The 288,358-nt window shown below is 40.9% G+C and overlaps 2 protein-coding genes across 7 annotated transcripts; one reads left to right on the plus strand and one right to left on the minus strand.

Annotated features, from left to right (window-relative positions):
* Window positions 1-84,609: 84,609 nt before the first annotated feature.
* On the plus strand, window positions 84,610-114,147 carry PLEKHG7 (pleckstrin homology and RhoGEF domain containing G7). Its single transcript, XM_027815379.2, has 14 exons — window positions 84,610-84,763; window positions 86,095-86,135; window positions 88,050-88,145; window positions 89,922-90,071; window positions 92,063-92,158; window positions 94,432-94,527; window positions 95,808-95,921; window positions 98,095-98,269; window positions 100,224-100,335; window positions 101,105-101,202; window positions 104,496-104,575; window positions 105,615-105,774; window positions 109,651-109,748; window positions 112,478-114,147. The coding sequence occupies exons 1-14, from the start codon at window positions 84,610-84,612 to the stop codon at window positions 112,583-112,585; spliced, it is 1,578 nt and encodes a 525-aa protein (XP_027671180.2). The 3' UTR covers window positions 112,586-114,147.
* Window positions 114,148-115,189: 1,042 nt separating this feature from the next.
* Window positions 115,190-192,760, minus strand: EEA1 (early endosome antigen 1). 6 transcript variants are annotated; one of them, XM_055711050.1, is made up of 31 exons: window positions 192,597-192,760; window positions 184,117-184,209; window positions 181,062-181,184; window positions 170,022-170,149; window positions 166,161-166,215; window positions 165,993-166,058; window positions 165,114-165,153; window positions 164,159-164,266; window positions 163,951-164,072; window positions 162,158-162,313; window positions 158,488-158,502; window positions 157,065-157,181; window positions 151,323-151,661; window positions 146,835-146,984; window positions 145,713-145,832; window positions 145,285-145,488; window positions 144,502-144,702; window positions 142,921-143,034; window positions 141,564-141,719; window positions 139,496-139,635; window positions 138,555-138,885; window positions 136,983-137,084; window positions 135,351-135,545; window positions 134,504-134,686; window positions 128,220-128,405; window positions 127,635-127,766; window positions 125,621-125,806; window positions 125,102-125,340; window positions 123,527-123,647; window positions 123,085-123,183; window positions 115,190-122,035 (listed from the first exon to the last, which is right to left on the minus strand). In XM_055711050.1, the coding sequence occupies exons 1-31, from the start codon at window positions 192,618-192,620 to the stop codon at window positions 121,913-121,915; spliced, it is 4,368 nt and encodes a 1,455-aa protein (XP_055567025.1). In that variant the 5' UTR covers window positions 192,621-192,760; the 3' UTR covers window positions 115,190-121,912. The 6 variants fall into 6 exon arrangements, with proteins under 6 accessions (XP_055567025.1, XP_055567027.1, XP_055567026.1 ...); XM_055711052.1 differs by lacking the exon at window positions 181,062-181,184; XM_055711051.1 differs by lacking the exon at window positions 158,488-158,502.
* Window positions 192,761-288,358: the final 95,598 nt, after the last annotated feature.

The following is a 288,358-nucleotide window of genomic DNA, read 5'->3' on the forward strand; positions in this document are numbered from 1 at the left end:
ACCTTCCCTCCGCTGCCTGATAAAGAGGAAAGTTTAGATGCAGGCTGATAAACACATGAGAACATAGAGAAATCTCATCATCTGGGGATGCTGGGCCTTCAGCTGTGATGAGTTAGTGCACACACTTGCTTCAGTCATGATCTGTCTGCTCAACAGCTGTGAGCCTGGGATGCTACGGCTCATTTTGTGTGTTTAAGCAGGCAGAAAAGGTATGACCTGTCCTAGTTTAAGCTCACCTATAAACATGGCACTGTATGTTTCCACACCAGGTGGATATCATGGTAATCATAGCCTGAGTAGAAAAAAAAAAAAAAAAAAAAAAAAACCAACTAAAAAAAACAACCAAAAACCACCATGTGGCTGCAAACCTGCTTTCTGTTACAATCTCTTGCTTTCAGGTGCTTGTATCTATGACAAACAGCTGCCCACGGGGTTGAGTTCTTTTCCAGACAAAGTCATTGTTCAAAAGGTAAGCAGTTATTTTCAAAACTAGACACAAAAGCATCACGGAATGATTTTCTGAGAGGTGAAAGGAGCTGTAAATACCATTTTCTCACAACAAAAAATTATCTGGTCTCCCTTTGGTTAATTCTGTAGCTGAGCTGGCTGATGTTTGGCACTCAGTGTGTTTAGCTTGTACATTCTTAAACCCCTAAACTGTACCTCAGGAAGGCTAAGGTGCACTTTGAAAAGAAATATTTATGGACTGTATACTGGCAACAGCAAGAACATAGATACCAAGAGAAGAACTCCTCTGATAAAGCAGCAGGCATGGTACTCTAGTAAGTCTGCTTCTGGTATAATATACTGAGTCTGGCTGAGATGGAGTTAATTTTCCCCATAGCAGCCCTCATAGAGCTGTGCTTTGTCTCAGTGGCTAGAAGAGTATTGATAACACACCATTGCTGTTGCTAGGGCTGAGCACATCTGGCACAGCATCAGGGCTGTCTCTCCAACATTCCCCCCTCACCAGTAGTCTGGGGGTGGGCAACATCTTGGGAGGGGACATAGCCAGGACAGCTGACCCAAACTGACCGAAGAGATATTCCACACCATATGACTTCTGTCCAGCAATAAAAGCTAAAAGGAGCAGGGAGAGCATTTATTATTACGACATTTGTCTTGCAGAGCAGCTGCTACACGTACTGAAACCCTACTTCAATGGAAGTCGCTGGACATCGCCTGCTGATGGGAAGTAGAGAATAAATCTCTTGTTTTCCTTCGCTTCTGCCTGTGGCCTTTGCTTTTGCTCTATTAAACTGCCTTTATTTTAACTCACAAGCATTTCCCATCTTTCTTTCTTTCTCCTCTGAGGGAGGGGAGTGATAGAGTGGCTTGGTGGGCACCTGGTGTCCAGCTGAGGTCAATGCATCACAGTCCTTTTTGGCACCCAGTGTGGGGCACGAAGAATAAGAATAGTAACTGGGAAAGGTAATGGGCAAAACATGGACTGCAACACAGCTAGAGAGTGAAAAGGTCATGGTGAATTTCTGTTATTATAATTGAGGTGAAGGGATGAAGGGTGTATTGTGTGTAAATTGTCCACTTTTATTTAATGTTGTGATGAAGTTACTTTGGTGTGTGGAATTATTTTTTGTTCATGTGAGTAAAGGTTGTGCAGGTTATGAAGATTGTGGGATGAATGTGGATTTTAATGATAATTCTTAAATATGTGATTCACAGAGGCAAGGGGTGAAATGTGTTCAGTTTGCATGGCAAGGTTTTGTAGCTGAGAGGCTACAGGGATGGTTTCTGTAGAGAAGCTGCTAGAAACTTCCCTTGTGTCCTACAGAGCCAATGCCAGCTGGCTTCAGGATGGGCCTTTTACTGGCCACAGCTGAGCCCACCAACAACAGTGCTAGTGCCTCTATAACAACATATTTAAGAAGTGGGCAGCAGCAGCCAGAGAAAGGAGTAAGAATACATAAGAGAAACAACTCTGCAGACACCAAGGTCAGTGAAGAAGGAGGGGGAGCAGGTGCTCCAGGCACCAGAACAGAGATTCTTCACCCCTGCACCCTGCGGTGAAGACCATGGTGAGGCAGGCTGACCCCCTGCAGCCCATGGAGCTCCACAGCAGAGCAGAAATCCACCTGCAGCCCGTGGAGGACCCCACGCTGGAGCAGGTAGATGTGCCCAAAGGAGGCTGTGACCCCATGGGGACCCTATGCTGGAGTAGGCTCCTGGCAGGACCCTGTGGACCCATAGAGAGAGAGAAGCCCACACTGGAGCACCTTTGCTGGCAGGGCTTGTGACCCCCCATGACGGAGCAGTCTGTTCCTGAAGGACTGCACCCTGTGGAAGGGACCCATGCTGGAGCAGGTTGTGAAGGACTGCAGCCTGTGGGAAGGGCTCCCCTTGGAGAAGTTTGTGGAGGCCTGCCTCCCTTGGGAGGGACCCCACAACGGAGCAAGGAAAGAGTGTGAGGAGTCCTCCCCCCGAGGAGGGAGTGGCAGAGACATGTCATGAACTGAGCACAACCCCCATTCCCTGCACCCCTGCCCCTCAGTGGGGGAGGATGTAGAGAATTTGGGAGTAAAGTTAAGCCCAGGAAGAAGGGAGAGGTGGAGGGAAAGTGTGTTAAGATTTAGTTTTCATTTTCTCATTAGCCTGCTCTGTTTTGATTGGTAACAGATTAAACTTATTTCCCCAGGTTGGGTCTGTTTTGCCCATGATGGTAATGTAATGGGAGAGCACTCACTCCCTGTCCTTTTGTTGCCTTTTCTCTCCCCTGTCCAGCTGAGGAGGGGAGTGGTAAAGCGGCTTTGGTGGGCACTTGGCATCCAGACAGGGTCCATCCACCACGTCTAACTACCCAGTCCATACTGGAACACAAACCAGTTACCACCAGTGAGCATTTGGCAGTGCCTAGCAACACCAAAGTCCAAGTCTGTGCACATATTGGACTGGGACTGCAGCAAAACTAGTAGAAATGAATACGTATATGGAGCTGTGATGCTGATTAAAGCCTGCAGAGTGCTTCTAATTTCTTGTGTATGTGATACTACAGATGCCACGATCCTTATACGAGTCCTCAGGCACAAGTGGCCATGCCGTAAGACTCACACAGCTGGTTTAAGTTAGAAGGTCAGTCTGTAACTGGCAGAGGTTTAAGGAAGAGGCACCCCTCGCTGGGGCACCCCCTGCCACAGAGATGGTGACCCCCCAGCAAGACAGTGGGCAGGCACTCCTGAGAGTGGAGACTCAAGCACTCCAGCAGGGTTTGCACTGGTTGTTTTAAGGTACCCCACAAGTATGGTACACAGTATTTCTCCACTTACTTGTAAACGAATTGTCAAAATACCTTTGACAACACAGTGGTGGGGATGAAAAAAGCAACAGAAAATAAATATGGGCCCTGATGAGCTTTCGGTAGCTGGGAGACACATGGAAGGTGGCTCATTCAGCTCCCAAGTTTGAGAGGAATAGTTCAACCAGCATTCAGGAACAACTTTATGTGTGTGTGCGTGTGACATAACCTGACACATGAAACCTGCACTTTTCTCTTTAATATCACGTAATCAGCTTTCCACTCTAAAAGATGCAGGATGTTGCGTGTGCATGCCAGTGAAAAAGCATAACTGTGCATGTAGGCTGGAGTGCATGCGTGCTGGGAACACTGAAGATTGCTGAGGATCTGACAAGTTTAGGGAACTTTAACTGACCTAATTAGGTACAATACCACCCCCTTTTCCCCACTCCTGCTTTATTTCTTTCCCAAGGAGACATGACCTCAGGGAAAGTGCTCTGATTAGTAAGTTCTCCCAACTTCAGAGATACAGAGACTGTATTTCCAGCTGAAAGCCTGAATTACTAGGGAGGCTGGAACTGAAACTTGTTTCAGCCTGTAAATCACAGGACTCTGTGCCATGGGCCAAGGTCTGTTTTGATTTGGTACAGCATAAAGAGATTCCTATCAGAGTGCCCCATATAAACATTGAAAAAAGATTACGTTTCTAACCCCACAGCAATGAGCAGATGTAATTTTCCATGATTCATTTACGGGTTAAAAAAGTCAATAGAAGTGTTACAAAATGTTCAGTTCAGTTCAAAAATAACTACTAGCTATACATTAAGCAACCCTCCAAATACATGATAACTTCTGGGAATGTCAACCAAAGAGTGTACAGACTGGTTGGTAAATTGCCTCTGTGTCAAAAATAACGAGTGTGTTTGTTGAGCAAGGTCATTACAGTAGTTCAAAACTGTGGTCGGCAGCAGCATGCTGGATGTTGCTGAGTCTGCAATTTTGTGGCAATACAAATATCAACAGACAGGCCAACCAGTGCAGAGTCAGTTTTTGTAACAGCACTGCGGGATATGTTCAAGACTGATTTATTAGAAACTTCATCAACAGTCGAGTTAGGATTTCCCCATTAGAGACTTCTGAAGTGCAAATGTGAACAAAATTACACCACATTGCAAACCCAATATGTTTTATCCAAAGCTTTGCATGCGATTTTGATTTTAAAATGCACAAGTCTGAACGCATTCTTTGGAATGTTTGTTTGTTTTTTCCAGCTGGAGTATCCAGCTCAGATCCACGTACATCAAAAGATAAAGTAGCTTCACTAAAGTTTCTCCAGGGAAAAGACTTAGTAATTCAACTATTGAGAGAAACTAGTAATTAACATGAGATGAGGTGTATCTGGCAGCAGCAAATTACATTTCTGGCCCTCTGTCATACCTGTATATCTCATAGTTGTTGTTGAACTTTATTATTATAACAATCTTATGAAGAACGGCCTTATTCTTCTAGCACAGTGTGTATTTTATGTGTATAGGAACTGATAAAAACATGTCAAAAATTAGTTTTGGGGGTGCTGAAGGAAATCAGCATCTTCCCATGGTCAATTCCACATGCAGAAAAGAACAGAATCTGCTCAATTACTTCATGTGAACTATTCGTCCAGTTGCAGCTAAATAGCAGTAGAAATTTCAAAAGTCTTGCATCTGGCCAGAAATCATCACAGGACCATCTTTCTAACATCTCCACCCTTTGCTTCCTTGTTTTTCTGGAAATATCCAGAAGACATTTTTAACAAGATATAGAATTAAACAGTGTTTTCTCGATAATCTAGCTGTAACTCTATGTATAATTATTTTAAATGAAACAATATACTTTAGGCTAAAGTCATTTATATTGTAATCTTTTGAAGTTTCAGTAGAATCCTATTAGCTTCTATTCTATTTTGATTTTTCCGCAGAAGCATGCCCAGCCCCAAACACCCCTATTTCCATAAAATGTACATTCCTGACATTCATTACCACAACATTTCTGTCTTGCCTAAGCAGCAGTCAAGTGACTAATATCCTTCCTTTCAGTTCCTCACTCCACTGGCTGCCTGCTTCAGATTTCTTAACCACCTAAGCTTATATTATTAGGTTGTCAAATGAACAGATACCCTGACAAACGCTTTGTGCAAGTGAAAATCTAAGTGCAGTATGCCTTCCCGTGTGCTCTTAAAACATGAACTTTTCAAGGCTTGAGGAGTGGCAGGAGGGGATGAAGGGCAGGTGAGAGACAGGAGGGAGTCTCCGCGTGTTGGTGATAGAGCTGGTAGGGATGTCAGTCCTGCTCATGAGACCTATGCTCACAGCAGCAATGTACCACCGTCTATTCAACTGGGATCATTTAGCTTACAAAGTAAAACTGCCAGACAAGATTTGCTGGGTTTTTTCTGCCAGCACGTAGAGGATAGCTCTGTCCTCACTGAACCACAAATAGTACCACCCAAGGACAATGCCAAGGAAACATGATATATAGGAAGAGAAAAAGAGAATGCTTCAAGGATTTTAATTTGGGGCTGAGACAAGTTTCAGGAGTATGAATTACCACTTAGTTAAGAAGGGAGCTGGAAACAAAAAGAGAGCAATAGTTGAAACAAAAATGTCATTCTAACATTGCTATTAGTTTACGGGTTTGAGGTGGGGTGGGGTTTGGTGGTTTTGGTTGGGTTTTTTTCCTTCTTAAAAGCTAAACATGAAAGTTGTTCTTCAAACAGTCAGCCATCTGGCCCTTACTGGATGTTAATGCAGCTCCTGAAATCTGATCTGAATTCATATAGGCAATGATGTCCTTTGAAGTTAGCAAGCACATAAACACAAAAGCTTTATCAGTAGGACCATTCATACGGCAGTAAGTGATTGTAGAGCAAATTCATCCAGCCGCAGCCTGTCCCAGCACAAAACTCATTCCCAACAAAGCATCTAATTTTAAGGATGGGATCCCACTCCCTGAGCACACAGAGTCTCCAGTTACTCACGTGATGTGTCGGGTACTAAATAGGGATGAGTGGGATTGACCCCATGACCTCTAGGACAAGCTGCAGGGCTGTTACACAGGGGACTGTGGCCTGAGTCACTCGCTGATTGTGTACCAACAACAGTGCACTGCAGCTTTGAAAAGATCTAAAAACAAGCAACTTGTTGTGTCATTCAACAGCTACCCAGTGCAAAAGAGCCTGGCAGGGTCTGCTTCACAGGATGGCACAGGTCACACTGATCTGTGGTCTGTAATGTTAGCCCTCTACCCAGCAAAAGCCTCTTGTAGCTGGCTCTTTTAAGAGACCTCCTACCCACAGCTTCCTTCCTACAGCCCAAATTAACACAACAATTTCTATTAACATAGTTCAGAATCTCTAAATAATAAAAATACAGAGTAATACAGAGCACTATAGAACGATATAGAATATCAGAAAGTATCCAATTAATCTCTGGGGGGTACTACACCATCAGGAGCACCTGCAGGTTTCTCCTAAGTCATCAGAACATTGTTAGGCAGCTGGACATCCCTCAGCTCCGCTTGTCTTATCTCCCAGCTCCCATTTAGCCTGTCAGGATTGTTCTCTGCCAGAGACATTCTCAGATGAAGCAGTTAGCTCAACATCCTTATTTCCACCCCGATCTCCATTTTTCCACTGATACCTCCACCTCTGGAAATGCCACCATGTAAAGAACAGTCACAACTTCATTAAACCACAAAGCTAGATACTTGTGGCCTGAAAACAGTATTTCCTATCATGGTCAGACATGACACAATTTACATGAACTGTGGCAGCTCCAGGATCATATCATGTTGGGGTTTCATACAGCTTTGTTTGTCTTTCTGTGTCATTGCAATTCTCCAACAACCACAATGTAAGTTTCTAATACGGCAGGCATTCTTATCTTTACATTTCTCCTGAAAAATTGTCAGCAGCTGATAACTCATGATTCATTAGTGCTGTTCTGCTGTTTCTCTGTTCCCAACTCAGATCACAGTCTGATTCAGCAATCTTCTTCTATGAGGCATTGTATTATTTTGATAATATTTTCCAACTGCTTGATGGAAAATAATAGGAACTAGTAGTTACTCATTTAAAGCTGTATTTCCTTCCAAATTGCTTGAACTCAATCTCATGTCAGACATGAACTTTTCCTGAAAACTCTGTCTAGCTGCCTGAAACTGGATATGCATGGCAATACCTCCTCTTAAGAATATCTCCAGAAGCTGGGAACAATTTAGGACAACTCCAGCATTCATTTTATCTCTAGCTAACAAACAAATTGGTAATTATTTTTTTTCAATAAAGCAACAGTTCCTTTGCCAACAAAAAGTTCCCTTTGCTTTATTTGGACAATTTTGCTGTTGTAGAGAACATATAAATAGTTTCCAGGCTCTCACAATAATTTTGAAACCAATATAAAATATATTCAGCCCTGCACATGGCTTTTTCCTATTATTAAATTATTTTCATATGGCATGTTAACATATTTTCCTGTCACACACATTGGTAATTACAAGACACACAAAAAGAAAGTCATGTCTAGGATTAACATGCAAGTGACTAAAAGATCTGGGAATAAAGTGACCTGGGTAGTTTTTTCAGGAAGAACTTTATCTCAGTGGCATTTCATGTAATTGTTTGTCTGAGACTTGAAGGGGAATTTATAAACGGTCAAAATGTAACTCAGGAGTTTCCCCAAAGCACTTCAATACTATTTATCTGCTGAAATAAAGTCTCCCTCCAGTTTGTGTTCAGTTCATAATCAAAAAAACCCGTAACCTCTGTATCCATGGAAGAGGCCTACCAGACCATTTTGACAAAGACTAGAGTAGACTTCTTACCAAAACAAGTAAACAAAAAGTCGACATCTGTGGATTCAGGCTCCAAGTAAAAGCCTGCCTTTTTTTTTGTTGGAGCTTTGGTGGTGGAGGAGGTTTTAGCATTAGCTCTTTCGGAGCAATGTACCCACATTCTCCCTCAATATCTTCCTTTCAGTTGTCCAGGGACAAGCTCTTCTTTTTATTGTCTTTCCTCATTTCCCCTTTCTGTAAAGTCTTGAACACACTCCTTCAGTTTCTCAAAACCTACCCAATGAAGAGCTACATCACACATTGATCAGATACTTTTGCACAATAGTGCTTTCAGGTCACTGATATGGGCAACTGGATTAGGCATAAATGTTCCTATATTCTGCTCCAAAGAGCTGTTGTATCTCTGCATGTATGCTGGGGCAAGTATGAGGTGCTAGCTTCAGCTTCACAGTGATCTGCTTGTACTCTGTGGTATGTTAATTTTTCTTCTAGATATCTTATTTTTTCTACAGATAATGTACATTTTTGTTTGTCTAGGTTTAGTCCAGCCAAGCTGGTTCTTTCCAGAGCTGCCCAGAGCCTCTGGTATAAAAATAGACCTTCTGCTATTTTTTCAATCAGTCAAAATCTCTCTTTAGACCATCAAGACTAGTTGCATTTTCTACTGAAATGACTCAAGTGCCTAAGCCAACCCAAACAGGAGCTTGAGGAACCCGTGCCTGCCAAAAAAGGGTACTGAATGTGAAAACCCCCTGCTCTGTTTCTGTCATAGCATCTGCCAGCACCCTCCTGATGCATCAAGCATATGAAAATGTTTAGCGTCAGCCATTTAAAAAAAAATCTTTTCAGTTGTAGGTAGAGCTAAAACATCCTCTTTCTTGTGTATTTTGTTAAGTATTTAATTCCATAAATAAGCAGCTGTTTCCATCTTCCCTTCCCCCAGCTATCTCTTCATTGAAGATAAAACCAGAATTTTCAGACACTGGTGAAGTACATACCACATAGATAAAAGTTTCTCATTTCTCTTTCTACTCTCTATTCCCTCAGAAGTGCTTGATTGTACAAAGAATTGCTTTTAAGGACTGGAGCTTATGGAGCCAAGTGACCCTGCTCTTACCTACCAGGTGTTTTTCATTAGTTGATACTCTTAAAATATTGGAATATACCTATGCTACTTTGCAAATCTGCTTCCTCGAAAAGCCAACCCACACACATACTCCTCACAAGATCTTGACCTTGCTATTGATCATCATTGAATAAAGTCTGCTCTGTCTGGAAGGAGTAATGTCAAGTATTACAGTTAGCTTCTCCACACCCCAAAGACTGGTTTGACCAAGGTGAAGTCCAGACTGAGGGACCCACAGATGCTTCTGAGCCGTGGGCTGCAGCCAAGATCAACTTTGTTTTAGGTGAAGTCCAAATGTGCACCAGCTGTCCCTACCACATTTCCAGCAGTCTGGTTTCACAGTAAGGCACCCTGGACATGTGCTGAGCCAGTGTATCTGTATGGTATTGCCTTCAGGGATACAGGCGCTCTTGAATTAGGGCTGCAAGTGCACTGAGATGTCGTCTGTCCAGCTCTCCGTCTCCCAAAGGACATGTCTTCCCCCAGCAACATGACTGCACAGCCACTCATGTGAGGTCCTGCGGGCCAGAGCTGGCCTTGAGGTGCACTGAGCGAGGCAGCAGGAGAGCTGTCTGCCAGCCCTGCAGCTCGTGGCCTGGTGGCAGCTGACTTTTGCCCATCTTTTCCACAAGGGACATAAGATACTTCTGCTCAGGAGGTGGGTCCTGGCTCTCTTTTTACAATCACTGACATTATAGGGAGCCAAAGCCCAAGCTGTGGATTTGCACCAAGTGAGCCAGGGCCTTCTATATGGGGATGGAAGACAGTTTATGGTATTCCTGGATTTTGATAGAAAGCTCAGCTGTTATACAAATGCAGCCAACATTTCTCAGATGTTGGCCCTCCAGGCCATGGAATATATTCTGACCTGTGTTTGCAGGGTGTTCAGCATGAGAAGGGTCTCTGTGAGCCAAGGCTTCAGGACAGTACCTAACAAACACAGAAACAGATAGTGATCATAGTGTGTTAAGGCATTTTCCTCTCCGCTGCAAGAAACAGAGATAGTAAAAATTAATTGTTACAAGATTAAAAACAGGAGAGTTGCCTGTGGAGCTGGCTGAGCTGTCATCGTGCAAGGGGTGGGGAGGAAGAAGCAGTCGCCACTCCTTTTTCCAGTTAGGCAGAGGACTGCATTCAGTGTGCCTCCCTGGTCACTTATAAAAGCTTTGTGTAAACAGAAACAACAGATTTTCTTATAACCTCCACTAAAAATCATTTCTCCCTTTTATGCATTTGTTATGAGGAGGTATGTGCTTCCCTGAGCAATTCATGTTACCAAGAAATAAAATCTCTTTATTGGATATGTAAAACTTTCCAAAGAAGAAATACTGATCAAGCCCAGCCACAGCCCTGGCCACTGGTATATGACAAATTCTTCTCTTCTGCCTTGAAAGTCCTTTATATTTGTGTGATTTTCCAAAGGCAGGCCATGAATAAATGATAGTGAAGCCAGGTACAGTGTTTTCTCCTCAGAGGTAATTTAGAGTGAGTCTTACACTTGCAAGTGTATTTTTGCCAATTACTGTGTTTCAATCTCCAGGCAAGGGCATGGCCAAAGCTCAGCCACTCCAGGATCTCCCCAGAGAACACCATAAACAAAGCACTTGCTGGAGATGGCCCATAATGTTGACAGAAGCAGAAACAAAAGCAGACAACTACCACTACTTCATCTGCTTTGCCTTTCCCTCTGATAGGTGTTTGAAGGGGGTATACATATATATATGCATGCATATATACATGTACGTTTGCATGTGTGGGCATTGAGAGACCATGGTAGAGAGCAGGGCAACACAACCACCTGCTTTCACCTGAGCAACTGAGGTGTCCACACCAGGAGAAGCTCCCCAGAGCACGGGGGTAGGAAAAGTCAACAAGCCCCTGACTTGGGCACTCCCACCCTGGGGCCACAGCCTGCATACAAATGGGGCCAGAATCATAGGAAGGTTTCCTATCCCGTAAATTCTAGGTTTTGTTTCCTCTGTTTCCATCAGCCAGCAGTGCCCAGGACCAGGACAGCCTCGCAGAAGGCAAGCTCACATGTCAACTTTCACCAGCAATTAGGTCAGAGGTGGATTGACATCAAATAACACCTTGATTCTTTACTACGTATTATTATGGACTTAACACCGTCAGTTGTTATTGATGCATGTGGCCAAAGTAGGACTCAACAGTCTAGGTCTGAAACTGCCTACTAAGGAGACAACCTCAGTTTTGCACTTGGGAGATGTTTATTTGCAGATTCCTGGGATTGCAGGAACAATGGTCCTTGCTCTGGCACCAGACCCACTCACGCAGAGCACTCAGGCTATGCAGAAGGGTTTGAGGGTAGCACTGTAACACAACAGAATGTAGCACTTGTTTTTTCCCTAGCAGAGATCGATGTTATGCCCATGCCAAAACAGCTGGTTGACTCATTGGATCATGTCAATCATGCTCCTCCTGTAAGCACTCTTTTCTAGTAGGGGTACTAGTTGACTCATATGACAACACCTAATTGCAGAATCCTGTCATCACCTTTTCCTGAATAACTGATCAGAAGGTATTTGTCATGACCGCTTTCACCAGGATTTAGAGGTGAGGGCTAAGGAAGACTGAAGTCAGTTATGCCATAAACTAATGCAAATCTGTAGAGGAACGAAGGCAGTGAGTTGATTAGCATTGATAACGTGCAGCTGTGGCCTTGATGCAAAGGCAGTGGGTTGATTGACATGGATGATGTGCAGGTGTAGCTCGTTCCTGCTAAGTGGTTAAATAGCACTGAGGGTTAGATGGAGGAGTGATGTGGTCTGAACTTGGAGGAAGAAGATACAGCACAGACAGTAGAATCTGACCTAATGGTAAAGCCTTGTTGTAGTCTACTAGTTTGTTTATGCTGCAACAATTGGTGCCCTGTGTGAGGCTGACTGAGTTGCACCCTGACTACAGCTGGTGCCCAACATAGCTGAGACAAGTGAGAGAGCCTGCCACCCATAACAGACACTGCGAGAGGTGAGCCGTTGCAACTAATCCATATGGGTATGTTGCATTATTTGTTGTCCATCTTAACTCAAATTGCAACTTCTGGTACCCAGTGTAGATGGGGACTAGCTGATACGGCTACAAAAGAAGAAAATTCCACTTTAACAATGCTTATAGATATATTTGAGGGAAAAAAAGTGTAAAGTATAACAAGAAGGCAATAAGAACTTTGCTAGGATGGTGCAAAGTAAATGATGTGCTAGTTATGCTGAAAAATTTCTCCAGCGTTTAGACATGGCAAAATTCTGGAAAATTTCTTTTTGAGGCTGCCTCGAGGGGTGATAAAATTGCAACAACATTGCTAACAATATGAAGATTAGTCTTAGACTTACTGGAACAATTAAATGTGGACAGGGAGAAAAATTCTATATTTGCAATGCTTACGGATATATTTGAAAAAAGAGGTGTAAAATGTGACAAAATGGCAATAAGAATTCTGCTAGTGTGGTGTAAAAAGTATGATTTGCCAGTTACAGTGAAAAAGGTTTTCAGCGTTCAGACATGGCAAAGTGTTGGAAAGGTACTTTTTGAAGGCTGCCTTGAGGGGAGACAAAATTGCCACAGCTTCGTTAACAGCATGGAGCTTGATCATAGATTCACTGGAACAATCAGATGTGGACAGAGAAATAAACCTATATTGACAGTGCTAACCAACCCACTGCCTTCATTCCTCTACACAAATCTATTGGGTGGTAGAGAAGACTGGGAAGAAAAATTGGCAAGAGCAACCAGGCCTTCCAAACTGAACAGTCAAAACAAAAATATGTACACTGGTATTAAAATGGAAATGCTTCAGAATATTTTGGGTAGGTGTTATAGTTGCTACAGGTATAAGGATATAAGATGATGTATTTAGGAACTGATCATTAGATACTCTGTAAACAACCTGTAATAGTGCCTTAAAATTCAGAGTCAAGTCTGCAGGCCCATGAAGTTGTTTACAGATTTTTAAAAGGCCTTCTGGAAAATCAGTGCTGATGAATGCTGTGATCCTTGACTGAAACAAAACCAAAGCATTTCCAAGATTTTTGGAACTCCCTATTGTTGCCAGCATGCCATGTAACTTCATTTTGTAGATAATGTTGATCTTTCAGCCTACACTTGTGGCACTGGAAATGGAATTTATGTACAATGGAAAGGCTTTGCTGTTGACTTCCTGTCTAACTCATGTTAGTCAAATATATTTCAGAAAATCCTTAGCAAACAACAGTGTCTGCTGTGTTTGGTACCTATAACCACTATTAATCAAGACTATGTATTCTTCTACATAAGCAGTACAAATGGTATGAGAAGTAGGAGCTGTTCATTTGCAATTCTGCCTAAGCCAAAGGTAAATGGCGTTCCCTTCTCATGTCCTTTCAACACAGTTGTACTTTTTTCCCAATGAAACATAGCTATGACTCAACTTATAGCCCTAGGTAGTTTTTGTGTGTAGTTTAGCGCACTCTTTCAAGAACACATGGGCTCAAGTTTATATAGTATGTCTTTCCTAACATTAGTATACGATTGTGTTAGAATAATATTTCTGCACTTATTTTTTGTGCTCTCGTGTTTACATTGAAGATGGTTCAAATTTTTCCTGCAAAGAGGTGTTCAGTGTTCCTTTCCAAACCTTCACTAAATATATAGGACTGTGAATGGTGTATTTCCAGTTGTGTAGCCTATTGCTTTTTTTAAAATGGCTGCAGTGTTACAAGAAAGCTTCTGTCTATGATTTCAGTTACAATGGCCGTGATATATCTGAGTTGAGGATACCGTGTGTTTAAAAGGTCATAACATTTTTGATGTCTGGTAAGTTGTACATGTACAATAAACAGATACAGGTTCTTACATTACACTAAGGCGTCTAGAGTGCATCATCTTTAACTCATCGTGGTGCCCAGTTCCTTGCATATGTTGATCTTTCTTACTCTATCCCAAGTGAACTGTTTTACAACAGTCATACCTACTCCACCTTACCTAAAGCTATTTAGTCAACATATACTTCTAGAATGAGAGCGACATGGTTTGGGATTGTTGTGGGTCGTTTACATTTTTTTCATGATTGATCCTTTAATTAAATAATGGTGAAGACCAGAGAGTACTGATCACCTCTAAGCAAATAAAATGCAGGTTGAACATATTGTAGCCCACAGGACCAACAACTCAAAAACATATTCCCTCAAATGACTACATTTTCATTACACTGTATCTTTTCCCATTTACATTTCCCTACCAAAAGAAAAAGCCAACCCAAACAAAACAAAAGAAATAAAATAATAATCAGGTATTGTCACACTGTGCTAATTCTGTTAATTGAAAGAAACCACAGTATGTTGGATGCCTTCAGAGACCTGTCTGAAAGAAGCTTAATGGATTAACTGATGCTTCCTATTAAGTATACAGAAAGTTTGTTTCCTTGCCATGTGCTTGTATTAACTAATCACTAAACTGTAATGTAACTATTTAGCTCTATTATTATCTTGAATTTGACAGATTAGAGTTTGATTTTTGTCAGACAGTCTAAAGCTAAAGTTCTCTAACCCAGGGACTTACGTTAAGATGAAAAGATGCAGAGTAGGTACCTTTACAAACTTTTCTTCACATACTTAATCTTCAGTTCATCACAAGCTTCCAGAAAGATGAGCCTTGTTTTTATTTCAGAAAACGAGCAAACTAATTGCCAGGTATTTATGATCTATATGTATACAAATCTTCATGAAATACAGTCTCAGCTTGGAAGGTTCTCTGTTCACGGTTGATTTACAGTGCATAGTTAATGCCCAATTATGTCATTGTGCCTTTTGCCAGGGTATGAATAATTCATGATTGTTCTCTAACAAAACCAAGAACAGGTTGATTCATGATCTTGATCCACAGCCAGAATTATGAAAAGCACATGAATATTGGAACAGTTCAGGATTTGGAAAGAAGGGAGGAAGGCCAGGCTTGACGTTCTATCTAGATTATCCACATCAGCATCCAGAGGTTACATGGTAAGAATTATGCTGACTAAGAAGTGAAAAGAATATGCAACTTAATACTTGCAAAGCACTGCTGAAACCTGACCACTTAAGCATTCCATCAGCCTTGTGACCTAGCCACAGTCTGTCTTCATGGTACCATTGCTGAGGTGTTGACTGTGGACTCATTTCTGCTGGTGAGTCAGAAAGATGACTGTGATCCAAGGAAACAATGTCTAGAAGGTAAATTTATTGCTCAATTCATCCTTTACTATCTACCCCTTATAACACCTCTGGGCAAAGTCTTCTGACTCCTTGTTGGTCTATGTCATATGGACAGAGAAGTAATCCAAGGAAAAAATGCCAAAGGACCACATAGGTTACAAGCAAATCTGCATACAAAAAATCAGAAATGAGGGACTACATTTTCATCAAATGGCTGACTGATAAATTGTTAAGCCTGAACCTTTAATCCTGACTGCATTACAACTCCGAGTTCAATGGTAGATCCTCTTTAATAAGGTCAGCAGGACACTGCCTGTAGAATGTGGGCCACAGGATTAGGAAGCCCATCTGCCTTCCTAGACCATTAGGTATATTTGAAGTTCAGATGGTAGAAGCCCACTGAAGTGTCAAAGCAGCTCTGTGGAGTACAAGGGCCGTAGCAGTCCTTAATTAGGCATGGCATCTCACTGACTATTGCATGCAAAAAAACCCACCAAGCTGCCAGATCAGGAAGATGGGTATAAGCACTGGAATGGGCTGGAGAAGGGCCAGTTTGTTACCTTGCATTACACCCCAGCCAGAAGCACCCTGTGACAGAGTATATCATTGCCCCACACTGTCTTAATAATCCTGTCAACATGTCATCCAGCCACTGTCGGTTACTGAATAGAGCCCCAATCTAAAAACACGCAGCCTGCTTCTAATTTCTACCCAAAATGAGTTACTGATGACCCAAGAGACAGAGAACTTCCCGCTTACCCAGAGCTGGCTTACCTGCTAGCCCCCAAAGAGGTGTCTAGAGAGTTATACTAGAAGCTGGACCTTCACCTCAAACATCTGAAGATACTCTACACAATACAGAGAGAAAGCCACCTCTGGAGGGGTGAGTTTGTGCATCCTCACTGAGATGTGTAAGACAGGTGAGGTGCTCATCCTTGCTGTTACGTCTTCTTTGCTGTCTACAGAGGGAACTTAATAAGTTTAGACTAGATGCTTAACTTTCAGGCCATTCACCTGGGGATGAATTAATCCTACTCATAAGGCCCTGCCCTGCAATGCTTACAATCCAAAGGGACATGCTAGCATAAACATGTCATAAGGAGAAATGACATCAGAAAAAGGATGGAGGTCACCAGAAAAAGAATGGAATAAAGGCCAGATCTATATACAATTATGTTACTTACAGAGGTAGCTGATTGATAGGAAGTAAAAACAGATAAAATGTAAGAAAGATTAGGTCCATGGTGGTAACAGTAATTAGTATCATGAGAGAAAGAGGCACTTCAATCTTTACTTCAATTAGAAGAAAAGGGAAAAAAGGAAAAGAAAAAAAACCCAAACATTATCAAAGGTTCTTCTGATCCCACTTTATTTAGTATAAACATGGCACTATTCTATATATGCCAATAGAGAAAACCAGATATTTACTTGAGTGGGAGAGCGTGGCTTTCAATTTCAACCTCCAGACAGCATTACAGAGGACTCTGCACTCCCAGCACTTCCAGAGCAGTGCTGAGGAGGTTATCAGAAGACAGTGGGCGGCAGCCTATATAATCCTGTTTGCAACTGTGCCCTCAGAGTCAGGTTTCCACCAGAAAGGGCTTAAAACAGCTGATTCAGACTTTCTTTTTATTGCAGCCAGACATAGTAAATAGAACCAAAAATTTGGCCCTCTCAGAAACGAAGCCAATGGGCAGATCTGTTGCAGTTATTTCAGAAGTGTATCTCAGAGCTGTTAGTTTTGCATCATAATTGGCTGTTGCTCAGGGATACTGTGGCCATAGGGACCAGCAAAAGAAAAATTTCCTTCATCTGCACTCTGATGCAGGAGGGAAGAAATGTTATTAAACACCAGGTCTTCATTAACGCTTGAGACACCATTGTGCAGTACACTGTAAGGAGCACTTTATCCCACTTTCTTTTTTAAACCCTCAATATGATCTGCTTTCCTTTTAAGCATTTACTGAGGGGGCATGTGGAAGTATTATAATATCTAAGCATGGAGTCATAGTTTCAGATGGCTGTCAGCTGAGATTTTTTAAAGCTAAGACTTGTCTCTCAAGAGACTTAGCAAGAGTGAGAGGCTTTAAAGAGCAGTCTGCACAAAGTACCAGACAGTGTGAAGCAGGAGATGGCTTTGCTATGCTTGGACTTGACAAGCAACCTTTTCCCTCTTTGACTTCTGTCATTTTAGGATGGTAATCTGCTACTCTAAGACCACAGTCCTTGGCAGAGGCTGGAGCACCATCAACACATGGATATCTTTGCTTATAACTGAAACAGAGGGTAGGAATGAAAACTCAAAGCCTAGATTAGGTGGAGCTCACTGCAAAAAATATCCTCTCCTCTAATATTATCCTCTCTGCTTCACAGAATTTCTTGATTGATTGTGAGTGCTGAATGTGTTAAAGATAAGGGAAAGCTCACAGTCAGTAAACGGTATCAGAAGTGTTTTTCTTTCTCATTGGAAAAAGGTTAAACTTTGACTAAGAAACAGCTAGAAGAGTAGAATTCTTGTCTTGGTGAGAACGTCTAAATGCAGCTACAAATGGTTCTTCTTTAGCTTGGTTCATACCTGTTGAAATGTAGTGCAAATAGATATTTGACAGGAAAGTCATGGATTGCAAATGTTGGGTGAAAAAAATACAAGTTTGTGTGTAATCTGTTCACTTAGGTACCGTGATGTCTAATGAAAACTGGCATTAAAAAAATCCAGCAATGTAAAAAGGAATGTAATTTACATGTATGGATAAAATGTCTTCTAATGAAGCAGGTAGTTCATGCCTTCCCTGGAAAAGCATTCACCCTACATGTGTGGTATCTTTTGCAAGTTGGTTAAAGATAGGCACGAAATCAAATTTGCAAGCTGTCCGGGCAGGAATGGACTTGAGACAAGGCACTGGTTGTCTGCATGTATTGCAATGCGATCTCCTGTCCCAGCTTCTGCAGATTATGTTGTCCAGGAGCCCTGCTAATAACCAGTACAGGATCAGAAGAGATTTGTACATAGTCTGAATCTGTGAGGCAATGGGGATATTTGGGGCTGGTATTAGGAACGTGCCTGCCACCCGAGGCACAGTAGCCTCTGTAGTCACAGATAAATCCAGAGAAAGCCACAGCAAAATTCAGAACTTAAAACCAGGCTATCTCACTGTATGAAAAGGACATACATATACACGCTGGTTTGACCAAGGCTAGGGATATGCATCCTGCATTAGGAAGGGCTCTATATCAGGGAATCAAAACAACAAAATTCAACAAGTTAAATAAGTGCAGTCATCAAAAAGCATAAAAATAAATTATTCTCCTCCAACTGGATCACTTAGTAAATCAGCACAGCAGAGCCCAGAATCACAAAACGAATGTTGTTTCAGTAGAGCGAAGTGACAGGGCCAACAGCAGATGCATTTCTTGGCACTGAGCACTGCAAATTTTGTAAGCAGCAGGGATGAACCTGTTTCACCAAAGATTAAGTCTACACAAAAGCATCGCATTCAGCACTGGGAGAGAGGCTCATCTATTGTCCTGGCACGCAGCACCAAAGATACGGTACCCTGGAGACAAAGTGTGAGGCTAGTTGGAAACACACTTGCCAACCTGAAAAGAAAGAGAAGCAGCACAATGGTAACCAGTGAAGAAACAGCTGGGCACGGTGGCACCAGGCTGCGTCTTTCAACCCATGTTATCAACACTTGTTCATAGAGCCAGCGTGTTGTGAAGAAGCGCTTGTCGCTTTGCATTTGGTCACAGAGAGATGAGTAGTGCCCAGTGTCGAAGGAGGCAGGTTAGAGGGGTTGATTTGTTTTCTTTTAATACTCAACAATATTGGAAAGGGCATAGTTAAATGGTAAGGCTGTCATGTGCAAATTTATATCACAATAGTGACTTACTGCTGACATTTGAGAAATGCCAAGAAGACTCGAGGAAATTTTGGAAAGATACAGGCCGTGGTCAACACAACTTTTAAGAAGCACACTCCTAATGCTTCACATTCATGCCAAATCCAAGGGCAGGGAAGCATGGCTGTTGACCAATCCCAATATACAGCATCCATAATATGGGTAGGGGTCAGAACCATCCAGTCCCGAATTTCACTCCATGGAAAAGCTGGTGCCTAGCATCAATTCTTTCACCCATTTGAATCTCCTTTTCAGTATTTATGGCAGAAACTCACTTCTGCAGCTGTATCGAGAAAAACAAATCAGCCATAAAATGTTCCATCATATGAGTTACATGCAGGTTTTGAGGTAAAGGAAAAATGTGAATACTTTTGTGAAAAGTGTGGATGCTTCTGCTCCAAGTTATCTGAGAAAAAAATACTCATAATCTTTCTTTCTCCTGTTTGGATTCCCCTCAAAAAGAATCTAAGAAAGTCCTTTTAACGTTACAATGGCCAAAAGCTTTTTTTTTAAAAAAAAAAAAATGGTTTAAAAATTGATCTTAAGGCACATACTATTTCAATGATCACAGCAAATTGTAACCTTTTAAATACGCTTCCTTGAACTGTTTCCTAAGAGGAAATCAGGCGCTGTAAATGATCCAAGGATAATAACATTATAGCAAACGCTGGCTGCTGCGCAAGTGAGTAGCTGGACTGTCAAGAGATTTGTTTTCCAGAAGACCTGTGTTGAAATTAAGCTATGTCCACTGACCATATCAGCGCTGTGGGATCAGTATTCTCAAACGGCAAACACATGAGGTGGAATTTCTGACCCATTCTGATTTTCACTCACCATTTCAGAGGCAATGTATGCAAGTGCCACCCAAGCTTTCAGGTCTTGGAACAGTACCTTCTGCATTCTGCACCCCAGGGAAGCTGCTTCACTCTGCTGCTGCACACTTCTTGAGCCGTGTTTCACAGCAAAGTTAATGACAGCAAACCACAATTTGTGCTCGTAGCTTGTGAGCATGCAAGGAGTTGGTCTACTCATACACACAGCTGAGATAGCCAGACGTCAGCGCAAGGGCCTTTTCTCCAGTCCAGAGGTTAACAGCAGTTATGAAGGCAGAGAAAGCTTTCTTACATGTGGAAGACCAGTTGCTTTTTATTAGGACTCAGTAGTTTTAGGGTTTTCTTACTACTCTGAATCAAAATCATTGATTTCAGGGCATCCTGCAGGGTTTAGACCTTGTCTTACACTCCCAAAAATTTTAAAATGAACAAAAATTATTAGAGAAATGAGATAACTCTAATATTTAGTTTGCTTCTCTTGAAGCCACTGGAGAATACTGCTGCACATTCTCTCATTTCTTATTTTGGAATGCATCCATTCCACCATGACCCACAAAAACTACTGGAAGGCACGTATCTCCTTTCTTGCCACTTTGATGTGGAAATACACATTACTGAAATGTTCCGAGTTTAGAATTAAATTACTCTAGTCCACAAGGTTGAAGTAGCTCTGTCCAAATTTATATCTTACCAAAAAAAAAGCAAACCCACTTCCAAAAACAAAATTCCTGGTCATCCTGAAGATATATCTATACATAAATTTCAGATACTCCCCTGAGCTCCCCTCATGTCCTAAGAAGACTGAGTTCTTTTTTTTCACTTAAGCTTTTAACATACAATGAGTATTTTTCCCATGTCTACATACAGGCTTTGGGTATTTTTGTCTACTCTAAGAGGGAATTTTTTTAGTGCCTATTCAGGGAAGTAGGCAGCAACAGTTCTGCTAAACTGAAGGTCAGCTAATGTTTTCAATATGGTCGTTTTCCAGTGGTTTCAGCCCTCATCTATATAGATAAATGCCTTTAAAACTGCTTCCTTGTACAGTAGGCCTGTGAGGTCACTGCTAGAAAGAGAGAACAAAGTTTTTTTCCCCAACATACCATAAAAATAAAAAAGAAAATAAAACAGAGATCTTAATGATGATCATTTAAATGAAAACTTTCAGTAAAAGAAAAGTTTCCTATAACATTTTTTCTGCATTTGATGAAACCTTGTCAACAGGTTTGGAAAGTAGATGCCACATATATACTTTTTTATTTTTTAACATTAAAAATATCTGTGACAAGTAGATAGGGGTACCCTATGAACCATTTGTCCCAGCAAACTAAGATTCCTAACTGTCAAAGCTGACTACAAGATGTTTGAGAGGTGTAAGAGCCACAGCCCCTTCCATCTCCCTTTCTCCTGCATCTGGATCCAGTCTAGACCTTGATTTCTGAGTGCAAATCCCTGCTCGTGCCTTTAGCTAGGGCACATCCCAGGTCGATGTTGTGAAAAAGTTGCTGGGATCTGTCAAGGCACGTGCAGGACCACTGTGGGCTGCTGGCTTCTACAAGAGTGAGTGGCTTATGCATCTCGTTGCACCTGAGGCAGAAAACCCGGGCTGTCATGCCTGTTCACGTTATTTCTTCTATGCTGTGTAGACAGAGCTGAGCTGTTTTCCACATGACCAACAACTATGCTAAAATTTCTGTGGCTGGGAGACGAAGTGTGCATCTGGTGAGCTGTACCCCAACAACCTATGGTGACTTGCCTGTGGTCCATGAGTTATCAGCATCAAGGCTTCAGCACTCTGGAGCCTAATAGACACACTGCAGCCAGGCACAGCCCCAGACCTACCACCCCACTACAGGATCAGCTTTTTCCTGCCCACTTGTTGTTGCAAGTTTTTTCAAGTTTAATTAGTCTAAATAGTTAATCAATAGATGGCCACTTCACACAGTTGTGAAACAGGTCACTCAGTACTGCCCCAACAGCTTTCATGTTACCTATGTGCTATCAAAATGTATTTGCCACTGAGGGTCTGAAAGTTGCCCATCGCCCAACCCAGTGCTTGTTACAGAACACAGCTCAAGGATAATGCAGTCCAAATGCTCAGTCATTCAGGGTACGTCCACTATGCTAAATAGCAGGCTTGGGTAAAGGGCTATACTTTTTTTGGCATTTCTGTGTCTACATCACAGACCAGAGAGTGGGCCAAGTGCAAGTGGAGGAGCCAGTCCATTTCGGAATGTGTTGCGGTGCAAACCTCATCAGAGAGAAACTCTCAAAGTCCTGGGCATGTGTCATCTATAGACTCTAAAAGTACCTCAAGAGATTTTTCCTAGCTGGCATTGTATGGAAAAATGCAAGGATTATTGTTTTGTTAATTTATGATATCTCATCCTTTTACATTAGGCTTAATTTCTAAGGACACGTGGTGCTGTTGTAATACTAAGAGTGGGCATTAGACACATAAGAATAACTTCTCCCACTCGCACTCTCAGACATTTTGAATTAGTTTCAGGGAGCCCTTCAACACAGCACCCACATCCACCCCCTCCCAGGGTGTCACAGGTCACGCCTATAGCTTTCACTTCACTGACAGATATTAATCAAACAGACTTCAGACATTTGAATAAAGAGAGTGTATTTTTAGCTGGTCATAAAGATTTCAGCTTGCGTACTGCAATGTATTGAGACAGAAATCTTTCAGACTAACTCACCAGCCAAAATCTTCCTGATTAAAGGTATTAAAGATGCTGTAAGGTGATCTTGCTGTAGGTGAAATATGCCTGTGCATCAGGAAAACCACAGAGACTGAAGAGGGAATAGGAACAGAGATTTTCTTTTGATGTTTCTTTGCAAAAGTCAGTTTTCATTCTTTTCTCTCTGATGTTTTTTTTTCCAAGAACACTTTTTTCCGTGACATACTCACTTGAGATGGCTGATAGGTATGTCTAATTGGAATTTTGTCTCACAGTCATTACTGGAAAATTTCTATTTCCTCTTGAATTGTTGGTTATTTCTTCCATTTTCTAGATCTTTTCACACTGACGAACAGCTGGAAAAACCATCAGGAAAAGGTAAAGATATTTCACTAACATCTTCAGGCGAATCAGATTAATGGCAAGATTTCACTTAGTGTTAAAAATATTTCAGTGCCACTTATGGAAACAGTATACAAAATTTAATCAAAAAGATTATCATGCATCTGCTTAATTATTTTTTTCTTGTTGAGGTTAGCAAAGAAGCATAAGTACAAAGGCTGCTAATCAGCCCGTTTTCCCTCACTGATCCACATCCAGTATTAACAATGCTATGCGTTTTTCAACCAAAGCATTTCTTAAAAGCTTTAGAAATCTGTATCATTATTTTACAGACAGTGCCACAGAGGCAACGTGATGTTTGCAAAATTACTCCATAAAGCTGTTGCAGAGTCAAGAGCAGAACCCAGATCTCTCTAATCCCATCTCTCTGTCCCAGTCATTTTTTTCACCATGAAACACGAGGACAGAGACGATATACAAAACTTCATGAAATAGATCAAAGATCACCTCACCCACACTCTGTGCATAACAAATCTTTTCCTTCTAAGCCCAAGAACGGCAAAACAAAGGTGAGTTAACTTTGACAAAGGGGTAAAAAAAAAAAAAGGTCTCTGAGCATCATAGTGCTGAGGTTTTTGTACAGTTGCATATGTAAAGGCTGATCTTGGAGGTGGCCGCCCAAGGCTAATTGGAATTGGAGGCATTTATAGCTATAGTATTCTCTAATTATAGAAAGGATAGCACTTCCACTTATGCACAAATGCATGGCTAACTGTTCAGTGATAATGGGAAGGGAAAGAAAGAAAAGTACTACGACTATTTAATGAGGTTTCTGAAAAATGTATTACATTATTTAAATAGTATTTAAGTGCAACTAAGTCTTGTTAAATTGCCACTCTTCCATGCACTTCTCATATTAGGGAAGTGTGTGGCCTTGGGCTGAGAGCTGGCCATGCTGGAGGCTGGGTGGTGGCCTAAGCTCTTTGCCCAGACGCAGGCAGGTGACAAGGAGCCATGAACTGATGTCTTTATGAAAGGCTTCATGCTTATGGTAGGCATCATGCTATCTAAGCCAGAAAGAAATGAAGAAGAGGGGTGCCTGCACATGTGTTTGTATGTCCTACCACAATTTTGTTTCTCTGGATGGAGACGTTGCTGTTCTTTGAGAAGGTGACCAGTAAGAACTGCCCAGTGTCTTGGGAACGCGTGACAGCCACACATGGAAAAGCTGCTGTACCTTCCAGCAAATGCAGGAGTACTGCAGCTCAGGAGCCTTGGTCTTGTCAGCAAAGAAATTCCATTCATCAGAGATACACAACCTCACATGCTGACTTGGTGCTGTTCCACCAACTGGTCTATCAGTGGGACTGTTCCTTCTTTCGTGACCTGATGTTAACTAAGGGCTCAGCTGTCTACCTGGGTGCATAGCTGGCATAAAAGCCATTGATGGCCGTTAGTCTGTTGCTATTTAGAGCAGCTGAGCTTTAGTACCCAAGTATTTTTGTCTAGAAAAACGAATTGCTTCTGCTTGCACCAACTGCCAAAAGCACACTTTGAAACCACCAGCAACTCTGACAGGGACAGACACTAGGAGTGGGAATAGAGACACTACGATCTGAGACTGACAGACAGACAGAGGTAGAAAGGAGCCAGCTACTGGGAGATTAAGCACAGCTCCCAAGGGGCGATCGCATCAGAAAGGAACAGAGCTCTCCCGAATCGGATTTAGCTGTGGAGCTGGGACCCAGCTGTGCTGTTAACAGCTAGCTGTGCTGTTAACAGCTAGCTCTGCTAAACTAGACCTCAGCAGCCTCAGCACAGCCCTCTCCATCACTCCTTTGTGTTTCAGAAATGCAGAATGTCAGAATGTGCTGAAAGCTTCTTCCCTGAGACTTTTTCTCTGGCAGGATATCAGTGAACTGGCATCTCATCTAGACATTAACACCCCAAGTGGGCAGTGATGAGGAAAGAGAGCACCAAGATGTCGCTGTTAGAGAATTTTTTTCCATGTAATGCATATAGACTGGGAAGTTTTCATGACAGTAAATATTATCAGAACCTATGCCTGATTGACCTTCATTGGAAAATTCTTTCTAGCTATATCTGAGTGGCCTTGTGTTAACAGAGACATGAGGCCCAACCTTCATTTGTTAAAAAAATGCACAGGCAAGCAGAGGAATGGCTAACAACACCTTACAATGGAAAGCATAGAAATACAACACAAATTAGTTTACATTTTTCCACACTGCGTTAATGGAAAAAGTTATCGCTTAACTGTTTACATTCATCAGGATAAATGTACACAGGTTTTATATAGGTTATAAGATCCAGCTGGGATATACTTACTCATTTCAGAAATGGTCATTCCGTTTGCAAGACAAAGGAAAAGTCTCAGGTATGAACTGACCTCCCTTCTCCACAAGGAAAAGAATAAAATAAAAAAAACCCTGCAACTGTGTTAAGCTCCTGTGTAGAAAAGATTCGTATGTTAGCATTAGACTTAGTGCTCTTGAGGAGTTTTTCAAAGTAGACTTGAACATGTGGTTCTGTATGCTTTATTTAAAATAATCTTATTTTTAAAATCCTGCCAAATACCAATTCTTCTGGGCATCTGGAATACTGCTCGTGAGGACTGTATGGCTGCTTGGGAAAAAACCCACTTATTTAGAGGCACATCTGAGGTCTGACTCTTTTGAAAAGAGGGCATTAAGATACCTTGCACAGGATAAGCTATAAGGCATTTTTAAAAGCAGCAGCTGGTTCCTTCCAACTTGGGCAGGAGGCAGACAGAATTTCCTTTGTTTTTAATGGATTTTAAACTAACCCTATTGTTTAGGGAAGGACTGTGAGATAGCAAATGCCTGAGCAATATTATGTCTTGTCTGTGCTACACCATCTGCCTTTGCAAAGCTACAGCAATATTGGAAGTTTTCTTGTATGGTATTTCATGTTTTATGTATGCTGTGATATCTCTTCATAGTATTAACTTAAATATTTCAATACTGTCTCCAGCTTTAAAGAAAAAATCTCCCCTAACCTCCCCCCACCCCTGCCCATCAACTGACATTATGTTCATTGGAATTCAGTAAATCTAGCAGGGGGTAGTGGCTTCCTATAGTCCACTTGTAGGGTTTTTTCCTGATATTTTCTATGGAATATAGATTTACATTTCAAACAGACCAATGGACATAACTAAATTTCAGGCAGTGCCTTGCTGGCTGACAGATGGCAGGACAGACATTCTCTCTCATCAGGCATCTTCCATGTGTCTCATGGGGTGAGGGAAAAATGGGCAGAAATAAAAGATTTGTCATAGAAGTACAAATTATAGTTGTAAATCAACAGAATGAGCAAAGATATGAAGTCACATAAAACTCTGAGTGACAAAGTTAGATTATCTAGGCAAACTCCAGAAAATGCTCCACTTCACTGGATTTTACTGAATAAAGAATATAGGGAATTCTAAATGTATCCATAGTTAACTCAAAATCAGAAGTGATCATGAAATATGGACTAGGTACAGCCTGCCTCTGCCAAACCCCAGACTACACATCTAGAACAACACAAATATGCTCTAAGTGAGAGGGGGGTGAAAGGGGGAGGGGGGGCACACAGGGCAGAAATCACTTGTTTTCCCCATTCTTACAGGGATAAGACAGAAATTCAGCAGTTTTAACCTTTAGTTGAATGAGTGGAGACTTAAATGATGCTGATGCTTAGCTATGGCTCAAGAGAAATTACAAACTATTCACAGATAACTAACTTGCATAAGTGCTTGTCAACACATAGAGCAAGTTTGATGTTGATCTCCATACATATTTGAACACCTGAGAGCCACCAGAAGGTGCCTCAGGACAAGCTAGTGGTTTTATTTCCAAATTAAACTGGCCTTCTTGAATAGTTCCTCTATTTGGCCATCAAGACAGTCTGAAAAAAAGTCCTATTAGAGTGAAGAGGAACCTTGACTAGAAGGATACTGCCCACATCAGTGTTCATCATCCAGACGACTTGGAATGAGACCACAGTTTCTCTTTAAGAGTGTTCCTCTAGATATACAGAAGCTTTGGAAACATGAGGGTTAGCACTAAACTGTCCCTTATTCTTACTACCTAGGACTGCATCAGCCAAGCTTCTGAAACTCCTTCCTCAGGACAACAAAAAGAAACCATATTTCTTCTCTTTGGCTTAATTTTCCACCCCATGTATTACAGGTGGCAGACGGGCTTGGCAATAAAGATGCTTTTAGAGGCTGATCGACACAGAAGGACAGACCTGAGACCACAAAAAAAGATAAACAAGCTAGTGCAATTTCAGTATGCCATCAAACATCATCTCTAACATACAGTAAAAATTAGACTCCACAGAGATTTGTGGGATTATCTACAGCTATGCATTAACTAACTTTCTACACAGACCATATTTTTCATTTTTTATTACTTGACATAATCACTTCTAGTGACTTAAATTGCCTGGCTTGGTGAAAGTAGAATGCAAATCATTGACTTCAGTAATTGTTATAGTACTTACCCCAGTGTTTAAATTTGCTTAAAATAATTTTCCTGTTAATGATAGTAAGAACGTATATTTTTAGATCTTTAAAATTCAATATTTCAGTACCATTTGTATTGCTCTTAATATTAGCCTGGCATTTTAGAGGCAACTATGGGTTGTTTTTTTTATTTCTCAAGGCAGTAATCCAATTCCATAGGAGATGTAATTATCTACACCAAAGAGATGTAGATTATTACACATGAGAAATCAGTGTGAAGGGATGGCTAGTCCAGCAGGATTTTTTTTTAATTGAGAAGTTATAAAGGTCATAGGCACTGAAATCTGATGGAGACCAGCTTTCTTTTGTAGGTTTGCCTTCACATTTGCCTTTTGAACATGAAATAGAATATTTTTTTCCATGGAGAGGAAAGGTAGCTATTCTACATGCTTTTCTATTAATGGGGAGCTGCTCTGTATGAACAATTAAACCAAAAATAAATAAAGCCTATTTCCATCTGGGAGCACAATTGAGTCAAACACCAAACACATAGTCAAAACAATGGTCTTTGAAGGTTGGCATAACTCCAGAAAAAATTACAAAGCAAAGGATGTTCAGTTTTGAAATGCGTTGAACAAAGTAGAAAACAAAAACCTCTTGAATACACATAACAGATTTGTTTGTTTTGATCAGAACTTTTTCAACCTCAACTTAAAAGTAAAGAGTTGTTGAAAATAGAGTGATGGCGCAAGGGAGTTACAATGAAGTAGCTGAGAGGTGTCACTGACATTGTTCAGAAAACCTTTTTCATTTATCAGGAATGAACAGAGCGGAAAAAATAAATACGATCATCTGAAATCACTCAAGTTTCCATGTTTTCCATTCATGATAAAGCTTAGAGAATATATGATGTATACAGAGCAACTGATTTTTCTGTTACTGCACAATAACCAAACTAAAACCTAGAGACTAAGAAAGAAAGAAGAAAAGAGAAAAAAAAACCCTTGTTTTTTTTATTTTTAACAGAAGTAGTACATAAAACCAGTTAGTCATTCCTCTAAATCCAAGAATCCCAAAACTCAGGAGGAATGGGCTTCTGTATATCTGAAAAGCAGTTTCAGAATTTTTTGTGCTCTGTTTATTATATTCTTCTCCCCGTAGATCTTCCAAGAGTTCATGTGAATTCCAGCTACAAAACAGCTGCCCGTGAACAGCTGAATGATTACCCATGGCTGGTTTTATATGCCCTGTTTGGTTCTTTCTCCACTGGGTGGAAACAGAAAACAAGTTTGGCAAGGACACAGCTAAGGCTCTGGACACTACACAGCTTAACACACATCGAGTTCAAGTCTACTGATGTTCCCCCAATACACAGGCTGAGATTTCTTTTTAAGTTAGATGAGGCTAATGAGAGGTCTCTGTAAGAAGCGTTTGACCTCTGAGATGATCAAGGAAATTCCTAGCCTGAAGAACTAACAAGTGACAATATCTTTCAGGTCACCAGCACTTCAATGCTAATGTTATAAAGGCCTCTGTGGAGATACACACGATATGGTGTTACAGTTAATGTGCAGTCATTGGCTGACATATGGCTGATCTGAAAAGTCATAATAGTTTTTATTCACATTGCGCCACCAAATTTTACTTGAATTCTGATGAAGTTCAAGAAAACACTGTCACTCTGGAATATTATCATCTGCTAAAGGAGGATGCACACTGCAATATATTGAAAGAAGTAAGCTCTTGGTTGGCAATTTTAGTAGTTGCCCTATCAGCCATTGGAAAGGCCATGACTGAAATTTATTACAAACAAATAATTACATATGCAAATTTCTGGGATGTTTGAAAATATTTTTTACCTCTTTTTGAGGTCACGTGTGGCTGAAAACCTACAAACTGATACTTGTATTGCAGCATATAGAAGAGAAACCCAGATATATTAGGGTGAGGGACTGAAAAGCTGTAATAGATTTGCAAATAAAATTGTATATTAGATTTAGATTTCTGAACATATATATGTTCACAAACTTATTTAAGCTTCATCTAACCAACTTATCTTTCCTCCAGTTTACCAATATCACTAGATTTCCCCAGTGCTGACTTCCTTGGGAACTTCTTAAGCAGCACGGCATGAACACATAAATAAGAATAAAGTGGACTGAGTATTTAATGGATTCAAATCTACATTGGCAGAGGTACCCTGGAGAGCTGGCACAGAGCTTGGCCACTACCCACCTCTCACTGCACGGTAAGCCACGCTTTTGCCCACAAGCTCAGTAGCTTCTGGAAATTTTAGGAGTTCACTGAGGATTTGAAATAAACCTTTCATCAGCTAAAGATTAACTTTTAAGGTAAAAAGTCATGAGAAAAGCTTCTCTAGTAAAAGCCTCAGGATTTCTCAGGAACTTCATGCCTAAATTCTGTTAAAAGTCAGACATCTTTGTAGTGCAATAGTTCAGTGGTCTGTTATGACTTTATTTTGTTAATTAAAAATATACCCATTGCTATCACTCACCATAAATGAAACCTTCTGTTGTAATCTACCTGCTGAAAAAATTACTTACACTGTCTGCTTCCATCCTTCCAGTGCGATGGCCAGATGCTTTTGCAATGTGATTGGCAGAAGTACTCTACGCTACCTCCTCTTGTAGCTCCACATAATGGTGGGTTGAAACTGAGCAAGTATAAGATGTGGGGAATGGGTTTGCCTATGAAAAGGCATTTCAACAGTGTTGTAAAAGGAGATCAACAGTGAAAGTACTGTTTTGAGCCATGTCAAGATTTGTGGGAATCTGTATTCCCTCAATGTCAAATCATACATTACTTTATAGAACTGCAAAGGTAGATCATTTTGTCCTGGTGGTGTGAGCAAGGGGAAAAGCTGACATGCCAGGTAGAGAACATGTTTAAACAGCACCGGGTGATAAACAACAGCGGGCTTATATTTACACTGAGGTGCAGAAGATGCATACTAGAGATTGCCTTGATTTTTCATTTCCTTGGGGCCAAGTGCAAAACTCAAGGCAAACTTCTAGATTGGGACCCCAGGAACTATACTTTGTCCTTGAACTCAGTAGCATTACTAGAGGGAACAGACATATTTCTTTGCTTAGTGTAGAGTTATATCCTTGCCACTCCTGTCCTACAGCCAGTGCCTAAAGGAAAATGAGACTCTTTCATGATTTTAGCGAGGAGAGCCTGGGGTCTGCATAAAATAATATTTCTGATTTATCCAAGCTTATATTAAGATTTTAAGCATCTGGGAGTATTACATGTACATGTAAACAGAAGATGCTCTGCACATGTGCAGTGCATCAGGCCCTCTCCTCTGCATGTGATATTGAATATGTGGTATACACACAAGTGCACAGTTGTGAGACACATCTGCAGCAGATCTGACACTTCTGGCATCCAGCTCTTGAGGTTTTCTTTATACAAGGGACTCAGGGAATGGGTCTATGGATCCTCTCCTCTGGCAGCATTTGGACATTTTGTCACTGCTCCCAGCACAGCTCTCTTACGCTACCTCTCCACTGCTTGAAATACACTATGAAAATAAGGGCAGCTGTGAAAACACTGCCTGACTGCTTAGGCTGCTGAGTCGGCTGGCTATTTACAGCTCTCACCACAAACAGGCACTCTCATAGAGCTTTAATTTTATATCCTAATTTTTAAATTACACAGCTTGTAGTTCTCTGGGCAACACACACCTGAAAAGCCTAGCTGAGTTGGACAATTACTTGTCTACATCACAGTTTACTCTGAACACAGCAAATTCATGCTGCTCCTGGGTGCTTCCAGCCCAGGGAAACCTGGTCTTGGGGCAATGATTTCAGCAGGAGAGAGCCTGTGCCTGCTCAGTTAACATCATTCAAGAAGGTCAGAAAGACAAGAAGACATCTCCCCACATCAGCATGTAGTCACCCGCACTGGGAAACTATAGACTGCCTCAAGTGTCTGAGCCTTACAGTGTTGACCAGGGCTTATTTTACCTGTCTTAGCTTCTGCATAATCTCCTATTCTCTGCTTGTTTAGACTGTAAAGTACTCTGAGCAGGGACATTCTCTTACTGAAAATACAATAGGGTACACGACGAGGACTTTGGTTATAGGCAAAAGGTCTCAGCTTTGAAGTTATAAGGGCTACGTAAGTTAGAGAGGTATAGGCTGCATGAACACACGCATGTGTATAAGTGTGTGCATATATAGGTATTTATACTCACATAGACACACACAGATTTGCACATACACGTATAATACATATTTTTTTGACATCACATATGTATGCAATAAGAAATTTTACTTAGATTTAGACATCTAAATCTAGACTTATCACAGCTGACTCCCTTTGTGAGCAAAGGGAGAAATAAGAAATGCTCCAGCACTAAACCCCATCCAGCACATTACACTATGGACTGTTTTATGCTAATACCATATTTCAAAAACTGAAGCAGTCTGGAAAGAGGAAAGGTAGATGGCTATGAATCATATTCAATTTGTAACAAAAACTGAAACAGCTCCAAGACATTTTAGCATGACGTTGTACCTTTACTAAATCTGCTTGATTTCAAAATTCATCACAGCAGACTGTCACTAACACTATAGGGAGCTATTGGTTCAGTATTCCCATAAGAGGTAATAATTTCCCGTAGGCTGGAGGCATCAGTGTAAAAATACTTTCTACATAAAAAAAACCAACTGTGTGCATTTGCCTTCAAAGAGTAAAACCAGTCAGAAAATCAGTTTTTGTCTCTAGTTTATCAATGTGCACCTATCGTTATTGGAGGCTTGCTTAGCTGCATTACCAACAAAGGATGTTGAACTAGAGGTTTCCGCTGGCAAGGAGTTCAGGGCTTGGAGAATTGCCCTCAGATTCAAAGACAGTCTGAAGAAATCTGATTTGCAAATATGCATGGGGGAGAGGATGGGAGGGAGGAAAGAGAGAAAAATAACTTTGGGGATCAGGAAAAGATTATTTTAGCTAATATTTATGCCAAAAGGGACTCCTTCTGTTCCACTTATTACACTCCTTTGCTAACTAGCGAAAAGGACTCTGGCATATTTTCTTAAAATCTGAAGCAAGCAAGGTTCACAGCAGAAAGATTTGTATGTAATGGAAAGGTAAATTTCTTTCCCTGATACAAGTCACAGTGAGGACATTCCTTTCCTGGTATTACAGTGCTTTTTTGGGTTATTAATTCCATCCAAGCTAATATAAACTGCCCTGAAGAGCATAAAATGCTTTTATTCTGGACTAGTGGCTCTGAGGAAGCTGAGTGCAGCAGTTTACCATGTTAGCAATCCCCAGCTCTCTGCTCTGACTTTCTGCTTGAGGTAAATGCATGGTAGGAAAGGCAAAAAGCAGGGCCTGCTTTGCACTAGTTCACAGTACAGCATGGGAGCTTTTGTGGCCAAATATTAAGTTGTCAGCTTCTGAAAGGGAAGAAGGAGCCAAAGCTGGAAAAGGGATGGCAACATCCTAAAGCGCTGCACTGGCTGCTTGGTGAACACAGGCAACAGCTTTAGCAACATGCACATGCCAGCACTGTACAAGTGTGTCTGTGTGGTTCTGCTTCCCACCTTATCATATCTCCTGGATGCATTGTTGGGCTGGCAGGCTCTCAGACATCCCCCCTACCTTTTAACCAAGACTGAGTTCACCCAGGGAAGTGCCTCCCATGGCCACCTAGGAAAGAGATCTGCTATTACCTGTAAGAGGAGGAACAGCCTTAAATCAGAGGAAAACTTCCATGTACTGATGGGTTAGCTTCATGGTGCAGCTCTCCTAACTCCTCCCTGAAAGAGGAGATTATGGCACAAAGGTGCAAGAAGCAGCAAGGAGTGGTAACTGAGATAATCTGAAGAAATGCTGTAGAGTCAAATGATCTGTGTAGAAATGTTTGCAAATATGCTGCAAACTGTGGCACACCTTTTGGATACTCGGGGTGTTAGTGAAGTAAATTGTTCATGACCTTGCTATAGCAAATGATCCAAAGTAGACCAGAACTGCCAAATAGAGCAGCTTTGAAACTCACTGCAGTCTGAATTCCAGACTGTTAATTCCACTTGGAAAGCCTTAGCATCTAAGACTAAGGATTAGGGTGGAAAAGGGTGGTTTCGCAGCTTCCATCTTTCTGGGCAGAATGAAGAGGCAATGACCACCTGGAGCCCAGACCCCAAAGGGCCCGTGGCAGTGTTGCTGGGAGCAGGCCAGTGAGTGCTGCGGAGGGCTGAGGTGGGGCAAGATACACAGCCCACTCACTGCTGAGAACAACATGGCAATGTTACAAACCAGCTGGGGTCTGTGGGCAGGACAAAGTCATAATTCAGAAGATTATTAGGAGGGCATAAATTAGACAAATACAAATACATACTCAAAATAAGACCAAAGGCAAAGGGAGCAAAGTGAAAGGCAGGGAGAGTCACCGACATCCAGGAACCTAGCTCTGAGGGGGCTGTTCAGCCCTGGGGATAGTGTTTCATCATCAACCAAAATGTCAAGTATTTTAGTCAGAAAAACATACTCATGCCAAGTTACCTAATATTTCCTTTGGGAAAGCAATTCTAAATGAGTTTTGAATTATCTCATGACAACCAGAACGTTTTTTGGAAAACTAACAGAGAAATTTAGCACTCTAATCCTTTCTAGATTCATTTACCATGCATCCCTACTTCAAATGAAATTTAGCATTGATACAGCTGATTACTGCTTTACAAGGATCTCATTACAGCTCTGGCAGATGGACCTACAACAGCTAACACAGAGTTTGGTTCATTCCTTGTCGTTCCATTTCCTCTTCTCTTCCCACCCCCCCCCAAATCAATAAACAGGATTTTCCAAGCTGGTTTGTAAAATATTCCCTGCAAACAGTGAGATATTTTCTATCCAGCTGTTCCACATCAGTGAAGATTTGTTTCTTAGCATTGGGCAATGCTATTATAAAATAACACCTAACCAATGATTAATGTTGAAGAAAATGCTGGCAAGAATGTGGGTGTTTCCTGAATCAATAAAACCTTCCACAGAGCTGGTAAATCTTAGTTCTAACAGTTTTCTAGTACAAGCGAGAAAACAAAGTAACTTCCCATTTGCTTTTATCGTGAGTGAAGCTGGATTGTAGGGTGGGTGGGCAGGCTGGTTTCTGAGAGCTGAATTCCCACTCAGATTCAGGGCTCACTTTCTTGTTCATACGCTGGGAAGGTAAGCAAGGCAGCAAGGGAAATTAAAGTCCTCCCTCTTCCCCCCTCCTTCTTCCCCATAAGCCAGATTCTTCAGGACAGGTAAGCATTAGGACAGAGTAAAGGAGTCTTAGGGATGTTTGTTGTAGCTGAGGCTCTGAAAAGGACCTGGAAATGCATTTCACTAGGCTGCTGCAGAGGGCTCCTCTTGGATGCTCTTGTAATGGCCAGTGAGCCTGGGCTGAGCCCCAGAGCACAAGGGTAGGGATTATTCAGGCAGCCCTGAGGTCCATCCAGCCCCTACGAAGGACTGCTGTATCTAGAGAGACTTCTACAGCTGTCTTTACACATAGGGAAACCTGTCTGAGAGCATCATGGTGGTTTGACTCCCTCTGTACGACCCTCCGAAACACATGAAGTTTTCCCCAGTTTCTTATTCTATGCTACAACTTTAAGAGACACAATAGGGACCCTCAGCCACAAAGGACAAGGAGGAAAGGAAAATACAACTGAAATGCAAGTCAAATACATATGACACCTACCAGACACTCTGTTTTGCTGGTCTCAGTTACAGTATGTAATGGCATAGGTTCCCTGTTTGGAGAGAGAGAGAGAGAATGGGAAAAAAAGCAGCCTGTTTTTCTAGATAGAATTAGCCTTGAGTTTAAATTACATAATAGAAGAGTTTGAAACTTAGGCTATGGTTGTGAAGCAAAAAATAGATCTACTGGAGAGGTCTGCAAAACCTCATGCCACCAGGTTCACCCCTCTCTAATTGAAACCTTTCCCAAAGCTCCAAGGGGGAAGAATTACGTGTCCTAGAAGTGCCTTCCCTCCCACTGCTTGGTAAGTGGATTGCCTTCCTGCCTCAGGCAGCTTTTGGGTTATAACCACTGTCAAACAAAGAAGCTCATTTGGCACTAGAGCCTGACCGTTCGTATTCTTCAGGAGGCCTATAGCTTTTCTCATCTGGAGTTTTTCCATTCTGTTCTTTAACATCTGAAGATATCTTTTCCTTCCGTCTGCACCCTGTCACACTGGAATCAAGATGCCAATGCCACAAAGACATTTTGACCAATGTTACATAAATGCCAATATGGGGAATTTCTAGTTTAGCAGCATCAGGCAGGGCATGATTCACACATGGAGGGACTGATATTGGAACTTAATGGACTAAGCCAGGAACAAGATTCTCTCCCTTCATGGGAAGGATAGAAGCGTCCTTCTTTTTAAAAAATTAACTGTACCTCCTTAAACTAACCAAAATTGTTCCTGCACTGGAAATATAAAGCATTAGCTTTGAAAAATAAACTAAGTGAAAGGTTCTTTCAGGGAAAGGAAACATCCTAATTTGTCTATTGTTAAAAGTATTATTTAAAATGTTTAATTAAATACACTCATTGAATATATTCAATATGGTTTCATTTTCCTGTTACTATCTGTTCAAGGCTTGGTACAGCTTACACGGTCTCATAATTATTTCTGTAAGCATTACTGTAAGAGAACTAATGCCACAAATAAAACGACAAATCAAGTTTTTAGTTTGCAGCCTCCCATTCAGATGAAACAGAACATTGTACAGGAAAATGAATCAGGATAGGAAGCATGAAATTATGGGGGAGGCAAATAGAAAAGATTCAGTGTGCTCCTTACAGTAGGATCCTGCAGCACTGGCAATAGGCAGGGTCAGAAGAAGTTTGAAGGAGAGAAGACTTGTTAAAAAGCCTCAAAGCAGCATGTTTGGGTGTTCATGTGAGATATATTTCCCAACTCTGGGACCATTTCTGTAAACAGCTGCCAAAGAGAAAGCCAGCTTATAGTTTGTTATGAACAACATCCTTCCTTGTTATTGTCTGGCAGATAGTTCATAAAACAGCAGTTTTGTCATTTCATGTTATTTTGTTCTTTCTGGTTGTTTTTTCTAAGACTTCATCCATGGCTGCCTTTAGCTTTACTGAGCCTAATTCTGTACCTTGTCATGTATGCTTTCACTCCCATCACCTTTAAATGGACTACGTGCCACTATGTGCAATGCACAGACAGAAATCGAGCCCGCCCCACCATGTGAGATGCAAGGAGGTGCTGGCCCAGGCCTATGTCAGCCAAACACCCAGCAAGAGCTGGGCCTGTTTCTGCTCTACAGCTGCCACTTGCCAGCATGGATAGCAAGAGGTAAGTGCTGGTGATTTACACCTGCCTCAGCCTCCCGATCTGCAATGAAGACACTGTTCTTCCTCTTTGCAGTGCCTGCCCAGGAGGGCCCAGATCCCCACACAGGACCTCTGGGTGTTATTGCACACACATAGCTGGGCATGCATCCTGCCTCCTTCCCCTGGCCACAACCCAAAAAGGAGGAATCCAGCTTCAGGGTGGAGCCAGGCTCCTGAGAGAGTGCTGGAGGCAGACTTCCCAGAGCAACAAGGTGCTCCAGACACTTTTCCTGCAGCCAGCAAGGCAGAACAGCAAGAACGGTCTTGCCTCACCCATGGCATAAGACAAACAAGAACACCATCCCAGTGTGGCGTCCCCATGGGGAGAGAGCCGGACACCAACATGCAGTGCCACAACATTCACTTTCTATCCAGCAGGCAGCAGAAAAACACCACAAAGTCTTGCTGGTGAGAAAGGGGTAATAGCTGGACATGAGGCAAATGCAGTTTTGCTATTAATGGATCAGCAGGGGAGCTGCAGTGAGGTGTTTTTACTTCTGCTTTGCCTTTAATGAAATCATAGCCAGGAAAGCAATGTTCTCACTCGTTCATAAGCTTCAGATACTGTGGAAATACAGATTTACTTCCATCACTCAAGTTAATAATTTTCTGAAGAGGGAAATATAACAACAATGAGAGTTTATCTTCCTGAGCTAGCTATCCTCCTTTTAACTTCTAACAAAGGAGTGGCTTTTCTGTTTATCTTCATTCCAGCTTCAAGCACTCACTCTAGTGAAAAAGAAGTATTTCCTTAGTAAACTTGCAGGAACCCAAGAAGGTGTACACAAATATTTGTAATGAACTGTATTATTCTGGATATTGCTAAATTGGGTAACAACAGTATAAGCTAACATTCAGCCCAAACTCAAATGATGCCAGAATAGTCTGGACAGCTGAAAAGGACATGAGGAAGTTACAAAGCATTGTTTATTTTCTATTCCTTTCTGAAAAGGGTGATCTTCAAGTTTCTCTTTTGTTTATCCAGACAGGGCTTTATGTGCTGTTAAAACATAAATTAAGTGATTTCACTTAGATACATTAGATTTACATTGCATACTGAGGTAGTGTTATAAGCTTTTCTTGATTTTTTGGCAAGTTGGCTTCATTTCATTTGGTCCTTAACTTGGAAAATGAGAATTTGTCTCAGTGCTGAACTGAGGATCAGCTTTTTAGGAGGTATGAGCTCCCAATAGTTGAACGGAGACCAACATTTCCTCCACACTTCTGAAAAGCAGGCTTTCAGGTTTAGAGGAATTATTTATTCCTTGAATGTTAGCCTGATTCCAATTTACAGTTCATATGATTTTCCTCTATTTTCAGTGTTTCCTGCTACTGTGTTGCACAAACCATAATCCAATTTCAAGTTTTCATTTTACATTAATATGGTGGTTTCGAAACCACTGTTTCAATACATCACTCCATCACTACAATGTATTTCTGTCTTTGCCCCATTTTCATCTTCTTATTCCACCAGTAGTATAAGTGTTAATTGATAATAAGCTCATGTTCAAATTCCATTATTAATAATAATAAAGTGTTATCTGGTACATATGTGTTTTTCACAGCTGAGGGGAGAGTAAAACTAGGTTCTCCAAATATACCCCTGGAGGAGGGAAAGGGAAGGAAAAGTACTATCACAATCAAAAAAGATGATGTGAACTTCATTTATAACTGCAGTTGCCTCTGTAAATATTTACCCCCATGCTACCTGTAAGCCAAACCATTTGGTGTAGGATTCAGAAATAACGATTCAGCATGAGCTTCCTATCAGCTCCACATGATGGAAACCAGTTTAATCATTTGCCTTTTCTGGCTTTCCTACACTTGCCTCACTGCCATTTACACTGAGATTTAAGGCAGTAAGATAGCTTATCAAACAACCAGGTAGAGAAAGCCAGGGGCGTCTGTGTGGCTCAGGCCAGAGGAGGTGATAATATTTCAGTGGCAGTGGCAGGCAGGCTGTCAGCAGCAGCACCAGGGCTCAGTGACAGGGCTCAGCCTCCCCGCCAAGCCTGCTTAAGCTCACCAGACTTTTCATGGAGCTACTGGCACTGGCCACAGAGAGATGTCCACCCTGAGGTGCTGTAGTGCATGGGAACAGACCACAGACACACCTACACAAACAGCTCCATCTCAACTCTGCTGGAGCTCTACCCCAGCAGCTCATAGACCAACTCCCCTTCAGCAGCTCCTTAGCCACATGAGCAACAAAATATATACCAACAAGTGGCTGACCCCAAGATAAGGGAGGAAAAAGGATGCAATACAATCTTGCCATAGTTAAACTCCCTGAAATCAATCAAAAGACAGCAGAGCTGAGAAGTATAAATGTGAGTTGGGTGGATAAACCTGAAAAGAAAATAGGATATGATATGGTTTAGTGCCGTTCAAGGTCTGTGTTAGGATCCGCATTTCCATAATGTACCTAGATGGCTTACACTTTATTGTTAATAACAGTAATAATAAAGACATTTAAGTGAATGAAGAGAGTGCACTTAAAGAGAAAACAATGAAATAGTAAAGTTAATGGGAAAATTATTAGTATTTAAGGACTTTTCTTGCCTTGAAGTCTGATCCTTACAAAGCTGCATAAAACTCTGGAAATCCTGCTGTAGGCAGCAACAGGGGCAATGGACTCGATACAGTTCTGCATTCCCTCTGCTTCTGTGAGAGTACTGTGTGGATTCATGCAAGGAGTGGGAGATAGTCACTGCCCCATCACCATATTTATAGACCTCCCCAGACAGTCAGGCATTTGCGAGTGACCACTGGTAAATATGGTAAGTCTGTTCTGCTTTCAAATCATAAGGTCATAAACATATCGTCCAAAAGCACTGGGATGGCTTCTACTTTGTTGATCCATTTTTTAGATCTATTAGTGTTGTTTATTAGATTTATGAGTGCTATTTGATTACAGCCTCTGGACCCTGCTTAAGACAGTTTTATTTTATCAAGCAGAGAGTCTGTAAGGTACACCAAGGAAATCAGGTGATAGAAAATTATTTCTCATTAGTATGGTTGTTTCCCATTTGTGAGAGGTTTTCCTGTTCTGGAAGGGGCAAGCAGAGGGAATTTTCAGTAACGTGGGGTACGTGAAAGAATTATAAACTTCAAGTCATTTTTTTCTCAAATTTTCTGGAAGAATAACCACCTTTACCCTGCTTTTTGGTTATTTTTCTGTCTCTTATGCCTTCCTGTGAACCTCCTTTTGTCCCTGTGCTCCCCCTGAGCTGGCAGAAGCTCAGTTCCTTCAGGTTGGGAAAGGAGGAACAGGCTGTCATTACAGGATACGAGCGTAAGCATTCATTTCCTCACCCAGAGAAGTACCAAGCTGCTGCCAACTCACTCTGTGTCTTCCAATATTTTGCGGTCTCCTCTGAACCTTTCCATGACTTCCTTCAAAACTTTTCATGACTCCTTACTGACAGTGACCACAGTTGGAAAAAGGCTGATGCAGAGTAAAAGTGGGAAGCAAAGATGCACAGATATAAGCATGAAGGATGCTTACAACTTGGCAGAAGAGAGGTGGCTCAAAGGCACAGGTGGCAGCACAAGTGAAAGCGTTCACAGGTGCCAACAGCTCCCCGTGAAGAGCATCCGGGCACACAGGGCACCGCAAGGCAATGCCACAACCCGACTCAGAGAACTCCAAGATGTAGTGTGACTAATTGCGGAGGAAAGCTTATACTTTTACCGAGCAATAAAGAGAACTAGAGCAAGTTTATAAAAAGATCAGATTCATCAGAAGACTAACATGTGGAAAAGTGTATTAAAACAGCTCCTCTAGTACACTGCAAAGCTGGACATATCATTTACTCATCAACCTTATTTTGTGCATTTTCATTTTTTGGTCTTCTGCCTCTAACACGATACTGACCTAGGGATCTCATTAACAATAACTAAAAATAAAATATTAAACACATATTGCCTGTTTCATGTTGTAAGACTTCCGCAAGGTCATAATAACTTATTGGCAGGTAGTTGTCACAAGACCTATTAAATAGGTCAGCTTGTGATCTGAAAACGAGCTATTTATTTAAGGTTTTCTGTTTGCAATGAGTGTCTTTTCACCTCATTACATGGCGGTGTTTCTGACCCTGGTTTAGAGTTTTATAGCGAACAGCATGGGCTCAAAAGCAAATAAAACAAGGATTGCTTTGGTACACTCCCACATAAATAGTTCTTTTGTTAGGAGGCAGCTACTAAAACTTGCCAATATTTACCATATAAGAGTAAGCATATGGAAGAAAAGGAAGATATATAGGCCAAGGAAAAGCAACTTCTTGCACTCAATGTTTTTCCTAACTCACACATTTTTACTAGTGAAAAAGAAGGGACAGTCTCAGACAACTTGAACTAGCTTTTGAACAGTCATGTTTCATAAACAGAATTAAATGGGGCAATGTTTTCCTAGTGTTGGACTAAGGGCGCTGATCCAACAAGCACAGGGCTCTTTCCATTCATCAGGTAGGGAAGAAGTGCTTGTTATATATGTCTTTTTACCACAAAAAAATAGGTATTTTGAATTAGTATGCAAGAGAGAACTTTTGGAGAATCTTTGAAGAGGCATACCTGAAGATTCAGAATAATTGCCAAGACACTTTCTAATGTATGGCTCGGAAACTGGAGGCATAGCAAAGAAATCCTCCTAAGTTGGCATGCTTTTTGCTTGTTTTCCCTGTTTTGTAACTGATGTACTGTTCTCTTACAGGTGGCACTGTGCCATCACCTCCTCTGCTTCTGACATGTTCTTGCATCTTAAGCCTAGTTTGAATATTTGGTCCATGTTTTGTTTTTAATGCTGTGGGGACTGTCAAAGGAAAAACAAACTCTCTAATTAGGAGATTTTCCAGCTGGAGAAAGCAAAGTTCCAAAACTATATATTAAAGGAAGGGAGAACTTCCCCAAATGTCAGTGACTGCAGTAATAGGTCACGCATTGTATGAGTGTTGTACTTTAAGCTTTTAAATGGAGCCATTAGAAATTGAAGCTTTTAGTGCTGACTGTAATGTAATGTGCAGAATGCTTTGTAATCCTTGAGAATAAAAGCAATACAATGCCATTTTATGTATTTTTCATCATTAAATCATCAACCTATTTACACTGGGGCTAAGGGTTATTATCTCCATGTATTATGTGATGAACTGTGATGAAGACAGGCTAGCTGCCTCGCCAAATGGCGCAGAACAGTCGGTGAGAAAGCCAGGATTACTGGCATCTGGGTACCTACACTGTACCTCCTACAATGTATATTTGTTACCACTGACCAGCTCTTGTTCTTCACCAGAGATTCTGTATTTGAGTAGGCATTCTGTAGGGAAAAAGATTTGGCAGCATGAAACACTGCTCACTTTTCTGTGTATGCTGAATAAAAATACACATGTATATGGTGTGGATAAGTAGAGATGCACCAATAGGTAAAATGATTAGTATAATTGCAAATTTAGTTTCTACTTGCTTGCTGAAGTATTGGCTGATAATCTTTTGTTAAATCAATATAAAGTACCATAGCTGATGTCATTACTTCTTAATTATTTTCAATTCTTACCAATGGCCTAGAATGGGGACCTTCAGCCTTGAAGCTTCAGCCCCTGTGAGTTGGTTGCCAGATCATTGCAACCTTTGTGTCAAAACATCTGAGCCAGCAACATACTAGCAGAAGTCATTGGTGACACTTTACAATGGCAAAGCATTCCTCTGGGGAGCAGACAGGGCACACCTGTGATTATTCTGTGGCCATGACAAAGGGCACTAGGAATCTGGGTGCCGAGTTTCTCATCGACATGAATACTGAAACCCACATCCATCAGGAGGAAGAGATCTTCAGCAGTTAGGAGATCTACAGTGGTGCAGCACAGCTAAGGCAAGGAAAAACTATTCAGGCAACTGTAGGTCACAGCAGAGAAATACTGAGTTATGATGAAAGAAGAAATACTGATGAAAGAAGAACAATTTCCTCCCCAAAACCATCTGCCATTTTCCATAATTTCCTCTGTAGCTGAGGCTAGACTTCCCTCAGCTGAAGGTACCAGGTTTCTGGGTTGGCATGTTCGGGCCAGAGAAATCAGCAGGGAGGAAGAGAAGGTAAGGGAACTTGACTAGAGACAGGGCAGGAGGGAACTTGACTAGAGACAGGGCAGGAGACAAAAGGCAAATCGAGATGCAAGAGAATGCACTAGGAAGGAAGCGACGTGGTAGAAGATGAAGCAGAGAATAAAAAATGTAAGAAATGTTCCAGTCTAACAGTTTGCTGCTGCCAAGGGAGTGGTTCTGTCTCCCGTATCTCTGCTTTGGGTAGCACTTCTTCCTCCTTTCCACCTGCTCTGGCACTTGGCACTGTCTCGGTGAGGCAGTTTAGCTCAGTAAACCCTAGTAAAAACAGCCTTTCTTTCTCAGTTTTTTTCCTTACTCTCTTTCTTTCCTCTTCCTCCTCCACCTAAGTCTCTTTTCATCTGGACCACCGGGCTTGGACAGAGCAAGGTGATTTCACAGGAGCCAGGATTCAGGGCAGTGGACGCAGGATTTCCTGAGCACAAGGGTTGATTCTGTCCCCTCCTGAAGTTTCACCCTGAGCACAGCCATCCCATCATCAGGCAGTCGCCGGCATGTTCACCTGCACATTGAATCTGTACTGAATTCCCATCCAAACTGAGGGAGGAAGGGTAGATGGTTGCTGGACTCAAGTCTAGAAAAAGCTCTTAGGGAGGCATTTAATAGATCTTTCTTTATTAAATCTTATGATTCAGAGAGTTTGAATCAATCTGTTTGTTTGATGCTGCCATTGCTGTGACTTAGGGTGCCTAAAGAAAATTCAATCACAGACTGAGATTTTATTTAATCCCTTCAATCACATCATGCTTGAGCATGAAGTTATTTAACAAAAGAAAGCTGTTTAGTAAAGAGTGTTATTGTTACATTATATGTGAACATATCCCTCGTGCTGTTATTAAAAGATTGTCTTCAGATTCTGACCTCACAAGCATGTTAATCTCATCCTTTGAGCGTTAACCAGCTTTTGCAAATAAAGGCCAATCTTGTGTGCCGGAGTAGACACATAGAAGCATATTCCAGCTGTTACGAGGTTACAACAGCTTCTAGTGGTGTGAGGATTCACGCACCCAAATCATGAGCAGAAAATCTGAATTAAATGTATCCTTAACTGCTTTGTCCTTCAGATACTGTTAAGATGTTGAATTCAGAAGAGGGCTACAAAAAAAACTTGATCTCGAGAAAAATCTGTCTTACAGAGAGAATGGTAAGCAAAATAGCTTGAAATTCTTCAAAGAAAAGGTCAGAGGAGATCTTGCCATGATACATGAGTAAGTGTATGTGGAAGAGATTTAAGGTAGACCACCCTTTGTGCCTGCAGTGGCAGAGCAAGACTCAGCGGCTGGAGGCTAAACCTAGAGAACAGCTGTCACTGCCTCTCTGCCACAGCGTCCCACAGGCACCAGTGCATGGACTGCATTTGCAGGAGTCCCCACTGTACCATACTCAGAGTGCCACAGGGTGGCTGAAGACAGGGAAGGGGAACCTCAGGAGCACCTGATTCATACAGGGCTACCAACAGCCCCTTAAGCCTGGGTGGTCCCAGCCTTGGAGTGCCAGCTCTAGAGCACACACACACCCCGCAAGGAACTCTGTCATGGATGTCCTCACACATTTTCATGCCATACCAGACAAAAATGAGGTAGTTCTGCACTTCACAGTATGTGATTGTTCCTGTCACCCTGACCTCCTGGTCTCATAACTGTCACTCTCATCATTCCCCTTGTCTTTCCCCTTCATTCCTTTACAGTATTACCTTCCCCTGACCCACGCCTCTGGAGAGAGGTCTCTGTGCGTACTTGTGCATGAAGCTGGTAGCATTTCACAGGAGGTGGAAGAGGAACTGCAGTGATAAAACACAGGTCTTCACTGGTGAGAGGAAGCTGGGATGAAAGATTTGGGGTTCTTTGCTCGTTTTCATGTAAAAGGCTTCTTATAGTGTGGTATGTCAGGGATGTCTGTCATAGCCTGACTATCTGCTAGTGACTGTAGTGGCAAGGAAGGGAAGAGGCTGTGCCTCAAAAGAGGAAAATGGGGGTTTAAGGAGGAGAGAAGGAAGCTATTTGAAAGACAGAGAAATTAGAAAGGGGAGGGACAAGAGAAGAGCTGAGAACTTCAAGGGGAAGCAGAGACACTGTTGCTACAAGCTATAGCATCTGTCATATGGCTTGGTAAATGAGAGGAGAGCAGTGGACATTATCTACCTTGTAGTTCAGTTAGATTTCAGCAGTGTCTCCCATAAGATCCTCATAGAGAAGCGGATAAGTATGGGCTGGATGAGCACTGAGGTGGACTGAAAACTGGCTGAATGGCCAGGCCCTGGGGGCGAGGGGTGGGTGTGATCAGTGGCATGAAATATAGTTGGAAACAGCAACCAGTGGTGTACCCCAGGGTCAATACTGGTTTCAATCATCTCTTAGTTTAAAAGGCACTTTTTACCACAGGGACCTCGAAACACCCAACTGAACAGATTATTAAAAATATTTTGTAAATACTGCTAAAAGTCTCCCACAGTTTTCCAAGGAAGATAAGGAAGTTGACAAGTTTTCATAGAAACGTGCATCAGTCTAGCTGATCTATCTGTACTAGATTCCATTAATAAAATCTATCATAAAGTGCTTTCCTACTTAGCTCAACAGTATTATCATTGTGGTTTAATGCATTTATACAGCAGCAAGATAGACATTTGCATTTTATTTCCATTTTAACATGAAAGCCTGAATCAAGGGCTGTACTGCTTCCACGGTTTCTTTGGCATTGCACATTGCTCACTAGTCTTATCAGAAAACAAGAGACACTTGAGCTGATACTGTGAGGTGCCTCACATAAGAGAGAGCATTTTAAAAAACTCTCTTTCATGCAGTTCTCAGCAGCACTTCATATGCAAAGTGCTTGAGATGACCTTTAACACTGTTGTTGCAGAAAGAAAAATGTGTTTTCACTCTCAGAGTCTTTAAGATCTCCCTGAAAATGGGATCATCTTTGCCTGGTACACTTATACATCATCTAGCATAACAGAAGCACATTTTGAGTCAAACAACTTCAGTAGTGATATAACACAATCATATGTTGGAGTGAGCAAGGTAGTCCTGCCAGAGTAACATTCATTTGCACCTTAGTTTTCCCCACTGTGAGTCTACAGGGAATTGGAGCTTTAAGGGTTTCCGCTGATTGCAAGCCTATTTTGTTTTCTCCTCAAGAGAAAAAAAGTGAAGCATCCTACCAGTACAACCTCCATTTTGCAAATTCCGCCATGAATTCAAATGCTTGGTTCAGAGAAATAACCCAATTAACACAAAGTATAAGGCTGCACTGTTCTTCCAAGGTCTGTTTTTGAGTCAGAGTTTGATATAGAAAATGTTTCTGGAACTCTGGCACTCCTCAGCTAAGTCATTTGTTTTTTTCTTCTTTCCTCTTTCAAGGGTTGGTACCAGCTCAATGCTGTGGAGACATAATGGCCATTACCCCAGGACCTATAGATGGTCTGCACTTAGCTTCACCAGCAGCCAGACCAGAAAGGCTGAGCAGGTTGTTTGACATCCATGGAGCTAAACAAAAACTCCTTCACCTATTTGTCAGTTCAGATGTACAAGCTAGATACTACAACAGCTACCTTTTAGACAGTGGATCTCCACTGTGGATCTGAAACAAACAGTTTATTGTACACATCCCCAACCAATAAAATATAAAGTATGGGGAGCATTAGAGGTTAGAGATTCAGAACATCCCCTTTCTGTGTAGTGAAAGGCATAGGGCTAGACAATTGGAAATGGTGTCTCTCTGAAATCACATCCCTTATTACTTTGAAAATTGCACTTTAATCTGGCATAGATACATTATTCTCTGCTTGTTTTTAATGTAACAAACATGATAAAACAGTATTTCTAGCTCATTGCCTAGAAGTATTATTTCCCCAGGGAAGGCTTTTAACATTCCTTCCAGCCAAGAAAAAGGTGAACTTTTGAACCGGGGCTTCAAACTATTCAGAGTACTGACAACAAAACTACACATTCATATTGCTCGGTGAAGCCTACTACAGGCATGTTTTGTTGCAGTGACCAATCTAGAGCAATCACAAGGATTCCCATGGTGTTTCTGTGGTCTTTCTAGCGCCAATAATAACTGCAAAATTCTGTGTGCTACCACTACTGAAGTCTCAAAAATATAAAAAATCTTTGAAGCTTTAGAAAACTTAAATCTTCTGCTTTGGCCAGCTTTTTAAGGTTGGGGGGGTTTATTACTGTAAACGAGCCAGAATTAAAGGTAGAGTTCTGGGGCACTGCTGCCAGGAAAGACAAGAACTCCATGCTGCTTTGTTCTCTAGCATGGATGTAACATCCACATGGTACCTGGAAAATTAACAGGTTGAGTGGGTGGGGTTTTATCAGAGACCTTATTTCTTTCTCTCTGTTCTCTTTATTTATTTAAAACCATGGCTTTCAACTTCTGGGTATGGCCTTTATGTAAAGCCAACAAAAACTCTAACTGTAGCATGGTGCAGAAGAGCAAACTTCATGGCTTCTGCCTACTAAAAAAATACAGCTAAAAAATTGTATGGAGTCACTGGCACATCCACAGAAAGCAAATTAATGGCAGTCAGTAATTTCTGGTGGAAGAACAAAATATGGAAAAATGCTTAACCTGAACACATAACAAGCTGCTTAATGAACTAGATCAGAGACTGATTTGTTCTGTAGGACAGAAATTTTAGTCCCAGATTTGGGTATCTCATATAAAATATAGGGCTTTATATAAAATATCAGTTGTGATCTCAGTCAAATCTAGCATTAATTTTCTTCCCCTACCACAAATAAACTTTCCTCCTCACACACCTGATTCTCCACCAAAGAGTCAAAGGCAGGAAAAGCTGAGAAAATATCATTGCTTTAACCTCGTCCCAAACCAAATTTCTTCTGACCGCTGTGTCATACAAACTTTACAGTCTTGATCATCGTGTGAAATCCAATGCAAAGTTTTACTCACTTGGTCTCAGGCAAACAAATATATCCAGCCTTTTTCCTCAGAACTCAGTAACACTTTCTTTCAAAACAGAGACACTGAAGGATGAAACAGGCCTATGATCCAGACCAGAAACAGAAACTCCCTTGGCATCTGGGAAAATGCCCATCATCTGGATGGAGTCTGGAGTCATTCACATTTTCTCTTCTCTCTCCTTTTCCACTGTCAAGAAATCTCACTCGTAGGAACCCGATAACAGTGAAGGAACAGAATTAGGTGCCCACGGCTGCAGAGCAGTTTTGGAGTCTGGTTCCCCCCTCACAAACGCATCGGTCTGGCCTTGCTGGTAGGCAACTAAATCAGTTAGCAAGACAAGGCATACCAGCACCTCTAATTCTATCATTTCCTACAGTTACTTGAAGCATTTTTCTTTGCTCTCCTTCACCTCCTATGCTCATTCCAAATCCCAGTTGGAAATACCTGAATCTCCACTTTTGTATATAGCAATTTCTGGCTTCTGAGCTAGAGGTGACAGTGCCAGTCCAGGGGCCAAGCAAGGGACAGAGACGGTAGAAATGTCACCATGGCACGAGCCCCACTTGTGAATCTCGGAGAACCTGGTCTGTGGTCCTGAACTGGGTATCTGCTAGATGGTGTTACCAACACACTTGTACAAGAATGTTTATGTAGTTAGGAATAAACCCAAACATTTCATAGGATAAGACACATGATCTAACCTTAAAAGTGTTTATTGTTAAAAACAAAGGAACAGGAACCTAATTATCTTACTTTGGAAGAAAATTTTGTTGTAAGAAAATCTAATACTCTTAGTTGCTTTCAAATTCCTCAAAGTATCTTTAACCCTGAGGTTATCCTGCTTCTCAGCAGAGAGCACGCTGTTTCTCACATGCGTACAAAACAAGGTTCATGCCAGAGAACTGTCCATTCTGTAGAGAGGCACTGACAATGAGAACCTGTCTGCTCTATGTGAACATGGCCAGCAAGCCTACGAGCAGCATGGCAAGGCCATTTGGATTGAGCCTGTCCTGGCTTTTCATCTATGCTTTCTTGAACAAAAAGCCTTCAAGAAAAGGAACGCTTCTGAGTGCTGTCCACACCCACAAACAGATGTAGAAGTGGGAAGTGAGTACAGCAATTGGCCATGATAAAGTCTCAAGAGAGATTTTGTAACCCACAATTGTCCAGGATAATCCCAGCCACGTAGTTTGTCTCCCATGAATACTGTTTGACCTCAGATTTCTTTCTTGGAGCATGTGGCTGGCTTTTTTCCCATGCCCCTCCCCTGGGCATTCAATGGAATAGCTGTTTACTAGTGCTTCAGCTATTCCAAGTATAATATGAGGGTGTCAAAAATATAATGTTATTCCAGGTTTACAAACTTAGTGGCATGGTCAGTGGCATGTGATTAAATAAAGTAAAAATTCAAAGGTACGTTATTAGATAAAAAAACTCTTTTAGAAATCAAGACCTCACAATTTGTTGGGGATTTTCAGAGAAGGTTACTTTATAGAAAAATCTCCATTTTACATTTGGAATAGTCACATTTTCAACAGTCTCAGATTTGTTGGAGTTCCAACCAAGGCAACTGCAGGTATATATCAAAGCAGAAGCTCTGATTCTCTGTGAATAAATACCACATAGCAGCAAAGCATTGTGGCATTTTTTATTTTTAATCCTATAAAAAGAAGATACCCACCTTGTTAGTTCAGCACCTCATGTTCTAATAATAACAATACTTCAACACTTTTCTGATTTTACGATGCACTCAGAATTACGAAACTGACATAAATTATTTAGCAAAGTGTTCTTGGACAACAGCTGAATCCTAAGAAGACTCCCAGAAGAGTCCTTCTTACCTTCAATTGTATTATTATCTCAAGGAATCTTACATAATCAAGGTGATGAGTTTTACAGTATGTCATTTTCTTACTCCAAACCCTATATTCATGCATGAATCACACATTGAGAATAGGGCGAATACCAGTTTAAAGATGCTTTGTAGGGGCTATTCTTTATGATGAAAGCCATTAGTATAAAATCAAGGTCATAGAGTTGGGAATTTTCTTTCTGAAACTGTGTTATTTTGTGTGGTCCCAAAGCCCATAATTCATCTCCTGGTAGCAAGTATTCAAGGGCAAAACTATAGGGGTAAGCAAGGGAAGAAGTAGGTCTACATTGTTGTCTAACATTATTTTGACATCAGAAAACTACTATATTTTTGACAGATACTAAGGGATGCTTATTCAAGTTGTGTGCATGATTCACATGCACAGGAGTTCACAGTATCAACAGTGGTAGTGGATTTTAGAAGCTATAAGTAAAACATTCCAATGGAAAACAAAATAACACGATCTCTGCCAATCAGTCCTTGGAAAATAAACCACATTTGTGAAACAAGGAGGCAGAGTTTCTGTTAAATCAGCTTGTCTGAAACATCTGTAAATTTTGTTTTGTACTCAATGAGTATGTTAGTGTGTACAGAGGCTACAAACAAACCAAGTGGCTGCTGGAAGGTTTGGGTCATCCTGCTGAAGCTCCATTTCAGGTGAACAGCTAGGCAAAACCACAATGTATAAATGTTTCACAGTGTTCTTGGAATCTGGGAGTAAGATGGACCTAAAACATCATAAACTGTCCAACAGGGATGAATTTTAATCATATTAGCATGTTCAGTAGCCCAGCCATGCTTTGAATCTGCTTTGGGTCTGCTGCAATATGACTGTGAATAATAAAAGCGATAGCAGCTACATTTGCAACTTGCTGGTCTGCACTCAGGGTTGTTACCATATGACCTATATCTGCCCAGAACAAGAAAAAAAAACAACCTCATTTAACATTGCCAGTGGAATACTCTGGCAAATCTCTCTTCATTTCTCCCTCCTGCTGCATTTGGAAAGGAGTTTATTACTGTAGCTACTATTCAATGCAGTGACACTGAAGTGTTCTCTAGACAACAAAGAACTGAGGTAGAAAGCGTTGTCCTTTCCAAAATGCAGAATCTCAACCAATATTGGGAACAATGCTAAATTAATACTTGAAAACCTGGTAAATTTCCACCATTGTGCTGAGCAGCCTTTATTTAATGTGCAAATCCTAAAGAAACAATAACAACACAAGGGAAAAAGAGAGAGAAATACATCATTTTGTGATCCTGCCCACAGCATTATACAACATGGCTTACTATAATGCAACAAATAATTTGGGATCTCATCTGGAGTACTTTCTTTATCTGTGCACTTGTCTAAACTGTTCCTGTTACAAACTCTTTTGCTTTCAATCTCATTCATCAGGAGAGCCTTTTGTTGTCTGAAGGCTAAGGAAACAGAGGGGAAAACAGGCAGCCCAGGCTATTGTATGTCACCGAGCAATGTCTTACTGCCACCTTGTGTTGAGCCAAAAATATGAATACCTCATATTTCACAGACATTTAAACAACAACAAAAAAGCTCTTCAGAAAATAAACAAGGAACACTTTCAGGGAGGTGTGTCTGAATATGTGAATACATATATAGCATTATGAAAATGGGTTAAGAGTTCATAAAAAGAGGAAAATGTTTTATTTCCATTTCAAATTTGTCTTCACAAGCAAGTGGCAAGTATCCACTAACGGTTAACAGACTTTTGGCTGTTAAAAGCTGAAAAAAGGAATTTATTTTTTTTCCTGGGGAAAATTAATGCACATTTATTATTTTATTCCCCGTGTAGATTATTTTTTTTTTTAGAGTTGCATCATGAATAATGGGGATTCTTGAGAAGGGGGAGAGATTTTTATCCTACTCTTGAGCTATTTTTCAAACATTGAAAACAACACTTTTCACACATCGATACATCCAAGTAATGAAAAATTCCTACAGTGCTGTAGCTTCTTACAGTTCAGAATAAATCGCATGCTGCAGACAACTTTCCCACTCATGAGATAAATCATATACAAAGATAGGATTGGTCCTTGCACTTCAACAACTTACAAAATCATTGCTTAAAGAAAATCTATCCTCTGCTAGCTCCACAAAGATTAGTTTCTCTTGTGAGGCAATCACTGCACATCAAGACATACACACACACATGCGCAGGCACATGCAGACAAAGCCAAGAGATGGCAAATTCTTCTCCAGCAAGCATTTGACCTTGCAAAATGATGGTAAAAGAAAATAGTTAATCAAGTTTGTTAAAGTTAAAGATGCTACCATTGCTGTGGGTTTGCTCTCTATCCATCATTACTAGGTAATGCTATCCCTAACGTGATGGCTAACTGAGCACCACCCTTTATGCTTTAAATTAGTTGTTTTCAACTTGTAGTTTGCAAACCCCTCAAAGTCCTGTGAACTATTTCTAAGGTGCCAGATTTTTAAAAAGGGCACATATCTTTTGTAATTAACGATATAAGCCAAATTTCAAAAAGCTTTCTTTCTCCATTGGCCAAAATTTAAAGATCCACAAACTGAAAGAAGTAGGAAAGCACTGAATTAAAGTTCAGACTTGATCTCGAAACTTTGGGGGCCACTCGCAAATGCAACATGTTCTTTAGGACTCCACATAATTTTATTTTCAAACATGTTGAAACCAGTAACATGTTACTGTCAGCTTAACTGCTAAGTACAATGCCAGTTATAAACTGCTTGAGGATTTTCAAGGTGGTTGTGCCACCATGGCCATGGATGTCTTTAGTACAGTGGATCACATGATTGTTAGACAAGTCTTCAATAAATCAGAAAGTATCTTATGGTGGTAATATTGACTGGTGAGAAGTGGTTCCGCTAATTCCATCATCATCAAATGGTTCATATGAGCATTAGAAAACGGTAATGGACTAAAGCTATGCAAGTTTCACCTCCCCGAAAGTCAGTGCCTGTGATGCCATTAGTCCCAGCACAAAAGAACAGACGTACTATGGCTTCACGCAGTATGATAAGTGGATGAACTAGTTACTGAATTTTGTGTGGATGATAAAGACTTTTTTCAGACATTTATGACCATTGCTAACCCCAAGTCATAAAAATAAGCTTGTTTAATGTACTTGATAGAAGCACAGTGCTGTCTGTCAAGGGTTCACTGACTTCAGTGACTGCAGTCTGTCCTCAAGGCTTTATTTGCAAGGTTGGTGAAAGTGCTTCTACAGCAATAAGAAAAAAAAATAAAACAGTAATAATTAAATACATATAATATGAATTACCACTTAGGTTTTGATGTCTGTAACTAGAATAAGTCTTCCCACTCCCATGTTAACTCCTGGCTCATTATAAGAAACTTTCATCTTTTAGTATTATTTCTAACCAGGAAAATCTGTGGTTTAGGCAGTCACGGGAACATGTTAACAAGGTCTAGATCTAGTGAGCTGCAGAAGATATTATGGGACAGCTTGAGAGGCCCAGAAGAGGGGAATGCTTCATATCCAAGTGAACAACCCAAGTCACACTGCCTGTGACTGATGAACAGACAAGATTAAAAAAAAAAATATGGCTGAAAGACAGGAATAGAGGTAAGAGAATCAGAAAAGTGGCAGAAAACACATTATTTGTGCCCCAGATCCTCCTTCCTGTTAAGAACTTTTCTAAGAGGGGAATTTTCAAACCCTAGAACACATAGTCTTGAGCGACCTCTTTATAGTACCCATGTTGGGCTCTGTTGTGGTTTAATCCCAGCCGCCAACCAAGCCCCACGCAGCTGCTTGCTCACTCTCCTGCCTGTGGGATGAGGAAGAGAGTCAGAAGGGTAAGTGAGAAAACTCGTGGGTTGAGATAAAGACAGGTTAACGGGTAAAGCAAAAGCCACTGCACCCAAGGAAAGCAACACAAGGAATTCATTCACCACTTCCCACGGGCAGGCAGGGGTTCAGCCATCCCCAGGGAAGCAGGGCTCCTTCATGTGTAACAGTTACTTGGGAAGAGAAGTATCATCACTCCAAATGTATCCCTCATTTCTTCTTTTTCCACATCTTTATATGCTGAGCATGACATCATATATGGTATGGAATATCCATTTGGTCAGTTGGGGTCAGCTGTCCCCACTGTGTCCCCTCCAAACTGCTTGTGCACCCCCAGCCTACTCACTGGTGGGGTGGGCTGGGAAGCAGAAAAAGCCTTAACTCTGTGTAAGCACTGCTCAGCGATAACAAAAACATCCCTGTATTATCAACACTGTTTTCAGCACAAACCCAAAACACAGCTCCATACTAGCTGATATGGAGAAATTTAACTCTATCACAGCCAAAACCAGTACAGGCTCCCACTAGGTTCCACAGCAATGCTTCTACAGCCCTGAACCTTCCTTGCTTCCTAGTCATCTCTGTTTCCTCAGGAGTCCTTCAAACTTTGGCAAGTCATATCATCCTGTCTCGGTTCTGCTGGTCAAGGAGAGGTTGGAAGGCAGGTCTCCTCTTACTATTGCTGTATTTGTTACTGGCCTTTCCTTCTTTAATTTCATTTCATTTCATTTTATTTCATTATTTCTGTTCCTCGTCTTTCTCCTCTGGTCTTTACCTTCCCCTTCTGTTACAAAAAGAAGCAGCAAGGCATACCTTTTCAGTCCCAAAAGGGCTCAAGGTCACCTAAGTCAGAGACTCCTCCTGGATATAAGCAAGAAAGACGACAGTAACGGGGAGTTTCTCAGACTTTGTTACCCAAGGCAGCTTCTGTCACTCTTTAAGTCTCAGTCAGTTGTAGGGCCTCTAAATATGTAATATGGTAACGTGTTTCTATGAGACTCTCCCAGTCTGCATAACCTACTCCATGCATGCATTCACAGAAGTGCCTCACGGTCTCATTCTAGATCCTGCAAAAAACACACTTGTGCTTAGTGTGCCAGCCTGTAAGCATAAAGATCTGTGAGGCCAAATACAAGTAATTAGAGATTCATGCATTTAAATCTCTTTAAGAGTAAAGGAGAAGTAACCAAGCCAGTCTCTTCTGTTGCAGCATTGTCAGATCACCAGCACTCATCCAGATGTCGTGCTTTCCTCTGGCAGGATGTGGGTGTAAGTAAAACCTACTAAAAAATGGATGCTTTTAAGACTGAAGATGTCCCTTTCTTCCACATTGCAGGGAGAAAATTCAGCCATATCCACAGGTAAAATACTCATCAAATCAAAGCTGCACAGTATGGATTTGGGTTATAAATCCACAGGAAATCTGACTGCTGGTGCCTGATCCCAGCAAACCCTTGACTGTGTCACAGCTTTGAAGGCATTCAGTTGGAAAAGTCTGCCTGGAAGCCCAAGCACGTGAACCATGCCTTTGGTGGTCTTTGAGTAAGACTTGTTTGATGGCAGCTATTAGTGACTTTTAGCAGCCCAATATCTTCTCCTACTTCTGTAAAACCAGAAGATTAGAAGTCATTCATTTCACTATGAGAATGAGGTTCAGCTGCTTTTTCTTACAAGAGTTTGAAGTATTTTTTTGTTAAATTCTTAATCTTTTGCTTAGGCTTTGTGACTGAAATAGCTTTATATTGTTTTAACTTGCTCGTGATAAACACAAGAGAAAATGTATGCTCACACAGCAGCCTATTGTTCTGTGTAGATTTACCCACACCATCATGAACAATGGCTGCTCAGTTGCCAGTATTTAACTATAAACAAACACCAACAAATAAAAATGTTTGACAATAAATTTAATTACCGTTGCGGGGAGAAGATGTTTTTTTGGTCTTACGTAACACCAGGGAAGAACTTGCTCAGGAAGGACAGTCAGTATTTCAAGCAGAGGAGATATGAAAGTAAATCATCAATGGAAAAAGGGCCCTGCATCTGGGACAGAGGATAAAACAGAGCTCAGCAGCCAGCAGGATGCAAAATGACAGCTGTTTAAACCACATTTCTAACTGCTGTGGCCAATGGTTTAATATCTCTGAGGAGCAAGCAGGCAGCCATGGTGGGGTGGGACACAGAAAAACAGAAAAGATCAGCATATTATTACTTCTATTGTGACCAGACTGTCTGTTCCTGTCCAACTTCTGTAATAGCTAACTAGCAACTGCCAGAGTTTGCTCCATCTAAACATCTGGTTATCCAGGCCCTGCTTTCCTCTTTAAAGCTTTAATGAATTTTAACATTTGAAAGTATTTCCCTCTGTCTTACTGAGATAAAACAAGATATAAACAGTCCCCTTGGTACAACCTCTGCTCAGTAGTGATCCCAAAATGGCTTATTCCCCTATCCTCCCAGGCAATTTATTTGATCCTCAGATCTCTTATCTCCTGACTTGCTGAAAAAAGCATCTGGTGAAGTACACATAAGCCCTTTGCCTTATGAGAAGGACCATTCCCCAACTCTGTCCAGGAGCAAGAATAAAGCTGCTGAAGAGGATACTTCTTAACTCCGAATACTGTGATGAGGCTTTGCAGCAATGGAGGATGCTACCTCCTGGCTCTGATAATTCCTCTGTGTGCTGTCTCCACCCACGATGAAGCACACCTCTCATCTGCAGCAGCCAGTCTGTGAATGCTTTCAGCTCTTGACTTATTTTTATACAGCTTGTATCAACCAGACCTCCACAACTGTCTCTAGTGAAAGTCTTACTAAGCATGTTCCACCTTCTCTAAAACACCTGGATTTCATGTTAAATCTGTCTGTCTGACAGGAGGAGGTTGGGAATACAACTAGCAGTCTGTATCAACAGTGATCAAAACCAGCCTTCTAGGAATATAGAGTCCTACCTGGCTGTGTGAAAGGATGAAAGGAAGGGAGGTGGAAGAAACTGACCTGATGCTCCAGTAACTCCTGGAATTACTCCAAACATGCTTCACAAGTTTCCCATTGAACCAAACACCTGTGTGCCTTCACATGATGCATCGCCTATTTGCTCATCCACTTCTTATTCTGAGCACCCAGAATACCTCACAGGCAGGCAACCTGGGTTTAATCCACTAGCTTGGTACTATCAGCAGCTGGAAGCCAGAAAGAATTATGCCAGTGAAAGCTTCCACCCAAATTTCTGTAAGGTGCTTCCACACTGCTTTAGGAAGTCTTATTCAGCTGTTCATTCACGTTAGCTTACACTGAAACCAGTTACATGAATGAAAAATCTAGCTGCAGTACTGTACGCAGAGAATGATGGTAAACAACATACCAAGTTTGACAAGGTCTCTGGTGAGAAGTCACAGGGTACTGAAGCTATCCAGTTTTTCACTGTTTGCACAGAACTACCACATCAGAGGAAGAGGAAGGTGACAGTATTTCTTTACACAGCCCTGTAAGCCTGCTGCTATATCCACTGAATCCTCTAAGACACTGACAATAAGGAAATTCAGAAAAAAAGGGAGAATGAGTATATGGCTGAAGGATGGATTTTTCTGCAGCAGCTTGCTTCAGAGCATGAATGATTACAGCTACTACTCCTGGCTCCTGTTTCTCCGAGTTCCCAGTCTATTTATTGCCATCATCACTCCTGCCTTCTCACTACAACTGCCCTACAAAACGTCTCAGCTAACTCACTCTACCACCTCACAGGTGCTGTTGCATATGCATCTCAGCTGTCCCTGCTCCCCAAGCATGCTTCACTGCAGACAGCTGTGAGAAACAAGACCGGGCAGAGCAGAAACCTTGTGACATACACCACTACACATTAGGGGAGCTCCTGCCCTCTTCCAGGGCTCATAACACCCCATGAACCACCTGCAAATCCCTGAAAATCCCATCCACTTTGACTTGACTGGAATGAGAAGAGATGAAAAGAGCACACAACATGGATGGTGCTATGGGCAGTTTCTAGCATCCAAAAAGAATGTAGACTGTATAGATGCAAAGCATAGCTAGAAATTACATCACATACTGGAACGCTATAACTGTTGATTAAAACAGAGCAGCCATTTTTCTTTGGTCTTTGGTCATGCAACAATACAAGGCAGCAAGTAAAGCAGAATTTTGTGTCTCAGACGAAAACTGATTTTAGAAATAAGGACATATTTGCCAGTCTACCTGTAAAGTCATGCGAAGAAGAAATTTGTCCCCTTTACTTGGGAAGTTAACAAATTTTATTTTCCTTTCCCCCTTCCACACCCCTGAAATAATCCCTTATCCTCCTGGGAGGGCTGTCCTTTCCTGGCATTTTCTCTTCTTTTGGGTTTTTTCCATACACACTGTCTGCACCTACACACTCAACATGTTTCTGCTACCATTAGTTATCTGAGTCTTGTAGCTCAGGTTTTGGGAGAGCTTATCAGAGAAAAGGGAAAAATGAGAAAATCAGCTCAGTGGACCTTCCGCAGCCTGCCAAAATCTTATGTGACACCAAAAGACGGGCATAGCAGGAGGTGTCGATGATGGCTACAAGACTAGAAACACAGATCCATGTCACAAGGGAACATCATCTGTAAATTTCACATGTGGTCTCAGCTGGAGGCCATCTCTGAAACCTCAACTAGTGGTCTCTGCTTGAGGCAGGATCTCATGGTTGCATGTCATCTTCCTTTCTCCAGTTTTCTGGGAAAAGCGATGCATTAACTTGCAGTGTCTGGAGACATTTTTTTTATAGTCCTTCACAGGAACATTCAGGTTATATTCCAGATTTCAGCTGGAGATCCCCTTAGTGAGCTTTTTATGGCACTTGAGATGATGGAGCTTTGACTTTTATTTCACCAGAGTTTGAGTCCTTAAAAGGACTTACTCGTCATTTGAATGCCCACCCCATATCCACAGATTTGTCACTGGCTACTAACACATCAGTGAGGAATACCAAGCACATGCATAATGTGGTTTTTTTATTATATCTGTGTGGGGCCATTATATTTGATAGATTCCATTTGAGGGAATTTAGGCGTCTGTGTAATCAACCTGTGAGATGATGCACATGAAAAAGCATCAGCACAATTACACAGCCAGAATGAACTGTGGCATTTAGTGGTTAACTGTGTAAACATACTCTTGAGTTAATGTCAACTTTTGTATTTGATTCCCCTTGGATTTGTTGTTTGTTCGTTATTTTCCTTTGAGGATAACATTTCAAAAGGCTAATCCCTACTGCTTCGAAGCTATGCTTCTTAGACAATAATTACACACAGCAACCATGCAAGCATTGATGTTTGACTTGACACTAATCCAATCCTATCATTTTATTCTATTTGCCTGTAACGAAGATGCCTTTAAAGTAATACATAAGTGAACTGTGAATACCATCTTTCATTACTCCCTGGACTGGAATTATTATTTTTCTCTTAAATTATGTCCTATCTAGTTTGCAGTTGTCTTGGAGTTCAGGGAGCTTGGCTTAATACTACACAAGCACAGACTGCTTTCAAAATGGCAGCTTTTTTTTTCCTAGTGCCATGCTTTCCAAACGCTCATATTTAAATCAATTAAAACTGGGTTTTCTTTGCTAAAATACAATGCCTTGCAGTCTACGGAGAGCTATTTCCAGATCAGTCCCAATATTTAGTTTTCAGCTTTTGTTAGGCTTAAAAATAATGTACTTTTTCCGTTGTAAATATGGGGGGGTTCACTCCATCCAGTATCACTAGCTGAACTAATGTTTCTAAAACATTTCAAAGGCAATTGCTTTTTCACAGAAAACTCCAGGGAAGGAGTTAGACAGTAAAACGGTTATGTCTATGCTTGAGGTCCTTAAAAGCAAGGAGCAAAAGGGGCCTTGTTTAAAAAAAAAAATACAGAAGCTTATAAATTTATAACTGTTGTGCTGCTTTGTATTATTTTTTGTATTGCTGCCTGGCAGATTAATACTGGGTTTTATCTTGCACATACCTAAATGCCTCAGGGATAAATGCACCAGTGATCCAAGGTAAAAGCATGACACTGGCTTTCTTTACATGTGGATGATTTACAAGATACTGAACATTGCTTCTGTTTACTATCTCAGAATTTAAGGCTCAAGACAAATTACCCTCCTTTTCCTACGTGTTGGTTTCCTTCTCTATAAACTGTGAAGTAATTATGATGGTCAGATAAATGGGACTTGGGAACTTCACCCAGATACATGGGAGATACACGGGAATGGGGAAAAAGACTGATTTCACTAACCCAGGAAGAACAGTAATATAAGTTTAGACATTAGCACTATCACTTAATCATTTAGCACTAGAACAGTTTATGCAGTGTCTATGCAGTCTCCATCCTTGGAGGTTTCACAGTCCCACAGGATGAAGCCCTGAGCAACCTGGTCTGGTCTCAGAGCCAACCCAGCTTTGAGCAGAGTTTGGACTAGAGAACTCCTGACATCACCTGTAGCCTGAATTACTCTGTGACTCTGTGCCTCCCCTCATCCTTACAGCCACAGTGGCATTTCTAAAGCAAAAACCCATCTCAGAGGTTGCTGGATTTGAACAGGTTCAGAAACTGATAGAGCAATTACTTCTACCCAACTTCTGGTGCTGAATTATGGCAGAGGTTTAACTTCTGTATTACAGGTATGAGGTGCTGAGACCACTGTAAGAAGCGATGCCTGGCATTAGTGGTAGTTGAGTAGTGAGTGATCTCACAAGGTTGAGGCTTCAGTGGTGTACTGCAGTGTATCGCCTGACAGCATCTGGACAGAGAAATGAAATGAACAGTAGGCACTAACCCAAAGGTTTTAACAGCAGATCTTTCGGGTGAAATCACTTCACACCTGAACAGATTGATCAGAGAGAACAAAAGTGTCTGAATGGGATGGTTTATCAAATAAATTAAAAGCAGAACATTTTGAGAGGTTGAGAGAACAGCCTGTAAGAAGTGGATAGCACACACCAAGTAAACAGTAGTCTGGAGTAAATCTTCCTATGACAGTGGCTGACCACTAGGCTATTTGCACTGTTGGAGCTTGAGTTCTGAAGCAGGTCTTTTTTCTTGTTACTATTATGATCATTTGGTGGCTAAAGAAACTTCGGACTCCATCCTGACCAGTGAATGATCTCTAGCCATCAGTTTTCTCAGGCAGTAATTCATGTCCCTCTCCATTCAGGCTAGGAACGAAGACACTAAAATTCACTGTGATCATCCTTAGAAGCCTCAGTTTAACCCAAGGCATGACAATTTTCTGTTTCCTGCCAATACAAACTGAGTTAGCTGGTGACCAAGTTAACTCAAAGCACAGTATTATTTCTGTAAGGTTAAATGCATCAAAGAGAAAAGATATAAATCGGTAAACTCTGTATGAATCCCAAGTTAACAAAATGGAAGTATGTCCACAATCTGAATAGCTAAATTAATCAGAAAAGTCTTTCTATTATGGGCCAGGTTTTTAGGGATAATCCCCCAAACAAACTTTAGTCTGTCTACAAGCAACGCAGAAGATCTGCATTGGCAATCTCCAAAGCACTTTGCTATGACATAAACAGCATGTGCAACAGACTGAGGGGAAAAAAACATATTTCTTTAAATAAAAACTTCAGCTCTTCTGTGGAGCTACAGCCAGCTCCTTCATTAATTATACTCTGTAATACTCAGTTTTGTAAGACATTGTTGCTGAATCTTAACTATAAAGTCATTGGAAACAGTGACCCATAACTTGGAAACGATACCCAATGACAGAACTAATTAGGACCACTGAATACAGTTTTATTACTGGAAATTACTCTCTTATTAGAACGATAAGAACATATTTCTGGCCATAAAATGCTCCCAGTCTTTGCAGTACATATACACAAAAATACACATAGAGAGAAAACAGTGGATGTGTACATGGATATTGCTAACCGGGTTTGCCTGCAGACCACTCACAAAATTTCTACTTTCATGCATATATTAAATAGGTGCATCCTGCAGACTGGAACCTCTAGTGATCATCTCGCTTTTGGGTCAATACACTTGCTTGCTTTATAAGCCCACTGCTAAAATCACCTATGTAGCCAAATGATAGGAAATGGAGAAAGGGCTTGAGGGCAAATAAATACAAGAGAATAAGGATTTTAACTAAAAAGATAAAATCCTCATCCACTGTAGTCAAAGATACTAGTTTCAATAGACTGGATTTCACTGTATCTTTTTTTAAAAAAGGTTTCAAACAGCATGTCTAGATACAACTCTATGACTTCTTTTATTTTAAAGTGCCATTATTGTGACTGTGTTTTAACCACTCCGTTCTTGCAAAAGGAGTTGTCTCCCACTGTTTTCTCCTTTAGAAAAGAAGGAATTGTTCTTACTTTTTCTCTCCCTTCACTCCCCCCAACCTTTCTACTCTTGGGTGGCTACTCAGTGAAGTTTCTTTCATTAATGTATATATTTCCCCTCTACTCAGCAATGCATGCATAGTCTCGGCACAGACACTTTGAGAGGATTATGAACTTTACCAGGTATAAAGGAAAGAGTTGAGTTGTCCATATCACAAGGCAGAATGAGCACAGGATATGTAATACTCCTTGATCTAAGCAAATTCTGGGTTATTTTAACATGTAGCAAGGCTTTGGACCAGATTACTTCCAAGTGTGTCTTTCAACCCCAATTATTATTCAATTCTAGACATTTAAAATGTTTCAGGACAAATTCTTTCAACATCCTTCACAGTTTGTTGTACAAGATGATTTATCCTTTTATACAATAAGCTACTCTATTAGTGATGGCTTCTTGCAAACTCCTCAGAGCAGGGTGGATAGGATTTTCTTTTAAATGGAAAAAGTATGATACAGCACAAAGGAAGAGAGGAATGATGTCTGTTTTATAGACATGTACAGATCAAGTGGCTCATCCAGATCACGAAGAAAGTTCAGTGCAGACTCAAGTAAACTCTGACCAAGCTAGTTCCAATCCAAACCATTGACCACACCACATCTTGCAAATCCTATTAATGCTCTGAGAAATGCTCTGAACCAGAAGAGAGAATTAACTCTTGTCAATTGTCAGCTGTTCAAGTGCTGTTTCCAGATAGACGCTATGTCCCACAACAACCACAGCCTAAATATGGTGTGAGTGCAAACCAGCAAAAGCATGTGAGGCTGACACTGACAGCTCATCCTGAGACCCAGCTATATTTCATGTGTTGCTATGGAGCAGTGGGATCCTGGAAGCATGATGTTTTCTCCCATTTGTGAGCTACTTTCATATGTGATCTTTCCTGAAGATGAGCTTCTCTCTGCAGTATACAGCATATGTCTTCTGGCTCGGTATACCTGCAAAGATCCAGAAGTCTGATTGTGTTCCTCTGGATTTAATCCTAAACAAATGGAACTTAGTATTATGCCCTGGAGGTTAAAAGCAGCTTTTCCTTAAATTCAGTAGATTTCAAGGATTCCATCCAGCTTCCAAGCATGATGCCATTTCACCAGTTTTAAATAAATGCAATGGTTTTAATGCAGCAGATTTTCTGAACAGGATAATGTAATATGTATGTACACTAGTAGGTAGGCATTTTAGTAATATGCTGTATTATCTATTATCCCTTCCATTATGAGATTAACTGATTATTTTGGCAGTTTAAATAGATTTGTTTCTCTTTCACAGGGATGAAAATGGTGCTGGCATACCGTGGATGGCATCATTTGCCGACTGGAAAATTTATTCATGAGATGAGTTGGAACTGAACAGTGTTTCAAACAACTTTCAGACACTGTTAGATAATTATTGGGTCAATTTTATGGTGATGTTTTCAAGTACCATTTAGGCAATATTTAAAAAAAAGCAAAAAGGCAACTTCAAAATTTTTTCCTGTTAAAGAAGATAGAAATATGACATGGTTTAAGTTACTAAAAGCTGTTGTCTTGCCACCCTCTTCAAGTGAAGTACTTGGCTTCTGCAGAAGAAAGGTTTTCATTGGAAGGAAAATTTCACAAGGATTTCTTTAGATTATCAGAACTATTTAGAGATGGATTTCTTCAGAAATGACCCACCTATGAGATTTTTCCATTTGTCTTCTATATTGAAAGGCTCCTTATTATAAAGAAAGAGTTATGTAGGAAGAACTGTTTAACAAGGTAGACAATGCAGAAATATTCTGTAAAAATAATACTCACATACACCATGATATTTAATAAGTGACTCTAGCCTCTGAAAACTTAAGCACTTAAAGACATTTCACGGAATTACAAAGTTCCGTCTTAAACATGAAAAATCATTTTTATCGGTTCATATTACATGTTAAAACCTAACATGCCAAAAGAGCAAAGTATGAAATAAGTATGATATAAGTGAAAGCTAAAGGATGTAATTATCTGCCAACACTGAAATTTTAGTGACCAATTCGCGAGCAATAAGCTGGGCTAGGGAATCTCTAGCCTGGTAGCTCTGTGGGACTGAGATAAATCCAGACAATGTGCTAACAATGTGCTAGAAAAGGCAGAAAATCCCAGAAATGAGCAGTCAGTAATTTCTCATTAGCCCCAAATCCAGTGTTTGAGCTCTAGCACAAAGCAAGGTGTCTTTTGGAGGCAATGACTGACAGGGTCCCGGAAGAAGTCTTATATAGCAGATGGCAGAAGTGAACACCATCCAGAGCACATAAAAGTTATGTTACACCGGCAAGGCCTTATTGTGAGCGCAAAATCCCAGAGCTCACTGACTTTTGTGACAGAGCCGCTGCCACCATCACTGAAAGAAGGATTTCACCCCTTCTGTATAGTGGAAGTCAACCAATCACTTTTGTCATACACAGGGGATGTGAAAAAAGCCCATGAGGTAATTGGTAGCTAGTCAATATTCAAAAGGGAGAACTCAGGAACTACCAGATTAGTTTATCAGATTACTTCAAATATAAAAACAAATAAAATTATTCTTTTTTTCAACAAAGATCTACATACAGCATCTTGTCACTTTCACTTTATTTTGAGTTCTGGTTTTTCGCTGTTTGAGCGGATATACAAAATTCCAACCAGAAATAAAAGTAACATTTCTTTCTTAGTATTACCACTGTCTTCTTGAGTCATTATTAATTTGAAAAATAATAATTAAACACTTTCTAAATATGGACATCTCATCCACTGACTTCTGTTTGCCATTTTGAGAAATAATTGTAAACTTGCTTATTGAAAGTACTTATTTTTCACACAGACTTTTGCCTTCAGTATTGCCCAATACCTTCCATCAGGCAACATACTCACCTCTACCCATACTGGTTTTCCGCTGATCTCTTTGGTAATTTTTCCTCAGCATGAGTCTCAGCTGGAAAACTCAAACTTTCACTAAAGGGTTTTATAGATAATTTTCACAACTTTTGAAGAAAAAATAATAAATTCCAGAGTAAAAGCAAACCCACTCAATGCACTTACATTGTTGTTTCCCCTTTTAAGAAATTACATTTTGAGCTCTGAATAATTTCATTATTTCTGCCAGTGAATAGACTTGTCGCTATACTAATCTTTAGATTGTGACTCTATTAATCCTTCTTTTAGATTATCATTTTATTTAGATTATCATATTATGTCTGAGGGGGTGGGTGCAATTCTGGTCTAAGGAACACAGCTAAAATTCCAAGCCTTATTCCTAAGAGATGTATAATTCATTTAGATGCTTTGATTACCAAAATAGCTGACACCAAGTCCATGGAGACTGCTGTTCATAGTAGTTTGTAGCTGTAACTCTGTTACCATAGTGTGCTATCAAAGGATCTGAAATATAGGAACGTGTAGGAATATCCTGTTAAGATGATAAATCTGTGGATTTTTCCACTGCAGTAGAAAATCATTAACTCTTTCTTAAATATCAAAGGCACAGCACCAAAGAAAAGAAGCAAGCTCCTCCCAGCTCTAGGGAAATTGCTGCCCATTTTTTTCATGCTCTTAGCTAGTCAGCTAAATCCAGCACTTCTGAATTTGTTCTTCAGGACACATGGATGCAGACAGGAGATTTTTAGAGGTGTTCACACAGTAAAGTGTTCATGTTGTAAATGAAATATCTCTTATAATGACTTAGTCAAAGGGTGCTCGGCTTTCCATTGAGGATGAATGCAACAAAAAGCTGCTTTCTTTTGCTTGACTTTGTATTATGTTGCAGTCACTAGGGAACTAGTAGTCTAATCACTGCCTACTGACTGTCAACACCAAAGCAGCCTCTGAAGTCAGTTGAATTGTAATAATTTCCCAGGTGTTTTCAAATGGCTACAAAGAAGATGGTAAGAAAATTACCATGTGGCAGAAAGACAAATTACCACAACTATTTTAGGTTTACATCTATTTTCATTACAAGAAATACCACCCCTGTTTTCCTCCATTATCTCTTTCCTTAAGCTAACGCTAGAAGAAACAGACCATAGAAGTGGGTGCAGTCATGGTAATTCACAGTAGATTAATTCTTTCATCAGTTCATAGTAGAGAAATTTTCTCTCATCCCCATGAACATCCATAAGAAAAAACTGATCTATGCTTCCTTTATCAAAAAAATGTTGTCAATAACAATTTAAAACCATTTAAAATCAAAAGCAACATTTCCCAGTTTGGGGGACGGTCAGTCACATTGTACTTATATAATACTATATATAGTTGAGTCAGACAAATAAACAGGACAAATTGTCAGCCAGGATAACCCAAGGTAATTCAAGGGATTTTGCTGACTACATCACTTGAACAAACAGTCTTAGAGGTGTACAAGAAGCAGTGCTAGCTTTATGGTGAGCTTCATAACTTCTGTTCCACCAAAAATAATATTTCACATACATTTCTTTGCCAACATCCAAACATCACCTCTTAAGGTTTCAAATGTCACTATTAAAAAAGAATGATCCATTGTCTGCATATCCAAACAGTGAACTGGTATGTACTAATAAAATCAAAAAGCTCTCTGCCCAGGTAATACTAACAGCAACATCTGGCAACTAGGTAAGTAAGCACAGCAAAAATTCCCTTTCACTTGCCCTTCTATTGCCCTCATAGGTTCTTTAGTTGGAAAAAAGTGTATTTTATTGAATTTTGATGATAAATTTGAATTAACTTGATGATCCTAGATATGAGTTTATAACTTTCCAAAATACTAAGGGGGGGGGCAGGTGTGTGTGTGTGTGGGGGGGGGGGGGGGTTCTAAAGTAATCTCCTGTCACAGCACATTAGGTCCTAAAATGCATATGCAGAACAGAAAAATGTTCGTAGAGATTTGATGGGAATCCTGGTCATTTTCATTATGATGATTATCATGTGGAAAGCCACTGATGAGCAAACAGAAACAGATGTCATTCTTTAAAACTTGTCTTGTCTTGGCAGGACTATCATATCCACCAAATCCAGCTGTCTAGATAAAACAACATCAAAATGTAACACTGGGGGGCAATTGAAAACTTTTTCTTCCCATTATTACATGTTTTCTGGTGGTATGCCATACAGAGCTGGCCAGGAAAAAATAAACAGCCTTAAGGCTATATGAAAAGCTAGTTAACAGAAATTTAATGTAAAACTATGATTTTTCATGTACAATTTTATCTTGTGATTTACCCCATAGCTGGCCAATCAATACCTGTCATAATAACAGCCTTTTAGAGTGCTCATGGTGATGAGGATGCCAGGTCCTTCTGACTCAGTGTTAATCTTCTGCCTACAGCTTTTACACTGAACTGTGAAAAAGATGGTTATGAAGGTCATTAGGAGAAAACCTCTGCAACTTTCGATGTAATGATAGCTGTCCTGGGAACGACATTCAGGTAAAAGAATCAGTCTTATTTATCAACATTCAACTGCACAGGTTTCAGCTCTGTATTCCTGACTGATGATTTGCCAGCTGATTCTTTTCTCCATTTCAAAGTCACTTTGCCTTCAGCTAAAAAACTACAGTTCTTTCCTTCATTATGCCTCTATTCCTGCAATAATCAGCTTGCAGAGAAGAGAATATAACTGTCTGAAACTAAGTGCAGCGGCACAGAAGACACTGGTTTGAAGGTCTGGAATCCAGGGCTGAAGATAATTTGAATTGTTGCTGGTTTATTTATTTAGGTTTTTTCTCAGTTTGCCACTTGTAAAATGAGGTAAAACATTTTGCAAGACCCTTAAAACACTCTGGGAAACAAAAGATGTTCACACATTGCCCAGATTATGTCAGGGCCCCCACATGTACCAACAAGCTTTGTAAGCTCGTGCCCCCTCCTTAAACACATTTCTGGTTGTGTGTACTGTGTTACAGCTGGCCTGTGTAGCACAACATATTCTTGTTCTAGCTGGTGCCACTTCCAGCCAGGAGTTCTTGTAGGTCTCCTTGCTGACAAAAGCCCTCACATACTGCAAAGTTTTCTGCCAGCAGGGCAGCAGCAGAGGGCCCAAGCTACACGTGAGTGATGCCCATGGATAGAACACAAAATCAAGATAAGGCACAAGTTTATCACTGCTGAAAGAACAGACAAGGTTAGGCAACCTTGAAGCAAACTTCACGAATCTGATGGCATCATGCTTAAGACTCAGGCCAGTAAAGGTGTACCTTAGCAGCTAGGGGCTAGAAAGCTTGAAGACCATGGGAAGGATTCATGTAAATGGATAGATAAATCTGGAAGAGTCACACTAAAAGCCACTAAGGAGAAAGAGTAACACCTACCGGGGATCCTAAAGTGGGTGCCCAACATAGGTCAGGTGAATTATCCCCTGAAGCACACCGCATGCATAACAGGCTTTATCACTGACTACAGAGAGACTGAAGAACAGTTGCTTTAGATATGTGTCTGTCAAAACACTGATGAGATAAAACCGTCTCCCAAATAACTTGAAGTGAAATTGGAGAAAGCAGGCTAGCAGCTCTCTGATCTGCCAGGTGAGATTCAGACCTGATCCCTTGGCTGTTGTCTCCTAACCCTGTTTCAGCATTCTGTTTTGCATGATACCGCATGCTGTTGGATTGGATCCTGAGAGATGAAAAACAGGCACAGCATCTGAGAAGAAAGGCTATCACCTAGATCGCTAAGAGCTATCAGTGTTGTGACCAAGACACTGGAGTTCAAGCTCACACCCAAGCAATTTGTAAAGAAACTCTCAGAAGAAAAGAGGAACTACAAAAGGGAGTATACATAAAGCTGAATAAAGTCTTCTTAAAAAAAGAATTATGTAGCTTGGGAATTTACTCACATGTAGTAATACTCAACAAGTGCTTTCTCCTAAACACATTTTTTGGAAGTAACTCTTCAAGTGAAAAGGTTTCAACTCTTGAAGTGACCTATTTTTAACATTAAAAGCATTACCTACCCAAAACAATGCCTCACTAGGCCTAAAGCAAAGTTAGAGAGAGGCAAGTTTTACCAAGACATTCAAGTAATTTCTGGTTTACTTCAGCCCAAAACAAAGCCACTTTTCATTACCCTAATACAAATACCTACAGATGATTGCAAACCAAGTAGTTTCATACAAAAATTGATGAAAAATAACAACTCTGTTTCTCCTCTGCCTTTTATCCCCTTTGGATATTAGTTATATTACATTTGGGATGTCATCAGTTTCAGAAAGGAAAGAGGTTTTTCTCCATACAGTTTAGGATATGCAGAAAAACGACCATTGGAGTTCCATAGGAGTTAGTTCTGGAGAATAGAAAAGGCCTCTACTTTTTGTGGCATTTTAGAAAGATTTTCTGTTAAGGTTGGGGTGGGATGGTGTTTATTTTTTCCTTTGTTTTGTTTTTCTTCTATAAATCATATTTTCCTTCCAGAAGAAGTTAAAAAATAAATGCTTTATACAGAAATCATTGTGTAAAAGTGGGAAAGCATACTGCATCACTTGCCAACTTCTGGGAAAGTATTACTGTCTACTGGTTTGTTTAAAAAAAACAACACTATTAAAGGCAGAATTGGCAGTGCATGAAAAAATCATCTAATAGTTGCTCTCATTATTAAATTCCCATTAGCTTTGCTAGATTTTAACCATTTGGCAGAGATTTCATACAACAGGTATCTGCCATTAATCAAAGTTTAAAACTTCTCAGGCAAAATGTTCTATATTTTTGAGACCAAATCTAGAGGATAAAAATGTACTGTTTGTGCCAGAAGGACAACATGGGAATTTTTTTCTTTCATTAGTCTAGCTTTGAATTAGTCAACTTGAAATTTTGCTGACAAATACAAAAATAGTTTGTGTAGTTTATGTTGATTCCATGAAATCTGCCAAAATTTGTCGAAGGTACAGCCTTGGAAAAATGGCAGTCTAACCCTGACTAAATTTCAAAAGGTTTCTGTCCACACTTACTGAAAGGATCACCTGAACTTGAATGCTCTGTGGCTACAACTCTGGGACAAGCCAAGACTTTCCTCTCTAACAGAAAACAGAAAGCTTCCTTTCTTTTTTTCCTCTAATTAGGGATGGGAGAAGGAGGCTGCAGGCTTTAAGATGAGCAGTATTTTGGGTGCAGATCTATGAACCCAGAAATGACAAAGTACCAGAGTGTAAATCTCCTTTGGTGCCTTTTTTGGTCTCTTTGGGGAAGAACCCAGTTCAGAGGACAGAGCAATGGCTGCAAAACCTGCACAGCTCCCTGCCCAATTTCATCCAGTTCTGGCATTATGATGGGTCTTAATCACACATTCAAGCTGTGTGTTGCTCAGGGTACAGGATGTCCTAGCTCAAGGAATGAATCAGCACTAAGGAGTGTAGGACACTGCTGTCTTTGGACCACTGCTCTTTGTTCAAAAGCTGAGAAGCATAAGGTGACTGAAGATGGCAGTCATAGGGAGAGAAATAGGAGTCCTCATGTGAATGTTTCCCCAGAAAAACAGTTTTTATCTTTTCATCTACTACATAGTTCTTTTGTGGTGCTACCCAAGCCATTTAAACTGAACTTTTCACAGGGTTCACTAAAGTGCATGCTCTTTATTCTCTGGATACTTGACTTGAGACCTGAGGTCTAATAAGCAAGGGAGCAGAACACTTAGAGCTGCAGCTGATGTCAATACCACCTGTGCTCTGAGCCTTTTAGGAGTTATTCAGAGCTAAGTATATGGAAAGCAGGATATCAGACATTTTTACTTGGACAGCAAGAATGAGTTATTTTTGCCAAGTTACTTTTAACAGATGTGGCTGACTCTACCCAGTCTTGTGAGAGCATCCATGCTGAGACCACATCTGCCAACCTTCTCACCACAGAAATGCTCCTAGAGGAATCTCACTGATAGACCAAGAGATAAGACTCCAAGTGTGTTCTGAAGTTTTAAGCCCTTCATTAGGATGCCCACATACACACAGAGTAGACTGCCTGACCCTAGGATTGACTCTTACCTGACTTGCACTGCAGCTCTCAGCACAGCTTGCATTCCAGCTGGAAACCCATAACCCTCACCCCATGACCAAGTACTGGTAACCCACTGCACTTGTTCTGTCCATACAAAAGTGCAGCAGATGAGGTGGGGTACACAGCCTGATTTTTTAAGGCCAGATCATACTGCAAAAAATGTGCCACAAACCCCACAGAGCTATTACCAGGACTGTAAAAACATATTGTTTGCTTCTCTTGTTTTCAAGAGCTGTCAAGCAGCCATAAACCCATCATGAACTCAGAAGCAAGCATCCATTCAAGGGACTAACCTGGGAGCAGTGCTCAGAGAGCACAATAGCTAGATGAGTATGTTCAGGATACACCAAATTCTGGAGGCTATTTGAAATGGGACACAGTAAAGCCCATTTCCAAACAGCTCCATCAAGGACTGGAGGAAAAAAGAGTGGAGCAGAGAAAGCTTTTTACCTCAATGTAGACAGCATGCAAGATTTTGAGGACAAACAGCCAAAACTTAGGGGTATTGTAATAGAAGGCCCCTTTGGCTGATGCACAGATACCTTTCAAGAGGTAACATAACCAGCAACCAGACATTTTCTGCTACATGGAAAATACAGCACAGATCCATCTATGAGGCTATCCTATGACTTGGATGCAACCCACAACCCGAGCCAGCCAGGTATAGCTGAGATGTCATTTCTCCTTGCCAATGTGAGAGACCTTCTAGACTTCTCAGCAGCAGGAGACAAGTTGCATCTAACATATGATCCGATACAGAACAAGAGAGACACCTCAGGAAAGAATAAGAAAGAAAAAATGCAACAAATTTTGCTTGATAACCCAGGAAGAAAGTTGATGACTTTTCCAGCCAGCTCTGATAACCTACACATCTCTGAAGGACCTGCAGGGACATTGCTGAAGGTATATAATCCTGGACCACATTATTTTATTTCCGGACCCTCTACCCTAAAGAGGTTGTCAATAGCCAGAAGGACAGCTAGATGTGTTACAGTTAGAGGCAGGTCCTCAACAGGGCTGTAAGTCGCTTCTAGACAATGCTGCACTCATTTATTTCTCTGCTGTGAGACTAAGCTTCACTTGTGCACTAGAGGTCTATTGAGAAAGATGATCCTGAAGGCTACAAATCAGCTTAAATTTTGGCTTAGGTAAGGTAGAAAACTATAAACTAAAATAATTGCTTAGCTCTTAAGAGGCAAGGCAGCAAAGCTGAGAATGGGTTTGGTCCACCTGGCTATAGTTAGTCCTCTGGCAAACAAATGAGGCTATACTAATGCTAAGGCTAAATCAAATGAAAGGATAAGGAGCTGTATAGACAGAATCTGGGGATCTCCTACATTAAGAAGTGACTTGCCAGGTGAAAAGGGGAAAGGGCTGGCTGGAGCATCCATCGGTCTACATTGCTGAGGTAACATGAAGCATAAGGTTTCAGCATACAGAAGTTTAGCAGCATGATTAATGTGCAAGTTCAGAAGGTGACTGCAGAGGCCGGTGAGGACACCTGACTATTTCTGGAACAACCAGGAAAGCGGGGCTGGAGAAAACACTTAGGACAGAAATGGTTATGTTCAAAGTTAGCAGGGATCATTGACCTGAAGTCTTGTCTTGATCTGTAATGGGCCATAGGTCTAACTTGGAGGTTAACCCTGGGAGGAGACACCTGGCAAACCCTGCAGCTCTTTAAAAGACCATGGCTAAGGCTGATGGCAGTGTTACAGACCAGGTCAGCAAAGGCCAATGAACTGATGCACTGGCTGTGCTCAAAGCAGACTACCAGGAAAAGACTCATAAAAATGACAGCTGATTAAATTTAGCTTCAGACTGTAGGTGTATTTTTAGTCTAAAGTTAGATGACAGAAAGCTGAGATTTGAGCATGAATATTAGGATTTAGACCAGAAAAGGCCATTCACCTATTTATTTTATAGATTTAATAATCTATCATTATTTATTTTAGAAAACCCATGCAAGATAACTGGTGCTTAATCAGTTAAATGACTTGGTTATATTTGCTTCTGAGGATGAAAATTATAGTTCATGGAATTAATGCTATGGCAAAAGTTTGTCTAGGATTGGGTTTATAGCTGGAGCAAGGATGATACTTGTTTGAAAAGATAGTATCTTGTGTAACTTAAGAAGAAAAGGTGATAGGAGACAGTTAAGTACACATACATAATCCAAGCTGAGAGAGGTACTTGCTTTATTACAATTCGGTCTAAGAGGCAAGTTAGGCAGTGCAAGTGAATTCTGGGCAAAATGAATGCAATTATGATTTCAACTACATCCAAAAATAGTCCCCCAAGTTATGCCAGAGAAGTGTTTAAACCTTTAAGAATATTTTTAATTCTCGGTAAAGAAAGTTAGAGATAATTTTCAATTTATAGCACTAACAAATAGGAAGGAAATAGAATGACTTTTAATATAATTGCTACTAGGTTAATGTAAGTATACTGATCACATTAAAGATAAGTCTCAGCTAGAATAAAAAAGTGAACAAATAATAATCATAATTTCAGAAAACCACACAAAACAAAAAAACCCTCCAGGTCCGAGTCAGAACTACTTGATCAAAAATGGCCTTAAAACAAAGTTTCCAGCTAGCTACACTCAAAGCCACCTAAACCAGTCCCAAGCACTGTATGTCAGAGAATAGTTCACACTAGCCTTGACCTCAGGCTAGCACTCTTACTTCTTTCTTTTACCAATATTTACACAACTGTCACTTTCAAAAATGACCCCAAATGGCAGCTGTCAGAGCCCAGGCATGGGTACCAGAGAAATGGGCCTTCCATCTAGCCCAGCCATCTCCACCATCCTCTGAAATGCAGGTAGGCAAACAGAATAGCAGTTTAGACATTCAGAAGTTGGGGTTAGATTTAGATTTAGGATGAGGACTCCATGAGCTGAAGAGCAGGAATAAGGTCTGGTCTGGTAGACCCTGTGCTAATCTGGGGACTGGTGCTTGCAAAGGGCCACCTAGGTATTTTCATACAAGAAGTTGTGGATGTAAAGTCACAGTAGCAGCTTTAAAGCACATTCAGAAGATTTCAATTAGGCAGCAGCAGAGCCTGTTTATGCACTACACAAAAATGCAGAGTACCAGGAGCAGAGGGCACAGCCCTCACCCCTCTCGAACACAAAGGTGGTTTTGCTCCCCCAGGAAGGGTATGGTTTCACTTGTTGATTGCCTGTCTCCTTCCCACTGAGGCTGTACTTTTTGCTGCAGACCCTCACCACTCCAGCCTGCCCAGCTGCAGTGCACCTAGGTCTTTACTTGGGGTTGGAAAAAGACAGCTTTGAACACTGTAAAATCTCTAGACATTTGCATATTTCATCAGGCAATAAGGTCTGTCCCATTTCATCTGATCCTAATGTCACCTTGAAAGCAGCACAAGGAGTCAAAGGAAAAAAACCCAAAGCTCATGTTCCTAAAGGCCCTACTTAAAGTAAACACACTTGTACTATCAACTGTCTGATAGGGTAAGCACTATTTAAAAAAAAAAAAAAAACACAAAACCAAGAACTTAGTATTCATCCAGTTTGGCCTCTAAGAAAAAGAGCTAAGATAAATACTGTAATACTGCCACTGTCTTTCAAACAAAGCCTTTGAGTTTGTTTTCTTATTTCATTCTTTTGGAATAATCCTCCCTCAATTCATGGTTACATCCATTGCTAAGCAAAATCAAAGTAACTTATACACACCAGTTTGGGGGTATCATGTTTTGGTTCATGAATGAGTTCTGAAAAAAAAAAAAATCTTTACAGAAAATGAAAATGTCATACTGAAAAGGTTACCTGCATTTGCAAGTGTTCCTTCAGCCATCTGAAAAACGTGTGTTCATTACACACAATTTGAACATTTGTGGAGATTAGTGCTTCCTCACAAGCTATCTAACAAATAAACCACCTTTTCCAAAGCTTCACTTTCTAATCAGGCAACCAAAGAATGCCTAAATCAATTCTAATGGTTTCCAATCAGTTCTGTAACACAACAAAATAGTGAATTACCAATGTTTGGATGAATTCTCAAATATTGCAATACTAAAATCTGTCTGTTCACAATTATTCAGTTAGCACACTTGTTAAAATTAATATCTAATTATAAATAATGCAACCAAAGGATAGATCAGTACTATTCTTCCATGAAGGATGAACAAACCAGCGTTAGATCCCGCTGAATGAATCAAAACAAGTGGGGGGGGAGGTTGTTAAAGGCTTGCAGGTATTTCATCTTCTCTTGCAACTTACTATATACTTGACTCAGATCTTTCCTACCAAACTTCATGAATGTGAAAAGTAAAAAAAAAAAAAAAAGGAATAAAGTTTAATAAAATGTATGGATCAGGTTACCTTTTGTAAACGGGCGTTGATCTTGAAGCCACTTCCATCTGACCTGCTAAACAAATCCCCTAGAAACAAATCTACAAGAAGAAAAACTAGTTCTCCACGCCAGCATTTGATAAAGAGGCTTTAAAAAAGAAAATGCTACTGCTAAGCCTAATCAAGCACTTGTTGAAAATTTGACTTAATTGCATATGAAAAGGAGGTGACTGTAAATTGGTAAATCTTCACATGGTTACCTTGGTAAGTTTAATCGTGTACACTAATTTTTCTGCATGTGTGGGGCATATTTCTGCACTTTTCTTGATGTATTTTCTTTACAAAATTTTGTTGCTGAGAGATTCTACTTATTAAAAATAACTCATAAGTATTCACAAAAAAACTCGTAAGTTTTGACTTACTAAAAAAGAAATAAAGCTTGGTAAACTGAAAAGCAAAAAAAGATTCTATTTTTAATACAAGATTTCTTCAATCTTGCATACTTCTGCAACAGAACTCTATTTACATGAATATCTGGAAGCTCATGCCAAGCTGCAATGGCATTCTTGGAGCATGGAGAAGAGGTGGTTATTAAAAGAAAAAAACAAAAAACCACAACCAACTAAAATCAACAAAACCCGAATCAAACCTAAAAAAGCAAAAAGAATGCCTGACCAAATAACGATCAGTTAGATGTGATTACACTTCACAAAATAAAAAGTCTTGAAAGATTAAAAAGTGATAACATAAATCTTAGAGCAGTGATATGCAATCATATCTTTGCTCAGAAGTGGAAAATAGTATTAATTTGTTATTATTGTCATTCACGACATATCTTCAATGTGATTTTTAGTGCTTGTCCATTTTAATAAGCATATGTGCTAATTAGCCCTTATCTGTTAAAGGGGAATGAACAGATGTTAATATATTTGTGGCTATTCACTACAGTTCTGAAAAAAGCCATTTCCATCATAAAGATACTCCTTTTCTTTCTGTAAGTGTCTGAATAATTGTCTTCTAATAGCTGAAGAGTTTGTAAAAAGAAATACTTTGAACTAGCAAACTTGATGAAATAAATGGATTCTAATCACTTTATAAATCAATCTGATGGGACTATATAATTACACAAAAATCATATTCAATATATGATATTCAATAGCTCAAGAAAAAATTCAACATGTTTGAATAAACTTATTCTAATAAATAAAAGTGCCGAAAAGAAGCCAGCAATCACAAACAGATTTAAGATTCCTTTTAGCAAACAAAGAAGCTGAATTAAAGAGGTTGAATTAAGAATCTTCAGTTATAAGTTGAAATATCAGATCAGTTTTAGAGAGACTAGTCATCAAAGTACCTTAAAATAGAGCTTCATAAATCACAGAACATAAGACTATTTACTGATCAATCAATAGATAAGTTAATTTGATAAACCATTGTCTTCATTATTTCATTACAACATATACATAGTGTTTGCTACAAAATACGTTCCTGCCGAAAAGAGTGATTAGACTCACCTTACATAAATGCTAAATTGTATTTGCCTAAGCATTCAGCAAGTAATTAGTATTTGTACATAGATGATTTTGCAACAAGTAGGAGTCCTGAGAGCTAGTGACTTTGTTTTTATCCCATGTATAGTGATCCCACTTATTGATGGGGGAGTGGCAACAGGAAATTAGGTGGCTGCAGTACCAGATGAGAAGAGTTCCTAATTACACAGTTACTCTGTACTACCTAATTAGTTCTACTGACTAATGCTGACCCTGCTTGCACACTCAAAGTTAGTGGCTGTTTAAACAGCTTGCTGAAACTGGGTCCTGAAGCTGTTGAAACCCGCATTTAAGCAGGATTTGAAGTGCAGGAAACTGTTCCTGTGCTAGTGCATATATCTACATTATTGTCTTTAGATTTTTTTTTTAACTTGTATATTTTCCCATATAAAAATTCAAACAGCAAGTTTCTAATAATCTTTTCTTACCATGTTCCCTAGGTACATACAGCTATAAATCTTCAGGCTGCAAATAAAGAATGCAACAACCAAGCTCTGATTATTCTCCAGACCTGGTCAAAGAAACCTGCATTGGCGTGGAACTTCTAAACAGGGAAGCTGATCTTCAGAAAGAAAATGTTGCTTTGTCCAGAAGTAGCAGTCCAGAAGGTGCCTTCAGTTCCTGTGAAATACAGTCAGTATCAGCCTGTATGGACACCACCATAACTCCAGGTGACTATGTTCAAAGACAAGGTTATACAGAGTCTTCACCTCTGAAGCTTCCCGCAGAGGAGGGCACTGGGAGCCACCATGCACATTTCCAGTTTGACCGGCAGGCTCTGGCCAGAATTTCCACTTCTCCGACTTTAAGGCGTCTGAAGATGGCCTCTGCCTCGCAAGCACTGTCATTTCGGGACTGCTCTGACACAGCTCAGTGGGGGAATCAAAAGGAGTACACCAGCTCTCTCCACCACATTTGTAAGAGCCCACCTCGGTGTACTACAGCTTTGTCATTGTCATTGCCTTCTTGTGTTCATGCAAAACTACTGTCTTCCAAAGCTAAATCTGAGACAACTATAGCAGATCCAGAGTCTCCTGGCCCCTTTGGTCTTGGAAGATCAAAGCTTCCAAGCCAAGAAGCTCCTCTCAGCAATGACAGTCCCAATGAAACACTCCAAAACTCTTGGAGAGCCAACTCTGCTGTGCTGCCAAGGAGACTCCCCCATCCCAGCCCTGCACCACAGGAGGGTGTCCAGGTAAGAGGACTAGGATGATGCAAACTCCTTCTCAATCTTACATAATCACTGTTAGTCCATCATGGCCCCATGCATAAAAAAACCCACAGTTCTTAACCTGAACTGCAAGCTGGCACGTGTTCCTTTGACACAACCGACTGAGTTCTACACTCATCAGGAAGAAAGATTTTTCCTTCCAAATCAGCAAGAGTCAATGGTTCCAGACTTGTCTCTCAGTGACCAAGTTGGTCTAGTCTGCTCCTGTACATGGAGCAGAATCCTTTCCCACTTCTGTCCATTCATTCTGGTGAAAGAACCAGACTAAGCAATTTATCTAGTTCTCATTTGGGTTTTAGATTATTTCCTTTATGGGGTATTTCAGCAGGATTCTTCCTAAGCTGGGACAGTTCTCTATTCTGTTCTACTGAATAACATTACTAACCCCAACAAAACTAGGAATTAAGTCATTCAAGATGGTTGAGCCAAATTTAAGGTTTGCTGTTTGCTGCTGCCAAAGGAAAAGGTCTCATTCCCTTTCTTTATTTCCACTTACCTAGCTCTGCCACTCACTGCCCCCCCTCCATTTTTATGTTCAACTCCATAAACAAGCAGGCAATTTTGCAATCTTTTCTGGAAAAAAAAAAAAAGAAACATTGGTCTGGTGAGCATCAGCATCAGTAAAGAGAAATACGCAAGGGAGGAGCTAGCCCTCTGGTTTTCCCTGGCAGCAAACTACTGTTCAGCTATCCCCCATGACTTCCCCTCAAGAAGAAAAGGAGAGGCACTGCACAGGCCAAGTTTGCACTTAAGTCTACTCTCAAAGACTTTGCATTACTTACACAAGCAGTTAAATTCAGGCACATGCTTGACTCCTTCCTTACACAAAGCACCTACGCACACGTTTCGCTGAAGATGAATAGTGTCATATAGGTGTATAGCTCTTGACTAACTGGTTAGTTTTGTGCCACAGACCAAAAGCTATTTCCCCCTGCCCACCTTCAAATACAGAAAATTATCTGGATATCAAATGAGTTCTCCTCCTTTCTCCACAACAGTGAAAATGATTAGTCAATGTCTAAGTATGTAGAATATTAAATAATAAATAATTAAATAAAAAGAAAATAATACTTTTTCACAAAATCAGATTGCTTGCTTGCTTTCTGACCAAGTAACAAGGGTATCTCATTTTCTTTCAGAAGAGTGGATTGCCTATACAAAGGTATGCATATATTTGTTTTATATTGTCCTGTGCTTCATTTCTCTACATTTTTAATTAATCCGTTTCACTGTAAGACAAAACTGACCAGTGAGATACCTATGTGTAACTCAATTTTAATTTGTAGATTCGCTTTGTGAAATGCCTGTTACCAGCTTGTTAAACCAAACTTTTTAATGCTATTTTCTTTCAAAAGTGTTCTTGTCCCCAACACATTTAGCTATATTTCACACAATATTTCAGCTGGACCATTGGAGAGCTCTGCACTAGGAACTAACTGCTGTTTGGATTAGCAGCGTCAAATTTCAACTGGAAGAATGTGAAACATCTCATAATCCTGAGCAACATTCTTCAAACCTTTGTGGGAGGGAAAAGGGAGTAAAGAAGCCAGCAGAACAGCTAGATGTTTTTCTTATACGTGAGCAAAGTAGATCTAGGACTGCTGCTGTATGGACAGATTGTTACTTCTACAAACTAAGAAGAATACTTGAATTTTGAGTTATTTCTGGAAAGATAAGGTGCTGCGTACCATAGATCTGTGTAATGAGTTGCATCAAGCTCTTACAAGCAATTATCAGAAAGTAAAAACTTGATTAGAAATGAGTTTGATTCAGCCATATTTGTTTCCTTAAGATGTTCAAATATTCACAGAAGGGAAACAAAGTTTGTTTTCACCCCACCCAACAAGGAATTAGGAGCTAGTACCTCCCTTAATAACCATCCCTCTCTCACTGATGGTGCAGCGCTCACTTCACTGCACGATCCCCTTGAAGATTTCAGGTGGGGCATGCAGGTCAGTGAGTATATTAAAAGCACCAGCAGTGGTGAGCAAGTCTCGCTGAAGACAGAAATAGCCTCACAACAAACAGCAATGCCCTGCTCCTGTGACCCTACCACAACATGCTTCACTTGTTAAGGCAGTAGGCATCATTAGCTGAGCTGTATCTCTTCTTCTTCCCAATGTTTACTCATTTTTTCAGGTAAAAGCTCTGTTACAACCTGCAGTTTACAAACAGGTCTGTGTTTCAAGTAAGTTTATAGCAGGCTGACACAGTCTGAGTCATTACACAATGCAGTTCCCTAGATAAGGTTTAACAGATGTGTGTGTGCACCTGAAATCACACCTTTACTGTAGAAGAGGCCTCCTAGATTTTCTGAATTGTTACAACTCTTACAAGTGTTACAACTGTAGTGTTTTGAAATTACAATGGAGATGGAAAGAGTAGGGGGAGGGAGAGATCTTTGCATCATCACAGTGTGAAAGTAGGTGATCTGTAGCTACTATGGGAGAGCCTGCTCTGATCAAACTCAAAACTGTAATACATAAGTATATCTCACTGACAGGCTGAAGATTTGTGTGATCTGTAGCAAACTGGGAGAAAATTTGAAGATGCTGAATGCAAATGGCTAAACAGGAGAACATTAAACATGTAATGTACACACCTTCTCTTGGTACCACTTGCCTGGCAGCTTCAGAGGGAAGCCACTATATGCCAGCTAGGATACTGACTCTGGACTTCTATCCAGACACATTTTAAAATCAAAAAATCACACAAGGAACAATGCAAGCTTTGTTCTGTAGCCACCAGCAGGAAAGATTGACGAAAGGAGATTTGGATGATATATTATGATTTCTATTTTTTGTTCTGAGCAATATAAGAATGTGCAGAAATATAAAAAGAAAATCACCAGTTTCTGCTTTAAAAAATGTTTTTTGTCAAGTTGAATTTGGTCTAAGGTCTGGGCAACGGCTGTATTCAGCTGTTCCTTTATCCAAATCATTAGGCTAACTCCTTAACAGCAAATCCCTTTACACCACAGTCAGAGAAAACTGCTGAAATGTCAGATTATTCTTTCCATCTAGAAGCACATTGTGATATTTGGTAACCCTCCTCCAAGACTTATGTATAATTCAGGGTGAAAACATACCTCCATCCTTCAGTTTCAATGAACATTTCTTCTCCCTGCTCCCAGGCTGTACTTTCAGAAGTCTTCCTTAAAGCAGCAATGCTCATTTTAAACAGCCTTCCCTCACACAGCCATCAGTCAGGAATGCCAGTACATCTCTGTCGGCATGGCAACAGGCTGAACTGATGTTGATAAAAAATAATCAGCCAAAATAAATAAAGAAAAAGGACAAGAGGGGGAAGCACAGAGAGAGGTGTGCAGTGGTGACAAGGTGAGATGATAAAGTCAAAGCTGACATGGAAGGAAATGCTGCTAAAAAAAACCCATTTGTTTACTCTGAGCTCATTTTCTCCTTGCATCATTCAGCATATCAGAGACTGTGTGGAAAACTGGCTTGCACTATTTCCCAAAGACAACTGGCTAATGAAGAGTCTTCTCAATAACTGCCAAGGCAGCTTGTTTTCAGTGAATTAAAGGAGCTGGGCCCGTCTATCTTGAAGTGCTCCTCTTCTTCCTTTAATGTCTCATACGCCCATAAAGTGTCATGCTAACTCTTTGAATCAGGGAGTCCAAATACCCTCCCTGAGTGGCCAATAATATATCTGTTATTTAGGTAATGTGATATATATAGATGTTTGTTTCCTGGGGCAGCTATCTAGACTAAGATTATGGACATATAAAGATACACACCTCTAAAAAGCAATCAGCTGAAATTCTCCATGCCCTAGAAACAACTATATGCACACGGTATTTACTTGTGCAGACCATGAGCTGGTTCAGTGTCTTTAACAATTTTCCATAACTTTTTAATGCAAACCTGTGACATCATCTTGTTTCACAAAACGAGTAGATTTAAAGGAGGAATTATTGCAGATGATATCTCCGCAGGTGCTTGAGTTCATCCCTACAGAATAAGCATTTCTGTCGCTCAAACACTTCAGTCATCTGCCCCTAGTAAGAAAAACAATCAAAAACTAAAGAAAAAGGCAAAGCCGCAGGGTATGTAGGTGTGAAAAGATGCTAAAATATTGCATACAGATGCAAAAACTGGTAAATTTCATTACACAGCACTTCATTAGTTTCATTTCTCCCGTAAAACTAACAAAGGCATCTAATGTATCTAATACATCTACAGGCATCAGGCCAGGTGATCACAGATACCTGTACCTTCACCTGTGAAGCATAAGTCATTAATCAGCCCAGGCATGTCAGATTGCAAAGGTATATTGTAGACACAAATCCAAGTGACCTTGGCATGCTCCCACACATCACAGGCTTGCATACCTCTGTGAAGAGCTTGTTTAGACATATGTGTCTGAAGTTCAAGGCCTTTTTGATCTAGGGAAATGACACCATTTAACTCCGTTAATGATGAAACTGTACTTCCCATTAGTAATCTTCATAAACCACTAGCCTCCAACTTCAAATAAATTCTGAAGTAGGCTAGGTACTTTAAAAATCAATAACACATTGGCAAATTTTTCATGTGAATCCAACCTGAAATAAATCTCCAAAATTTCCCAGTACTGGAGTGACAACTTTAAGAATTATCTTGGTATTATATTGCAGCATCTGGCTTGCATAATAACCCAGCTGACTAAGAGATTGCATTGCAGAATCACTAGAGGTTTCAGAAGCATCTTAATACAATTGTTACCAACACTTAAAACTTGCACTGGGTAGCACTCAGTGCATGTCATCAGGAAGCAGTCTTCCTTGCACTGGTATGGTCTTACAGACCAAGAAACAGATCCCACCCAGAAAAGGTCTGAAACCATGTGTTAGGTTTGGTTTTATGAGAAACCTCAGTTTCATTGTAAATCCCTAAAGTTAAATAAACAGATCCCATGTTCCCTGTTCAGTAGAACTACTAGAAAAGGAAAAGCTTTTAGAGAACTTGTACATTGCACATTGTAAACTGCTCAACACATAGTTTTCGAGCCCTAATGTGTCCACATGCCAAGTGTTAAAGTCCTAGAGCTGGCCCTCCCAACAGCTTACATCTCTTTCTGTTGTTAGCAGCAGTGTTTCATCTATAAAATTTGGTTGGTTTAGCTAAGGCAATTGCAAGCAATGTCATTGTCAGATCATAACAAAAACCATAATCTCCATGTCCTGCTACACATATCAAATCCCAGTTCTCTACCTCCAAGCCCACCAGTTGATAAGTTATCAAGTGATTATTCATGCACTTAAGGGGAAAAATACACCTGCCAGGTTTCACATCAGGTGTTGGCAAATGGGTAGATATTCACAGTAAGGTATCTGCCTAGGCCAAAAAAAGCAGTAAGAATTACACTTCACTGACCAAAAATACCATCCACAATAACTGATGACTGGAAAAGAGAATTTTTATCTATGTACACACACTTCATTCTTCCTCCCTCAGTTACTTAATTACTGACCCTTTGAACTCTAATGCAGCCTTCATGCATCAGTCAATTGAAGACAGCACAACAGCAGCTGTAGGTACCAGTCACTTTGCAGCACAATGCAACTAATTAGGTATCGGTGTGAGTTATTAGCAAAATCCAAAAATTTTTTTTATGTGCACCAATAGTTTCTGTATTTGAATGCAAGCAGCCTCTGGCACAAACACCCTGTTGGGAACAGAATACTGTGTCACTTCACTTGATGGATCTATGTCCTGGACAAAGCCCTCCATTAGTAACAACAGTGGTTAGAAAGAGCCATTTGTTTTTGATCAGCAGGGCCACTGAGTCATATTATATTCAAAATACAAAATATTTGAATTAGCAAAAAAAATAAAAAAATTTAGAAAGAAAATAAATAGCACAAACTAGCCAAAAGGTTAAATATTTAAAAAAACCAAAAAAAAACAAAACAAAACAAAAAAACAAAATGAACAAAACACACAAAAAAAACCCCAACAACATACACACACCCACCCCCCAAACAACATTTAAAATGTTTCACTAGTATGCTGGCTTTTCTTGAAACCACCTGAGTTATATGAAGGTTAAAAGTAATGATAAACCACATATCAACTAGAGACATGGTATTTAACTGCTGCTTTGGACGCCAGTGCCAAAACATAGATTCTGAAATTTCTGCTCACTTTTTGCCTAATCTCAGAAGAACCTAGGGATTTCCAATATTTAAATTCTCTAAGTACCTATTATCTGAGGCAAGCCATGGCCATAAGCACCTTGATCTCAGCAGCAATATGGAGTTGGAAAGAAAATTAGATATTTGCTGTCAATCACTGAACTTTTCTACTCATTGTTCCTTTAACACATTATGTCACAGCCACTGTGATTTGGTTTTTTAGCTCATTTCCTCCTGCATCAGCAAGGAGCACTTCAGAAGTTTCCTCTGCAGCCAGGAGCAGAGGAGATGATGTGTGCTGTTGTTGCGTCTCACAGATCAGCTGAGCACAGGCGTAGCTCCGTGGTAGTGAGTCTGCCGGGACTCGAGGTGTTCCCTGGAGACCTCCTGCTGTCAGACAGTGCCATGGACTACCTGTCCCACGCAGTCCTCCTGCTGAGCACAGGTCAGATACAGGGTGGGGTTTGGTCATCTAAGCCCAGCAAAAGCCGCGACTAAAAAATGTGTAGGTGTGGGATGGGGCGAGAGGATCGGTGCAGCAATGACACATGAAGCAGAGCAGCCTCCACGGGGTATCCAGTTACCCCGCACCAAAGTGACTGCATTGCTAATTTTTAAATTCCCCTCAAGCCTTTCTTTTCTTTTTTTTTTTTTCCTTTTCCCCTGTGTTTTATTGCTGAATGCATAATGTAAGAAGTAGATAAGGGGGCAGGGCATGGATCACCTCCCTCCTCCACAGACTAGGAGCAAGCAGAGCCCAGGCCAGGATCTCCACCTGCAAGCAGCAGAGTTACAAATTCCTAGGTGCACAGCTTCAAGCAGAGGGAAGAAAGTGGCCCATGCCACTCTTTTCCAGTAGTGGTCTAATCACAGAAGATGGTAGACCCAACTAATGCCTGGAGGTTGCTCACAAGACCTTCCAACACTGAAACGTAGACTTGCAAACAATTTCAACAAGTATCTATTGTGGAATACAGTATAGTGTGCAGTGTGATTGCCAGAGACCAGAAGATGCTGGTGACCAGAGATTAGATTTTCTCAATAAGTCAGTCAAGGTCACAACCAGCAGTTTCATGAAAGCAAACAAGATATCCATAACTAAAATCTAAAAAGAGGGTTTTGACTGTGATTCCGAGTCACACAATGGCCTGAAGGTGGGTGCCACATTTAGAAAACTATTCCAAATTTCTTGCTGAACAAACACAGGCATTCCTCACCTCTCACCAGTACATTCCTACATCTAGATCCCCAGCTTTCCCTGAGCCTCACTAAGGACCATAAACTACAGCCAGCACCACTGTGCTAGCTCCAAGACAGATCTGAGGCTTAGGGTTTGTAGGATTGTTTATTTACAGGAGTTTAAAATACCTGCATAGCTCCAAGATATCACTAATGAGCAGACATACCCTCATTCTTGCTTCAAAACAATTAATATCTTCAAGAATTGGCTTGAGATATGATGCATTTTCCCACATAAAGAATTGACAATCACATACCTATCATCTGAAACAAGTGGGAGTGTTTAGCATCATCCAATACCCCAGCACAGATAGACATGACTCTTGCTGGGAGGAACCCAACAGGCTTAATGGGTTTTAAATCTGGTGCACAAACTGTCTAAACACAAGTATTAAATCTAAGCCAAGTAGAGTATAGTACCTCAGGCTTCATAAAAAAACCAAAACAACAACAAAAAGCCCCACCACCAACATATAAATAAATTTTCTTTCTAACTATTTGTTCTTTTACTGATAACACTTTTGTTTCACCCATTAGAATCCAAAAAGCCAAGATGGCCATTTGCCAAAAGAGGAGTTGTGAGTATTTCACTAGGTTTTTTTTCGTTTTTTTTTTTTTTTCACTGACCTTGCTTTCTCCCATAACTAACCTGGGTAAAAATAATTTCTTTACTGCCCTTGGAGAAAGCCAGCCAGCAAGTGATCTAAACTCAGAGGTCTCAGCCAAACCTGGGACTGCTTGGACATTAATCTGCAATTAAGATAAGGTGGCTGCAGTACAGCCACCAGTGCCACTGCACATCACAACACAGTCAGTGCTGCTGCTCTCCATCCCCATGGGTAGTGGGAGGAGAGGTGCCCTTGGCATCGGGAGGGTAGAGCAGTGCAGGCAATGCAGAAGCTCTCATTCAAGGTGTTCAGAGGTGGCAGCAGGTCCAGCGCAGCTCCCTGGGGTAAGAGAGCACAAGGTGGTTCGGTTGCATCATTGCTCTGCCCACAGTGTACCCTGTATTTTCTGCATGCACCTTCATGCCTAGGCTCTGGAGTATCTGCCTAATTCCCACTCATGTGGAAGTGATCTAGGCTATCAGAGTAGCTTTTTAGATGCTTTTTTAGGCCTTTCCTGTCCTCATAAGCACCCTCACACTCACCAGTGACAGCATACACACCAACACACTTCAGTTAATTTCCTTGTCTAACACATCTTGTCTTTTCCAGTTATGAAAATTTTCACTTACTATGGCATCCGAATTTCCTGAGTGTTGTTCATCATTCAAAAAATCATTTACAAGTGTCTTGATAGCTTTACACCCCTAAACACATAACTGTGAACAGTCCCTTCCTAATATATTTTTGCATTTTGTCTTCTAAATCTTGACTATCAGAGTTTCTGCAAGTGAAACCAATGCAAGTACTCAGATTAGCACGAGCAAGAGTTCCCACTTCATCCAATACCATTTCTATAGCATTTGAAAGAGCATAGCCTAAAACTGAAAACTTTATATTCAGCAAAATATTTTAAACTTGCAAAAAAATGCATTTGATATTTAGCCAAAAATTATTTCTGAGGCTATTAAATACCATAAAATTTAATTTATGAAGGATCATTTGCTGGTGTATTTGTTAAGTGTGTGTATACATAATTGCATTATTGTTTCTGCTCCATTTCAAGCTATTTTTCAAAATTAAGAGTTGAGCTTAAACTCTGAATTTCAAATACTATAATCAAACACATATTTCAAAATTGGCTTGAAATCAGTGCCTAAAGTTCAGACAATAGAAATCCATGTAATACAAGTATACTGTTCCAGAAAGCAGATAAAACTTAGGCAAACACCTTATAAGTCTATGCTTACAGCACTAAATTAGAGTTCATAAATATTGGTTAAATTTTTTACACGGCACTGTCAGCCTGAAAAACAAAGCCAAACCAAAAGCAATTGTTTTTATTTCATGATGCCTCACACAGACAAACTCCTCCTGCTCTTTGAGTTTTCTAAAAGCTCATTTTATAGACACTACTCTGCAACTGACCAAAGGAGTTTTTTCAATATGTAGCTCAAGTTAAAAAAATGTTAAATAAATAAATAATCACACAAGCTTTGTATACCTATGGCAGGGGGATGATTTCAGCTATGAGTTTGTTGTCCCCTACTTCTGACAGTGCTGAAGGAAGCAAAATATTTTATTTGTTCTGAGAGTAGTCCATTGCCTGTTGCCGTACCAACGATTTGCCCTGCCAAAGACTTCAGCATTACATAAATAAGACCTTACACACCCATACCTAAGCCACCTAACACACCCCACCCATAGCTACTAACAGACCTCCCATCACTCCCTCACCTCTGTGTAGGAGAGCCTGGAAATACAAGGAAATCACTCCTGTTAAGGGCAAACTCCTTACAGATCAGAGCAAGGTTATTAAGCTGGGTAAACTTCTTAATGGTCTTTAAAACAGTGTATGAATCAGGGTAGTTTTTTGTCATTCAACAGGCTAAAGACAAGCAGAAGCAAGCGTCTGATCTGGAAAACTGTCTGTCAACCTTTAAGTTCATAGACTGCAGCACATATGAATTTTTCTGCTTTAAGGTATTAAAATATTCAGTGTACTATAGCAATGATACTTAAAGATGAGAATAAAAATGTTGTGTTCTTTTTAAATTACCATTTTTCACTACATTAATCTGGAGATGAGAACATCCTGTAAAATTAATGCATAAGCATAAGGTGTATTTTTTTTGTTTGAAATGGAGGAGCAAAACAGAAACTGTGAGCATCACAGAAGCTTACCAAGGGCATCACACACCCCCAGATTTTGCTAGGCCTCCAGACTGCCCTAGATCAGGGAGGTACCACCTTCAGAAAAAAGACATCAGGACAACACTCTCAGCAATGCCTGCAGATCTGGGAAATTCTGCAGAATCTGCCTTGCAGCTTGGACACCAAGCTGACCATGAGCCAGCAGCGTGCCCTGGTGGCCAAGGAGGCAAATGGGACCCTGGGGAGCATTGGGAGGACTGTGGCCAGCAGGTCGAGGGAGGTTGTCCTCCCCCTCTGCTCTGCCCTGGTGAGGCTGCACCTGGAGTGCTGTGTCCAGTTCTGGGCTCCCCAGTTCAAGAGAGACAGGGAACTACTGGGAGGGTCCAGTGAAGGGCTACCAAGATGATGAGCATCTCCCTGATGAGGAAAGGCTGAGAGAGCTGGGCCTGTTTAGCCTGGAGACATGACTGAGAGGGGATCTTATCAATGCCTACAAATGTCTTAAGGGTGAGCGTCAGGAGGATGGGGCCAGGCTCTTTTCAGTGGTGCCCAGAGACAGGACAAGGGGCAATGGGCACAAACTGAAACACAGGAAGTTCCTTCCGAATATGAGGAAGAACTTTACTTTGAGGGTGTCAGAGCACTGGGACAGGCTGCCCAGAGAAGCTGTGGGGTCTCCTTCTCTGGAGACATTCCAAACCTGCCTGGACATGACTCTGTGCAACCTGCTGCAGGTGAACCTGCTTTAGCAGGGGGCTGGACTAGATGATCTCCATAGATCCCTCCCAATCCTGACCATTCTGTGATTTAGGGAATGAAACCGCAGCTCACAGAGATGCCAAGTTGGACTTGGTCACCCCCACTGCTGCCTTAGGGGTGCATTCAGAGATGGCCACATAGAGGTCACTGCCAGAGTTCAGCCACAGAAATCCCACCAGAGCCTGTCTGCCAAAAGGCTTCTGGCCTCCAGGCCCCCTAGCCACAGAAACACCAAGCTTGGGCTACCAGGGTAGTATTCAGATAACTCGCATCTAACGCCATCCCCTTTGCAAAGCAATCCTTCCACTTCTCATGGCAGGCTGTTATATGCAGTTCCACATAGACTTGGTTGTTGGGGACTCCTGTCCGTGCTTAACTTATATGTGAATGTCTGACTTTGGAGCAGTTCAGTAAGGTGAGAGTGGCCACCTTAGGACTAAACAAAACCAGTACCTATGAAGACCCAGACCTTTGGTACATTTTCCAGATGGTATTTTACCATCTAGAAAATAGGAACCTATCATCCATCCCTGCTTTCTAGCGGCAGCAGCACAACAGACTAAATTCTTTAGCATTTGCAAGCTGCCCGCTATTTTTTGATACAGGATTCTACACAGACTATCATACTGTGTTACTTTCAAACTCAGTGTGTTTATATTATAAATATTTTGGAGGAAAATGTCAGCTTTTTAAGTCTTTTTAAAAGAATCTTCAAGCTTTCAGAAGAAGAATCACTAATACTGGCAGTTGGGCTTTTACGTGAGCAAATAGACCATAGATTCTTTTCATAAGGTCTGAAGCAGTTAGTGCAATCGCCGGTCGTTTTCTTTCTTCTTTGATCAATAGACTAAATCCTGGCATGAATTTATAAAGGCACAAAAGACTGAGCAGGAAGATGTCGACAGCCGGATAGAAGTGAAAAAAGAAGCAGCAGTGTGGGAACTTTTCACAAGTGAATGCACTTACTTTCTGGATCATTTGCTGGTTCTCAAGATGGTAACTTCAGATTTTATTTCTCAAAAACAATGAAACAGTATTTGCCCTGCTGTCAGGATGGCAGGCATTAAGCTACCTATAACCTCTCATTGGGTGCCTACAGGGGAATGAGTGAAGGGGTCGTTTTTTCTTCCATCTCGCCTGCTCATTCTGTTTCCACAGTTCCCTTTGTTTTTTATCTTCTTGATGGAATCTCTTTTAGACATCACTTTCTGCAAATACCATCTGATTGCAGATTCTTGCAGTAGTTTCAGCTGATTTTCCACTGTTCCTCTCACTAACACTGAACTGAAGCCATTCTCCAATTGACTATACTGGGTATTTCTCTACTGCTAGTCTGTAACTCAATACTCTTCATTTAACTTCATATTGAGCTGTGGTTAGATTATCTTGATTAGAGTGTGAAAGCCTCAGAATTCAGCAGACCTGTGGTTTTAGTATTACAAGAAAACAAGCAAACTAAAAAAACCTCCTCTCCCAAAAACTCCAAATTGCCTCCATAATGGTGAATTTGAAGAGCTTTGAAATATGGACAAGAATATTACAAAGTTAGAAGAATATATGCACTGTTTGCATCCATCACACATCAAAAGTTAGTGTACCCATTTAAAAGGATGGAAAATTCCTTATATATCTTCCTATAATTTTTCTCTTATTCCACAGACAATTTCTGTTTTCTTATTAGTCAAAGGAAAAAGATAGTGAAAAATTTTCCATGTTGCTGAAAAGTTAGCCTAGGCAGTGCAAGAAGTATGGCAAAGTAAGGGGAATAAATAGAGAAGCAGGCTGAATTCCTCCTTGGTGGGGCAGAACAGGAAGGGAGAGGAAAGGGGATGACAGGACCAGCTATTGGTCCAAGGCAGGATGGAAGTATCCTTCCTTTCATTCACTTTGTTCAGAGACCTGAGAAGACTAAAAACAGGTGAATCTTGTGAAGGATATGGATAACAGAAAACATGCAGGCCCCTTAGTGAGTCTGATGTAGGAACTTACAGACAAGCCTTAGCCAGCCCTGCATGACCCATAAATGATAAACTATTCAATCCATGCCAGCTTCCCAAATTCTCCTGCCAAAGAAAGAACCCATTGAATTTGGGTAGCCAGTTTTACAGATACCTGCTAATCTAAGTGCTTGCCAGTACAGAAATATCCCACTGATTTTAATGAATCTTCACAGGGAACTTTAAGACCACCATAAATCCCCTTTAAGCTCTCAGGCCAACTGCCTGTGGCAACCAAAGAATTACACAAGACTAAGCAAACACCGTCACTAGCTCTTCAGTCTTGGTACCTGGGTGATGGGTTTTTCCATTAATGCTTTTCACACATATACAAAAAATTCTACTCTGCATCTACATTTTTTAAGCCTGTTTCAGATTTACGTCAGATTTAGCACAGCTCCAAGATCACCATCAGAGCTTAAATAATGTAAAAACTTAAACAACCAATAAATACACATACAGTTAGTAAAATAATCCAAAGAGATAAAAAAAAACTTCATGACCCCTCTAATTACACTATTCCAACAATATATTTTTTCCGCAGTAACTCTAAACAACTTTTACAGCAGCATGGGGTAGGAAGGAAAGCATTCAGAAAGGTCACAGAAATATGTAACTATGACTCTGATGTTATTAATTCCTTCACACAGATCTGCAGGGGGCTCAGCTGCCCCTCTTCTGCCAGAGGGCACAGCAGAGGCATAGCTGCCTCTGTAGCAACCTCAAAGACACCCCAGAGACAACACTCATATCCCTCCTCCTCACACAAAGCCCAATATTTAGCCTTCAGGCAGGTCAGGAGAAGTTTCTCAGAGTATTGCTTCTGCCCTCCCCAAATCAAATGACCATTTCATGACAATTATAGTGCAAACTTGTTCTTTTTTTTCTTTTTTTTTTTTTTTTTGGGGGGGGGGGGGCGGCGTGGCAGAGAAAAAAAGACAGTCACAAATAGAAAATAACATGGATTTGCTTTTTGCTTTGTTTTTAAAGAAATTTATGAACACTCTAAAATACCTCCAGAATAATGAATTTCTCTTAGATGTGGATTTGTGGAGACTTTTTGCAAACTTAGAGGAGTTAAACAAGGTAAGTAAAAAAATAAAAGTCTTACTGAGATCAGAAATCAACTAACTCACTAAAAGGAGAGGAGAAACCATTCATAAAGCCTCTGTTCAGATTCAATGCTTACATTTGGAACTTAGTTCAGATAATTAGTCCTTCCTTTATTTCTATTTCGTATATCAGTGGGGGTCAAATTTCCTCAGTGCAAATTATTTTCATGTGCCTCCAGCAAAAGATAAACAGGCATTTGCACAGGGAGGAGAGCTCATTTGGCAGTTGTTTCTAAAGTAAGCATGAGTCTGAGACTAATTCTAATAAACAGCATCCTTTTAAAACAATTTATGAAGATAAACTCTGCACAATCCTTACAACAAAACAGTAAGAATAGCAAAACAACTACAATAACAAGTTTCATTTCACAAACAGATGTGCACCAAGACTTTGCTATCTATTATGCCACTCCAGAAGAGCAAGTTGAAACAAAACAGTGACCACCCCTCTCCAGCTAAGGTTTCCCTTGGTGTGGGTGGAAGGATATCTCCCACACAGGCTGCATGTTCTGTGTTCATGTGCTATTCACCCTCCAGCTTCCAGGAGAGAGACCACGAGGCTTGGCTGCGAAGTGCTCCAGCTCTTTGCTGCTTGTTGTTGGTGGCCAGTTGCTGGGAGATCATTTTCAACTCCCAAAAATAAAGGAACCCATAAGTCCAAAACAGCTTTTACATAATTTTAGAAGCAAAACAGTAATTTTTATTAGCTTGAGAGGTGTCTTACAGGACACTTCAGCCTTCATAGCAAAGTGAATTTTGGAAGGAGCTCTTCAGGTGCATATGTTGAATGACTGATCACAATCACACCACATGCTTTAAACCAGTTACTTGCTCCAAGTTCTTTCCCTTAATGTAATTCCCTTGCCTTAACAGATAACGTTTCCCATTTTAGCCAAAACAAGAAAAGCAGGAAAACTCTTCAGAGTAGGGGCAATTAGCCAGAGCTCAAATACATGAACAAGTCACCTCTGCTCAGGGGCTGACCTCACACCAAGTGAGCTGCTGCCAGTGACCACCTGAGCAGGTTTGGAGATAGAAAGAAAGAGATTTTTAGCTGATGTGTTTCACCTTGCACTGGCTGAGGGCTAAGACCATGCATGCAGCCAGCTACCAGAGTTCAGTTGATGTGTTGTTGCTGATTGCTTTGGTCTTGTTCAAAGAAGTGAGTAGGGTACACTGCTGTGTGCCATTTAGTGATCACTAAAGCTCTGAGCTTGGCTAGAGTGTGGGCATGTCTTCCAAGATTTATCTTTAATACGTTTTCTGTTTTGTTTTCTAATTTTGTTGTCCTCATTAATGAGAATGGTAAATAATCATCCATTATGCATACTTCTATATAAAATAGTGATCAAACTTAGGGGAAAGTAGTGGCTGTCAATACCTGTAATGCCTTTTTTTTCATACATTTTACAGCATGTCTTTCTTCCTGACAGCAGGCTGAATCCATTAAAAAAACGCATACTGTAAAAGGTGTAAAATGCACCCTTGCCCAACAGAAAGAATAGGCATTATTATCCTATTAGCAGCTCTGCCCCCATAAATACACCAAAGTAGTGTGTGTAGCTACAACAGCAGTTCATAGCAGTATCACAGAGAGTGATGTTCCCTTCTGGCCTAAAATTTGGCCAAAAGCTGAGCCTGGCAACAAATTTGTGTGGAAATAGTGTATTCAGAAGGTAAGTGTGGGCTCAAGAGGAGGCTTTCACACACATCTGGGCACCCTTGAATCCAGTGCAAACATATAAAGCTATTTTATGGGGCATACGTGACTTTTTATAGTATTTTATAGAAATTTCCCTCATCTTCAGTAACATGAAATAAACTCAGATTATGAAAGATGGTATCTTCTTCAAATGACCATTAAGAATTCCTTAATTTTCACAGCTCTGTCATACACAATCAGTGTTTTCCAGTAGATACCATTCATCCATCGTGATTTTTCATGTTAAATACAGCTTCTATACTAAAATAAGTTTAAATGGAATAACTTATCTTGTTTCAAAGCTTTTGTCAGATGGCATTATCATGATTTAAATGGGTATTTGTACAGATTTGCTTTAGCTTCCGACTAATCAAAGCACTCCAGGCATAATTCTGAAGCTAATTCTGGCAATGTAGGGGAGATAAGTATAGGCATCCCATTAGGTTTGGAGCCTCTGAAGAGACCAGGGATGGGAAATAAAGTTGTTTTAAACTTAATTTCAGAAGATCACTGATGCTAATATTTTTTTTTCCACCCTTACTTAGATAAGTCTCAGTTTTCTGAAAACCTTTTTTGAAACTGTGAAGGAGCATGTCAGCACATCAGGCTCTCCTATGGATTTCAGGTCCATACTCAGAAAGGTAATGTGGTTAGAAGTATTCTCGCTATCAGCAGGTCCTTGCAGCAGACCATTTATCATAGCATGCAGGTGCTTTAGAGTAATCAAGTCAGTCAAGGACCCACCATCTGCCACAGGCAGTTTGGTCTCAGCCTCGAGTACCTCCTGCCAGTGGGATATTTCTTTTATTTCATTGGCATGTTTGAGGTGGTTGTGGAAAGGTACTCTGTGTGTGGAAAGAATTTTCTTTTCTGGGGAAGAGTAGCTCAAACCCTGAGACTTTTCCACTGGCAGAGGTGAGATTCTGGCTCTATGGAAGATGTTACCCTGAGACCAGACCCCAGCCCCATCACTGGATGTTCCCTACCTCCTTCCACTCCATCACAGAGAACCTTCCTTTACTCTGTGTACCAGACACACAAGTGTATTTAAATGCTTAATTAAGAGCTCAAGGGGACTGAAATACCTCTTATACTTTGGCCTGTGCCTCTCAAGTAAGAGAGAGGCACAAGCACAATTGTCCTGCTGCTAAGCGCTGCCCTGCAACCCTTTCGGGCAGCCTGCGTGGTAAACAAGGCAGCTGCTGAAAAAGCAGTCTCCAGGGACTCTGTTTCCTGCACAACTTCCCAAGGACTGAAAAGCTGGAAATATTAATACGGATAGAAAAATCAATCCGTGGAACTGAACTTTCCCTAGTAGTAGGGGCCACTAGAAAACTGCTGGGAAAATACTAAAACAGACCCTACCTCAGGGTTAGGATTTTAAAAAGGGAAAGGGAGCCTAGAGCTTGGCTTCTCACCCCCATTACCTCTGACTTCAGGCATTCTAATCAATAACATTTGTGTGAGACAGAGAAAATCTCAGACAAAACTGAGTTCTGTCATGGATGGCATTCAACATTTCTAAGAGCTGTCTAATGTACTTGGATATAAAGTGACATTCTATATGAGGCCATGTAAAGCTGTTGCATATATAGTGGGTTTTATCTTCAGCTTCTACATTAATTTCATGTCTCCTATTTCTAATGAGAACAAAGTCTAAGAATGCCTCACACATCTGCAGAGCTGTTAGAACTGTTCCCATGCATAACTTGAGCACTGTTGTAGTTTTTTTTACTACTTTACCACTTTTACTACTTTTTAACTTGCCCTTTACTTTTTTAACTGCCCCTTTCCCTCTTCCCCTATTTTCCTAAGTACGTGGAAATCTCAGGTAAAATGCACATTACAAAACTAAAACTGTTGTTCCTACCTTTGTCATGACATTTTTCTTTCTTGATAAGTTTCCAAGTCTTTTCTGCAGTTTTTCCAGGGTGACCTCTGCCAGACACACCAGATTTATTGCCTTAATTATACCTCCGCTGTCTTCTACTTGGAAAACCTGAGGCAGAGAGAAGATTTTGGCATCTACCTGAAAGTAAAGTGATGGTGGTGGTGGTGGTGGTGGTGGTGGTTGTGGTGGTGGTGGTAGTGTCTTCAGACAGCCTTATGCCAAGATTTTAACACCAGACTAGGGAAGTTCATTGGAAGCAAACCTGCGTAGACAGCATTTTACACAGATTTTTTGAACTGCAGAGGGTATCATAAATATGAAGTCACCTTTCTGAGTGTATGTTCCCCTGCACATGAAAGTCCATACTTGTAATACAGAACAGGCAGGAGGAGGAAGCCAAAAGGCTGCATTCTTGCAGGCAGGAAATACATATTGCTGTTGTCTCACTTCTAGCCTCTATCATTCAGATATTTTCACATGTAATCCCTTGACTTGGTGGCCTCCACCCTAAAAAAAAATGAAATGGTTACAGAAAAGAAGAAACAAAAATCAAGCTACACTGTAAAATCTCTTTTAGGTGTTTTGCTTTGATGTGTCCTGCATATCAGCTTGGTTTAGATGCTGGGTGGGAACACGGTATGTAGGGTATTACGTGCTTTAGCAGATGAAAGGACTCACATTCTCTAAGTACAAAAAAGTCCCCAACTTCTATGCTATGCCATATCAGCAAGGGCACAAAAACCTCAATGCTGGAGAAGCATATGATGGCTTCCTTCTGCTTAAGGAAAGGTGTATGTGATACAAGCCAAAACAAGGGGAATAGAAATCCAGGAGCATGTCAGTGCCTTTATGTGTCTTAGGAGCCTGCAGTGAGACAGCAGGGTGGGTTTTGGCTGAGCCCTGGCAAGAAAACCGGGCTGCTCTCCTAGCTCACAGTATTTGCTGACCCACATACCTGAAGGAAGGAAGCAACATCCTGGATAGGACAGCAAGCAACCCCTCTGCAAGGCAGCAGTTTAGCTCTTCTAACAGGTTTTGCTTAACCATAAAGAAAAGGTAGTGCTTGTTATCTAAACGCTACCAGTAAGTGAGCATTTACCTCCCTCTAAGGCTGGAAAGAGCTATCAGCAATGTCTTCATGAAATTACAGCACTAGGGTAGGTTCAACAATGCATCTGTCTGAAGCAACAGCTACAGCCAGTGCAGAAAGTGGGGCTCCCAGGGAGAGGGCTGTGCTCTTTCTGACTTATTAGCAGACCAACATGTCCTGTACATACTTAAGACTGATCTTCAACATTACAGGCTTAAAAAAGAGAATCCTGAAGAAGTGGGGTTTTCTCAAAGGTAGCCTAAAACTGGGAGTACATCTCTTTGTAGCAAACTCTTCAGCTTTTAGGGCCTGGCAGGGTTAACGTTGCTTGCTCCCATGCCTAGGAAAAAGTTCCCAAGTGGGAAGAAGTAGGTGACCCTAAAGCAGCCCTTAAATGTTACTCAGGTTTTCCTGATTAATTTAAAATAGCCAATAAATAAGAGCACTACTTGATCTGCTAGTATGGCCACCGTACTTGAAATAGGAAGCAGTAAAGTTAATCTGGAGGAGTAATGCAATTCCCCCTGTAGAGAGCTGTCCTGATTTGGGTTTAGAGACTTAATTTTCTTCCTCGTAGCTGAATAAGTGTTCTGTTTTGGGTTTAGGATGAGAATATTCTTGATAATCCACTGATGTATTAGCTGCTGCTAAGCAGTGTTTACACTAAGTCAAGGATTTTTCAGCTTCTTACACCACTTCACCCCACCAGTGAGTAGGCTGGGGGGCACAAGAGGCTGGGAGAAGACACAGCCAGGACAGCTGATCCAAACCAGCCATACCATATGATGCCATACTTGGTGTATAAACTGGGGGGAAAGCTGGCTGGGGGCAGCTGCTCAGGAACTGGCTAGGCATCAGGCAGTAAGCAATTGCATTGTGCATCGTTTGGTTTATGTATTCTAATTATATTATTACTATTATTAGTATTATTATCCCTTCTGTTTCTCTTGTATTAAACTGTCTTTGTCTCAGCCCATGAATTTTACTTTTTTATTTGTAATTCTTTTCCTCCATCCCACTGGGTGAGGGGGCAGTGAGCAAGCGGCTGTGTGGTGTTTAGCTACCTGCTAGGTTCAACCACAAGAGCCTTTAGCTGCCCCTGCTGTCACTGTATGAGAAGTTCATCCTTGATCAGTCCCTGCCTCGTTACAGTCAGCTGAAGATGCAGAAAACTGTTTGCTACCTCCCTGCCAGGGAGCAAGCTGAGGTTTTCCTTGTCTTTAGCAGTGGTGTGAACAAAATGAACAGTGCAAGAGGCTGCATCTGCCAGAGCTGCTGGTTGCTCCTTTGCATCGACTGATGCGCTACCCCCTCCTCCTTAACAACATCTGGAGAAGGAGCACTGACGAAACAGAGAAAGGCTTTATCCAGTCACTTAAAGAGAAGGTGGAAAAGTCAATACGTAAGTTGCTAAGGTTAAATGTCAAGTGTGCAATTAACAATTAGCAAGTTATGTGGCCTTTCTGTGCACGTCTCTTTCAGTGTGAATTGGTCAGGTCTCCCTGCGGAGATGCAATGAGGACATGCATGTCTTTCAGCAATCCTGAGCCCTTCCTCATTCTGTAGAAAATGATTGGTGCCACTCTTATGCTGTCAAAGTCTCTCTGAGCGAGGTCACAGGACTCCCAAATCAGTGAGTCATTTGTGTTTGCTCAGAATCATCTGCCATGACATGCAAACAATTAAGAGCAGATCACAAATTGGAACAAATCAAGAACTCAAACAAAGAAATCTTTGACTTGAATTTATGTCTAGGGAGGATTTGTTGGGACTAATCCTTAAGAGGATAAAATCACAAGGGGAATATTACGTCCATGACCTTTCACTAAATGACAGGGTCCTACCATATAACATACTGAAGAGCTATCTCAGCTACAGATTTTCTTTAGCTATTGTGGGGGAAAAAGGGGGGTTGGTGCAGGACTATTCTTAGGATTTTTTCCTGCATTTTGTTTTAAGTAAATAATTTATTATTTTTAAATAATTTATTAATTCAGTCTTGTTCAGGAAGCTATAAATGGATCTCTGTAAGTGTCTTATGGTAATATAGTACGTCAGCAGATAAGTTTATTCCCCAAAGGCCTCATGCAGCCGCCACTGAAATCAAAGACAAGACAGTGCCTCAGCAAAACACTTATCCTGCCAGTCTTGGCAGGGAGAGGTCCCAGGCAGTGCTTCATCCTCACCAGCAGCACACCAGGGCCTTGACCCACACAGCGTGGTGGCTCACTCTCTGCTGCCATCCCTTTCCCCATCCTGGAGGCTGAAGGCTTGAACATCTTCTTGGGAGATGAGGCAGAAAAAGAGTTAATGTCTTGCAGAGACAGACAAATCTGGGGCTCCTTCTTCTTGGGTAAATACTCCAATGACAGAATTACTACCTAAAAGAGGGACTCTGCTTCTTTCTCTTCGTGCCAAGCCTTATGAGGAGTCTAGCCTAATGGCCACACAAGGAGCATACCTTTCAGCACAGAGCAGCTCCTGTAGGAAAATAATACGGTTTTGTCACTAGTCTGGAGAATTCTGCTGAGAGGACAGCAGTTTTAGGTATGGCCCCAAAGACCACGGGATATCTGGGGAATATTACTGGCAAACAAATAAGTCCTTCCAGAGTTTAGATACCTCTGGGCCAAGAAAACCAAAGATAGAGGGGTCACCCGTGTTTATTCACAGACACCTGACAAAGACCTGCCTTCATTTTTTGATCAGTGAATCACTGACAGAAGGAAGAGTTGCAGCCATTCCCCCCCCCCCCTCTTCTGGGGGATGGGTGCGTGTGTCTGAAACCATTATCTGCAATATCACTCAAATCTTGGAAATAAAGTTGCATGTTAAAGTTTTGCCTATAGTGGCCCTGAATCGGCAAAGACTTAGTCCCCATTTTTCGCAATTTGAGGTGCTCCCTTCCCAGTTAAATACTTCAGTCACTTCTGGCACCACTTCCCTTGAAATTAATTCTCATTAATTTGAAGTCTTTTGATCAGGCTGTATATAATGAAAACTGTTTTTCTCTCATTACCCCAAACAGTTTAGAAAGGCAGGATTTTTTTTAAAGGACTTTTAAAGATTACAGTTTAACTGAGTTTAATATGATGCCTCCTGTTCCCCAGTCAGATTAGTAAATACAACCTTTTTCATTTAGCAGTGAACTTAAGCATGTTTGAATGCATGGTTTGAAATGCTGGCTCTGCTGACCTAAGAAAAGTTCAGGCAGTTTTTACAATGAGGCCAAGGTTTCATCTGGAGCTTCACATGTGGGGCGCTTTGGCTTCCACTAGATAAAATCAGTATTCAGCATCTTCTAGAAAGAGGATTTTTGCCAGCCTTGGCAGTAACTGATGTTTCACATATTTCAGGGGATCTGGAAGGTAAAGTCAAGTGGTTGGACAACTTTCAGAAGTTCAGGCAGCTGCAAGAGATCATAATTTGGCCTCTGATCTGGGATCGTGACAAGAGATTTTTTTGTCCCAGAGGTAAGCAGTTTTTTAAAGGGCATTTTTCCTTGAGGAAGGTTTAGTTTCCTATCTATTTTTATAGCATGGTCTCAAATTGGCTGGTTGTCTATATTCTAGTTACTGGGGATGGCTCTGCTCTAAGAGGAGCAGCTGCAGCCCAAGCACTGCAAACACTGTAGCTGAACATGCAGGCTGTGCACAGTGCCTTGGATGGGCTGCTCTCAGCTAACATCCGAGAGAGTAAGATTGTGTGATCCAGGAGGACTCTCCAGTGTTTGCTTTTAGGGGGCAGAATTAAATGGGATAGATGTAAGTATTACTACCTTTTTTATAAGGATATGAAGTAAAATTATTTCCCTCTTTCACTCCTCTAGCTGAGCCAAAGAAATTTCTGTTTAAATAGCATTACAAAAAACTACACAGCATACCTAGGAACAGGTGCACCTTTCTGCTGTGCTTACCCCCTTACCCAAACAGACAGACTTTAAGCAGCATTATGGTAACATCACCAAGTGGGTCTCACCTCAAAGATTATGCCTGTTCATGTGCAGGGTTGCAAAAACCATTAAACTCACTCTGAAAAAAAACCAACCCAACCTAACATTTCAAAAGTGTAAACACATTTAAGCAAGGGAACTGCTAAAGAAACAACCCTGCTGTTGTTAGCTGTGTGATGTATTTAGCCTGAGATAAGAGCACACATGCTCAGTTTGTTTAACTCCCAGTTCATCATCAGATACACAAGATTCCCCATTTTCTCTCTCTCTCTCTCTCTCTTGGGTCAAGTGTTTGAAGCAAAGCTTAAGAGAAAACAGCAGTGAAAACGTTCTGTCTTCAGTGAACAGACTTCTCCTTCATGAAGGGAGGCTAACATTAGCAGGTAATGTCCCTAAATGTCCTGGTATCAGGAGTTAGATTAACAAAACCGTATTTTGTTATGGCAGGTCCAGAATGAACCTCTGCAGCAGTCTTTAGGCAGGTGCGGGAAAGAAAAAGCAAATGTACAGCTTGTCAGGCAGCCTGAGAAACAGCCAAAAGGATGAGTAATATGAATGATTGTTTATTGTCACATGTGGGTATTCAGTCTGCCAGGTGCTGAAGAAGTCAGCATGGCTGGCCAACGCCTGCCACTCAAAGGGCGCATTTTACTGTCACATTCAAGGTGGCCATAGGAAAACAGTAAGTTTAGACTTTCCTACACAAGGTGCCCCATGTGCCCAGGAACCAATATCAACACACCTCACCCCTCTGGCACTACATTCACTATGTGTTTCATTGAAAATTACTGAAAAGTCCAGAGGTTTTTCCTATTTTTATTTCATACATCATGTTTGCTAAGACTGCTGTTTTGATGGATACCTTGGAACAAGAAGGTGTTATCCTACCAGGTGGCTTCCCTTTTATGAACAGCGCACTCACACAACATGCCATTAACTCCACAGATAGCACAGCGGTCCCACGTGAGCATGTTGATTTCTTTTTACAACGCTGCTCCCAGCTGTCTGTCACCCTGGCAGAGTGGAGACTCACGTCTCCAGGCACACAGGCATCATTTTGTAGCAGGGTACAGGTTGCTTGCTGGGGAGCTGCTGCAAAATCTCTACCTGTACAGGAGAGGAGGATTTGCTCCTTGCATGAGCAGGAAGCAGAGCCTGGGCAGTTTGGAGAAGGCCACCATCTGAAAGGATGCTGGAAGCCACACGCCACGGTGGCTGCAGGGCTGTAAAATGGTTTGACAGAAATGAGCACAGCCCATGTCTTACATGTCCTTCACCACCTCCTCAGGAGCAGAGGTGAAGACAATGAGCATGCAACACTTTCTGTCTCCCAACACCATTATAACTTTATAAAGGGAGTAGCAAAAGGGATATGGTCCGTTTTTCGGTGGTTTTGTTTTCCTTTCCACATGAGAAGAATTATGGTAGCAAAGGAGAAGGCACATCAGGGACACAGAGAGCAGAAGAAAAGATTGCTGTTGGTGTTTAGGTGATGGCGGGCAGAGGAGAAGGAAAGCCACTGAGTCCTCTCCTGCTAGTGCTTCCTTCTGCACTGGTTGCTCTCTTGATGAGACATCAGCCACCAATGCAGGAGGTAATGGTGGCCATCACCTGATACTTCTTTCTGCAACACATAATTAGAAAATGGAGAAGGAGGTATGAGCACAGCTCTTTACCCACCAAGACAGCTGGATGCCTGCAATCTGCAATATAAGAGAGCCTGACATTTGGCCACTTGTCTGAATGAAATATCTTTCGAGACAAAAAGGGAATCAAAAATCAAATATAATCCTACACAACAGAAAGAAGCATGTCCTAAAGTCACTGCTGTGAACAGACTCACAGATTTGGTGTTGATTCTTGTTTGAATGAAACTGAGATCGCCAAGACCACAGTTGCATTTTTTTTTTGTAAACCTGTAATTGAGAATGAGCATCTGAAAGAAGAGGGTTTGTTCAGATGTAGGAAGAGAAGACTCGGGGAAGGAATTACTGTTGCCCTCAACTGTCTAATGGCTGGTTTAAGGCAGATGGAGCTAAAGGTATCTTGGAGTTGTACAGAGAAAGGATGAGACATAACAATGCAAATTCCAGCACAGGGTATTCCCCCATTAGGCATTTGGAAAAACTTGCTAACAATTAGGGTGGTCAAATATTGGTACAGGGGACCAAAGAGGCTGCAGAGTCTCCTTTCTTGGATATATTCAAAACTTGACTGAACAACCTGCTCTAGTTTGGCCTGCTTGGAGTGATGGATTGGTTGGACCAGAGACCTCCAGAGGTTCCTTCCAATTGATACTGTTCAATGACTCTGTAAACATGGTATATATCAAAGAAACAGAAAGGTTTGTCCACAGCAGTAGACAGGATTTACAACAAATAATTCTTTCCTCTATAACACCCACAAAAGCCTACTGCTGTACAAGAGATGCTGTGGAAAACCCTCTATGAAGTTTTTGACTTCATAAAAACTTATAGAAAGGTAGTCTTTATAAGATGTCTAATACACATTAACTTGCTTGTTTGTGGTCTTCTGGCACATAAGAAGGTCCTCAATGGTTGTTTCTTTATTCTTTGTGCAGATCGACAGAATTTTAATTTTCAGTAGTTACCGATGTTTTGTGCAACATTAATAACACAAGTTTTCAAACCAAACCTTTCAGAACCAAACACCCAAGAAAGTGTTTAGGATCCTGCAAGATTGCCTGGAAACAATAGTTCTGACCAATCCCATCTGCTATGAAAAGTAGCTGGGCATTTCATACCTACTTTCCATGCCCAGAGATGTCCTATTGGTACAGAGTAGCTGGAGGAAAAATTATGAAGCCTGCATCAGAGAAAGGAGGTGATTCTGGAAATTAAATAGGAAAGCAAGTTGGGACCAAAAAGGAGAATGAAAGACAGATTAATGGGAAGGGATAGAAGGAGCCATAAAGAGGTCAAAGAACCAAACTCTGCAAATCCAATAGAGTCCAGGTTTCCTGCAGGAAGTTGCTTTAAAAAATATTCTTGTTTTTGTTAAATTTCTCCCTATTATTATTATAATAATACCTGAGTTCTCAACACGGTTTGGAGATCAACCTGAAAGACTTTGAAGCATTCTTACAGTTGTTATATTCCTCACATCCCCATGACCTCTAAGCTAGGAAGAAAAGATAAGCCAACACTGTTTTGTGTAGCTTTTGACAGGCTTTTGTGATGTTACCAATTAATATTTCATTAACTTTGTAAGTCTGTGAAGAGGGCAGCATACCAGTATTTAAAGGCACCAGGAAAAGTTGGCACTTCCCTACTTCTTTATCTCTGCGATTTTCAGAAGGTTCACTGTTCACCAGTTAGGATTTGCAAATTTATAGCATGTTGATTATTGTATTTTTAGGTACTCCAGGTGATCCAGGTCACTTTTTCCTGGCAGGCAATTAGTTGCTTTTTCGTGATGAGATAGCTGCTACAGGGTACAAGTATTAGTAGCCAACGAGAGACACAATTTTTTAAGTGTTGCATTTGAGAGTTCAGACTAGGGGATGAGTAGTTGTGTACTACATTGGAAACAATGCTGCTTTGTTAAAAGTATTTTCTAAGATACAGTAATTCATGGATGTGCCTTATCTTAGAAGTAGCAATTCCTTAAAATAATCACACCATAAAATTGACTTTTTTTTTGTTTTCCTCCTCAGAAAGCACAAGACTCCTTGATGTCTACCTCTTCTTGTTCAATGATTTCCTATTAATTACCAAAATTAAACGTAACAAAAAGGTAATAATGGATAGAGATATACATGGTTGCAGTTGTTATGTTTTTTAGTTGGTAAATATTTTGATCGTACTTTGGAAGACTGGTCTAATGATAAAAATACAAGATGACAAATTGGCATGAAGGTTGGGTGATACTTTCTTATGCTAATAGCAAACCGTAACACTGATTCAAAACCCAGCTTCTAGGCTCAGCAGTGTTATAGGAACACTATAACAGTATAATTCACATTGTAAGACCATATATTTTCCTGGTGTTGTTCTGATGTGCTGGATTCCTAAAGCTCAGAAAAGTTCCAAGAACATAAGAAGTTTTCTAATGCACTGGATGACCTGAAATTCCTAAAGCTTCAGTGTAGGTGTGTATCTAGCTAATTAAGTTTATGTAGCTGATGCAAGTTAAGGCTAAGTGGACCTGTGCTAAATCTCAAGAAGTTTGTGTCTTATTTAAAGACTTCTTGGTGTTTTTTTTTTTTTTAAAGAAGTGGATGTTCTACCTTTGTAGGAGATGGAGAAGGCATGCAGTGAGAGGTTCTAGACCAGCAGCACCATCCCTTAGCAATGCAGGGGGGTGAAGGGAGCAGGAATTCAAGGGACCTGGTGCCCACAGGCAAGTCCCTTTGGGGGTTGCCTCACGTACATGTGCTGAAGAACCTTCTGTGAAGGGCCGCAACTCATCTGGAGCCCCAGCAATTCTGTGTTCTGCATGTAGGAAAGGGGAGATGGGGAAACACACATCCAAAGACTGAAGAAAAAGTCCTGCTACTAAAATAAGAGGGGGGGGGGGGGGGTAGACTTTTGAACACCTCAGGCTGTCTGTTTTCCGCTTGTGCACTTGTATTGTGTTTCTACTGTGGCTTTTCAGTATAAGGTGTGACCTTGCAGGAGAGCCCCAGGTACCGATGAGGTTTTCTGAGGTTCCTCAGGTGAATAAACTAAGTAAGTTTGATAAGAGAAAGCACATAATTTAGGACTGTTCAGTGCCTACACTTCATGAGCAGATGGCAGATAACAAGCTAACCAACTTCATTTTCTATTCCCAGAAATATGGGGGCTCAGAAACCAGCTTTATCCCTGTCTGTCCTTCCCTCACTCCTGAGCTGCAGTCCTTCATAAGAGAGGGTGGATTTTGCACAGTCCTAGACCAGCCTATCCCACTAGACAGACTGATACTGAAAAACATTGACCCCATCCACATCACAGGTATGTGCCTGCGTGCATTTGAATGTCTCCATAAATACCACCTCAATGCACTGTGTATGTGGCAGTGTAAGGATAAGAAGCTGTTTGCCCAGCAAACCACCCCCAGACGCCTGGAGTGCAAACACCAGTGCCTCAGCACTGTTTGACTTCACATGAGAGGCACAAGCTACTAACTCAGACATTACACCCCACATCTCCCTGCCTCTAAAAGGGTGTTTCAAGTACACACTAGCCACTGTCAGATATTATCCTTTCACCCAGAGAAGGCATCAAGACTCCAATGACTTCTTTCTCACAAGCCAAGTATTTCCTTGCCCCAAGTGTCCTAACAAACCCTGTCAAACCCCTGGCCACTTTCCCAAGTGCATTTCCAATTCCATGCTAGTTATGCAGAATTTTTTTCGGTTGTCCCACTGCCCCACACCCCACTGCCCCGCTCTCCTGAGCGTCCTAGCACATGCACAGCAGCAATTCTCAAGGAGGCTGGAGAGGAGATTTACCTCCAGCCGCTGCTCTTACTCACCTCCCCACCAGTTCTTCAAGAAGGTGGAAATCACCCACCGTATGTCAATGCTTCCTTGCTTGCAGACATCCAAATGCATTGCCAGGGGAAACCGCATCCAATAACTGCCTAACCCTTAGGTAAGGAGCCGGGGAGGACTGACCTTCACACAGAGGGTGACCAGCCTTACCCTGCCAAAACAACATCCCTGGAGTCACCAGATCAGAGCTTGGGTGAGGGAGCAGGCAGGAAAACCAGGTCTTCCCTCAGTCTGAGCCACTCATGCAGGCTCGCTCACACCTCAGTCTAGCACTGCCTAGGTTCCAGAAGTCTCCTGTACCAAAGAGAAATAAGAGAAATACAAATCCGTGGGCTCCAGGGCCTGCGAGCCATCCTGCTCCTAAAGACTGGGAGAAAACGCTCAGGGAGCTAGACTGCTCTGTAGGAAATCAATAGATACGGAAAATAAATCTAGAGCCCATAAAATTTATGGAAACTTTGAAAAACATTCACCTAGAGTAATTAGCATTCAGCATCAATGTTGATAGGAAATACAGGTAGGCAGTAAAAGGCAAATGACTAAAGATGAGGTAAAGAGATGAGCACAGAGAAGAATAACGTTGTTTTAAACATCCTCCAAGTGCTGTCTGTCTGCCTCACGAGTCTCCCTACCAACCCAGCAGAAATGAAGGAAACGCAGCCTCTGCCACCCACCTGCGGGTGAAGGGGAGGGCAGCACCATGTTTCTGCCTAAGCCCAGACTAGATGCAAGGTTGACAGCTTCTGGGTGCTGGAGGGGGTGGTGCAGCCACCTTCTGATTTGCACACACAAGACTGGGCAAAAACATCCACAATGGAAATGGGAATAAGATTTTGGGATTTTTTTTCCCAAGCCACCATTTCCTACATTCAGAGATTTCTAACCAGGGTCCTATTATGCCCGTGATCCAGATGCAACCAGCAAAACAGACAGTTACCTGCTGCATCCCAGCCCAGGCTCTGGATGCTGGTTATGGCCTTTCCCTGCACTCTGGACCTCATTGCCTGACTTCTCTTGAATATATTTCTAGCAGCTTTATAACAGCTGTAGCCACAGCAGTCTCCATTACTTACTGTAGTCTTGTAACACCTTGGAAGCCCTATCCCAATACAGGAACCCTTGGAATGGGGTACAGTAAAAATAGTGAGAAAAATAACTATAGGGAGCTTGCAGTTTCCACCATTTTGTGTAAAATGACAAGCAAAATTTCCAGTCTCAATAGGAAATGTCCCTTTGCAGGAAAAAAAAACCCAAACAATTATTGTCAGGAATATGTGACCTTGAGGAATGCTGGCAATTTATTTGGAGTCTCGAGATTTTTACTACAGGTGGCAGTAAAAGATTAGTTAGCATGTTCTCAGAAAGGGCAGCATGTGATTTGTAATGATCCATCATGTTAATAAAAAATGAAACCCTGATTTTTGATCTAACAAGTACCTTTGTATCCATTATCTTGCTGAGGGTTGATCTCACTTTGAAATGTACCTCAATATAAGAACTAGAAATACATATATATTGCAATATAGAAATACTCTTTTGGCAGGAGGCTGATCATTATGCAGGATAATTCTAGCCCAAAGCCTGCTACGTGTCAGTGAAGGGGTAAGAGATATAATGGTGTGCTCATAACATGGAGAAGCTACCCTAAGAGCAGAACTACCTGCAAATGCCAGGACCAGGTACAAGAGATATAACTTTACATGTAAGCGTAAATAGTAGGAACCCATCTCTGAAGATTGTAAGCAGCAATGTACTTTCTAATTAGGAAATCTCTTTCCTTTTAACATTCTGCTCTGGATTTGATCTTTGCAATTACTTATTATTGCTCCACTAATAATCCTTTACACTAAGTTTGAAGGGGCCAGATCCACTGGTACAATGCTATATCGAAGACTGACAATTTTACAGCCACAATTTTTTTTTTTAGAAAACATCACTGAGAGCCTGGTGCCAAGCGTTGCCCAGAAAATTCAGTTTTAGAACTGTAAAGTTCTATTTCCTATTGACCACAGACAGACGGAAGGCATGAGTTCTGAAACATACCCCCTCTGCCACTACGAATTGCTGCTGCTAACTGATTTGCTGCAGTAATTTAACCAGTCCATGCTCCACTTTCTTCTTCTATAAAACTTGGATTATAGGACACTTTATCTTCCAGAAACATTTTGAAGTCTGACTGTAGAGCACTTGGAAATGCTTGGACAAGAAGTGTTACCCAGCAGCAAGGTATTCTACATAATACAAAGCTTCAGAACAAACTGTATGAACTGGATAAGTTCAAAACGTTATGTCAACTGTAGCAGACTCAGAAAAATGCTGCCTTGCCTTGGCAGCTTGAAATCTACTCTCTCCTTGGGCTGTGTGGGTTCGGAGGCAGGGCTCTGCTTGGGGCCACTGCTCACAGGGAGGCAATCCCACACCTTTTTCACCATTGCTTTATTAACAGCAACACCAACTCCAGCTAAAAAAAACAGTGTCAAGTGAACCCAGTGTATTGTAACAGGTTGCTGTGCCCCCCTCCATGCTACTACCAGCCTACCCAAAGCACGCCTGCTGGCTGCCGTGAGATTTTGGCTACCTGAAGATGCTCTCCCCTCCTCTTCCCCCAAGCTTGCTCTGTAGCAGGCTTAAGGCACCCTTTCACTCCGGGCATGAGACGTTGGTGCTGATTTGTCCCTTTGCCAGGAGACCTGCTAGATGATGCTCAGTCACCTGCAGGACTCAGGAGATACTGCTGTCACCCGTTAACTTCTCCTGCAGAGGTCTGGCAGGAACCGGTGCTGCTGGCAGCATGCCTGGCCCTGCAAGACATTGCTGCTGGCAGCTGCCGGAGGGCACCCCAGGCTGCAGCACTGGCTCATGCATGCTCCCCAGGGAGAACCCAAACACACCATCACCCTGAGTGCAGCCACTTCCCTACGTGGCAGCCATCGTTTGGACCTGTTTGAAATAAAATAAAAATGGGCCATTCCTCTTTAATTTTTTGTATTTGTTTTTCTCTAACTTCAGTTACGATTTAGTCCACTTTGAATGGGAACTTCTCTTAATGATCCTCAGCTAGACTCAAAAGCACCTTAGCTACACAATGGTAAAGTAATGAAAAATAAAACAAATGCAAGCAGAACTGACTTTCTGAAATAACAAAGCTTCCCACAGAACAAAAAACTAACTAACTATATATATAAAAAAATGCACTAATAGGGTGCATTACTACGTTAAGAATCAGAAAAGATGATTACATATATAATTTCTTCAATCATAATCGGAAAATGTGATATAAAATAGGACTGACAGCTGCATGAGGGAATTTATATCACTTTATATTTTTCTGCAGTCTTCAGCCTGCGAAATGCTTTCCTAATACAGCACGAAAACAGGTATCGTCAGTGCATAGCAGTCTTCTTGCTGCAAGCTCAGACAGAGACTGCCAAGGTAAGTAGCATACTTCTTTTTCTTCTGTAAGTAGAACACTTTTTTTTCTTCTGTAATTACACAATTACATTTTCTCTAAAGGAGGATCGCAGCCTAAAAGTGGCTGTGATAAGAATCTATTACAGCTGTGACATTTGACCAAAACCAAACCAAAACAAAATAACACTCCAGTGCTCTGGCTCACACATTTGTTACGGAATTTTTGCCGTTGAACATGTACCAATTTTATATCAGGGTTGATAGCAGGTCATATTCTTGTTGAAAAACATTATAATTTCTGATTGCTAAAAAAAAAATATGCCATTTCCTGTGTCACAGAAACGAAGACAGTCAGCCCCTCCAGAGAAGTCAACATCAAAACAGCCCCCCCACCCACAACTCATATGCAGAAGTACTCAGATCAGAAAACTGTATCATGCTCGTCTATGCATGACACTTCTTGCAATTTCAGATGGAACAGATGGCATGATTAATTCCACTGTAACATAAATGTACCCCTCATTTTCACACTACATCACATTTCTAGTAACAACGCTGTATATAACATCTGAAAGTGTGGTAGGCACTTCACAGAAGTGTTTTTTTTCTCCTGTAAGTTGAATTTCATTCTGTAATACCTAATACACAGAAATTTGACTACTACTCATACTAATTCTTAAAAGTAAATTGCAGCAGATAGACTTACTCAGGGAAAAGCAATGAGTGAATTCTTTCCATTTCCAAGTCACTTGGAATAGGTATCTACTATAGGTGTCTACGCAAGAAGTCACTACCTTCTCCTGTTACTGAAATATTACTGTTCTCTTTCAAAGCTGCCTTCAGACCACGTGGCTCCCATCTTCCTAATGTCTCCGAAGCCCAGTTCATCAAAGGAGAAAACCCTGCAGTGAAAGGTTCTTTCCACTTGGATGTGGTGGCATTACCACATTTTGTTGACCTTGGGCTCTCCGAGCCCTGGGAAAGGTAGACAGGCCAGCACTGGTCAAATGAGCTACCTTATTTCAGCCCCCCAAGAAACCCAAACTGAGCGTGGTCAATATATTTTTTTTAATAAACTTTCCAAGCCAAGCCAAGCCCATGGGTTTAGCTGACGTTATTCTGCAAGGCAGAAAGGAAGCTGAGCTGGGTAGGATTGATACCGGTGAGGACCATCAGAGCAGGGCCTCAAGCTAGCTAAGCTTCATCAAGAGGAAGACAAGTAAACTGCATGAAGTCATACGTGTCATATTCCCACTGACTCGTCCCACACAGAGGGCTGTTACGTTGCAAGCTGCCCCTTAGATCTCCTGATTTTTGTGAAGCGCCTCCCTGTGCTCCCTGGCGAGGCCCAGGCTGACCCTGCCCACCTGCCTCCCACCGCCATGCTGGGCTGTGCCGGCCGCACGGGCAGCGCACGGAATGCGCTGAGCGTAGATGCAGTGATTCCCCTGCCCCACTCTCACCTCTCTCTCAGAAACCCAATACTCAGCAGACACGTGAAAACACAGACCTGAAATACACCGCTGCTGCTCATCCCACCCACAGACTGCCCTGCCCTCTGTTCTCTTCCCTCGGTGCCCCCATCTCCTCCCCCGAGCCTTGACAAGCTCCACAGTTTAAATCCTGACTCCTACATGTCCACTACTGCCTGGCAAACCCCTGTTCACCACCACCACCATCACCACACTGTGCATCAGACCCTCCTCCGCCAGCAGCTCCGGAGGGGCCAGAGCAACTGCCCGGTGCCAAAGCCACCACGCCGTGCCAAAGCCAGGCTCTGTGCTCTGCCTGACACATGCAGGCTCTTCCCACGTCCTCTGCTGACTCCTTAGACCTGTAGGTCATCCCATTTCTTTCTCCAGCTTTCTATTTTTCAAAGCAATATTTTTAACTCATTCAGGTTGTAAATACATACAAGAAACAACCAGATGGGTCAATTACAAGGTTGATGAATGTTAGCATAGCACGAAGAACAGAAACCCTTCTCATGGGTTTCTACTCTTTGCACCAAAGCATAGTGTCTACATGCACTACAGCAGGGAAAGCAGCTCCTGACTAGGCAAAATAAAAACCCTGGGGTGGGAGAAGCACAGCTAGACCTTAAGCTCATATTGCTGCCAACTAATTTGTAATGTCTAATCACAGCAATTCAGAGACAACTCAGCTTCTGCGACCCAGACCATCTGGACTAGCACAGAGAGAAGGAAGTTACGTGTTTTAAATCCATCTCTCCAGTCATCACCCCCTGCCATCGTACCTGGATGACAGCAGATATAGAGCCGAATGCTGTCAGCACGATGCTAGAAACTGAAATTCATATGGCAGCACTTGACACATCTCGGAGGGGGACAGAACTTGTGATGCTTATAGCACTGGGGCTGTCTTTATTCAGAAGAACAGGTAGCCCAAACTGAAGGGACAGCATTAAACTATATTACACAAAAACGGTGAAACAGCCTGCAGCAAACATTACCATTACAAGCAAACAGAGCGTTAAAATCCTACCTTCCAACCAAAAAGGAAACCCTCGCTGGAAATCCCTGACCCCAGACACAGACTCCAGCGGCATGTAGTGGCCTGACAAACTTGGAGTCTCAGTTCTGGCATAATTCATGTTCACTTCAGGAATTATGAGCATGGGCCTGAAGAAAGGCTAAATAAAACACAAAAACTCTGGGTGGTTATGCATCAGAATTACTGGAACTTTATTAAGATTGTCTTGGTTTACAAATTATTTTTTCCTGTTACAGAAAAAATGGCTGTCAAAGATAGAAACGGCAATCTCCAATTACACCACGCAACATGAAACCAAGAAAAGCACTACTTTCTGCTTCCCAGCTGAATCCTCTGAAATTTAATAACGTCAGCACAGCACGAACAGAGCCAATGGAAGACTGTTGTGGTGATAACACAGTTATTGCTTCCAGCATGCCTTAAGTTTCTGAAGCTAACAGATTTCTGACTTGACTAGACTCTGTCAAGGAGTTCTGACCACAGGATGTAGGAATAAACCGGAAGGGGGAAAGGAGCCATGCAACATATCTATCACTCTTAAGACGCTCCTTTGCTTCAGCTAGGAGAAGGCTCTTGCCATCCCAGGAAGTTTTAATACAGCTTGTCATTTCCTAGAAAGTGGGACGAGGGAAAAAACCTGTGTTGGTGAGGAGAATTCATTCACCAGAGAAGTCTAGAAGGGTTATTCCAAGACCATCCAAACTGCACTAATAAATGTCATTAAATTAAAATTGTGTAGCCATAGCTCCTGACAGTTATACCTCCCTACTTACTAAACTATAATATCGCAAGATTTTTTTTTGGCATTAATATTGAGCTTGTGGAGGCAGATCAGTAAAAGCATGTATTGTGTTGGGTCTCCTTTAGTTTCTAAAATGAGATAATGTCAGTTTCTTTGGAAAAGGTCGTAATTACATCTAACATTCAGTTAAACTACAGATGCTACAGAATATATAAAAAGAAAGAACAAATGTGCAATGATGCCCTGCTTTATTGCGATTTTTTTTTTACCTGAGGTTTTTCACCACCTTATTAACAGCAGATCTGTCATTATGCATTCTTTGCACGCATTACAGCCTTTAGAGTGCAAGTTTGCTCCACAGACTTCAGTGCTCCTTTTGCATTAAACCGTTCAGTACTTCACTGCTATCCCAGACCTGTGGCCCACATAGCAGAAATGTGCCCCTGTTAATCACTTTATTTTTCCCTCTTTTTGAGGTACTGGACAAGTAGAACACTCTGAAATTGCTTGCCACAATATCCATGCAGGTTACTACCACAGCGGGAGGGTGCTCTCACCAGATTAGCCTTGGCTCATCCCTTGAGATTAAGCCACAGTCAACAGAGGCAGGGAAACTTCCCTCAAGCGACTGTGCCACTTCTCTCACCTTCTGTCCCCAGTCAGCAAGTCTCCCTCAGCAGAAAAATTAGCCTTTGGAATAACCGCTCAGTATCAGAAATTACTTCAGGGGGAACTGCACAGAAGTCACACAGATGAGGGATATGCTGACGAATGTATGAGTGCCATTGCAACCGGTCACATTATTCACAGGGAAGCCAGCATTCGCCTCTGTTCCACAATCAAATTAGTCATGAGTTCAAGTGTTGCCCTTAACCCAGCTCCTCCCCAGCTCCACCCATGAAGAAGTGGCGGTACATTTTATCTACTTGAGCTGGTTCACCTGTACGTACAAGCTATGGTCTGGAGGCTGTGTATATATATATGTACTTACGTGGTTGAGCACCCTCCAGATGCAGTCTAGACTGCTGCGGTACGCATTCCTGCTCTATCCCCTGTGCCTGGGGTGAGCAAGCTTTTGTCACAGCTTCCTGGGAACGGAGCAGCCACTCAGGCTCCATGCCACATGGTGCACGTGTAAGGCAGGAAAGCAGAACAGAGTGGAGACAGGAGATCTGCTCCAGGGCCTCAAGCAAGCCGCGAACACTGAGCCACAACTTGGCATACACAGCTGTGCTCAGTACCCCCAGCCCCAGGCTCTTGGAGCCAATGCTGGTAGGACAGAAAGACATTTCAAGCCCAGAGAAGTCACACCTGAAAGACTAAGCTCTGTGCTTTGCATGCTGGTGGAAGGGAAGGGGTGTTTCACTCCTCTCTATGTTTTTTGCCAAAACGACCTTAAGCCAGGCTTGTTCCATTCACCAGACAACTAAGTAGTCCCAGAGATTCAGTATTTCCTGGGGGCCAACAAGGAGGACACCCCAGGGGAAGGAACTATTCACACACAGATTCGTTGGTGAGACATTAGCTCAACAGGCTCTTCTGTGGTCTGGAGAGAAAGGCATCTCAGAAAGCATATGAAGCAGAAATTAACTTCCCAGCTTGAAGTGCCTTTCAGACAGACCTCTCCATCTTTCTCCACGGTCTACACTGAGCCCCTAGGAAGATCGGCTGCAATGGCTAAACGTAGCTTTTTATGAATGCTCCCACAAGTCAGCGGTGGCTTTGTCACCCAACTGATCTCACACACATTCACCACCCGGTTTCTCTCTACAACTCAGTTCAACCCTGAAAGAGGTTTCTGTCTCACGAGCGAGTCCTTCATTAGCCTAACAAATAAAACAAGTGCTACTTCCAAGTCTTCCAGTTATGCCGACTGTCCAACTACACCGAATTTGTTGCCTGAACACTGCCAGTGATGGAAGGATTTTAATTGAATGCAGGAGACGCAGCAGCCTTGTGCAGGTATTGGGAATGGAGAAACTACTCTGAATTTAACCTGTGAAAAAACAGATTTGAAACAGTCATTATCACTGCCACCTCAGAAATGTGAAAGCTTTTCTTGCAGCTCCCCACAAGACTAAGAAACCGGAGCTTGTTCTTAGAGAGGTGGCTTCCCAACAGTTCAGTTGTAGAATGATATATCCCCCATTTCAAAGTAGCTTTGCTGTGTGAAATGGGGCAAGGTAGTTTTCAACGACAGAACTGGTCTGTTAGAAAGGGCTACTTTATTTTTTTTATTGTCAGTAATCATTCCTTTAACAGGTTAGAAAACAAAAATGACACTTCAATAATATTTCATAGTTAATACAGAACCGGTCGAAGCATGGTGTCATCTTCTCATCCAAATCCACAGCCGCCTTCCAAATTGCAGAGTTTAGGAATTACAGTGCACACTGGACTAAATTCTTTCACAATGTAAGGCACAACTACATGATCACAAGTAGTAAATACAAACACTGAAAATAGAACTTAAAAGAATCGAACTTCAATTAAAAAGAAACAAAACCAAAACACACTCATGCAAAAAAAAAAAAAAAAAACCAAAAAAAACAAAACCAAAAAAAACCCCAAACTATCTAAACCTACCAAGATGGTATGATCCAGTTTAAAAGAAGTACAGTACTCTGTAAGTAAAACTGCAACATAAGTCTATTATAATACATTACCTCTAAATATTGTGTAGGAACTTAAAACTTTTTCCATTTAAATTTTATACAATTATACAGAAATTAAGCTGTATGAGCAGTATTCACATCTGCAATAATAAACTGATCATCAAAATTCAGAAAAGAGGCAAACGAGACAATGTAATTTGTGGCACACATCCATTACAGAATACCATTCATCAAGTTCAAATCACAAGTACTGAAGAAAAAAACAAGACGACTAAATTAATGGTGAATGAGGCTATCCACAGCCAAACAACAAAGCTGCATACAAAATTGTTTTTACCCAGCAGACCATAATTATGAAAGCTTGTGGTTATTATTTATTTCCTGTCCAGCAGCTAGAGTTTGCAAGAGTTTACCATAACTTGAAACTATTGGATACTTTCAAACACATTAAAAAAAAAAACCAAACTACTGAATTTTTTTCCTTTTTGGTGATAAACTTTAGCAGTTTTGGCATTCACTAATTTTTACATATCGTGACAGTGAGTAAACCTTATTAAACTGAACTAATGTTTGCATTTCACACTGAGAGGTAGTTTAAATGAAATCTTATGTAACGGCATCAAATGGTGGGATTTTCAGATATTTTTTTTTTGTGACTTTTTTCCTTTTCTTACAAAAGTGACAAATCCTATACAAGCAGCATTTTGGACACATTGCTATAAAAAGTTCTGGTATTTGCTAACCCAGCGAGACATTTTCAAACATCCCTTCTGTGCCAGGAATCAAGCTTTAGCGTGATACAGGGGAGTACTTTGTCATAAAGCCAACAGCAGGAGCCTGGACCTGCCAGCACTGGCCTGTTGACATACAATGATGAACACTCTTTCCCATCCCTCTTTACCCAAAAAAGGCAGGAAATAAAGATCAATTTGGTTTTAGTTTAGATCATAGGGGGAGGAAAAATTGGAAAACATGCCTACCAGGCTTCTACTTTCATAGTAATGTTGATCCAAAAGGGTTAGCAGGGCTTCAGTAATCTTCCAATGAGCAGATACTCCTGTATCCGCTGCACAGTGAGTGCATAGAATGTGGTAAGCTACAGACAAAAGGCAGCGTTTATTACATTAGGCAGAGTTTATTACATTAACTAGTACCTATCCTCTTCATTACTGTGATCTTAAACGGCATCTAATGTTCTCTCTAGAGATGCAAACCTCTTTATTCAGTGCCCCGTAAAACAAAACAAAAAAACCCCACACCCCAAATTGAGTTTTTGTGGTGGGACTTTACTATCTGAATATTGCTGTTCTTGAAAAGTACACCATTCAGTGCTTTTGGAGAGGCTGTGGTTGGACAATAATTTTAAACTTATCCTAGAAGGGATACTGACATCAAGACTTCAAAAAATAAGAATTGGACAACTGTCAAGACCCTTGAAAATACATAAAATTCACGTTTTCTCATTTTATAATCTTAAAACAAATCTCTACAAAGATGACCTGTGCGTGACTACATGTTTTTTGTTTTTATGTGTGCTCTCAGATGATGATCGCATTTTTGGTACAAAGGAATTATGAGTGCAATTCTCCTTACATAGCAAGGGGGCAAATGTAATACAGTGAAAAGTCCAGCTGAAGATAAACCATTGTCCAGCTGAAGATAAGTCCATCGATTACAGCTAACACATGCAATGCAAATTATGCCATTCCACTTACTGTAGATTATATTCAGTTAGACAGCAAAAAGTGCGTAGTGCAAATGACAGTGTTGTTTCCTAGTCCTCCAAGAATATGAGAGTGGGAGGGGTAGTACTTGGAAGAGTAATTTATCAGTTTCAACATACTCAAACCATGATATCAATCTTCTTGGCATAGTTTACAGTCTGTTCAAACTTAAGCTCCTGCAGTTTTCTGTCTGCCACTCAGTCATAAACTTTTTAAGTATGCAACAAGCACTTGTTCCTTCTTTGCATTTAATTGATATTTAACAATCCAGAAATGCACTTGAGTTTTCCAGGTCCTTTCTTTAGGAATATCACTTCTCTTATCTAGCATTAGATGCTCAACTGTTCTTGCTTATGTAATAAAAACGCAGCAAGGTTACGCTACTTCATGCTTCTCCTCCCAAATCTCTTCTGGCTTCACTCAAAAAGCTTTTCCAGTGAGGATTCACAAATAATCCTAATCAACCCAAAACCAACAAAAGTAGCCATTCATTGTTCTTGTGTACCTAGTGCTCCACACTCCATGGGAATTTGGTTACTTGACACCTTGCAAAAAACAGAGGAAAAAAACTCACACTGTAACCTACAGCCTCAGAGTCTTGTGCCAGAGAGCGAAGCCGGCTGAAAAACGAGATCCCTCTAAACCTCCTGCCTCTGCTGGAAACTGCAGCAGAAAATTCCTTTTGCGTCTTCAACTGCAGACAGCAACTTTTCCTACTGTGACTCATTAATTTTATCCTCTTTGTTCAACCTTTGCAGAAAGGGGATGATTACTGGAGGAATACACGGGGAGTAGAAATAAGTAACAGGGAAGTACAGCCAGCTAAAGACAAATGCCTGCCACCGACCTTTACAACACTACCTGCCTCCAGAGGGGCTGCAGAACCAAAGTATGAAGTATGTATTGCTGACACGGTGAATTTGGCATTTTGGAGGCAACAATACATGGGACTGTGGCTCTTTGACTGGGAAGAGAGGAGAAGTCTCCAGGAAGTTAAAGAAGCTCTTCCCATCCTTAATAAGACTATCCTCTACACTTTTCTGATTGCCTCTGTAGCTTGTCTCAGCCAGTCTCATATTCTGCCCCCCCAGCAATTCTGAACATGGATGGAGTATCCTGCAGAGGGGACAGTTTCACAACCAAAACTCACACTTCACTGTCCTGCTCCTGACGCCATGCTAATGCCTAGTAGTCAAAGACAGCTTGAGGATCCCACGCATCTATGGGTTCCAGCACCGGTTTTACCATCATTTCCACCTCTTCCTCTATAATGGCCTCACCTCAGTGAATCACAGCAATCTGGTTCTTGCTAGAGGCTGTTAAAACACATCACTTTGCATCCTCTGGTTCCAAGGCTCTGGTCTCTTCTGCCATTTTATTTTATTTTTTTCCCCTCTGTTCCCGTGTTTGTGGTCTGAAAAATCAGTGCATTTCACTATTTTGTCTGGAATGCTTTAACTCAGAATGGTGAAAGTTACAGGCTTTTTACTAGGTTTTCCTATTTGTATTTTAAAGCAGTGCAAAAAAAAACCCCACACTCCTACTGAACCATGCCCATCAAAACAGTCAAACTCTGCAAGCAGATTTATAAATACAAAGCTTTTCACCTTCCAGTTTCCCTTCTTACGTATCCCATAGGTCATTTTACTGAGCTTGAGCACAACTTTCAACCTGGCAGTAAGACCAAGAGCATTATAGGGTCTAGTACACCACCAGCTTGTGAACAAATACAGACTAGCACTAAGAATCATAAGCACAAAAGAAGTCTGAGATTTAGCAGTGGTGCCTTAGATTTACTCTAGTGAAAAGCTGTAGAAATCCTGACCTATTGCTGCAGACTCAAAGCTCAAGCATGAAAGCTTCTACCCCGCCAACGTTCCTCTGGATTTTAACAATGCTTCTTTCTACAAACGTGTATTTAAAAAGCATTTCCATCCCCTCAAAAAATTGGTCATATAAACTACTCAGCAAAAAGCAGCCTTCAGAAACCAAGCTGGTTTTGCCCCTGAAACTGAGGAGCACCAGACCAAGCTCTGATCTGTGGTCAGGCAACCACATGGATTCAGCAGCCAGCTGAGTGAGGTCACTCTACTTGTCTTCACACACAGGCAGCCCCAAAGGCTGAATTAAGAACAACCATACTAGAGCTTCTAACACTTCACCTTTCCTACAGACCTCTCTCCTCAGCTTCCACATATGCCCATTCAAAAGCAAAATGCCTGAACACAGGTGAATCTTCTAATCCTTTTCCTAACTCACACTGAAAAATTTCCATTTCCTCTGCCTCATCCATTTAGTCATGGGAAGTTTCTCTCTCCCCTCTCAAAATCCCTTCTGCTCCATGTGGTTGTCCTTCCCCCGAGAGCAGCACGAGGCTTCATGCGGTACACACAGTGCAGAGTGCATCTAGGCTGGAGCACAACTGTCACACCTCTACTCTTCCCACATTTCTCAAGTCATGTGTCAGTCAAAGAAAGGCTCAAAAGCAAACTCTTCAGATTCTCTCAATAAGTAAGCAGAAAAACAGCATTTCCAGAGGCAGAGATTCCATTCGCATTTTTCTACTCAAAAGACTCCTGGTCAACAGTTACACTGACAAGGAGAAACAGCGAGTCCAGAGGCTCTGTTTATATGGAAGCTTTGCAGCAATTGTTTCTTTTGAGCAAGCAACTCACAAGTTCGCACCAGAACAGCAGGTCAGCATTTCATATAAACCACGGCTGTATCCCAAACCCTTTTACAGTGAGGAGAACCAGTTACATAATTAAGCTGGCTTTTGGGAAATAAGAATTTAATCTTAAGAAAACTCCTTGAGGAAGACTCCTCAAGGCTGCAAATGTAGAACTAGACAGGTAAGCTAAGAAGGGATATGAAACATACAGATCACTACTTCTGCAGTAGAGGGATTTAAGAATTTCTTTCACTTGAGAGTCAATCAGGAGTACACATTTTTCATAAAAGAAACTCTTCTTCATTCACATATAGAACTGTCAAGAGATAAAAGCAAATGACCTGCTAAGCTTCCATCATTGTGACAGAATTTCATTCTTTAACTTGGGCAAGTAGAGGAATTCAGCACACAGTCCTTTTCTCTCAACAGCTGACAGAATTTAAGACACAGAATGGCTTGGGGTGTGGGGAATTTATTAGGGTTTTTAAGACAAGGAGTCCCTAACTATTGGAAGGCATAACCCGTGCTCAGAAGAAACAACCTTAACAGTTCTCCGAAACACCAGATACAAAGGGAAGAAAAGTTACAGATAGGCAGGAAAGAATGAACAGGTGTAAAAAAAAAAAAAAAAAAGAAGTTTGGAGCCCACATGAAATCTAAAAGAAACCTCTGTTGCAACAGAAAAAAAATAGAAACAAAGATCTAAAGACATATATATTGGCCTCTTATTTAAATGAGTTCTTTGGCTTATAACTAAGCCAGTGGCAGGTGAGCAGACTAAATCATGTAACTAACATAACATTTAATGGGGATCCGATGGAGCAATGGAAAACTGAGCTTTGTTAGGTGTAACAGTTTGGCTTCTTCCACCAAAAGCTGAGGGAAAGGACAGAAGAAACGGTCAGATAAACTGCAGAAGTCTCAAAAGAGACTTTTTCTTAGTGGGGTACCTAGCATGGAAGGTCTGAATGTCCCTTAGAACCACAACGATCTCTCAGGACTTCCAGGGTATGGGCAGAGGGAGAGATGCACTACAGGCTACTACCAGTATAGATTTGCTTCTTAAAACCCACATATGAAGGTTCCTGGATATTAAAATCCATCAACTAAATATGAAAAAGTTAAATCAATCAATACAAGATGGAATAGTGCAATGCATCACGTAATATTCCTACAACGCCAGCTAAACTTCGTCTCATCATCTGTTCACACACTCTCTCTCTCAGACACACACACACAAACTACGGAATACAGTATGTGTAAAGAAGTTCCAGTATCCAAGCGCTGTATTTGTATAAGGACTTGGGTGCTGATACTACAAGTTCTAAGTGGGCAAACAGAGCTGAGTTGGAGTCGAGTCCAGCCATTACCCTCACTGTGGAGTTCAAACTTCAGAGAGAAAAGTCCAAGAACCAGAGAGATAGAAGGAAAACAGAATCACAAGGGGTTATAAAGAACATCAGATATGCAATCAAATGCAACAATTAGTTATGCTTTTACAGCAATATTTGATACATAAAATCCTCACAAGTTTCTGCATCTTCCTTTTTCTTTGAAGGAAACGAATAAACTGCAATATCACATAAACGCTGTTTCTCTTGAACAAAAAAATAAAAGATAAAAAAATACATTGTTACTCCTCTGTTTAAATTTTATTTACAAATAACTGGGTATTTCTAATCTAGACATAGAAGCTCTTTCCAGGATAAATGGCAATAAGCTATGGATGATCTGAGCCCATGTCTCACAAAAAATACAATAGTTTTTACTTGGTATCAATAAACATTTTAAAATATACTAAATTTTGCCAAGTGTTACAATCATCGTCCAACAGAATAGTAGTCTGAGTGCTGAATGAAGTGCATCAACAGAAATTACAAATTTTAGTGTAGCATTTCTTTGTCACTCATGATGGCCAGTTATCCTTGCAAGTCATTAAAGCAAGTATCACAAACTCGGACAGGCTTCTTAGAAGAAGGAGTTAAGGCATTCTTTGCTGAGCACTCGGCACAAAAGATATTTCCACACTGTCTACAGTGATGCTGTGAAAGAGAAGAAACGTACATGCTGAACATCAATGACAAGGCATCGATAACTAATAGAGATCACTATCATGTCAACTCCCATGTTTCAGAAGTTATTTGAAATTATAAATAGTAGTTACAGAGCACACAGAAGGCCATGGGACTAAATTGTTTCTAAAAAGTATAGGAGCAAAATACTCAGATGCACTTCACTGAGTTGGGAAACTATACCAGTTTCAGAAATTAAGTGGTTGAAGTTCATCCTCCTCTTGAACTTGTTCTGGTCACATGAAACATGTTCTTACATGTAACTACCTGCTTTCACATTGAGAAGTATCCTTGATCAAAGCATCCAGCAGCCTTTGTGCAACTACCCAAAGAACATCACTGAAACAATGCAGGACAGGGAGAGCCACCTAATACCAAGTCAGGAAGCACTGCAAAATGAACCTCCCGAATATTCCTCATCTGTTTCATTGCCAAGTCACTTGTTGGAGGGATGGTGGTGTGAAATCTGGATGAAGGGCAGACCCTGCCAATTGAGGGATGCTAACATCTTAGCTGAAGACACCTATTTTTACAAAGAAGGTCTGACTACAGACCTAAAACACATCCAGTTGTTTCTTCTGTTCCATGTCTAGTTAGTGTTTAGAAATATATAGTCACAAAGCACCAGATCATGTTGATGCCTCGTATTTTCACAAATATCTAATTTCAACATTTTTGCATTCCTTTTAAACCTGTAAATCCAGTTCAGGCCGGTTATAAATAAGTTTACTGTAAATACCCTTACAACAGTGTAATTTTTCTTGCTTGCTTGGGGAATTGAGCTATTTTAACACTGTTTATAAACCGATGCTGTTAAAATGGCAAAAGCATTGTGAATAAAGTAAGTGCCACAAACTTTGTTTTGAACATTTAAGGCACTGCAAGCAATAAATGTATTCTGACATGTCCTGAGTATCATGGCACTATTAAGACCATTTTCTGAAGTTTGTATCCCATCTAAGAGTTTGAATACAACAGAAAAAGAAAATCCCCACAGACACACAGTAAAACACACCTACCCTTCTCACTGTCACTGAAAAGCCTTTTCCACAAGCCATACAATTCTGCACCTCATTGTCTTCTGCCCACTTCCTGTTGAGAGCTTGGGTGTGTTTGATCTATATTGAAGATATTAAAAAAGCAGAGTTTTTTAAAATGCATGTCCAATTCCTACTAATTTCCTCCATTTTCACTGCACACACTACCTAGTGCAGTATAAAAGCACCAATTCTGTGATGATAATGAGAGCTTGTATTTGTTCAGAGAGAAAAATCTTCCAAATTTCAAAACTCTAAGCAGATTTAAGAACTCCAGACAGCAATACAGCCCTCGTACACCACAAGCATACCATCTTAATCATTCTGGAAAGGTAACCCACCACCAGTCTGACACAAACTTGAATTTCTCCTAAGTTCCCACACAAAGAATCAACAGCTTTAATTGCTTCAAATCAAATTATACCTGTAATGACTGGTTTTCTCGGCCAAGTTCCTGCATTGCAGCAGTAGTGTTGTCCAGCTTTTTCTTCATTTCTACAAGTTTGGCTTGAAGCTTTTCAATTTCTCCCTCACTTTTTATACACCTGAGGAAAAATATTAAATAGTGAGCTCAAAGCATACAAGGCAATGTACACTGCCTCCTTTGGGCAGGCTGTCATGTCTGAGAAGTTACTCTCATAAAATCCAGCCAAAGATATCCTTGCTGTGAAAAGTTCTTGGATGCCTTGACTGGAAAAATGTTTTGATGTAACAATCAGTTTAAGGTTATCCGGCATTGCTCCCAAGTATCTGTGGCTTATTAATACCTGGAGTTACTCCCAAAACCAGGGACAGTACTGAATGCAGTACATCAACGGCAAGCCCCGATAAGTACCCCTGGGCAAGAGGACACTCTCACAAACCAGCTGCAGCAGATCAGGTCAGACAAAGGAGCAGAAAAGAAACCTTTCTCTTCAGCAAGGACACCTACCGTCAGCTGAAATTCAGTTAACTATTGAAAGCCAAATCTCAAAGGGTGTTTTTCTGTCAAGTTGTAAACAGCTACTGGATGAGTTCAGCACAGTATGGCAAGGGACTGCTGAAGAAAGAGGATCTCACTTGAATTGATCCCATCCTTTTCCAAGGTCTACTGCTCAAGAAAACAACTCAGCAAGCTTGACAGTATCGAAAAAAGTTTTCCACTGCCTTCACCAAACATGTCAGGAAGTAAGGATGAAGACAGTTTCCTGTCCCACAGGTGTTTCTTCTACCCTTGTAATCGCTGCTTTCAGGTAACTCCTGCTGCCTGAAGGAAAGGCACTCTGCTTACCTAAGATTTAAATATACTGTACAGACAATAGCAGAACTGGAGAAAAGACGACTGTAATTTTTCAGGAGGAAGAAAATGCCTCCTGTGTGAACCTTAGCCTATCTAATCCAATTACACATTCAATCTCGTAACATTGAGCAGTGGGCATACCTAGAAGTCCCTAAGCAAATTCTGTTATGGAGGCACTGAAGAGTCTCTTCCAGGCTTCTGGATGACTAGTGCATCTACTCTGACTAAGTCAAGGCAGTAGAGCCTCAGTGTGATGGAGAAGGATAGTTAACTCAGGTAAGAGAAGCTCTCTCTGACGGGCCTTGCAAAATTCATACAACAGATCAGATGAGAAGCCACAACCTACATACCTCAAAGTTCAGAGGAGCCTAGTGGATTTGGAAGGCTCTTTACAGATGGGCATAAATCTTCGAGCATAAGCACAGAGCTGTGGCTTTCGTGACAAGTAAGGTCCTGATAAACCTGACTGATTTTCTAAAAAAGTCACCCTGTCAAAGCCCTCAAAGAGCACAGCTTGTTTCCAACAACCCTTTGCTATGCTTTGGCAGGGACAACAGAAAACTGCTCTCTGGAAACTGCACCCACAGCCCAGGCACTAGGAATAAACATAGATTTAAATAAAGTATGCATAGAGAATCCTGAACCAACTGAAACAAGTTTTCACTGTGAGGCTATCCATTTCCCAGAGTACACTTCCACATGGTCATGACCACAGCTTACCTCTCCAGCAATGCTCTTCTCTCATCCTGATTATTCTGCACTGTTGCTTCCAAGACAGCAATGTCCCCACGTAAATCGTCCGTCTGTTTCTCCAGCTCACTCACTCGCCTCTGACTGCTTTGCCACTCTTTCTTCATGGTAGCCAGGTTTTCATTCAGGGCTGTGACCTGCATGGTAAGCTTGGTCTCCTTTTCCTCATGTTTCTGGTTTTCTTCTTCTTTCTCTTTTTTCTCTGTGTGCTAAGAAAACGATGGAACAATGAAAAACAACCTTCAAAGTATTCTTTCCCTATATTTATTTATCTTACCATACTAGAATCACTACTTTTAATAAACAAACTACTAGAAAAGGGCTGTTATCTCATTGAATTTTCCTACCCTATTAAATGCTTTGAAGATTTCCAACCTTGTCATTTAAAAATTAACGTAAACTGACGTCAGGTCTCTGCTTCCTCTCTGTCCCTCGAAGAGTCCAAAGGCACGTTCATACAACAACAGACTCATACTCTAACATACTAACCAGTTTAGCTTCAATTTCAGCATATTCTTTCTTCAGCTCCTCTTCTCTCTTTTTCAGCTGATCTTTGACAGCTTGATGGGTCGTCTTCTCCTGTTCCAGAGCTGAATTCATATTATCTATTTTGCCCTGCAGTTCTAATTTCTGTTGAATCAATAGCTGGTTTGCATCCTTGAGATTTGCCACATCCTGTTAGGATACAGAGCTCAAAGTTAAAGTAATGACACTGAAAGTATAAATGATTTAAATTCACAACTACTGTAATTCTTCCCAAGGAGAGGACAGCAATAATTTTTAGTTTTATCACTGGAAGAAAGGATGATTTTATAGCACAAAGTATCAGTGATTTTCATGATCAAATATTTTAAACTTATATTATGAACAACGTTCAATTTTTAAAGTAAATTTAATGTATGTTTCCTACTCAAGTAGTGGAAGCTCTGCTGGGTTATTTTCTACAGTTCTTTGAAAACATACATTCTTTGTCATTTTTTAGAGTCTGTTCTAAAATTTACTTCACCTTGTTCTCTGGTTGCAATAATGAGGTTAAAAGCATCATAATGACGATGTAAAAATGAAACACTGATGGAAGAAAGCTAGTTTCTATTAGTCTTAAAAGTATAAATAATTACCGTACATTTAAAGCAAGTAGGACTACACATTTAGTTTTAAATATGTTTTACTTGTTCTTCTGTAATAAAACACAAAAAAAATCCTGAGGTAGAATAGTTAAATTTATAGGAATAATTTTCCTTAAAATGACATAGCCAAGCATGAAGGTACTAACAGACTAACAGGGGTTGACAGTTTTCCATAGAGCAAAATTCATGTCACAAATTAAAATCAAACCAAAGACAGTGAAAGAACATATCCTGAGGACAGGGGGATGCCCTATAAATGCACAGATATCCATTCCTTGGTAGGAGATGGGAAACAGGATATAAATCTTTAGGACACAATTTCTGGTTTAGTCTGATTGCTTGTAGGGAGATTGAGAAATGCATTTTAAGCTGCCATTGGTGTGCACATATTTTACATACCTCTTTATAAATCTTCCTCTTTTGAATAGAGATTTTAGGAATTATGAGAATTATAATAACCTTTCCCCAAAATCCAAGAAAGTATTGGGCATAGACTGCTCGACAGAAACAAACTACAAACCTCTATCTAAAAATAAGAGACCATTTTTTAAACACTGGAGAACAAAAGAACATCTGAAACTCATAAGATATCATGTTACTTTATTTTTATTAACGTATAGGGACTGCACCTTCATTTATACTTGTGCAGCAACTTAAACCCTGTGTGCCTAACAGATGTAAACACAACTACTAATAGCATAATATGGAAAACTCAAAACTACAGGAGTGTTTGTTTCTACAGAGACTAAAAAATGAAATACATAGAATGTGGCAAGAAATTGTTTTACTGAAGACTAAAATTTATTTAATTAAAGTCTCTAAACTTTTACCCTTTAGAGAGCTCATTTGATTGTTTTGATTTTGGAAGAGGGTCTTTTATGAGGCTCCTGACATTGTTTCTTCCCCAACTGTGACTTTTTAGGACATTTTAACAAACCACAGCGTATCAAGGGAGTTTCAACCCTACCACACATCCTTGAGAAGTACCAGATGTGCCTAGAATATCTGGGAAACTTCACATTCATGACACACTTGGACATCCTTTCTGCACTTCAGAATAGTCAAGCAAGAGTATGCACAGTGATTCTACAGTGAAACAGAAGAAAAGCTGTGACATACAACTCATCCTGAAGCTAAGACAAGTTATGTGCTCTACCTGGCCAAGAACACTGGGCACTGGCGCTCCAAGATTATCACTAATCAAGTCAGCATTGCTCAGGAACTTCAATGAAAGCTGGGCTTTGGTTCCCTTACCTGTAATAGTGATATTTACAGCAACCATCTTTGAAAAACCATTCCATATAGTATCTACTGAGCAGGCACATATTTCTTACCAGATAACCAACCACAGGAAGACTCAATATGTCTCAATATACCTTCTCAAATTCTTGTTTGCAGGCTCTAAGCTCTTCACCCAGCTTGGCACTTTCTTTTTCAAGTCTACTCCTTATTTCCTGGAGCTCTGTTGTTTTACATTTTTCATTAGCCAAATCTTTTTCTTTCAAAATCTTAAAGAGAAATAAAAAGTGCTAGAAATATTACTTATTTCAAATTCACAAAATAAATAAAAAAACCCACTAAAGAAACAAAAAATATACAGGGCCCAAAACCTACTTGGAAGCTTTGTAATTAAGGGAAACAACTGCCACATTTCTCTATTCACAGTTCGTAGTGCAAACAAATAGCAGCATGTTTGTAGTTTTAGATTTAAAAGTACAACGTTTTTCCACCTGCCTAGTCACTTAGAACAAACTAACAGCCTACTGCGAACCAAATTCACTTCAACTGTATGTTAAAAGTCTTTGCACCAGAGGTTCAGTAAAACTGCCATTGCTGTGCACTACACAACAGTGAGCTATGCCCTCGACACCCCCTTGCTGTTTAGAGACGTAACAGAAATTAATAAAGGGTGCCTGAATGGGGTGGATGTGTCTGTGTGATTTCAAGACAGAGGCATTTACCCTGTCATTCTGAAGATCCTGTAACATTTTGGTCTTCTCACCCAGCTGCTGCTCCTTCTTTGATGCATCCTGCTCCAGTGCAGACTTTGCTTTCTTCAATTCCTGAATCTGCTGATTATTGCTAGCGATTCGATTTCTACTGGAAACTAGTTCTTCTTGAGCTAGAGCAAGTTTTTCTTCTGTGGACTAATTACAAAGAGAGTTCTGCAAATTATCTGTCAGTGTAAGAGCTTCAGATACTCAACAGTCACTTAAAACATTTTCCACATGGTAAAACCATTATCTAGTGTGCAACATTTAGTTTCAAATGTTAATAAAGCATAGTTAAAGAAAATTCTATGTTACAAGTTACCCTAAGTAAAAAGAAACTGCCCCAGTACCATTTCCAGCAGCATTACCTTACTATACATATTCCAGCTTGCATCCTTCCACAGAGAAAAGGTGAAAACACACAGAAGGACAAAGAATAAAAGGTGACTGATTAAAAGAGAATGAATCTGAATTTGTTCACAGAAACTGATTTTATTCTCTGGGCAAATCAACTGGTCTATAACTCTAGACAGCTGTTACTTAAAAGGCAGTGAAGCTATACTGTGAAAATTTCAAAACTCATTCAATGCTATTTTTACCAATGACTAAATTAAGCTAGTGCTATAATAATTGTAAAATTTTTGAAAAACCTAAAGTCAAATGTACAAATTGAAAATGCTGATATCAGGACAAACATTTTACTGTCTCAGCTGCACCAGCATTCTAAAGACAAAATTTAAACTTCCATTCAAAATCTACTACAGATTGTATTTTAATTTGCCTCTAACTCTCCCCATTACTAAGAAAAAATCCTTGCGTTTATCTTTCTACAACAGGTTGCAAAAAACCAAGAAACCACCTAATACTTGCACCCAAGACTCATTCTATTTGCTCACAACAAAGTCAAACTTCAGGGTTCTTCTTAAGTTAGTATTCTGGAGGTTATTTTTTTTTTAAGCCTTTGGCTTAGGTAAGGACTAGCTCGACTTAGAAGCATGTTCCTTGACAAAGAACCAATGAGAAAGAAATTACCAAACTCATCCTCCACTCCTCCAAAATACTGGTATTTTATGGAAAACTTTGATGCTACAATACAGAACGTGAGATGAGGAGATTTAGTATCAGTAATAAGCTTCCTACCTTCAGTGAACCAGTAAGAATTTCAATTCTTTCAAAATAAACTAAAATATTTTTGAAGCTCTTACTTAAATCCTAATCAAACCTCTTGTTGAAGGTTAGTGATTTTAAAAGGAATAAGCGCAACTTTGACTTCACTTAATTATCCATATGTTTTAGCCACTCCTGTGCTGATTTAAACACAAGTTGATTTCTGATACCTCCTAACCCTCCTTTGTAATGTCTAAACTATTTTGCCTATAGTCAGACTGAGTTTGAACCATCAGTGATGGAACACTGCTAATTCAATAGCACTTCAAGAATCCCAGTGGCTCTTAAAAACCACACACTGGCTTTTAAAATTAATTTGAAGACAAATTATTTAATTTGCTTTCTGAGTTATTAGAGTTTACTACTTAACACTTCACAACGTATTAAGTAAGAAATGTTTTTAAGCAAAATAGGGAGTGCTTTTAAAATTTCAAGCCTTCAGCAAGGTGAGTCTTTCTGAAAGCAAAATTATCTCTTTCTGCTCCACTGTGAGCAGTGGAGTACCACATTTTCCTAACAATGAGAAAGGATGGTAAGTGTAGCAACATCGTATAACATCCTCACAGGAAAACCCAACAGTCTCTACAGGTTTAGGAAGAAACGTAATGAAGCCACAGCTTTTACTCAAATTTGTTTCCAGTAGTAGAAATGTGGTTACATCCTGTTTGTTAGCACAGAATGATGGAATTTGATTAATTGATAGTGACATCAAAATTAAAAGCCTCCCATAGGGGATACTTGTCTTTCAAGCCCCCCACACCTAAAGTGTCTCCACTGGACTGGTTCTCTCATTGTGTCTATACCTATGCTAAAACAACGTAAATGTTCTTGTAAGGGGAGACAGTATTCAGCCTACTCTGCACCGTATTATGCACAAACATTTCTATAAATCAGTAACTTGTAATGTAAGATATTTGGCATTTTGCATACAATTTGGCATACTACAGCTTACATATGTAAGTGCCTCTTAATTGTGCTGTGATTAATAATGATGCTACCTATCTACCTTAACTGGAAAACTATTCAATATATTCTTAACTGTGTATCAACCTTCTATCTATTTATGCCTGCCTTTCTGCTTTGGCCAAAAGTCCCTCACAGCATCTTTTGGAAATGGGCAGAAATCTTCTGGCACATGGTTAAACAATCCAGTTATTATCCTTGCTCCTGGCCCAGTCTCCACTGAGACTGTAATTCTGCCTGATTCTTTTGGACAGCTGAGGAGCTCACATCTTTAACATAAAATCACCTCTCAAGACATCTGATGCCACTTATTTAATTTCCATTCAGTTTTGCCATTACTCCCAGAATATGACAGGTGTTCTCCTGACAAGATACCCTCAGTCATGAGATGCTCTTTAGGATGACAGACAAAACTGAATGCAAGGAAAAGGTATAGAACAAAAGATGCCAATTTGTACTTATTTTTGTAGGGTGGCTGGTACAGAGTTTAAAAAAATAAATAAAAAGATATCACAGTCTGATTCACTATAACTTGGGCTGTTGCAGTGCAAATAAAAGTGCCAACAGCAGAACTGGTCCTAGCTGGGTGGCAGGACCTGGATTCATTCCACCTGAGATGCACAAATGAGCATTATAATCTGGCTCCCTGATGCCAGCTCACAAGGAGAGACATGAAATTATTCACAGATACTATCCTGATCTTTCTTCATTTCCTAAAAAGAAGGGTTAGACTGACCGTAGGCAACTTGGGCCCCTGACCTGAGGTTTGGCAGCATGAATATTATCCCAGAACATCCACCGGTGATACACTGACAGCGATGCCAATATTGGAGGCAAAGAAACATTCTTTTGAGAACACAGAGGAAACCAAAACTGACTACAAAGATTACAAATGCCAAGACTGAAGGCTACTTGGCAGAGCTCAGGAGAGCAGGATTCACACCAAGTATGTTTGCACTAACTCAGAATCAATGCAAAAATAAAATTCTGCATATTTAGTAACTCTTCTATACTAAAAAAATGACATTTTCACACAAAAACATATTTTGTGTGTATAGAAAAGGTATTAAATTATTAAGTATATACACATACAACATATTTGTATTTGTGTATATACATACAGAAATATTTAGTGGCATTCTTCTTTTATTATATATATTCTTTTTTATTAAAAACTACAGCTTTTACGAGCACTCAAACCCTACTCATTTTCTTTTTTCTGTCATAGAGGCAAAAACGTGTGAGTGTGGTTGCTGTTACAGACAGTGCATTTTCAAACCAAAGTACATTTGCAGCAAATTGTAACTACGTACTCACTTCCGATTTTGTAACACTTTCCACTTCGCCTCTGCAAGCCTGAGAGCTTCAAAGTTTGCATCTGGCTCCAGCTGCGTGGCTGGGACCTTCTGCTCCTGAACCAGAGGGCAGGCCCCAGCGTGCCGCTGGCACCCCGCGAGCAGCGCGCTGCTGCATCCCCCGCTGCAAAACCCCCCCGAGCCCGCCGCCCCCCCGCCGGCGAGCCCCGCAGTGACATTCCCACCAGAGGCCAGCAGATGGAGCTGTGCGCACGGCCCGGATCCCGTCACCCCTTCCCGGGAGCTAGACCCACCACCCCGCTCATGCCACTCACAGGCTGTACAGCCTGCCACCATCCATCCCCACGCCTGACACCTCGGCCTCACCAGCAGCACGGTGCTACACCACGTGAGAATACTGGGGTATTCTTCCCCTTGTGGTATTTTTAACTCAAGAACACCTAGCATTGCTAGGACCTCAGGGTATGGCCCGGCCCTGCACAGTGCTGGGCTTCAAACCGTGCTGACTCAGCACAGCTGCGCATGGAATTCATCTCTCTCCTAAAAATCCTGCACTGAAAGACACCGAAGCCCACCTTCTATACAAATTTTAAAATCTTCTACTACTGCCTACCAATAAGATTCAGAGCAATCTGAACCCCAGCCCACCCCCATCAGCTTTGGTTCCAAACTTTAACCAAAATCCATAGCTCTGGCTCAAAGGATCTACTTTTATTGAGTAACTCACCCAAGGCAAAAAACATAATACAGACAACTGACTTTGAATTGGACTGTGACACTCTACCACGAAGTTATTCTGACTTGATGGCATTTTGACATTCAGCTCTCAAGACTAACATTATCATGCTGAGGCCTTCTGAATGCACTTTTTTTTTTTTTTCCTTCATGGTCTTCCAAGACAAGTCATCACTGCTTCTTCAGGTTACCGTTGCAATAAGGAAGTATAACCATGATTATAGACCAGCTCCCCACCTTTCCTCTCTTCCATATTTTACAGAAAAAAGTGGTAGCAAGCAGACCTCACTAATCCCAAGTATGTTTTTAAAAATTCTTCTTAAAATCAAGCAAACAGCCTCCAAGTTGGTACATCACTTCAGTACTGAGGACCTCAGTCTTCTTCAGGCTCTCTAGGGTCCACAGACACAGAGAAATAAACCAAGGTACCTGACCACTTATCTTGATAATCTTGGTTTCCCATTGCCACCACCTTACTTTACCTTTTTGCATAGATGTTCTCTCTCTCTCTGGCTACCTCCCCCATTCAGGTTTAAAAGCATGTGGGACACCTACTGTCCTATTTTAAACTTGCCAGAACTAGAGGTTATCAAGCTGGTTTAATAATACTTATTCAGAGCTATTTTTGCAACAAGTGATACTTAAATGAAAACTATACCAAAAAAACCCAGTTACTGAGCACATCAAATACTTCTACAGGTCATTGCATTACCAAATGTTGATCTAAATGCACTGCAGAAAATTAACTCACAGAGGTACATGTGCTACAGGACATAACAGTAAGAAAGAATATGTTTACATGCTTACACCACCATTGCTCGTTAATCATGCTGAAGTGTTTCACAATTTAACATAGCGATTCAACCAAGCTGCACTGGAAGTAAAGCTTCTGTAATCTGCAGGGAAACATGGCAGGTAATCTAATGCTGCAGAGGAGGAGTAAGATCAGTAAAACTCCAATGGTCTATATGCAAAGGAGCCATTTATCTTCTTAAAATAACCCTGAACCTGGAGTTTGGCTAGGGCAACACAGCGCACATGGGCCTATCTGAAATGGCCACAACTATTTCAGCGATAGGAAAGGGGACTGAAAGGCCTCCGCTGGGAGAGGTGAAAGGGAGCGATGAAATCCAAGCAGTCACCAAAGCCTCCCTTTGTACATACAAAGCAAACAGAAGCTGACATCTAAAACAGATCAGATGATCTGTCCTCCCAAAGTGCCTATTCCTCTCCATAAACTTCAGAACAGCCTAGAACAACAGTGTCAGACAGACACAGACAAAGCTGTAGTGGGATTTATCTGAAGTGAAAAGTGCCAAAGCTACACATCTTGCCAGTAGACAGCCAGTCTCTGCCAGCACGGTATGTCCTGGGACTAACTGGAGCATTGGCTTAGCACTGACATGAAGGAGGAGGGCAGAAAAAAAAAGGACAAAACCCACCTTTGCTGACTGACTCAAATCTCAGCAGTACCTCTTTGAACACACTACACCCTAATATCAGATCAGATAAATTACACTTGGGCACAGCAAAAACTTCAAGGACTAAGTTTGGACACTTGTATTCCAGACAGGTCCCTAAACCTACTGTTTCTATTTGTTTGACATCTCTGAACATCTACAACCAGCCAGGAAGAGGTGGAATGGGCAAGAACATGGGACAAGACTGACAACTAAAATCCTAGTTAAATCACCTAGAAGACAGCAGTTTCTCACACGCTGGCAGACTTTACCCTAATCAGCTATGCTGTTTAAATTAGTTGAAAGCTACAATGTATAACAAGAAAAAGCAATATGAAAAACTAATTCTTAAAAGCATACAAAAATAAATCATCTTCCACTTCGCTGCTGCACACATGCAAGGGTATTTCAGGTAAACTGGCAAATACCCTTGGTTTTAGATTAGTTTCAGGATGTCCTTCGTCCCAGGGGAACGGATTGAACAGCACTAGATTCTATATATAGCAGAAGAGCTTTTTTACCCCTATACAGTTCTAGCACTGTGTCTTGGTCTTCAAAATGGATATACACAGATCTACTAAGTCATATATGACATTAAAATGACTGTAAGTACCTTAAGGTCTTGCCTGGTTGCCAGCAGCTCAGACTCTTTCCCATAAAGATCCAGCTGCAGCTTCTCCATGTTTTCCTTATGTTTTTCATGGCTCTTCTGTAAGTCTGCTAGCTTTACTCTTTCTGCTTTAAGCTCCTGTGCTGACAAAATAGACTGCTGTTGGAGTTTATTCTCCAGTTCTGCCTGAAACATAAGAAAAGGAAGTTTCAGTTAAAGTTACAGACAGTAAGCTTAATTATTTCAATAAACTGCATTTCTGCTGCAAGATGAGAATTTTTTTCCCACTTATGAAACAACAGTTCAGTAATCTGATGTTTGTCATTATTTTGTAACTAACATAACAACAAAACTTAATTCATTCAAAAGACTAAGTGAAAGACATTAAGACCAAACATTAAAAACCTACATAATGTTTTCAACTCTTAAAAGTTTCCGCAGACTGACTAAATCACAAATATGACCACATAGCATTGGGCAGCCAAAGCCAGAGCAACATTTAACAGTGCATGGCACACAACACAACATTCCCTAATCTTGTAAGACATTTGAACTCTTTCCATTATGGTTTATGAGTTTCATACTGTCAGATAAATTCTTCTGGTATAGTAAGACAAGACTTAATTCCTGCAGAATTCCTATGTCAGCACTGGTTCTTTTTTACTTTATTACTGTTGTTGATGTTGTTTCTATTTCCAACAGCACCTGAAGACCTTGTTTCCGCATCCTGACCTTATAATTTCCTACAGCAAACAGCTGTTTCTCACAAAGATACCAACATAAAAGCTGCAGCATTTATCACAGAAATTTACATTAATTTTCTTAAAGGATTAAGAGAGCCCAGTCTTACCTTTTCTAAAAGGGCAGTTTTTAATTCAGCTTGCAGTGTTTCACTATGTTTTTTCTTCTGCTCAAATGATTCCTTTAACTCTCTCAGCTTTCCCTGGAGATGTTGTTCGCTTCTTTCTTTCTCCTTCAGAAGACCCTGAATTTCCAGTATTTGCGCTCGTGCTGAATCAAGTTCTATCGACAACTGCTTAGATATCTATATTCAAAAATATTAAATAACTGTATATAATTTTAATTTAAATCACCATTTGTACATGCTGTAGTATGTGAAACTGCCTATTGAACTGTGTGGGTGACAAATTACGTTCTTCCAAAAGCAGACAGACAATTTCACAGATGAAAAAACTGGTCAAAGCTGTTAAAACTAAAGATACAGCTGCAGGAAATCAGCTCCCAGAAGAATGCTAGAAGTTGGGGAGAATCCCCTGACTGTAGGAATGTGAAAGGCTTGCCCTAGTCTGCTTTTCTCTAGGCATCTGCCACTTTCCTCTGCCAGAAACCTGATACCAAGCTAGCCTTCTTGTGATGCAGTATGCCTACCCTTATGTTATTACAAAGAGCTGCAGGTTATTTGCAAGAAACAGTTATCAAGTATGCTACTGTTATTTCTTGTACACGGAACTAGGCCACCCCACAGCGCCACTGCTGCTACCTTCTGCTTCAGAGCTCGGTGGTCAAACGCTTGGCAAATAGATTTCAAGAGCTACCATAACACACTAAAATCATCTGTTATTTCCATTTCCTACCCTTAGAGCAACTGCAGTCTTTGCTCACCTTTCAAAGATAAGAGCAGGCAACTCTTCTTAAGCCAGCAGTGGTCTGGGCTCTCCTGCTGCCAACTGCAGCAGGTACCAAACTCATCCTCCTGCACTGGCCACAGAGCACCACAGTGCTTCTGCTGAACAAGAGAGGAGCCAGGGGGGTAGCAGCAGTAGTCATGGAACAATTACCATCCCACCTGCACATCCAAACCCTTCTTCAGGCAGTAAGAATCCATCACAGACCATCAAACTGTGTCCACTGATCATATCTTTTCTGATTCCTTTAGGGAACAGGTGACCAGTTGGGTAAGGAAATACATGAAAGTGGATTTGGCCTTCAGGCTGCCAGCTGGACTACATGATTTTGCAGTCTGAATGCTCATCTTTAAAAAAAGAAGTACATTTGGTCCTTAAGCAGTCACAGGCAAGTGACTTATACAAGTTTGCAAAAGCAACTAAATCTTTCAAGAATATCTGAAAATGTCTAGTCAACCCCACAGCAAACACACTGATTAGGCCTCAGACTAAAACAGATCTCAGGAAACAAGTAACTTTTATTGTATGCAAGTATGAAACAAGATAAGGACATGGTAATACAAAGTAACTGTTTCACTAATGAAAAAACCTGAAAAGCTAAAATCGCTCACTAAGGTCTGTGGGGCATATAAAGGTAGAAGTAAAACCTGAATGTTAAAGCTTCATGCTAACGTCTAGGAAATTTTCAGTCTCGCCTTATTTCAATGCTCCAGGTAGGTCACAATTCAAGAACTGCAACCTCTTTATCTCTAATAGGCATGTGAGACTGAAAACAAATCTTTTGAACATTTATTATCAGTAGTTTCTAAATTTTTGAAACTAAATGGACAGCTTACCCCCTCCTTTTTTTCCAGTGAGTTCTTCAACTCATTCCTCTCTTTAGCAACTGACTCTGTTTGTACCTGGAGCTGGTTCTTCACTTCTTGGCAAGATTTTTCCTAAAATACATAAGACAAGGAAATATTCCTGTGAGCTTCTAAGACTGGCTATCAGGTATTTTTGCATGTTCTACAAAGCCTTGAAAAATTATGCCTTCCTTTTCAGTGAAAAATATTTCCTTCTCAGCTACAGACATATTTTAGCTCAAAATTTCTCAAAACTTGAACAGTGGTAAATTTAGGCTGAACACAGCTGATACCCTGTACTAACAAATGCAGCCGCGTGCCAGAGTTTTTCTGATTAGGGGTAGTCTCCCTGTCTGAAGCTGCTGTTGGTAGCCCTTCTTCTTGTGGGAAGCAATAGGCTCACCACTCCTCAGGATCCAAAATTTCTTGATCTAAAACTTACGAGCAAGTACATTTGCAGGACTTGTACGCAAACAAAACCACATTTTAAGCACAAATATTATGTAATTAAAAAAGTGGCTAGCCTCCAAATGAGTACAGAATTAGAAGCAGAATCTGGACTCCTATCTTTTAAGTCTAAATTGGGGAGAAAATCCTTCAAGTGTTTAGGAGAAACAAATATTTAAACAGCACTAACTAAGTAAAGCAAACAAAAAGGCTTATCTTAGAAGGGTGAAAGAGTGAAGGAAAAAATGTTATTTTTAACTAGAAACAGAATTGTATTTAGATCAGAATAAACGCAGCTCTGATCAGGTTTTGGGAAATGGTGACATGTAAAATGAGAAGGGAATGAGAAAGGCACCCTTACCATGTTCGAGGAAGGGCTGCAAGAACATAAGAAAATCTACAAAACACGTATTCATATAGTGCCCGTTCATATTACCAACAAAGCAAAACAGGGAAGATGCATGTTAAGGATAGTGAAAGTTCACCTGTACCATAATAGGTTGTTCTTGTTGTTCTGCTTGTGAGACCTTTCTGAAACTCAAATAGTTCTAGTACTCTGATAACACCTTAAGCTAGGCATCTCCACAAACAACCGATGATGTTACTTTGCCTGCAGTACACAGCCTTCCAGTATGTCCAGAGAAGTGCACAGGAAGGTTCTAGATATAAAAACTCCAAAAAGGAAACTAAAATGGCCTCAGAAAAATAACATCATCAATATGGTTGCACTTTAGCAAAGGGTTTATCACTTTGTGTTGTTACAGTATGGCTGATGTGTTTTTAAAAAGGGGGACATCTTCCATCAAATTGTTTCACCGCTTGGTTCCATTTAGTTTCTTCACCTTATTAGTCATGCAGCAAGAAAAAAAAAAAAAAAAAAAAAAAAAAAAGAGATTCTGTTGTGTGATACAACCGATGTTTACTACTGTAAACATCCAGACAAAAATTTAAGGTAGGACACATCTATGAACTACTAAAAATCACAATTTTGTTTTTCTTAAGGCAATTAATTTCCACATATTGTCACTTCATGTACCCTGGTTTTAGGCAGAAAGCAAAGTCATTTTATCAGACTGTAAATACATGAAACAATGTCTAATGAAAGAAACTACTAACCATTTCTGCCACTGCTGCTTTTCCTTTTTGTATTTCTTTTTCTAATTCATCCTTTCTTTTTTTGAAGGATTCAGAACTTTTTGAGAGCTTGTCTTTGGTAGCTGTAAGGTCCTTTAATAGAGTATCCCTCTCTAATTTCACTTGTTGCAACTCTGATGTTGCTGCTTGCATTTTACAATCTAATTCCTTGAGTTGTTTACTTGTATCTTGATTTGATTTCTCAAGGTTTTCTTTGAGGCTGGCCTTTTCCTCCTCCTGCTTTGAAATTTGCTGTTTGGCTTGTTCAAGGGCCTCAGATTTTGTCTGCAAATCCAGTTTAGCATTAGACATCCTGCAAATATATAGAGAAAAAATAGTATTTTTTTAAAATTCTTCTTCACAGGTTCTTTTGGATCATTAAATGTCTCTATTATTTAAAACATTAACTGTAGAACTACTTCAAAGCATGCCTTTTTCATCCAGAGCATGGGCATTTTGTCTCTCCAGAGAAGGCATACCAGCAACTCTAAAAACAATATTGAGATGGATTTTTCTTCCTCAACTATAATGAACAGAAAATTCCACTTCGCTTCTTACGCATAAATTGCAAATTATTATTTTGAAAAAGTTGACAGAGCTCTGGATATTTAAATATGGACCTCACTACATCAAACTGTTCAGATATTTAGCTGGCAACAAGCACAGTGAATAAGCTGAAGAACTGTATTGAATCACAGCAGTCAGCAATTCACATGAGGCAACATGGCAGATGGAGTCTGCATGGCGCACAGAGTGAAAGAAAACAGGTGGGACAAAAATCAGCTCTCGTAGCAGAGGGAACACATCACTTATCTATGATTTTAAGAAATCACAGGAGAGGTGAAAAAAATTTCAACTCTAGTCCAAACCACTGCAGTTTTATGTCTGACTTTGAGAAGTACTATAACACAGGAAACACATACGCTTCTCTTGCTGCTTCAAGTTGTTTACTCAGGTCTGCTGTTCGGAGGTCTAATTCTGTAGATTGCTGTCGCTGCTGCTGCAACTCCTGAAGAGCTTGTTCTCTGCTTGACTTAGCATCAAGAATGTCGGCTTCAAGTTTCTGAGATAGAAACATTAAAAATTACACCCATCAGAACACATCCAATAAAACAACACCAGCAATAAAAGGCATGTTACCTAATCTATGAGTATCATTTAGTGTAGAAAGTCTTCACTCTAAAAAGCAGTCACAATTCTCACACACTGTCTACCTATTTTATTAGTTCACTATTTATTTTTCATTGTTGAGTTCCTGCAAATCTCTTGTTCCTTCAGAACCAATTTTGGAAAACATTCTGGAATCATAAATTAATGGCCAAGCAGCCATTTAACAGCAAAGTAACAGATAAAAAGGAGAAATCTGTGAAGGCCCTACCCAAAACACATATACAAAAAAAGGCTATACACAGTGCTCAGCTTCGGGGCCAGGATCTCAGCCATCACAGAGCAGTTTCAGCAGTTTCAAATGAGTGCTGATTTACATATCCCAAGAACTCTGCTGTTCTTATTAACAAAAACAAAGACACAGACTACAGCTGTGAAGAAATCCTATGCTTTCCTAGAAGAGGCTTTTCTAGTGTATTTTTCTGCGGGTACTTGTTCATTTAGATGGAGTGTAAAGAACACAGGAGTCTTCAGCAAACAGGCACTGCTTACGCTCTTCAACACATCGGCTGTTTTACAGGCACTTCTGCTTTCATGCAGTGGCTGCAGAACAAAATGGCCAAGTTCCCCTGAGAAATTTCATGAGGGCTTTTTGTTTTCTTTTTTTTTTTCCTAATTTTTTTTAAATATCATGCATTCAACTGGAATAATCCCAAAGAATAATGATTACACCAAGATTTTACACAGAACTGCATTCCTGTTGACAGCATCAACAACACTGATCAGTTTCACACTTTGGCTACCAGGAACCTCATAAAATCTTGTGCAAGCAAGCACTGTATTCCTCCCAAGCATTTCTGTCTGTTGGTTGCTTGTGAAATTTTAGCAAAAGGATGAAAAATAAAAACACAAATCAAAGTGGGCAAGAAAAAAAAAAACAGATTGTAAAAGTAGACAGAGATGGAAGCATGAAATAATTATGCTGATAATGCAAATGTATTACAGTTTTATTTTTTCATAGCATTGGATTTAAAATTTCATATGGAAAAAACAATCATTTTCTTCTATAGTGCACGTATGCTAGGAAAAACACCCAACTCAGACTTGAGCATAAAGACTGCTCATCTCCCTCCAGACAGAAAGCACTGCAAAACCAACTCTGCATTGCTCCTAAAATCCCTGTATCATATGATTTTATGTATTGTGAATTTTGACTACCAAGAATGTTTACAAATAGTTAACAAAGGTTAAAGCCAGAATTTAGAAGCTTCCAAGAATTATGACTAATTCCTATCCTTAACCGAAAATACTGGTATCTCAAAACACCAGAAGGTTCTGCAAACCTTCTGCCAGAATTAGGCATACCTTAAAGAAAAACTGATTCCAGAACTGGAATGCAAATCTCAAGATCAAGTTAGAGGAAAAATATTGATAAATACATCTTGAAAAAAAGCCTACTGAAAGGCTTTAGAAATAAACCAGGCAGGTAGCGTTAACATGGGCTTACCAATGTAACACATAGTCCCTGCTACCACTTGTAAAGTGCATAAGCTTGAACCTGAAGACTCTAATTTTGGGACATACTCATGTTCTCTCTCATAACAGTTTCCACATAGCACAGAGGTTGGTTGAAGCACATATACAGGAAAATGACAGTATAGTGGCAATGCTCTAAACCTGTCATCTTAGTGTAATATGCTAGCATGGTAGACGGGGAAAATGGGATTAAATGGTGGATCAGGAAACACTAGTGAGAAAGAAAAGCTACAAAAGTGGTATTGATATAATCCTTCCCCCATAATTTGAGCACAGTTTTTATCACATACGACCAAGCAGTGGAGAACATTGGTTTCTGTAAGCTCAGAAACTGTGTTCAATACAAACCTTAAGCTGTCCTTCTAGCTCTTCAGTTTTCTGTTCTAAATAAAGACTCTTCTCTTTGTATTCTTTAAGATTGGCTTCCAGCTGAGCACAGTATTCCTGCTTGTCATTCAGCTTAGCTGTAACCTGATCCAACTGAACGCTGACCTTATTCAACTCCTAAGGTAAAATAAAAATACAAGGGTTGTCAGTTTTTAAATAACTAAAAAGAATTACTAATGTCGTATATGCTTTTAAATGATCTGAAGTATTCAAATAAAAAAGGAAAATAATGTTTCTTTTTATTCTGAGTGGCAGGAAATTGAGAGGGAAAACACACACGGGCACAAATTCTCTCTGTTGAACAGACAAAATTTCTTTTAAAGCCTCCATATTCCTCTCAAAACTTTATAGGCTGTAGGTTAAATCTTAACAAAGGTGGCTTAAGTTATAAACGGAAGAGGAATTATACGTAATAAACATGCTAGATCCTGCAGTTAGTACAACAGTAACTAGAAAGTAATACTACAAAACCTTAGAGAAAATTTATGCTGTATTCATGAAATGAAGCACCACCAAAGACGAAAGCCAAAAGATGGGCACAGTCCTCCACATACAAGAGATGATTTCAAATGATCTGGTTCAACACAAAACAACGTAATTTCTGCAGAAGACATGAACACATTCACCTAATAACCACTATGGTAACAGCTACATCAAAGCTCATTGCTCTCCAACCATGCTGATTTAATTATTAATTATTTAATAGTTGCAAAAAGAGGTCTTCTGTTTATATCAATTAATTACATTCCCACGCCCAAAAATGGTGCTATGTTAGCATCTGCTGGATGTTTCCATGAAGACCGCAGCCAGCACTGACTCTAACAATGCAGTATTTGATACAGCAGCCAATGGAATGCTTCACTAGGATTAACAGACATTAAAACATGCAATTTTAACAATAGTCTTTTGGGGTTTTGTATCAGTTAGCATACAGATAATTACTTCTGAATACAGGCAACTGATTCTGAATTTATCTGAATCTGCAGTAAGAGTTAAAACTTGTTTTCACTTGTACCCAGTGCATTGTACAACCTTTTCTTCATAACATACGGGTGAGAATTTAATTATACCCCAACAGAACAGTTTAGATTCTGAACCATAATGTTACAGCAAGGAGGGGATTCCCAAGCATATTCTTTACACTGCAAAATTTACCTGGTCCAGATTACAGCAAAAAAACCTGAATACATATCATTTAGTTAAAATAGCCTAAAGGATGATTTCCAAATGCATATTCACATGTTTATATAGTTTGTAAACAACTATTCTTAGGTTTTTAGGTAACATAGAAACTTCATGTTTATATGTTGCTCATAACCTGTTGCTTATCTTGCAGTGCGTGCTGAGCAGTGTCCAGATGATTCTGAAGATCCGCCCTTTGAGCAACTTTTGATGCTTCTGCTGAAAGTAGCAATTCAGTCTTTGCCTTTACCTGAAAAGACAAGTTGTATTTCATTAGAACATCTACTTTACTGTAGCTCATTTGAATTTTTTTTATACTCATCAGTAAGTTTAATAGTAAAATCAGTAGTTTTCATGTGCTAGTGTTAAAAAAAAAAAAAAAAAAAAAAAAAGGAGCGGGGAAGCGGGAAGAAATACTTTCAGGGTTTAGACAAATATCAGGATTTTAAGTCACTGTCAGTTCTTTGAGCTAAAAAACCCACATAAAACCAAAAAAAAACCCCCATCAGTTTCACTCATCTTCTATTCTAGGAAAAGATTTTTACTTACTAACAAGGAACAATGTGATACACTTAGTGCATTCACACAGATGCATACCTTGATAACCTCAAACTACATGCACATTTAAGGGTCTCCAAAATTTTTAAAAGCAGAAAGAACAAGAAACAACAAAAATATGCTTCTACATGCATACCATCTTTCTCTGCTCCTACCTGCCTGTTAGGGAGCAACCTCCCTTCTTTCCAAAACACCCACCAAACAAAGTCTAGAAGGTGGGTATGAATGGTGAGGGTGCAGAGTGGCAATATTCAGGGTCACTTGTTACTGTGATTTACTATTTTTCTCCCTAATAGAAATGCTACTTCTCTAAGACTGTAAGGAAGCTCATTTTGCCTTAAAAACCAGTTGCAATAGTCCATAGATGATTCAGTTCTAGCTCTAATGTCTTGCTGAAAAAACAGCCCAGACACTGTAGTGAAACCCAGTAAAAACATCACAAAGCTACATCAGATGTTCCTAGACCTGTTTGGAAATTGAGTAACACTAATTCAAAAGACGCCACAATGTATTAATCCAGCAACAACAGTACTAGCTGCTCCAAGTGCACTGATGCAAGAACTTCTGTTCAAATGTCATTTTTTCTTTGGGAAAGCTGAACATAATTAGCTTTTAGCTTAAGCAGCACTTCATAGTAGGAGAGTCCGCATTGTTTCCATACCAGGCAATTCCCTTGTTTGGTAAATTAAACTGACAACAAGGTAGCCCACAGCTTTTTTGTTTGTTTGTTTTTGACAAAACACATAAGCATAGGAAATTTCTAGGTAACAAGAAGATCTTAGTGACTTTACAGACTTTCACTCTGGAGCACAGAATCCAAGACTGGTAAGAGCAGGGCTTTGGATGTCTAATCATTACAAATACAGTAAGAGATGCTTGAGGACAAGAGTTTCCGCAACTCAGTTATGAACTCTGGGGGGGTGTTAATTAACAAAAAAATAATATAGCAAAAAAAAAACCACAACAAAAAAACCCCAACACTTGCCATCTATTGCTATTCTGAATCCAGTTACATTTTCCTCAGTTTTATCTGCCTTATTCTACTTCATTCATTTGTTAGTAGAAACATGCAATTTTTCTCAAATGGTCTTGTATGTTCTCTGGAGAGAATACAAAAAGCACAAGCAGGATTTACCATCACCACACAGTATAGAGTTACCTGTACATCAAGTTGTGATACTTTCTCTTTACTTTCATTTAGCTGGCTGGTTAGTTCAGTGATGTTTGCCTCCAGGGAAAGCACGCGGTCTTCAGCAGCTCTTAGATGAGCCTTTTGCTCCTGCACTTGCTCATGCAAATTCTCTTGGGCTTGTTTATGACTTTCTGATTGATTCTTCAGCTTCTCTGTCAGCTGAGTTACCTGCAGTGAAACAAACGAGGTATATAGAAGGCTGGAGCAGCATGTCCAGGGAAGTCACAAACCTGTGTCTTATCGTGGCTCTGGAGACTCAACACCACCACATTTCTTTTTCTGAACTATTACAGTAAAGCTATATTGTACACAATACCAGAGTTTAAATAGGTTACCAGTTGAAAATGGAAGCAAAAGGAATCGTCAACTTGGTCTTATTGTAACAAAACCAAAATACTACGGAGACAACAAATGCAGGCTAAACTGAACTTTGGTGTTGAAAGTGGGAATTAAACCTCTTTTCAAAATAATAAAACCAAACATGTATCTGTATCCAAAAATTATTTGTAAGCACATATTACTAGCATATGTACATAGGAAACATCTAGGAATTCCTGTCCCTATATGCTGACAGCAAGGAAGTCACCAAAACTCAAGTCCTGTGAAATTTACAGTAAGATCTTTAAAGTAAGTAACAAAGAAACAGAAGAGTACATTAAAGATTAGTGTCGTATCTGATGAGATAGGAGAAAAGGAAACAAGATTCAATAATGAGAATTGAAGCATAGAAACAAGTCTCCAAGTTCTTACCTGTATTTGCAATGCATGGTTTTTCTCTTGCAGCTGGTTAAGAACTGCAGTTTCTCCTTCACCAGCTTGAATTTTGGCATATAAGTCCTCTCTTTCTTTTTCTAGCAGTGAGATGTTTTCCTTGCTTTTTTGAAGCAAAGCCTCAAGATTTTGAATTTTTTGGTCCTTATCTCCAATTTGTCGTAGTACTTGCTCCAAATCATTCTAGAAATTTGCATAATAGCTTCCTTAATTATAAGGACCTTAGAAGTTACTCCTAACGCATAAAATGTTGGATAAATTTATTAAACATTTTCTGTATATTCTGTTCTAGATTTACAAGTTAATTTATTGAAACTAGTATAAGTCATGCAAGTCACCTTTACAGAGAAAACATATTCAAAATAATGAAATCCTTAAATATACTTTCACATGAGGATACGTGTTACCTGGGCTTCTCGTAGTTTTGCTGTAGTATTTTGCTGAAGTGTCTGCTGCTCCTGGTACTGCTGTTTTGCCTTATCTAATTGATGCTGCAATTCTGTGGAATTTGCTACTTTTTCCTTTAGCTGAAAAAAAAAACCCAAAAACCAAACCAGACTAATGAATGAACGATCACCATTCAGTATGCCAACAGTGCTCTATGTTCAATCTAATGCTGAAAGATTTTAGTCTAAAAAAGAGTATTTGAAAACTGGTATAAATATAAAAGTGTGTAATGCTAGTTAAAGCATCAAAATCTAACCAAAGCATTCATTACTATTAATAGGTGAGATTCTCTATCACAAGCGAGAACTATAAAACTATCAGATATATATGGATGGAATTTAGCTCTCAAAAATCTAAAACATAAGAGATTTTTAGTATGATTTTTTCCAACAGCTGTTAAGATGTAACATGACTGATGACATAGATACCTGTAAAATAACATTATTATCACTATTATTAGCAGTTTTAGTAACAACTTCAGTTTAGCAGTGTCTGCAGTGCTGTACTGGTCAAGGCTTTGCAAATTAGCTACAGAAAAGCTTTAAAGCTTTGACAACGTACCACTCAGGTATTTGGCCAATCCCCATACAGGCAGCAGAAAATCAGCAACATATACAAGATGCTCATTAACACAAATAAAATTTAATAAAACAAGTGTTTTCTGCCCATCCACCCCACACTGGTTATTAACTATCAATGACCTGCTTTGCCACATTCATTTTTATTTCATGTAGGGCTTTATCTCAAAAATACCTACACACAAAACTTCACCCACATGGGCTTAGGTGCTCCTACATCTTATAAAAAAGATCGTTAAACAAAGCTCACAAGTGCAAAATGTACATCTTTTGTTCATCTGTAAAGCATCATGAACATACATGCATCCGATAAGCATTTAGCCTTACAAAAATCTGTAATGCAAGTGGCATTTTCACAGATTTTGATAATTTTACCACTTTAACAGCATTAGTCAAATGAAATTCCCATAAGGACAAACTTTATAAACTGCAACTTCACCACAAGTGTATGTACAGACTACTATCAGAACCAGAACAAACTAGAGTCTGCATAAAAGCCCCTACCTGTTCTTCAGCACGAGAAAGTTTTAACTGCAGATCAGCCACCTGCTGCTCTTTGTCCATCAGTTTCTCACTAGACAGCTGCCTCTGCTCCTTGAGCCGCCCGTGTGCTTCCCCTAGCTGACGCTCTGTTTCTAGAAGTTTACTGTGCAACTGAAAAAAAAGTTATCCATGTTTTAGTCATTCTTTAGCCCATAGTACTGTATTTTAGATCCGTTTTGTCAAATGTTTACCCTAAGTTTTCATAATCTGGAGTAAAACAACTACATGAGCTCCTGAAGTCATGTATGTATATCACACACCTCAGAAACACAAATCATGTTTAAGAACAGCCTCAACTGCAAAGGCATGAACAAATATTCAAAAAAGTAAGTTGGAGGGACCCAGAAATATCCTAATTTCTCTACAGAAACCCCTCAATATGAGTTACAGAGACTTAGTAGAAACACAAAGAGGGCAATCCTTCTAAGACATAAGGACTATCGTGTAAACTAGTGATGCTTACAGCAATCTCAGCTTATATAGCACACACCTTCACAATATGTAGCACAATATGGCTGAAGCACCATGCCTTTACCTGCTCCGCTGGCTCCCACAATATACTGCTCTGCATTGCTAGAATACTCTAAGGGTGTAATTTTTAGCTTGTCCTGGCTGCATCAATGGCATTCATTCCCTGCAGACCAGAGATGCATGAACCTTCGATGCAGAGTACATAGTAGCTTTGGTGGCTTATAGTCCAGCAGCGCAGTAAGTAGGGGGATGAGCTCTTCCAGCTGCATATAAGCTTGCCTCATGATTTTTTCAGTCAACAAAAGCAGTACCGCACCATCTTCAGTGTTCAAAGATGGCCTTTTACAACTCACTGTTCTAAAAAGCTCTCTCCATAAAATCAACTTTTCTTCTACTCGAAACTGTCACTACAGGTCCTGGGCTACCTCCTGCCTACTTCTACATGAACACATTCACAGATACACAAATGAACTTTCAACTCAGTGCAAAAAAAAAAAAAAAAAAAGAGACTGGATCAGACCTTGCAGCACAGCAAGAACTTTCCATAGGTATCAGGATAAACGAAGCCTACTTCCCTATGAATTTATGTCCAAGACCCTTAAACCCTTCACATTTTAACTCCAGGTACTCCCTTCAGTATCCCTAAACCTTTCTCAAGCTTTCCTCAAATCCCTACTAATATCTAGGCAAAAGGCAGCACAACCTTGCTGCTCACTGCAAGCTACCACTTGTTGACCAGCTGTCTGTCTAGCAGGATGGAAAAAAGAACAGCGCTTTTGCTAACATTACATCTTCCCCCCAGGCACTGAGGGGGTGAGGCATGAATATAAGTCTCTCTCCTTTACCCAGCTGCCTGTTTCCACAATAATTTAACACTGAAGAGCCTAATGCTGAAGACCTTTGGGCCACCTGTTACAATCTGGCTGAAGTTATCAAACAATGCAAATGTTACAGGGGATGGAGACCAAGAACCAAATGTGCCTATGTCTTATTTTCTTAGGAAGCCAAGCTAAATTATTTGTTTATATGTCCACAACCACAAAACCTGTGAATGAAAAGCTGTTCAGCATGTGGCTGAGATGCCAACTGCTAACTGTGACCGCACAGTTAAGAGAGGTAGAAGAGGGCGGACACAGTGAGGAAAAAGACCATAATCTCTTCTCCAGTAATCAAGAACATTTGTCTTTCTTCCACAGGAACCGCTAAATTATTAATACTTCCTCCTGACTAAAAATACAAACAAGAGCGGCAGGAAAAAAATTAATGAAGAAAGGGTGCAACAAGATAACTATTGTAACTATTCATGGGTAACCTGATACTGGGAAAGAATATTTGGAAAGGGGAAAAAAATCAGCAAACGGCATTTTACAAAAGTCACTTTTACAGGCACAGTTAAGAATTTTTCAAGGACTTTAAGATTGACTTTAAGTAAACAGAACCATAAAATCCAGGATTAACCAATGTTTCAGACAACAAAATGCACAAAATAACATTTAGACTTTCAAAGATACAATAAAGTAGATTCAAAATCTCTCAACAACCATATTTATCAGCAGTTAACATTTCTTCAAGACTGAGGGAGCCTGTATTTTCTTGTGTTACCCTCTTCCTACTGTTGCGCAGAACCAACATTATCACTGAAGTTTCCTTCCATTGTAAAGATCACTTCCTTTATAACACTCAAACTCTAAAATACACAAATTTAACCAGACATGCATCTGTTCAAATCAATTTTGAGAAGATGGCAAAGATTCTTTGAAATTGTGGTTTGACTAAACAACTACATATATGCCATCATAAGCAGCATCCATTTTGTCAACACAAGCTATGGCACTACATCCATAAAATGGTAATTCCATTAAACTATTAAGTGAATATGAGAAATTTAGTCTTTTCATGACAATAGTAACCTAACCCTTATTTGGAAGGAGAGAGAGGAAGAGAAGTTTTTGCTTTGCTTCAATTTTATTTTATGCCATGTATGAAGGGCTTTTTTTCCGCCTCCACTATTCTTTTACAATACAATTCCAAAACACATCCTGAGATCCAGCGGCTTGTTCAGGTTTCCTTGCTTAGATTGTCTTTATCCCCAATGGTCTTTATCCCCAATATCCAGAGAATATGTGATGCCTCCTTTGTCTTTCATAGTAATTAATTCAGCAATGTTTTATTTGCCTTCCTCCTCCTTCACTTGCCCACCCCAAATATTCTTCTTGAAAATGCCCTTTCAGGCTGAAGCCAGATTTCAGCTCAACCTCTTGGCTGTGCTTCAGAAGCTTGCATACATGTTGCCTAGGCAGAATGGGGCAGTTTACCAAGTGAGGATTCCTAAGCAGATAACTAATATAATTATCTCCCCTCCCCCTGACAGAAGACTGATGGGAGAAGGAAAGTCATTCTGGGGATGTAATACATACATAATGAAGTTTTGCCAAGCCACAGTTCTTCCAAGATAAGCTATACATGCACAGCTTGCAACTTCATCGATTTCAGACGTGAAAAAGAGTTGAAAATTGATAAACGCTCACTTTAAAATGACAACGCTTCAGTGAGAGATTAAAATTACGTACGTCATACTGGGAAAAAAAAACCCAGATTATTTTTCCCATCTTAGGGCTGGACACGATTCCTGATGCACAAATATTTCTCCATTACATTACAATGAGAACACGTTACTCCCCAAGACACTAGATATAACAAAGTTCAACCAGCCTCAAATTTCAATAAGCTCAATGTTAAATGGAAGTCCAGCTTCCATAACCCATTGGAATCAGTAGAACTATATGTAAAAAGTGCAGGGATGTATGCTCAGGGTGTTCTCACAGCTATCAGCAATATACAGAGGAGGTGTTTGTGGAGAGACACAAAGGAAGCGATATTAAGACTTCACATTACCCCTGCTTTTCACACTAGGTATTCTCTACTGTATTCACTATTCAACTTTAAAGCAAATGGAGCATTATTCAGTTTGAATGTAAAACGAAGAGTCACTTTTCTCAAACTTCCTACAGAGTATTAAAATTTCTACTAGAAGTGAAACTACTTCTGATACTCTACCGGAATTTGTTTTTCTCATAATCTAAATTCATTATAGCTTCAGCTACCATACTGAACCGGAATAAATAACCTTGCTGACTTCTTAGAATTTGTCTATTACCGTATTTGTCATGGAAACTCAATATTCTGGGTTGTCCTCTAACTTTACAATATTTTCTTTATTTCAGGGAATGTCCCAACAAAAAAAGGGGAGGGAAAAAATTGTAGGATGACAGAAGACTTCATTTAACACTGTAAGAGAAAAAGAGTGGACAAAAACCTGTCTCAGATCAGATAAACCCTTTTTTATTCATGCACCAAAAAAAGTAAAATCAGAACATGAGAAATAAGCTACAAAGTTTATGCTCGTTCAACCGTAATTTTTAAAACTGTAATTATAAAGATAGTTTTAAAAAGAGCTCCAGATACAAAAATAAGGTATTTACCTCTCAGAAAAAGTAGAATTATACTACAGACAGACAGATATTACATTAACCTTTCCAGAAACAAAAATGTGAAAAGGCAGTTATAAAACTGTAGATCTTGCTGAGTTTGATTGTGACTTAGAGGCTACAGCTATCCTCATCTGGCACTGACAGAAGTTTGGACCTACTAAAAAGATTCAGATGTAACAACAAATACTGAAGAATTTTTGCGCTCTTATCAGAGCCTCTTCTTTTTGCCTGTTCTTTTCTTTACTTCTCTGAGGGGAAGAAGTGATTGTATTTCATTCTCTGCAGCGTCAGGAAGTATACTTGTTTATTCAAATACCAGCTAGCGTTGTATTTATTCAAATACAAGCGCTGGTTAATTACTGCCCTTCAATAAGGAAATGCAAGTGCACATGCATGAAAAATATGTATGCACAGTTTAAAAAACCCTAACAGGATGGTTTAAGGAACCATCCCAACAGGATGGTCTAGGAAGCTTAAGGAACCTTACCTGACTGAGCTCGCTTTGGAGTTGCAGGCCATGCTGCTCTTTTTCCTCCCTCTGCTGCTGCAGCTGTTTACATTCCGCCTTGAGATGCTGGTACTTCATCTCTACTTCAGACAGCTCTTCTTTAAGTTTCTGGCTCACTTCCACCTTCTCACCTAGCTCTGTCTGTAATCTCTGTATCGAGGCTTCAGATACAGACAGCTTTGCCTGAAGCTGTTGGCAGTCCAGGTCCTTCTGGTGAAAGCTTGCCTGCACATTCTTCTTACTCACAGATACTTCATTGTGTTTTTCTTCTAGCTGGGTGTAGTCCTGTTCCTTCTTCAGCAGCTTCTCAGTCAGACTCTACGAAGAGAGTTAGAGTTACACAGCAATTCAAGTGCAATCCTGCTTACAGCTGTTCAATGCATTATTCAAACCTCTTCTCAAGAGTTGATGCGGAACACTGAACAACTTGCTCAAAAACATCATTAAAGACAACGCTGACCTCTGTTTTGTACTACACAATTCTGGATCCCATACAGCACACAGTTTCAACTGGAAATACTGTTTTTCATACTCTCACAGAAATCTGCTTCCCGTCACTGAGAACACCAGAGAAACTCTATTTCTTTATCCTGAAGACTAGTTTGCTTTCCCTGAACATTCAAGTTCTAACCTATTACAAATGCATATGCTTGTGGAATTGTTGAAATAGTAATCTGAGTTATCAGTATACAGAAGTTTTCAACTATCAACTCCTTTAAACAATTCCCTAAGCAACAACATTTGTGGTTTAATTCCCACCTAATCCAGTACAGTCATCATGCTGGCCATTTTTAGAAGGATCCTAATTTTGCCCTGTCACTAGCATGCTCTGCTATCCAAATTATGGAAGAGAACCCATGAAAATTAAGAAAATCTCTGATGTTGATAAATCACAGAATGAAACACTCATGATTAAACCTTCATTTTAGAAGATGGTGTTTTTACACTTAATTCATACCATCTAATTTCCTTGCACACAAATCACCTCAAAGAGGATAGTTGTTTTGAGCTTGAAAACACTGAAAATTGGGATTCCCGAAAGCAAAGGCATGAACATTGCTGAGTGTCAGATTTTAATTACCACATTAATGACAGTAAATATTGCAGGGTCTAAGGTCATAGTATCAAATTTACATGCTGAGACAAATACTGGGGAAAAAATTATTTACAGGTCATTTTCAACCATTACATACTGATTTTTATCAAATTGCATGAAGTAATCAAAATTATACTCAAATAAAAATTAAATTATCTTAATGAAAGATACAACTCCAGAAAGTTTGGGTATTCCCCCAAGCTGAGCTGAGGCACTAACTAGAGTTTCAGAGATCTCCAAGCATGATGAAGGAGCCGTAAGATCCATTTCAGTTTTCCAGTGGCACTTTTTGAAGCACAGAAACACGGTTGCATGGAGGCCCTGGTCATCATCTAACCCAGGTAATTAATTCCATCTTCTTGAAATGTACTAGCAGGTTCCATTTATTGCAGCATCTTACTGATACCTATCTCAGTGAACACTACTATGCACGCCTTTTAAATGTTTGCGTACTTCTGGCAGTTTCAGTAAATACTATATTCTCTAGTGACCCTTTCAATTAAAATACAGAAAAATAAAGAACACTTCTAGCGTGTCCAGCTAGAAAATATGCCAAGACTGAGGTTAGCCTTATATATCAAAACTTTAGAGTTCTGCAACTCTGGAACAACACTGTTTCAATGATAAGATAGATAGTGCTGCAATTCTAGCTATGCTGGGCATCTTAAAAGTATACTTCTTTGCAGTATCCAGAGATGAAACCTGCTTTGCCAGAAGAAAAAGCTGTAAAATCATTCCGGTAAGTTGAACACTTAAACGGTTTTGTTCTTTACAGATTTTAACAAAGGATGACTATATTGGTTATATATATATATACACACACACATATATATAAACCATACATAGACTTCCATTTTTCAATTGTGATAAAATAAACAGAAGAAGCTATTAAAAAAAAGAGCTGTTAGAAAGCAAGGAATCTTGCAAACGAAAACTCTAGCAGTCCAGCAACCCGTGTGAGAGCAAATATAAATAAAGCCCTAAGTGTTTGTTTAAGAAAATATATACTTTCTAAATGTCCTGGTTTCAGCTGGGATAGAGTTAATTTTCTTCTTAGCAGTTAGTACAGTGCTCTGTTTTGGCTCTTATGTGAGAACAATGTTGATAGGACACTGATGTTTTTAGTCTTTGCTGGGTGATGTTTATACTAAATCAAGGACTCTTCAGTTCCTTGGGCCCTGCCAGCCAGAGGGCTGAGGGGGCACGGGAAATTGGGAGGGGACACAGCCAGGACAGGTGACCCAAGCTAGCCAAAGAGGTATTCCACACCATACGATGTCATGCTGAGTATAAGAACTGGGTGAAGAAGGAAGGTGGGGACATTTGGCATTACGGCGTTTGTCTTCCCAAGCTGCCATTACACATGAAGGAGCCCTGCTTCCCTGGGGATGGCTGAACCCCTGCCTGCCCATGGGAAGTGGTGAATGAATTCTTTCCTTTGCTTTGCTTGTGTGCGTGGCTTCTGCTTTACCTATTAAATTGTTCTTATCTCAACCCTTGAATTTTACATTCCTTTCCGATTCTCCTTCCCATTCCCCTGGGTGGGGGGAGCGAGCGACTAGCTGCGCGGTGCTGGGTTGCCGGCCAGGGTTAAACCATGACACTAAAGCACACAACTTAGCCAAAAATTCCAGCTCAAGACTAAAGTTTGGCTACTGAATTCTAGCCCTGAAGTAGTGTATTTTGAAATGTTTCTTGAAAAATAAAACAACCTGTTGCTGTTACAGGAATAGAGCACATAAAGAACATGCTGAGGCCAAGTGCCATCTTTACCCCCCTGAGGTCAGTGGCAAGGCTACCACTGCTTTTAGAGTATGTTTCACCCTCAGATTATAGAAGAAAGTTGCAATTCCTTTTTCATTAAAGAGAAACGACCAGGCAGGATCATTAACATTCATAATGAATCATGTTCCTGAAATACCAACACACCACAGAAACTTTTTCATCATAACCGGGCAAGACAGAGCTCAGGTATTGCTCTTACTACTACTCCATAATCGGATCCAGACATCTCACGTAGAACTGCTATGTGCTGTTTTATGAAAAGTCAGTGCAGGGCACTAACAAATTTTAAAGGGGGCCAGGGGGCAGGGAGAAAGAGAAACAGTTACTGTTGTCTTGAAGCAGACTGAGGCTCTGGAAAGCTTTCAGGAACACTAAGTCAAAAAAGAAGCAAAGCTTCTTCACCATTACCTTACAAACTAACCAAAGGACAGCCAAGAGCAGCAGCTACACACACTTCGAGATGCTGTTCCGCATCCTGCACTATTCTTCGCTCTTCCTCCCTGGTCTGATGATCAATACAGCAACCAATACCAGCGTGTAAAGCCTCTGCCCCTGACAGCTGAACACCCTCTGCAGTCACAAAGGGCCAAACAGAGCTGCAAACTGCTACTGTTGCTTTCACGAGAGAAGAAGTGGGTTTGCCTGACAGCCCGCTGCCTCCATGTGTGACTGAAGCTCATGAGTAAATTCAAGGCCACAGAGCTGCCAAGCTGTGGTCATTCAGGTCACATCAGAGGAGCCAGCAGTGTTCCCTACCTGGACGCACGTCCCAGCTGCATCCCAGACATATAAAGGGATATGTGGGCAAACACAAGCCACCTCTCTTCCCCAAGTCATGATTTCCACAGAAAAGGAAGAGGGAAGGACAGTATGTTACAGAACTCGGCAAAAGGCCCTGAGCCTTGAAAGCTCACCAGATACAAGCGCCAACATCACAATGATCCCTTCTTTTATAACTGCTCCTTGGAAAAATACATGTAATACATGTTAGTACTGACCGTGGCCAGATATTAAAGAACAAACTCTGTGGTAATTGATCAAATTTCAGAATAGTTGTCAATAGAAGGTTAGAAACGAAGCATTTTTCCCTGTAGATAATCCATCACCATTTTTCTAAAAAAAAACCCAAACAAAAACCCCCACATGCAATTGGTTTAGAATTACAGCAAGCCTTACACTTCAGGGAATACACTGCTTTTACACATTAGGTCTCTTCTGGGCTACAGGCCATGACTGGCCTCTACAAGGCACGCCAAGCCCCATAATTACAGCACTTTATAAATGAAGGAAAGGCAGTTCCTGCTGGTCTCAGAAAACTGATCCTATCTACTTATCATCTGCTTTTCTCAGTACAGCTCCTGAAAATACAAGAAACAGCTTGCTTGCTTGAGGTTGTACATAAGCTTGAAAAACTCTGCGTCAGTGCACAGAAATATCTTCCCACATTGCAATGGAATTATAAATGGATGTACATATCAAAATGCAATATATTCCATTCTGCATTAACGGCTCCTCCTTCCTCCATGACAGCATCTTCAAGGACGGCAAACTGTTCAAAGTAGGAGCAGTTTCTGTTATTTGGGAAGCTAGTCTTACCTTTTCCAGTTCTAGATCCAAGTCCTCCAGGGCCAAGATTCCTTGGCTAGCATACCATTCTTATGGATATCGCCTTTCAAAAAGCTGCATAAAGAGGTGGCTGTAAACTGCTTCAAGTCACTGAAACTGAAAGAGGAAAAGTAGCTTGCTGCCACTTCTCTTCTTCCTATTCCAAGTGGTGTTTGGCATTAACCCGACATAGCAGAGGACTCTCTCTTGAAGTATGGTTATCTTATGCATCAATCTGTTTCACTCACATTGTTAATGGAACAGCAATATATTCAGGCAAGGGCTCTATACTGTATAGCAATAACTGCCAAAAGCCTGATTCACTGTTGCTGGTCTGTGGAAAAGCGCAGCATGACAATTCTCACCATTTCAGTTCTGCACCTGATTTAACAAGCCAAACCAAAAGTCATCCTACTAAAGGCAAGTTTAATTTACCAACTTTTAATTGCACCTTCTTACATTCTTTGAAAATGCTGCTTTAATACTAGATTACATTAAAGAAACACTGTTAGGTCTCTGCCCTTTCCAATTTTCCAAGATTGACAAGGTTGCTGGTAAATACACATATGTAGTGTGTACAGCTTATATACAGTGTTATATATACATGCCACAAAAAGCAGCATGCATCTTTCTCATTGTCTCCTTTCTGCCCGACCTCTATTTATTACCCCACAAGATATGCTTTCTTAATGCAAATACAAAACTCAGCAAGCTCAAAGAGCTTTGACAAAAGCTCTCAAGGAATACTTACAAGCTAAGAAGCTTCTGGAGTTTATTTCCATTTTCTATCATTCATTACTCTGATAAATGGCCAGAAAATATGACAGGAGTACCATCTAAAAGCTAAGAAACTGCAAAACCAATGAAGAGAGCTCAAAATGTCTTCTGAGTTATGATTCTTAGGCAAACGTAATATGTAAAAGGGTACTGCTTTTTTCTTTTAATGTGTGAGGTGGCAATACTGCTTAATGACAGTAAGCAGAAACTGTCACAATTAGAAATCCGCAACCATAACAACCCTGAAGATTTCAGTTGTAACATAGTAATGATCAATAAAACACAGCATTTGCTTGTACATTATGATATCCCTCATGTTAACCAAAATAGCAAAGGAATTCTCAACTTCTGCCACACCAAGAAGTGTTTTGTTAGTCTTCAGTGCTTCCCAAGGCAACACGTGATGTGTTTCCATTTTAATGTGAGCTAACAAGCACAGGAAATAACAGCATTCTCACCTGGTTTTTCTGTTCTAGCTCTTTGACTGAACTTTTAAGTTTTTGCAGCTCTTGAACATACACAGCTACCTCCTGAGGTCCTTTGGCAAGTTCAGCTCTTAACTGGTTAATAGTAGCCTGAACAAACAGAAAAATCCACATTAAAAACAAACCTTTGCATATATAACCCAACAAAAGCAAGATGTTTGGTAGCAAAATAAAAAGCATCTTGTATACGAATAAACAGCTTAAGAAAAAAGTCATCTGCAAACTAATCTCAGAGCACCATCAGCTACAGAAGCACCACGGAGCATTATTTCCCAGCTTCCTGGCTGAGATTCATTCATGTCTTATTTCAGAAGACAAAAATTGGCCCCAGTCCAATAGAAAATGTCAGATAGAGCCCACACCGATAAAAATCACAACAGATTATCCTTTAATCATTATCACAGTTCTAGCTTCAGGTGAAACCCTCCCAAGTCACCACAGTTACACAGCCAAAATCTTTGCCTCCCTGATAAGGAAAGCATACTGGAAAAGGCACTGGAAGTGAGTCTGGCATGTGATGCAAACTTGGTGTGTGGCTTTGGGACACATCAACCCTGCAGGTCAGCATGATCAGAGGAACAATACTATCCCATTAAATACCCAGGATTGGTACAAACAGAATATATCAATGACTGCACAGTATTTGAACACAGTAATGGAAGCAAACAAGAAAAGCACTTTAGATGGGTAACAATGGCTGCCCTAAAGCATGCTGTGTATGAATGCACTCACTTCGAATACACTATATAATAGTGACCTTTTTAAAGAAATTTTCTTTCCTATTGTTCTCAACCACAGAATTCAGTACAAATGTATAAACACTGAATTCAAGAATGAACTAAACAGAAGTAGTAGACAATAAATATCCTATTTACAGCCTTCCTACAGAAAAAAGGAAGACTAAAGAGAACATGTGAACACATTATATGACTACATATAGTTACTAATTGAGTTTCTGTAATATTGTGCTTTACAAGACTTCTGTTACAGAGCTGTTCTGTAAAACACATCCTCGGATCTGTCCTTGGCAGAAAACATTCCAGCATGTTCTCTGAGAATAGTGTATGGATATTTCACTACTGAAAGAATATAATGCAGAAAATGCGCAGAAGCTTGCTAAGGACACCACTGCAGTCTTTCAAACTAGAATCATAATATAAATGCATAAAGATACATTTCTGTCATTCACAATTCAATAAGCCCATCCCACATTTCATTCTTAACATGGAAATATATCATGGGTGAATAGTCATTCATTATATTGTCTGGCTGATGTGTCTGTATAATTAATGAACCAATAAGCAAACAGGAACATATCTGTTAAACAACCTCTTGAAATTATCTTGATACAACAGAAAGCTACTTATAAGGATAAAAAAACTTTCAAAAAATTTACCTCAAATTTAAGTGTCTCCATTAGAAAGCAGAAAAAATAAAATGGATGGATGAAAGATGGAAACAAGCAGTCACAAAAGCCGTTAGTAGAAACACTTCCTCAAATTTGTTTTTTAAGTATTCCGGTGTTTTTAATGCCTTTGCTTAAGGGGGGGGGGGGGTGGGGAGGGTGGGCAGACAGGATGACACAACCGAAAAAAACCACAGTCCTGGCTTTATTGAATTCACACATAACTTAATCTACTAATCTTGTTTAATTCCGTGGGCACTCAAATTAACAATCAAACCTAGGACCTGTATTTTATGACCATTTATCAGATACTGAAGCAAGTGCCGATCTGCAGAGATTCACAGAAATGTGTAGTCCCACAGCAGTGCAGCTGTTTTCATAAAGTGTCTATTATGCAGGAGTCACTATAGAGAAAAACTAAACATGGAAGGAGTAGCTCAGAATGTATGTTCATCTGAGAGGTCTAGACACCAGAGTTTCAGATGCAACTCCGAAATATGACAAACACCCAAGGGAAACAAAACAAAACAAAAAAAGGACAGCAATGAATACATCTAGGCAACAATTGTACAGCTATACTATCCTTCACATCCCTCTCCTGCAGCATTTGAAGATGCTCATATAGGGGTCAGATGATCTTTGTTATTCTCTTCACCCACACCATAAATTTAGCTTTTTTTAAAGACATCTCACTTTGGAAACCAATTTAATACATGTATTCTCAGCCAGCTTGGCAAAATAGCTAAGGGTGGTGTAAGAACCAACTAACATTCTCAGCCCCTGAGGTGGTCTTAAAGAACAAAGCTGAGATGAAACACGGCCAAACTTTTAAGGCCAGAACTGCATCCACTCTGTCAATGAAGGACTTCCATTTCATGTTTTCTTATAGCTGACACTATTCACAATTGTGTTTTTTTTAAGAAAAGTTTTCACCACTATGACTTTGAGTAATGTTTATTTTTTTTTAAAGTCAATTTACATCAATAGAAAAGCTTTTATTTTGAACACATCTTGGGCTATTGTTGCCATGTGTTGGAATTAAGCAGAGAAGACAGTGACACTTCTGAGAAGAACCAGATTGCCGCTGCTTACCATGTTCTGCCACGCAGCAACTCTGTCTTCTCTGGTTCAGCCTACATACTGACGATACTACACAGACATCTGATCTTATTATAATTGCTGCACTGTGGTTTATAATCTTCCATACATCTAAGACTTCTTATACGAGCACATCATAACAGCTAGGTGCATCATACAACCTTCTTCCCAATCTGCTGCTACTTCCAGGAGGACTGAAAAACACACTTTCTCCTATCTTTTTTCCTGTTGAAGGCTGCACTTTATAGCTACATTTTAAAATGGCAAGTTATGTCAAAACAAATATACTTAATTGGGGTAACAGGAGCAATTCACACTTCTGTGAGAATGTTTTAAGATGAAAGATTTTTGTTAGCCCATGTCACTAAGTCATTTTATCTTCACATGAAAACTAAAAATCCAAAACCCCAAAAGACTATAGAAACAGTATTTTGAAATGAAATTTGAATTCTGCAGCATAGTTGTGGGATCTCACAGTTAAAACCATATTACAATTACACAGCAACTTACATGGCCACATAACCACATTATATTCACAACTCCAACTGTGATATTCCTTTTTTCACATCTGATGAAGCTCTTGGCATACATATTTTAACTTGAAAACAATGATAGATTCATGTTTAGTACAATATTGTACCCTAGTACAATTCCAGGAGATCAAGATATCTGTTTGGAGGCCAGGGGGCAGGAGGGAAAGCCCTGAGGAGTTTAGAGTAATGCCAGGCAGCACTTCTCTAAAGCTCTGCAGTGCAGAAGAACTAGAAATTTAAACCTGCAGTTTTGAAATCTAGGGCGCATGAAATCCCAGAATAAAAAGCTGTCAGAAATCCTTCACATCTACAAATCTCACTAGGACAGAGGATACTAGGAGTCCTACAGAAATCCCAGGCATTCCCTACGTAAGCTGCGAAATTCTGTAAGGACCCCACTTTACTGGGGACCACAGCTCTGCATTAACAAGTTTTGCTGGTATTGCTGCATTGGTGGGGGACAACAGAAAAGGGGCAGGGCAAAATTAAAAGGTCTCAAACACAGCTGACAGTCTTCACTGAAGACTGTTACACTGTCAAGTAATCCATTAATAAAACAATTCCAGCCAACCCACCAATGAGGTGCAACAATACCCCAAGAAGCAAATTCTTCTGCAGGAATGGATTTACCAACCCCTCAGTAGAATAAATTTTGGTGATTCTGTATTTTTATCAGGATTTCTTGCCACTATCTCTGTCAGAGATTTCCCTCACTGTTGTGTTAAACAACATCAAACAGGCTTTAGCTAGCAGTGGATCCGAGACAGTTTGAGGAGTAAAGTTCCCACTTAAAGATCCAAGTCAGAGCTGTTGCAACCCTTTTTCTTCATCTTGTATGGAAACAGAAATGTTCAGTGGTGGAAAAACAGAGGAACAAAACCAAGAAAACTGAATATTTGCTATGGGAGAGGCAGTTACCTTTGCTTCCTTAAATACAGAGTTATCATGAATTCTATATGCAAGAAAGAGACAAATGTTTTCAAATCTCCCATCAGCAATCTAAAATTTCTTCTACTGACTCAGCCAAAGCAGAGCCAGCCTTCAAAGTACTTCTGAAGAAACCAGCATATTCTGCAACTCAAGTAGACAACAAGGTCCCTCTTAAATGACATTAATTTAGAAAGTTCAAATCCAGGAAAATATGGAGAAAAAAAATGTAAAATAATAAAAAAAACCCCAACCAACTAACATGAGAACAATAGATTTTATTTTATGTTTTAAACAGCATCAACAAAGAGGAAAGTTAAGATGGTGTTGCCTGGAAACAAGTTACAGGTGACATCCTGAAATCTTGACCTTAAGACGTGATGAGGCCTGGCAGTCACTCACTTCTGCTCTAATCCATAACAGGCAACACTTGGAGGCCAGGATGTATAATGGGGTGGGGGGATATGCATGCAGAACAGATTTGTACCTTATACACTAAATATTCCTCCAATAATTAATAGGTGTAAAAAGGCCTCCCAACCTGACAGTAAAAACTAGAAAAAACAAAAATTAAAACCAGTTTACGATATCCATTGAGATTTTTAAATGTTGTGTAAGTTCAAGAATTATGTATGTCCTATAAGAATATTAAAATTATTATCTACCTTGTACTAATAATTTATTTTTACATACACTCTAGCATCCATTTTCAGACACATTCACGCAAAAGTTAACCAAACTCATCATTTTCAGAAACAACTTTTCATCTGCATGTAGCTCACTAAGCCTTTGAATCACACAGGTATTGCTCTATTTCTCTCTCCCAGTAGATAGAGCACAGATCTGCCAGAAGATCTTTTCCTCTGCTATCAGGCTCTTGTAATAACTTTTTATGCCAAGAAAAGGTTTTCCACAAAAAGCATGGGAACTTTTGGAGGGTAAATAATGACATAATTAAGTAATTTACTGCAATGGATAAACCTGTCTATTAGATAAGTTAGAAGATTCAGTTAAGAAAAAGGCTTTTACATTATGATGAATTTCCATTTTCATATGAAAATCATGACAAAGCTAGTGGAAACACCTTTAGGTATGATTATTACCTCCGACTCAGCCTGCTCTGCCTGCAAGTGCTTGCACTCATCTTTCAGCTTTTCAGATTCTCTCTCACGTTCCAGTGTCATTTTGTCCATCAGCATCTGAACTTGGACCAGCTCTTTTTTCAGGACGGCCACATCTTCCACACCAGGCCTTTGTAGCTGGAAAGTAGAAAAGTAGCAGTGAGCAACACACATGCTTCCAGCGTCAATGTCATCTCTAAAAATCTTTGAAATTGTCAATTTATAGACAAGGTGACATATACAGTATTACAGCTGGGAAAAAAAAATAATAGATTGAAACCCAAAAAAAACCAAAACCACAAGAAAAGTACTTATCATTCCCAAAGGAAACAGGATTTAATGGCTGGTTGTCAGTTCTTGCCTGCTAAACTCTGAACTTTTTGATTGATTTCAACCAAATCTGACAAATGGGAAAAGGTCTCAAAAATCAAATTTCTGGAATTTTTATGTAGGTAGATGGAGAGCTTCCCTGGGAGAAAACACTGAAGTGACAGTGTCAGGGAATCCATGCAAGAAGTTTATCTGAAGTCACAACTGTCTGAGAAGTAGGCTGCATTGACTCTACCACTCCACAGAACAGACTACTGTATATACTTTGCTGCTGTTAATACTCACAAGCCCATCTCGGGACTGAGACACAATAATCCGGTGCTGCACAGACTTTTACAATGATACTGCCTCTGTCTTCAAGAACTATTTCAGAAAACCATAAGAACAGATTAAAAAAGGGCAGCTGAAGGAAATGTCTTGAAGGTACTGTTGGACATGCCTCATACCAGACCCCCAGGTAAAATCTGTCGCTAATTACATCTAAGGCACCGTAACATCCCTCAAAATGAAAAGCTATGGAGGGAAAAGAGGGGGGTGATAGTGGACACCAAAAAAAGCAGAGAAAAGGAGTACTGGCACCTAGAATAGAAAAGCTACAGGAAAAGGGTAAGAACGCAGAAGAAGAAAGGAAGACAAGAAACAACTAAACAGAGAGGAATGGATAGGTCCACTGGCTGGGCAGGAGCAGGAGGGACTCATGGGCCCTTCAGGGCAGCTGACTATAGGGAAGAAGGGGGATAAACGAGTCCTACTTTCCTCCGGAGTCTAAGCAGTGGTTGAGTGGGAGAAACTAGGAAGTCCCCTTCACTACTGCTTTAGAAGCGGCACGACTGCTGGGTCACTGGGATTGGTCCCTGGCACCATGGCTGTACATAACAGTCAGCAGGAGCCAAAATCCCAGAATACACGCACATTGGTATTATCAGCCAAGCACAAGAGGGACAACATTAACATAGGCATGGTGATGACAACTGCCAGCCGTTCAGCCACCATGTCACAAAGCACCTCTCTGAGCATGTCTGATGAACGTAGCTGTCCGGGGACAGTCAGACCATAACACCTCACGGAAAAAGGGTGATCTAAAGACAGCTGTGGAAATCGGCAATGGCATTGCTCCAAGTACAGGCATGCACAGCACATCTACATGTGTGATATCCTGCAAATATGCTGAAGGGTAGACCATCAAACAAGCAGACTATAGCACAATGTAGGGTAAATTTTAATAGATAATTCAGAAACAACATATATTTTCTCACTGGAAAAACACTGAAAATGTAGGTCAGTGAAACAGATGAGAAACAACTGTGTTTTGAATTTTTCAGCCCACAAGCAGATGTCTGCAAGTTCAACAGAGTTTGACTGTTTTAAAACTGCATTTGTAAGCTTTTAAATATATCCCTCCCTGGATTTGAAAAATAACAAAAACATTAGTGTAATGTGAATACCAGCTCTGTCTTTAAGTCTTCCACTGTACTTCTCTCCTTCTGCAGTTCTTGTGTCAAGTTTGTCACTTTCTGTTCTACACCTTCCCGAAGGCTGATTTCTTCATCATACTTTGATTTAAGATCTAATAAGAAGGAAGTTGAATAAATGAACACTTGCACAAGTTGCACAAGTAGAGAACAGAATCAGACCTCACATTAATACACTTACCCACAATTTCAGTGGCCAGTTGCGCTGCTTTTTGCTCAAATAAGTCTTTCATCTGCTTAATGTTAAAATTTTCTACTTGGACCTCTTCTAGTTGCCGTTCTAATGATTCTATTTCCATAAAAAGAACAGTATTATTTTCTGGAAGAGCTAGGACAATACAGTTACTCACGCCCATAACGAAACACAGCAGGTAAATAAGTAATCTGAATTCACTTAACATCCAATTAGCTTAGCAAAGTGAACAACTTCACCGAAGTTAAATATCTACAAGCATGATGCTGGAACCTGTCACTAGTTGAGTACTCTGCAGGATTAAGTACATATTGGTTTTCACTGGTCATAAATAGGCCTTCAGATCACTGCAACATACTGCTGAATTCTAAGCCCCAAACTGCAGTTAAAAGCTCTTTTAATCATGATCAGCTAGACATTTTATGGACACCTAAGGAAAATTCTATTTCATGTGTGCCTCACGAACGAAAACATAATGCAAAAATTATTGATCTGCAAAACAGACAAAAATTCAGTTTCCTTTCCTAGTAATGAGTACAGAAAAACACTAAACAAAACCAACCCTCACAAATGCTATAATCTAAATATCAACAATCACTGACTTTCCCAGAAAAAGACTTGTACTGAATTCTTGAATACATAAAATGATTAAAAACATGTTCAAAACTACTCATGAGAAGTGCTTTCAGAGTCAGGAGAACTCCTGTCTCACTGCTAGAAATCAGAAACCCCAAGCCTCTGGAATATTTCCCCGGACTATAGCTATGAAGAACTATCTATCTTAAGCACTTACAATTAACTTTTTCCCAGTAATTGTACCATTCCAGCTTTCTAGCACTTCAATTTACCGAAAGTGTTTTTTCATAAACCAAAAAGCTATAATGAAAACATATTCAGAAATTCCAGAACGGTGCAGAAATTAATATAATAGAATGTTAGCCACCTGTAGATGTAGCTGTTGTCAATCCATCGGACTTAGAATCCTTAAGAAAACAGAATAAATTGATCATTAGATGGTAGCAATGAAAACTACTACTTCCAAAGTTCTTCCCATTTTTGGACAAGACAGGGGAATAAACACTTCTGTGCTCAAATACTGCACAGCAGTATAAAAATACCTAATTTCATACAGTTATATCTGGAAGACTGGAAAAGACCAAGATGATTTTCCATTTCATGTATCACTACACTATGAGGCTTCTAGATTTGCAAGACTCTAGTAACAATCCCCATCCCCCTCCCTTTCTTCAATACTGAAATCTGCCCTAAAAATGGAGGTTACAGACATAATTAAATACATTCTGAGAGGCATTCTGTCAGAAAGCGGCTTCTGAGGTTTGCAACAATTCAGCATCTAAGCAGCTGATAGTAATAAAACAAGCAAGAGCTTCCTTAGGGCACAACACACCACAATTTGCCTTGCCTTGTTTGTTCTGCTTATCTGGACGTCTGTGAAACAACAGTACTCTTCTTCAGAAGTCCTTACAAGAAAGGCATCATCGCCTTTTCTCATAGCAGATGAAATTTATTATTAGATTTCTTTTGTTTAATAAATGGAGTTCTGAATAAACCCAACAGAAGGTAAAGTCTCAAGTGAACTTGCAGTGAGTAGCATAGAAGAATCATTACCTATTCCGACTTTGTTCTTCAGATTTATATATACAGTTACATTGCGGAGAGATAACTAGCTTTGTTTTCAAGAACATGTCAATATTCAAATTATGGAACTAACTAAATCAGGCCACGTGCCTTACAAAAAAGGTATTAATCTTCAGTGTCAATGCTGATGATAAACCTGCTTCAAGTATTTTAAAGCAATTACTTGCTGCCGCTGCCCCTGCAATTTCTCTAGTTCCTTCTTCAGCTCTTCTGAATACCACCTCTCCTCCTGGGGGGCAAGAGAAAGAACTGTAAATTTGGTTGTTTAAGACAGTGGAACACTTTGCAATTTGAAACAAAGAACTAAGTGCAAGTAAAATACATTTCCAACCTTCAGCGAAGCCTGTAAGTCTTGGACTTCTTGTCGGAGCAGTGATACTTCATCTCTGAATAAATATATTCCCAGAGTGGAGAAAATGAATATACAGTGGTTATATTTTGTCAATTACATACAGGTTATAATGTGTATTAAATAACTGGAGTGATAGCCACACACTACATAAATATAACTTAAGTAATTATAAATAGTTATTTTTAGATTTTTTGAAACTTGGAACAAATTGGATTAATAGATACTTATTAGTTCACTTTGCACATCACTTGAAAAATGCTAAACATTAATTGGACAAGTAAAGAAATAGATATGCAAGGAGTCTCATGAAAACAGAAGGTAAGTCTAAATCGGTGCATCAGCTCAGCCACATAAATTCAGAATGGCAAAGCTGTGCATTGGTACATTTAACTGTTTTGCATGCCTTTTTATGAAAAGGACAGGTTTGTTCGCCTTCACTTCCCGTATCATGTAAAGGAACACTGCCAAGAGACAGCACACTATCTTACTTCTTTTGAAATACACAGTTTTATGTAATTTTTCATCCACACAGCAATTCAGCATGCCCCACAGACACACTCACTTAATGGTCTGAATGTTTAAAGCCTCGGGATTTTAAGTTCTCAAATTCTGTGCTTGAGTCTCCAGCCAAGCAAGAACACAAGATCCAAGGCTACAACTGTTACTAATTGATTTAGACAGCAGCCTTCTGAATCACAAGTCTCCCTACAGAATTGCACAACTATACATATAAGGATAATGTTGCATTACTCCGCTATAGCCACTCCAAACCTAGAATACACAGGTCATCAAAATAACGCCAAATATATGTGTGTGGGTGCCAATGCCAATACATTCTCTCAGTTTTATACCATACAGTTTTGTTGCTTCTGTGCTGCATTATCCCCTCCTCCACAGATGTTCTTTTAAATTATCTACACTTAGGAGGAAAAAAAAGTCAACAAAGTAAGCTATTCCTTAGCTAAAGTGAGAAGGCATAGATTCAATCTACATTAGCATATTAACATCTGGTCAGGGTCATCAAGAAGCAAGTGAAACACATGCTTGAACCAGTGACGCAAGAATTCCAGGGTGGACCAATTTTAATAGGAAAACTAACACAGGATATTGGGAGGGTAATTTTTTTTCAGAGGAAGGTTTTCTGCTATTAACACATTATTTCTGCTTGTGTGAGACATTTGCTGGAGGTTTGCAAATACTACTGCACTGAGGCAGGTGCAGCTGTAAGCCAAAACCCATACATTGGTTGTGGGTGGAGAAGACAGAGCCGCTTTCTCACCAGTATCAGTAAGTAAATCAGCTAATATTCACACCTAAGATTATAAACAAAATCTCAGGCAGATGAAACAGCTTACTATACTGAAGTTGGGCTGAACATATACCAGATCTGCAGTACTAAAGCACTTAAGATGCTCTGGTCTTTGTAGCAGATAAAAGGTTTTGAAGCTGTATAAAAATAGGTTGTAGTAGAAGGGAAAGAGAAGGGGAGGAGGAAAGAGTTTGTAGTGTAAGGACCCTTCTACAATAGTTGCTTCAATATTCCCAACACAGTTTTGCTTGGCAGTTTTAAGATGAAACCTACATACAGTTTAACTGACCAGTGGAAAACAAATGGAGAAAAAAAAGCGTAAGAGGTAACTGTAGACATTGTAATTTTGTTTTTCTTACTGCCATCCAAATCCTCACCACATCTCCCTTTCTGCTACAGCTGTTACAATTCCCTCCTCCTCTCAGCACATCTAAGCCTCACCATCTGGCAAACCCTTTTTACCTTTTCCTTATGCTCCATGTCGTTCCCCACCTGGAATGCCAGTGCCTCCATCCTAGCACTGAACACCAATAGCCTTGCTGAATCACAACTGGAGAGGGTTACATGATTAACTCTTGGCACTTAACCATGGTAGTTTATTGCAGGGGTGGGAGGAAGAGAACACAAGGTAATTCATAGTACCTAGCTTTCTCTATTGACTAAATAAGGAATTTCACCTCCCAGTCTTGGTCCCATGAATTACATGTAAGCTTCACTCCCAGATGCAGGCTGCAATATTTAATATGGTATTTCAAGTCTTGGAAAAACACGTTTATGCTGAATGAGAGTTTTCTCAAGCAAGCACGCAACTGAGAAACATTAAAGAATGCCACATTAACAGGAAGAAATAGCTCATGTGTTACACAACAGCTCTCACCAGACTCCTTTCACTCCATCCACACTCCCTGACCTTGTCCACTTTTTCAATTATATGAGAGAAAACAAAGCCACTTGTCCTTAAACTGTCAAGAGCCAGGAAAAAAAAAATTCACCAGCCAACATCTGGTTGACATTGGAAAATTGCAGGCATAAAAATAAATATTTCATAAAATGTATAAAAAAATATATTTATGACCAATAATTCCCCTACGTGAATGCTATTATTATACTAAAAGTATTATTTCAGGTCGAAGCTATATCACTCTGAAAAGGCTTAAATCAGACAGAGAAGAAATAACTCATTCTTGAATAAATGTGCACATAGGAAACCCAATATAACTCCACTAGTACCCTACCACTTTCTCCTATATAAAGCCCTAATTTTGATTTCTTTTGTTGCAGCAGCTGGGAGAGAAGGCAGCTATCCACAAGGAAGGTCCCGTCTGTTGTGAGGACAAGACCTCTGCTGATGCTGGCTCTCGCTGGCTCGCCAGCTCTGCACAACACCAGCAAAATACAGTAACAACTGAAACGTGTTACCTTCCACACTCTTCTCACTGAAGAGCCACCTTTTCTCTTGAGTTAGTTACATAAATATACATATTTATTTCAGTGTAGTTATTCATCATTTTGGGTCCCATTTCTACTAGTGACAAAACACTTGAACCGTTTACTTCCCCGCATCGGCAGAAGCCAGCTCAGTTAGCAGGTAGCCACCTGCGGGGTCGCACAGTGCGTACCCCCGCTTGCTGAATGAGGCCACAGGCAGCTGCTCGCTGACACTGGTGTGCACAAACAAAGGGACTTTGGGGTAAATGTGACAGAACAGCAGCATGGACTGTCATTTACAACAGTCCAAAATAAACACTGAACAGAAAAAGATCTAGCAAGAAGCAAAAGGAAACCTGTGTAAATTTTACCCCTAAGAAAAAAGCTTCCCAAACCAACACAGGCAGACTACTCAGTTAAACTCTTCTAGAGAAAGTTTCATACAATCAGCTCCTGCTACATACCATTGGTCTCAAAAATAAAACAACCCAATATGCTTTCTAGCAAACAAATCAAACACCACAGTTTTGACTAACAGTTAAATAAAACAGAGATTTCTGAAGATCAGCATGGAGTTTCTGTAACACAGAAGGAGAACTAGCGACACAGACAGAAACTTACAAGATTTGCAAATAACTAGGTAATATGGGAACCTATTTAGGCAAATACTGACATTGTAATTGCCTGGTAAGTACTCTAACTACCCAGGGGCAAAATCAGGTTTCCTGTCTGTCTTCAGGGCTGTCCTCCACCATACTCAAAAGGTGAACTTTCAGTTCTACGCCAGAAATTAGGAGGAAATTTTATTTTTTTTGCCACACTCCTAAAAATCATTCCAGTCTATAATATTGCATTGTCAGCTGCATGAGAAACAGGTGACTGAATTAATAATATAAACATGTGTATCTGATTTTCATTTATTGTCAGATCAATATCAGCCAATGGAAGTTTCAAGCTGCTTTTTAATTGTAGCTGGAAACGGGGCATGAACATTTAAATACTTGACTACATAATTAAGTGTTCAAATTAATACATCCTTCAATGTAATCAGAAGCAGCTCAACACTGACACAAAAGCAAATGCACAAATGAGTACTGTTTCACCTTTCCGGTGACAGATGACCTTCCCCTCCATGAGTTGAATCAATGCCAGAATTATGAACCGCTTCATAGTGCTTAAACAGCTCCTCAGCTGATCCATGAGACTTCATACAGAGGGGACAAATAAAACCCTATTATAAAAAAGGAAAAGAAAAACAAAACACAAAAAAAGAGGTAAGAAACAAGAAATATTTTTCATCTTATTTTTACACAGAATTTTAAGTTTTGTTTGTGCATCTAAAAGGTGGCAAGTTAAGACTCATACTCATTTTTCCATGCTCTGGTAACAGTTTTGGCAATTAAAAAGTTAGAAAATGCCTACAAAAGTAATAATTCACTTTTCAGTGTTTTTTTTCCCAACAGCATTACATACTAGTAACAAAACCTTTATTTAGAAAAATAAGAAGTCATTTCAGAAAGACTGCTCTGCAATTTCTTTCCCCCCTCAAGAAAAGAATTTCCTATACAACTTTCCATAAAATCAGATTCTTCTCCCAAAGAAGAGACGGGTTTGCTGTTTGGTCTTAAAGAAGGAGTTACAAAAATCCACTCTAAAGCACAGCTATTCATACACTTATTACCACCACATTTAGGCTACTGATTTTAATACGGGCCAAAAGATTAAGAACCACTTTTTACCTTGCATATAATTAATTAGTAGACACAATTCAGAGAAATACTACCTCAAGAAATTCAGATCTCTACAGCCATCCACCCAATACATCCATTTGCATTCCAGTATATTTCCTGCAAGCTTACCAGAATGAAAATTCAGCAGAGCAATGCCCTCGTTCTACCCATTGGCCCACAGACAAACGAAAACAATAAATATGATGTACCTCTAAACATTCATGTGGTGTCCAAAGTGCCATTTATAAGAAGTACCATCCACCTCATTTTATCTAGCAACCTATTACACCTCTTTTTAAGTGCTGGGCTTCATACTGGTTCTTCACTTATTTGGCTATCATGCCAACTCTGAGCCCAATTCCCATTTACACTACAGCCCATACACACCACAATGGCAAAACAGAGATAGGTGAGAGGAAACAATTTAGTCTCACATTAAAGGCTTCCTGTAATTCCAAGCTGTGCAAAGAGAGCCTCGTGTGAGATTAAGACCCTCTGTTCCTTAAATACATTTCAAATACACTTTTGCATATTTCTGTGTCACCTTCAGCTCCTTATGCCAGTATGAATCGCTGCACATTCCAACACTAAACCAAGGCTCTCCAGTATGCAAGATGAAAGTACTACTGTGGGATTATCACACTTCACCTAACATACACTCCCATACGACTCCTGAAGGACATATGAAGAGTTCCGACACTCCTTTACTGCTTTTAATTTTGCATTTGCATGTTAATAGGCAAGGCACAGAACTTTAAATATTAGCACAAAGTGAACATCCTGAATGTGTATGTTGATAACCACAACAGCACTCATCTTCTAACTTGACATTCACAGTATTTTGTTTGACAGTCACTAAGAATTCAACAACCAAACACTCACATGGATTCAACCTGGGAGAACCCTCATATTCAGCTACTCAAACATGGCCGGATCTCCAGAGCACTGGACAGGGACTTTATAACTGCTATTATTTTTCTAGTGTTTCAGAAATCAATTTCTAAATAGAGTTGCTTATCAAACCCATCACCTATCATATTGAAGATTGATTTTGGCACAACTAGATCAAACAAAACAATATACTCCTTCCAAAGCAGACAACGGGCATTTACACTTAACAACCATTTATTTATCTCCAGAATTGATCACCACTTTTACTCCAAATTAAACCATGTTAATGCACATATATATGTATATGTGCCAAAACTGCTACAGAAAATTTGTTTAAACTACTAGGTTCCCAGCAATGCTAATCTCACACAATTAGCATGTAATTATATGATGGCAATAACAGTCACTTTAAGTAAAAGAGCCAGAGGAAGGTTCCCCTGGCAAACAGCAATGGCAGTGAACCAGAGGAGGGATCAAATAGCAAGAGATATTTTTCTTCCAAGTAGATGACAGCAGTCAGTCTCATACAATGACAGTGAAACAGCATCCTTTTGGGATGACATGCTACCAAGAGGTTCTCAGTGTTGTGATTAGTTTCCCTGTGACAGGAACGTCTGCTGTTAACAGAGAAAAGCAAATGTTCCTTATAGCACCACTAAGTGCATCTAGAAAGAATGAATGTAGAAAATTGCTCTCGCCTCTCCTTGCTTTTGCTCTTTATTTCTTTCCATTTAAACAGCAAAATCTTTTTCTGTGTTTGGTTTTTCATGGGTTTGGTTTTTTTGTAACTGGGTTTTACTCTGTGGAAAGAGGAGCCCTGGAAAAGAGGAAATAATAGATTATATTTGCAACTAGCCCAGAGGAACAGCAATCATTCATTTGTCTCAATTATAAGGTAAAGCCAGCCCACAATTTCCCCAGCAGGCAGATCTGAAGGCAGTGGCTGCAAGGACAAGGGGCCAGAGGCAGAGCAGAGCTGCCAAGCTGAGGGAACATGCTGCAGCTGAGAGCCCACAGGAGGACAGGAGCTCCGGGGACACAGGTGTGCCATCGCTGGCAGAGGAGGGAAGAAGCATGGACAAAACCTCCTCTCTGCAGTAGCCACCCCCTTCCTCTCACACAGGCAGGGATAAAGAGCGTATCACCCATGAGCCCCAGTCTCTCCACCAGCACTGCCATGACCACAACCAGCTTCACTTTTTGGGGACCTGGTGTTGGAGTCAGCACTGGATTACAGCTCTCACACATGCCCTTACTCTAACGCAGCGTTTTCTACACATCTGATGTACAAGCTCTAACAGAGTAAGATGTCACCCTTCTGCAACGGGGCATCCTCGCCATCCTTCCTGTGCTGAGCTGGGGTGGGCAGGAACACCAACTCCTACAGCTGCAGGCACCAACCGCTCGTACATCAGCCTTAAACTGCATGAAGCCAGCACCCAGCTGTGTTTCGCAGGCTGGTAATACTCAGATATCAACTCTTCTGTTGGCAGCGTTAATTCAGGTCTCTTTAGAGTAAGAAAATCGGAGTCACCAGGATCTTCCTGGGCACCAGACAGTAACAGACAGGAGTTCAAAGGTTTCCTGGGCCTGCAACTATTAGCCCCAGCTGACAATCTTGTTCAGGGACTTGGGTTGGCGAGTCTCTTGCTTTCTCTCTTTAAAAAAAAAAAACCAGCCATAAAACTATCTCTCAGCAACATCTTGAGATTAATTTTGAAAATATATGCAAAAGTGTATTTTATTAATCTAAAGGCAAGTGTGTGAGAAGAGGGGAAGAAACCTGATGGTCTGAGATGCTTAAATATTGTACGCATTTTTTTTAGTTCACAGGAATTCAAAGTGCAAGATTCAAAATCAAGTGCAAGATATTCCTATATTGGGACTATGCCTGCCCTGGATAAAGAGGAGACTGCAGTTACAACCATAAGAGGTAACACTTGTCACCACGACCTGGGGGAGCTGAGGTGTCCTTTCCAGTAAGCCTGAACTTGGCTCCCTTAACTGACAGACCCCTTTACAGAAGAAGCAAGTATGACAGCAATGGTCTTGTAGCTGAAGAAGGAAGCTACCTTATAAAACATGCACAGCTATGCTTTTCAAAAGGTTGTATTTGCCAAGAGACACTTAGTAGGTTTCCTTTAAAATGGATTTAGAAATTACTTTGCATAAAGCACAGCCACAGAGAAGTGAAAGGCATTTCACCTTCTTCATTTAATAAAAGCAAAGACATAATTTGTAGCCCCTGCATCACTGCACTGTAAATCGCAATGCCCTAACTGATGTTTCTAGTTGGGCTCCTTCTTTTCTTTACACAGGGAGAAAAGAGCACAGATGTTAAATGATTATTAGTTGAGTTTTGTTTTTATAAACAGAAAATCTTTTCACCAGGAAATGACAATTTATTGAGTCCAAAGCTTTCTGCACATGCCCATCAGTTAACGGAAAACAAAAAGAAAACCACAACCACCATATGCACAAGTTTTTATCAGGAAGGACTTCTTAAGATCACCACAGAATTTCTGAAGACAGACAGAGCAGGAACAGTAAAAAAGAAAGAGTCCCAACCAAAAGCCCATATACACACACAAACAACCCACTTGGAGTCTGCACACAATTTATAGCTCAAAATAGCCCTTGGCCCAGCAGTCAAGGCATTCCAATGAGAATGACAGAAATGCTAAACTTCAAATCCACATTTTTTGATCCCAAGGGAAACATTTCTCTTTCAGGTGGACACCTGCGAGCCATGCCTAGCCCCAAGTGCCTCCACAGCACCACACTGTTTGCCATGGGACAGGCCTTCCTCAGTACAAAAGACTCATCAAAACACACCAGTTTCACTCAGAGAAGAACAGAAATTGCTACATAGAGGTTTTCCAGGGAAGCGTCTTGCCTCACCTTAAGTTATAATGCCAAATTTCACCAAAGTTCTTGGACTCCGTGGAAGCACCAAAGGCTTCTTTACTTGACTTTCCCAAGGCAGACTGATGAATAAGCCTGTAGAAGAATGTTTGCAGCTATTTCCCCCCTCTAATAGTTAAGATTTAATTTCAGGCCTGATAAAACTAAGTATCTCAGTACTCCCTTTCCTGAAAGGCATGGAAGGTAAATGATTCCTTTCAGGTAACATAAATATTCATACAAATCATTAATATAACATGCTTTGGGAAATATGCCAGGATGCCAAAAGCAACACTGGAAAGAAACTCTCACTCCAAGAACTACCATATTTGTTTTTATTGTACCAATATAATTTACAGGGCTATTAACTGTTGGAAGAACTTTGGTCTCCCACATCAAAACACACTGCTTAGGGAGAGCTGGGGCACAGATCCACAGGTGCACAGTGCACAACCAGACCAACTGCAGGCTACCATAGAGCCCTCCTAATCCTCAGACTATTTTAAAACTGATTCAGAAACAGTTTACATAACAGAAAAATTAATGTATAGGACTGAATGGATTGTGTCTCTGGCTTCTCCTTATATTACTCTTGTAGGACTGGAAGGGGTAGGGCAGGGTGTAAAAATATGTTTTTTCAAATTTCAGCCTTCCCAGAATATTGTCTTACTTGCAATGTTTTTTCCTCACCATTCTGCACAAACCTGATCTAATGAAGTTGTGTAGTGTGATGTTTTGAAAACCAGTACTTTCCTTACTCACTACCAAAGACAATCGAAGATTTTCAAAAATATTCTCTCAAGAGGCTGAAGGCTCCCACTTGTGGTTTAAAAAACAACCAAACATTTACATGTCAGTGTCTACTCCCCAGTCACTACCAATGCAGGGCTATTCAACACAGTTAATGGAGCAAGAAACTAGTCAGCTAACCTAACAAATATGTATACCATATGTAGGATCAGCATAACAGCTCTCTGGGCTCCATCGTTGATAACCAGAGCCTGAGACACCTACATACACATGCATTAAATCTGTCTTCATCTGCCAACTGGCCTTGTTTCCCCCAGAGCTTTAATGAAATGGTCTTTGTAGAGCTAATATAAAATCTCGTCTTAAGTAACTAATGAGTGCAAGTACAGCTTGCAACAGTTTTTACACAATGGAATTCAGATTTGCTCATATAGTTGGAGTCCAAGAAATAAGGTACCCTATTTAACTTTGAAAGTCACAGCCATAGCTACACAGCTTCCTTAGCATTTTCTTGAAGTATGTGGTGACTGTGTAGTCTATTCTCCAATCCCATTTTTATACTGCATAGAACTGCACAAGGGGTCCCCTTTAGGCTGCTATGCTTGCTGCTGATCTACAGCTGCATGTAATAGGGAGCCATATAGCACACATAGTGCACACATAGCTCTATTTGCTAATACAGAGCTTCTGCAACATCTTGAATTTTTATGCCAGCAATTATGAGTCAAGCTTAAACTTTGCTGTTTTCCACTGAAGTCAATTTTATTCCACAAGCACTCTCTCTGGAAAATATTTAAGTACTGTGGTGAAAAACAAACAAACAACAACAAAAAACCAAACCCCACAGAATTTCAGTTTAACTGATACTTTTACCATACAGAAAAGATTAGTGACTATTCTACCATATACATGCTATAGGACAGCTTAGCACAATCCAGTATGCATTTTAACATGCTTGGCTTCACATGACCAGGCTTTAAGTTTAAATAAATTTGAATTTCTGGGCTTCGCCTCTGACCTTCCAGAAACACTGGGCCACCACTCAAGCCTACAGCCTGTTTCCAGTAAGCTGCATGAACAAAAAGCAATAGCTGTGATTCAAGCCCAGAAGAGCTTTAACACCTTCCAGCCATGACCTAGGTTTGTCCATGTCTCAGAATCCAGACTTAGATTAGCAACTCTTTCACAACTGTAGGTACAATAATCTGTATGCTGTGAATGAAGTCCAGCATGTTTAAAACCTGAAAGTAAATTCAGGATTTGTATGGCACATTTATGTGCCGAGAGGAATAAATGCTTTTCTGGATTTCTGACATACAATTCCAGCTTTTGTGTGTCACAAATATTTGGGAAAATTCTAAATTCACTGCTCACATTTTTCCACTGCAGGTGAACCTCCACAACCTTCCCTGATACAAGATTCTCCAGCAGTTATACAGTAAATCTAAGGTAAAACTCAGATATTTTCCAGTTATACAATGATTTAAAGGCTGCAACATTTTAATGACAGATTAGGAATTGTATATACTTAGGGACGAAGGACAGCAACTTATTGTTTCAGAACTGAATGATGTATCAAGTAGTTCCCAGGTGTTATTTCCCAAATACATACTGAAGTAATTAACTGAACCCTTACAAAGTTCTCAGAGGCAGATTAAACTGTCTGCCTAGACATCAAGGGGAAGACCACGTTTCATAATTTATTTCAGAAGTCTTACATTCTGATAAAAAATATTCATGGGGTATTTTAAGTTAAAGAATAAATAAATTAGGTCACTCTTTATATATTGTTAAAAGGAAAATATAGATGACTTTTCCATGCCTTTCACCAGAAAAAGCCCTTTCCTCTGTGTTTACATGAACAGTAAGATGACAGTGGCTTCCTCAGATAACATCTCTATTTAATCATTAGAAAAGTAGGTAAAAGGTAGTGTTTTCTATAATTAAGACCTGTAGTCCTCTTTAATTTTATAAGTATTTACCTTCCTGAACAAAAACAAAAAACATGACTTGCTACAGTTTATTTTATACCAGACTGCAGACTTGATGACTTCCCAGAAAAGCAGCTGGATTCTTCCTGAGAAGAATAGAACCAACATAATTTCTAGTTCAGTTATCTTCTTGTTTTATTACTACTGATGAGTAAGTCTACGATTCCGTCACAACCTACAAAACTACAATTTTGTCACATATTAGAGATTCTAATCTGGTGGATTCTCTATTCCTTAAAGTCGCATCACATGGCCAAGTCAAATCAAACCAGCATCTCTAATTCTTCATTCTCTTAGTTTTGTTCAGATTTTGCAGCAAATTAATGTACTTATGTAGCTCAACCAACGATTTTTGTTCCCGCGCATAGCAGGCAAGTACCACTGAAGTGAAAACAGCTGCCACAATCTAATTTGAGAGGCAATTGAAAGAGCAGCCGAAGAGAGTATCAGCATTAAAGCACTGACATGATGTTCTGTGTAAAACAAGTCCACAACGTTCCAAGGGCATCCATAAAAACACAAGATCCAATCAATTGCATCTATAGTAAGAGACAAATAGGAAAAAAAAAACCACCGTAAAGAACAAGGTCTTTTCAAACAAAGATTAAAAAACCCTACATTTTTGCACAACTAGTATGCAATTTACACTCTAGGCAATCCTGCTGTGAAAAGCCTATTTAGAAGACATCAGGTTCACATCTTGCTTGTATTACCTAAGAAATACATATTTTCTAAACATCTGAAAAGTTATGAAGACTACCCAGAAGAACTGCTAAAAAATTGCCTTAGATTTAGCCTAGTTGTAGATAATAAGACAATAGATACTAACAGCCACTATATTCTAAACATTGCAGGAGTACCATACAGTGGGGTTTTTGGATGCCTCAGGAGAAACCAGGACGGGAATTCTGCAACTAAGCCTCTCTGACTCACTGTTTAGATGTCCTGAATGTTCGACAGACAGTCAGGAAATGCTGGACATGCTTTAAAAATGTATCATTCCTTTAGGAAAAAGAAAACAAAACAGAAGAAGCCACACAGCTTTTGTTAGTGACACCACTGTATACATGAAAGTTGGGGAACAATGTCCCTGTTTGGGAATGTGGCAATGTGTGTGACTTCCATATGGCATTTGTTTGGCTGAGTTGGCTATATATGGGCAGGGACACTTGCCAACATTTTCATGGTTGTTCCTGCAGCCGTTGTCTTTTAAAGGCAGTGCTTGGGGGGCAGGGGAGAATTATTTCACTGTCATTTTCACAGGGTTTCATATGGTGCAATCCCTAGTTTGCAAAAAGAGGGCTGCACAGAGAGCTGTTTAAGAGGAAGACCATAGATAAGGCTGTAGGTATATGGGGATGATCCTTTCCCACAACAGGTCATCAGACACCTTTGAAAACTGCAGGTGTGGACGCCCATGACTGAAGAACAAGACCAATTCTCACTGCTTGGAGGAAAGAGAGAAGGGAAGGGCAAGGAGAACAGACAGGCAAATGACCTAACTTACTAAAATCTTTATCGGCAGGCAGGGTGCATCAGTGGAAGACAGATTGCTTTTAATTTTGCCTATAACTTTGTTCGCTAAGGTTGACAAATGCTTTTGTCAACCAAGTGACAACCTTTCCAGTCTCACAAGGTGTGACCAAACACCAGCCTTGAAACACGTCCTATCTCCTCATTTAGGAGAATGCACTGGGCCAAAAAAAAAGAACTCAGAAGCTTCTTCAGCATTGTTTCCAACAAAACATTTTTGAACTTTTCACAGTAGTATCCACAAGCAATAGAAAACCAAACACCAGTTTAAGTAAGCCAAATTCGGCAATGTTTCATACGTCTGCTACATAAGATGACATAGATCACATTATATTATTCTTATAATGCTGTCCCAGGAATGGCAAAGATGGAATAAAAGGTGACAACCTGTTGTGTTGATATTTCAGGATCACAATGCGCTTGTTGCAAATGCAGACTATCATTTTCCATCAACAAATGCAAACCATCTGCTTCTCAGTAGTTCAGTATTTTAACCTTTACATACTAGTATTGATGATAGCAATTAACAGATTTCCCACTTTTTCAATGCACCTATGCATGCTGATATAATAAAAGATCGAACTGAGGGAAAAAAACAATAACCCACAAATATATATATCGGCAATCTTTGTCTCTCACCTCTTCCGGATATTTATTGAATCACTGCACCAAGAAACATAGTTTTAGCTACGTGAAACAGCAACAGCTAGAAACAACTGAACTGGCATATCATGTGTTACACTAAATACACAAGTTTTAACAAGTTAAAAAGTTGTAATCAGCTACTGACCTGTAAAAAGTACTGATAAGTAACTGATGGTAGAAAAACAAAAACTCAAAAGCGGACAACAAGCTGCAGGCAACTCCAAGAAACAATGTTAAACACAACCCAACGTAAATAAGAGAGTAACTTCCTTCAGGTAACCAAGCTACCTCTGATGGCTCACATCCCAGAGTCTACTGGTACCGTCACATCAGGAATGCCACAGTCTGTCATTAGTGCATCACAGCTTATTCAAGCATGGCACTTGCATTGTGACCAGACAACACAGAAAATAAAAAGCTGACTTGACCATGAACAGAGCATTCTGCTTCAACAGGAGGTAGGAGTTAATTACAAGCCAGTCCCCAGTTGTCCTGGCTCTCAGGTCCCCTAGCACTCCAGGAGAGCAGCACAGGCCAGTTTTACCATAAGTCCTGCTCACTTTAACAAGTGACACTTTACCCTTGAAAACAGATCTCAAGTAACTCTAGGATAACCAGTGTATTGATGGCTTTCATCACCTTTGGGAATAACATCCCACAATTTGAAGTTTTCCCTTCAAAAATAGTGTAAATACACATCCAGTGTCAGAAAGGAAAAAAACCACTACTTCCCAAATGCATACAGCAACACAATAAAATCACATCACTCACATAGCCTAGAATAAATACTTCTATTCCAAAACTCAAGAAAAGTAACATTGGCAGAAAGCATGTAAAACTTCACCTCCATCCAAACCCGCTTAGTGCATGATGAGCTGCCTGGCCCCCAGATCAAATCTACTCCCTAAAGGTTCACAACAGAAAAAATTCAGATAGCCTTGTGCAGCTGAAGGCTGTTACTTTGAAGAATTTAGATTCTGTAAACTGAGAAGTGTAAAGCTGCACACTGTTTTAATTGTGCAGTTTCACTCACAACTGGAAGAATTTAGAAATGCACTACTATTTATACATCTATTAAGTGAAAGAGCCTTTGCGTTTTGTTGGAGGCATAAGAAAATTCCAATAAAACTCCATACAAAAACCCCTGGGTTTACAATTATTTTTATAATGTTGTTGCAATATGTTAGGCTTTTGAACACACTTGAGAAGCTTCTAAATTTTTTATATTCCGGTCCTCTGTTCCATCTTTTACCCAATATACCTATCTCCCACTAGAAATCTACTGTAAAAATAGTCAGCTAATAAGAGCTCAAAACATTTCTTTTCACAAAGGACGTACCATATTCGATACTACATTTATCACTATATTGAGTCCGATGTGAAGTGAATCAAATAGTGTTAAAGTCTTATATGCAAGAAAATCAAGCAAAAGCTGCTCAAAAATAATACAGTGACTGCAAGTTTCCCAATACCACAAATGTTTCATGTGATAGACAACTGCAAAATAGAAAGCTACACACAGATTAATTCTTCTACTGAATGTATACTTTGGAATCATGCATAAGAGATCAAATTATGTTTCAGTAAGAAATCAAAAGAAACAATTTAAAAAACTAACACCCAAGCCACAAGAAAAGATCGATGTTCATTTAATGCAGTCCATTACCAAAGCTATTGAAACAAAATAAACAAGACCCACAGTAACAGCTGGAAGGTCACGAAGCTCCTGTCTTCCTTCTGTCCCAGTGTGCTCATTCTGGTAATGCTCAGACAGATCAGTGGGAGTTACACACACTTTCATACATAGCGGACAGATGAAGCCCTGTGAAACGTATATTTTTTTTAAGAAACCAACAGACAAAAAGGCAGATTTGGAATCAAACGCTGTTTAAACTCTTACGCTGAAAGTTCTCTACAATCACAAAAAGCAAAGTCTGTTTTCCTTTGGGAAACAGTTTTTGCAAACCACATATGAATACCATGGAGAAGGCAAGAAGGAACACTTAGTAAGAACATAAACAAATCTATGTTTTAAAAGCTAGCACCATGTTGCATACCATTATGTGTTTTCCAGACGCTCTTGGTAACCCCTTTATGTGACAGAAAATACGTTGCATAACAAATTGTGAACGGACCACTACAAAGCATCATGTCAGATCCATCATGCAGTTTCTTATTAGGGTGTTCAGATGTTTCAGACAGAGACAAGGGTAGTGCAGTGAGATTGCAGAAATACCCCTGTAAATTAATAAGCAAGTCTCCAGCAGCAGATGAGGTTTAGGCACCAGCACAGCTGCAAACCCGGCTGGCATGCAGAGTCAGGGAAAAATATGCACCTTAATAAAAAAAAAAAAACAACAATAAAATAACAACAAACTCAGCATGCTCACCAGAGATTTACCAAAGCCGAAAGTTAAAATCTTTCTGTTTTGTAGAACAGCAGCTTTATATTTTCAAGACACTTGCTGCATCCTTAAACACCTAGAAAAAGCAGGGTGGAGGCTAAAGTGCTCTGGGCCTCTGTCCACGCTGCTAGCTGGAGGATGCCTGCAGCTCTGTGGCAGAGCACTATAAAGGCAGGCAGAACTGACTGCACACAACCCTCCATGCATGCATGGAAAGGTTAAGGCCTTTTCCAAAAAAAGGTTATCGGGGGCAAACCTGTCTAGCTAATGCAGCCACATTACACTAATGAAAGCATGAGCACACTGGTGGACTCCCTGCAAGCATGGAGTATTTAGCAACCCTGTACTGCAGACAGAGTTGCACTGGGACCTAAGCTACAAAGGTAGGATAGGCTCAAATGTTTCATTGTCACAGTGAATAAAAGATGTATCTAGGCTTGGTTACAGGTCTATGTGTGATGTGACATGCTGACGTGGCCACAGATGGGACTAAAATAGATTTTCACCTCTCCTTGAGCACAGAACAGTTTGAATTCAGAATTCTCCACTCCTTTGGTTCCATACCAAAATTCTCAAAAATGAGGATTTATTTCAACTAGGCTTGAGGGGGTAGGAAACATGAGAATCTACACAGATTTAATAATTATCCTCCATTTGGATCTGGCAGCAAAATAAATTAGAAAATGTAGCCAAGAAACTGGAGTAAAAACAAATCAAGTGGATTTCTGACTATGTAATACTGGAGAACAAGGTGAGAACATAATGACAAAAGAGAGAGCAAACATTCTGTAGAGTCTGGCTATGGTGCTCCTGGAGAGAAGCTCTCAGAGACAACACCTCGGGCCACCTGCACAGGAAGAAGACAACCAACAGAAAGGCTCAAGTTTTGTGCAGTAACATGAATTTCAGGAGAGTAAAAACCCATCACCAGCTTCAGAGCTCAGTTTCAAACAGATTATGAAATTATATGCTAAGGAGAAGACCCCTCTTGTAACTAATGCAAGAGATGGTGGAATTAGTGACAACTGAAAGATACTATTTCATGTTATCCAGTATCAACCAAAAGAGACACTGCAGCCTTTGGTCTGACCCAGTTTCAACTCAGCAGCAAGAAAAGCCAACGGTGCGATAGTACAGGCACACCACCATTTTGAAAGCTCCTCCTATGTTAAGAAATTACTACCACTTTAGTATTGAGGTACCTCGTAACACCCACCAGCTGTACAGTCAGTGATATTGCAGTTATGTTAAAAGAATTGTGCAATTTTAGGCAAATTTTGGAAACAAGCAATTATCTCATTTACATTTTTATGCCTTAATCAGCTACAAAAATTACGAGATTTTAGCCTGCAATTTACGAATATTTATTTGCTTCAGGGATGGTGTAAATATGCATACAAAACAGATTCAGACTCACAAATGCGTGACATGTAACGCAGCAAAATATTAAGGAATGTCTGATTATATGGGCTGTAATAAGGCTTCAAGAAATAAGAAATAAGCAGTTGCACAGATGGAAGGCAATTAGGATTTTAGACAGCACAGTGAAAGTTTCTCTTATCTCTTATCATAGCAGACACAGGAGTATTTGAATCATTGTACACTTTACTGCATGTAAGAAAGGGCACTTTGCTCCCTTTAATGCTGTAATAGGAGTAATTAACCTTGCACTGCATTTGCATGCTAAGCTTGAAACATTTTAAAGCCAGGTAATCAGGCTACATTAGCACAAACTAGCTTCAACAGCCAGTGAAGTCAGTTTGCATTTTTCAGAGTTAATATTTGACAATACTGTATATCTGAAGACATTGTAATATGGGATAGAAGCAAGAATAACAACTTATTCTGCTGATTAAGTATGGCATACAGCATATACAACGGATAGGATTTACAAGTGGTAGATTTATACACCAACACCAAACAAAAAACACAAGGAGGAGTTTTCCAGTATACATTACAGCTTAGCAGAAGCAAGGTAAAACGGGAGTACAAGTGTGATAAAATGTTAAGCCTTGTTTTTCAGAACTCTCACACACAAGTTATTAACGAGGAGTCTTAAGCTTATGTCTCACTGCTTTTAATTTTAACAATTCATCTCTAGAATTACAGGAAGGATTGCTTGTGACCATTTAGATAGTTAAACCTAATTAACAGTTACATATAAATATGGCACAGCTTTCCTTTTTTCACTGAAACAACAACAAATTCTTAGAAGATTACATTTCTGAGTATTTATTTAGTATAGCTGTTTTTTAGGTAGAGCATCAAAAGTTACTCCCAACTACTTCATGGATCAGAAAAAAAGCACCCAAGGTTTAAGAGTCCAGTCCCACGTATGGTGCACAGTACCTCAGAGGAGCCTTCATTGTTCAAGTCCACAGCATTTCCTGGTGTGGCAGATGAATCCGAATCCGAGCTCTGAGACCCACCTCTACCTGGAGTCTGAAATAGAGCAGGGACACAAAAATAAGTGTCTGTAGACTGTATTTAATAAAGTACAGTATGTATCCTATGCAGAGGCCTCTCTTCTACTTGCTGGAATACAGAAATATATTCCCTCCACAAGAAGAATGAAGTGAAAAAGCTGACAAGCAATTATTAATTTTGCAGTGCAACACTTCAACAAAAGCTTTTATCCAAGACTCTCCATGCATCAAACAACAAACAGACACCAGAAGCAAATGCCAGGATTTCAAACCATTTCTTTTCATGAATGCTCAACATAAAACAAAGAATTAGGCTAAATTCTGCCCTTACATCACTCACTCTGATGTTAAATTAGGTCTCTACATCCAATAGAAAAACACTATAAATCACAATCTAAACAGTTTCAGAATTAGTAAACTAGTATCATACTTCTTCCTTGATAACATGTCTAGATTCTGAACAAGCCTTTAAATATTTGAAAGGCAGAAAACTAAAGACTGAGGAACCTACTAATACAACAAGCATGCAAGCAGGTACACTACCTTGATTTGGAAAAAAAAATAAGAATAAAGCCTGTGGTAAAGTTAAAACATGTTAATCAGTAAGACAACCTATAAAAATAAATTGCTATGAATATGTTGAAAATCAAAACAAAAGTATTGATTTGAAACCATAAATTTAGAGACAACAAGCAAATAAATTTGAAATACTACATGATTCAAAACCTGGATAGATGGATCACTGCCTTATAATCCTCATTTAACTATAACTTCAATTTAAATCTAACTTCTTACTCATTTCCAGAACACCACCGCTTGACCAATGGCAGAAGAGTTAGCATTCTCAAAGCAAATGCCAGTAAAGTAATTGTCTTAATACTGATAGGCAATCCTAGTTTCAACAAAAAAATAAAAGTTCATTAACCAATTCCATGATGACAATTGCAAATGGGATGAAGTAATGGTACTGCTATATTGTAGCTCACTTGGAAATACTTGTAATGTTATAAAGAATTTTCTGATTTAATATAGGGGGACTAAAGATACAGAATTTTAAATATATAGAGGGAAGAGACAACAGATAAATGGTTTTAGTTTCCAGATTTCAGTGTCTCCAATATCTTATTTGATTTACAATTTTCTTACTCAAATATAGCCTCTTTTTTTTCCAGAAATCAGCTATATAACCTTTTATAAGATACCTACAGCACGCATGCTTTTCCATACTTCGAAAATTAACTACATTTTCCTGCTTTGTTTTGTAAAGAATGCTCTATTTCCCACTTTCATAAAGGTAACAGCCTTTTATTACTAATCAAATTTTAAATACTGTAATAAAAAGGTCACGTTTACTGATTAAGGACTTCATTCCCAGTAAGATACAGTTCAAGTTTAGAAAGGTTCTTTAGACTGGCCAAGGGGAAGGGGAGTGTCGGGGCTAGTGACAGTAAGAGAAGACAACCATCTCTCCTCATTCCAGCCTTCTCTGGGGTCATCAGTTAAGTGATCAACATATCCTGGTTTTCCTACTCCCGTATCTTTTTTCTTGTAGCTGGCTTATGTTTCTAAAGAAAATAAGACCACAATATAGTATTATCCTACTAGTACATTATACAACAACAATAGGCAAGGTGATGCAAGCTCTCCAAGTTACTAACACAAGAGGCAAAAAGTGTTGTAAGCAAAGATCATGATGCACACGCAAAGCCTATCAAAGTGAAAGCATTAGTACTTCTCCTCCAGGTCACTGATACAGACAGTAAACAAGGCACATTGCAGCATGGACCACAGGTGCAAGCTCTAGAAGTTTTCACATGGGAAGGCCAGTTGATATACTGAAGTGCAGGGCTGCCATTCAGAGGGCCCTAGATGGGCCGGAGGAATGGACCAACAGGAACCTCACAGAATTCAACAGGGACAAATGCAGAGCCTTGTGCCCAGGAAGAAAAAACCCCTGGCAGCAGCATAGGCCTCTCTGCTGAAAAGGACCTGGAGCTCATGTCAGACATCAAGCCAAATAGGAGCCCACAGCATGCCCCGGCAGTGGAGAGGGCCACCAGCACCCTGGGTTGTATCAACAGAAGCTCAGCCAACTGACCAAGGGAAGTGGCCATCCCCCACTGCCCAGCATCTGTTGGACCACACTGAGGTACTGCATCCAGTTTTGGCTCTCCCAGTCCAGGGAGGACATCAATAAACCACAGTGAGTTCAGCAAAAGGCTACCAAGGCAGCTGGGACTGGAGCACCTGCCTTGCGGGGAGAGGCTGAGGGAAGAGGGCTGGCTCAGCCTGCAGCAGACACAGCTCTGGGAGGGCCTAACAGCAGCCCCACCACCACCTATAAGGAGATCATCAAACAGGGGAAGCCAGGCTGCTCCCAGCAGCACACAGTGGGAGGACAACACACAAAACCTGAAATAAGAGAGGCTCCCAACTGGATGTAAGGAGAAACTTTTTCAGCGTGAGCCCAAGCCTGAGCAGCCTGATCCTGACCTCCGAGCTGGTCCTGCTCACAGCAGGAGCTCAGACTAGAGAGCTTCTGAGCTCCCTTCCCACCCAAATTGTTTTCTGATCTCTGAAGCACTGTCTGGTGGAAACACACATCCTACAGGAGAGCTGCGAAACCCAAGATTACTTACTCCATTGATAAAGACGTGGATTGTGTGCATTGACAGTCAGAGGAATAACATCTAAAACAACTGGTAAGGTGTAGCCAAGTTTCTCAGTAAGACAGGTAAGTTAGAATATTGCATCTACCATTATAAACAGTTTCCTTTAGTTTATACAGATCAGAAGTTCCTTTCCATGCAATCCATAAACCACAATCACGCAACCCAGAGGTAAGGCTCACTTGTGAACCCATTCTGTGCAAGAACAAAGAATCCAAAGAAGATGTACATACACATAAGATGAAGAGGTCAGGTCTCAAAGCTTTCTTCCATAAAGGAGCTGAACTTTCATGATATAAGAATCAAATTTTCAATGGGAATTTTTAAAAAGCCTTTAAAAATCTAAACATGATAAAAAAGGCTTTTGTATGGCAGTTAGCTATGGCAGCTGCTCTGTTCTAGAGAGCCTGAGAACTTGGACCTCCATCTGTCCCAGCGTCTACATCCACAAGTAGAAATGGGACATTCTGAAATGGAGAGAGTGTCAGCATTAATGGATGTGCGCTTCTTTACTAATGCTTTACAAGAAATGGAAGCCTTTCATTCTACTCCAGCCCCAAATAAGAATGTGCCTTCACGTAGCCTTGGACAGAAGAACACAAGAGCAGAGGGAGGACCTTAACAAAACTTGATAGTCTGGGCAATGGCAATAAGAGAAGATCCAACTGTCTCTTTAGACAGGCAGCATATGCCTCCACTTTTGCAATACCTGAGCATATGCTTTCAGCTTATATAAGGAATCACTTCATCCCAAAATCAAGAATCTTCTGTGACAATTAATGCAATATTTTCTTTGTATACAATGCCACTGTGCAGTTAATCACCCATTACATTTCACCCCAAAGTTGACTGCATTTTGCAATAAGTTTTGTATATTAAATTCTACTAGTTCTAGCACTACAAATTGGAGATAGTTAAAACCTCCAGGATTAAAGTTCTTATACTAAAAGTATAGTGTTATTAATACTTGGTTGATTAAAGTATTTGCTTTATGAAACACTTTAGACATTATAATCACACTAAAAGGCACCACATGGCATGTCTTATTACACACAATATATAAGACAGAAATTATTATACAGTACCTGGTAAAATTATTTTAAACTTTCAAAAGCTAATGCGCTCTCCTTAAAATAGAGAGCATAACTCCAAACTAGATTTAGAAAGCTTAGTACAAATAGGCAGCATTTTCTGGTGAGTAGCATGCACGGGGAAGAAGGGTGCAAAGGAAAGAGGCCAGTAAGTAACTTTCAAGATCAGGAGGAACACCACATAGCATCCATTTGCAAAGTAATACAGACTAGCAAGAAAAATTTAATATAGATTTGGAAGGATGTTATGGAAAGAGAGACCATAAATGCAATTAACTTATCTTTCAAAGCTGTAATATAATTTAAACATCCTTCACCAGCCAAACACAGAATAGGGGAGTGGGAATATTTTTTTTAATTGATCATTAGATGATCAAATAGGCAAAACACATGTTTATGCTAGGCTCCCAGATCACTGCTATATCACATTCCATTAAAAAAAAAAAAAAAAAAAAAAAAAATCACAACACATTGAACAACTCAGACTTTGTGAACTAAAGAAAGACTCAGAATTATGTTCTTTGTTTTCAGTTGGACTATATAGGGGATCAAAATGATTTATGAATCCCATAGGAAAAGTAGATTTTCACACAAACTTCTGTACATGTATTTTTACAAAATTAGTATTTGACCCTTAAAGTTATACCTGGAGTTGAAAGACTGATGCAAAATTATTCTGTCACCCAGTGTGTTTCCTTCCTAGTTGTCCAAGCTACATTTGTTTACTTTGCAGAGAAGCATATGTTTCTACTAATAGCACTAGAATCATAGTAGTATTCTAAACTTCATAATGTTGTTCTTCTGTGTTTTCTCAAAACTGCAAGCTAATATAAAGAAACATCATTAACAACGAAAAGGACGACAACGATTGCAGCTTGTTTTCTGAAAAGGAATAGAAAATTATATAATGAATGAGTTGAGCTAATGCATTAAAATGATGGAGTGTAAATATGGATTGCTACTGTGTCATTTTTGCATAGTCATTTATCTGTCTATAGCTACACTCCATTCAGTTATGATAGTCTTTTCAGCAGTTTTAAATTCAGAATAAATTAAACTTTTGAAAAAATACATTAAGCCTTGAGAAAGTCTGAACAGATACGGACTTACACAGTCCTCCCAGCACAAATTTAAATACTACAGAAGAGTTCTGTTGTCCAAACATAGCAACAAACAAGATGCAAGATGAGAAGGCCAAAGCCCTTGTTATCACATAACTCTCAGTGCCAGAAACAGAGTACAGTGCCATATAGAACAGTAATGTTTACTTCTAAAAAGTGCGATGCTACTTTATGACTCTGTAAAATTAACTGACTCCTGACTCTGTAAGGCATAAAACCTTTCCCACCCATCGCACCACTGGTTCCACACAAGTGGACCTTGTGCCCAGGAAAAGGCACACATTGTTCCCTTCAACCCCACAGGGAAAGCACAAGCATAGCTGCAGTTCAGCATCCATCCAAGTAAATACACTATCTAGCAAGCCCTGCAATTATAAACATAAGAAGAAAATTACAGTAAGGCACGAGATGCAATGCATTACAGACAGGTAAATATCTCTGCTACTGAGCCTGGAATAAGAGAAGAGGTGACTGTACTATCCAAGCTACAGAAATGCCTTCAAAGCCCTCTTCTCCACCTAGACCCCAAGATCTCAAGACCAAGAACTCAAAGCACTGTTAGAAACAGAGCAATAGGATCTTACCACCCAAACACAGCACAATCACTAACAGCTGTAGACAGCCAGTTAAATATGAAGAATGAAAACAAAATCTAATGTAAACAGTAGTCACACTGGCCCAACAGATGACTCCTTTATTACAAAACGTGAGCAATGAGAAGACGACTCAGGTCAAAGTGATCGGTTTCCACCAGCTGAAAATAAATGCCTCCTCCTTAGAAAAAGTGGGGTTTTTCTTGTTTTCCAAATTTTAATATCTTGCAAATTTAAGAAGTGAGCTCTGCTTTAAGAGCCCAGAGGCAACAGCCCTTGCTCCACTAGTAGATGAACAACAGAGAGGGGACACAATGGCCACAAGGGGCCTTTAGAGTTGAACACAATAAAGACAAGACAACTCCTTAAAAAATAAATACGCTGACAAAAATCAAAATAGCTAAGCAAGAAAGTTGCATTTCGGACATTCCACATAGATGTCTTCTGGGAAAGACTACCTTCTTTTAGATCAGCATGACAAACATTGCATGAAATTGAGAAGTGGCAAGAATGAATGAAAGCGGATGATTTTATGGTGCAAACTTACAAAATATACAGAACAGACGGATCCCTGAGATATCACATTGAAAACACACCTAAAATTTAGAAACAGCTTGCTGGGAAAGTGCCTAAAATGAGGACCTGGTTGAAGACAGCATGGAGATACTAACTTCAAAAATTCAATAAGCAATGTTCAGTAGTAACACGTGTATAGTACTTTCTATTTTGAAACTATGCCACTCAAAGTCACAATGAAGATAGTTTCAAAAACTGGAATCACAACTGTGGAAGAAATAAAAAGGTGATCAAGGAACATAAGTATAAAAAAAAAATCTGATGTTTTAAAACGTCAGGAGCCTGTATTTCAAATAAGTGACTAAATATAAAAACAGTATCTTTGTCTTTCCCCTTTGCAGCTTGATGGCTAGCTGAGGGAAAAAAAAAAAAAAAAAAAAGAAATGTAATAAGGAAAAATTTTTATATGCATTCATAACTCGTATCATCAGTAATGCCTACGCACCTAGCTAGAAAGGATGGCATCACCTATAATCAAATAATAAACCAAATACATATACAAGAAACCATGTGTCAGTGACTTGAGGGTTTTTTTGACAGCTGTATTAATGATGCACAAGAACAAGCTGAAAAGGAGGCTCTTTGGCCCTCAAATTACTGCCTCAGAGATGCAAAAGATTTTAATACTTATGTTCTTTACAAACAAATTTGACAGCAAGCTAAGGCCCACTTTTAACACCAAAGTACATCAGAAGTCTTTTTCATGCTTTGCCAACTACATATTGTAAGTCAAAAAGGTACGTATGAGGTTGTGCATGCAATCACTACTTTTATAAAAGTCCTTTTAATAAGAGGTGTATTTTTAACAGCATAGTTATTTGCAGCAACTAAGAGATCAGCACCTATAAAAATCTTGGCATTTCTGCATTTATTTTTTGGGCAGGAAGTCTATTTCACCTTTGTTGGCAGTTAGCTCAGCTGTAATCCTGTAATTTTCGGGAGCCACTGGGGAATAGTTACTTGTTTAAACTTTTCAGAGAAGATGGCCGTTTCTAACACATGAAAACTTCTGCAGTGACAGATTTTTACAGGAAGGGTTCAGCTAAACTTATACGTCGGGGTAAATTTCCTTTGGCACCATATCAAGATCTTCATCACAGAAACTTTCCTTGATGGCCTGTTATGTCTGAGAATCAATAAACACCCAGTTAAATGCTGCCAATATTTAATTAGGTCCGCACTAAGTTTCCCTGCCTATTAGCAGGGCTTCCCATCAAACTTCAGGAAGGAAATTCTTCCCCGTAAACACGAAGCTCCAAATAGACCAAGAGCGATCTTCACCTGCTCAGGGTCTATGACTGAAGAACAATTTGAGGCTGGAAAAGTTGGCGGTACGTACACCATCGCCTTCTTCACCTCTGCTCTTATTCCTGTAGCAACGCTTCCTTGCGTGGCAGGTAAGGAGAGCATGCCAGCATTTCCAACAAAACACCCTTTCCGCTGAGGTGTTCTGCTGCAGACAGTACACGCTTTGGGAGAAACACCAGATCAAACACCGAGGACAGCTGGCTCCCGCTGCACCCGTGTGCCGCCGAGACCGCTCGCCCGCGGTGCGGGCTCCGGCGCGCTGCCTGCCCGCCGCCCTGACTCGGCCCTTCGCGGTGCACCCTGCGACCAGGGGCTGCCGAGCCACGCCGGCACCTGCCCTCCGCCAGCACCGCCCTGGCAGCCGCCACCCGAGCTGCTAACGCCGCCGCGGAGACAGGCGAGGATTCTGGATGGCGAGAAGGGTTTCGTCAACGGGTGTCACAACTTGGCTTCTCAAACCAGGCAGAGCTGCCGGAAAAGCCGGTTCTTAAACTACGGGAGACAGCTGGCCTGCCGGCCCCCAGGGACGGCGCACCAGCTCCCCGCGGCGGCTCTCCCCAGGCTGGGCTTCCCTTGACCCTCCCCTCGGCGCGGGCCGCCTGCACGGCGAGCGAAGGCGGCGGGCGGAGCCGCCGCCGCGCTGAGTGAAGGAGCCACGCCGGGGCAGGGCCGCCCCTCGCCCCACCGACAGGCCCCAGCGCCCGGCCGCGGGAGCCCACCCGGCGCCGCCGTCCAGCCCGGGAGACGACGCCGCCCCCAGCCGGGCCGCGGCGCGGGCCTGCGGGCCCGGCCCGCCCCGTCGAGGCGAGGGCCGGTCCCCGCGGCGGCCGAGGGGGAGGCGGCGGACAAGCCCACGGCCTCAGCGGCCGCCACCGGCCTACCCCGTCCCCTGCGCCGCAGGGCGGGCCGGGCCGGCGGCTCCGGCCCCGCCGCGGGGACCCCGGCCCCGAGCCCGGCCGGCACCAGGAAGCGGCACCTCCCCGCCACGCCACGGCAGGGCACGCCACCCTCGCCGCCGCCGCCGGGGCGGGTCTCGCTGCCTTACCCGCTGCAGAATCCGCCTGAACATGGTGGCGGAGCCCGGGGACCGCCGGGCAGCCGCGGCCAGGCCGAGGGGGAAGCCACGGGCGCCGCGCAGCGCCGCCCCCGCCCCGCAGGAGCCCGGCGCGGCCCGCTCGCCCCGTGACAGCCGCCGCGGCCGGGGAGGCGGGGCAGCCGCCGCACCGCACCGCACCGCCCCGCCCCGGGGAGGGACGCACCCGGCGGGGACGGACCCGGCGCCCGGCCGCGGGGAGCCGGGAGAAGGAAGCACGGGGAGGAGAGGCGGGCGGGAGCCCGGGCGGAGGCCGCCAGGCCGGCGGGGGCTGCTGCTCGGGACCGTGGCGGCGCGGGGTCTGCGCCCCGATCTCCCCCGCGGGGGCTTGCCCCGGGCTCCTCACGCCGCGCCGGGCCCACCGCCGCCGCTCCGGGCGCGCCCCCGGTTCTCGCCTGCCGTCTTTGCCGCCCGGGAGACGGACGTCCCGGCTCCTGAGGGCCGGCGCGGGGGCGGAGGAGGGCGGCGGTGCCTGCCCCCCGGCCCTCAGCGCCCGCGCAGCCCGCTGGCCGGGAGGAGGCCGGGCGGGATCCCCGGGCCCCGGCAGCGCGGCCCTTCTCCCTTCAGGGGATGCCCCAGGTGCTTGGCAGCCGCAGGGCCCCTCACTGCTGACATTTCTCTGGAATCGGGGCCCGGCCAGGGCAAGGAAGCAAACTGTAGTTTGAACTGGCTGCTGAGAGCTCGCTGTGTGAGGCAAAGCGCAAACGCAGCCCGGTCATATCTGTTGGTCGTGGCGACATCGGCAGCACTGAAGAGTGCACGTTCAAGGAGTGTTGCCAAAGCATACTTGGGTGGATAATTCACTGGAAATTCAATTCTGAATGCACGGTTACTTCTGTTCAAGCCCTGAATTGAAAAGGCAACCTTGTGGCACGACCCATTAGGGTTTTTTTAAATACCAGAAAAGGAACATTTTGCTCGCACAAGCACGCATGTATCTTCAAAAAAAAGTACAGCCTCAACACCAGTTCAGCCAATAAAGAATCTGTATCTGTAGGTGCTGAGGGAAAAGCCATGTGAGATGTGGCAGGATAGTTGCTGGAATGCCAGTAGCCTCTAGAATAAGTAATTCGGCACGCTAGCGTTCCCTGTTCTATTCTCAAACTGCAACTTTTACATACTAGATGCAAGACAAAGGCTTATGAGTAAATAATAAACCTGTTCAATGACCAATTGTACCAAGTAGAACAAATCCCATAGCAGAGCACCAGTTGTGCCGCAAAAGTTGAAGACATTTTTCCACGCGAAGGCTGACATTTGTAAGCAGTCTAAAATCCTCAGACTTAGCATGAGTTATGAGCACATGACCAGAAGGATTCAGTTGTGGCAGCTTAAGGCTTGAGGCACCGCAGCATTATGTGCTTGAACTCAGTTTGCTCCAGCTCCAGGCTCCAGTGTGTTTCATGCTAATGTCATTTAGTCCACAGCTAGGGTGGGTTAAGAGTGCACATGCAGTTGGTAATGGCTTCAGCTGATGAGCAGTGAAGTCTTTGGTCACATTCATTACTTTGTTTTCATTTATGTGTCTACAGTACAAAATGGCTTTGAAATTTGGCAGTTAGGTTTGTTTCTGAATTTGGTACATGGGATTAATAATGGGAATAATAGGGTTGGTTTTGTACAGCTGTACAGTTCTCCAAATATCTAGGCAGGCCATAGACATTTACTCTAAATCTAACCAAAATAACTGCAGATTTTAATATCTCACTCCCTTTACCAGATACTTAAAGAAGAGCAAGTGACAGCCCAGACATTGAACTGCTGGGGTGCTCAATTTGCCAACCCCAGTAACAAGCAACCCATCTTTGCAACACATTTTTTACTCTCCTGGGATAGCAATTCCAGAGTGCTCTGAGGAAGATGATAGCAATGTGAGGACACTAGTTAAAAGTCATACATCAGAGGAGGATTTTCTTAGACAAAGGAAATGTATGATCCTTTACTCGGTGTGGATGTTTGTCTGATCATATGCATCTGTCTCCCTGTCCCTTCATCATTCCTCAGTAACTTACAGATCCATTGGCCAATTTCAATCAGATACAACAGAGCCAGATAAGGCTCAAAGATAATGAGTTCTTACAAATTTAAACAGGCAGCCAGGGAGAGGAGAGAGACACTTGATTCCTGTCTGTAGAGGGAGGACTGCAGTGTGACTGCCTTTACTAAATACCAGCAAGTACACATAAATATTCACCCTTTGAGTGCAGCAATCTAGAAAAAAAAAAAGATTAAATCAGTCCCATTTCCAGTGGAAGTCCTTGATTTTAATTATTGTGTGTATGGTGATCCCTATGAATTCATATAATGTGCCGCCTTAATAATGAAATCTCAGGCTGTCAGCATATAGGTTATGTCCTCAAGCATGGGAATTGTAAATTTTTATTTCCTCCAACCTCATAAATTCTGTGAGGGGTTTGGTGACAGGAGGGTTAAAAGTTGCCTCTCTGTGAAGTCCATTGGTGGCAGAAAGTCTCAGACCGCAATCACAGCAAAGACTTTCCCAAATCCAGCTGGAAGCAGGCACTTCATCCTCTAAACAGAAGCCAAAGACTGAAAGTCTAAGCACAACTTCTTGCATACCTGCAGGAGGCAGCAGGTCTTTATTTCAGTAGAGAACTGAAATCAATCTTTTGACTGTACAAACAGCATTCAGGATGGCCCAGCATGCACCAACACCTCTCAGACCTTCCAACAGATACCTGCCTCTTTTTTTTTTTTTCTTTTTTTTTTTTTTAATGGCTGCGCATATAGCCAAATAAAAGCAATGATACCCGGACCATGGCTGACAGGAATCGGTGCCCATGCAATCTTCTGCTATGACTAAGGGCCACAAGGAAACAACATTACTTGGTACAACATGACAGGGAAGATAATGTGTGGTATGTCCACAGCACATATGGTCACTTAGACTTGTGGCCTATAAATCTGCAAAGATTCTGAGCTACTGTCCTACATGTTTTCAGTATCTATACAGGTGATTATTTTCAGTCATGCTAAGTTTCTGACCTCAAAATCTCTCAGTCACAAGCTCCTTGGGTTCATGACATGCTGCACTGGAAATGTATCCCATTTTTTTCAAGATATTGCTTTTAAATATCCTACTTATATGAGGCATCAGCCCCTGGTTGTTGGGTGGTTGGTTTTTTTCCCTAGCTCTTTAGCTGTATGTTTTTTACTGTCACTATATGCTACTCATATACTTTCAGCAAGAAGCTTTCAAATTTACCCACCTTTTTCCTAGACTTTCTCCTTTCAAGTGAAACTCTATGAAACTCAGTTGAACACAGTTTAAAAAACTGTAATAACTAGCAAGTAAAAATCATCATGGTAAAAATTCACATCACAAACCATGGAACAGACAAAAAGAAATAATAAGACTTAAAAAAATCCAAAAGTTGCCAACTATCTGTCTTCAAAGAATAAAACTTTCCATAAATTCCCCTTTATCTCCTCAGCCAAGCTCCTCCAACAAACCCATGTTTAAGGTATTAGAGAAAACTGGCTTCTACACACAATTTAGATATGAACACCTCCCCCAAACCCCAAGAAATGATACAATTTACCATATGGAAATTATTGATCAAAAGAAGTATTTTATCTTAAAATACTTCATACAAGCACAGCAAATTTGTTAACTCTTGGAAACTTTATAATATTCATACAACTACTGTGCATATTTCTGAAATGGCAGTCAAGGATTCAATATAGAAATTAAGATTATGGCTATGAATAGGGAGAAATAAGGGTTAAATGGTTGGGATGAGAGGTCAGTGAGACTCACAGTATATCAAGAAAAAATAATTTTAAAAGTGACACATAAATGTGAAAAGTCAAAAAGGTGGAAAAGATTGGAAAACACAGAAATCCCACATTTTGTTTCACTCTTTGTAGGCTTATGAAGACACAAAGTCATAATTGAAAGCTTTATGAAGTACAGATTTGGGCACAAATGCATTTTCAACTGAAGGCAGGGCTGCTTAGCAGCACAGATGGGCCACTGCCATATAGTGGGGGTACATGGACCTTGCCAGACAGTGCTAAGGCAGGCAGCTGCCAATCCCTCCCTGCCTGCCACCTGTATATGTAGGGCACATCTGCTCCACAATGGCCACAGGAGAACTAAGATATCCAATTAAGAACAGCTAAAAGGCTTCTCAGAGTTCTCAAAATATGAAAATCTGTATTTGTTACGGGTCTTACTGTTTATGTAGGAGTAATACTTCAAAACGGACAACAGTTAAGTATTAAAATGACAGCATTTATCTTCCCTTCAGAAGAGTTTGACAATTCAAACTGAACTCAGTATTTCATTATTTACCATTTGGCTCCCCCTCAGCTTTATTGGGGAAACAAATGTGTTTAGTCTGTAAAAATATTTTGGGTGGTTTTAAACTGGCATTAGCAAATCAAGATTACCCAGTGTCTTGGGCACTAGTCTAAGTCTTAGGAGACTGTGTATAATTTTGTACTTAGCCCAAAACTAGTCCTCTGAGTAAAACTCCCCACCTATAAAAAAGGAAATATTAATACCTCTCTAGTGTCAAAAGAAATTGGAATCTTGTGATGAAAAGCATTACAGAAGAGTCAAATATTGCTACTAATGTAAATTTATTGGTAAGCAATGAGGTGGTGATAACCAAATTATTTATGAGCAGTGAAAGGAATGAAGTCTAGTTTTCCATGAAGAACATACCCTACAGCTTCACCTTTACAGAAACTCCATCTTCTGTCCCTCCAAGGTCACTCAGGGCCCCTACCACACAGGAGACAGGATGTGCTGTGGTCAGTCCAGAGCTGCGCAGGAGCTTCTGTACATCAACTTGGCTCACTGATCTTTCCAGTAGCTTAAATGTGGATCTTTTACGCAGTCATCAATTTTTTCAGAAACCCAAGAAATGTAACTACCTTCGAGACATTATTCTGTGAAATGTCATAAGAGAGCTACAGAAAGCAGGATGCTGCTGCCTTTGCTTCGGTACAGTTGTTCCTCCTGCCATCTACTTCTGTGACACTTCAGTTTAGACTTAAATTGCCCCATGGGTTCAAAAGGTATGTGGTGGGGAGCAGAGGGGAATGATGTTGAAGGACAGAAGAGGTCACCTCTGCTTCCCTAAGGAGCTAGGCAAAACCTATAAGTGGTTTTAGTCTACGTTTGAACTAGTCAGCAATCATTCCTGACCCATTCCCTTCTCAGTACAGAGAAAAATAACAGCTCTTCAATTCTTCACTCAAGGCACTGAAATGGTTGGCCATAGTATCAGCACTTCACCCTGCATGTTAGGGTGAGTGTGTTTGCTCAGCTGCTTTAGAACCAGGCTGACTCTGTGATGACGTCTGCAACAAAGCGCTGACAACTGGAGGCCAGCTCTTGTGCTACAGGAAGCCTCTTTCAGTCAGTGCAATTACTTGCATGAGTAACGAGCATGTGTACTAATAAAGGTTGCATGGCTAGCATTAATACCACATCCAAGAACTCAAAGTTGTGATTTCTATCTAGCGTGACAGAACCTGAATGTTATAGGATTTAAACAGGTCCCCCCAGGTAACCCAAATTAAAGACAGAAATAATAGAATTATCTCTACTAACAACAAAAAATTGCTCCAGTGACACATTTATTCCCCACCTACCCCAAGACCGAATAACTGTGTGCGTATGCCATGTAGGTTTGCTGGAGTAGCTGGAGAGACAGGCACTGGAATTAGAGAAAGCCCAGCAGCAAGCAAGAGAACCCAAGTCATAAATATGTACAAGTTCATGTAAAAAATAAACCTGATATTAATGTAACCAAAATCTGAGATGGAGACCTGCTGCTGAGTCATGCAGAGCACTCTTTGCCAAATGCCTCAGCTAAAAAACTATTCTGCATAAAGTTGAAAGCCTGCCACAAAACAAACACTTTCAAATTCCACCCTAAAAAACTGTAGTGATAGCATGGCTGTTCTGATCCCATTACTCCAGAGACATTAGCTCTTGCTGGCAAGTTTCCTAGGCACTTTCCAGTAAAAGGCAAAGAAAATGGGTAAATAGGAATGAAAAAGGGGATTGGTGGAATTCCACTGCAGAGTAAAATTCAAATAATTTCAAGAACACATTTTTGGGGTCACTCATCTGCTCACTTTTTTATGTGCTAATATACATAAGTAGGTTCTCATTATACACAAACTTATTCATCTCCATCAGTCTATCTATGTTTGAGGCTATTTCAAAGATTTTTCAGCAAAATGGTTTAAAAGCCAAGTGTAATAAACAGGGGAGCCCTTAGTTATGCAGGTTGTAGGGGAAGCCAGTAGTACTGACTATTTAAATTAATCCTATTAGGACTCTCTTACTTATAGCAGAAACATAAGTTGGATTTTCAGTGTCATGTATGAAGATTTAGTGATAATAGAGCTATGGGCATTGTTTTGATCACCCTTCTGCATAACTGAAAAAAGCTGAAGGTCTGTGGGATTGGTTTTTTTTCAAACACAAATCTAACCAAATGTAATAACAAGCTTTTGTAAAAAAATAATTATGAAGGTCCATACAGCACTGATTCAAATACTGTCCTCTCTGAAAATTAATGTGCTGTTTGTTCATGGCTTTGTATATAAGCAGATGCAATAAATGTTGGCTTTGTTGGGAGTCACTGTGTACATGCGTTGCATCAGCGATTCAGTTAAATATTTTTAAATGGTCAGAATAGAGGCTGCTAAATAAAGAGAACAAATTTTAACTATAAAAGGAGGTTGGCAGGCTTTCTTAAGACAGTGAACATATACTCCTGTAGTTTTACAGTAATCACACAATGCTTAATGGCATCTGTTATTATAAACTTAGCCTCTCAAAATCTTCCAGACTTGTATTTTAATGTTAGAACTTTACTGAATCTAGGATCCAAAACGCTATTTTTAAGCCATACAGTATTACAGTGCTAAATACCTGGTCGGCCAGCCCTTAATTTTCTTGCAGTACTAGCCAAACCTGTCTATGTAGCAATTGTAGTAGTGATTTAGACATGAGGAAGAATCTTGGAGGATTAAAAATAAGGAGGATTAAAAACCTCTTTTGTTAAGCATTTTTTTTTAAGTTAATATGTTCACACTGAAAGAATAATGAGTGGGACCTTTCATTCATCATCATCCTTTCCTGATAATAGAGCAAGTAAGATTTTTAATTTCATAAAATACTAGATAAAGTTTGCAAACAAAAAAAATGCTGATCTATTAATGGAAAATAAAATATTTATACAAAAGCCTAGGGCATACAGACACTGGGAATCAATGCAGGAAAAAGTAACAAATGCATTTCCTGATGGATGATGAAATGCTACGTGGTTACATGGTTCTCACGAATCAACCCTTCAACAGCTGAGGCTTCCCTTTCATTAATGCCAGCTACATGCATTACTGGGTCAACTGACAATGCAATTTTAATCTAGATCAAATACACATGCACCACTGTGTTTCTGTATCTTCTGAACTAAGAGTGTGGAATATAGTGTTAAAGCAGTTTTATACTTTCTGTTGACTATAAATTGACTGCGCACACACAAAAAAAAAAACCAAACAAAAAAGAAACAAAAAAAACCCAAACCAAAACCAAAACCAAACCATCAAATCCATTATAAAGCTGATCAGAAGAACATTATTGTTTTAAAACAATGCTAACATTTTGTTAGGTAGGATAAGTTTGCATCAGACCTGCAATGTTACTATTTGTGCTGTAACTTTTCTGATCCGCCATTAAGTACTCTGAAGCCAGGATTACCAAGCCATGTAACCACAGCCTGGCCTGTATATCTGTCTTTTCTTAGATGGCTGTTAGCTGTAATGGTAAGAGCAATGCCAGTGATGCAGATGCTCAGAACATAAGTGGTCATTCCTTGTTTCCTACTTGGCATTACAATTAAACTGAAATAGCTCCTCCAAGACTGGATGTTATATATTGCAGAAGTCTACAGCATGGACCATCTCTGCCTCAGAAAGTTTTTGAACCAAATAAGCAAGGAAAAGCATCTTCTAAAGAAAAGATCTTTTTAAGAGTAAAGATTATAAAGCCAATTCAAGCCATCCAGCCTGCAAAATATCTTAGTGGTGGTTTAACTACTTCGCTAGAATATGTGTTTAGTGCACCAAAATGTCTTGATGAGTTTGCCAGGTGATTTGGATGAGCAAGAAATGGGAAATCAGGTGTACTCTTTGAAGTTGGCACATTTAATTCATATTAGACATTTCTGATCAAATCTAGAGATATCCCACATTGAATAATGAAGCCTTTTTAGGTAGACAATTGAATAATTATATTTGTATGAAAATCCTTCTTTCTTAAGCCTGTGTAGCATGATCACAGACCCTGACAGTGTAATCGCAAAAATATAAGGTTAAAAAAGTGATTTGTCTTTAGAAAGGAGGCGAGGGTTGTTTATGACTACATCATTTCTCAGGTGCCCAGCAACATGATGTCCACATCCAATTTGTACAGGAAATTCACTTCATAGCTTGGCCCAAGGCAGGAAAAAAAAAAAAGAGAGAGAGAGAGAGCAGGTATTCAGTGTTTCATTTCCAGACATTCAAAAAATCTCCCAGTAGGTGTCAGATATTAAAATCTGGACTCTTGCCTCCCTTGCAGACAGTGGGAGTTTTACTTCTGACCTCACTGAGGCACTAAAATCAATATTCCAGTCTACACTAAGGAGAGAGAAGAACCATTACACACAGTTCATGACTGGACAGGGCTTTTCTAGTCATCCTGACTTGATTCCCATTAAGGACTGGGGTCCCTGTTAGGTAGAAACACAGCCTGGGACTCTGCTGACATGGAAAGGCAGGTAACAGGTACATATACCTGTCAGAGAGGCGTGTGAGGCCACAGCATTAGACCTGGCTGAGTGTGGGAACCAGAGTGAATCCCCGAGCTGCACAATGCAAGGGTCCTGCTCTGATGTCTCACAAGGAGACCTGTGCCTGCCTGTAGACGTACATGGGATCTAGGAGGAAAAAAAATATGCATTGAGAGTTACAAACTTAGGCTTTAAATACTGGGATACTAGGTAAGGATCTATCTCAAATCTTACCGGGGACTTCCAAGGAAGGGCCCAGAAAGAGAAAGGGGTTTTGTGAAGTGGTGGGCAATTAGTTGTAGTAAGTAATTTACTGAAGTGATCTGAGAATCTCATGTTTATAAAGGATCTGTTGATGTTTAAGCATTATTTTTGTGAACATAACAAACAGCAAATATTAAAAGGTACTGTCAGATCTAAGCAGAAATTGATGCTTAATGAGGTTACTAACCTGAAATGTATTTTAAGAGTACTGAAGAGAATTTAAACTAAAATTGCAGTCAGGAATTCAAATTCCAGCTTGTTATTAAAGACATTGGTTTCCTGGTGTCTGCTGCTCTACTTACAAAGAACAAGTGCTGGCTCCTCTATCTCTGCATTGTGAAAACACCTACAGATTATTGTAACAGGTCTGTCCATTTTTAATTGCCTAGGGCCCGGTTATTTCCTACCAAGACAAAACTATATAAAGGCTAGAAATTTGTACAGTTGCTGTTTGGTGTTTCTCACTGACCTTTTAGTGCAGAGGATGGCTAGGATTTGTGGTTCTATGAGTTACACTCCTGCATCTGTAGGGTCACCACACAAAACCTGAACGCCACCCCCACCCACCGCCCCGCAACAATCTGTAGTGGCTGGGGAGGCCTCTGGGGCTTCTCTGCTTTGCTCCAGAGCTGTCCCACAGCAAGGCTCCCTCTTCACCTCTGCTCTCACCGAATCCTCCATTGAACCCACGAAATGCAGGTTTGCCAGGATCTTTAGCATACCCTTCTTCCCAAATGTGTTCCTGTCTTCTTTTTTGTGATACCACTGGGAACACCTGCTTCCTTCACAGCAGTTTATGTCTTTCTCTGAGAGCTGAGCTGAGGCAGGGGCAGATCCCAGGGGCTATACTCCCCGTGGCAGCATGCCTCCATCAAATGACCAAGTCCATCAAGTAACCCACCAGGGGAGCGAGACTGTCACAAAATAAATCCCATTTTCTTTCCATAAACCGAAAGGTATTTCTGAGACCTACAGCTGACAGCAATAGTTTTTGCCACAATGGCAGCCCAAGAAACAAAAAGCCACTCACCAATGCCAGGCAAAGATGCTGAAAGAAAATTGTTATTGTCTAGTGGAGCAAATGTGTTTCAGCAGTCGCTGCTAAAGCAGAGGATCTCTGGGCCATCTCACCCTTCCATCTCTACCAGCACAGCCCAAAGGGCAGATCACATGATGATTACTAGTGCCTTTTTGAAGCATGTTTTAGTATAGCATTTATCTGGAGATTTTATTGTTGTTGTTTATCCCCATTGTCCTTAGTAATTTGCATTTAATGAGTAGACTACATTTATTTTTATGGCTGACATTTCACAGCAGCAAATAAAAAATACGTAACAGCATCTGGGCAGCAGGCAAGTGCAAAATCCTAATCCTATACTGAACCAGTCTTGGAAGGCATGTTTTCTGTCCATTCCCCCTGAGAATGGAGCTTGAGCTGTCAGAAGGGCTTGCTGAGGAAAGAAAAAGTCATTAGCCACTGTGGATGAACTCAGTTTCTTTGAAGAGCCCTGTCTGCTGTGGACATCAGGAGACTGAGGATATTATGCCTTCTATTACAAAAAGCTGTGATGGTTGAACAGCACCCAACAAATCACTGAGATGTCACCAACCTCAGCTTAACAGACAGCATAGGCAAGACCACTTCATGTTCAGCATTCAGGCATCTCCTCGCAAACAGTTTTCCTCTCTCCACCCTGACCACTCAGCATGTCAGTGGTGTTTGACATCACCTTTGCCTCCAGCTACAAACATGATGAACCCTTGTAATGCATGTGGTTTTAGCATCATTACACAATCGTTACACAAGCAATCCCTAGGTCATTGGGTGCCTTTTTTCCCCTCTTCCCCCTGCCTCCTAAGTGTCTGCTCGCAGCAGAAGCTAGCTCCATTTTCCCACAGCTAAGGAAGGCTGTGGTGGGACAGCAGAGCACCTGCTGACCTGTTGTCATGTAGTCTCAGAACTGGAGGAGCATGTGGGGAAGGTCTCTGCACAGAGTGAACAAGAAGGGTTATTTAGGGGAAATAACAGAAAGCATTAGTAACAACAAGCATGCCACCATTGCTCACTGAGAGAACTGTCCTTACACGTCCTCCTCCGTGGAGGCCCTGTAGCTTGTTTTGCTTGTGGAAAAATTAACAAGTTGAGAGCTTGATCCAATTAAGCTCCAATTAAGTTGGATGTAATAACAGAATTTGGCCATATTATACTCTTATGATACACATGCATACACAGAAGGACTGATTTAAGGGGTATAGGGCATCTTAACTTTGGCATTCTCCACCAGCTGAAAACTTGACCATTCATGCTGGTAACAGTCTTTCAGTCTAGTATTTTTATGCAATTAGTACACAAGAACATCTATCAGTATATCTGTCTACATTTGAAACAACTACAGATACATTTTTTCCCATGTCATCCCATGAAAACTTTTTTATCTACTCACTTGCTCTGCCTTTGGCAATTCCTAGTAAAAAATGGAATTTCTTTCTCACCTCAGACACATTCACCCTCTTTCCAGGAAGCTGTCAAAAAACTTCAAATTTACTCTTATTACCTCTTTTTCCTTATTCCACTGTTGACACACAGTCCTATGCTCACAAACGAGGGTGAACTGCTTTATGTGCAGCTTGTCCAACACCACTACAGAGCTAAACCAAAATGGAGGGTGGGTTTCCTCCAGCCCACGAGTTGTTTTGCCCTACTCCCTGCTAGAATGCAGTTGCCTACCAAAAATGCTTCTTTTCTTTGAACTTTGGTGTAAAGTTGAGGCCAAATCTACCTGCAAAACAATGATTCCTAGAAAGATACGAAACCAAGAAAACTATCATTTTTCCAAATTATAGCCATACTAGGAAGACATGAGGAATAAGATGCAGGGGGTCGTATAATTAGCTAAAAATCTACTGATGTCTTTCTGTGCTTGCCACAGCACACAGGCTGTGAGTCACAACTCCTGAGGCTTCCAGTTAACAACTTAAAAGGAGAAATGATCAATATCATTTTTCTCAGTGAGTGATTAAGACTGCTTTTAACAATGCAGTCAAGCATGCTATGTACTAAAAGGGATGATTCATTAGTTACTTGGAAGAGGAGCATCATCCTTTCTCAGTTCAGAAGCCAGAGGGATTGGCCAGCGCTCCATGAGCATGGCTGATTAGCATGTAGAGAGGAGAGGAAATACTGGCTACTTTTGTCCCTGTCCGCACATCTGCAGTGCTCTTCTCATTAAAGCAAGAAAGAAATTGGGGAATTTTGTATTCAGCAGTGACATTGTTTTAATCATACTTTGCATAAGTCTGACACCAGAGCTGGCTGCTGGCAGCTCCTGGCAGCTCCCTCCTCTGCCCTGCAGTCACAGGTGCCTGCATCCAGCCCAAAGCATGATCTTCATGGTCCTGCCAAGAAGCCCAAATAGCAATTCCAGCTGCTCTGCACACCACTTTCTGATGTTGCCTTGGCACATACATGGGAAATTTTTTCATCCTGATTTTTGTGGTGATTGCCTCTTCTGAAATAAAAAAGTACAGTTATAGGTAGAACTGGCAAAGAAGACAATTAATGTGTTTTTTTCTTATTTGAACAATATTGATGCTTAAATGTAATTTACAACAACTGCTCCCAACTTTCCATCATCTGAAGTTTGCTAATAGTAATCTTCCTTTTAAGATGAGGTCATGCATCAATATGCAAGAATATGCTGCTCCCAAGCCTTTTTACGTTTGGGTAGTTCCACATTTTGAGGCATTCTTTGCAACACCCTGGTGGTGCAATATAGAAGTGTGATGACATAACCATCTGAAAGGTAACTGGGATTTCTTGCAGTCTTCTTCCTGTGAGGAGAAATGATGTTGCCAAAGCCTGCACGCAAAGTATTTCCAACAAGTGGAAATTGATGTTGCTGTCTTTCTATCACAATGCAAGTTTCATATATGGGCAAGTGCAGAGCAAGTTTTTTTCTGAAGAGACTGATCAAAACTGTCACATGCAAGACCTACATCTCTTCCCCCTTTCATTAGAGCCGAAATATCAGACACAAGTATAACTTACGTGCAATTAATTTTGCATGCTTCTAAATGCAGTTTCATGTAATCATTTGGACACGCTGTACTCAGAAAACTGGCAGCAATTCTGAGATTGATGCATGTGACAGACCTCTGACACCAGCTTAAAGATGTTCAGTATCTGCAATGCTAGTTTACGTACAATGCCTTTGCATCCAGACACAACCACCACACTATTCCTAAGCACATTTCTATCCTGGATTCTACCAATTTCATAGAAACTCAGCATGTCATCCTTGAGCTAAGCCTTTGCCTCAGTGTTTCTCTCTCCACTTTAGCTTAGTCTTTCTTTTGACCTAATCCTGGCTACCCCTTTTGCCTTTCACCTCTCTTCTCCTCTGTCACAAGTTGCCTCCTTGGCTGCCACAGAACCAGCTATTTAAGCAAAATGATTCATCTTCTTCTCCCTTACTCATGCCTCTCTTTTCTTGAAGACATCTGGGTGGGACGAAAAGAGATGCAGCCTCCACATACAGCCTCCACACAGCAGGACAACGCTGACCCATGTGAAGCAGTAGCAGCTCTAAAGGGTGTAGATCCTGTCAGTCCTTCCCTCCCCACACATACGAGAAGTATCCTGCCCTGAATGTGGCCTACCCTCAACTCTCCTGTGCTAGTTGGTATTTATTACCAGCCTTTCATTACCCGAATCCTTTCTTATTTCACTTATTTCACCCATTTGAGTGCAGAGTGTGCTTCCCATAAAGATGGAGTGGAAAAGAGTCTCTGCAGGTGCCTGTCTAGCTGAGTTCCTGACAGAAAGGCCACAGGGATTTTGGTTTATATTATTAATTATTTAAGGGTGCTTAAAGCCTTGGCTGTGTAAATTCCATACAATAAAATTCCAAACATACAACTTGAAGCAAATATTACTACTGAAGTAAGAACTGCTTTCAAGAAGAAATAAGATTTTTTTTGCAACTCAAAAAGATCATATTTTGGTCTAAAACAAGGATAATTTTTGTGGTTTTGAAGGTCAAAGAAATGTCTCTTGAAAGCCAAACAATTTAATTGAAACATGGGCCATTTAGGGTTCCTTTTCATTAAATAGTGGAATATATTGACCAAAAGAAGGATCTTCTGTGAAAATCTCATCTTCAGTCAAAGAGTTTAAAACTCCTGAATCTCCTGAACATACGCACAGCACACATTGGACACAAAGTGAAATCATAATCATCCTCATCATATCTAGGTATATAACCATTGAAGAGCAATTTATCCCATGTAAAATCAGAGCATTATCAAGCCCATATGCGAAGTGTTATGTAACTTACATCAGTTTTTCTTTTACCATCATGCTTCAGCTTTCAGCACAAGCTTCAAAGACAAATAAGACATTAGTCATTTAACTGGTGATATATAGTAGTCTTATTTGTCATCTGTGGCAGGGTTTTGCTTTTAAGCTTAAGTTAAAGCAATTAATTTGGGCCCTAAGTGACACAAGTGCATAAGCTTCATTGCAGCAGATCTCTGATAATGCTGAACACAGAGCAAGGTCAGACCTTGGGCCCGAAAAGTGAGCACAGTGCTGAATGACTGCTAACACTATTTTTTTTCTGTAACTCAACTTGTATGTTGCTATTCTGACACTTGGTTGGAAACGGCTACACCATTGCAGCTGAAATATTTCCTGCCTTCTCCCCTCAGATCCCCAGAAGACACAGCCAGAGGCATTTATTTAGCATTGAAAATATCTGAACAATTTATTCATATTTGAGAAAGTACAGAAGAACTGAAAATTATATAGTTTAATGGAAAGAGCTGGGCAGCCTTTTCCTGGGAGTTAATACCCATGTTCTTTATAACGGCCAAATGGCCATTTTTCTTTATCAGTAATTCAGTGAGATTGTTACTCTGCCAGTCTCTGAAAGGTCATCTATAACTGTTAATATATAACTCACCGATGTGTCATTTCTTCCCTAAAGTGTTATTTCAGGCGCTGCAGGGGAATTCCCTCCGATGCCTGTGCCAGGGCAAAGGTATGCTGGCAGCTGCAGTTTCACAAAGGGAGACCAGCGACAAGGCCAGCTTGGGAACGTCTGTCTCCCATCCCTGCCTTGCCTCCAGCTGCCTCTTCACACTCATGCTGTTCCGCAACTGTTGTTGGGGCTGTGCTGTAAATCAGGTCACTGAGCTGATCCAAGTTACAAATGATCTGTTTTTTAATTACAAGGTTGTTCTTGATACAAGTTGATTTTCTTACCAGAATGATGCCAGAAACTGCAGTGGTAGTGCTAGTGAGGAGGCCGGGCCCTGGGACAGAGAGGAGAGCAGTCGGGCTAGCGGGCACTGGTGGGGGTTCACAGAACTGCTGGCTCAGATGGGGTCTCTTCCAACTAATACGGGTCGAATGCAGTCAGGAGGGTGTTATCATAAACTGTTCACAAACAGAAAGTTCACACACAAAAGGATCACGCATTGGTTTAAAAAAGACTAAAACGAAACAGTAAAAATTGTTCCATACATGACTTCTGCAGAAAACGTAGCTACATACAAAGGTGTTAGAGAACGTGTATACATATACACACATGCACATGCATACACACACACAAATAATCCCTAAATTCAAAAGAAATGCAAAATATGTCTCACTTCAGAGTTTTTGCCAACCTTCAAAGCCTGCCTGCAGCTCTGATCCCCCCGATGGCCCGTTCATGAAAGCAACAACGAGGAAAGCCTATAGAGGGAGCAGGTCGCCTTCTTTTCCTGAGTGACAGGAGTTTTCAACCTCAAGCGGCTACTCCGAGAGAACGGAGGGACAAAGGTAGAGGATGAAAATGTCTTAAGGAGCAGTCCCAAGGGCCAGGGCCGTTGCCTTGCAAAAAGGGGGAGCAGCAGCAGCACCTGCCTCTCAGGGCATGGGCAAGAGGGCTGCACATCCACATCTTTTCCTCCTTTCCACTTCTTCATGGTCACACTGTGAGCCCTGCAAGGAGACAGGAATCTCTGCGGTCTCCCCCTTCTGCAGTTGCTGGGGTGTTCTGGCATTTCAGCCTCTTCTCTGCACGTCGCAGGACAGAGATGTGCTTGCTTGGAAATCGAGCAGAATTTCCATCTTCCAACACCTACAGCCAAAGTAATAGAGCACTGCCTAGAAGTGAAGGAAGAATGTAGTAAGGAAAGCCAGGCATTTCCTGTTGAACAGCAAGAGTAACTAGAAAATGCGTAACCGTATGTCACAGACAATGTAACAGAAGCAGCATTAAGCAGAATCAATACTAAATCTGCATTCAGAAGACAGAATATGCAGAAATATCAAAGAGTTAGTTATTGTCAGTAGAGGCTACGTGCCTGAATTGACCATTAGATTTATTCTAATTTACATGTGCATACACAAAAATGTCTAAAAATCTTTAAACCATGTATACCTGTACTGTAGGTCCAGAAATTCTATTTGTACAACTGTAAAGCCCAGAAGGCCCAGCTGAGTCAGCTGAGCATGACACAAAGCTGTGCCAAAAGCCTTTGCCTTACTATGTTTATTACAGTCCAACAAAACAGAACATAAGATTTCTTTTTATTTTTCCTTTTCCTTTTTCTTTTTGAAACCAATAGGGAGCTGTGACAAAAAAAATTTAACAGAAACCAGACCTTATCAAACAAACCCAGATTCAGCCTTTGAGATGAAAGACTAGCTACTCAAAAATACCTGTTTGGGAGCAATGACTTTTGTAAGACGCTTAACTGAGTAGTATATGTGTTCTCAACTCAGAAATAACAATTACAAATGAAAAAGTGGTGAGCAATATATTACAAATACCCATGCACTCTTTACTACGTTGTGCCTGTGAGTTCTCTTTGTAGAAAGACTGGCCACCAGAGTGTGTACCAGCTAACTTACATTTCTGAAAAAATCTAAGAACTGTCATAAAGCATATGATACTTATACATTAAAATTATACTAAGAGCTCTTCTCCCTACACAATAGCATTTTTCTCCTGGGGAGCGAAAGCAGATCTTAGGGCTGCAACATAAATGGTTAAGCGCAAGTCATGCAGCAGTAAAACAGAAAAGGAACACTCCATGCACTTCAATCCCAGGCACTGCAGCGTGAGGCATTAAAAAAAGATATGACTTTTCCTCAGCTAACCCATGTAATGCATTTCATCTTTCGATACAGGTTTGCCTTTTTTTTTATTTTTCTTGCATCATTAGAGAGAGGTCATTTGAGGAATAAATTCTGCATAGTGATATGATTCAGCAACTTTCTGGAAAACAAAAATGCAGCCCTTTTTTTTGCTGCACTAATGAAATACAACTAGCAATAATGTTCTTCGAATCGAGCCTAACTGAAAGCAGGCAATGTACCATGTAAGCTGAAGCTCAGTGGTCTTGGATCACTATGCCATTTTTCATGGTTTTTTATATGATTGAATATGAGCTGAACATACCCTGCTGCTGAAACCAGGCCAATGACAACAAATACATTATTGTACAAGCTGTTGCATTACCAAGAATGGCTCAGCAAATACATTTTCCTTTTTATCCAAATTCTAGGTAGTTTTTGTCCATACCAGCATGTAAGACCATAATTTCTGAGTATCTCCCAAAGGCATATCCACAGAAACCTCATCCTGCAGTTCCATGAGGGCAAAGCCCTCTGTCATGGGCTTGCCATGTCATAACTTTTTTCGTGCAAGGGTACTGAATGGTACTCATTAACATCACTGCAGAAACAATAAATGATTTTGCATATTCGGTATTGTCTACCCAGGAGTGCTCCCACGCTGTGAAATGAGTTCCGGATCAAAAAGCATTTGCCTTAAGAGGAACAAAATCCCCTGCAGTGACACACAGGGTAGTCAAGAGAATTTAGGAAGCCATAGTGTCCTAGTGCTTCACGGGCATGTTTCCCATCAAAAATATCCTAATAGAGAAATCCTTGTCTATTTAGCCTGATAGAGGAGTCCTGTCTCCAGGCAGGCACGATGCGGTAGCACTGGCAAGTGATGAGCACCTGAGCCGGGATGTGCTGCATATCCTGGCTTAGGGCACATACTGCTTTTTTCTCCAAGCAACATGTAGGAGTGACAGGCAGCATGTGTCCACCGTACCACTGTGACCCTTCCCGCTCCAGCAGCAGGAGAGCTGCCATTGCAATTCTGCAGCCGGCAGCAATGGCAGCCTTGTGAGGAGCAGATCCCGCCTTCCCTGTGAACCAACCTGAAGATGAAAAGTGCTGCCTAAGCGCCCACACTTACTGGCAGAGCTGCATGGGGACATTTGCAGGCAGCGCCTGTGGGCATGGCTAACCACTAACCAGTGTGGAGCCTTTACTCTTAGAAGCATCAAGCAATATTCCCCAAACATATTGCCATTTGCAAAAGAGAAAGTCATTCTGACAACAAAGTCTTCCAGTGACTAAGTGGCCAGTGTGTTGCTGGCATTAAATAGCTGGCAGAATTTCTATCATAAACATTGCTATCAGACTATTGTATCTCAGCTGTAAAATCTTGCTCCAGGCTGATATTTGGCAAACAAGACCCAGCAAGATAATACTTTTTTAAACACATTATCCTATTTGAGTAATCTACAGACAGGTAAATTAAGTCTGCAAGTGTGGCCCCCAGTGACACCTCTGCCAATTCTTCTCTACTGATTCTATGGCCCATCAGGGGAAGCGAGCACCTGGCCATCCCAAAAGCGCCTGCTCTGGGGCTTTCCTTTTACCTCCAGATGCCCTGAACAGTTCAGATAAAAATGCTGGGGAGGCACAGGGCAGTGCAGACAAGCTGCAGTCGGTGAGGAAACCCAGAGAAGAGTTTTCCCACGAGAAAAGCCCATCTGAGAACACACACATAGCAAGATACTGATTACCTTTGTACACAGGCAAAGAAGAGCAGCTGCTGGGAACTCCCAGAGTCCTACCTAGCCATATGCATGCCTCCTTCCAGATCCAGAGTAGCCAGCTTTTCCATGTAAGTGAAAGAAAAATTGCACCTATTTCTATCTCAGAGGAAATGTCTGCTTGTTGCTTCAAAATTAAAACAGCTTCTTGGTCATAATGCCATAACACTGCATTGGCTACACAGTTGTCTTGTGTTTCAAAAGGTTTCCTGTGGACTCTGCCACATCTGACAAATGCTTTGGTGGAAAACTTGTCAACCACTGGCCCTTCTGAAGGGAGATTTCCCGATGTGCACAGACTATCCACAGGACAAATAAGCGGTTAAATGCAACAGGGATGGAAAGCTCTGCACTAAACAGTAGCAACTCTTCATGTATCCACATTGAAATACTCAGGATTTATAGTCAGAAATACTCTCTTCATTGATTTTGTTATTAAAAATATGTTACGGCTAAGGTTTTTTTTAAATACTGAATCCCATTTCCAAATGCCCTAAGGGAACAACAGCCGCAACAATAAAATTAGGAACCCATTACTGAAGATAAAATTAGAATAACTAAGCTCAACACTATACAGGGAAAGTGAATTGTTAAAATGTATGAGGTGAAATGTTTTCTAACTATTCCAATGTTAAACTTCATTTTGTCCTTGGAATGAGCAAGGGCAGAAATTTCTGACAAGCTACCGCAGTATTAAACACAACTGTGTTTGGTGCAAGTTACGTGCTAAATCAGTAGATTTTCTCAGTGTAGTTAAGGCCAAAGAAGCTTAATAAGATATTTTAAATTTATTTTTAATTAACAAGACTTTATTTTAAATGCTTTTAACCCTCCCTTCCTTCAAGACTGGGATTCAGGGAAGTACTGAGAAAACAGATGGTTTACTTTTCAGCCCTGCTTACACAGGAAACCTGGAGGGATATCTCAAGTGAAGGAGATTCTGCAGCAAGCCTGGAGAAGCCACTGTTATTGCACCTACCACCTCCGTGGCACAAGCAGCAGAAGGTGACAGGTATCCACCTATCTGTACTAGAGCAACCACTCGGATACTTCATAGTGAAATTTCCTAAGGTAGGTAGGACTAACGTTCCAGAGCATACATACTACCGTGCTCTGGGTGAGTTAGGCTTCCTTTATTACTCCTGAACAAGTATCTTAATGAGATGGATATTCTCACGCTGCCTGCACACAGTGCACACACAGGTTGCATAGGCTGGAGAATGACAGTTCTTTCCCGCAATCACGCCGAAAATTGCATTCCCTTGGTTTTTTTCAGGAGTGAAAAAAGAAACTGTGCCTTTCCAAAACCATAACTGTCTCATAATATCCAAAATGGGATAAGAGTGGCAGGGGGCTGTTGTGGTCTGCTTTTTCTTCTCACGTTAGGTAACTTCCCCCTTCCTACTCCTCATCCAGACACAAACATGTGGCTGTCATAAACTCTTTAAGGGAATATTGTCAAATACATTCACCAAACATTCTGACATTAACGAAAAAGAATCACTTAAATTAAAAAAATACAGTAATGAAAATACTCTGTTTTGAGCATTGCTTCACATTAGTGAACAGCTCGTTTGCTATTCCTGGGTATTAGAGTTGAGCTCAGTGCTTTTGCAATAGATATTTTTAAATAAAGGTTAAAGAACATGTTTGTCTTACGTTAGGTACTCAAAATGTCTGTGCACACAAACAAGCCCCCTCTTCTTATGGTAGTCTCTGTAAGTCTTGAAATAAGCAGACAGACCAAATACACATGGGTTTCACAAACTGTTCTCCAGCCAAAATCTACACATATTAGCTGACTCCTTATCTCCACTTCAATCAAATGAGCTGATTGTTAAAGTTTTACAAAGCAACCCAGCAGCAAGGTGAAAGATGAAGAGATTATTGAATAATAGATAAGAATATTTTTAGTTAGCTCAGATGTATTCATGCATCTGAGAAATCACCAGGAAAAAGTTCTCAGAAAGGCACTGGATGAATTTCAGCAAAAGCAACCCCACTGTCAGCACCCCACGAGGCCCAGGGGCTCCCTGAGGTCAGGGTGCTGGGGGCTCCCCATGAAAGGTGGCAGGGCAGAGCCCATAACAGGGCTGCTGGGGGCCACTGGGGAATCCGAGGCAGCCCCAGTCCTGGGCATTGGGCACCTCCCTGGCATTGGGGACATGGACCCATGGGTAGGACCAGCTCAGGGGGACCATGGCCGGGCAGGGCTGTGGGCAGGGCAGCATCACTGTGGCAGGGACCAACAGCCACAGGGGGGCTGGAATGGGCTCCTGGGCTGTAGGCAGGGTGGGGGCAGCCCCAGGGGCCTGGGCAGGAGCAGTCAGGGTTGGGGTGCCCTCAGGGCCCTGACACTGTCATGCAGAGATGCAAAACTACTAAGGAAAAGTTCCCAGTCTTTCTGCTCCTGGAATTGATGAAGATAACATTTTTACTTCCTTTTCACTCATAGGTTTACAAGCCTAGCAATCCTGCCCTCAAATTTGCAGCAGCTGGAACTGTAAACCCCTTCCCAAGGTCATTCTTTCCCGTCACGTTTCCCACACTGTTGGTAAAAGCAGGGACAACAAAGAATTTGTAATGCTCTGGAAAGGACCTTTCCGAAGTGCAAAAGAAGGAAACTACCAAATTGTCTGATTCCAGCATTGTTCTGCTTTTTACCCGGCATCCTTTAATTGAGCGAGAATCATTGCTCCTTTATTACGGTCTGAAGAGACACAGGTTTTTAAAAGATCTTTTCACTGCCTGAGCCAGCCCTCTCCTTACTGTCTTTCCCTTTTAATGAAGATCACAGGGCGGTTGACATCTTTGATCTCACCACAGATTCTGAGAGCCTCTGAAGAAGTGAAGGTATAATAACATCATTCACTTAAGAGATAGAGAGATACTGACTGAAACTGCATCTACTGAAATAAAGTACTAGTGAATAATGAAGAGTTGCTTGGATATTCAGAACTTCATTCATCAAAAAACTTTTCTGAAAGGAACTGGTTCATGTGTCCCTGGAAACGCTAAAACAAGAAGTGCCATGCTAAATCAGGCTTGGCATTTAGTCTAGAATCAAAGTACTTGCGCATAGTCCGTCCCCCCACAACACCGATTACAGAACAGAAAAGCTCTTATCTTACCTCATGTACAACTATGAGACTAAATGCAGTAGCAAGGTAGAAAATCCTTTAGAGACAGGTGTAAACAGGGGATGCTTACCTCTGTAGTATGCAAGCACTGTCCATCAAAATGTAATGGTATGACACCCCCAAAAATACTATACCATGGGAAAAGACCCCAAATTTGGTCTTTTGGGGTAGGGACAGCCATAAACCTGCAGCACCATGGAGCACAGCGCTGCCTAATTTACCTTGATTTTCTGACAGGACATTTTTGGTGAACTCCTTGCTCCCCTAGCTAGACTGCTGTAGGCGGCTGAGCTAACATGTTCAAAATTAGCTCACATGCATGTAAGTTATACCTTGGGTCCTGGAGAAAAAGAGCAGGCACAAACTGCTGCTTGAGACTGCAGCAGAGACATAGCCCAGCATTTTTAGACCTCTGTCCAGAAAAGCGTTTCGGCACACATGTATCTGTAAGGCTCTGAATAGACTTGGCAACTGCATTGGCTTAATAATGGTGAAACATGTTGTGAGCTCCCTTTCGGGCTGGGAATTATCTCTGAAGGGTTTTATAAAATGCAGCAGAGCCTTAGGAAGCAGAAAACATAGTTTATTCAATTTTTTTCTTCTCCACATGGATGCACTGGAAATAGGCTGTTTTGGCATAAACCCCAGACATATTATAGCAAATGCCAGAAGCCATCAAAGGCCCGGCAAAGTGAGTTTTGGGGGGTATTGGCAGATACAAACAGGGCCTTTGTCCCAAGGCCAGGCAAGCCCAAGTGCCAAGTGACAGAAAGCAGGATGAACACTGGCAACATGGGACAGGGAGCTCCACGTCATCTTTCTGTGAGGACTTGGTCAAGATATTGTGCCATTGCAGTGTGCAGGCTCCTGAATGCTGCTCTAAGTAGCACATCTTACTAAGAAAACAGTGGTAAATAAAACTGTGCATTATATTCTTATTCTGGTGACAACCTTTTTCAAAAGAAACCCACAACAAGCACCTTCAAAAGAAGAAAATCATGTAAGAACCCCTCACAGAGTCCCAGCCTGTACCCATGCACACACACACAGACCAGCATATTTAGCCAAAACAATCCCACATAGGATCCTACTTCAGATCTTGCAGATCGCAAGGAGGTGGAGGGTCATCCACATGCAGATCCACTTCTTTTGCTGCCGTTTGGATCTACCATCTGCATCTTCTGCTTCCCAGCTCCCTCAAAGTGAAGTCTCAGGGTGACTGACATACTGAAAATCTCCCTGCCTGCAGCCTGCAGGCTGTGTTAGCTGACCTTCACTCCTGTAATTGCACTGTTTGACATTTGAAGACGTGTTCTCATTTTGGGGGAATAATGCACATGCCTCAACTCCCTTCTCAGATGTGTCATTCCACTGCTATTCATTTTTTAAGCTACAGTTTGGTATTCTTTTAAGTGAGCACAATTGCAAATAAAGCGGTCCCCGCTTTCTCCCACTCCCACATCTTCTCCCAGATCGTCTGTTGAACTGTGCCATCATAAATATTTGTGTGGCTACATGGTGAACCAGATCAGGGAACCGATCCAGCTGAAAAACAGTCCTGGGGAAAAAAATATGCAATTTTTCCAATATAGTTCCCCATAATGTCATACAAATTGTATGCTGCAATTGTAACGAGGTTTCTCTAAGAGCAGCAATGACTGACTGAGAGAAGGAAAGGGGAACAGTCTGCTTTTTTAAGCAGCTCTGCTGGCCTTAATGTGGTGCCATGGTTTGGCATTTGCTTTCACCAGCATTTGTCCCCAGAAAGCACACAGAAACCCCTGTTTTGGGGAGTAAACAGGCATAGAGTTACTAAAAGTTCATCCTGAATGCCCAGGGAAAAGTTCTTTGCACAGTGATATCTAATTTTCGCCTGCATTTCCCACCAAGTCCATAAACTCCAAGACAGTGTCTTATATTGGAAGAAGAGCTTTCTCCTATCAATGACAAGCTCAGGGATCCTTTGGAGTGAACTGCTAGCACTTCAGAGGCAAACAGCCTACTTCTCTCGCTTTCTCTGGATTTGAGGACTGATGAGGCAGAATACTGCCTGGTTACCTATTCCACAGCCCTGTAAATGGGAGGGACAAGTCTGAAAGCATTACCATTTGATTTCAATTTCTCAAAAAGCCTTTTGAAAACAGCTCACCTCCCCATTTAACAGTTTCTAATAAACTAAGCCTAAAACTAGAGCCAGAAAGTCGTGACACTTATTCCCTCAATTTTGCTTCTTTGTCTCATTTTCTTTCTTCGCAATAAAGTGACAATTCCACTGCCAATATTTCTCAGGATATATGTGATAATCCTTTGTGAGACACTTGAAAATTGCAGTTAAATGCAAGCTTGCTGCTGAATAAAGCTGTACAGAATGTAAAAATGTCCTTCCCTTGCCTCCTCCACTTCAAAAAAAGACAATCAAGAGTTACTGTTTTCTCCCCACTGGTTTGTGGTGTGAGATAGCAAGGATATGAAACTAGCTGATCCCATGAGTGGGAGGAGCGACTACAAAGAGTACCCTTATTGTTTCCAGTAACTGTACAATTATCTTAAATTGTGGCTATCTTTTCACCAGTGGGCTTAATGTATTCAGATTAAGGGCAGTGTCTAAGCGAACATTACAATTTCCTGAAGAGACTGCAAACCAGCAGTCTTCCCTGAAATCATATACCATCGCTTACCCTTCACTAAACTAGAAACACAAAGGCTGTATGCTGTCATATGCTAGGGGACCTCCTTCATGCAGTGTCTGTGCTGTGGCAAGCCTAGGGATAGAGCTCTAATACATAAATTGATGGACATATTTAGCTTGAAGCAGTTTATCCAGTAAAGATTGGGGGAAATTGTGCACAAAGATAACAGGGAAGGACCGATCCTAGTCATCTCTACTATTTGGGTAGCTCTGTTAATTTTGGAGAAAGCCAAACAGGACTTGGCTATGTAACAAACAGGCGAGCATTTTTAGACATTAAATGGGTTTGAACTCTAGAGACCCTAGAGAGAATGTAAAATCTACTGCTGGGCAGAGACTGCATAAGGAAGCCAGAGGCCTGTTTTTAACATATCCTTTGGAAAGCTGGCAAGAACTGCCTCTGAATTTTTCCTCCAATTCAACTGTCAGTTCTCCAAATTTTGTTCTGTCTCTACTCCTGGCTGTAATAGTGTGGCTGTTAGAGCTGTGATGGTCTCAGAACATAACCAAGGCAATATTTGTAACAACAGGCCCTAGTTTTTCTTAAATTAAATTGTGGTTGGTTTTGGTTTGGTTTTTTTTTTTTTGGGGGGGGGGGGGGGCGGGGAGGGGAAGCAGACAGATTTTCAGGTGCACAAGCCCATCTCCATAACATTGAAAAGTCAGTGTGCTTAGAAGTGTGTCTGAGTTTTTTTCTAGCTATGTCTGTCTAGCAAAAGATATGACACCTCCTTTCAACACCTTGATTTGATGCTCAGCTCGCTCTCTCCCCAGTAAAGCCTCCTCTAACACCATCTGCATTCTGACAGCACTCCTAGTCCGGTCTTTACCCATTGTTTTCATACCTTCATTTCTACCTTTGTTCCCACCCTTCTCACCCTACTCCAGCTCCTCCTTAAGGCCTCACTGAGCAGATCCTCTGGATTGCCCACTCTTATTACTCTGAAGTTCCTTTGCCAGACCCCTGTCAGGCAGGAGTAATTCCACAAACCTTGGTCTTCTGCAAGGCAAAGCCACCAGAGAGGTTCCCATCCAGCCAGAGCCGCTTGCCCGGGCAGACGCTGCCTGATAACTGCATGATGGGACTGTGCTGCTGACTACATTGCCGCAGCCATCAGGAGTGAAAACAGCCCTCAAAAATAAGGTTCCTTTCAGCTTTGATAATTTCAGTGATAGGGTTCAGTCCACTGCCTGGCACACAGTTGCAGAGGCAGAGCCGTGGGGGTGAAGTGGGGATGGAAGTGAAAAGCTGAGCATAGGGCAAAGGAGGAAAGTGGTGGGTTCAGGTCGGGAATCACTTGAGTATGTGCGTGCTGCAGAGAATGTCAGTGGGTCAGGAAGGAGCTTTCTCAGTAGCAAGGAAGCAGCCAGCACACAACAGGCAGTATATTTTCCCTGTGGTACTTAATAACACAGCATTTTGTGAGCTCTGACAACAACTAATGTGTAGAAAATGCAGGAACATTTTGCAATATTTTTAACATTGTTGTGTCACAGTGTTCTCCAGTTCTGCAGGACTGGTTAACAGGGACAAGAACAGGTGAGGACCCTGCTGAGTGAGGGGAAAAGAAATTCAGGGGAAGGAGAATTTTGCCTCACTGGGCCATCAAGAACTGAAGGGGCCAGCACCCTGCAGACGTGCACGGTTGGCAGCACCACAGGGACCCATCAGATGCTGTTTCTGCAACTGAAGACCAAAGAAAGCCCCTTGAAAGAAGGGTGCTGGGGGGAGAAGGAAGAATTTCTAGCAATGCTTTACAGAACAGCGAGTTTCCCCATATTCAAACTTGGCTAAGGGCTGTGCTGAAGAGTGGGAATGCCTTAGATAGGACGAAAGGAGAAAAACAATGCCCCAGCCTTCTGCCTTGCACAGGCTGTATGGACATTTGAGGTGCCGATGAATCAAGATGAATCAGCCCTATTATACCACAGATCATAACCATGATGTAAACAGGTGATGCAGCAGCTGACTCAGAGGCACCTTGCGTGTCCAGGGTGAGGCACAGGGCTGGGGACAGCAAGCCGTCAGCCATCCCCAAATAAACTCATAAAGCCTGGGCAACAGGCCCAAGGGATTTTGCCCTCTCTAGTTCAAATAACCAATACATATCATGCCAACCTGTAACGTGCAAAGGCTCACTGACTGACTTTAAAAGAGCAAGTCCTCCTTCAGGATTGATTTGTCTTGCCAGTGAGGTGACTGACAACAAGTAAAGGTGCTGTGACCACAGCCTGGCTCAGCACACTCAGAGGAGACAGGGGCTGGTTGTTACGTAGGACCTTCTCTGAGGAGCAGTCGAAGGGTAGCCAGGGACACGTGTAAAGACTCGTATCACTAGCAAGAACTGATTGACGGGGCATAAACAAAAATCTAAGAGACTATGCACTAGACTATGCTGAGCCTTTAAAAACCAGCTCTGAGCAAGGGTTGCTGTGTGAACCTCACCGCGGACATCTGGCAGCAGAGCCACATAAGGCAGCAAACCACATGGCAAAATAATAAAGAACACATCATATTTCAGCGGCATCAGTTTCCCAGTCCAGTCTCTCACATGGTGGTATGAGCAGCTGTGCTGGCAAGGAGAAGAGGGCCATCTTGGCTTGAGATCTCAGCTGGGATCAGATCTGCCACCAGGGAATTTCCCTTGAGACTACATCCCTGAGCTGCCCAAGATGACTTGACCCCGCACTGTATTTCTCCGAAGTGGAGTTTCTCTAAAATATCCCTCACGCGCTGCAGATAATGATTAGCTGTCAGTTTGCAAGGAATGTGACTTACATGCCTCCCCCTGTGTCACATGCAATGCTTGCTGGCATGCACAAAATGCAGGCAGAGCTGTCACAAGAAGATTTGATAGCATCCCTCTCCCAGACCATCCTACTGTGGAGCTTCTTCCTGCCTTTCACACTTCTACTAGTTGCCACCAGGGACCTGCAGGCCCCGTGTCTGGGCAGCGGTGGCTACTGGCATGCCCTTGCACCCCACCCTGGCTGCATGCTCCCCAAGCTGTGACACCCTTCACGAAGCCTCCGTGTGGCTGAAGGCCCCCTTGGCCTGGCTCTGGCCATGGCTCTACATGTCGGCATTCTTCTGTCCTTCCTCACCACAAGCCCCTCTCTTCAGTATGGATCAGATCCAGAGAGAGCTCAGCAGGTTCACATTAAAAATAGGATGAGGCTCTCAGATCCCCGTGTTAAACCTGGACACAAGTGAGGCCTCTAGCAAGCGAGTGAACACCTCCAGTAAATGAGATTCATCTCACTGAAACTTTTGATGCCTTTAACGTGAACATGCAAAACTGAGCTAGTTGTCTAGACAACCTCTTTTCTGTAGTGGAGAAGCACTTCTGGAGTACAACTCATCTGAATTAATTTATATATCTGCCTTAAAATGGCATGATTCATGTATTGCAAAGTATTTATTCCTCACCGTTGAATCCGTCAGTGAATCCCATTCTAGATGTGAGGCAAGCGGAGCTGTATTTGCTTGCACTATTTCTTACAAATACCCACTTGGATACATTTGTATCAGCTTGGAACTGATTTATTCTAGTTTCATTTGCATAGCTGGAGTTGATTCTCACTGAAACAGGGCAAAACTTTAGAATTAGGTCTCCCCCCTATACTTCCATCCATACTGAAGAGAATTTTTTTTTTTTTTTAAATGTGGATTGTGAAGGCTGCTGAAACAGTGAGCTGCATCAGTCTGAGCACTGGACACAGTGCTCCTCTTTGGCCTTGGATCTCTCTGTGCAGTATGTTGTGCTCTTTTTGAATAGTATCTCATTGAAAAGTAGCGGGGTCTGAAAGAGCTAGAATACCAGGGGAGACACCTCACATGGGTGAGAACTGCAGACTTCAGTAGACTTCCTTGATATCTGCGTTACTGCAGTTAGTGTGGGGGCTGCCTTGTCTTTCACTCCCTCTGCATTTTGCACATGAGGCCGCGCACCTGGAAAGGAAGACCACTCTCCACACCAGCGTCACAGCAGGGAAGAAGGAAATGAAGATATATATTCAACATAGCTATGCAATCTGCTACCAACACACAGCGGCCCTGATCCTGAGAGATGATAGGTGGCTTTCAGGCACCACAGAAGGCACTGCCTGCTTTGGCACTGTCTCTGGAAGAACTGGCTCAGTAGCACGGGTATCACAGAGAGTTTGACAGTGGTAGATGTATGGGGTTGTCCAGTGTTTCTACCTAGACATCATCCTTTCAGCTTTCACATCAATTAAGCTGAAATGAATCAAAATAAAACAGTCTTTACACAGTGCCTTGTTTGTAATTCTTATTCAGGAAAAAGCAGAAAAAAATAAAGAAAAGTTGCAACAGTGTTCTTCTTACTAAATAAAAATTGGGTAGATGCAATCTGGCTTTTACTGTGTTGAGCACACCAGATGGTCAGAGGGCTTCTGTCTCTGTTGGATGGTACTGATCTCAGCTTTGTATTCATGCTCTTGAAGAAATGTGTACAACAGCATGACAGAGTCAAAGCATGCCTAGAAAAGGAATCACAGAACCCCAGAATAAAGGTTGGAAGGGACCTCTGGAGCTCACCTAGGCTAATCCTCTGCTCAAAGTAGATCCATTGCCAACGATGTATCAGGTCATTTGATCAGGTTTGCCTTTGCTCTCAGAGCACCTTCCTTGGACTGAGGTTGCGGCAGCCATGATGCTTTTGCCAGCTGAAGCTCTTCCTGCTTCACCTCCAATCCTAGTTCTCACAGTGCCCTCCCAGGGCAAACATTAGTCTAAGAAAGTGATTCAGCTGCATATAATCTATACCTCCAGTATAATAATCATCTGGATTGGTGATTGAAACAACAATCACCTGGAATGGTTCCCCAGCCCAGCTTAATCTGCAGTCCTACTCACAACTGTGCTAGCATGGAGGAGGAAAAGCCAGACAAGGACAAGCAGCCAAGAGGAGAAAGCGAAAGGAGGAGGAAAGAGTGAGGAAAATGCCTGCCTGAGCCAGTGCTGCTAATGAATTCTGTGCCAAGCCCAAGCCTCACAGAAGCAAGATTCAGTTCCTGTTCAGGCCCCTTCACAACTACAATTTCCTCTTCTGTACAAAGGGGAGGTGGCTGGCTTCAGAGAGTTTGCAGATGAAAGATGAAAGGCATGGTAGGTATTGCTTATTGACTATTTTCATACCCAATGAGCTTATTGGGGATACTCTACCATATCTATAGGAACCAGGTGAATCTGTACTTCTGTTAGAAAGGAGAAGCAAGCATAAAGTTGGCCTGAACAGAAGTATAAAAGAAATAAAATTTTCCCACAGCCATCCTGGCTGAGCTACAGAACCTGGGGTGTCTCCACCCAGCATCTTGTAGAAAGGCACTTTCTTCAGAATTAGATCAAGCCTGAACAAAGCTGGAATGAACTCACCTACCTTGGCTCCAGCTTTCCCACTTTCACAGCATTTCCTTATTTGTCACAAGGATTCAAAACGTTATTCAATATAACTGATAAGGAAAGCAACCACTGGTCAAAATAATCTGAGTAAATTCCAGAGTAGTACTAGATTGCTACCGATGTGCTGAAAATTAAGGCAATTGATCCTCATCAGTACTACTGCCAACATGCAAACAAGACCTGATTCATCCCATCTAGCAGTAGTTACTCAATGCAGACATCTGAGTTGGAAGCCAGATCACATTAGTCTGTTTGTGTAGTCCATGAAGAGTAACAAGCACCCCCTGAAGATAATTCATGCCAACATCTAACTTGCCGTTTCTGCATAAACCCATCGGGGATCAAGACTGCCCTGCAAGCACTACTTGAACCCTCATGCTCATCACTGACTTTCCCTGCCACTTCTGAGCTTTATCTCAGTCTCCTTTCTATTGGCTGGAGTTCAAAATGCAATTTGAAAGCCAAATACAGATTGAACTAAATCTTGAGTTGCCAGAGACTATGTTTACTAAAATCAACTCAATACTGAAGCTTGAGCTTATTTTTAAAGCTGCATGATTTACACTGATCTACCCAGATTTAAGGATAAGACTCCTAACCAGAGTATAATATTCCCATATAGATTCAGCAGAAGCTGAGGTCTCCAACTAGTCCTGACTCTCATCATTACCCTGACTTTAACATCAAATGTATCCCTATAAAAACCTTCAATCCTGCCAAATGTGGAAGCAGGAATAAGGTCCTGGCTCCTAACTGTCAAAATCCCTAATTAATTTCATCACACGTACCACATAAGTGGTACAGAAAAGCTGCCTTAACAGCAAGGAGTGGCTTTAACTAGAACCCTGTACCAAACCTTTAGCCTCTGCCTACAGCTATATCACTGATCAGAGGTTCAAACTGAAGGGTGACTAGGAGAGCCACAGCTCACAGATCAAAGATATCTAAGTACATAAGACACAATACACGTTGTATACAGACTGACATAAACTCTGTACTGACAGTATTTCTCACAGTTAAAGAACACAGTTGTGATCCTTTTTAGATAGAATAAGGTATTTAAAATTAATATATTCCCTTCCTAAAGTATTAAAAGTAACTTAATTTTCTAGGATTGATTCTATGGACAAGACCTGTTTAATTAAGAAAAGGGAAAATGTCCTAATTTTACTTCCCTGCTAAATCCCATCCTGCAAATTACTGCCTTATTCAGAAAGTCAAACTCACCCTGCTAATTATAAATTCTTCTCCCCCAATTAGGTAATGGAAATAATAACAAATGACTTAAGTAGCTAATCACAGCTAAATAGCACAGCTTGTATTGTGGATATCAAATATCCCATACTGCAAACACACTCATGGAATACGAACAAGGAAAGCACAGTGTGTCTGCACAAACTCCACAAGGGGAAGAAGTTACACTTAATGAGCAAAATACAGCCAATAAAAAAATTATTTGGGACTAATATGAAATGCAATTAATATCATCATTCAGAAGCTTTCAGCTCCAGTGTGTTACGATGCTATATGAGCTGTTTTCTGCCTTTTTACCATGCTACTATAAGATTTTGCAAATAGGTAGTTAAAGAGATCTCAGCAAGACCTGCTAGTAGACTATTTCTGCCTTACTTACTCTAAACGCATGCAAAGCAAAAGACCAGACTAAAAGCTGATTACACTGCTTTTAAACATGTCCCTGAGTGCCATGTGCAGTTTGCAAAGTGACTTTTAAGTGTCACATGATTATTATGTAGAGACAAGCCAATCTTTGGTGAGTATTAGCTTGAGGCTTTCAAAAGGCATAATATATTTTATGTTACCAATCCTGACTACAAAGAAAAAATTAATAAAAACTCCAATTAGAAGCACTGGATATGAATATGTTGAACATGGTTTTGTACTTTGAAATCCAAGTGCTAGCACATTTAGCTTAGAAATCAGAAGATTCTGTCAGCTAATTAGTCAGACTACAGCAGGGCAGCAACAAATGGAAAGCAACTTCCATTTTACTCCCTAGCTAGCAGATTGTTTGCAACAGTTCATAGACAAAAGGACAGAAGAAGGATACCAAACCTGTGCCTTTGGAGTGCAGCATTAAAATAACCCTGTACACTCACAAGCAGAAGTACAGTTACCATATAAGAGCAGGAATAAAGAGGGGGGACGAAAGGTTAGTTGCACCTTCTGGTAAGGAGGAATGGCCAGTGGTTCAGACACTCACCTCCAGTTTGTGACACCTGACTCCAAATCCTTGCCATGCCTCAGGCAATCTGTAACACCAGGAGACCCACTGATTGCCTCTGTGCCCCTGTAAAATGGCAATAGCACTGTTACTCCATGGGCATAGCATAAGGAAGTCTGGAGAGAGAGAGAGAGGTCCTGAGATGCTATGGGTTTAACCAGATGTGTAGCAGAGGCGATTTTACAGCTGGATGCCTTAGGATGCGATGGTCCTGCTCCTCCACTTTCCTTCTCCCTCTTCCTTGCCTGTATCCTACCCAACCACACAGCCCCAGCTCCTCTCTTGTGTAATTTCTGATGCTCTGCCTGTACAATAAAGTCAATTCAAATTACTAAGCAGCAAAAAGCAATATTTTGGTTTCGTTTTGGGGTTATTTTAGTGCTGCCAAGTTGAGCCAGCTCACTGTACAGTTAGGTAAGTCCTAGAGACAGAGGAGAAGACAGCCAGAACAGAACTATGCACCTATAGAAGGAAAAACAGAGCCGGGGAGAGAAGCAGGATCTCCCCTTCTTAACATCAGTAATTCACTAGACTGGGGGATACAGCACGTAACTGCCCCTGACTGATGGCACCTTAGGTAGCAGTGCACAGGTACAGAGAAAAGCAACAGCTGTTCACCGCAGGGACTGGTGATCAAGGCCTGATTCAGCACAGACACCAGAGCTCCAAGAGACTCCAAGAGGTTGGCAAAGAGGTCACAAACTAGAGCTTGGTATTACTTTTTTTAAGAAAGGGATTGAAACAGTAGCAGCTGAAAAAAATATAGGCAGGGAAGTGCCTTTACTGCCTGCTAAGAATACACTCTCTCTCCCTTAACATAGAAGTTACTAAATCTTGGTTTCAACTGACTGCACAGTGCTACCCCATCAGATTTGATACTGTTATTCAGTTTGCTGGCAAATAATACCATTTTCCTAATCTATTTTGCTTTCATAACATGCTTCAAGGACAGTCTGGGTGTTTGGATAAGGGGGTACCAGGCAGCCATCTTCAGCAAGACAAAACTTTGGGTCTGTGAGCAGAATATCGTAAAAACTTATTTGTTGACTGGATGGCCTTGCATCCAGTGGGTCCCAACAGAATATCCTGGGGCACGTTAAGAATTGTTGTTCGCTTTGGACTAGTGTTCTGTCAAACCATAACTGCTTTGTTATAATAAATGTACAGAGATTGTGTGATTTGGTGTGCTCATCCCCCTTCCAGAATGGCAAAGCAACAGCACATATTGCCCCTACATGTTCCTGCTGTGGAAGGTAAGGCTGTCATTATTTGATGCACAAAAGCTTTCTAAATCTGAAGTTTACCATGCACCTTCTCGCTGTGGGGGACTGAGAATATATTCCCGATCACAGCTGACTCTGTCCATAAGAGGGCAGTGATATGCATCTACAACACATCCCCCATCCCCCTGAGTCTTGGGATGAGACCTCGGTAAATACAGTTGGAAGCATGCCCACTTCTGCAGAAAACAGCAAGAACTGGCATAAGCCTGTTGACATCACCCCTGCCCACCTTCCACTTGCCAACCTGAGTGACTAAGCCTTCATCTAGGGCAGGATCCCTTGGGAATCACTGTCAGCACGCATATGGAGCACAGCCCGCACTCATGACTCTGGCTCTGTGGTCAGGTGTCCTAATTGCTCTGCTGCCAGGCCCCTATGGGCTGACATAAATTACATTATTAATGGCTTGCATATAGCTGTTGGAAGCTGTGAGCCAGGTTTATTAAACAGATAAATGAACCACCTTGAAGAATAATGTATATTTTACCTTTCACGGTGCCTTCCCTGCAGTATTTATCCCCAGCTGTGGTGGTGGATTACATCGCGTGAAGAAGGCAGTCAGATCATAAAACCTGTAAATATTCCTACGCAAGGTGATTAACAGAGGAAAGGAATTGCAACTGCTTATGTCTGCTATACACATTTCTCCAGATGCTCAGAAAGAATGGCAATTACACTTTGTTTTCTCTTTTCAAAGATAAATAAGAATAACATCTCTGAAGCTTCAAGAGTAGATCAACCAGCCTTTCATTCTCAGGAGAATTCCAAAATATCAGTATTCAAAGGGCAGAGAGCACACCTAGCAATACGTTCTGCAAAGCTCCCAGTACACTAGAAGTACAATAAATAAATGATAATAACAATAAAGCTGTCTTGCATGTAAATAACACTTTGCCTTGATGTTTAAATTTAGTAAGCACTATTTCCCACTGTACATCAGTTTTGATTTGCCTATGATAAGGCAAAATCATGAAGTGTTGTTCTGATTAACATAACATAATGGTGCGAGGAATGGGACATGAAATCTAGGTAAAGACAATTTAGGAGAATGAAAGAAATAAAAATATACTCCTGGGAAATAAACCCAACAGATAGTGTCGCCATGGTATTTCATAGAAGACTTGAGGCAATTTATTAGTTGTTTAAAAATACAAGGCAGGGTAATTGGCATCATCCAATTTTAGGCACCTTCCAAGCAAGCAATTCTCATGATATCCAGCAGAGAGGGATGAGGTCTCTCTTAACTCAGGTGTTTTCAGTTGCCTTGTCCAGGAGCCTTGCTCCCTGCTACCTACAGAGGAAGCCTAGGCAGCCTGGCTGGCTGATGTGGTGACAGGCCACAGGACCCAACAGCTGGGCTGGCTAAGACATCATGAATGCCTACAATAAGTATTTAATGCTAGGAAAATGTGCCTTCCCTACCCTACCTGATATCGCATTAATCTGACAATCTTGATATTATTCACTCATTATTTCTAAAGAAAAAAGTTTAGAAATGAACTCAGCTGCTTTTCTTTGGGGTGGTTTGGTTTTCTGAAGATCATTGCAACTTACAAATACCCAGTGCAGAAAACAGCCTACAATATTAAGGGCAGGATGAAATAAATCTTTCAAGGGTAGTTACTTTTTTCCTGACATAGCAGTCTACAGGATCTTAGGCTTTCGCTGGCTCTCATCAGGCTGCTTGAGAAACTTCAGACACTCTCCAGAGAAAGGAAGACAAACCATGACTTTTTAAAGAGCTAAATAACTTACAGAAATGTGTTTAACTCATTCTTTTCATAGAGTTTTAGTTTGGTTATAGAACTTCTTACAGAATTTCCATTTTCTATCCCCTTCCAAAGCTTTGGTTTGATTTATTTTATCTAGCACATTGAAAAACCATGGTGGAGTTAGGACAAGCTAGTTTTATTCTGTTGAAGCTGGCTGGTCTGGAGTGCCCTAGGCTTCCTGCTCTGCTGGGGTGGAACACACAGCTCTAACCCATGGCTTCCAGCACATCACAAATGTCACTATCTAAAACGCAGAAGCACGTTCCTCTAATCTTTGAAAGTATACAGAACCAAGTACATAGAATAGTTTCCAGTTTTGTAACTTAAACTACCACACACAGACAGCTAAAGAAACAAAATGTGCTGCCACGAGATAAACGCAACCAAAGGGGAAAGAGAAGAAAACTGGAGAGGTCAAGCGGGCCAGGGTGGACAGCACATTGCACAGGAGCAATAACAATAGAGCATCCCTCCTTCCCCTCCTGCTTTACAGCTGGCTCCGGTCACTCTTTTAATTTACACAGATTCACTTTCTAGGGTTCTGTACTCCCCCTCGTTGGTGGCAATATCAAAATTCAGCAAAGCAAAACAGATGCTCAGGTAATGGCCTAAGAAGGCAACCATGTAGAAACACTAAGGGTTGCCATGCTCTTTAGAAGCAGGCACAGAGGGCAACACAGGACTGATCAGAAACACAAGCCTTTGTATTCCCTTCTGAGCACTGCTGAGTTTGGCTGGTTTGTAGTTCATTTCTGTCCAAAGCAGCTATGTTTTCTGGATGTTACCTTTTGCCAGATGTCACCTAAAACATCCATTCTCTTACTATTCATGCAGTTTTCACTGATTTTCCATAACAAAGTGATCTGAAAAAACATTTATTTTTATCTGCTTTTTCCAACTCTGTGCCATTCTTATTCTGCTAATAATTGCTCCATAGAACAATATTCAGCAGAACAGATTCTATATGGTATGTAGCCAGCAGAAGCTGCTGTGTAATATTCTTAAAGAGACAGCGTATGTTCCACTGCAGCTAAGACTGTTTTGCCTAATCTCAGGTAACTAAAAGAAGGGTTTTCATCACCAGCTTACCATTTAGCTATTGTTATTGCAAGGAAGACTAATTTCTTCTTTAGGTTTTCAACCAATACCAGTTTGATAAATACATTATCTGTTATTGCATATAAATTCAACCAATGTAGATGCCCTGGGTTTTTAAGCTATTTTCTAGGACATTCTACTTTCTTTTCCAGGACATCCTCTTTTTTCATGTCTTTTCCAACCGGATAACAAATGGCTTCCAATATTAGGAATGCTTTTTCTTAACTCTGTATTTTCTATATTGCATCTACATTCAATTAAAAAAAAATGTCTTGTAAGCCTGAAAAACCACACTGGCACCAAACTGAAACTGAAGTAGAAAGCTTTTTAAAATGCTTCTCAAATATTTTAAGCTGGAAGCATGACTATAATGTTTTTCTTGGCATACCTTGCTGCCTTTGAAGTACACAGACCACTATTCTTAATATGTTCTTGTTTTTCTTGTATTTTATTCTAGTAATATGCATCCCTTGGGAATGCATAGTGAGTCCCTTTTCATAGGGTTGCTGTCATATAACTGTGGCATCTCTCCACTGCCAAGCATGCAATGTACATTTTTGTTAAGTGTTTATTTAAGTAAGGTTCAGAGATTTTCAAAGATTTAAGCAAGTGTCACAGACTTTGACACCGGATGTAATATCCAATGGTAATCCCAGAAAATATTAAAAATCAAGTGCTTTTGTTGCAGGGGAGCCAGGTAAGAAAGTCTTGGAGTTGTTCAAATAATGTAAAAACCTTCTTGAAACAGTCTCATTGAATTAAATACTAAATCTCTCCATTATGAGTTGTTCAGAAACATTCCAAGACCCAACACTCTGTTCTAACATAATTCTGCAAAAAGCAGTTTCACAAAATTGGTTGACAAGAGATATAGGAACATGGAACAGGATGAAAGGGGAAAAAACAGTTTATAAAGATGGGTATTTGATCAGAAAACAGTAACAATATGACTTATAAAATACAACCTAAAAATGCTGTCCCCTAAATTTCTCAGTCTCATATTTTTTAAGTCAGTATCAGGATTCATTGAAGGGTCAAACTGTTAACCTTACAGAGATTGGGCTGTCTGTACTGAAAAGATCTCATGACTTACAGGTGGTGAGCAGTCCATGCAATCCATTGATCAAATACAGCTGTAACAATTACTTCAAGGCTTTCTAAAACTTAAATATTAATGGATACTTTAAAAAAAAAAAAAAAAAGAGCAACGTAGGTGGTTTGGGACAAATAGTTATGTTAGTCTTCACAGATCCTTTCAGTTGCTGTGAGAGCTTAGAGGCTAAAAATTTTCCAATGTCTCACAAAAATTCAAAATAAAAATCAGTCTGCACTGGCAGAAAATCAAAACTTTGTTAGGAAAGCTCCAAAACATTCACTGGATGTGACAGTCACACCATTCATCCAGGTTGCTGGCAGCTCACATTCAAATCCATTATTGACACTCTCTCATTATTCCACATTACTTGAGAATCTCCTGAACAAAAAAAAGAAAGAAAAAGAATTACTGCAGGGATTATTATGATGTTGAGCCCACTTGTACTTTCAAATAAATCACATTCTCTTTCCTTCCCTCTTTGCTTGATCCAAATATAGCACAGACCACTATAACACAAAACTGTGTTCTCAGTTTCACTTTGATTCAGACTTCTTGGGCATCCACACTACATGTAAATCTTATGTGTTTTCTTGCATATCAGTCCCAAATCCAGATTCTCCAGGATTTTTAAAATATTTATTAAAGAATTGTATCTTTCTATTTTACACCTCCTAAACTTAGTCTTCATTTCCCGTTTGGTTTTTTTTTTTAACCTTTTAGGTTTATTTGGAGAAGAAATTAATAGTTAATGTTGCCATTCATGAAGAGAACAGATTCCAGGGTTATATGATATGGCAGAAAAACAGAAAAAACATCCTCCTTCTTGCATAAGCCATATATATATTGCGTTAAATTTGGTTTAGAGAAAGCAAACTTTACAGGTTCTTGGCAACCTAATTCCATCACTGCTTGCAGACGAAATGAGATGAGCGGTGGTGGTGGTAGGAGGGCAGAGAAGAAGAGTGGGTTTAAAATTACATACACTTGGAAATTCATTGCAGAAATTAAGCCTAATTAGGTACAGCTGCTTCATAGATATGGAGATGTTTCAAATGACCAGCATTGCCCTTGACAGCAGGTGGTGTTTTGGATAAACAGCATCAGGAAGTAGCTAGCAAAAGGCAAAAGAAACACACTTGGAAAAACTGTTGGGATTTGATCAAAATGTTTTCCCAACAGCTCAGGTCCTAAGAGACACACAGATCATTTCAGTTCAAAAGCAATATCCAACTGGGGGAAAATGCCAAAGGCAAAAAACTACACTTGGTCAAAATACTTGGTAATACTTGGTCAAAAGGGCTTGCACTACTCTAATAAATCACTTGCGTGATACCTATCAGCCACTTCAGCTTTAACACCCCGGTTTGAAGACCCAGTGTTAAGACTCCAGCCTGAAAAAGCTGGAAAGAATGAAAGAAAGATGGGGGAGGAATGTCCCACAGCAACACTGCTTCTAGTGTGGGGTTCCCCTGGAGGCACACTAACCTGGGTCCTGCCACCTGCCTCACCACTATATGTTATAGCAAATCAGCACTAAAACTGTGCAAGGACAAGATACAGCTGCCGTGAGAACCACTCCTGAATGGGTGCAGGTCTAAGACCTGTATTTAAGCTGCAGTGTTACATTCACTGTTGCATCTATGTTCCTAAGGGATTCACAAGTTTGGGACCCTGGACACTTATTTGAAAGGTCACCTACAGAAAGAGACAGGGTGAGGAAAAATAGACAGCACCTTCATTGTGCAGGGGCAGTAGGATTATCCATCTCCAAAGAAAAGCTTTGCAGAAAAAAGAGCTTTCTCAGGCCAGTTTCAGACTTTTGGATGGGTTTCCACTGGAATTATCCCCAGCAAAAAGCTCACTGTCTTCTCCCCTGAATGTGAGTCACATAAATACATACAGAACCATGTACAGATAATGCAATAACTATTTTAAAAGACACTGAAAATAATAATTTTAAAAAGCACAAAGTCACCTTTGGAAAGAATGGGAGAGAGACTATAGACTATCCTGTCACGCAATGCACTTTAGAAGACATTCACCCCTGTGAGATGCAGCATGTAAGAACTGAAACAAACCTTACACAATGTTACATTACACTGACATAGTTTTCTAGGTAGAGGCACTGGCTGCAGTTCATATAAACATATCCATGGAAAATTAATATCTCATCCACATGTACAAGGTTTACCAAATAAGAAGAAGTATCACAGCACTTGACAACTATCATAACATTTGCTTCATAAAGTGTCGCTATGAAAAACAGTATCCAGCGTTTCCTATCAGGAAATAGTTAACGTGTTGATGTGAGGTTTATTTAATTGTCTTCTGCCTTGCAAGGTAACAATCTTACTCCATGGATACTACACAACAGGCTTCTGTGGTACCCCATACAAATCTAGGTGTGGTAGCACTCCGTATTTCTATTTTAATGCAACACCAGGACATATTTCAGATTGTCCTAATTCTTAGTTTGCTCCATGTAAAGCTATATCAGCACCATTTAAATTTCAGCCTCCCCAACAGAAACTCTATATAACATTTACACTATGAAGACTATTAGAAAGTTATGGTGCAGCTCTCAGCCTGCTAAGCAAACATTCAAAACATTGAAACTGCATGTTAAACATTCCTGTAAACATATTTAAGTCTTTCTGTTCTTGACAAGTAAGAACTAAGCATTCATTAAAAACCTAATAATGATAATTGCCAGTAAACTTGTATATGTGCACAACACCTTGGAAAAGGCATAAATAAGCCCAGCCTCTTGTTGAGAATTTAGAAGCATAGCTTCCGCTATATTTCAGGGTCTGTATACCTTAAAAAAAAAAAAACAAACAACCAGAATTCTGCATCAGATCCTAGTGAGTTTAATATAAACCCAGTGATCAAGAGTTGAGCACAGCATTCTTCTTTTTATCTTTTTCCTCATGTGATGCAACAAAAGACAAGAAACACTTCCAGACAGCTTGATCTAAGTGGATAAAAGGAACTGAACAAGTTCCTGCTATTACTAACACTGTAAAATAATTTTTATTTCCCCAGCCCTTGATTGGTCCTATTCAGTCCAGACACATATGCTACTTCTGGCCCTTGTGCTACCTCAACAATCTGCTTGGAGAATTCTCTCAAGCTGTGTCTATACCGTGGGAATGAGTACTGTTTTGCAAATTTCAGGTGTATGCATACCTGGCATGTCTTGTCTTGACCTGGGTTGTATCAAGATGCAGGCCCACTTGTTGGATTCCAGCTTGCAAGGAAAGAAAAGTGTACAGATCGCTTTCTCATCTTTTTTCCTCCCTAAACCCAAACAAGAAGAAAATGTAGCCAGGCAGAGTGGGAGGGCATTGCAATGGGGTCCAGCAGGTGGACCTTTTACACCTTTCAGGAAACCTTAAAAGAAATTCAATAACAAGATTCATCCTTCATAATGGTCCTAATCCATGATTTTGCACATGTTCAAAGGAACAATCACTCTACACAGTTACAGGCAACAACATAATTAATTTTTTGTCCTCATGCCAACTTTCTACTACCTCACCCACAGCCAGGACTCCCTCCTGCCTACCTGATATGTACCAGCGTTCCCTGGGAAACTCTGCACGTTGTCCAGGCAGAGAACAGAGCTCCCTTAGGATGCCGTCACATGGACATGCACAGGGCAGTGCGTGCTCTGATGACCACATACACACACCCAGAAATGGAGAGTAACAGAAAAACTGTACATGCACACGGGAAGGGATCTTCTGTGCTATTTCAAGCAAGAGTATGCTGACCCTATCTCAAAGGCTACTGGGTGTCAACCTAGGCCAGGCATTTTGGTCTCAATCACATGATCAAATTATGGCACCTTAACAGGTTATTGCCTGTCAGATTAAACTATGCCAGCTATCCATGGGCATGCTCTCGGACTACCCCAAATATGAGGTAACGTGTCTCACTTAAGTATCCTTCATGGAGGCTTAAACTAAGTCACACAACCTTACCACTGCAGTGGGCTAAGTTTGCACACCTGGACAAGTACCAACAGTTAGTAAAGATCTGAGCTTTACTAGCTCAGGGGCATCTTTTCAAGCCCCTGTAACCCAACCATGTGCTAAGGTTTTAGTAACTGGTTGCAGGCACAAATAATGTTCATAATTGACCCGTGCAAGTAACCATTGTATAAACTGGACTATGAGCAAGAGTATGGGAAGGGTTGATATACTGGTACAAGGATGTCAATACTGCTAATTTGGGGATAATGACATTCACTTCAGAGTTAAAACTACACTTCAGTTTTCACCAAACTGCAGAGCTCATTTTAAAATTTTAGATTACTGATAAAGAAATAATTCTGAGAGCATGTTTTGATATGTCCCTCAAACAGTATTCCTAATTATTACCATCAAAGGTGAAGGGCCCATTCATTCACTTAGATCATCTTCCATGAAGTACAGGGACTCTGGGGCCTTTAGCCTAGCAGCAGCTCGGAACAGTACAGTACATTCTGCACACAGTGTGAAAGATTCTTCCTCCCAGCAAGCACCTTGCTCTGTAGGTGAAAGCTGCTGTGTATACCTGCCTCAACACACAGCTCTCCACTGCTCTCTGAACTACCAGCACTGTGGACAAAATCCATGAGATCCACACTTGTTCTTTTTCCACCAAGTGAAGGCCACCTCCAAAGCCTGAGTGCACTACAGATTTCTGTGAGAAAGCCCCTCCCAAACACAAGCAATGGACATACCTCCCCAAAACCATGCCTGGGCTTTTCCCAAAGCCACCAAAAGCCAATCCATGATGAACACTGTTCTTCTGGTCTTGTAAACCAACTTTTAATTATTTGAGGTGGTGGAGAGACATTCTCTTTGCAAAGCCCATGTTTTTTGTCTAAATTCACTATTCTGCATTCCTTAAAAATCAGAATTATTTTCACTCAAATCAAGAATCCACTGTACTTTCACTGGAATGAAATGCACTGCTGCTTTTATAAAGGAACATGTTTGGCAAGCTTAACTAGCAGCAGCAGCTTCTAATTCTATACCACTAGCTCAAAACATGTTATCAGCTGTTGTGTTTTGGATGTGCACTAAAAAGCGACCAGATACTTATCACAGTAATATTTCTACCACATAGTTAGTAAACCCACCTGTAAGTATTCAGCCTGCTGTTCTTACAGTGTAGCAAAGTCCCTACCTACAGTGTACAAAAGCTCTCTCATGTGCCTTACATGTAAGTTTTGGTTTACGTTTGGGGGAGAAAAGTCATACCCATACAACTCTGCTGGTTGAATTCATGATTTGCATCAGTGTGGCTGCAATGATTCAAGTTCCAGTGCAGACACATATGGTCAGATCGATCTCATTCTGATGCAGACATTTGAAAGTTGTATGTCTGAATCTCATTTGTGTTAAGCACCCTGTACAGTCAATGGAGAGGGCCTGACACCTCCAAGGTGATTTCTCTTAGATATTCAACATATGTGTACTGTATTTCTCCCACTGACTAAAAGGAAGCCCAGGACACTTGAAAATTTATATGTGCCTGAATTTGAGAAGATGGACCTCATGTCAATGAACTTTATACAGGGAAAGTTTATTTTTCTTCTCAGACCAAAAAAAGGCACGGTGGTATAAGCATTCCTGTTTAAGTACAAATGCATCTCACTGGGATTTGGGCCAGTTAAAAGTACACTGCCCTGAAAAAAATGTGCAGAGCAAAAAATTTCTGTGATATTTTAAAGTGCCCGTAGCCAGCCTCTGCCACTGCAGAAAGAGGCAAATACCATACCCAGGATTTTCCAAATCCTGATCTTGAATAATTTATTATTTGAAAGAAAGAATTTACATGACCTACAACAACTCAGTCAACAGATATAGCTTGCACATATTAAAATTTCTACTGCGTGTAACAAAAAATGAAGGAAAAAAAACCCACCCCACAATCCTTCACTGTGACAGCTCCCTAGATCCAGCTCCTCCTCACTTTCTCCACATTACTACATTTTTTGCTGGGATCCTTCAGTCTTTTCTACAAGCACTTTACCTTATCACAGTGCCTTTTACCTTTTTATCAAAGTCTGTAAAGACAAGGGGTGTAGACAGCTGTCCTTACTAGCTCAGAGGAAAAGTTGACATAGTTAAAAACTAATAAGCTAATAGCTAGACTCCACTGTTTACCTGTTATAGGTGGGCTGGTTGTTATATCTGGGCTGGTCCCCTAGGAAGTTACTTATCTCTCCACTGCAGTAAGTGGATGCGATCAGGGTTGATCCTCCTACAATGGTGAGAGTCTCAAGGCAGAGGCTCCCTCAGGTATCACTGCAGCCCACCCATGTTCGTGGAGTAGGCTGGCCCTCCCAGCCAGCAGCGAAGACCCTGCCACAGCTGCATTGCTGTGACCGTACACAGGGTAGCTGGAGCGCAGCTCCCCCAGGTACGGCTACCTGGATCATCATCACACCTCTGGCCACAGTCTATGCATACCCACTTTTTCAGCGTACACTGCTGTAGTGCTCTCAGCAGTTTCAAGTCCTTCTCTTTCCCCATGAAGAACAATCAAGTAATGTTAACTACCTCTAAGTTGAGGAATTCCTCTGCAGGAAGGTCTGGCTCCTTTCTTCTCTGGCTGTGATGGGACTTTGTATTTTTTGAAGAAGTATCTTGTGTTCCTGCATGAAGGTCTCTTATTACTCTCCTACTGTTTTTTTTCCACCAGGAGTCCTTTGTTCCTCCTCTTCTCACAGAGGCTTCTCATTCCCGTTCCTGCCCTAGCATGACCACCTCTGAACCCTGCCATCTGGGGCAGATCCAGATCCCACCTCTCCTTTTGGGCAGATTCCTCGCTAGCGTTTCTCTTTTTCCATTACCCCAGTTCAGTAAGCAATCTCCACACAGGCACAAATTGACCAAAGAACGAACAGCCCTTTTGCACTTCCAGCTTTCTCAAGGCCAGTGGGCCTCCAGCTGCCCCTTGATTTTTATTTCACTTCTTAGGGACCTGGAGGAAAGAGGAACTGATGGTCTATGGTTATTAAACAGAAAAGCAGATTGTTTCCAGTGCAATAAGAAGTGTGGTATGGACTGTTCTCTCTTCACTGCCAACTCCAGACCACTCCACAAAGGCTGCAATGACCAGCATGTGAGCTAGCTGTTTGCCTCAGAGGCCTACAGGTGTTTCAGCTCTCTAATCCTAGGCTGTTCAAAGGTAAGCACAGCTCGAAACACAATCAAAAGTTGCATTTTTAAAGTCTTAAAACCAGAATCCTACATTCCCAGCAGCAAATAGATCAACTGTTGTTTGTCATACCATACTCTCTGTTCCATTGCCTGCTCCAGAAACCAAATACCTCATTTTATTCACATTTCTGAGATACTTTATCCATCATAACTTAATATTTTTTTAGCACATAACTTTGTGGAATATGATCTCTCTTTCTTTTCAACCTAGTAGAATGATTTTTTCATGTTTTGGTTAGTCCAAAGAGAATGATGGAGTACTTCTGTTATACAGATACACAGTTGCCATATATGTATTGAATTCAACGAAGACTTGGAACTTCCAAGCAATCTATATTTTTCTCACTGAAAAATAACAAATACAAGAAGCACCAAAATACTTGCATCACCACAAAAAACCCCAAAAACGTATTTGTGACAGGAAGGTTAGAATTCATCTTTTCAAATCCAGGACTTTGAAACTCAGATGTCAAAGTGTAGGGTGGTCATTCCCGACTTTATAGTCAGTGAATATACTGAATACCTCTTCAAGACAAGTCATCTTGCCCTAGCTTGTGACTACCATCAGATTTATTACTCCTTGGAGATCAAACTCTCTCTTTTGACTGCAAAAAAAGCCCAGGAAGGCCAGTTTAGATCTGGGTGATGAATTTTTAAGTATCTAAAACACAGTGAGTTTTTATTTGATTTACAAGCAATTAAATAATTCTAAAGTTTCATGATTACTAGAAAAAAAGAGACCAAAACAAATTCACAAATCCAGTTACCTGAAATGGGATAACAGAAATCACAACTTCTATGCCTGCAACATATGGATAAGCAACTATCAGAAGCAATGAGACAACAGCTTTAATGTCTGGAGCAGCAATAAGACTGTACCAATAGGAACCACGAGGAACACAAGCTCATTGATTTTGGAAATCACCTAGATTTATTATAGCAACATGTTATTCACAACTGCATGTTCTTAAATGAAATTTTCATAAGCATTTAGGAAATGCTATTTCAGCTATTTCATAAAATCACCACCAAAGATACTTTCCTTATTTCAAGAAATTAAAGATGAAGTGGTAAGTGTGCCATCAAACACCTTTGTTCTTTGTTAGATCAGAAGCACACTCCACAGAAAAGGCATTAGCTTTGCTTTCAGAGAAGTGATACATGACACATCTTCAGCTGTGAGGGAAGCAATGCAGGCATTCGCAGAGTCTGAAGTGCGAAAAAAGGTCAGAACTCCCTAAACATAGTAGACAATCTGTCCAAAACTCTGCAAAAATCAAACATTTTAGGAACAGAAGGCCCATCTCTTCAAAATGGCACTTAATTAATTTTTCTGAATCCTCTGAGATGAAAGCTACAACATACTGTGGGAGCAAAATCATCAGTAAAGTTTACAGCTGGAGATGCTCGAGATGCCTGAGATGAAAAGTTCCCAAGAAAATCCAGAAAGGACTCTCCAAATTTGCTAATATAATGCTAGCTGCACTTCTATTATTACATAATGGATTTTACAGGTATTCAGCCATTATTTTTTCCAGAAGACGCAGAACCATTTACTGTCTTATGGTAGTTTCAAATGTGGGAGAATGTTAAAACGTTTCAGCTATATAGTTCCGATTTCAGTCATGACTGACTAAATTACCCAGCTTTATCTGTTGAAAGCTGTTATCTTACAGCAAGTTATTGAAGCCAGTTCAAAAATGTCTCCATTTGCTCAGCCAATCTAAATATCAGATTTTTTTCCAGAATCATAGAAGTTGATTTAAATCATTTTCCTGGGACTGAAAAACAATACTGTGAGCAAGCAGGGTATTAAACATGGTTTAACTTCACAGCAGGAGAATTACACCCTGACCAGAATCAGGCTCTTGCCAAGCCAATTGCATATTGTTCCTCTCCAAGATTTCCATTGTTCAGAACTTTTTCAGATTTGAAAGACATTCCTTTTTTACATATTTCAAAAAACAGTGTTATAATGCATAGTTATGCACTATGATTAAATATATCCTTTTCTAATGAAGTGAGAGAAACAAACTTCTGTTCTAAACTGCATGTTTTCTGTACGTATAAGCATAACCCCATCACTTTTGAGAGGGAGCTGAAGACTGTCAAAGGCCACCAGTGCCTGTTTCCCCGGGTGGGTTCTCATAGGGTCCTGCCTAACTTCTTTTCTGGTTCTGCTGTGAATATGAACATTTTAAAAGGAACTCTTATGGGTTTTATATTCAGGAGAGATTTAGTGGTTTTCTGCCATGCAAAACATTATCTACAAAATTCAATGTAGCTTCTGAAGGGAATGTAACTGTCATTACACTACATCCCTTCCTTTTCCTTTTCCCTTCCCTCCCCACCCTTCCCCCTTCCTCTCTCCTCTGCTCTCCTCTCCTCAAACCACTCCAAATTATGCTGTTGGTTTACCTTACTGCTGTGATGAACTGTAATAGTGTTTCGAGAGTGACTGTCACACAACACATCCACACAAATTTTTGTCATGCTATTTATTTACTCCATTCAGACATAATGCAACCTATTTTTACAGTATCGGGAAGTGGGTTGACATTAAAGTGAATGTCAGTTGACACAAAACTATGCTTGTCTTTATTGTTCATGTTGGTCAACCTGATAATACTGCTCTGGTTACAGGATTCTACTAAAAGCAGTGAAGTCATGTTAAATTACTAGCTGTTGCCACATACTAAGACTTGCATAGTTAGGTATTTATGAGATGCTACAGAAACTATCTTTGAGGTCTGAAGACTTCTCACCAAAAACCCTGCGGAACCTCCTCACAGATTTTATATGCAGGAAGTAGAGGTAGGTAAGATGAGCTGAGTAAAAGCACTGGGCAGGATTCACATACTAATGGACTGAAAAAAAGCTACAAAAATGCAAATTAATTTTCTTTTTTTATATGAAGAGCATAGATTTCAGTCCAATACTTTGTGGACTGATTTCCTCCACCTGCCTTTTATTCAGAGAAAACATTTACTAGAATTCAAAATTATGAAATCTGAATGAGCTGACCTTCCTTGTTATAATTTCAGGGCTAGCACCTTCTCTGAAAAGGACTGAACCACCATGCATGTTTGTTGGTGGTTTTTATTGGGCTCAGATCATAGTTCTTATTTATTCTCTTACCCATTCTTGTAATTTTTGCTTCTTCAAAGTAATCTTTAGCATTCTCCTCCCTTTCTAGTGCTGCTTACACTCCCCAATACTGGTTTATCCACACGCTGACTCTGCTTCTCGCTCACTGTAAAACTTTGGTCCTACTTTTGCCTGGGCACCTACTGATTCTGCTGGCTCTGACACTCTGGCACTCTGTCCTGCTCCACCTTCTCCCACTGGGTTTCCTTCCTCCCCCTCCCTCTAATGATTGCTTTCCCTAAATTCCAGTCATTAGAAAGGTCAAGAACAGACAACGTCACAACCGCATGGAAAAGTGTTTCCTCTACTCCCCATTTTAAGATAATCTCCGTTCCAGAAGGTTACAAGCATTACCTGGTTGTGAATTGCTAGTATGCATTTGCTCTAAAATTAGGCAACAGAGTGTAAGAGCATTAAATTGCAAAACAGAGAGAGACAGCAGAAATTGCCGTGTTGCTTGTTACAGCTGCCTGCCACACCTATAATTAGCATTGTCTGACAATTCCCATTCCATGGTGTTTTTTTAGTTCTGAATACTTTGCCAGATCTCCATCCTTGTAGCTTAAATTTTCCAGCTGGACACCTGCTTTAAGAAAGTATCAGTCCCAGTGGTGCAATAATGTATAAGAATGAATCCAAAGAAAAGCCAGGTTTTCTCACATCTATTAGTGTTTAAAAATGCAGATAAACTTTTCCTTTGAAAACCTTTATATCCCCGTATTTGGGGATAGAAGTTTGAAGCTTAGCAGGGAATAACCTGATGTAAGAGAAGACCTTTTTCTCACATAGATGGGAGGAGAGGAGATAGGGAGGAGGGTAGCCTGATACAGGAATCTCAAGAATTGAGTTTTGGAACTGAGGAAAAAAGGTTAGGGCCAACAGGAAAAAGCTTTCTACACAAGGCAGAAGGATCGAAGCCCACTAGGATCTTGTCCCCTTCAGAGAAATCATCTCACCATTCTCCTGCTGTAACAAACATGACATGGGCAAACTAACCCCGTCCACTCTAGTGAGTACACACAGATATGATAGGAATACATCAAATTAATTTAAAGTTTTCAAATGGCTTACATGGGGCATCAATATCATTGCCATGTTGGTGAAGTCGCTTCTTGGCAATTAAAAATCTAATAAAGTAGGGTTGATACTGTGAAGCATTTTCTGTTTGTCTGTTGAGCCCTGTGAAGTGGCACACAACAAACCTGCCACGGACAAAAAAAAAAATCTGAGGCTGCAGAAAACAAATAGGAAATGGTGCAGCTGCTTGCATTACCTTGTCTTCATCTCCTCTGCACTACAATATATTTGCTCTACAATATAACCTTTCATTGCAGGAATACATACCATTTGTTTGTGAAGACCTTGTACCTCTTTCAGTGCACACAAGATCCTACTCAGAGATATCTTCAAGGGAAGACTGTTGGCTCCTCAGCTTTGCTTCTTTTGCTGCAGAAATTGTAAAGTGTGTGGTAGATTTATGTCTTCCAGAAGAGAAAGGATCATTCCACAGCTGAACACTTCCAAGAATAAACAGATTCTATATTTGTCTCTGCCACAGACTTCCACAAAAGGTACTTTATGGACCTGTGTTGTTTCAGGGATATGTATAGCTCCCTAGTACATGTAAAGAGCAAAGTGCCTGTGGTTAATAAATCCCTCAACTATGCTTGTTTTTCAGCCTGCCTGCCATCTTGTCCCCAGACACCTCAACTGGAAGCCTGAATCCCTACTACCCAGAACACATGCCAGCCAGAAGACTGGGAATCAGAGATGGCTGGACTGTCATGTCCTCACAAAAATGTGGGAAGGAGTCAGAGCCTGCAAATCCTTCGGCCCCAGAGCTAGAAACAGCAGCTACACTGACATCCAGATACTTGCATTGAATAAAGGCTTTAATGACAGAGGAATAAGGGACGCATTGTTTATTTTTATCTACCTAACTGCAAAGTCATAAGTAGAGACAAAGTACTCTTTGCATTTCCTGCAGCTGAAACTACCTCTGTTTCCTCCTTCTGGTAAAACTGGACAGCCACTGCACGTGAGTCATCCTGTAGCAAACACACACCTTTTTCTGTAAGTGCCAGGGTCCTAAGTGCACCAAGAGGCCTTACTGGTGTTGATGAGCATCACCTGGGGCCTCTTCTGCCACCCTGCCCGTGGCCCAGGACCCTGTTTCAGATCAGTCCAGAGCCATCAGTCCCCACGCTAGTGATGCCATAGGAGTGCCAGCTTCTAGCCCTGCCTCCTGCACAGACTTCAGATCCACAATGCAGCTCTGTCTCCAACCCTGTCTCTGCCCCCCTCTCCTTTTGTTCCCAGATGGACACCCTGGGTGGATCCTTGACCTGGGTCATCACTCCCCCAGTCTGGGGCTGCTGATGGAGCCTGTTACCAGCACATGGCTCTGCCCACCATGTTTAGCCCCATGGGAAAGCACCCCACTGGTTAGGGCACAGACTGCACTGGGGCGATTGTCAGCCCCAAGGTCCCAGTCCCACAAAGGAGAAAGGTGCTATGAAGCATTAGATAGCCTACATTTGGGTTCACTTATAACACACTTAGTCTCCAGGTAAGAACTGGGTCAAGCTGTGACAAGAAATCATTCTTCAAAATACCAGGTTAGACAGACACTGCCAAAATCCTGCCTCTCTTGGACACAGGGTATATGCCCTTTAAATTCCTGTTTTCTTGTTCTTCCATCTTGTAAATGCTGTTCACCTTCTACCAGAATCATCTGGTGACTCAACATCCCTAAGAGTCAATGTTCCTCATTCATCTCCCACACACCTCCCCTTTTGAAGAGTATGAAGTACCATTAAAACACCTTTTACAAAATGCTTTGGCAGTGTGTCAGAACCCTCCTCCCCCAAACACCTTTTGCTTTCACAAACTGTATCTGAATTGGACACTGGCACCTATAAAAAGCACTGTCTTGAGTGCCACCTGACAATGAGTCTTCAGCAAGGCTATAAAACAAGGGCACTGACAAACACATGCCAAAACACAATGCCCATCAGTTTGAGCATTTACAAAAAATATTCCAGGTTATATAACCAAGGCAGCAGTCCTATATGGTTCCTCAGCCCCTTTTACGTCAGCCTCCTATCAGAGTTGGCATTCAGTGTTGGCTTTGTGCCTTTTTCCATCAGTCAGCCTTGACAAAAGAGATATCACCTGCCCCTTTGCCAGTTTTAACACCAGAGACAAGATGCTGAGCGGCCACAGCAAGTGCAAACCCTGTGGTGTGATGTAATTTGAGGTAAGCAGAGACAATATTTTCCAGGAAAAGTGTATCCAAAGCGGACGTAAGCCCACTGAACCTAAAGCATGAGCCTACAGATTAGGTGATAGGAATATGGCCTGATAATTAGAATGCCAGATGCTCACCCCAGCTCTGCTACTAACATGCTGTATGACCTTGAGCTATTTCTCTCTGCTCACCTCCATCCTTTTGTTCATGCCAGCTATTCCAGTTAGAAACGTAACGCTTTCTCCAGATATCTCATTTGACAAATCCTGTTACCATTCCCAGCATTTTTTACATGGTATGATCACCTCCAGTGACTTGGCACATTCCTGCTTGGCGATTTTCATAAGACAAGTCCACACCATGCAAATGTGCGCTGCTTGCTGGTGGTGGCTGGCTCCTGGAAAGGGAGTTGTGATCTTCCTCTGCAGCAGCAGTTCCTGACTCTGTCCTGGCCAACGGGCAAGTGCAGGAGGAGGCATCTGGGTGTCTGACAGCTGCCCAAATGTCTGCTTCCCGTCCTCTCCGGGATAAAGACAGCAGGCTGCATTTTGTTGCGTGTACCACTTGGATGTAGCCAGTAGCTCTGCTAGCAGCTTCCAGCCTGGGGACACATGCTACAGCTGCCTGAATCAGTACATGTTTGTAAAACAGTCCACTGCTGTGAAGGAAGGTCTGCTGTGCGTCCAACAGTAGTCTGCCCCCGTAGCACCTCATCAGACTTGGGAGCCCAGAGCAAACTCAACCAGCACTAGCCCAGAAGTGCAGGCATCACCTGGCCCTGCATGCTGCAGCTATAGTCACATGTGCAACTGTGAAACCCTGGAAAAGACCATCCTCAAAGAGATCTTGCAAGCGTGGGGAAAGGAGGGGAAGGCATAGGAGAAGGCTACTGTAATCTCGGCAGCAAAGGTTCTGCAATGGCAGCTAGTGGCAGTGGGCAATTAAGTGACTGAACTGATCAGCAAATTTAACTAATCTCAAATGCCAAATCCATTTCTAAAAATCCCATGGGAAGCTCTTTAAAAATAACAGTTGCTGCAGACAGTGAGTAAGACAGGCGTCTATTGTCCTGTCTTTTCTGACTGCAAAGAATTAATGGTTTCATTTTTATTTGTATTCTTAATACAGACTGGGCGAGGAAGGAGTCATGAAGCAGAACAACTGTGGAAACTGCCTCTACAGAAACATTTAGTACCCATACCTTTTCCTGCACTGGTTTCATAAGGAGTCGTTGCTGGGTAAAGAGACAAATCACTAGGCTGGTGCTTGCAGGTCACAAGACCTTTTTCAATGAAACTAATAATGATAGTGACAGGATATGATATACAACAACATACGTCTCTGGCCATCACTACATCCAGCAGTTCAGGTCTAAAGTAGAGAGAAGGGATGAAGATAATTCATGAAGAGCAAAGACAACAGAGTTTTAGTTTGAGATCTTAGGCCATGTGGTATAAAATGAACTATTCAAAACAGAATGGGTAAGTAATTATAGTACATTCTTCCACTGTATTTTTTTTGCTTTTATTTCTGAATTTCTCTTTCCTAAAATAGAACTTAAAAAACCTTAATACTTCAGATATTTGAAGATCTACAGTTTCTCTCATCTCCTGTTTTGTTTAGAGCCTTTTCATAAAAGCATGAACAATAAAGAGTCAGAAAGAAGAGGCGAACTAGGAATTCAGCCACTAGTCCCAAAATAGAACAGGAAGAGATGGTAGTCTTGCTTCCTGACATGAAAGGTCCCATGAGGGAAGGCAGCAGGCTTAAAAAAGAAAAACCCTCTTCCTTCCAAGTCACTTCGCAGATTTTCCCAAATATTTTTCAGACCAAATTATTGTCAACACCAAATCCTTCTCCACAACACTTTTGCATTAAAACAGCATTTTCTAGTGGAAAACTTCTTCTGTCAAAATGTCATGACCAACTCTATTCAACTACTTCTGTTGCCATGGAGATCATCTCACGGTTACAAATAGAGTATTAGAAATAATATTTTCTCAGTCAAGCTCCTCCTTGCTTACCCAGCAAAGGAGCTGGACAAATCACTGCTCCCAAGAGCATTCACCTGTGAGGAGGGAGGGGCAGGCCAGCCTGAAGTGGAGATTACAACATTTTCCAGGCAAGTTGAGTCATTTTGTGAGATACTTAGTCTACTTACAAACAGTTATTCCTGACTTTATTTTTTAATTTATCTTCTTTTTCTAGATAAACATATCTGGGAATCTTTAGGCCCTGGGTAAATGTTTAATGATGTTCTCCTCTAAAGGTAACAGGCTGAACTCTCCACTCCCATGTCTGCATTTTAAGCTAATCCTTTTTCCCCTGAAAAAAAATAATCCTGCCTTTTTATGCCTTCAGTTTATATGGCCTATATCTCTGTCTATTTTTAGAGAGCAGGGAATGGTAGACAGCAGATAGCTGTTGATACGAGGCAGTGCTGGGTGACAACCAGGCTCCAAGGATAGTAATTAAACTCCTTTTGTTAGTAGCTTTTCCAGTTTGACCCTTCAAAGTATAGATCATGCCAGTCTAGACTTAGATATAAAATTTCTTAGACAACGACATGGTCTTGTCTGTGTTTGTACAAACAGATGCACACACCTATTTACTCAGATAACAGTAATGGGCTACATCACTCCTGACCTAATAAAATCAGCAAAGTAGGGTGTTTTAAGCAGTATCCCTTAGAGGAATTACTCTGGGACATATCTGTCCCACAAGAGGGAAGAGCTCTCTTCATTCTGTAATACAAGACAGATCCACCTTCTGCTTTCATTCATGAATATAAGGGCCTCCCACAGCTGCCTTTTTGAATCCACAGATCCCTTGTGTTCTATCTTTCCTGACAGCAGTTTTCATGAAGCTTCTTGATTATCAGTTCCAAAAACAGCTCCTCTCCACCTATCAAAGGAATGTCCTCAGTACTCCTTGCCCTAAATGCACCCAGTCCCACTATTTCTAGTCTGCAAATCCTCAGCAGTATGGTTAACTCTTCTCTAAGGCAACAGGAAACAGACCCACAAGTGCCACGGCCACGGGACATTAGGCACTCATCCAGTACAAATTTGCTCTGCTGCTTCAAATGCAATAAAGCATTTTTGATGGATTAATTTTGCACTGGCACATTTTATGCCAGATCAAGCACTGCCTATCTTTGCATGGCCACTCTAAAGCCTGAATAAACACACAAAGCCAATATCCAACCCACAATGCACCCAACAGAAATGTGATCATGTGCCCATCCACCATCTGGCTCAGGTTTGTACTGCTGTGTGATCCAGGAGGGGGTGTGCTGGGCAGGACCAGCCATGGTACTAAGGCCTGGAGGAATTCACAGTCACAAAAGTGGGGGATTCTCCCCTGGATCATGGGATTATGACTGGGTCTGTGGAAACTGCCTTTTGGCAGGGCAACTTCTGCTTTTCTAGCCAGCACCACCCTTGGTTTGCTGTCCTCCCAGGGGTGCAGGAAAGGGCCCACACCTCAGCAATGCAGGCTAACTGGTTGTACCTTCAAGGTTTGGCCTCAGCTCTCTGAAGTAGGGCAGTTTCATCATCTTAATGAGGGGTGGACTGGACCACTCCCTGGTGACAATATCTGAACTCTTCAGAGTAGACTGTTCACAATGATTAACAGACTCTGTCGTTCCACTTGCAAAGCTATTGATGATAGGTTTATCACTCCTCAAACATGTCTTTAAGTTGGAGAATTTTTAGCTACCCATGGTTTATAGCTTCCCCAACCTTTGGCCATGCTGTGTTTAAGCAATTCAATGAAAATGACTGCTTCAGCAACAACTGAAGATAGGAATTAGGGAGTAATCAGTGTGCTTTCAAGACCTAAGTGGTCAATAGTGGAACGAAATACTCCGACCTGCTCACAGAGTGAACCTAGAATACTCTCACAGTGGCCTTACAAAAAACAAAAACAAAACAAACAAAAAAACCCAACAACTAAACAGTAGTTGTGCAGGTCTCTGGTACCTTTCCAGTAAGGCCAAGGAGGCAAGAAAAAGGCTTTGCTTTTTCTAGGGAAGGTGGAAAATCTGAGACCATAGTTCCACGGTAACAAACTCCTGGCAAAAACATCCCGTCCTGGAGCTCCACCTTCACCTCCCATTGGCCAAGAAGGTCCTTCACAGCTGCACTGTGAAACACCACCCCTGCACCACCACTTCTGACACCCTGTTGTGAACCCCACGAAGGAGACAGTCCGAGTTAAAAACAAAACAAAGGTTATTTTTTAACATGGATTAGTTCCTTGATCTGGTTCATGACTTCTGTGTTGGCTGATTGAAAGTCTAGTCCCTTCCAGTGCAGGCAAGGAAGAGAGTATATGGGGGTACTAGAAGAAGGAAGCAGGAACCTCTTTATCTGGCACTGTCGCCAAATGCCTCATACTGTGGACCACAGCCAGAGGTCCTAACCTCTAAGAGATCTAACCTCTTGAAAAAAGTCTACCCAACCTCTAAGGAAAAAATCAGGCTGTCTTGTGCTGTCTTGATAGGTTTGAATGTGGCACCTTGCTGAACTACTAGGCAATGCTGTCTACTTCTTGCCTGGCAAAGGATCCTTCAATTCATAATGATTTTGGCAACTGGCTCTTGACTAAGATTCTTCCGTTGTAAAACAAAGAGCGCTTTCTTTATATGACAAATACTTATGATGACATGAGAAATGTCAAGGAAATTGTGAGGAGAAATCAACAGATACTTAGGAGGAGAGGAACTTGGACACAATGGAAAATGGGACCATAAAAATACCTAAGTAAGTTTGTTTCAATAAGTAACAATGACAAAAATTCATAAAGCAACTAGTTGTTCTTCTGGGAAACCAGCATAGTGACCAAATTGCTCCTCAACCATACTATGATCTAAGAAAATGAAATAAGTAAACTGCATGTATAGCCCTTTCTTAAGTCACCAAAATACTGGGCAATAGCTTATCATTGTTTAACATAATTGCCTAAGGCTTTTAATGCAGCTGTATGGTCATCATAAAAATACTCTATGAACTGTAACCACTGTACTCAGCAGATGCTAACTTTTGCTGTGAGATTTTAGCCCCAATTTAGGTCATGTGACTAAGGTCAAGGTAAAGAGAAGATTTTTACCAGCCTCTCTCTGCCCACATCTGTAGTGAAGAAATAAATCTGTGTCCTGGTTTCAGCTGGGATAGAGTTCATTTTCTTCTTAGTAGCTCGTGCAGTGCTCTGTTTTGGATTTACTGTGAGAATAACGTTGATAACAACAACTAAAACATCAGTGGGTTAAGTAGCGCTTACTCTAAATCAAGAGCTTTTCAAGTTTTCCATGCTCCGTCAGTGAGCAGGTGCACAAGAAGCCAGGAGGGAGCAGAGTCAAGACAGCTGACCTGATCTAGCCAAAGGGATATTCCATACCACAGAACGCCACACAGTATATAAACGGAGGGGAATTGGCTGGAAGCCACCGATCACTGCTCGGGGACTGGCTGGGCATTGGTCAGGGGGTGGTGAGCAGTTGTATTGTGCATCACTTGGGGTTTTTTCCCTTGGATTTTATTCCTCTCTCTCCCTCTCCTTTTCATTACAATTATTATTATTTTATTTTTTTACAATTCTATTTCAATTATTAAACTGTTCTTACCCCAACCCATGGGTTTTACCTTTTTCCAATTCTCCCCATCCCACTGTGGGGGGAGTGGGGAGGGGAGTGAGTGAGTGGCTGCGTGGTTCTTAGCTGCTGGTTGGGGTTAAACCACGACAATCTGCCTTTAGTTGTGTGCACCTGTACTCAAAAAGGGAGCCAATAAAATCAGGAAATCAGTCTTCAGTGTTTCCCAATAAAGTGTATCTGCTGGTTCAGATCTGTCAGGTTTTGTAGGCCATTAAAAAGTAGTCAGTGAGATCAAAGTGTAAAAGAGAGAGCTTGGTCTTTAACATGTCCTGTGCATTAGACTCTTTTTAAACATTCCTGCTTGAACCTCATTCTGGAATAGCCTCATTAGTATGGCTTATGAATCATTAATTCACCTTGTCAATATTATCATAAGTTCTCTTCTATAGCTTGCTAACTATTCCCTTTTCAGAGAAAGGAGAAACGTGGTGCAGTTAAAATAAACCACTTCAGGGATGTGAGCTGCATTCATACCTACGCTGAAAATTGCTCTGTGGTTTGCCTGCAAGCTCTCCTATCAGCTACCCTCAGCCTGTTTCTGAGATTTGGCAATTCTTGTGTCCACATAAGACTGACTCTTCAGATGGAGGACTGAGTCTTGTGGGCAGACTAGTGTAAAACGTACAGTCCTTAAATCAAGGATGAGAAAGCCTCCCCAGCAGGGAGTTGTCCCCAGCCATCCACAGCCTATTCATGCACACTTAGGAACCTAAAAAAGGATTCTCATTTAGCCTAAAGACATTCCTACACCCTAGGATTAGCCAGGAGAAAGAAGGGTTCAAACCTGCTGTGCAATTCAGCACTTCATGTTTGGTATTTTAGGTAGCTGCAGACTGCTTTGCATCTCACTCTGAGACACCTGCCTTTCCACAGACTGCTTTGAAGCCACGTGCTCTGACAGCAGGCTGCGAATTCCACCCGGGGAGCGGGGACCTGCAAGGTAAGTGCCACTTGGACAATGCTGAAGTGCCTCTGTGGATTTAGCCATTGGTGTCTAACCAGCGCCAGAAATAACTATTACTTTAAGCTGGCAGAGTTGCAGTAATAAATCCACAACTTATTTTTCTGTTAATTGTGTCAGGTAGTTTGCCACTTACCACTACTCCCCATGCTCCCTCTGGGCCAGATTTGTTATTTGTTTCAGTTTGATACCAAAGCATTTGCAAGTCATATTCTTCAGGGTCATAAACTTCCCCAGTGGTTAAATTAACAGCATGAAATTCAAACTTGTATGACTGACAAAACTGGACTTTGGAAAACTACTGTCTTTTTTTATTATTATTATTTTTTCAGGTCCATGGTGGGGACAAAAGTGCTATAGGCATCATCCCATGTGGACTTGCCTTCTGTTTCGGTTTGTTGATCTCTTTGTTCAGCTTTACGATTATGGGACACACACACAAAAAATCATTATAAAAGGAAAAACTGCCATTTAGAGTAAACTCTGAAGAGTATTTTGGTTAAGGATATGAATTCTCCTACTGTATTACTTTCCACTCTACTGCTAGGCAAAAATAAAAGCCAATCCATGCAGTCCAAAAATTAAATAACCTTACAGAAATAAAAGATTATGTTACTGTACATTTGACAAAGAAAGGAAATATTTTAAGATTTATCTCTGAATATGCATGAGAAAGATATTTGTGTGGTTTATCCATGTTCAGTAAGAAAACAATTTCCTTTCATCCCAGAAGAGCACCCACCAATAAGACAAGGAGACCAACCATGCTTACAAGCCTGTGTCAAGCTCTGCACCTGCGTATGATAAAGACAGCTACATGAAAGGATAAGGGCATCAACGGGCTGATGATAGAGACTTAAGCCTCCTAAATCACATGGCAAAGATAAATTAGAACTATCTGCCACCTACATCAGATGGTGAAGGAGGCAGGAACACAATGCCCTGGATACCAATTAGTGGCATAATGGAGCCAGTATCTCATGTTCTAGTGTGTCAAATTCCAGCAATGCCAGTGAGATCAGAACAGAAGTCGCAGCAAGGTCACGATGATCTGTCAGCAGGACAGCTTCAGCCAAGTACCGCATCCTAATCCCTGTCTGCTGAGAATCTAGCAGAGGAGAAATTCCTGTAGTTAAAATGCATCTAAAGCAATATCCTCCAAGGGCATTAGGCTGGAAGCAGGATAGTGCTACACAAGATAATAAAATGCAGTTGATTTTAACTGTTAAATGATTGCTTTTTGTTTTGATACAGGAACATGCTGAAGTCTGCCTATTCACGGAAACAGCAAGGACATCAGTGTGGCAGGGACACACTACAATACACCCACCTTCAAACCACACACCACCTCCCCCACTTTCAACCTGGAAGAGCCAGCTCTGTATGGAAAGGTGACTATGTCCATACTCCCTCCTCTGGTAGCTCACCCTGATGAGCTAGTCAGTTCAAGATATAGTAACTGAAGTGACAAAGTGCTACACAAATGTTTTATCCTTCCAGCATCACTTGTCAGGCACAGAAATAATGTACCTGCTGTGCAATGCATGAGGCACAAAGCAAAACCCCATGTCTTATCTTTTGCCAATCCCAGAGGTAATTAATCAGAGCTTATCCACATGTGCTAGCGTACCCTTCTACAGTATGGTCACACTCGCAACGTTCGCATACTTCTGTCATGTTTCACACCTGCCCTGAGGCTGTATGTAGCCACAGCAAGCAATACAGCTGCCAGAGCAAAGACAGCAAGGAATACAATTTCTCTAACACACTCAGAGTGCCTGGAAAGTAGGACAAAGTCTTATGTTTGGGCTGTGGTATGGTGCACTGGAATTGTTGCTTTGTACATAGATACAATCCTTATGTGCATGTAACAAAAATAAACATTCTTTTTTTTTTTTTCCATGTGCATTGAAAATCCTTGATGCTGAAAAAGTAGCTTCCCTAATTTGGTCAAAATATGTGCAAATATAATAGAGAGAAGGACCCACTCCGAGGGATTAGAAGACACATTAGTCCCATCCTTGTTCTTTTTGAGGTCTACTGGCTCCTGTTGTTTGCTCATTCTGACATTAATCTTCTGTCTCTTGAGAATTATTCTGAGAGGGACTTATACCCAGGGAAGAAATCTGGAGTTAAATTTAACTTCTAATTACTCAGAACAGTTGTTGAAGTAAAGGAGGTGGGTAGTGGGCCCATTGGTAGAAGACACAAAAGCAGCGGTGCTTATGCTGTGCCCTTTTCAGGCTTCTGCAAGCTTTCATTCAGGTAAGGTTTCACATTGCAGCTGACCAGACCTAAGAGCCAGATCTTGCTGCTACAAGGGGTGGGCTGCTTCCTCTGCCATTCCTTTCCATGCATTCTTGCTCCATCCCCTGCGTGGCTTGGCAGCTCGGTTGAGCTGCCCTGGCTCACTAAACCCTCAGAATAGTATTCACTTGCTCGTGCTGAATTATTTTGTGGGTTCAGTCAGCTGAACGGGCCCACCAAGGGCAAGAGGAGTGCAGAGAAAGAAGGGGAGAATTGTGCAGCTGGTGACAGAAGGAAGAGTAGGCAGAGGGGAAGAGAGGGAGTTATGAGATAAACTAGCTTTTTGACATGACAGTGACCTTTAGATCTGCTGTGCTATACTGACACCTCACTCTTGCAGGCTACAATGGAAGAAAAAAACCCAGTTTATTTACAGTGTATGAGGTGACACCTTGCATTCATACCACAGAAATCTTTCCCTATCTTGCACTGAAGGAATTCAATTAATCAAGTAGCAGGACAGGGACTGCAAACTACAGAGGTAGACAAGAGTTGTTTTTCTTACAAAAGAATTGCTGACTGGAAATCTTAGCAAGTGAAAAATTCTATCTTACTCCTTTCCAGAAAGAAATGAAGTCAACTAAGCAATAGTCTGGTATGCGATAACCTAAAGGCTGTCTAAATAAGCAAATGGTTTGAACAGGTAGGGAAGCATGCAAACACCTGGCAATTTACATTTGATCAAGAGGTAGACACAACGTTTTAAGTCTGTACATAAATGCTTCTCATTTTGAAAAGCCCAACTAATTCACCTGCTGTGAAGTGCTAATTTCCTCATTTTTCTCCCTTTACCAGTTATTTTGAAGCACATGGATGAAAAAGGGATCCCAGAAATTAGTAGAAGGAAGTAACATTTATAGCCTTAGCAAAGCCACTCTACCAACTTAGAGCTACAGCTGTGGTCGCATGGAAAACCTACACAACAATAAAGCCCCACTTGCTTTTTCTGCCCCCTCATACCTGAAGGAAGAAAAAAAGCAGGAAATCCATTAGCAAATGGGCAACGGTCCTATCTCCAAACAGAAAGCTGAAGGTAAGCTTTCAAGATGAAGCACAATCCTTATGTTTCAAATAGTTCTTTGATGCAGGAATAAAGGCAACTGCCTCCATCCTCCCATCCCAAGATGCTGAGTCCTAACCTGTGCTGCTTATATTTTGTGTGATATACATCTTGTAAATCAAAGCTAATCTTTTTTCCAGGGCACGGTAAGGCCACTTACCTCTCCCTTTCTTTCTCCCTTGTCTCTTTGGTGGTTACCTGGGTGGACTAGTCTTTGCAGATGCCATGTTCATCATGAGGATGCCCTTGCCCCATACTCCCAGTCTATAGCTGTAGAGGAATTATAGAGAAATACAGGCAGGCTAATTAGCATTGATAATATACAGCTGTGGGCTGGCTTTAGGGGGGGTGGGTTGGCTGACATGAATAATGTGCAGCTGTGGCTGGTTCCTGCTAAGTAGTTCAATAGCTGTAAGGGGAGGAATATATGAAGAGGAGTTTTAGATGAAGTGAGACCTGGAAGAAGCAGAGGAAGAAGAGAGAGAGACAGAGCACCCTGGATGTTAGGAGGGACAAGGAGAGGCCCTAGGAGAAACAGGGAGAAGTGGGCCCACATGAGGAGAGGCTGGCTAGAAGGAAAGCTGGGAGAAAGAAGACTCCAGATGCAGCAGAGGCAAGAAGCAGGGTGAACTGGCCCAAATAGGATAAAGAAACAGCACTGACAGTAGATAAACTGTTGAAACCTTGTGGGGGATTGGTGACTGTGCCAGAGCAAGGTGTGGGAGCTACTTATTGAAGTTAACCTGGTATGGGATGGTAAAAGCCTTGCTGTAGCCAGCTAGTTTTGATAGTGCTGCGACATACAGCCTGTATCATTGCTGGAATTTTTACCACTGGATTTCCAGCCACTACCCCTCAGCCTCTTTATCTCTTCTCTACACTGGTCTTCAGATCCCTCAACCCTCTGGTCAAACAGCAGCAGCTTGATGTTTGATGTTCCTTCCTCATTACTAAAGAGGCAGTTTTAGCTCTCTTCAGCTCAGACTGACACCAGGCATCTGATGTATTTCTGCAGTCAAGCAGTTGGTATAAAGGCTCTTAGGTTTCTGAGGGCCCACTGCTTTGCTGCTTAAAATGTAGATGAAAATTAACAGATTGTAGGCAGGTTGGGATAATAAATGCCAAGAAAAGTCTTTATATCTCTCATTTCAGGCCAATGATGCAAAGAGCAAACCGGCACAGGTAAGTGGTGTATGGGAGTGAGTGCCCAGAAGGCTTGTGGGTAGGTGTTAAAAGATTGATTACTTCTCTGTGTGAGTACATGTGTTCAGTGAATCCACCTGGCACTAACAGCTGATACAAAAACCACCAAGGTAGCTTATGATAGTGCTTTCATACGTGGCTCTGACAGTTGCTTTAGATACAGCAATGCATCCCATGTTGAAGAGGAAAACCCAGGTTAAATACAGAACTAGCACATAATGAAGATAGGACCTGATGAATCCCTCTCAGTAGCTGAGCCTTCCCTCATTAGTGAGGCAGAGAAGCAGAGCAGTAATATTTCTGTCACAATGCAAAGACTAATTGAAGAGTGAGGCAATCAATTGTTAATGTTATAGCTTCTCTAGCTGCTATAAAAGTACAACTTTGTCATAATCCATTCATAAGAGATTTCTCATTGTGCCAACACATATGGCTTCTTATGCTATTGTACTTCCATATGGAATTAAAGTCAGCAGCACAGGAAGTTTGAGTGAGCAAGCATGAAAAAACATCAATAGCAGGGATAATGCCATAACATAACAAACACTTATCCACCATGAATAGCTCCCACCAGAGGAAAGATGTAATTTATAACTTGTCTTCAGTCTCAGTTATAAAGACTGACAAATGAAGAAAGACTTTCTTCATTTCTCCTGGAATCTTGTTCTTGATGAAGCTATTGAATTCAAATACCGATCACCTGACAGCCTCCTCTTTAGATCTACTCAGCAATTCATATACTACTTAAAACCTTCCCGATACTGACAAAAATAAATAAGATTTTGCTGGATAATTTAAGACTAAGAATCTCTTCTCTAAATTTAGCAAGTGCTGTGTTCTATTGCTTATCATGGTGGACATATATTGGATGGATGAAAAACCCAACATGGTAGGAATGTATTTCAACATAAAATGCCCATCATAAAGTTATTAAGCCTGTTCTTGAGGGGCTAGGCAGACAGGATAAGCAAAGCCTTCTGAAAATAATGGATGACTTCAGAGTGTGACATCAGCTCTGCGCAGCTCATAGCGGTATATGGTTACACCAGATATCTATTTTGCACAGACAGGTCTCATGGTAGGTAAGTGTGTGTTACATGATGGACCCACGTTGAACGGTGTCAGGTTTGGTTTCTTCACTATTACAGGAAACTGTTCAGGTGACCAGAATCATGTATTATGTATAAATCAAGCCCTCACACAGTATGCCAAAAGAAAAGTTACCTTGTGGGTAGCAATAGTAAGTGCACTGATTACGGTACCAACGCTTCCAGCATTCACACTTGGTCATTTTAACCAGCTGCATTAATAGGTAAGCAAGATAACTCCAAGACAGAGCCTAGAAATATACTTAAAGATGGAGAAGTGGGGATCAGGAATTCTCAGCCCTGTTTCCACTTCTACCACTGCAAGGTGAGAGGTCATATGGCAAGTCATTACCATCCTATTACCATTACCACCATGCCTCATGAAAAGCAAAGATAGTTCATTCTCCCAAAAAAGAAAACAGACTGTCTAGTACACAGAAATACTGAGAACAGTAATTCGGGAACTAATGTTTTATCTGATCTTGATTTCAGCCTGCTTCTTCCATTATATGATGTGTCCATCACTAGCAAAAAGAAATTCACATATATAAACAGCAAAATATTAGAGCATAAACCTCACTTTCCAAATCAGAGCTTTGTTCTTGTTCCTTTTCTTTTTTTGCTCTGTAAGATTAACAGAATCCTATCATTCTAGTGCAAGGATGAAACAGAACAGATCACGTGCTCCAGCAAATGAAACAAAGCAGAAAAAAATAGACTCATATATGACTAAGCAGAGGAAGTCTGAAGACACACAGCAGTTATAGAAGAAAATTAAAAATAGTAACGACAAGCCCAGTGACTGAAAATGTGAGTTATGAAACAGACTCTTAGCACATATGAATGAATGCTTTCATTTTTATACTGGAAAAAGCGAAATCTTTTCCTTTCAAGACAGTAAATTTTAATCCAATTGTTAAAAAAACCAACCAGAGTGTTCATAACAACTGCATTCTCATTCAAACAAATGCATGTCTCCTTCAGTTTGCTGATGCTTTTCTTTAGTGGCAATGCCAGCTTAAACTCCCACCTTCTTCGCACCACCAGCAGTTTGATCCTGTTCTCTTTTTCATGAGGGGAGATGTTTGGGAGGTCCCAGGGTGAACAGATTTCAAGCTGACTGTACCCTCAATCCCCACCTAAACTCTGCTTTTTTTTCAGCTGGGTCAGTTCTCCAACTGCACAAGAAGCAGACTGGGAGACTTCAGAATTAAACTGCCTGAAACATGGGGCTGGTGCCCAGAAAATGCTTAGGACAACTTAGACTTGCCATCACTTGCCTTAATCCATTGTTCTAGAAACACTTTGTTTCAGCATCAGCTGGCTCTGCCTCTGAGAGAAGTAGTCCCTCACCTCATGGGTCCACCTGCTCTCTTCCATCCCATGTCTCCATTTCCTTTTAGCAGACACAGATGTCTTTTGCAGCTTTACAATAAACGGGACTGTGGAACTTACCCAGCTGAAAAATAAATTTTGCCTTTGTTTCGCTCAAGTCAGTTCTCAAGGGATGCATCTGCCACCTATTTCACCCATGTGTACAAACCTGAGGGCACAAGCGAGTGCCTGGGGACAGGGAACCCCAGGACTGTCTGAGACTGGCTTAGCTAATGTATGTGTCCATGGGATTACAGCCCCGTGGGCCCCAAAGCTGCCCTCCTTGGCTGTAGACATGCAGCCACTTGTTTCTTGTAAATGTATACACAGCAAGAATGTTAACAGATCAAAGTAGCAACCCATAAATTAATAAATCGCTCCAGTCACTTCCAGTTAATTGGATGATTTCTTAACATGATTGCCCAGTCTGACAATAGATACCTGTGGAACTATATCACTCAGTCACTTGTAATTAATGATTCCTGTCAGCAGAGACAATCAGATAATCCTATCAAGTCAGCTCTAGAAACATTGATGAGGAGACACAATTCGCATGAAGCCAGAGATGACCCACCACTCCTGCCCTTTGTTAATGCACTGATCTCTCTCTCTAGAAAACAGAAGGAGTGAAAGCAAGGGAAAGAAACCTAGTATGCTGATAGAGAAGACCATTCAGGAGACCTCTTCAATCAACTGGCATGTCACAGTACTGAGAATTAGCAAGGGCAAAGCAAACTCATTGCTGAAAAACAACATAATTCTTCAAGGCTGACAGAGGAGACGCACACAGAATCACACAGAATGGTCAGGGATGGAAGGGACCTCTGGAGATCATCTAGGCCAGCCCCCTGCTAAAGCAGGTTCACCTGCAGCAGGTTGCACAGAGTCATGTCCAGGCAGGTTTGGAATGTCTCCAGAGAAGGAGACCCCACAGCCTCTCTGGGCAGCCTGTCCCAGTGCTCTGACACCTTCAAAGTAAAGTTCTTCCTCATATTCGGAAGGAACTTCCTGTGTTGCAGTTTGTGCCCACTGCCCCTTGTCCTGTCTCTGGGTACCACTGAAAAGAGCCTGGCCCCATCCTCCTGACACTCGCCCTTAAGACATTTGTAGGCATTGATAAGATCCCCTCTCAGTCATGTCTCCAGGCTAAACAGGCCCAGCTCTCTCAGCCTTTCCTCATCAGGGAGATGCTCATCATCTTGGTAGCTCTTCAGTGCACCCTCCCAGTAGTTCCCTGTCTCTCTTGAACTGGGGAGCCCAGAACTGGACACAGCACTCCAGGTGCAGCCTCACCAGGGCAGAGCAGAGGGGGAGGACAACCTCCCTCGACCTGCTGGCCACACTCTTCCCAATGCCCCCCAGGGTCCCATTGGCCTCCTTGGCCACCAGGGCACACTGCTGGCTCATGGTCAGCTTGGTGTCCACCAGAACGCCCAGGTCCTTCTCCCCAGACCTGCCTCCCAGCAGGTCAGGCCCCCAGCCTGTGCTGGTCCACCGGATTATTCCTCCCCTGGTGCAGGACCCTACACTTGCCTTTGTGGAACGTCATTAGGTTCCTCTCCACCCAACTCTCCAGCATGCCCAGGTCTCTCTGAATGGCAGCGCAGCCTTCTGGTGTATCAGCCACTGCTCCCAGTTTTGTAGCATCAGCAAACCTGCTGAGGGCACGCTCTGTCCCTTCAGCCAGGCCATTGACGACTAAGTTGAACAGGACTGGACCCGGTCCTGAGCCTTAGGCAACACCACTAGCTACTGGCCTCCAGCTGGACTGTACACGGCTGATCACAACCCTCTGAGCTCTGCCACTCAGCCAGTTCTCAGCCCACCTCACTGTCCTCTCACCTAACCCACGCTGCCTGAGCTTACCTGTGAGGGTGTTGTGGGAGACAGACGTCGAGGCAGACAACATGCATTGCTCTCCCTTCATCTACCCAGCCAGTCATTTTATCATAGAAGGCTATTTGGATGGTCAGGCATGATTTCCCCTTGGTGAATCCATGTTGATTACTCCTGGTAACCTTCTTTTCCTCCACATGCTTAGAGAAGACCTCCAGGATGAGCTGTTCCATCACCTTGCCAGGGATGGAGGTGAGGCTGACTGGCCTGTAGTTTCCTGGGTACTCCTTGCACTTTTTGAATGCTGGAGCGACACTGGCTTTCCTCCAGTCCTCAGGCACCTCTCCTATTCTCCACGGCCTTTCAAAGATGATGGAGAGGGGTTTAGCAATTACACCTGCCAGCTCTCTCAGCACTTAGAGGTGCATCCCATTGAGGCCCATGGATTTGTGGGTGCCAAGTTTGGTTAAGTGATCTCTAACCCAGTCCTCCTCAACCAAGGGAAAGTCTTCCTTTCTCCAGACTTCCTCTCTTGCCTTCAGGGTCTGGGATACCTGAGGGGTGGCCTTGGCAGTAAAGACTGAAGCAAAAAAGGCATTCAGTAGTTCCACCTTGTCTATGTCCTTCATCACCAGGGCACCCACCTCATTCAGCAGCAGACCCACGTTTCCCCTAGTCATCCTTTTCCTACTGATGTACTTGAAGAAGCCCTTCTTGTTGTCCTTGACATCCTTCACCAGATTTAATTCCAAACAGACCTTAGCCTTCCTCATTGCCTCCCTGCATGTTCTGACAACACCCCTATATTGCTCTCAAGTGGCCTGTCCATTTTTCCACATCCCCTCAACTTCATCCAAAAGCAAAGAGACGAGTGGCGGTAAAGCCATTCACTCATCTAGTCTAGGTAACCAGAATCCAAAAATACAAGGGGGACAAGTTCCCAAGAACTTATGAAATAAACAGTTCACAATGTGTTGGGCAAAGGGGACGAACAGCACTGCCAGTGCAAGGGAGGAACTGGACAAAGTACATAGTGCTGGCACAGATCCTGCTGCCTGACTTAAGCCTCGTCCTGAGCCTGAAGTTTCACACTCAGCTGCTGTGACAAGCCATGCACTGTGTCCTCCACGGGTGTCATTGGCTCTTCTCTTCCTGCCTGCTCCTGCCCTTACATCAGCTGTAGCGCTTATCCAGCCAGACGCTAACTCAGAAGAACAGGATGATCCACATGAAAACTCACTAATATATTTGCAGGGCAGGACCACTATTTTCAACAGCATCTTGGTCTTAAGCTCACTGTGAAACCATAAGTAAATCTATGGCAGATGTCTGAACACCAAAAATAGCCTACAAGACTTACAGTAGGATCGCAACTTATTCTTCCACTGCAGGGAAATTATTTGGATTTTAAGAAAGGATGACTGCTTCTTTCTGTAAATACCTCTAATAATGGCAGACTTCCCCTCTCCTAAACCCTGCTGATCTGAAACTCTGTCATACTGCTGGACATCTACTGAATGACTAATTGGTCAGAAGCCCCACTGGGTTAAATATGTGGGCAACCTGATGGTGTCTGCAGATTTCAAAGTGAGGATACAGGAAAAGGATACTGGAAGGAAAACCAAAAATTTCTCAGGCTCTCTTGGAACATTCAAAATATCTTTTTCAAAATATTGGGTTTAAAAAAACCCCAAAACCTAACAACAAAATCCAGCCCTCCTAAAACTTTGAACACATTATTGCAGCTACTCGGCTGCTGAACTCCAGGACTCCTCAGGGTTAGCAAGGAGAGCTAACAGTAAAAAGGGAGTCAGGGTGTAAGTCCTACAGTACTCTCCAATTTACCTACTGTGTCAGAGTTTTTCACCAGAATAAAAACTGCTAGGTCTCTGAACGAGGGCCAGGAGGCTTAAGCAGAGGTAAACGCCTCTACCTCCTTGAACCCGAGGAAAAATCAATGTTAGAGGGTGCTCCCCAACTGGAAGATTTTCCTCACCTGTGCACAAGAGCAGAGGTTATCAGTCCCTCTCTGTTGTATCATTCTTTACTTTAGCAATAAAAAAAGATTACTACTGATCAGCTGTGCAAAACTTGGGCAGTTTTGCAATCTCTCCAGGCAGAAAGTTATCAAATGAGTTCTAGCACAAGCTGGTAATTGTCAATGGCATCTGAACCTATACCTTATGGCCATGGCCACAGTACTTTCCTACACTATTTTCTCCTCTCATTTTTCACTAAAAGTTAACTAGCCTTTGAGACTGAACAGCCCAAATTCTAGTGGGTAACTAACCATGGAAAAAAAACCTGAACTGCAGCTGACACTAGCTGGTTCCTAAAACACAGTGAGAGAGGAGAAAGGTGAGAGGAAAAGACTGAGTGTGATAGCAGAACCTGCCTTCAGTGCCGAGCCAAGCAGCAGGCTGACGTTCCTGCCTTCACTGACTTAGAAGGCAACTGCTTGTAGAAGATATTTCAGGTTTAGCTGGCAAAAAACCCCCATTGGTCCACTGGCTCAGGGACTGACAACAGTACCTGTAATTTCACAGCAGCACTAGTAATAATATAAACCTTATATTTCGTGACCTTGCTGGACTGGGTTCAAAAGCCAAGAGGTATGATACAAACAAAGGTTCATCCTCTCTCTCTTTGCAGTGACCTTTCACATATTTGAAGACTGTTATCATATTTCCCCTCAGTCTTCTCTTCTGCAAGGTAAGCAGCTCCTCTCAGCCTTTCATCACTGACTGTGCTTTTGAGACTTTTGATCATTTTTATTGCGTTCAAGTTAACTGTAGTTCTAAAAATTAATCTTAGTCTAAGGAAATGTTGCAACTGATATATCACTGTGCTGCACCACTGCACAGCAACAGCCTTAAGCGACCTCTAATTTTACTGCCAAACAAGCTTTTCAGAAATCAAAACTATCCTGTGAAACAGACCTTCCTGGGTTTTGTAAAAGTAACTCCATGATCCTGCACTGCTGTAGCACCAAATCAAGGATCTAACAAGGATCTAATACGATAAATGTACTGCAAATGAAAATGTTCAAAATGTCTTTTTATTTTGAAAATGTGAAGTCAGAAAGAACTACCTGTAAATCTATCACCATAAGACTGGAGGGATGTTAAAAAAGAAAATAAAGAAAAGGAAGTAAGGTGGCAAAGTCAGAGTATTTGTGCCGAAAAAGGAACAGAAATAGCCTGTCACCATGAAGAGACTGTTTACAATGGACAGTTTTTCACCATATTGTTTATTGGTGCCACTAAGCTAAAATAAAAATCAGCCTGCTCACTCTAGGAAAGAAACAGGATGTTCACCTCATATTACTGAGGAAAATGCATTGCCACTGCTCTTTCATGGCTTAAACCGTATTGCAGAATATATTGAGTTCAACTAATAAATATCCATATTTGGTTTTGAAGTTGCATATATGCAGAACTCCTCACATAGCTATGCGACAATCAGGCACACTGAGTATCTACTATTTCTACAAACTGAAATGCAAAAAAAAAAAAACCAAAACAAAAAAACACCACAGAACAGGAGGAATACAATTCCGGCAGCTGCTGCAAACTACATCTTTATTCAGAGATCTTCCAAGATGCCTCTGAAGAAGGGAATTTATAATTACTTAGACTTTTCTTGTAACATCCTGTAATCCAGACACACTCATTAAAGCTGTAACTTCCCTTCAGTTTGGTAGGAAACAACCAGCATTCTTTTCTCAGAAACCTCAGAGTTCAAAGTATTGAATTGAAGGAGAGATCTGTACTTTAAAGCAGCACCAGCTTTGGGGGCAGGCTAGATTGTGCAGAAGAATTTCATTTACCCAACTATTTGACTGGTTCCTAATTTTTTAAAAAAAAACAAAAGTGCGCATTTGAAGGAATCCTGGTATTTTGTTCATTCTAGCAAAACCTGCTTGTGTCAATACTTCTATTTTCAACAAATATCCTGCTGAACCAAACAAGCACATAGCAAATAGCCCTTTCTTAGGGTGGTTAGAAGGAAAAATACCCTGTGGCTGCAGATGATACCATGGAGATGATACAGCTATTGCTTTAATAGGTCATTAATACTGTCCCACACAACATTTTCATATTCAAACATGGGAATGTTGTTAAGTTACAGATATTGTATGCTGTCTGCAAAACAAGATGGAAAACTGTATTCAAAGACAAATTTTCACTAGAAGATTACTATAAGTAATTTTACAGCCTGAGAGTACCTTCCATCTGCCAGCTTGTGCATGAACCACTTTTCTCCCTTTTCAGTTTGTCAGCTTATTTCTGAGAAGCCAATGCATTGTATTAAGAATTTAAGAGCACAGGACCCTCATACTGCAAATGCCAAACTCTCCCACGAATACAAGACTCACATTCATGCAATAACAGTATAAACAGATGTAGTGGATGCAACTGCAAAGGTATCTAGTGTTAAGTACATGTCCTTGTGAAGTCACTTAAGACCATCTGTTTAAAAATTTCTTATGAATGCCTCATTTAATTGACAGAATGCCAATAGACAGAGGGCAGTGTTACCTGCATAGATATCTTTTTCTTAGTCAATCAAACATAAAGGTGTCTAAAAACATTAAAGTAAAAAAAAAGAAATCCAAGAGTTTTTGTATGTCAAGTACAGTATATGAAAAATAATGGTTTTCTGGTATTGGCATAGTCTCTTACTGCTAGAAACAACTGTACTTCAAGGATGACTGTTGTACTTGTCATATCTGAAGTCTAAATTTAAACAGAGATCAGGATGACAAGGGAAAAATCTTCACATGAAATTTGTGCAGCTGGATATATTGGTTTCAGAAGTTTTCATTTAAGACAAAAATGAGAAAATGTTAATTAATTCTAATACTTATACCTTATTTGATGAGGAATGAAGGGAATCAAATTTGTGACAATCTTCCCTTTTCCTATTCCATTTATTGTAAGGTACTAAAATGCATCTTTTATTCTTTCCCCTTAGCATAACCCGATTTCTGTAGTTTCTAATTGTAATCACATTTTTAAACTCCTTACCACAGACCTGAATGACAAAACACATTTCTGATGTTGGAAGATACCCTCTCTCTACCACCTTCTTCAGCTCCAATAATTATTATGGGTCAGAAGGAATGCAAGCCTACAGTTTTAAATATCTTCTAATGTCAAAAGGCTATTACTGAAGTCCCTTCAGTTCTGCCTACTGTGAAAAAAATTAATAGCAGGACAAAAGAAACCAAGGAATAATGAAGAATATGGCCACTCAGCATGTTATCACTTGGCACAATTCAGAAACTGCATCCAAGCAGATTCATCAGTATCATCCAGTAGCTCCCCTGCCAATAATGCTGCTTCGTCACTTGTGGCTGGATTCCACTGGTAACAGCAAGCATGGGAAGCTGGCTTGATTCTTTCGGACATCATTTTACCTTTCATTCAATAGGACTCTGAAAAATTCCATGGTTCTTCAGGGGAGCAGATGAAACAATGGGGTTCTTAAAAACATAAACCAGGATTTTTTTTCTTCAGTCAACATTATGCAAGACTGAATAATCTAGGCAAAAGGACAGCAAGATATGTCTTAGGTCCATCAGATGCACGTGGTGTAAAACAAGCAGCTCACAGCACACCAATAAGAGATGGGTTTCATGTCTGGCAGCAGCACTATTTTAGCTGGTTTGAACAACGTCTCCATCTTAGCTCCCCCTACGTGTTGCCAGCCAAGCTGTCTGAGCAACCAAGCAATGACCTTGACCAGAGAGGTGATCCATCTGTAAAACAACCCAGCAAAACAAATGGTTATTTTCAGATGGATCCATTCCCAGTCCTGTTAAGTGTGCAAGTGCCCAAACAGATCCAACAGCACGATGGAAGAAGCACTGCGTGGGCAGGAACAGGAAGCTGGGAGCAGTTGACAATGGCACTTAAGAAATACACAGAATGACGCTTAAAATACCACAAGGATAAGAAAGCCTGGCACAGCCACACAAATACAGGTACTGCAACGTTGATCCCAGTCTTACAACACATCAGATCCAGCAGTGAAGCTGACTTAGGAAGGCCCTGTCCCTCCAGTGGCTGTTTGCCTGTCCCTCAAGTGTGCTCATCAAACTATTTCTATGTTGGACTGAAAATCAGCTCAACAAAAGCAACCGGAGTAAAAGCAATGCTTGAAAGAAAAGGAAGACAAAAAGGTATGCAAGACCTCAAGGAAAACTCAGTGTGAGAGTATTTCCTATAGAACCTCTATATCAAAACAGCTCAACTAGTTGTAATTCATGTTTTCTAATGTGTGGTGTAAAACCGTGCACTGGGACATGTTTTAAATGAAAAGTTTCCAAATATGACCTGGCTCAAGTCCTTTCTTATTATTTTGCATCCACATAAGAGAAACTAAGGAATACAGCCAAGCAAAATAAGGTGGCTACAATATACTGTTTCATCATGCCCAGTGAAAGAAAAACAAGCACTCCAACACCCAGCCATCAAAACAAGTATTTTTCTTTTTCAGTTTTGTTTATTTGGACAGGCACAGAGACGATAACAGGAAACCAGCTTTAGAGCACTTACCCTGGTTACCCCTGGAATACTGTACATGTTTTAAAGCAGATGGCATGCACCATTTGATCAACAACTCACCACCCTGCAGGACCAGCCCATGTGAGAACAATAGTTCTGATTAACACCAGAAAGAGATCATATGAGCAATGGGGGAAGAAAGCAAAACTACATGAACTCCACACTTAGGTTTGTAAAAAAGGACAAAGGGAAATGATGTTCACAACTTTTTTCTGAAAGCCAATGATATTTCAACATCTGGGTCCCCTACTCTGTAAAATTACCCTTTTGTATAATCTAAATTGCAACATGAATTGACATAAAACATGTTTTCTGAAGGCCATTACAATGGTAGCGTGATGTCTGAGCTGTGGGACCACTGTATACTTGGAGAACTGAAAACCGATCTAGTCCCTGTGAGACAGCTCTGAGATCCCATGTATTGCACATGACAATTACATAGTTACTTAAAATAATGAGAATACTGTGAATTTTCAGAAGAAATCAATCTACAAGAAGCTTCTGCTAAAGACATAGTATTACCAACCACTTGAATTCTGTCCTGAAGCACTAGAAAATGCATTTCAGGACAAATCTCTTTTGTCAGAAATAACTAACTGTTCTTTCTTACCTCTAATTTCTGTGAACTAGAAGACAGCTTCTCTAATACTTATCAGATGCTATTCTCATTGTATTAAGGAAGAGAAATGTCTTTTCCTTAGATGCTGTCTCTTACTAGACACACAGGGTGTATGCATCTCGCAGAATGCCTGATAAAGAAACAGAGATTCCATAAAAGTGTATATAGCACCATATTGACTGTGATGTCTAAATAGCATTTTAAACTGTTACATGTGCCTAAGTACCATCCTGAAGCCTCACTGAAATCAAGAACAGGACACTTACACACAGACTTAATAACTCTCAGATAATACAATCTGAAATCCATAGATATTATCAAGATTTCTAACACAATTGCAGGACTTGATTGCAAACAGTAGTACAGACACTATATAAAAGTTCCATTCCAGAAATAAAAATATTGATTAAAATTATTTGAAATTAAGGACACATAGTGCACAAGAAACTTCAACGCAATGATTATTTTTGTCAGCACTTCAGCTGACTGAAATACATTTTCTGTCTAAGGATCCAGACTGTATACGCATGTTCAGTAGGTTTGATTTACGTGACAAATTCTTTTAAATAAGATTCTCTAAGTCTTATTCCTTCTAGCTTCTGACATAATTATTTTGGATAATGTCTCTTTTCCCCTAAGAACTCTGATTCCTTCTGATGCTCTTAGCTGCTTAAGACATTTTTATTTAAGAGGTTTACCATATATTGATAAAAAGTCTATAGTCTGCAAATGACTAAAAAGCACTCTAAAATTCTGGGCACAAGGACACAAACTCCCTGTAATATTAGTAACCATACAAATCTTACATGGCATGAGTAGTCCAAGCAACACAACTTTATTAAATACACCAGGTTGAAGTAACCACAGAAAACGTATATACCTCAGCTCTAACCAGCCAAAACCATAACATCAGTGTTATCAGCATTACGAAACAGCAATGAGTTTGACAACAGTATGAGCTAAAAGGCAGGCAGAAAACCTGAAATCAGAAATTCATGTTTCATTTTAGTTTTGCTACATGATCAGCTGAGCCTGTCTGTACCTCAGCTTCCCTACACATAAAAAAAAGGGATTTGCACAACTTCTAACGGCATATCAAATTTGCTCTGCTTCTAAGCTTTTTTAATAATAGTTCTAAGCAAGATGGAAAGCAGACGGCTTTACTTTAAGAACTGAGTGTAAGTAAAGAGCACCTGCCAGCTACGTAAAGAAAATCCAAAACATTTTAAGCAAGGAAAGCATGACCTAGTACTCTGCTCAACAGCAACCCTCTGCCTGTCTGTACATAAAGCTGCAACTTTTGGACATCACTTCTGATCAATACTCACCTTTTAGAGGAACACTTCATTCTTATTGGCTTAAAATTTGAAAAGAAAGCAAGAAAACAGAGGCTACTTCTGCTGATTTGAGTTTCTTTTTTTCAACCACTTCCATGTTACCATGAACTTCCACGATTCTTCAAGGGAGTCATTAACACCCCCATCCTTAATGCCATCTCCATCTCACCCTGTCTTGCTAGCTCAGCATTGCAAGTCTTGCCCATCCTCCAAGAGACAACTACTGCAGGTTAGGAGAAAAGAAAGGAGAGAATGCTTAGGGAGAAGACAGCGGGGGAGATGCACAGCATCATTGCTGGAGAAGCCAAGGGAACTGGAAGAGCTCACAGAGCAACCGGTTGTGAGAGGGGGAATGCAGGACATTGACAGCAGCGGGGGGGAAAGGGTGGCCAGTGACATGGGAGACTGGCACACAGGATGGGGGTGCACAGAAAACAAGGAGCACATAGTCCCTGTCTTGGAGATGCATACCCCATGGGCTTTTCGCTCTGCACCTCCCACATGGCAAACACAGCCCACAAGCAATGCGTAAACCGGCAGCCTGCGGAAGGCCACAGACCAGGAGAAACCTGCCGGTATTGGGTGAAATGGGGATACCAGCTGCAACAGCAAAGGTGTGTGAGGTGGGAGGAGACTGAGAGAGTCCCTGTCAGCGAGTGAGTTTGCTGGCTCTACACAGCCTGTCCTGCCCTGCCTTGCTCCAGGGCCTGTAATCCTCGTTTCTTAAACATTGATGTTACTCTACATTTAGCAAAACTTCCCTAAAGCTGATCTGCCCTTAGCAGCCTCCTGTCTCCAATCCTTCAGTTTCTGTTAGCCCTTAATAAGGAACATCTGATGGTATGTATCTGTCTGCCACCTCACCTGTGACTGCCAGACACACTGCTCCCAGGGCCACCACCGTGCCAGCCAAGTGATGCCTCCAAGCACCCACCATTATTAGTGGATTGCACGACTGTTGTGCTACACCAACCTTATGCATATTAGTAGTATAAGTGTATTGCAGTTTAGGGCATGCCAACTTGTTTGCTCAGATTTCAGGATGCTCCAGAGTCCCCACTCTTCATGCAGGTCTGCTCTTCATTTTCTTACTGATAGTCACAGCTGAAAGGTCTTATTTGGAATGATAAAGCTGAGTTTTTTTCTGTTAATTTTTAAACTTCCCTTTACTCCCCCTTGCACTCCCCTCATATCAATAAACATCTGCCTGCCTTCCTGAAGGCCACCCATGCTAGTGTATTCCAGCAAGATCCTGTTACAGGTCACAGCACGCAGCCCAAGCTATGCACTTGCTTTACCTCCACCCAAAGGGATATAAAGAAATTTAACCTCCACACAATCTGGAAAATCTAAGTTGATCATTTACTGCTATTAACCCCACAAAAGATTACCCTGAGTTGATACGCACAGGTAGTTACAGCATTTGCAAGCACAGACCTTGTCAAATGCATATGCCACCTGAGCAGGATGTTTCCAATGATTTGAAGGCAGCACACACTGCTTAAACTGTTGTTTTGTCCTTTCCCCCCTCGTTATCCCTTTCCCCTCACACCTATATTCCTCTGCTGTGTCTTTCTCCCAAGAGAAATGAACAATGGGTTTGATTCCTCACTGCTATCAGTGAGCCTCAGGTCACTGCATTTGGAGTACCCTGACTGTGCAATGACAAACCTGCAGGCACTTTCTGCAACTGATTTGAAAACCAATGAAATAAATAAAATAAAATAAAATAAAGCAAAAGGCTAGAAACAGGAATCAAGCTCAATGCAGTCACTATTGCAGAAGGCCCAGTTCAGTGGCATTGGTCAGCAGTATGCTATGGAGGGCTGGCACACCATACTTCTGTTAGTAAAAATCTAGTGCAGATGAAGGAAGAACTTGGCTGTTAGGCAGTCCACTAGGTCATGCATGCAAACCCTATCAATACAGAGAAGATACTGAGATTACCAGAAGTTGAAAAGAAGTTGTAATATTAATTATTCCCTGCTGATACTCAGCCAGTATTATACTGTGGAAGATATGGCCCATAAGAAATTTGGATGTCAGGATTCACTTCGACAGCCACTGCCCCGGACAAGCATTCCTCAGTTTTTTCTGCTTTTCCTCTCTTTCTCCTCCAGTTATCTGTCATGGGTGGATACTTCCACCATCAGCTTAACTGACACTTGCTGCCTCGCTCTTCTGAGATTATTTTGGTGCACTAGTCGTTGCTGTTTCAATTCATCTCCCCACCCAATCTCTCTCTGAGCCCACTAACCCAGCAACAGTGTTTTGTACACGCTTTGCTACTTGCATTAAAAGAACTAGGCAAAGACAGAGGATGAACAAGGGCCCAGTTGATATGCACGATGGCAGAAAAAGGTTTTTTCCCCAAAAAGAATTGAACTGCCTATTCTGAACATGACACGGAGCATTTTTCATAGTGGCACTGCCTCTCCATTGCTTTCCTAGACACCTCCAGTAAAGGAACAAAGCTGTGCAGACTTCGGCATACACAACAGTCAGGCCAAAAGAGGTAAGTGAAGTGCAGACATGGAAGTGGATGCATCTTCCTTGCCTGCTTGCATGTTCCTCAACACCTTTTTCTTCCTGACTGCACCAAAGTCCAGAGGCTGTTTCCACTGTTAGCAATTCCACTGCAATTAGCAGTGCCTCTGATGTCAAGTGGCCCTGCTTCTCTTCCCCTTCAAGCTGTCAGACTTACTCCCCTTGTTCCACTTCCTGCTGGACAGCTTTTCCAAGCCTCATCTCCATGTCCTATCCTGCTGTTAGGTTCTTGCTGCTCCACTCTTCTGATTTTATTGACAGATGGTAGCACCTGCGCCGTAGTGCAGTGGCTTCATGGTCATTGCAAGATCATAGTATTGCAGAGCACAGGTAAGAGGTGGAAAGGAGCTGTTAAAGGGAGCCATTTCTTGCTATTTATACATAAAGGAAGAATAGGATGATGAAGGTAAAAGTTGGTCAGAGGAAAGGTGCAATAACAGCCCAGTCTGCTCAGCCAGTACCAACCAGTCCCATCTGGTAACTGAAACAATCTATGCAGTGCATCATACTGCTTTAGTCTCCTGTCAATGCATTCAAGCAAACTTAGCCACCTGGCAAGGCAAAGCTGTTGTGTTTTCAAACTATCTGCTCCTACAAATGCTTGACATTCTTGCCAAAGTTGTATCCTCTTTCAGTTACTGGAGAGCTGCTGCTAATGTCTATAGTATTTGGGAAAGGATTATGTGCATCAGCTGTACATAGCACCACAACCTCACATGTGCAACAAACTTGGAAAAGATTTGTTTCCTCTTCCTAAAACTCTAAAAAACCCCCCAGGATTTCCAACTCCCAACATAACAGTGGTTCCATCTGTTTCTAATCTCATTGTTCTAGGTACTTCTTCCTGGCCCAAAGACAGAGGGGAAGTCAGTGATTCTTTCCAAAGGGTGGAAATTAACCTGTCAGTGCTGCAGCCAGCTCCATTGCTTTCCTCTAAAACACTCCACAGTTGAGGGTTATTGCCGCAGCCCTGACTGCGCCCATCAGCCCTACTTCCCACTTCTACAGAAAAAGCTGAAGAAGTATCTGTGCTAGAGGGGGAGGTATTATTGATAAAGTTCAACTTTTTAGCATTTTGCCATACCTACACACCACTTTAAATGAGCAGAAATACAAAGAAATCACTTATTATCCCCTGTCTTGTGTGAAAGTTCAGGTGAACTATCAGGTTCCTCTGCCACTTAATGCCCAGCATTAGCCACCGATGGCCATCCTCCTGCAGAGTTAGGGAGCAGCATCCTTACAAGCCACAAACCGTCTGCCAGAGCACACTGCCACAGACTGCTCTGCTTCCACAGCATTGCTTGTACCTGTTTCTCAGGAAGGGGAGAGCACTGACACCTAGCCTGCTGGGCCAGCCCTCCATCCCCAGGTTCAGCTGATACAAGGATTCCTTGCTTTTTATGGTGGTGGTCCCTTGAAGCCATCGCATAGCAATACCTATTAAGCTCTTAAAATAGGCCTTTTAGGAAAGGATACCATGATTTTTAATCTCTAACGCTAATGCTTACTTCTACTGAACAGATGCCCAGAGGCAGTCTCCTACACCACTCCTGCGACATTATGGAAGCCAACTGATTTTCTGGAGTGCCAGGAATAAGCTTTGTATTTATGGCTTTTAAATAAAATAAGTGATAAAATGCAAATCCTCCCCCTAATGTTTTCAGTATATATTTCACTCATCTTCTCTGTGAGTCAAACTCAGAGGAGTGTTTAAGGTGAAGTAATTTCCAGCTCCTAGGAATATTACATCACCTTTGTCTGTCTACAAAAGTTTGGGCTCTGATCAAAGCTAATGCTCTGGTCAAAAGGTTCCTGCTCTCACCTCTCTATCCCCGCACTGAGGCTCCCATTCCTTCCTGCCTGCTTAGCTGCACATGCTCTGCACTCAGGTCTGTCAAAATAATCCTGTTCAACCCACATCCCCTTCTCCATCCACACACATGGTATTATAAGGATTTCTGCTAACCCGGGTAAGTCCTCACCGACCCAAGGGACTGAGGGAAAAGCCACACGTGCAGTTAGGCACATGGCAGTTTTCAGGAGAACCAATAAGAACCACCCTCTTCACATCAACATACAAGGTATTTAAATTCACACAGATCATACTTATAGGACAGTTCCCAAGACAAGGCAAGCTGAGTATACATTTAATATTTTACAGCAACCAGAGGAGGGGGGCCCAGCTCTTTCCCGTACCGTTCTCAGTCATCTGGTCTTCCTTCTCACCTTGTGCTGCCTTTCAATAAACCAATTTATCCTACTGAAGAGGCAGAAAACTATTCTAAAAAATAAAATAGAAAAGCAGATTTTTTTCTGCTGCTTCAGTGAGTTGAATCAGCATACAGGCAGCTAAGCACTGGAGTCCACACAAGGGAGGAAGCAGCACCATGCAGCCAAGAAAATCAGCAGACCCTTTTGGAAGCAGTATGCCAGCAGATCCCCACCCCAAGGTACCCTATGCCAGTAACACTGGACAGCCTAAAAAACACCTGGCTTTTCAGCCTTTCCTCCCAAGCAGAATTGGAAGTCCAGAGATGTACACTTAGTAATAAAATAAAAAAGGGAACTGACTCGTTTACAAAGTTTCTTGCCATTTTTATTTCATGCAAACCCATCCAATCATTCCTAGAGTTAATCACATTTAAGCAGGCAGTTCCACAAATTCAAGCACTTTATCCTTAATATAGTTACTGTCACAGTAGACACAGTCCTAGACTGAGCCATCCTCAGCTACCGAATGGACCCACAGTTTGGGGGAAGGGATAACAGCCTGAAGCCTTTCCAGGACTACAGGTCAGGCTATCCTAGCCAACGCTGGCTCTGGGTGATACTCCCTTTCCCAGCTGAACCTGTCTGCTGGTGAGGTTTCATGCTGAACTGTACTAAAAAAGAATGCCTTTCCTAGTTTCTGATACATTATTTTCCAACATGGGTCAGATAAAATCAGGAGTCCAGCACCCACACATCAGCACAAACCCTTTATGCTTTTCAGGTTTTGGTATACTTGTAGCCTTTTTGTGTAACAACAAAGTGAAATTTGGCATTTCAATCAGTAAAAAGCAGGCTACTTACGTATGCATGCAGAAGCCTGGGGAAAAGTATGGAAGAGGAAACTAGGAAAGTAACATATATACCCTGGTTTTCCTACTCATGGTCAGTCCTCATTTCAGGAAAATCTGAATGTTGTTCCCTTTGCTGGCCTGCCTTCCTTCCTTTTGAAGATGCAAAGCAAAACCAGACAGGCATTCCCTTTCCAGTCTCCTGCTTACAAAACAACTTGAATGTATTACTCCTTCAAAACATCTGTTTGCACTCCTAACATGAGAAAAAATGTTGAGACTTTATGTGTTCGATAACAAGTCATGACCTCTGCTTTGGAATTTGGAATCTGGTTAAACCCAGCTTGTTACACTTCTAAAACCTAGTCACTTCTGAAACTTCAATGAATTAAAGTCTAATTATTCTAAAATGATTTTTTTCCTATGTTTCTGATTTAGAAATATCCACTGAGATTATTAAAGAGGGCTCATTAGCTTTGCTTCATTTCTTTTTACTTCTTAATTACACTAATGGATGACATTCTAGCTAGTGAGTCAGTGTTTTTAGGGCAGGGGTGGTGAGCTCATAAACTGAATGCAGCACGCCAAGCGGTTCATCCAGGCCACAGCCCAGTCTTAACCCCATCTTTCAGAGCATCCCTAAAATGTGGACAGGCAGCAAGCCACATACTAGGTGATTACTAGGGCAGCCTGCACCAACCATTTCTTGTAAGAGCCTCACAGTCCTTCCACCACTTGCCTTCATCTCACCTGTAGCCTAAAGGCAGGTCCCACCACCGTAAGGAAGACGTAAGGTGGGACTGTGTATGCACATCTGCCAGAATAGACGTGCAACCTCTGACCATATGACACACCGTGCGGTGTCACAGGACAGAGCAAACCTGCATAAGCTGCATAACAGGACACACACACAGCCTCCAGTGAGATGACTCATTTGACACGTATCTGGACGTGTCAAATCAGCCAGACAACAGGGCAGGCAGATTTTGAGAATATGACATATACACAGCCACTTATCTGTTGGGGGAAGGGCCACACCTTTCCTTATCACATACCTATCAGAAGCTATGTGACTCCCCAGGCTGAAAGCACAGGCACTGCTGCCTCAGAGCAGTTCTGGTTATGGCAAATACACCGCTGCTCCGACAAGCACATCATTTTTCGCTTTCTTTGTTTTGCAGATGTTCTCTATTACAGGGCAGAGTGGTCTGTATCTCCAAGGTAACAAGCTAGTCCATTTTATTATACACTAATGAGGTTCAGTACAAGTTTTCCTTTTATTTTGAACCATTTGACTGATAGTGAACATTCTTCACATAGTCAGGCAGAATGCCTGCGGGACATCCTAAGTCTCATTCCTACAAGCTGCTTATGGGGTAAAATTGTCAATAAGGAAGAAAATACTAAAACAATAGCTAAAGAAAGACATATCACTGCCCTCCCCTGAGTACCTGTTTATTTGTTTATCTGTTTTTCTAAAGTGTGGTCTTTGTTCATTGCCTTTCTTAAGAGAGAGGTCTTTCTTAAACCATGGAAAGACACAAGCAAAGCAAGGATCACACGTCAGTGACAGGAAGAGGGGTGAAGCAGTAGCCAGCCCTGTTAAGGATACAGGTGTTTGTCTTCTACAAATTTCATGTGGCATCTGGCATAAAAACACATCAGTAGGGTAAATTCCCACCCAAAAGTTCAATGGAAAACAATTACAGAGGAAACACCTTCTAGGCAAATGATCAAATCCCTCCCAGTGCAGGGACTTCAGTGGAAGATAACAGAGGTAATTCTGTATCTGGTATTGCTTTATTAAAGCAACTCTGGCTCTAAGTTTTCTCATTCTTACGATATAAAATATGCCTTGGCAATATGTTTTAACCTATATGCTTCATGCGTCCCAAAGCGGTATCGAAACACTGGCCTGAAATGCAGTACCTGCAGGCAGGGGAGGAAAAAGTGAAGGCCATTTTCTTTCCTTCAGGACAGAATGTTGTTTTGATACCTGGCTTAGGTGCCTCCACCCAAAGCAAGGCGCTGCTGTTAACATTAACCACTTACCCTCTTTATGCAAAACAGTCATTTTCAAGAAGGGCTACAGATCCCAGGAACTTTATGGGCCACTGCTGTAGAGTCTGAGGAAGGCAGCTGTAAAGACAAGCCTATTGTTAGTAGTCTCCGAAACACCAGCCATGGGTCCACATCTCCAACGGAGAAAAGGCAGAATGTCCATAAATCAGAAAAGAGTAAAATCCCTGAGTTCACTCTCCTAAGGTTTTTATACTCCACAGCCACTCTTCCTCCTCCTCCTCTCTTGGGACCTCTTACTCCTGTGACTCAGTCCCCCATCTCTGATCTGCCTCTTAAAAATAATTCCCTTCTACATTCAAATTTGATAATACAAAACTTCTGCAAATTAACTACTGAAAAAATTCTCTGTACCTTCCTGCCCTGAGCAGACACAGTGTTGGCCATTCTAATATAGCGATTTAGCACATCTTTGGTATGTGTTGCACTTTTATGTTTAAAAATAAAGTATGACATTTATCTACATAACTGTAATTTCTTAATGACTTTCCCTCAGGTGTTTCTCTTCTAAATCATAATTATAGGCACTGAAGTGACTCTAAAATGCCATGCATACCTGATTATTCTGCTTGTCTGCTTTCAGGGTATTCAGGGGTTCTTTTCTAACTTAACAACATTAGCAATGTATTGCTTTTGGTGCAGCGGCAGAGATCAGCAGCTGGAGGGGAGAAAACTTATTTCTAGACTTCTGCCTACACTAACAGGCCAACTGCCACAATTCTGACTGCAGGACTTAAGCTGGACCTAAACTCCACAAGAACAGGCTGGGAGAGGTGGCTGATCCTCCCATTGCATTAAGTTATAGGACAAAGCCAACAGCTGGTATCTTGCCATAGGCAGGAGTGTATTGCCCACTGGAGTGTGACTTGGGAATGCGCTGAGGAAAAACACGCTTTCTTCAGGTGCTGAGCCAAACCACCATTCCTATTCATGTACCAACCCAGCCACATGTGGCACATCAGGTCAAAAGAGTCACAGATGACACATGGACAATCCAGACCCCCACAGGAACATGGGAGAAAATACACAAATTAACACTCTACCAGCCCTTGTCCACCCTTACAAAGTCCAGCTTGGAATGGTCCTATAAGAATATTGCTTAATTTTGTAGGGCCCAGGTGGAATTTGCTGGATTATAGTAGTCGTTAGGCTGGGTAAATTGAACACATTTGAGATGAAAGTAACAGCTATAAATATAGAAAACTCTGATGTTAGGTGCAGTCATTTTTCTGAGTATATCTGCATTTTAAAATGCACTTGCAAAATAAAAGCAGAGACTCACATCATTATTTTTTGCTCCAATCTTCCAGCAGCAGTAGCATCACAGCATACATTATAGGATATGGCCTGCTTATCACAAAACTCTGAAGCCAAAATGCTAAGCCTGTTTTTCTAAGTATCTTCCAAGCCTCAAAAGCACCTGAGTTTGTGACATGATGTAGGATTACCTATGTACGTTGAGTTAAGGTCTTAAAAGATGTTATTACACGCCAGTTTTCTGGGGCCCTTGCCTTACCCTGTTTACTACACAGCTTTCCTCTGGGAAAAAATCCAGACAATGTAGTGATGAAGCCTGCTCTTTCTGGACACTCTTTTTCCCTCTGTATCATTTGTTGCAAGAATTGGCAAGGGATTAAAGGTGAACTTGAAGAAAACAGAAGGTATCACAATGAAAGCAAAGGAATGTGTCTTTTTATCATGGCGTTCTTCTGCAGTGCCAGCCAAGCCATTTAAATCACACTTTTCACTGTTTTTTTAGCAACTGCATATTCCTCATCCTCCCATATGTGGCTTGAGATTGTGGGTTCTAATTTGCAGCAGAGCTGAAGAGTCAGCTTGCAGTTGATTTATGTGGATGCTCTACTTGGAGTATCTGCAGTACTAAACACCGAGTACTCTGAGATATCAGCTTCTGGGCATATCAGTCATGGATAACAAAGAGAGGATACAAAGGTCCCATCATGTCACAGGAGTATTATGGAAAAAATTCAATAGGTATGCTCAAGAGAAAAAAGTGCATTAGAAAATCAATCACTAATTTCAGAGCAGACTCTTGTAGCTGCTTACTAACTCTAAGGCATTTGCTCTTGTAGTCTCAAAGGTACCATTTTGTGTATGATTTCCTAGACTGTTGTCAAATCACAGCCTGAAAGGAACAGAAATGCCACACCAAATCACTACACCAACTGCTGCGTGCCTATCACAGATGCCTGCCATGCAAGCCAAAACTTCTGGACTCAAAGCACAGATCTCTGTCCCTGAGCCAGAGAAGCTGCCTTCCTGTCACTGAACCAGCAAGAAGAGGTTGCAAGGCATTTACTTTGTCAGGTAGCATTTACTACCATTATTGGCTGGTGGGAAAGGTAATTCAGGAATAGCAGGTTCTGTCACAGAAGAAGAATGTGTTCTGACAGGTAAAACTCCCACCCACTCTTTTTGGATTTTATTCACAATGCCCAGTTCTTTCTATCTGTCCCTATCCGTGCATAAGGGTTTCTGTAACAGCAGTTCCCAGTCAGAAGCCCATGCCTTTTGCCTGTCCACCTGTCCCCTCCTCTTTCTCCAGCAAGCCTCTTATACGAGTCCCACTGTCCTGGCTAAGCCAGTCTCAGCTCTCTCCCTTTGCCTTCCCTCCAAGGTCACTGCTTGAATATTAGCTTCCCAACAACTCCTAGGCTGACATACCCTCCCAGTTTCTGGCTCAGATGTGTTACCAGTTACCTCACTCCTGCCTTGTCTTCAACAAGCCTTGACCAATCTGCCTCTCTTTCAGTGTTTCTCCCAAGCAGATTCCATCCTTGACCTCAACATGTGAACTCTCCTCTACATCCCCAAGGCTACCTGTCCTCCTTTTTGCCCAACTAAGTCCCAGCTGTTGTTTTTCTCTCCAGCCTCAGCTTCCTTCCTCACTCCCTACCTCTTCTTGCACCACCTCCATGCCTCCCTCCTGTTTGTCATCCAGCTGTCTCCCACTCCTGTCCTCATTCCCCCCAACTCCAAACCACAACACCACAGAGACAAGGTTTCAAGAATATTGTTAAAGGAATAAAGCAACATAATCTTCCCTTAACCTTCCTTTCAGGAATGGCTTGATCACTTGGCTGCTGTTTGTCAGTTTTCCACCTCAAGCAGACATCAGCTATGGAAAAGTGCAGCCAAAACTGTTAAAACTTCTCAAAGTTACAAGGAAGTGAGTACAAGGAGTCATACTGGGACATGCTGCTCAGCCTTAACAACATAACAGTGCTATTTGCCTCTCCAGGGATCTTACATATATACAGATGTAGTGCTTTCATTTAGATTATTGGCTTGAGTAAGTATCCATGAGATCCACTAATTATAACTTTGCTTCAGTGAAAAATATTGGCCCTGGTTAAATAAAAAGGGTGGTCAGCTTCAGCTTTTAACACAGAGACTTTGCTAAAGTTGCTTGCCAAAAATTCCATCTTTACATATGTGGTAGCTATGAGCCACCTGCAAACAAGCAGCAGAGCCTGCTTGCCAGTTATACTGGCATTCTGCTATCAAATCCTTGTAAAAAACATGTTAAAAAGTACACGTTTAAAGACCGACATTTGGCTTTAGTATGTCTAAAAGTTACATGACCTGACATTTCCAATATATTTGTTTGTTTGTTGGGTTTGCATTTTATCTATATGTAATTTCTTTGTACCTTACCATGAACTTTCAGTTATTAGTAGCTTTAGGAACCCTGAGTCACGCAGGAAAAGAAGAGTATGCATATAGACACGTATGTGAAATTCCCAGGTTTTCATTAAATAAAGACCATACATGAAGATCCTTACAGACTGCAGAGCCATAATGTTTTAAGCGTTTCCTTCCAAAGCCTTTGTTGAAAAGTAAACAAACACATAACCCCCCAAACAGTATCCTTAAAAACGTGAAGCTTGTATTCTATTTTCTCTTGGGAAAGTACATTAAAGAGAATTTAAAAGTTTTATGTATATCTCTCTGTAGTTTTGGTAGGTAAAAACTTTAAATTAAAAAAACAAAAAAACAAAACATAAGATGCAACATAGAAAAAACAAAGAACTTGTGAAGAATTATTTTGGTTTACTCCTGAAGTAATAGGAAACTAAACTAAACTTTATGCACCTTCACTAAATCAGCAACAAGAAAAAAACCTTTCATCTTTGACTTCATTTTTACTTCTGCTAGTTCAACATGAAAATTTAGAAGATACTGGGTGCTGTTTTCTTTCATTTCAGATTTCAACAGTCGAAACAGAAACAGTGCAAGAAAATGCCAGGGAGAGTGAACTCATTTTATAAATAAAAGTGTGAGCATGTACAATATATAAAATACATGAGTTCATATTTGGTCAGATAATGTTCTTACACCTGTTCATTCAGGCTTTGGACCAAAGCACTTGCAGAGCTAGTTGAATGATATTTGAACAGAGCTGGGTAAAAATAGATCTGTTCTTGTAACGTTATCAAAAGGATCTGACCTAACAGGTGACGACATCTTATGGGGTAAATCTTCTAAACTGGATGTTTCCTCATGTTTTAGGATTGGTTAGTATTACTCAGTATGCATAAAATAGCTGACCTCTACTACAGGACATATTGTATTTATGAACTGTCACCTACTTCTTCAGTCCTATGTCAAGTTTATACTATATTCCTAGTTTATATTATACACCAAATCTTTCATTGCAGTTGTTTTATTTGCAAACTAATCCAAAAGTACTGTCAATGTAAATTAAGTTACAGTATTACTGCAGATCTGTGGTAGACAGCAGTCTCTAAGCTGTCTCTTCTTTTTTTGATGTTTCATATGTCTTATGAATATAGCTATATAGATAATTAAGGATTGTACTCTTTTCTTTATAGCAGTTTTGTCTTCCTTCAATAAAAGGAAGATTTGATAAAAAAGAATTGCTACAATATCCATTGCATTTTAGCTCTTTATGTCTGCTCTATTACCAAGGTTGCCGTCTGAGAGCCCATTTAGCTTTACCTGCATGGCTTAGTACTGCGCCTCCTCTTCAGAAACACTCACCAGCGAGCAGCTCTGCCCAGTACCCTAGCTGAAGCAGTCATTCAGCACACCAGGGAAGATTAAACCTGCTCTCCGCAGTCCGAGTCACCAAGGAAGATTGCTTTGGAAACCATTTAAAAGCATGCCACTGGGGATAAAAGCTGCGCAGTTTGTATCGAGCAGGGAGGCAGGTGAGGAGTCTGCGAGAGTATGCTTACGTCCAATTAGCAGGCAGCGAAAGCACCAGTTGCCCTGCTCAGCCACTCTTAATTCATGTTTGCTCAGCTTTTGTTGGCACTGGTGGAATTTAGTGACACACATTAATAAGGCAATTGTGGCAACGTGCCTCATTTGCTCAAAACCCATAACGTTCCCTGCGGACTCAGAATTTACATTTTGTTTCAGCTCATCACATGTGAGACTTAGCAACCTTGGCTGGAACCGCAGGATTTGTATATACACAGAACACAGCATCAGTTTAATTTGAACAGTTTGTCAAGCCAGTAAAAAACCTGGTGGGGCATGGTTGACTCAAGAATGACTTCTTTGTATTTGAATGATGCTAGATTTCAATCAGCATAAGCTTTAGCAAGCTCAGAGCTTTGGTTCCGGGGCGTTCACTGAGCCACAGCATACTGCAGAAGGAAAGATTCATAATTAAAAATCAGTGTTTGGAGAGCTCTTCTCCAGTTTCATGACACACTTTCTGTGTCATCATTTTTGTAGTCTGTACTGTCAGTGTTTTCCATTTGTTTCTGCGGCAAAGATGGGTTTCTGCTATATTTTTAAGTATTGTCTATTTATAAGTAGGGCAGTGAAATAAAGCATTGTTACAAAGCCAAAAATTAACAGCTCCCCTGCTCTTTTCTCTGCAGTTGGGACTAAAATAAAACAGTTAATGACTGTATGTGTAGCTTAGAAACACCTCTACAGAAATAAATACTCCCTGCTGTACTCCTACAACAACACCCTAATTAACTAGCTAATTAGCTAACATAGTAGCCAACCTACCAGCTGACTGAGACTGCGAGCACAGTATGGAATTTCTAGTAGTCAAAAGAAGTAGAAAAATATTGATGTCTCTGCAGAGCTAGCATTCAGGAAGGGTTTCCCATAAGAACCCAAGGAGAACAGAGTTAGTCAAGAAAAAAAAAATATTCAGGCTTGGCAGAGCCGTGTAATCAAAACACGACATAACCTCCAACATGGCAGAGGCCATTGCTGTCAATTTCTTATTAGAAGTATTGATGTCAAAATTACTTTGACTTTTTCTTGTGTACTTTCAGGCAGGAGTGCTGCAAGAATATGCCTGATAGATGTAACTCTGTGCCGGATCCATCACAGATACACCTTGAAGCCTTTGGCAACATCCTTGTCCATTTTCACGTCTATACAACGAAGACAGATCTCACTCTTCTTTGCCTTACATGGCTACAGAGATTAGGCAGATACCAGATCACTTTACCTTCTACCAGTGTAACACAGCAAATGGGCTCTTTCTAGGAGCAGAAAGTCTCCTAGAAGGGCCTGGGGCAGAACAAGGTAGAGCACCTAGAAAAACCTTTCACCCTGCACGTGCCACTGCAGGCTCCCCCAGGCCAGGGAAGGGGGGTTACACATCCCCAGTTGCCTCTGCTGTGGAGTTAAACTAAGTGCATGTCCTGTCCTACCCTTGCAATAAAAAATAGGGGTGAAACCCCTCTGAGAACAGATCTCTCTGCCAGACAGATCCCAAAGGCTTGCTTAATGTGTGTTAAGTATAGGTATACATATGAATAATGCATTATTAAATAATAATTAGGATAATGAAGACTCCTATCCTATATGGTAAAGAGACAGGAGAGGAGAATTCTCTTGTACTGATTTTGTATTTGCCAGGCTGGTGGTGACAGTCACATATCAGCTGTTCAACTCAGTAAGAGAGCAGTCTGTAGAGTAGCACATTCACCTTGCAGATGCCTCACAATAGTTTGCAACCGCAAGTAAATAATAAATATAACAGCAACTTCAAATTACAGCAAGAGGGGAATGGAGAAGTTAAGGAACTCAATTCTTTTTCTGTCGCTGGCAGACAAGCACAGAACAAAGCTTTCCCAAATTCACTTCCAGCCCAAGGTTAAACCAGCAAGCTGCAGGTACCTGCCGTGGTATGCACAGGCTCTTTGTGGAAGTTAGATGACTTGTACATGGCCACTGAGCCACCTAGTAGCAGGACTTAAAACAAAATGCATGTTTTCAGTTCCATACCCTAATAGACCAGCCTGGCCAACAGATCAAGTGTCTACCATGGTGGGGTGTAATCCATTTCTTTTGAAAGGAAATGTCAAGGAAAGGTTTAGCAGAAAACAGACAGGTATTTGTCTTTTGGGAAGTAAAAACTAAGGAAGAAAACATCTTTATTTTCCTTCATATAAATTGTGGCTTGAAGATTTTTTTTAATTTGTACTGCAGCAACACTAAGTTCCATGTACAAAGCCAAAGGATGAGATTTCTGGGATTTTAGATACCAGTCGGTGCCAACTAATTGAAACAATGATGAGACTCTGTGTGTGTGTCCATGTTTGGCTGAGTGTTTAGCATCATTTTGCTTACATAAGGGCCACCAATATTCTGAAAGGAAGCAGCACTGCTCCTGGCTGAGAAACAGGGAGCAGTTCTACATAGCAATGGGACCTTTGCTTATCTTTCAGCTCTGTGCGCACAGCAGCATGATCCTTTCTGCATATTAACAGCTGCAACCTTTCACGTAAAGAGCTTTGCATAAGTTTAATTTGAACTTTCACTGCTTTTTTTCCCAGTAGAGCATTTAGGAGAAGAGCAGCTTGTTCTTTAGGAACTCAGGTGATCTTGTGTTTTGAGTTTATAACTTTAGAAGGCGTGCTACATTATATTACAGGCAATGTGAATGTGTGAGATATTTACTGTACATGAAAGTGTTAGTTGTACAACTGGATAGGCACCATGCCAGCCAAACTCATCCGTCAGGCTGTCAACACCTCACTCTTTTTCTGCATGACCTATGTGGAAAATTTTCCTACAAACAGCTGTTCATATCGTAGGCAGACAACAGGTTGTCTTAAACCCACTTTCAATTGTGCATAAAGGTTTGTGAATTTCTAGTTTCATCTGCAAGATAAACAACAACGGGATGTTCTTTTGATTTACATTCATGATTTGGTTTACATTTCCTATTTGCATAAATTCTTCTGGACCTCCTAGCCCCATCGCCAAAAAAAGACTTTTAGTTCACTGACCTTTTCCATCTGATGAAAAAAAAATTGAGATCTGAATGCTGCAGACAGAATTGAATTATCTTCGATCCTTGTCCTTTTTTTTCCTTAAGGGTTCACCAGCAGATGTGAAAAGATTACCCAGAATCTTTGTGACAAATGTGACAAAAGCTCAGCAATGTGTATTATCAATGTGATGAAGACTTGTATTTCACAAAACTGAAGAGCTGTTTTATTATGTAAAGTAGCACCTTTTCCAACAGCACTGAAAATTAATGTTGTGTAGGTGCTAGAGTGATTTAGGACCCTAATTCTTTGGACTTTCAAGTAGATTTAGGCCTTAGGCTACAGGCCAGATTATTTAAACATTCACTAACTCTTTTGCATAAAATTTCCTTCTGGGCAAATCTAGGCTTTGAGAGGTGCCAAAAGAAATAACTGATTGGCAGCTGTAGGTAGAGTTCAGACCTTCTGAACAAAGCCTTAGATGGCCAGGAGTAGAATTCATCATGATGGATTAGACGTCTGAAGAAAAGATCTGAGCTGGTCAGCAAAGACACACTTGACCTGTTGTGGATGTCACCTTGAGGATGAAACAAAGCGCTCTACAACGTACCCACTTCTCTTCCCTGAATTCAGAGGTAGCTCATTTCTAGATATCAACACTTCAATAAATAAATCCTCCTTTCAACTCATTTTTGGAAATAGGACTTAAGTCCCTAAATCTTTTTGGGGAATTCATCCTGTAATTTTTTTGTACCCTAGTATAGACTCTTAACAACATATATAGCTAAACTGGCATATGGGCAATTTTAATAAAAGCAACACCTACGTGTCATTCAGTAGCGTGTCCTTAGTTCTCCAAAAGCTTCACCAGAATTATCGCTCCTGCTTTAGAAAGGTGAAAGCAGAGAAGCAGATACATGCTTTACACTACGTGGCAGTAATATTCAGATATCTGGCTGATGAAAAAGAACTCTTCTGGGGGCAATTTAGAGCAGTGTCTTCACTTAGCCACATTTAATCACATTTTGGAAGAAGGTATTGATTGTGGAATTAACTGTGCATGCAGAAAGCCTTCGGAGACTACTGCATTGGGCTTAACAGGGCTCTAGCAGCCCTCGGGTTAGATTACATCACAGGTGGGCATTTGACTGATGATCTTTATTAACTTTTTCCTTCAAATGTGACATTTACTTTTCCTCCAAGAGACATCCTCTTCATTCATTTATTCATGCACAAAGATGATACAACATTTAAAAAAAAAAACAAAAAGTACATTCAGTAATTCATATTGCTTACTCTTCCTTGCCATTGCATGTGATTCCCATGACTGTACTTGATAACAGTATTTCCAGCACACAGAACGTTCCTTCACAGAATGTGGGGGCTAGTTTTATTTGTTTATCCTTTCCTTTACACATTTCCAGAATGTCAACTCTGACATTCTGTATTTTTGCTAAAATTCTTCTTTGTGGTCTCAGAATTATGGATTGAGAGCTTAGTCAGAGCTATAATCGAGGGTGAAGTTAATCAAATACAAATGTGTATAAACCAGAGTTTTAAATGCTAGGAACAAAAAACATTTTTCCACTTTTCTTCAGAGCTCATTTTGTTCTGTATAAACACATCTCTGTGACTGATTCTTCAGCCACTGAGAGCTTTTCTGAATCTTCTGGATGTAAAGGTGTAGGTCAATGCTAGCGGAAGAAGGTTCAGTTCTGTGTGACCTCAAGAAGTCACAGTCTGCCTAGGTTTCAATTCTCCTGAGTACGTGATAGGGATCGTAGTACTTTCCAGAGAGTCCCTTTCAGTCTTGTCCGTATGGATTGCACAGAAAATCACTATCAAAAGGATTGATCTCAACAGACACAATGATGTGAAATCAATTGGAAAAGCTACTGTTTCAACAAGAACGGATGTTTATATCATTAAGAAAAAACAGCTCAGTCAAGGGGGTAAGAATCGTGCAACCAGGAAGACCAAATCAGCTCATCATCTTACATGTGAGCCACAGGGATGAAAAATAGGGGAATATTAAAGAAATGCAACAAATATACTAGAATACTGTCACTGCTTGTATCAGTAGCAGCCCACAGTTTTGTCACTGCCCTGTTCAAAAAGCTTTACAGAGTATAAACTTCCCAAAGATCTAGTCTAAGGAAAAACAAAAACACATGTATTCCCTCTCACAAGAAATATATTGTTTATATCAGAAGTAAAATAGTCATTTGCTGTTCAAACAAAAGACGACCAACTTCTGGCTGCTTCTGCAACAGTTTTGCTGCTCAAAATTGCTATGAGTGCAACACATGGCTCTGTATATGTATACAGTATATCTATCTAAAGGCCAAGAAAACATAAATACACAATATTTTATTACAATTAATTTAAAATTGCAGGCACCTATCACCAGTTTTGTATTCGTATGCCTTGTGTTTATAGAATTGGACAAGTTGTGGATAATGCTAAATAAACAAAAAATTCCTTTCAAGCTCACCCAAAACATTCTATTTATGCTAAAAGCAGTATTTGGTTTCATCTCTAGGCTAACAGACTTTCTATTAAAATCATTAAAAAGTTTGCAATTTCCAAATCAAAATGCCATTTCAAAACCCAAATTTTAAACTTAAAAAGTTCCAAAATTAAATATGCTCTATTTCCATGTTTTTTTCTTTTTTTCTGGAAAAATCTTTGAGTATATGACAGAAAAATTATTAGCTTCACTCCTAAAAGAGCATGTTTGGGCAGTTTGGCTATTCACAAAAAAATAGTAATCAGTTTGATGTTCACACTATCACTCAGAGCATAATAACTATTTCTCAGTAGCATTCAAAACTCTGGAGTGCTATGATACTGCTTACCAAAGTATTTAAGTTTTCTTAATGTTCGTGTCTCTTTTGGCAAATGAATTGGGGTATTTACATTTACAAAGATACCCTGGCTATAAAATTAGAGAACTTGTATTTAAAGGAGTTAGGTGTGCAACAAAGCTCCCCAGTTAATACGGAGCTAAAGGAGCTGGAGCAGCTGCCCTAAGAAGCTCCCCTCCTTTCCCCAGCTGTGAAATGCTGCTCCTGCACCGTAGCTCACATCCCGTCAGTTGTATGGATGCAACTGTTGGGGAGCAGCTCAGTAAACTGCATCGCTCTAACTGATCCAGGCTAAAAATAATTCTGTAACTATTCTTATTTTCCTTAATCCAAAGCAAGCAAAGTAAGGAAGATGTCATCTCTGCTAGGAAGAAAAGATCTTTATCATTAAAGTCCTGCTCTCAAGAACAGCAGACAAGTTTTCAGGGACACAAATCTTTCTACAAGTCCAAAGCAGAAGTAACAAACTTAAGCTAACTACATTTTGGAGACAGTATCTCTGATTTTTTCTCAGTTACATTAACCTGTTCGATAATATCAGAGAGAAGAGTAATGGAAACAAGCAGATTAGATGGCAAACGCAGCCAGAGGAGTGATGATAGGGCAGAGTGGGGAGAGATGAAAGACAAGTGACGCTTCTGTTCAAAGAAGGGAACATTTACTGTGGTGGTTATAGAAATGTGTGTATTAGTTTTGCATTTGTGGTTCTGACAGTTTGGTTCCACTAGTGATACACAGGGCTTGTGGAAAGATTGTTTCTGATGATGGGTTTGGTGACACTGGGGTGAGATGGGAGTTATTTGGTGCCTTGCAGTGAGTGGGCTGGGGAGATTGTCTTTCACATTGTGATCTTGTGATAAGCAACCAGTACAACTGGAAAGAGATTAATTAAGGCTCAAACGCATCAATCAAGAGTTTATCAGCTAAGCCACAAAAACAATACACTCTTAGTCTTTAGTAAAACAACAGGATTTACTGCCTGCTAGAATTAGTCAATCACCTGTGTTCGTTGATACAAACAGGCACATCTGTGATTACTACATTTCAGGAGACCTGCAAGAGCTTATGCCTGGTCTCCTGTTTCTGACTCCTTACAAGAATCAAACACCTGGCCAGAGACAGGCCCATAGGCTAAAAGTGAGTGAGGCTAACGGTGAGACCACCGTCACTCACGCATGTCCTTTACTTAAGGAGAGTAACTTCAGTGCAGATTTTCATGGGGAAAAACTCAAGTATGGGTGCCTTCAGCAAGACTCCAGAACAGTGCTGGCTCACTGGCATGATGACATGGGGGGTCCAGTTCAGGCTGCCAAATTCATATGAGCTGATCTTTCAAACACACAGAGAATCTCTTGTATTAAGAAAAAATAGACTGTTTTAGTATTCTAGGCTTAATTCAGGTAGACTTTTTGTGAAATGCTGTGGAAATAATTGAATAGTCCTTGTTAAGAACATTGCTTGTGCTTGTTTGCAGTACTAATTGCACAAATGTTTATGCACAACAGACAATATGTTCAGTGTTTTCAATATCTAAGAACCATGTTAA

Source organism: Falco cherrug, chromosome 5 (genome assembly GCF_023634085.1).
Source record: "Falco cherrug isolate bFalChe1 chromosome 5, bFalChe1.pri, whole genome shotgun sequence".
NCBI lineage: Eukaryota > Metazoa > Chordata > Aves > Falconiformes > Falconidae > Falco > Falco cherrug.

Coding starts and splice junctions, on each gene's coding strand:
- EEA1 (XM_055711050.1), bottom strand. CDS start 192,620: ATGTTCAGGCGGATTCTGCAGCGG. Junction 184,210..192,596: donor TCAGGCGGATTCTGCAGCGG/GTAAGGCAGCGA, acceptor GCTCTATTTCAG/ACTCCAGGTAGAGGTGGGTC. Junction 127,767..128,219: donor AGGATCTTCAGAATGACAGG/GTAAATGCCTCT, acceptor TTTCTCTTTAAG/ATTTTGAAAGAAAAAGATTT.
- PLEKHG7 (XM_027815379.2), top strand. CDS start 84,610: ATGTGTGCTGTTGTTGCGTCTCACAGATCAGCTGAGCACAGGCGTAGC. Junction 86,136..88,049: donor CATTTGCCAAAAGAGGAGTT/GTGAGTATTTCA, acceptor GTCATTCAACAG/GCTAAAGACAAGCAGAAGCA. Junction 94,528..95,807: donor TCAGGTCCATACTCAGAAAG/GTAATGTGGTTA, acceptor TCTTTTCTGCAG/TTTTTCCAGGGTGACCTCTG.